Source organism: Solanum verrucosum, unplaced genomic scaffold, assembly GCF_900185275.1.
Source record: "Solanum verrucosum unplaced genomic scaffold, falcon-dt-bn FXZP01000306.1, whole genome shotgun sequence".
Taxonomy (NCBI): domain Eukaryota; kingdom Viridiplantae; phylum Streptophyta; class Magnoliopsida; order Solanales; family Solanaceae; genus Solanum; species Solanum verrucosum.
In genome coordinates, this window is record NW_026020398.1 from 1,877,139 (window position 1) to 2,165,496 (window position 288,358).

The 288,358-nt window shown below is 32.5% G+C and overlaps 31 protein-coding genes across 34 annotated transcripts; 16 read left to right on the forward strand and 15 right to left on the reverse strand.

Annotated features, from left to right (window-relative positions):
* The first annotated feature begins 7,591 nt into the window (after positions 1-7,591).
* On the forward strand, positions 7,592-11,575 carry LOC125839534 (protein XRI1-like). The gene is made up of 9 exons (XM_049518521.1): positions 7,592-7,872; positions 8,769-8,821; positions 8,909-9,019; positions 9,743-9,882; positions 10,273-10,336; positions 10,420-10,522; positions 10,615-10,646; positions 10,767-10,850; positions 10,988-11,575. The coding sequence occupies exons 1-9, from the start codon at positions 7,853-7,855 to the stop codon at positions 11,260-11,262; spliced, it is 882 nt and encodes a 293-aa protein (XP_049374478.1). The 5' UTR covers positions 7,592-7,852; the 3' UTR covers positions 11,263-11,575.
* A 6,175-nt stretch (positions 11,576-17,750) lies between these two features.
* Positions 17,751-18,086, reverse strand: LOC125839439 (uncharacterized). Its single transcript, XM_049518413.1, has one exon. It carries the CDS (start codon positions 18,084-18,086, stop codon positions 17,751-17,753), a length of 336 nt encoding a protein of 111 aa, XP_049374370.1.
* Positions 18,087-19,415: 1,329 nt separating this feature from the next.
* Positions 19,416-19,935, forward strand: LOC125839546 (protein RDM1-like). The gene is made up of 2 exons (XM_049518534.1): positions 19,416-19,470; positions 19,553-19,935. The coding sequence occupies exons 1-2, from the start codon at positions 19,416-19,418 to the stop codon at positions 19,933-19,935; spliced, it is 438 nt and encodes a 145-aa protein (XP_049374491.1).
* Positions 19,936-28,610: 8,675 nt separating this feature from the next.
* Positions 28,611-220,767, forward strand: LOC125839527 (serine/threonine-protein kinase STY13). Its single transcript, XM_049518515.1, has 9 exons — positions 28,611-28,650; positions 28,771-29,149; positions 31,135-31,256; positions 31,436-31,641; positions 31,716-31,890; positions 32,095-32,229; positions 32,651-32,846; positions 33,126-33,154; positions 220,757-220,767. The coding sequence occupies exons 2-8, from the start codon at positions 28,816-28,818 to the stop codon at positions 33,143-33,145; spliced, it is 1,188 nt and encodes a 395-aa protein (XP_049374472.1). The 5' UTR covers positions 28,611-28,650; positions 28,771-28,815; the 3' UTR covers positions 33,146-33,154; positions 220,757-220,767.
* Positions 37,416-41,819, forward strand: LOC125839530 (homocysteine S-methyltransferase 2-like). The gene is made up of 7 exons (XM_049518518.1): positions 37,416-37,757; positions 40,386-40,442; positions 40,544-40,773; positions 40,874-41,003; positions 41,113-41,316; positions 41,434-41,505; positions 41,655-41,819. Exons 1-7 carry the CDS (start codon positions 37,587-37,589, stop codon positions 41,805-41,807), a joined length of 1,017 nt encoding a protein of 338 aa, XP_049374475.1. The 5' UTR covers positions 37,416-37,586; the 3' UTR covers positions 41,808-41,819.
* On the forward strand, positions 61,534-64,252 carry LOC125839516 (pentatricopeptide repeat-containing protein At3g22690). Its single transcript, XM_049518499.1, has one exon. The coding sequence runs from the start codon at positions 61,618-61,620 to the stop codon at positions 64,129-64,131; it is 2,514 nt and encodes an 837-aa protein (XP_049374456.1). The 5' UTR covers positions 61,534-61,617; the 3' UTR covers positions 64,132-64,252.
* Positions 64,377-65,060, reverse strand: LOC125839545 (protein RDM1-like). The gene is made up of 2 exons (XM_049518533.1): positions 65,006-65,060; positions 64,377-64,922 (listed from the first exon to the last, which is right to left on the reverse strand). The coding sequence occupies exons 1-2, from the start codon at positions 65,058-65,060 to the stop codon at positions 64,540-64,542; spliced, it is 438 nt and encodes a 145-aa protein (XP_049374490.1). The 3' UTR covers positions 64,377-64,539.
* Positions 70,306-71,209, reverse strand: LOC125839536 (uncharacterized). Its single transcript, XM_049518523.1, has 2 exons — positions 70,859-71,209; positions 70,306-70,746 (listed from the first exon to the last, which is right to left on the reverse strand). The coding sequence occupies exons 1-2, from the start codon at positions 71,207-71,209 to the stop codon at positions 70,306-70,308; spliced, it is 792 nt and encodes a 263-aa protein (XP_049374480.1).
* Positions 71,715-72,859, reverse strand: LOC125839440 (uncharacterized). Its single transcript, XM_049518414.1, has 3 exons — positions 72,664-72,859; positions 72,276-72,378; positions 71,715-72,015 (listed from the first exon to the last, which is right to left on the reverse strand). Exons 1-3 carry the CDS (start codon positions 72,857-72,859, stop codon positions 71,715-71,717), a joined length of 600 nt encoding a protein of 199 aa, XP_049374371.1.
* LOC125839519 (pentatricopeptide repeat-containing protein At1g71490-like) lies at positions 84,863-88,518 on the forward strand. Of its 2 annotated transcripts, XM_049518502.1 has the most exons (3): positions 84,863-87,284; positions 87,485-87,540; positions 88,257-88,518. In XM_049518502.1, exon 1 carries the CDS (start codon positions 84,921-84,923, stop codon positions 87,138-87,140), a length of 2,220 nt encoding a protein of 739 aa, XP_049374459.1. In that variant the 5' UTR covers positions 84,863-84,920; the 3' UTR covers positions 87,141-87,284; positions 87,485-87,540; positions 88,257-88,518. The 2 variants fall into 2 exon arrangements, with proteins under 2 accessions (XP_049374459.1, XP_049374460.1); XM_049518503.1 differs by lacking the exon at positions 88,257-88,518 and having other exon boundaries at positions 87,485-87,566.
* LOC125839522 (pentatricopeptide repeat-containing protein At3g22670, mitochondrial) lies at positions 91,181-94,086 on the forward strand. The gene is made up of 2 exons (XM_049518508.1): positions 91,181-91,209; positions 92,334-94,086. The coding sequence occupies exon 2, from the start codon at positions 92,344-92,346 to the stop codon at positions 94,066-94,068; it is 1,725 nt and encodes a 574-aa protein (XP_049374465.1). The 5' UTR covers positions 91,181-91,209; positions 92,334-92,343; the 3' UTR covers positions 94,069-94,086.
* On the reverse strand, positions 94,250-107,103 carry LOC125839523 (ATP-dependent RNA helicase SUV3, mitochondrial). Its single transcript, XM_049518509.1, has 16 exons — positions 106,853-107,103; positions 105,326-105,449; positions 105,040-105,161; positions 104,740-104,930; positions 101,926-102,066; positions 100,346-100,468; positions 99,716-99,793; positions 99,073-99,241; positions 97,266-97,378; positions 97,022-97,102; positions 96,697-96,762; positions 96,473-96,537; positions 96,255-96,300; positions 96,057-96,173; positions 94,783-94,874; positions 94,250-94,702 (listed from the first exon to the last, which is right to left on the reverse strand). The coding sequence occupies exons 1-16, from the start codon at positions 106,917-106,919 to the stop codon at positions 94,588-94,590; spliced, it is 1,710 nt and encodes a 569-aa protein (XP_049374466.1). The 5' UTR covers positions 106,920-107,103; the 3' UTR covers positions 94,250-94,587.
* LOC125839521 (type IV inositol polyphosphate 5-phosphatase 7-like) lies at positions 133,542-138,950 on the forward strand. 2 transcript variants are annotated; one of them, XM_049518506.1, is made up of 13 exons: positions 133,542-134,096; positions 134,238-134,325; positions 134,891-134,956; positions 135,077-135,167; positions 135,256-135,360; positions 135,452-136,271; positions 136,385-136,578; positions 136,938-137,046; positions 137,155-137,303; positions 137,483-137,738; positions 138,178-138,255; positions 138,345-138,504; positions 138,713-138,950. In XM_049518506.1, the coding sequence occupies exons 1-10, from the start codon at positions 134,067-134,069 to the stop codon at positions 137,703-137,705; spliced, it is 1,875 nt and encodes a 624-aa protein (XP_049374463.1). In that variant the 5' UTR covers positions 133,542-134,066; the 3' UTR covers positions 137,706-137,738; positions 138,178-138,255; positions 138,345-138,504; positions 138,713-138,950. The 2 variants fall into 2 exon arrangements, with proteins under 2 accessions (XP_049374463.1, XP_049374464.1); XM_049518507.1 differs by lacking the exon at positions 138,713-138,950 and having other exon boundaries at positions 138,178-138,254; positions 138,343-138,380.
* Positions 181,824-184,938, forward strand: LOC125839524 (vicilin Jug r 2.0101-like). The gene is made up of 7 exons (XM_049518510.1): positions 181,824-182,102; positions 182,729-183,112; positions 183,183-183,358; positions 183,471-183,551; positions 183,642-183,908; positions 184,005-184,335; positions 184,483-184,938. The coding sequence occupies exons 1-7, from the start codon at positions 181,850-181,852 to the stop codon at positions 184,689-184,691; spliced, it is 1,701 nt and encodes a 566-aa protein (XP_049374467.1). The 5' UTR covers positions 181,824-181,849; the 3' UTR covers positions 184,692-184,938.
* On the forward strand, positions 186,041-189,089 carry LOC125839529 (vicilin Car i 2.0101-like). The gene is made up of 6 exons (XM_049518517.1): positions 186,041-186,350; positions 186,885-187,060; positions 187,176-187,256; positions 187,914-188,171; positions 188,572-188,842; positions 189,001-189,089. The coding sequence occupies exons 1-6, from the start codon at positions 186,041-186,043 to the stop codon at positions 189,087-189,089; spliced, it is 1,185 nt and encodes a 394-aa protein (XP_049374474.1).
* Positions 199,139-206,608, forward strand: LOC125839542 (proteasome subunit beta type-2-B-like). The gene is made up of 3 exons (XM_049518530.1): positions 199,139-199,419; positions 199,504-199,627; positions 206,100-206,608. Exons 1-3 carry the CDS (start codon positions 199,262-199,264, stop codon positions 206,430-206,432), a joined length of 615 nt encoding a protein of 204 aa, XP_049374487.1. The 5' UTR covers positions 199,139-199,261; the 3' UTR covers positions 206,433-206,608.
* Positions 207,152-209,695, reverse strand: LOC125839540 (non-specific lipid transfer protein GPI-anchored 25). The gene is made up of 4 exons (XM_049518528.1): positions 209,314-209,695; positions 207,897-207,932; positions 207,726-207,806; positions 207,152-207,471 (listed from the first exon to the last, which is right to left on the reverse strand). Exons 1-4 carry the CDS (start codon positions 209,693-209,695, stop codon positions 207,263-207,265), a joined length of 708 nt encoding a protein of 235 aa, XP_049374485.1. The 3' UTR covers positions 207,152-207,262.
* On the reverse strand, positions 210,886-212,213 carry LOC125839538 (non-specific lipid transfer protein GPI-anchored 21-like). Its single transcript, XM_049518526.1, has 4 exons — positions 211,782-212,213; positions 211,594-211,620; positions 211,417-211,491; positions 210,886-211,294 (listed from the first exon to the last, which is right to left on the reverse strand). The coding sequence occupies exons 1-4, from the start codon at positions 212,119-212,121 to the stop codon at positions 211,023-211,025; spliced, it is 714 nt and encodes a 237-aa protein (XP_049374483.1). The 5' UTR covers positions 212,122-212,213; the 3' UTR covers positions 210,886-211,022.
* On the reverse strand, positions 214,345-216,872 carry LOC125839539 (non-specific lipid transfer protein GPI-anchored 20-like). The gene is made up of 4 exons (XM_049518527.1): positions 216,411-216,872; positions 215,790-215,819; positions 215,113-215,187; positions 214,345-214,717 (listed from the first exon to the last, which is right to left on the reverse strand). Exons 1-4 carry the CDS (start codon positions 216,757-216,759, stop codon positions 214,506-214,508), a joined length of 666 nt encoding a protein of 221 aa, XP_049374484.1. The 5' UTR covers positions 216,760-216,872; the 3' UTR covers positions 214,345-214,505.
* A 932-nt stretch (positions 220,768-221,699) lies between the features above and the next one.
* Positions 221,700-223,998, forward strand: LOC125839571 (non-specific lipid transfer protein GPI-anchored 5-like). Of its 2 annotated transcripts, none has more exons than XM_049518558.1 (3): positions 221,700-222,119; positions 222,541-222,621; positions 223,668-223,998. In XM_049518558.1, exons 1-3 carry the CDS (start codon positions 221,789-221,791, stop codon positions 223,778-223,780), a joined length of 525 nt encoding a protein of 174 aa, XP_049374515.1. In that variant the 5' UTR covers positions 221,700-221,788; the 3' UTR covers positions 223,781-223,998. The 2 variants fall into 2 exon arrangements, with proteins under 2 accessions (XP_049374515.1, XP_049374516.1); XM_049518559.1 differs by having other exon boundaries at positions 221,703-222,119; positions 222,568-222,621.
* A 2,756-nt stretch (positions 223,999-226,754) lies between these two features.
* Positions 226,755-228,342, forward strand: LOC125839555 (non-specific lipid transfer protein GPI-anchored 5-like). The gene is made up of 3 exons (XM_049518542.1): positions 226,755-227,131; positions 227,799-227,846; positions 228,011-228,342. Exons 1-3 carry the CDS (start codon positions 226,807-226,809, stop codon positions 228,130-228,132), a joined length of 495 nt encoding a protein of 164 aa, XP_049374499.1. The 5' UTR covers positions 226,755-226,806; the 3' UTR covers positions 228,133-228,342.
* A 105-nt stretch (positions 228,343-228,447) lies between these two features.
* LOC125839441 (uncharacterized) lies at positions 228,448-229,332 on the reverse strand. Its single transcript, XM_049518415.1, has one exon. The coding sequence runs from the start codon at positions 229,321-229,323 to the stop codon at positions 228,448-228,450; it is 876 nt and encodes a 291-aa protein (XP_049374372.1). The 5' UTR covers positions 229,324-229,332.
* Positions 229,333-229,925: 593 nt separating this feature from the next.
* On the reverse strand, positions 229,926-230,426 carry LOC125839443 (uncharacterized). The gene has a single exon (XM_049518416.1). The coding sequence runs from the start codon at positions 230,424-230,426 to the stop codon at positions 229,926-229,928; it is 501 nt and encodes a 166-aa protein (XP_049374373.1).
* Positions 230,427-232,515: 2,089 nt separating this feature from the next.
* Positions 232,516-233,037, reverse strand: LOC125839444 (uncharacterized). Its single transcript, XM_049518417.1, has one exon. The coding sequence runs from the start codon at positions 233,035-233,037 to the stop codon at positions 232,516-232,518; it is 522 nt and encodes a 173-aa protein (XP_049374374.1).
* A 1,243-nt stretch (positions 233,038-234,280) lies between these two features.
* LOC125839445 (uncharacterized) lies at positions 234,281-234,947 on the reverse strand. Its single transcript, XM_049518418.1, has 2 exons — positions 234,944-234,947; positions 234,281-234,747 (listed from the first exon to the last, which is right to left on the reverse strand). The coding sequence occupies exons 1-2, from the start codon at positions 234,945-234,947 to the stop codon at positions 234,329-234,331; spliced, it is 423 nt and encodes a 140-aa protein (XP_049374375.1). The 3' UTR covers positions 234,281-234,328.
* Positions 234,948-237,559: 2,612 nt separating this feature from the next.
* On the reverse strand, positions 237,560-238,254 carry LOC125839679 (uncharacterized). The gene has a single exon (XM_049518672.1). It carries the CDS (start codon positions 238,217-238,219, stop codon positions 237,602-237,604), a length of 618 nt encoding a protein of 205 aa, XP_049374629.1. The 5' UTR covers positions 238,220-238,254; the 3' UTR covers positions 237,560-237,601.
* A 921-nt stretch (positions 238,255-239,175) lies between these two features.
* Positions 239,176-239,697, reverse strand: LOC125839446 (uncharacterized). The gene has a single exon (XM_049518420.1). It carries the CDS (start codon positions 239,695-239,697, stop codon positions 239,176-239,178), a length of 522 nt encoding a protein of 173 aa, XP_049374377.1.
* A 5,963-nt stretch (positions 239,698-245,660) lies between these two features.
* On the reverse strand, positions 245,661-246,306 carry LOC125839680 (uncharacterized). Its single transcript, XM_049518673.1, has one exon. The coding sequence runs from the start codon at positions 246,253-246,255 to the stop codon at positions 245,695-245,697; it is 561 nt and encodes a 186-aa protein (XP_049374630.1). The 5' UTR covers positions 246,256-246,306; the 3' UTR covers positions 245,661-245,694.
* Positions 246,307-247,583: 1,277 nt separating this feature from the next.
* On the forward strand, positions 247,584-248,102 carry LOC125839681 (uncharacterized). Its single transcript, XM_049518674.1, has one exon. It carries the CDS (start codon positions 247,584-247,586, stop codon positions 248,100-248,102), a length of 519 nt encoding a protein of 172 aa, XP_049374631.1.
* A 20,388-nt stretch (positions 248,103-268,490) lies between these two features.
* LOC125839676 (FCS-Like Zinc finger 8) lies at positions 268,491-270,698 on the forward strand. Its single transcript, XM_049518671.1, has 2 exons — positions 268,491-269,334; positions 270,434-270,698. The coding sequence occupies exons 1-2, from the start codon at positions 268,538-268,540 to the stop codon at positions 270,540-270,542; spliced, it is 906 nt and encodes a 301-aa protein (XP_049374628.1). The 5' UTR covers positions 268,491-268,537; the 3' UTR covers positions 270,543-270,698.
* A 3,337-nt stretch (positions 270,699-274,035) lies between these two features.
* On the forward strand, positions 274,036-282,870 carry LOC125839674 (folate-biopterin transporter 1, chloroplastic-like). The gene is made up of 9 exons (XM_049518669.1): positions 274,036-274,374; positions 277,098-277,327; positions 277,728-277,792; positions 277,874-278,036; positions 279,664-279,812; positions 279,913-280,158; positions 280,246-280,414; positions 280,510-280,602; positions 282,143-282,870. The coding sequence occupies exons 1-9, from the start codon at positions 274,116-274,118 to the stop codon at positions 282,434-282,436; spliced, it is 1,668 nt and encodes a 555-aa protein (XP_049374626.1). The 5' UTR covers positions 274,036-274,115; the 3' UTR covers positions 282,437-282,870.
* The last annotated feature ends 5,488 nt before the right edge of the window (positions 282,871-288,358 follow it).

Genomic DNA, 288,358 nt, shown 5'->3' on the forward strand with positions numbered 1-288,358 from the left:
CCTATTCAAGGATTAATCCACACACCAAATGATTTTCAGGTTAAATGGTTAGGCATTTGAATTTCTGTCGAACTTTTGACCTAGCTTTTATCATTTTAATTTTTCATAATTTTTTTCTAATCATGATTAGCTTAAATTTGTGTTGCGTAAGTATTATTTATTAATATTTTCTATTCTCAAAGCTCAAACATAAGACTATTTTTTCTAACCATGGAAATTATTTTTTGTTACTACAACTATATACACCCTTTTTGAAGCCAATCATATATCATGCAACAATTTCAACCACTTACAAGCAAATATTTTAATAGTTCAAGCATATGATTTTATCTTTTTTAAAATGGGTAATGGTGAAATTTGATTCCAAAATCTATAATTACTCTTATACCATGTTATTTTGGAGAAAATGACCAAAATGATCCATGTATGAAGGTTGAATTATTTAAGTTTATATATATACCACTATGATTTTTTATGTATGGAAAAAGTAGATCATTCAAATAACTAATGGTACAAAACAAATAATTTGTTAAACAACCATAGTTTATATGGAAATCGATCTTTTATGTATAATGTTATACTAATTATATGTTTTTTATAACAATATTTTGTTACAATAATTAAAAAATAGAGCAAACAATATTATTATATAGAAATTTGACTGCATATCATCTATGTATTACCACAAGACACGTAAAAATATCTAGTCTCTTTGTTGCAACATTCCAATACAAAAGTTTTTTTTTCTCTTCAGAATTTCATGATAATTCAAAACCGCTATAACCTCTGTCATAATTTGTGCCCTTAGGGTCAATGACGTAGTTACATCCATTTCAGAGTGTCCAATTGGACACCCTTTGTCGAAAAATTATGTTGTATATATATGTCAAATTCTATATTTAAAGGATATATATTTTAAGTTGGACACCCTTAACAAAAATTATGTCTTTGGCACAGTGGTAGTGGGTGTCCATTTGAATGAAGGAGTTTTAGGTTCAAACCTCAAATAGCACAAGTATTTTTTTATTTTATTTTGACAATCACACACCACTATTCTTGGATACCCTTAATAAAATTTCTGACTCCGCCACTGCTTAGGGTGAGCACTTTGTACACATTAGTTAAACCTCCCACTGTGTAATAGCCTGCAAACCACACGTACAGGAAATTATAAACCGCACTAGGCAAGCACTATATGCAACAGGCTCAATTCAATAGACATTGAGGGGAAATCGATCTCGAATCATCCGTATGGATAACCACCATCCAAACCAATCGAGTCATCCCGAAACACATACATTAGTTTTTTACCACGTAGTTTGTCAAGTAAAAGGTCCCATACTATATTTTTTACCTCATGCAGCATGTTAATCAGTCGTGGTGTAATAATATCATAATGTACCTTATCAATCATATATTAATTAAGTAGTGTACAACATGAAACTTTCTAGTTTTCTTCGTAATTGTCAGTAAAAAAAAACTAAACGTACTTTATTATTTGTTGTTACAATTTATTTCTGAACCATTAGTCATGATGAAAGCATATATATGCTTCATCAAAGTTTGGTTCTACATTTTGTACATATAAAATCAACACAGTACATTTTGTTGGGAACTTCACATCAATTTTATTTTATTTTAAAAATAAATAATCGAATGTCTTCAAAGGTGCATTTCACATCAATGTTTCAACTGCAAATAAAGTCCACCAAAAAATGACTTTTGATGATCGTGGTCTTCGGATCAATTTTTGTGCACTTCGACTAATTTTATGGGATATCTGTCACCTCTCACTAGCAACAGACATTAGATAACTCTGTTTACCAAAACTAGGACAAACAGAAAGAATCACCCTAGTATTTTTTTATCTCCGCCGGAAAACACAAGAATCATATGTTTTCACCTTTAACTTTTCAGTTTGTCAATATTATCTCCTCCACTTTTAATAATATTGAATGTGGTCCTCTTTTTATAATATAAATCATGTGTTGATCACGTGAATTTTTCCAAGTGGCTTAAAAGTCTTGGTAAGAAGTAAAGTCACACTTGTAAGTAAGTCAGTAAAAATTGTTATACCAACTCTATTGACATTTGTACTTTCCCACATTCTCTAGCAAACTCCAACTTCTTTTGTTATCATTGTGTCCACATCATGCGTAGTCTCCCCATGTGACTCAATTATCTTTTTATTTAATAATAACAATGTTATTCAGATCAATTTACATGCACGTTATTAACTATTCAACGAGTAAATACTAATGTTCAAGCCTTAGATGCAAATAATATTTGAATCTTAATTTTCATCCACTTCCTTGATCGTAATGCCATATGTTCATTTTGGACTGCAGTCCCAAACAATCGTAAACAACGCTTCGTGGTGTGGCAGAATCCAAACACTATATATAGGACTTTCAACCCTCTATGGTGCCCCCCTTATAGGAGAAAGAATATAAATATTCTACGTAAAAATCTACTCAAATTTCAAGAAATTTTATATCTGAACTCATAATTTGTTATAACAAATCATGAGTATAATTGAAGTTAAGAATCTTACGAACCCATTAAATTTAAATTTTGAATTCGGCTTTTCAAGTGTGTGCAATTTTTTTTACCAATTAATTATCATTGTATTGCATGTATGTAGTAGAATCTTGTAAAGTTGGATGAACTCAGACAAGTAGTTGTACTTTCTATTAGTATAGTATATACAGTATATTAGTATAGTATATGATATGCTGAGGTCTAATTTTGTATTAATTTATTACTGAGCTGTATCTTCATTTCAATGACTTTTTTGGTAAAGGTCCAATTAATTAAATCTTATTAATTAATAGTTGACTAATTGAATAAGAATCCAAACTTTAGGATTTAGATTTGAATATTTGATCCAAGTACAAGTTGCAATAGACAAAATAAAAGGGTAAAGTTTACTATTAATACAAAAAATAAATATTAGTTTAGTGCAAGGTTCTAGGGTGTGGTTTACTCCAAAACATGCGAGGACAATTTATTTGCATATATATATTTTTTTTTTGGTCCTATTGACAAGGATTGGAAAATGGGTTTCTTTGTCTGGCTTTTGTTCTTCAATGTGAAGTGGGGCTAAGAAACATTTATTTTTTGAGAAAGTTTATAATAATATGTCTAAATAGAAGAGGATATTATCACCACCTAAATTTGTCTAGCATGTAAACTCTTTCATTTGTCTAATAACAAGATTTTATACTAATAGACTTTTTTTGTTTGTTATTGATTATATACATGATTGTAAACGAATCTACTTAATTAATTATAACCGTTTATTGAAATTGTACTTTAATTTTTTTTATAATTGATTTATTTTTGTTGTTCTTGAATTGATTTTAAAAAAAATAATATTTAAGATATACACACTCTACGCTTCCATATCTCAGCATGAAACTATACAGATATAAGTCATAAATTGGGTTATTGGATAAATCGATAATTCATTAAGGTTCTAATAAAATTTTTTTACCTCTATATAAATATTAAATAATAATATTAGTACCTTATTGGTTACTGCCTTTGCTCTTTAGCCTTCAATTCACAATATTACTCTAGTTTTTTTTATTTGTGTTGCAATTGTATAGTTTTTTTTCTTCAGGTTAGTTACTAATGTTTCTATTTTATAAGCATTATGTAAAATTACATTATTGTCTTGTCGCGCCAAATTATTGGAGAAGTTATATATTTATTTTATGAGCATTTTCTTATTGGTTAAATCGAAAATCGATTTGCTAAGCACCAAAGATCAATAAATCGAGAACCGATAAAAAAAATCTTATTGATTTGACTATTAATTTAACAATTTTTTTTTTAAAAAAACTAATAAATCAAATTAATATAATACATAAAATCGAATCGAACTGAACCAATGCACACCCCTAAATCATATAGTTATTAAACCAGTCCTATCCTCTTGGATAAGGTTAGCTAGAATTCTTTTTGCCCCTTTTGTCCCTCATTGATCTCACATCTCTGGACCAAACTTCTTTTTCCTTTTACAAAAAGTTTTGGGGGTTTGTCCATTTCTGTCAGATTTGTGCTTATAGTAGGTAGTAAAATATACCATTAATTGTTCTTTACATGCAATATAACAATTTATTTAAGTGTAAAGTATAGTATAAAATATTAGTATTTCATAAACGCAGTGAGCACTTTAATTTGTTCACAAGAGATCACATTGCTCCAAATCTCATACTTTCATAAAGGAATCATAAGATATTCTGAAAGTATCATAATTTCACCCAGTCTTTAATTATGTTTGGTTTCTAAAGTAGGAAAGGGACAGAAGAGGGAGGAAGGAAAGAAAAATTAACAAATTTATTTCATATAGTTGGAAATATTACTTGTTTGTAGTAATATTTGATTGTCTTTTTGTTAGTTGTATTTATGATGTAGAAATGAAGACATCACAAAATAAATGTTATTGACTATGACATTTACCATCAAGGAAGGGGTGTGATTGGGATGTGGAGGATTCATTTACCCTTAACTATGGTATATCAGTATAGGGTTCGAGCTCTGAATATATATATGGAGAAATTTTTGATCGAGAGTTGATAAGAAAATTGACTTTAATTTGAACCTAACTCAACTTTCATGCATGCCTAGTGCTTTATACGCTTGACAACAAGAACATGTACAAGATAATATGGAACCGTCAGAAAATAAGAATTGAGTGCATTTGACTTTGATATCATAATAAACTTCAAATGTTAGCTTAAGAGGTAAGTATTATTCAAAATCATAAAAGGAGACAAAATGTCACTCCACCCATTGGTGACTACATTTTTCTTTTTAATGGACCTTATGTGGCAGACAGAGGCGGAGTTAGGATTTTCAATAAGGGGGTTCAAAATCTATAGAAATAGACACATGAAATAGCCGTATAGGGTTCAACATCTACTATATATACATATAAAATTATTTTAACCAAGTATAAATAATATAATTTTCCACTGAAGGGGGTTTGGATTATCCCCTTCGTACAAGGTGGCTCCGTCCCTGGTGGCAGAAATCTGAATTAATCGAGACAGTAGATATCATATTTTAGTGATTTTAAGAATAGAATGAAGAAGTAGATGGCATTTAAAGTTGCTTATCTAGCTTGAAACTTGAAGAGTGTAAGGCCCATTTGTGGTTATGTTAGGTAAGGAGCCCCTCTATTGTTGTTTTTAGCTTTGCCAAACAAAATGCTAATTCACAAGCTACACTATATAGTTGTTGAATAGTTAATAGCACATTAGATTGGATAAATAAAATTAGAAAAAAATTGTGTAGTGGTGGTGGTTGGGGCGGGGGGGGGGGGGGGGGGGATTGACTAAGGTTCCATCTAGTCACTGAAGTCCACCAAAAATTAAGGGACTGTTGAGAGAAAATCAAAATATTTCTAAACAATTAATGGCACAAATTTCTTAAAAATTAAATAAAAAAGAAAGACCTAAACAGAACAAAAATTAAGTGTGGGGAAATGTTAGGCAACTTACTTCCATGGAGTGTACTTTTTTTTTTTTTTTTTTTTATAAAGACCACAAAAGTTATTGGTAGATTTTGTGTCTAATATTTATATTGAAGTCTGATTAAATTCGGATTTGCGTCGAGCATAACAAAGACGACTTTATACTCAAAAAAACTCAAACCCGAGACCTCTTAATTGATGAAAGAATACTTATCACTTCCTACCACCATTGTTGATAAAGGTAGATATATAAATGTGAATCCAGTGATATCTATGGATGGTATTTCATTTAAAATTTTGGGGTCTCTTTATTTGATATTTTCAAATGTGGGGAAGATCAAACTCAATATTCCACCAATAAATACCTACCTTTAGTTTGTTTTGAAGTTTCAAATTTTGGGGTCTCTTTATTTGGTATTTTGTTTTATATAAATGTCTAGCATAAAGTATAAAATTCTCCATTAGTAGTTAATATAATCTTCGAAAAGAGGTGAATTCAAAATATAAATTTGACAAGTTCATTAATCTTTAATTAGGTTCTTATCATCAAAATGATAAGTGCCTAAAAATCTCTATCCTTCAACATTAAAAATAGGCAGAGTTGGGATGAGATTAGACAGCTTAAAACGAGTTGATAAGTTAATATATGAATATATTATTAATCTGAAATGGACTAAAACGTGACTCATGTTAAAAAAAATCATATTTTTATTGCATCATTTGACTACTGATTAGTACAAATTAATTAGCAAGACGATCATCATTGTCACTTAAACTTGTAATAAGCCGTAACAAATTATGAAAATTAACTATTTTCATCTTGAAGCCAAAAAAAAAAGTCAAAAAGTTTCATCATCCATAAGTACTTTGCTTTGCAAATCTAAAATAGATAAATATAATTTTCAGTTTTAATAATTTAAATATTTAGATGAAACAAAATACATGTAACAATATCAGGGAGCATTTTTCTTCGAATGAAATTTTACACGGTATGAATTTGAAATAGTAGAGCTCCAATAGGTACCAAATACAAAATGATTTTTAAAAAAATATTTTTTTAATTACATTCTGTCATATCTATCATCAAACATTTTATATACTGTTTTCAATAAATAATAAAAGCTAGAAGTAGTAACTTGATCGAAAAGAACTCATCATACAATAGAAGTAGTAACTTGAGATAGTTTATATAGATATATATGTAGCTCTAATAATTAGGAAAGGTTTGATCATTCATAAATACTTTGCATTATAAATCAATAAATAAATTTTTCATCTTTCAATAATTAACATTTAGATGAGTAGATTACATATGAAGTATTTGATATAATACAAAACAAAATACTTACTTAATACCATCATATTTATCATCAAATATTTTTATATACTTTTCCTTAATAATAAATATAAGATATTCATGGTAACTGTAAAAAATAGATTCACACTACTTTGACCAAAAAGAAGTCATACAATAGAAGTACTAAGCGGATTGAATTCAAATTAGTTAGATGTGTATATAAGTATCGGACATCAAATAAAAAATTGAATTTGTTCTCGACATGAATTCAAATTTAATCAGACTTCAATACATGTATTGAACATCGAATAAGAAGTTTAAGAAAAAACTAAAAAAACTTGAGATTGTTTATTAGAAATTATTATTCTTAGTCTTATCATTATACCTATTATGGTTGGTTCATTTGCACCTTTATCCCTATATTATGCCTGTTTCTTAACTCTCATAACAATTTTTTTTGTGAGATATATATTTATATTTCATATCATAACATTTCGTTTAATTTATGACTCGTTAGTATAGATTGGATTATTAAAAATGAAAAAATTTAAACCAATCTATTTGAAGGATAAAATGCACGAGCTTACGTCTATGATTGTTTTTTGTTTGGGTTATGAAACTGACATATATCACAGACTTTTTCAGGCCCATCAATTCTCATTTCCGACCCGACCCGACCCGATATCTGTACCCTCCACACACCACCCACTAATATCCGGTTTCTTTTACACGTAGTCAAAGCATTTTCTTTTCCTTTTTTTTTGTTTTTTGTTTTTTGTTTTTTGTTTTTTGTTTTTTGTTTTTTCCTTTTTAATGTTCTGCCAAAACTGCTAGTGTTTTTATTGCTAGTTTCCATGGTTAGTGCATATAAAGAAGAAGAAAGAAGACAACTTTATTTTATTACAGTATGATCTGTATTTAACGGCTATTCTTTTTGGTCTTAAAGTACAAAAAGAAAGAGAGATTTCGACCAGTCAAACTATTTTCTGCTGCCCCTTTTTTTCATTTTTCTTCTCTGTGTCGCAGAAAACATTCAGTATCTGTTCAAACTAACATACCCCTTATCTGAGAAAATGAATTTCAATCCTGAAAGGTGATTCCTTTTTACTTGTTTTCTCATGGGTTGGTTTGTTCTTGAACTGTTTTTGCTGTTTTATGGGCTTTTTGGTGGTTGATTAGGATTTTTGTGCATCCATTTTGGTAGGGTTTGGTGGGGTTTGATTTTTTAGGACAGAAATGGTCAAATGGGAGATGGGTTTTGCTTTTCTTGGTCTAACTGAGAGTGATGAATCAGTTTGGGGGAATTTGTTTCATTTTGGTTTATATGTTTTTTACAATCTGTTTATTTTTTCCTGATTTTTTACTGTAGATGGATGGTTGTATGGATACATTTCTCAGTATTTTGAGTGACAGGACATTCATTTTGAGTGCTTAATAATTGTTTTAGAAGTTCTTTCTAGTGAAGTACATCATGTTGATCCTGTGCCCAATTGTTTGTGTACTAGTTTCTATAGGTGTATGTGATGTTGTTGCTTTTATTGTCTTTCTAGAATTGGTTTTACTTGTTTAGATTGCGATACTGATCAGTAGATCTGATGTTGTAGTGCTACTTTTGCTTGATACAATAACACCAATGTAGCTAGTATAATCCCACGAGTGAGGTATGGGAAGGGTAGGATGTACGTAGAGAGGTTGTTTCCTATTAGACCTTTGGTTCAAAATACTTTTGCTCTATTTTCTTTGCGAATTATTTACTGGTTCATTTCCGAAATTCATTAAGGCCATTTCTCGGTGACACTGGTTTGTGCATTTTTGTGAATACCGATAGAAGATGGGTTCTTCTTTGCTATCATTAAACCGTTTAGCTAATTAATGAGTACAATGTGGCATTTCCCTAGTGGATTTTCCAACATTTGTGAGGTTACTTTGGTTTATGTTATTTCCTAGAAATGAATGCACTGAATAGATTCCGTGTTTGGCTGTATACAGTGACATGTGGAAATGGCGTGACAGTTACTCTCTTGGAGATGATCCCGATGTTGGTAAGATCCGTTTTCCTTGTTCTGATCTGTAAGGAATAATACCATGTCCAACTTACTGATGATAAATGTGTTTGGCCATGTGAATAGATATATCTGATTGCTTGTTGAGCAAAGGTGAAGATATTTCCTTTATGTTTGATGATGAAAGAACTCCAGTCAAGTCTTGTGGAGAGTTGACTTACCATGGTAGCAGCTACGGTAAGACGATACTGCATTCTCAACTCTCATAAAGTACTTGCAGCTTCTCTTTTGCAGTTCTATTCAGCATTTTACTTCCGCTTTCATGAACTATGCTTGTTTCGTTATGATTTGGCCAAACTTATATTCTTCACTCCAGAATCATATCAATTAACCTGCATTTGCCTATCTAAAACCAGGTTATATTAGATGTTTGTGTTACTTGAATCAATGTTGCTTACGGGATGAACATGCCCCTGCATATAGTTTGTTCCATATTAGACTTGGGTTTATGTATTTTTGGGAGTGCATAATGTGATGGCTTCTTGGCTAATCTTTATTTGAATTGGTCTGTTAAGTTGTATTTGCTAAAAAGATTACTATCACAGGAGTAAGTGACAAGCTAAGTTGCTTGGACTCTTCACTTTTGGTGCCGCACCCGAGTCCAAGCTACATAGGTGACAAGGCACCTTGTGCCTCAACTCTTAAGCAAACTATTGCCTATTTATGCCTTAATCAAGAGTTTCTAGTGCACTATTTATGGTGTTGAAAACTGAAATTGAGAGATAACAATGACAAGTAATTTTGATCCGCTTTTCATAAAGGCATTTACATAAAATATTTCTGGCCAGAGGATACTTTAAGTGCCTGTATATCCACTTGAATTTGGGTGCTTTATGACGTTGTTGCTATATCTTTATTTATAGTTATAATATTTTCCGTATCTCACTTTAGTACTTACAGAAAACAATGACAAGGAAACCCAGAGATACAATGAGTCATCCTCACAAGTGAAAAGGCGCAGAATGCTTCAGTTTGAAACAGAAGCAGCAGATGCACCACTTAGCAATGAGGAACTATCATCGTCATTTTTAAATTCGCAGGTACGCTCCCATGTACTGTCACATCTTTGGGTTGCGCCACTTGATATATTCTTATTTGTCTTGGTCTCTCGTGTTATATCGTAGAACTATTCTGGTTATAACCCCTTTTGGGGTTCACTCAGAGCATATTCGAGTCTTTATTTCTAACTGTAGGTTTGTCCTATCAATTCATGTTATGAAACAACAGATTTTAGAACTAGTATCCTCGACTGTTTGTTGATTGCTCAATTTATTACAGTGCCTGATTTGTTACTTAAGATGCCTCCAATTTAAAGTCCTTGTAAAATTTGTAATAAATTTGAACAAGCTGATTGATTTGGGACTTCTGTCATTCCAAATCCTGCACCTTTTTAAAAAATAAATGATCTTTGTATTTGTTCCATGTTTTAGGAGACCGACACTTCTGTTGATGAATTCATCTCTGAAATGTCACAGTGGGTTTCAGTATTTTCAGGTTTGTTCCCTGTTCATTTCTGCTCTTCAACGGATACCAACCAATTGCTTCTATAAGCTCACATAAAATGATTTTTTTTTCAGAGGACATATCTTCATCTGGTAATGAGGGGCTGGATCAGTCATCTGAAGGATGGGTTGCTAGTTGTTTAAACGATTCCCAGATGCATGTGAGCCCTGAGGATATGTATGTTTTAAGCTTTTGCCTAAGAACTTCTATCTTTTCCGGAAAGTATTAAGAAAATCACTTCAATCTGACAAAATATTTTTTGGAAACAGTGCTGCCTCTGATATTCAGCTTGATGTTTCAGGTTAGTCATTAGTGACACATCTTTGCTAGAGTTTAGTAGCTTTTTTTTCTTTTCGATTTGTGCCACGAGGTGCTCATTATCATCTCTATCTCTTCCTCAACCTTCTGTTTCTCTATGCAGAGATTTGCAACACCCCACCTGAATGTGAATCTAATGTGGTTCAAGAGCTCCCTGTACAGACTCGTAAAAATGTTGTTTTCAAAGGTATTTTTCTTCCTGTTTTGTCATGGATGATATTTCACTACAGAATATTGCCTCAGTATTAGACACCACCGTAGAGAACTCGCTGAGCCTTGTCTCATATGTTAGCTAAACTTGTTTCACTTCTTCACCCTCACTAGGTAGGAAATCATATATGCGGGCTCCTACAAAAGCTGCATCCTCTGTTGTCTATCCATTTTCTTTTGTTAAACCGTGTGGTGCCCAAGGAGATGTGACTCTGAAAGACATAAACCAGCGGATACGCACCCCAAAATTGAAGACACCACAGAATATTGAAGATCCCTCAGTTGCATACCCAAAGTCTGCTTTCTCTGGTAAGCCTGTCGTTGGAAAGACCACAATTCCAACAGAAGGAGGAAAAGGCAGCATTACCATAATGAGGACAAAGGGATAATTGTTTGAGCAATTAGTCTCTTTTGTTTCGAGGTTTTGCTCCATTTATTTTGGAGACGGATATCCTCAGTTTTTCCAGGGGCCTTGCAGTATACATGCTTTCCGGTTGGCATCATCCTTGTAGCTCATACCGTGATGTCACTTATGCATACTCAAGTGCCCCCTCTTGTTGCCGTATACTATGCTTTAGACATGGTACGGTCAACGTACTAGTTGTAGTATTGTAGTTTATCGGCGGAGATCCTCGTATAAATTGACTGTACAAAACCTTCATTACTGTTGCTATTTTATTAATTTTAAAAAACCTTTTGTTACTCTGGCATCTTATAAACTATTCAATGAACATTTATGTTGCAGGAGTTCACTTTATAGTGTGCAAATTGCTACTATGATTTTGATATCTATCACCTAATTGCAGCCATTTGGTTCCTTTGAGTGATGATAATGTACAACTCTTCTGATGATTAGTGGTTAAAAATACACCTAACTATCATGTTTCCGTGAGTTTCATATTCGAACTATCCATTTTTTCCTTTACATGCTTAAACCATCACTCCTCTTGTATTAAAATACACCTTGATGTAGTGTTGGCCAAATGTTTGTTTCTAATTGACAATAGACATGTGTGGGTCAATGTAGCATCAATGTGTGTTTTACTACAAAGAGATTGATAGTTTTGATTAGGTAAATGATACAATGGATAATGAGTCATGAAAAGGTAATAATTTAGGGGTGATTGCAATATTAAAGGAAGAGATTAAAAAGAGAGATTTTAGTGAAACTCTTGGAGACACAACAAACACTAGTTAGCTTCTTCCAACTGTTTAAGCTTTTGAAGGACAAAGTTATCGCTATTCGTGCCAATAGAAGATAGAGAGTAGACTATAAAATAGTTGAGATGCGCGAGTGTTTGACCACGTGTACAAATATGAGATGACAAGTAATTTATGAAATAGTTGAAGTACGCATAAGTGGACGCAAAACATTAGGTAGATGGATGTCATTTTTCTTATCGTTTGGAAAAGTTACACAAGTACTACCGAGTAAATGAGTAAAATATTTATAATCTAACACTATTTACTAAATTACATGTTATTGACCCTATCATGAAGAAGGGTGCATGTTTGACTAGAGATCAATAATTGCTCTTGATACAATGCTATTTTCTTTGAAAAGTTATTTGGGTAGGTCATAAAATTAAAAAATTAATATCAAATCTAATAAAAATAATCATCATTTTTTTTTATCAATTTGATTTTTGATTCTTTAGTTTAATTCAATTTTTCAGTTTTCTATGAACACCGCTAGTTACAACACTAATTGTAATTTATTTATTTATCTGACATATGTATTTATAGACTAACAAAGTTAACAATTGTTTTGTGAGAAATGTAATTGTTGAGATGCTCAAAAGCGTCACATTCTTTTAAAAAAGTCATAAATATTGTATCTCCTCTTCATTTTACAATAAATTACCATTTTTTTTTACACTAGTAATTGAATCACTTATTAAACATATTTTATATGAAAAATTCATTGTTGTCCTTCCATGTTTCCCGGAAAATCCACAGCAAATTCAATATTAACCGGTAGTTGTGATTTCCTTTTCACCTATTTATATATTCATGACCACTACTATAAAACATTAGGTAAACATTAAAGAATAAAAAGTAAAAGTTTGTGGAAGTTAGATTCTTCCTAATTCTTTCATAAATTGTTAATTCTTTGATCAAGTGAGGAGTTATTGGGTTTCGAATTAAGGTCCAAGATTGTGGGATTAAGCAAGTTTGTTAGGTTTTGAATTAAGGTGCAAGATTGAGGGATTATATTTTGAGCCTTTAAGGAATTAACTGGGAATTTTATTTTGTTCCTGTTTCATAGCTCATTTATTTTCATCGCAAAGAAATATTACAAAAGTTGAAATTGATCAACCAAATTCAAGTCTTATACGATTAAAACATGATCTAAGAAGGCCAAATGGTCTGGTGGACCCCTATACTTGTATAAGATTGTATTATGGACCCTTGAACCCATCCAAACCCAACATTTTAAACACTTTTTTGGTTGTGGTATGGTGCGTGTTGCACAAACACGTACACATTGGCCAAAAAGAAAAAAAAAATTAATCCATGTATGATATTATATTCCACGTGGCAAATGACTCAAACTAAGAATAGTCAAACCCGGCGAAATTTTCCAAACCTTCGACTTTTGCACTTCTCCTCTAACACGTACATGTTCGTCTGTGATTTTTCAAACCTTTGCTCAGTTGAAGCTCAGTTCCACTCCGATTTTTGTTGTAAGTTCTTGCCTTTTGCGTTAGTTCTGATTTTTTTCATTTTCTTGTGCGTATCTGTTTGATTTTAGGGTCGATTGTCATTCGATTTTCTGAATTTTTTTGGGGATTTTACTTTGGTTTGGGTGTAATGTTCGTGTAATATGCTTTCTTAGTTGATGTACGACTTCGAGTGACTTCAATGGCATATTTCGTGAATTCGAGTAGATTCTAGGGTTTATTCGTAAAATCCCAATTTCGAGTAAAATTAATATTTTATTTCTGGTCAATTGTCTTGGGTATTGATAGTGTTAGTGGTCCACTGTTACAACAATTCATTATTTCCTTAAAAAAATTAGGGCTTTTTGTGTTACAGTCATGGTAAGTTTATGGTTTAACTGTAGTTGTTTTTTTTTACTTTACAGGCATCGTAAGGTAATGACTTTAACTATAATGACACTTCAATTTCACTATGGGGGCTGTTTTGTATCTGATCCTACTTTAAGGTATGCCAATGGAATCACTAGTGTTGAAAAGATTAATATAGATGTAGATGAGTTGCATATTATGTTGTTTCATAAAATAACATTGGAATTGAGTGTTGAAAATGTTGAGACTTTTGGATGTAGAGTCAACAAGAAGGGTACTTTTTACATGTTAAATACTGATTCTGATGTTTTAAACTTTCTTAATAGTTTGAAGGGTGCTGATTTTGTTAATGTATATGTTGTACATCCCATTAGTATACCTTTAGTTATTGAGGAGATATTTGTATTGCCTAGCACTAATGCTGATGTGTCATCATCTCCACAACAAAATAATGCTGATGTGTTCTCCTCCTCACACAAAAATAGGGCTGATTTGTCATCTTCCCCACAAATAGATAGGGCTGATGTGTCTTCATCTCAACCATTTGATGAAAATAAAAGTAGGGATTTAAACCAAAATCAGTCCCATTTAGTTGAAGAGCAGTCCCCTTTAGTTGAAGAACAAGCCCCTGCCCCTAGAGTTGAAGAACATTCTGATTCTGATTCACTCTATGATGTTGCTGAAAATATTGATGATTTGAGTGATTTGGATGAGGAGCTACTTCAAGCTAGGCAGTCTAATATTCAAGAACAAGTTAAAGAGAAGACTGATAGAGTAAATCTAGATGAGATACCATCTGGTCCTGTAGGTATAAATACTAGTTTTGAAAACATTTATAAGGAGATGAGGGGGACATTTGAAGGCAATTTGGGTGGTGATGACCCTTATTTTGATAGCTCAGATCCTGGTAGTGACATTAATGAAGATGAAGGGGATCCTGTTGAGAATGATGAAGTGGTAAATCCAGCACCTAGGAAGGAAAGTACAAAGATCTACTTTGATCCAACAGTTAAAAAGGTTTTATTTCAAATGTATATGGTATTTTTGAATCACATTGAGTTCGGGGAGGCACTGCAAACTTACTCTATTCAGAAGGGTGTTAATATTAAATTGAAACCTAATGAGAAGGAAATGATAAAGGCAAAGTGTAATAAAAAGGGTTGTCCTTGGCATATTTTTGGAAGTATTGATGGTAACACCGAAAACTTCAGTGTTAAAACATATTTTCCTGTCAATAAGTGTTTTAAAAGAACAAAGAAACAAACTGTGTACCCCCATTTGGATTAGTAAACATTACAAGGAGAGAATTATGAGCCAGCCTACCATAAAACTACATCAGATTCAATCTTTGATACAAAAGCAGTATGATTTGTATGTTAGTAAGACAAGTTGTAGAAAGGCAAAACTGAGAGTTATGAATGAACATATGGGAGATTTTAGAGATGAGTTTGCTAAGTTGTATGATTATGCTGAGCAATTAAAGACCACAAATCCTAGAACTACTGTATCTATTAGGACATCCAAGAACACAACTCCAGGAAAAAAGGTGTTTATGAGCATCTATATTTGTCTTGGTTCCTTAAAAAGTGGATGTAAAGAAAGGTGTAGAAGGATTATTGATTTAGATGGTGCATTTCTTAAAAGTGTATGTAAAGGTGAACTGTTATCTTGCATTTCCAAAGATGGAAATAATCAGATGTACCCTATAGCATGGGCAGTAGTTGATAAAGAAACCAAGGACACATGGTCTTAGTTTCTCAAGTGCATCAAACATGATTTGGAGCTTATAGAAGGTGAAGGACTAACAGTGATGTTTGATATGCAGAAGGTATTACTATATTATTTGTTAAATTTATTTTTTCATTTTTGGAGTAATTGATATTTAACATTGTTGTATGTCAAATATTCTGTGTTTGACAACGTCTTCATCTTGCACTTATTGATGTATTGCCAAATGCTGAAATTAGATGGTGTGCTAGGCATATATGGGCAAACTAGAAGAAAGACTAGAGGGGTGAAGAAAGGAGAAGAAAATTCTGCCAGGTTGCTAGGGAATCATTTGTGGTACTTTTATAGTCCAAACTTGATGACTTGAGTGAGTTAGGAGTAGGCATTGTGAAAACTTTGTTAAAGTATAACAAAGAAGCATGGTGTAGGGCATATTTTAAAGAACATAGCAAGTGTGATGTGGTTGGGAACAACATGTGTGAGACTTTCAACAGTTGGATTTTAGGTGCTAGGTTCAAATCAATAATCACTATGCTAGAGGAAATAAGAGTCAAAGTTATGGAAATAATGAATCAAATGAGATAATTTTTAGAAAAATGGATTACTGATATATCACCAATGGCTATGGATACTCTTAGAAAAAATGCTGATATTGCAGATAATTATGAGGTAAAGTTTAATGGTGTTTTTGGCTTTGAGATCTATGATCCACCATATAAACATGTTGTTGACCTAAAAAAGAAGGTATATAGTTGTAGTTCATGACAATTAAAGGGAATTCCTTGTGGCCATGCACTTTCAGCAATTCATTATAAGGATTGGGTTGTTGATACATTTGTTGATCACTGGTATAAGAAGGAAACATACATGAAAACATATAATAGGTTTATTCAACCTATGACAAATATGAAGATATGACCAAAAAGTGATAGACCAGCTATTGAACCACCTGAAATTACAGCCATGCCAGGAAGACCAGGAAAAAACAGGAGAAAAGATAGTGATGAGCTGGATAAGAAGAAGTTTGGAAAGGCTACAAGGAAGGGAAGAAAAATAAAATGTTCTGTGTGTAAGACTTTTGGACATAACAAGAAAGGATATCCAACTCTGGTAAGTTGTGCTTTAATGTCACTTTGTTACTGAATTTTATGCTTGTTGTACTTTTGACTTTAATATATGTTTGTAGAAAAATGTTGCTGCTGGAACAAGTGCTGCAACTGCTGGAAGCCAGTCAAGTGTAAATGCAGATCCAAGTGTAGGTTGAACTCCAAGTGCAGATCCAAGTGCAAGTTGCACTCCAAGTGCAAGTCTAATTAGTGCTAGAAGGCCTACAAATGCTTCATCAAGTGGTGTGAGGCCTGTAACTACCTTGGCATCTGGTGGAAGGCCTACCAGTACTACATCAAGTGATGTGAGACAATTAAGTACTCAACAATCAATTTCTAGTGCAGCTGGCCAAAAAAGAAAGACTAGCACAACTTTGAGAGGTGGTGCAACTCTTGCATATAAGAAACCAAGACAAAAAAAAACAAAGACAGCTAGTTATGGTCTCTTATTTGGATCAGGTGGCAGTGTAACTGAGAGGGTATGTATTTTATCATTTAAACGCATTAAATTGCTTTAATTGATATTAGTTCATCTTTAAGTTAAGATTTTTGTTGTTCTCTCAGTCTGAAAATACTGATAGGGTATTACATAGTGCTACATTGTCTAGTTCAACTCCTACCAATATTGATCTTGGTTACAAACCCAATGGACTAAGGTGGAAGGGAAGAGCTGCAATTACTCAAAGGCAGCTACGAGAGGAGAGTTACAGAAGCACTCAAAACACTCAAGGCACACTAAACACTCAAGGCACACATTAGATTTCACTTGATTTAGCTTAATGGCTTGATCCCAACTAACTTTAATTTGATTAATGACTTGATCCCAACTGTTTTGGTTCTGCTATTAGGAAGACTTTGTTTTTGTATATGAATGGCGCATATATGAATTTGTGTTAAGTTGCTATTGGGAAGACTTGGTTTTTGTGTATGAATTTGTGTTTGAATAAAGTTGCATTCAGATTTCTGAAGCAAATACAATCCATTTCATTATCAAATAACACCTAGTACAAATCAATATATCTTAAAAATAACGGCTAGAAACCAAATAACAACAATCACAATAACAGTGATATCAATACTAGTGTTTGATCCTTGTCTTCCTTGCCTTCTTTGCCTTCCTTGTCTTCTATATCTTGCTTGTCTTCCTTGCCGTGAACTCGTTGATGGATTCTTAATGTTGTATTGTTCTTGGCATGTTGTATCACTTGCATCAGCCCATCGGAAGAATCCATACCCATTACCGGATGAATATTTTTGGCAACCCCAAAACATTCTTCCAGGATTAGTTGGTGGTCTTGATGTCTTTAGTTGAGCATATATTCCACAGTAGCAACATCGAACCGTCATCGTGAAGACCAACAAAAATACAATAGAATCACACAAAAAAAAAAGATGAGTAGATCGAAGGAAAAAATAAAGGCGCCAAAAATAAAAGAGAAAAAATTTGAAGAGACAAAATCGAAAAAAAGAGGAGGAAAAAACTCAAATTTGTCCAACAATGGTGTTGAGTGAAAATAAAGAAGAAGAGATGGCCTTTAAAGGTCAAAATCTGATCGTTAGTGCCTTTTTAAGGCGTCTCACGCTCTTACTTTGTGTGTATCACACGCTCCATGTGGAGTCTTTACACATAGGATGCCACATAAAAAAAAGTGTTTAAAATATTGGGTTTGGATGGGTTCAAGGGTTCAAATGACAAAATGGTAAGTAGAAGGGTTCACAATACAAACATATACAAGTACAAGGGTACCACCAGACCAATTGGCCACCTAAGAATAAAAAGATTATGATTGTTTCAGTTTTCAAAAAGAAAGGCGGGATTAAGAACATTTGGTCATATAGTCAAGGAAATTTTATTCCACCAAATAATTTAAAAAAATTAATTATATTTTATACGGATAATATTTTGAATAATTATCTCGTATTATAATTTTTTCCATTTTGGACTAACTTGTGAAAATACATATCTTCCCTACGCTCTAATTTTGATAAAGATTTATCTCTCTCAATCTTCTTAATATTATCCGTCCACTTTATTGTTATTTTTCCGTCTAGTTCAAAAGTTTAAAGTAGAATTTTAATAAAACACATATATTTTTATTTTTTTCTACACTTAACTTGTTATTTATTGTAGAGTATAATTATAAACATAAAGCTTTTAGTTTCAGGTAATAATGTTATTATCATTAATTATATTAGTAACAAATAATTTAAGCTTATAAAATACTATCCAAGTATCATTTCGTGGTCAATAGGTTAACGAAGGGTATTTTTGTACCAATTCCAATAGTTTAAGGGTATTTTAGGCCCTTCTCCGTAAAATAAATAAGTTTTAAATGAAAACTAAAACTTTAAAAAATAAAATAATAAAACTTTAATTCAAGAAGTTGATAACTTGATTTGAGAATACTTATTTGATGCTTTAACACACATTTTATAATATTTGATCGAAAAAAATAAAAATAGCAAATTCGTACACTGTATCTCTTATTTTCCTCGTGATATGACAATGATTATGTTCTATAGAATCATCCAAAAGAGGACATATAGAAAACGTGATCTAGTTTTATCGCTTATGTCACGTTATTCTCCACCACCTGACTACTCTCCCTATATATAAGAAGTCCTCTCTTTGAGTGTAAGAATAGAAAGAAATAAGAAGGAGCAAAGCTTCTCTGAATGGTTCAACTGTTTTTTATTCTCTTTTTGTTTTCCATGGCCGATCAGGATTTAAGTATAGATTATTTCTACCTTCCTTTTAGTTTCCTACTTACTTTTACTTTTTCGTTTCCTTACATGTGGGCTTTATAATGCAGATGTTATACTCAGAAAAGCAAGAATGTACCAAGAGTACATGCAGATGGTTCCCCTCCCCACAAGGAAGTCCTCTATGATTCCTTGTAACTCCTGGATAGGGTTGGCTGCATCAATGAAGGAGTTATATGGGCAACCATTGCACTACCTGACCAACCTGTCAATGAAGCAGTGGGATTATTTGAGGGTTGTGGCCAATGATGAAGACGTTCCATTGGATACACTCATCGATCCAGCCAAAGCTGAAGCAAACATTTGGCTTATAGAAGAAATGCATAGGAATACTACATCTCCTTTTTTCATTACTAGGCTCTGGCATGGTGATCCCATGTATCATGTTTATATTGATGCAATTTTCCCAGAGTTGAAGGATCCATCCAAATAGATTATGCTACAAATACCAATCCATCTTATATATGGACTTGGTCTAGAATCTTGAATTTCTAGTTTCTTTCTAAATGTAATCCCCATCAGTATTAGTATCATCTTCCCTAAGACAAAACTATGTACGTTTTGAAAAATGATTATCTTATGATCAATGCTTTTGAGTTTATCTCCTCTTCTCTTAGAGATGACATTTTCTTGCGAATCGAGGATTTGTTTTGCCTAATTAAGGTATATAAGTTTTCATAGTGTTGGGTTCGTTCACCCACACGCCAATCATGTGAATTCCATCCGTAATTTCGTTCTTGAGGTTGAATGATTTGAATTCTTGATGGGTGTTCTTGAGGTTTTATTCTTCATGCTTGTTTATGGAGTTGATGAATTCTTGAGGTGAGGATTTCGATTTTTGAGGGTTGTTAATTGTTGAGGAAAAGTGAGTAGATTCTCGTGTACTTGTATTGAGTAATTGAATCTAAGGAAAAATTTGAGGAAAATAATCGATTTTAGGCAAATTAGGGTCAGAAAACAAGAAGAAAATTTGTTAGATCGTTCTGGAAAGGGGCTGGGGGGCCGCGCCCCAGATGCGCCAGGAGGGCTGGCGTGGGGCGGCAGAATCGACCCCAGTAGTTGGAGGCCTGGCGCGTTGCGCTACCCCTGCACCCAGAGCGTCAGGCCACCTTCTTCTTCGTTCATCGATTCGTACTTGTCCCTTCGAGTTGAGCTTTCATTCCTTTCTTAATCCTAACTATCTAAACTACATTTAATCATCACGAGGTCCTTCATATCATGAATCGTAGCTATTAAATTCATAATTCAAATTCAATAAAAGATAAAGAGTCGAGTTTGAGAGAGTCTTTTGAGTTATTTTGAGAAGTCTTTTACAAACTTTTAAAACTTGTTTTAAGACTTGAGTACTTGAGTATGAGGATGAGGATGAGGAGAGTTGAGTTTCATTTTCAAAATAAATATATGAGAACTAAGTATTCCTAAGAGCAATTGTTTTACATTTAAAATGAGAGGAAACATCAATTTCCAAATGAGTTCATGAGGAGTTTTGAGTACTATCTTTTTAAGAGAACCCTTTTGAGTAATAATATCAAAGTTTGAGGATGAGAAAATGTTTTTAAGCATATGAACATGAGTTATATTATTTGAAGTAGTATTGAGCACCGATATGGGGACAAGTTCAGACAACTCAAAGTCCTCATAAATATGTAGGCAGAAAGGGTCATATTTTTTAGATGATTCTTTATTGATTTTTTAGCATAGCTTAGTGGATTCATTTAGTTGAGGATGTCTTATACTCCGGCAAGGTATATGACAGTTCTGACAACGTGGGCGAGACGTTGTATCATCACATAGCTCATAGTGATGGTTGTCAGTTAGAAAATCTCCCAAATAAAAGTAAAAGAGTTATTATTGTATTTTTAAATACATTGAGTTATTATCTACTATTTTAAAAGCTTTCTTTATAATGCATATTTATTGTTGCTTTTATATTGAACTGAGTTGAGTACTTCTGAGTTTGAGTATCCTTGACTATCTTTGAGTTGAGTTGAGATGAGGTGAGCATGTTTTTTCCTTTTTATTAGTTCAAGCTTATGTCTGTGCTTTAGAGTTCCCCTTGCATGCTTGTACATTCCATGTACTAATGCCATTTGACCTGCATATTTCATGATGCAGATACAAGTAACCAGGGTCATCAACAGGCACTTCGTTGATACCACTTGCAGTTCGAGTTAGGTTTGGTGAGCCTCCTTGCTTCCGAAGGATTCCATTTGTGGGTCTTGTCTCGACTTCCATATTTGTTATTTAGAGGTTTCATAGATAGATAATAGTGTTTTGAGGAGTCTTTTCCATTTCTTTGTTTAACGTTTTAAAAGACTTGAGTAGCCTATTTCTGGCTAGTTGAATATTCTTATATATTCTGAGTTATTTATTTGAGACAGTTGAGTTAAATCTTTGCAATTGAGTTCATATATTGTTGAGTAAGTCTTTCCCTGAGTATTGAGCCATGCCAAGGGTTCGCTTGTGGCTAGCAATGGTTCTCGAATGCCGGTCACATCCAAGATGTAGGCTCGGGGCGTGACACAAAACATGAAAACATGCGAATTCATCCATCTTGTGACTTGTGAGGATTCCCAACAAATCACGACCGATAATACAAGTCGTGATTGTTGTAGATGTCATCAACTTTCTCAAGTGCTTCTTTTTGAGATTGTGTTAAAATTTTTTTTTTTTAAATGATCGAATTCATTTTATGTGGTTGAATATTTTATATTGTAATATATAGTTAAAAAATAATGCATATATTGTGGAATAAAATATTAAAATAAATAAGTCTTAAATGAAAACTAAAACTAAAACTAAAATAAAATAAAATAATAAAACTTAATTCAAGAAGTTGATAACTTGATTTGTGAATACTAATTTGATGCTTTAATGCACATTTTGCAATATTTGATAGAAAAAATAAAAATAGCAAATTCGTACATTGTAGCTCTTATTTTCCTCGTGATATGACAATGATTATGTTCCATAGAATCATCCAAAAGAGGACATGCAGAAAACGTGATCTAGTTTTATCGCTTATGTCACGTTCTTCTCCACCACCTGACTACTCTCCCTGTATATAAGAAGTCCTCTCTTCGAGTATAAGAATAGAAAGAAATTAGAAGGAGCATGGGAAATATAATAGATTATCTCCGGAAGGAATTAACACCTAAGGAGATATGACTCTTTCCAAATGAGTTGGTGTTTGATGGTGAGAGAGAAATCCTTGAACGCACTGTTTTATTCAGATTGGTGAAACAGTGGCTGAAACGGGTCTCTTGGTACCATACTGTTGCAACATCAACGAAAGTAACCATTGATCAGTTGATGGAAGTTCCTATGTGTAGTAAATCCTCTGAATGGTTCAACTATTTTTTATTCTCTTTTTGGTTTTCATGGCCGATCAGGATTTAAGTATAGATTATTTCTACCTTCCTTTTAGTTTCCTACTTACTTTTACTTTTTCGTTTCCTTACATGTATGTTTTGAAAAATGATTATCTTATGAATGCTTTTTAGTTTATCTCATGTTCTCTGAGACAACATTTTTTGTTTGTACTTTATAGGATAAAAATGTTGATCAAATTTGCTAATGTTCTTTGTGGATATCGACTTTAAGAAATTCAAGGTAACAAATAAGAAATATCTTTAAACAACTAAAGTAGCCCAAATAAAGATAATAATTAATCTAAAAGAGTTCTTTTATGCTAAAAATCATTCTTTATTTTGAATATTGAAATTTAATTAAAAAATTTATTCTACTAAATAAGTAACTGGTGAAATACTAAAATATACAAATTTCATTTTTTTTTAATTTTTTTATCTAATTTGGCTCCTCTCCATTCTCTTCTTTCCATTTTCCCCAAGTTTTCCTCTTTTTGATTTTGTTTTAGTTAGTTTTTTTTAGATGATTTCTTTAATTGAGTTTAGCACTTTTGACTTGAACATTCATGTAAATATTTGGTTGATTTATAAATCTGACCTTTTGGGTCTGGTTGGCCAAAAAAAAATTCACGATTTAGATAATTAATATTTTGTGTATTAATTTGCTTGAAAAAACTTTAGTAATCCCATAATTATAGCAACATATATCTTGTCCATAAATGTATTTAAATAAAATTCTCTTCCTATCTTTTTTCCCCCCTACCAAGTGTCTATCTTCCAATTCCAATTGAGATAATTGATTTTCTGAACTGAAACCAATTTAGAAAATTGAATTCCTCTGATAAAAATTTGAATATTTTACTCTGCTTTCATTCTATTGGTTGTTGTCAAAAAAAAAAAATTACAACAATTTTTTTTGGGCGCAAGGAGGGAGAAAAGAGATGAAATAAATGGTAGTTTTTAAATTGATAAGAACACATTTATTTATATAAATTAACTATGGTTAGGTTACACTTTAGTTAATTAAATTCTAGCCATTAATTAAGTATAACTAGGGGTGTGTATCGGTCGGTTCGGTTCGGTTATAAGTATTATTGGTTCGGTTTATCGGTTTTCGGTTTTTAAATATGCTAAACCGATAACCAAACCAATAAGATATTTGTTATCGGTTTTCGGTTTATTGGTTTTAGGTCTTTAACGGTTCGGTTTTCGGTTTAACCAATAAGAAAATGCTTTCAAAACAAATATATGACTTATCCAATAATTTGACGCGATACGCATACATCGAAATAATCATTCCAAACGGGACAACAAGGACCAACTTGTTGTATTTTGGTCATCACAACAAAGACTTGGTTAATTTTCGATCACCATAATATATATAAAACGAGGTCCCCTTTATGCAATAAAGAGAATCAAATAAAATCAAATCATAAGCAAAGTCAAAATAGTAGCAAATGAGGCCATGCTTATGGTAACTAAATGAAGTTCTTACGTTATTTAAAAAAAAAACACACACACACAATTTGAATTCCTGACGTTAATCAAATTGCAGATATTTACAATCGTGCAAAAGCTAATATTAGTCAATTATAAACTAACTAAAGTAAATAAGTAATACTAAAAAGTAAAACCTATAGGTTAAATAACTAAAAGTAGAGAGGAGAGTTAATTGTTAAGTAGTGTTAATTATTGCGTAGGGTTTTATATTTTTAGTCTAATATACTACTAATTATATTAATATTTTTTTAATATATTATATTTATGTATAACTAAAAATTAAAATAGTAAATTATTATATTCTTAATGGGTTATCGGTTAATCCAATATTAAAAATCAATAACGAACCGATAACCCAATAATTTTTTTTGTAAAACCATTAAATAACCGTTATCCCAATAACCAATAATAATAAACCAATAACACTTTTTTCGGTTTGGTTTATCGGTCGGTTCGGTTTTGCACACCCCTAAGTATAACTTACATAAATTCCATACTGTAAGGAGTAAATTACATCTTATTCCTATTTTTTTAAAAATTATAATAATTCCTTAAAATTTGTATCTTCGGATACATAAGTCACCATTCGAATACATTAATTATGATACAAGAAGTATCAATCTGTTACACTAAAATAGGGAATAAAAATTGAAAATCTAATTAAATCCCATAAATGACGCTTATGTTTCTTCTTACTTTTGATATATAAAGGCAAATCCTAAAAGGATGAAGAAATTTAAAATTTAAAATTGCTTTCCCCTGTTCAGCGAAGTAACCTTTCAGATTTGATTCAAAAAAATTTGTCGAAATTTTGGGTAATCATGATGAGTTATGAAGAATACAAAAGTGATGAAATTGTTGTTGGACAAAAGATTTCTTTTGTGAATCTTCAAGTTCATTGAAGATCCTTTCAATTTTGATTCAAGATTGTCAAAAAATTTGAGTTTCAAAATAATTTTCCCAGTTCATCGAAGATTCTTTCAATTTCGATTAAAAAATTCAAAAATTTTGCGATTCAAAATTCTTCTCCTAGTTCATTGAAGATCCTTTCAATTTTGATTCAAACACAAATTATACAAATTACAATGTATAATTTGTGTTGTATAAAGCAAGCGAGAGAGAGAAATTTGATATACAAACGTTTTATTTCGATTCAATTGTATACAAATTCAAATTTTATGCAGATATACAAACACATATTAAAATTGAATTGAAGGGCTGCCAACTATTTATATAAACGAAAGGTTGCCAGCGATTTATACAAATGAGAGGTTGCCAACGATTTATACAAATGAGAGGCTGCCAATGATTTATACAAATCTGATGCAACATGGCAAACATAAAGTTTGCTATGGAGCGCAATTACACAAACTATAGCTATAGCATACAAATATGATTTTTATGTTTGCTAAACCTAAAATTTACTCTTAGCTTTTCAAATTACAAAAATCCTTAAAATTTATGGATTTCGGATACATCACTGGACTTCCGCATACATCATTGGATATCCGGATACATAGGTGAGGGATGTATCCTAGAGGAGAGGGATGTATCAGAGAGGGGATAAGACATCCAGATACATCACCGGATTTCCGGATACATCAGCAGCCATCTGGATACATAGGTGAGTGATGTATTTAGAGAGGGGAGGGATGTATCTAAGGGAGATAGGATGTATCAGCGAGAGGAGAGTGATATACCCAAGAGGAGATTTTTGAATTTTTTTTAAATGGTAGGAAATTTTAGAGATTATGATAAAGTAATATGTGTATTAGGTAATTTTTCCTATAAATATAAAGTACATAAAAATAGTTTTATAATTTTGTATACCAAGAAGAAGAAATATATTTGTTAATCAATTTAATAAAAAAATAGAAAGAATATGATTATATGAATGTAAATAATGTAAAACATGAGTAATTTTTTCTCGTGAAGTTGTGATAACAACTGATGATGCACACTAGTTAAAGTCAATTGTTTTCCTTTTATATGTATATATAAACATGAAAATTACTATATACATAGCATTAATGGATTGTCATAAATATTTCACTATTTGATTGTTATGCAATATTCAAACATAATATTTCAGTAGAGTTGTTATATAGAAATAATTTAACAAAGAATGTATCACTATAATGAATATCGTTGTTGTTAGAATATTATTATAGAAAAATATAATATAATATAAAAAATTGATTTTTAAAAATATCAAGCCATTATAATTACAAATGATTGTTATATTAAGATTTGATTATATTTAATAGATCTTATCATTTCATATAGAGAAAACTAATATATTTTTTAATACTCATCAAATATAAAATATTACTTTTTTCAAACAATTCTAATTTATATTCCATTCTAGTGTTTCTTTTCTAGTTAAGGAAACTTAGATCTTATCCAACTTTAAAATCTGTTACATTTTCTACACATTTTGTTAAATTTTTTTTCTTGTTACGCTACGTATAAAGGGAATTGAACCTTTTCTATTATTGGCAAAAAGATATATAACATATTACTTCGATTCAATAATTTATTAGAAGCACATATTAATTGAGAAAAATCCAAGAATGATAAAAAATATTAAATAGTATTTTTATTAAATAATTTCCCTACTCCAAAAGTTAAAGGAAAAAACAAATATGTCTAGATTACTCTGAAACATAGTCGAGGCAATACATTCGAAAAATAGAAAAAAAACAATCAAATATAGACGAAGCAAACAAAAAAACAAAATCGAGAATCACTTATTTACTCACCCACATAAAAAGAAAAGTAAAAGAATGTCACTTTTAAAAAATACATAATATTTTAATTTTCAATATTCACTTGAGATGCTTAAGATCACAATACTTAAATGACATTTTAATGCATTATACATATATACTTCATTTAAGATCATAAAATTCAAAATTCATTCATAGATTATATTAAAAAAATTTGTCCAACCAAATTAAGAAACACAATATGCATTCAATTTATTTTTTTAAATCATATTCAATTGATCAAAATCCTTGAAAATGATTTTTTTTTCTTCATAGATCATATTAAAAGAATTTGTCCAACCAAATTAAGAAACACAATATGCATTCAATTTTATTTTTTAAATCATATTCAATTGATCAAAATCCTTGAAATTTTTTTTTTCTTAGAAAAATAAGTTTTAAAAAAATGTAAAAAATGAATTTTCTTTATTAGAAATAAATAAAAACAAATTCAACAATTGACATTTCATATTAATGTATACTGCCACTCCAACACACCTCATATTCACTCACCCCATAGCTCCCATCTCCACCACCCGACCATATTATATACAAATATATTTATAATAATATTATTTATTTACCACAAATAAAGAAAAAAAAATCACTTATTCACCTAAAAAACAATATTTTTCTTCTTACCCCAAACACACCCATAAAGTAAATTAGAGAGGAGTAATTTTTTTATTTCCTTTTTTTTTTGTCCACTCGATATTTAATACTTGTATTATAATTTCAATTAAATTCAACTCGTATTCTGGGTGTCACTCCTAATATGAGAGGGGATTTGTAAAATAAATAAATATATAATACCAAAACCAAGGACATTTTGGTCAATTCACATGTTGTTTCTATATAAATGAATGAATTTATGTTTTACAGGTAATTTAGTTGAAAGGATTTGCACGGAAAATAGTACAATTATTCTCTTTGTTTGTTTGGTAGGGAGTATCTTATGCTTTTATGAAGAAAAAATAAACATTATTAATGGTAAATAAAAATAATTAAACCTTTTTTTAGGCGTATTTTTCTCCCCCATTAACATTTTTCCTTTTTTTCTCTGAAATTTTCTGACTTTTTCTCACAAGAAAAATCAAAGCAGAAAAAGAAGATTTAGGTCAAACTTTGCGTCTGTAAATGTTTATGGCAAAATCTTCTTTTTCTGCATATAGGTTTTTGATTTCAGATTGTGGGTATTATTCTTTTTCCCTTCAAAATTTTTAAATATTTTTTTTATTTTTTTTTATTGTGGTCGTTGTCTGGGGAATTTAAGGTCGTTTTCTAAGGGTTTACTTTTTTTTTCTTTTTTAATTTAATTGGTTTTCATTTATGTGTCAATGGATTGGTTGGTGATGAGAAAAAGGTTGCGTCTTTGAACAGATCCTAAAAGTCAGTTTCTTTTTATTTGGTTTGAATTTTTCTTGCCCTTTTTTTAGTAATTTGTATTATTTATTTGTCAAATTTGGAAAAAAAGAATCATAGTTGGAATTGAAATTTGGGTTTTTTGGGAAGGTGTGAGTTTTATATTTTTCATGTTCATTAGTTTATTGAAATGAAAATGAAAATGAAAGATATCCTTATTTTGTATTGATTTGTTTTCTGATATGAACTTTTTTTTTTTTTGGTTTTCAGATCAGAAATCTGCTAAAAGTTTGAAGCTTTGTTGGTATTGTTAATATGGATTTGAATAGTAAGGAGAAAGTTGAAGAAGGGTCTAAATTGGAAGGGGTAGGTACTGTTAGTAATAACAATATGGAATCGAAGAGTCTTCGAAGCATTAGTAGCAAAGATATGATATTCAGGGCTGATAAAATTGATCTGAAAAGCTTGGATGTTCAATTGGAAAAGCATATGAGTCGAGTTTGGTCGAACAATTTAGAGAAACAAAATCAGCATAGGCCTAAGGAAGTATGGGAGATTGATCCTTTAAAGTTGGAAATTAAGTATCTTGTAGCTAAGGGTACCTATGGTACCGTTTATCGCGGTACCTATGACAATCAAGATGTTGCAGGTAACATTAGATTCTATGTTTGTTTTTATGATCTTGGTTGCTACATGTTGTATTGTGATTTTTGGGACTTGATCTGTAGTTAAATAATGCAAACATTCAACCGAGTGCAACATTTAGCCTTCTTGTAGCGTGGGTGCATAATATTATACCAGAAATGCCTAGTTTTATAGAAAGATCACGGGTTCATGTGCCCCATATTTTAGCCTATAAAGTAGTCCTTGTTTTTCAGTTTTATCTAGATAACTAGATATTGTTGTTTATATTTTGATACTATTCATTCCCTTTAATACACAAACAAGTAAAAGAAACTAGAAACAAGATTCATTGTGATATTGATGAAATAAGTTGAGCTGGATATCGATTGTAATTGGACTGTAGTGGAAGCGAGTTCTGTGAACTTTGATATGGCTATTGATGATATCCATTTTTAACCTTTATGTAACTAATTTGGTTGTCTAGAAAATTAAGTCCAAGTCCACTAATTTTTCTCTGTTTATCAGATAGTGAATGGCTATATTAAATTGCCTGCACAAGTAATACCGTAAAAAAGCTGTTTTTTTTTGTAAATTAACTTGTTTGCATTGAATTTATTGATATTCACTACCAGGATTTGAAGCACTGAACTGTACTGTTGGCATTGCAGTTTGCCCTAAATGATTATTGTTTTATATTATAATTACCTAAAACACTATTTTTCTGATAAGATTTATAGGGTTGACAATGAAAATTCCTTTTATTCTCTTCTCAACAATAAAAATAAAGGTTCTTTCTATCCTCTCTTCTTATGTGGTTGCTTGAGGGTGCTTGGATAAAATTTACTGCAGAGAGTGGCTCAACTTGGTGAGATTATGTTCCTTGTTCACATCATGCATAAACATTTAATAGTGAGAAGAAAAGACACTGTGTTGAGAACCATGAGGTCTCATGTTCAAATCCCAGTGATTCCTTCCCATCTGTCTTGAACATGGGGGATAGAGTTACCTGGTGCCTATTGTTGGTGGGTGGTGATAGGTATCTCGTGGAATTAGTCGAGGTGTGTGAAAGCTGGCCCTGACCATACGGTTATCATAAAAATAAAAAAAAGACACAGAAGTAAAAATCTTAATTCATTCCATAATGGTCTGCTGAAAGGCCTATACCTCAAGGTCAAATTTCTTCACCAAAGTCCAAGCTGAAAATATACGCGTAAATAGTGGTCTGCTGAAGGGCCGACATACCTGCTAAAAGTTTTCTAAATGTGTCAAGATTTCTAGGATTTTGTCAGGGAACATTTTTCTCAATTAAGCTATTTAGGCCAGTAATTTTTTGGGACTTAGTTGTTGTTGTTGTTAGCTATTTAGTCCAGTATTTTCCACTTACGCAGCAAAATCTTCAAAGAAGCTGTGTTTGCAGTGAAATTAACAGCACTTCTGTAGAGCGGAACTATTAAACATTTTACTGACTGTAAATTATGTATTTCAATTTACCACAGAGAGTTCTAACTGAAATATGTGCATTTCCAAAGGTATTTATTTCAGTGTTTCAATGAACCAATTCTACTTATTCATGGTTAAAATGAGTCAGCTTTCTTCCTTCCCCCTGTCCCCCCCTTCCACCCCCAAAAGAGTAAAAAATATCGAGTTTGTGCAATATATTCTGTCTTATAGCTATATGCTGCAAATTTGAAAAGTAAAATCATAATTTAAACATCCTTGTGGATAACGGAAATCTTGATGCTGGAAACGAACTTTGTTCCAAAGATATAGAAATGTGTGGATACATGAAGAGGACATTTGGGCATGACGTTACGTTATTCACTTCAAAGTGTCATGATTAGACTAACTTGAGCCAATGAACTCCACAGAATTTGTAACAGTATGTTGGATAAAGTATATATGAAAAAGAACTTCTGCCAATTAATGAAAATAATCAACAGTATTCTCAAAGTTTTTCAGGAATTTTACCAACCACCGGTAAGAGTTTCTTATGGAATGTTATTTGTGTAGTGAAACTGTTGGACTGGGGAGAGGATGGCATGGCCACAGCTGCTGAAACTGCTTCTCTGCGGGCATCATTTCGGCAGGAGGTTGCTGTTTGGCACAAACTTGACAATCCGAATGTTACCAGAGTACTTAATCTTTTTCCTAAATTGGTTCCTCACTTTTCAGCTTTTAATTATGAATATTTCTATTGAGTTATTGCCATGCAGCTTAAAGCAAGCTTTGACAATTTTAGATTTGGTATGTAGGATCCAATTATTTAACTCAATGTTCTGAATTTCCATTTGATTGTGTTTGCTGCTTTCAGTTCGTTGGTGCTTCTATGGGTACTTCAAATCTTAAGATTCCTTCGAAGAATCCTTCTGATGGTTACACTACCCTTCCTTCTCGAGCTTGTTGTGTTCTTGTGGAATTTCTCCATGGCGGAACATTGAAAAACTACTTGTACAAAAACAGGAAGAAGAAGCTTGCCTTTAAGATTGTCCATCAGCTTGCTCTTGATTTGGCCAGAGGGTACGTCTTTTTCCAACATTGTTTTCTTGATAATTATACCCAATGATGCTTATTTTCTTCTTCCAATTGTGCAGGCTGAGCTATTTGCACTCAAAAAAGATTGTACATCGTGATGTGAAAGCTGAAAACATGTTGTTAGACACTAGTAGAAATTTAAAAATTGCTGATTTTGGAGTTGCTCGTGTTGAAGCACAAAATCCCAAAGACATGACCGGGGAAACTGGAACCCTTGGCTACATGGCCCCAGAGGTATTCCCACTTTTATGAGAGTTGTTTGGGTTGGCTTTGCCCGTCTGAGATATATTATGTCAGCTGATATTGTCACTTGTCTATCCTCTCCCTATATCTTTTAAGAAAATTCTTCTTACTTTTGTGTTAATATTATTTCTACGTCACATCAAACCTACTTTTTCTCTATCATGTACAAAGGATTTAATCACATGCATTGTGCAGGTACTTGATGGCAAGCCCTACAACAGAAAATGTGATGTATATAGCTTTGGTATTTGCTTATGGGAAATTTATTGCTGTGATCTCCCATATCTAGATCTAAGCTTCGCTGAAGTCTCTTCTGCCGTTGTTAGACAGGTTTGTCCTCTGATTTACTAGTAAAAACATAGTAACACAATATCTTTTCTTATGTTGCTCTGTCTCTCCAATATTGTTGCCTATGTCATGCACACAAAATAGCTTGGATACTATATACTATATACCTTTGAGTGCTCATGCACTTCAGTATTAGAGGGCATGCTTACCTTTCTCGACTCATTGCTCATATGTTGTGTTGCTCGAACTCTCCAAATTGTTGTTGCAACTGTGTTGGATCTTTCAAAATGCACTATTTTTGGAGTATCCGACGCACATCTGTCGACATTTTTGAAGAGTCCGAGCAACATAGTCATAAGTCATATCTTGAGTTAATACTGGTCTGTTATCTTTCTGTTTTTCTTAAATGTGTGAAAAACACACTTGCTGCTTAAATTATTCACATGTTATAACCATCTTGCAGAATTTGCGACCAAGTATCCCAAAATGTTGTCCAAGCTCTGTATCAAATATCATGAAGAAATGCTGGGACGCAAATCCAGACAAACGACCTGAAATGGATGAGGTAGTGAAAATGTTGGAAGCCATTGACACAAACAAAGGAGGAGGAATGATACCCGAAGACCAAGTTATACAAGGCTGTTTTTGCATTGTTCGTAGTAAGGGTCCATAGTCTTTGTTTACTCTACTTTTTAGCCGTGTTGCTCATGTTGATGAAATTGTACTGTTAATTCATTCGGTTGCTTGAATGCTTGGAGCATGATGTTGGAAAATCTTCCTCAATTGTTGTAAACGAGTATAGCTGGTGTAAAGTTCAAGAATTTTAAGTTTGATCTTTTCACGAGAACCTTCCGTTCTCCTTCCTTGATGTGGATGTACAGCTCAGACTTCGCGCTATTTTTCTCCAGATTGCAATTATTTCTTCTTTTTCTTTTCAGGGAAACTCCGATGTTTCTAATCCACTGGCCTGATTGTGCCAGAGAAGCCCAGTATGGGGATTCTAGCGCCCTATCGAAGAGAAGATTTCATTTTAAAGCAATTCTTCAAGTATATAGTTTGGCAAAAGATTTCTGTTATGCCATATGGTAATGGCAAGACTACAGGCTGTTTTTTGGTTTTCTGTTAAAGTTGAACATGAGATTTCAGAGTCATTGGTGCTAATAATATGACCATTTTGCCCTCTTGATTAGTACAATCCAATTGTTCTTATTGTGGCATATTTGGCTATTTGCTCTGAAAAATGTCAAGAATCCAATCTAACTTCTCTAAGCTTTTGGCTTTTGTGTCCCATTTGTGGTCATGATGTTCAAAAAATTTCTTACCTTAAGTGGGATTTTCCCAAATTGATCATAAAACATTGAGTATTTGTTTTGACTTAGGATTATAGTTAAGTGGATTCCAACACACAAAACCATTGGGAATTTGTCCAAAGACAATGAGAATTGACTTCTTTTTTTGTTCTTTTGCTTGGTCTTGTCCTCTTTCCTTTCTTGACATGACACAATTCCTTAATTCCTCAAGATATGATGTGCATGATCACCTCTTCTTCTTTTGTATTTTCCATACTTGTTTTTTATTATGTCTTACTTGAATCGAGAGCTTATCAGAAATAATTTCTCTATCTTCAGTATAAAGTAGGGGTAAGATTGCGTACACACCACCTCCAAACTCCACTTGTGCATTACGCTGGATTTGTTGTTGATGTATACAAAAGTAAAACCCAAAAATTACATTCAAGGTTATGATGACCAAGTTGTCAATAGAGTGTGATGAAAGTCATGACAAATCAGGTTTTGAGTCTCACTTGAGAGAAAAAAGAAGTGATAAATGATTTTTTCTTATCAGCCTGATTTTTGTTGAAAAAAAGTTAATCTATACATGTATTGTCACGATGGACTCAATTTGACAAGACACCTTATTTATTATCGAATAGATGTAAAAAAGAAAAAACTGTTATTTTAATCTACGTGAATGCATAATGCAGTGGACTCAATTTGACAAGGCACTTTATTTATTATCGACTAATTGTAAAAAAGAAAAATTGTTGTTTTTGTCGATGTGAATGCATGATGCTTCATCCACCATGTTGCTTTTGGCTAAACACCTTATTTATTATCGAATAAAAGTAAGAAAGAATAACTTATTATTATATTCTGCGTAAATACATGATACTTCATCCACCAAATTCACCATATTACTTTTGACCAAGACACCTTATTTATTATCGAATAAATATATAAAAAAAACTTATTATTATATCGAACATAAATGCGTAATGCTTCGTACACCATCTGCTTTCATTTTCTCTGTCATTCTAATTTCTACCCTGTCATACAGAAGGATTATTCTATAGGACTCTTGCACGCAATTTGACATTTTGTTATGCAAATTGTTCCTTCCAAATATCTAACGATTTTTTAAATTAAATTGACCTTTATCAGATAATAAAAACCATAAGATATCAATTCTATTTTTATAAAGTAGTTGAAAGTTATTCAATTGCAACCACCATACTTCTAAGTCCTTATTCTTAAATTCTGCCTTTTTATTTTAAAGAGGCGGAAATAAATTTTTTAATTAAAATAAAATTTAATAATTTTGATAAAGAAAATCTATATTTACCTGTTTATGGGTCTTATACAATCTGAGTCCAGATTAAATAATATCCAAAAACGAATATAAAACACCAGATGAAAAAAAAGTTTCTTTATTTGTTTGTTTTGTCATTTTTTTTAGAGGAAGGGTAGATTTTAAAAGTTGTAAATTTTCCCCCATATTATATGGTACAATAAATTGTTGGTGGTAGAACCGAATTTAGAAATTAAAAATGTCTTAGAGCATTACTATATATATATATGTATATATTATTATTATTTTTTCCTTCCAATAACATAAACGTATGAAAATCCTCTAAAAATGTTCAAATAATTGTTTTTCCTCCCGTCGGTCAAACAATATTTGTCTTAGATTACACATAAAGATTTAGGATAATATTTTTTAAATTTACGTACAAACACAAAAATAAATTAAAAAAATCGATTTATTCCTAAAGAATATATTCCAAAAAATTTCTTTATGAAAACATTTTTCCTTACATGCAGAACACACACATAGAATATGCTTTATTTATACAATTGTCAATACCCAAAATATTTTTGTGATAAGATATAGAACGTGTTACTTAAAAAATAATTTAGAAATAGCGTGAAGCAATTTCCTCCGCAAATTATGACTAAAGCATCTTAATCTAAATGTACTTTTATTTATTTAAAATGTTTTTTCCAACAAAAAAGCCATGATAAGTGTATTTGTTTAATTATACAACATTAGCGTGAAATTTAAGTTAATTATTTTATTATTTGAAAAACGTTAATCATGTTAATTCTTGTTTAATACGGCGTTGGGACTAGCTAATTATGTGTTGGCTTACAATTAAGTTTCAAATTCCATTAATATGCTTCTACTAATTATTTACGTTTTGTGGGTTAGACCTTAGAAGTTTCCTCCTCCCTAATTAATTAGCTAATTATGTGTTGGCTTGTAAGGAACTAGTAAAATGGAGGGATTTCGAAATTAGACTGAAATTATATGTAAGGCAACTCTATGTAAAAAAGAAGAAGAAGAAGAAGGGATAATTATCTAATTAAATAAATATTTTTATCATATTTATTAAGTCTCTTTATAATTTGAAATAATTACATTTTATTTCACTAATTAATAATTTCATACCAGATTTCAAGTCAAATACAATACATGTTTTTTTTTCTTGCTACCACATATACTAAAATATGGAGAGAAGCGAGCGAGAACAAGAGGGAGGTGAGTGAGATTTGTCTATGTATCCAGATATATGTGAATCATACTAGATACAAACTACATGTATCTGTGATATCAAAAACACGATTGATATGAGAGTGACGAGCGAGATGAGAGAGAGATGAACGAAATTTATCTATGTATCTCAAATGTGTGCAAATTCACTATGATAAAGTATATCTGAACGTTTTGATTACATAAAATTTAACAAGATTTGTAATATTAGAAAGTATAGTGTATTTTGTAAATTAGAAAGATTTTGGTAAGTTACCAAAGAAAGGAAGAAGGGCACATCATGTGAAATGGACTCAAAGACAAAATGGGTCGATTTTCCTTCCTGTGCGCTAGATATATATGCAAATGCTTAACCAAATTTGATTTTGCAAAAAATATTATTTTAACCTACCAAAAAAATTTGTCCAAATGCATACTAAAGAAATTGTCTAGATACATTATAAAATTATGGCTAGATACATGCCACTTGAATTTAATCTTCTTCTTGCAACAAAAAATCCAATAGCTTGCCTATTTAAGGAGATGTTTTTGTGAAATTATCCACAGTCTAAAAATATCTTCTTCTTTTTTCTTCTCATCAAATTTTTAGCCATGAGTGCACGTATTTGAAAGAAATTATAGAATTTTAGAAAGAGATAGCTCACAACGATTTGCATCCTAATTGGGTTGAGGTAACTTTTAAGAAAGTAGGTTGCAGTTTTTTTTTTATACATAACTTTTTTTTATTCTCTTCCAAATTAATATTGTAATATTTTTATAAGGATATATTTCTTCTTGATATTCACAAAATTATTAAAGATATACGTCCCAATTAAGATAGATCTAAGTGGTAAGAAAAATCAATTACGATAGATCTAATTGGTAAGAAAAATCAATTACGATAATTAAACCATGTCAAACAAATTAACGAAAAGAATATGTAATAGGAGTAGTAACTAATAACATCTTACTAAAAATAAATTTTGGGTATTGAAAGTGATATTTTAAAATATTTAAGGACATTAAATTAATTATACAAATTTCGTGGCTCTTATCCTCCTCATGATTTTAAATTATCTTTTATGTTTCTCTTTTATATATTTTTAAAGAGAAATATTAATTAAGAAAATTGATTACTTTTTTATTTATATTTAATTTTTATTATATCACTTCTATAATTATAAGTGTTAATCATCTAAATATTGAAAAATAAATAATATTTAATAATAATAATAAAATATGTATATTATAAACGATAAATTATTCTGTATTCTTATTTTAAATTAAATAAGTAAAAGTGAATAAATAGTGTATTAATTAGGATATATAGAAAAGATAACAAGTAATCTAAGATATTTTTAATTTAAAAATTAAGACAAATAATTTGAGACCGAAGTAGCCGTATACACACTATATATGTTGGAGATACTCCCCATTAAACTCATTTTCCTTTTTCAATCTTCTGCCAACTTCTGCAAAGTTTTCAAAATAAATATATTCACTTTCCTTCTAAATTTCTACACAATCCCCTCAATTAATTTTTAGTCAATATTTTTGCAGAGATTAATTATAACACAAAAAGGAAAAAAATGGGGTTGAAAAATGGGTCGACATTTTTGGGTGATTTTCTCCGGCAGTGCGGTGGCTACGCCGTGATAGACGGTGGACTTGCGACGGAGTTGCAGAGGCACGGTGCTGACTTAAATGATCCTCTTTGGAGTGCCAAATGTCTTGTTAGCTCTCCTCATCTTATAAGAAGGGTACGTATCGTTATTTATTGTGTTTCAGTTATCATATTAATTTGTTCTTGTTATTAGTTTCTTACTTTTAATATCTGTTATCGTTCGTTATTTTTTGCGTTTCAGTTATTTGTTCTTGTTATTAGTTTTTTACTTTTAATATTTATTATTATCTGTTGTTTATTGTGTTTTAATTATCATATTGATTTGTTCTTGTTATTAGTTTTTTGCTTTTAATATTTGTTATCATTTATTGTTTATTGTGTTTCAATTATCGTATGATTTGTTCTTATTATTGATTTCTTACTTTTGATATATGTTATATATCATTTGTTGTTAATTTATTGTGTTTCAATTATCATATTAATTTATGCTTGTAATTTCTTTTCTCGAATGTTCTACATTATTTTTTATTAATTAGTATATTTTTTATTTGTCCTTTTATAACTAATTTGATTTACTGCACACAAATTAAAAATTCTTCTAAATAGTCCAAATAAGAAGAAATGAAGCGATAAAGATTAGTTCCGTGTCGTACGTTCAATTTTTTCATATCGTCTTGAGATGTTCATCCTTAGCTTAAACTTTTTAAATATATATTATTATTACCTCTTATCTTCTTCTTGATTTTCTTAAAAAAGTCATAATTGGAATTTAAAAAACTAACTAAAGAACTAAAATATGTAAAGCTATCATTTTCATCATGTTAGACAGTAACAGAGTCATTCTTGTCAAAGAGGTGTCCATTAATCATTCTTTATTAAAAATTATACTATCTTAAATATACATTGCTCGTTAATTTCTTCGTAATATTTATATATTTTATGTTTTATTTCTCGTTAGTAAAAAAATTTACTCCTTTATTTGTATTTATGTGGAAGTTTCGAGCTGTTATGTTAGACAGTGACAGAGTCATTCTTGTGAAAAAGATATCCATTAATCATTCTTTATTAAAAAATTATACTATCTTAAATATATACCGTTCGTTAATTTCTTCGTAATATTTAAATATTTTATGTTTTATTTCTCATTTGTAAAAATTTTTACTCCTTTATTTGTATTTATGTGGAAGTTTCGAGCTGTTATGTTAGACAGCGACAAAATCATTCTTGTTAAAGAGGTATCCGTTAATCATTCTTTATTAAAAAATTATACTATCTTAAATATATACCGTTCGTTAATTTCTTCGTAATATTTAAATATTTTATGTTTTATTTGTCGTTAGTAAAAAAATTTACTCCTTTATTTGTATTTATGTGGAAGTTTCGAGCTGTTACGTTAGACAGTGACAGAGTCATTCTTGTCAAAGAGGTATCCATTAATCATTCTTTATTAAAAAATTATACTATCTTAAATATATACCGTTCGTTAATTTCTTCATAATATTTAAATATTTTATGTTTTATTTCTCGTTAGTAAAAAAATTTACTCCTTTATTTGTATTTATGTGGAAGTTTCGAGTTGTTATGTTAGACTGACATAGTCATTCTTGTCAAAGAGGTGTCCATTAATCATTCTTTATTAAAAAATTATACTATCTTAAATATATATCGTTCGTTAATTTCTTTGTAATATTTAAATATTTTATGTTTTATTTCTCGTTAGTAAAAAAATTTACTCTATTTGTATTTATGTGGAAGTTTCGAGCTGTTATGTTAGACTGACAGAGTCATTCTTGTCAAAAAGGTGTCCATTATTCATTCTTTATTAAAAAATTATACTATCTTAAATATATACCGTTCGTTAATTTCTCGTAATATTTAAATATTTTATGTTTTATTTCTCGTTAGTAAAAAAAATTTACTCTATTTGTATTTATGTGGAAGTTTCGAGCTGTTATGTTAGACTGACAGAGTCATTCTTGTCAAAGAGGTGTCCATTATTCATTCTTTATTAAAAAATTATACTATCTTAAATATATACCATTCGTTAATTTCTTGTAATATTTAAATATTTTATGTTTTATTTTTCGTTAGTAAAAAAATTTACTCCTTTATTTGTATTTATGTGGAAGTTTCGATCTGTTATATGCTTGCTGTTTTAATTTATTTAATGTTAGTTTCTGTGGAACATGTGAGGTGTTACAATACTTTACTTTGATATCAACAACGTGGCTGACTTTATCTTTGACACCTCATCATTTTGTTTCAGTTATTATGCTGACACATCTAAGTCTACATACAAATGTAACACATCTACAAGTTACAACAAGTTATATACTGACGTAAAGCTATTAAATTCTATCGAATTCTTATTATTATCATCCGCTCTACGTCCGCCCTGGCACCCCTAGAACATGGAACATGTGTACATAAAAGATTACTGATATTTTAATAAAATATTAAACCTTATAAATCATAAATTTCAAAAAGTATAGTGAATGTAGTGCTAATTCTATCAAATTTAAATAAATTCTATAATTTCGTCTTTGCTTGAGATGTATTGACATAACCAAACTAACAGAAACACAAGGTAATTGCTTGGCCTATTTGATTTGGTATGTCAATTTAGGAGATATCCTTTAGGAGATTCAGAGTATGTTTTTCTCTTGTAAACCGTAGCCATTAAGGAGGAGGACAAGCTAACGGACTAACATGAATGACAAAGATTTAAAAAAAAATATGATTGATATTCTGTTTTATGTAATAGGTGCATCTAGATTACTTGGAAGCTGGTGCCAACATTATAATCTCTTCATCTTATCAGGTTTGCAAATGAACTTATGTATTTCCTTTTATTGCTCTTTGGCTAATTAGATGACTAGTAATGCTCACATTAGTTGTTTCACTTTCATTTGCATGAGACAGGCAACCCTTCAAGGATTTGAAGCCAAGGGAATTTCAAGGGAAGAAGGTGAAGCATTGCTCAAAAGAAGCGTGGAGATAGCATGTGAAGCGCGAAACATATATAACGACAGAGCTTCCAAAGGTTCTTGGGATGATTTTGATGATGAAACCGGTTTGAAACGCAATCCAGTCTTGGTTGCAGCGTCTGTGGGAAGTTACGGAGCTTATTTGGCTGATGGTTCTGAATATAAGTGAGTTAATGTTCAACGTCTTAGCATAACAGTCGAGGTGTATTTTGATTATTAACTTAATATATGTGAAATTGACTACTCTGCCCTTCGTGGTTTGCAGTGGAATTTATGGTGATGCAATTACTGTGAAAACTCTGAAAGATTTTCATCGAAGGAGAGTTCAGGTTCTTGCGAATTCAGGTGCTGATTTGATTGCATTCGAGACAACTCCAAACAAAATCGAAGCTCAGGTATTTACTTTCTTGATCTTTTACGATATCTTATATCTTATATACTCTGTGTTCATTTTCCTCCAAGTCGAATAGTTGTGTGCTTAACTTCATTTTTTGTTTCATATAGGCTTATGCTGAGCTTCTTGAGGAAGAGGCTGTCAGCATTCCTGCGTGGTTTTCCTTCAGTTCTAAAGATGGTACCAATGTAGCCAGTGGCGATTCCATTGCAGAATGTGCTTCAATTGTTGATTCGTGTAAGCAAGTTGTTGGAATTGGAATCAATTGTACCTCTCCAAGATACATTGAGGGGCTGATCCAATCAATCCGAAAGGTATAATTACTTCTTTGGTTTGTGAAATTGATATGTAAAAGAAGCGTGCCGTCATGTACCAAGATTTATCTTGAAACTCCGAAATGTTAATTGCTTCCATGGCCAAATGATATGCAGGTAACAAGCAAACCAATACTTGTATATCCCAACAGCGGTGAGACTTATGATGGCGAAAAGAAGGAATGGGTGGTAAGTCTTTTCAATATACTATATATAACCTTTCTTGTTTTTATAACATGTACGACTATCAAATGATTGAACAATAGAGAGCAATTTACTTAGGAAACTTAATTGGCATTCTTAAAAAGCATCTAATGAACGCTTATATATCATTGTAGGCTTCAAGGGGCGTCGCAGAGGAAGATTTCGTGTCATATGTGGACAAGTGGTGCGAGGCTGGGGCGTCTCTCGTCGGAGGTTGCTGCAGGACTACCCCAAATACCGTTAGAGCTATTTCCAAGGTTCTCTCCCTCAGGTCTCATAGGGTTTAAACTGAGTTTTTGGGGCAAATATGTTAAAAGAGTTATGGAACTAAAATGATTTGTTTTATACTATGTTGTTTCTCAGAACAATGGTGATAATGTAATATAGTTTTACAATTCTCATACATGGTACTTTTTGCGTTCCAATTAACATGACTGTTTATTTTAGTCCGTTTCAAATAGAATGATATCTTTTTTTTAAAATATTGTACCAATGATTTCACTTTAACTTTATAATTTTACATAGCTAGATAAACACTAGAAATTAATATATTAGAGTTGTCTTGGAATGTTTACAAGTAATTTAAAGTGAAAAAGGTGGATGAAACTTTTTCAAATTCTTTTGGTTAAACATAATTTTTGGAATTGAACTCTGAAAAAACTGTAAAAATTTTATGGACAAAGTGCAAACTCCCTCTTACACCTTGTTTGGATGGTTGTTATCCATTCTATTGTATTGTATCATTAGTTCAAATATCATATTCGTTTTTTATTGATACTTAAATTATATTGTATTGTGTCATTTAAATCCATCATTAGGTAACACGGGAAGTCTCATTTCAGGTAAACAATTGACTTGGTGTAATCACATCGTTACCTTAATATTTTATATAACAATTATATTTCATTTTTTACTTTATCATATCATGTAGCTCTATTCGGTATATTATTTTTATGATGGATTTATCATTCAAATTATGAATGTCTGGACAGAGAACAATATGATCTATTGTATTCCATTTAACAACCATAAAAAAATAAAAATTACTTTATCATCTCATGCAGCTCTATTCGGTATATTATTTTATAATAGATTTGTCATTCAAATTATAATTGTTCGGATAGAGAACAGTATAATCTATTGTATTCCATTTAACAACCATAAAAAAATAAAAATAAAGGACATAAAAGATTTATATCTTGGCTGGTTAAATGTGGTAGTTCTCATCAATGGAGTTCATTAGCATGATGGTTTTAAATTAAGTCTTGAGTCTAACTCACACCCCAAAAGCTAGCTCAAAGGGAGGAGGATTGTTCAAGCCTTATAAGGAGTTCACCCATCTCATTACCCACCGATGTAGGACTTTTGTCATTCTTTAACACCACACCTCACACCCAGTGCTTAGCATCTGGTGCGTGGGCAATTTTAATTTTGGGGTCCCCAACATCGGGTGAGACAGGCGCTGCTCTGATACTATGTTAAATTAGGTCTTGGACCTAACTCACACCCCAAAAGCTAGCTCAAAGGGAGGAGAATTGCCCAAGCCTTATAAGGAGCCCACTATCTCATTTACCACCGATGTGGGACTTTTGTCATCCTTTAACAGGTGTCAATTGTAAGTTCTTGAAAAGTTGAATAAACACCTCAAATAGCAATGGCAGCAACCCTTAATCTATCTTTTTCTCCACTTCTCTCTACTACACAAACTCAATCGAATCGAATATCAACAATAACTGACTTAATAAAATCCTGCAAAAATCTCAACGAAATCAAACAACTACACGCCCATTTCACAAAACAGGGTTTAATCAAGACCCTGGTTTTCTCGGTAAACTCATTGCTAAATGCTCCGAATTTGGTTCCTATAATAGCATGGAATATGCACAAATAACTTTTGACAGTTTCTGTAGTAGTAATGAAGAAGGTTATGATAATACATACAAGTTCAATTCTTTGATTAAAGGGTATTCTTTAGCGGGTTTGTTTTATGAAGCTGTATTGATTTATGCAAGAATGGTTATTGAATGTGTGGAGCCTGATGGGTATACTTTTCCTTTGATTTTGAGTGCTTGTGCGAAGGATGATAGGTTTTCTACAGGAATTCAAGTTATGGGTTTGGCTTTGAAATGGGGTTTTGGTGATGATGTGTTTGTTTTGAATTCAGTGATACATTTGTATGGTGAATGTGGTGAGGTGAGTAAAGCCAGGAAAGTGTTTGATAAAATGTCTGAGAGAAATTTAGTGTCTTAGACTTGTTTGATTTGCGGGTATGCCAAGAGTGAGAAGGCTGAAGAGGTAGTTGCTTTGTTTTTCGAGATGATTGAGGAGGGTGTTATGCCGAATTTTGTGACAATGGTGTGCGTGATATTGGCTTGTGCAGAGTTGGGGGATTTGGGATTGGCGGAAAGAGTGTGTTGTTATATTGGGAAGACGGGATTGAAGGTTAATAGTGTTATGGTAAATGCTCTTATAGATATGTATATGAAATGTGGATCTATGGATAAGGCAAAAAGGCTTTTTGAGGAATGTGTTGATCGTAATTTGGTACTTTTACAACAAAATTTTATCAAACTATGTACGGAATGGGATGGCAAGGGAAGCACTCGAGGTCTTGGGGGAAACGCTATCCTATGGAGGACCTCGTCCGGATAGAGTAACTTTGTTGTCTTCTATATCAGCTTCTACAGAGATGGCTCATGTTTTCTTAGGAAAACAATGTCACGCTTATGTCTTGATGAATATGTTAGAGAATTGGGATTCCATTGGTAGTGCTATCATTGATATGTACTAATAAAATGTTATTTGAGCAACTACATAAGTCGACACAGAGTTGATAAGAAACTAAAAATTTGCAACACATGTGCTGGAGATAAAACAAACTCTTAAAAGACTAATAAAACGTTATTTGAGCAACTACATAAGTTAAAGATTTTTATGAAAAGAGAAAACAATAGAATTGGAGAAGATGAAGATTTGTATATTATTCTTGAATGAATATTACAATGACTTAAGCTATGTATTTATACACCTTCTTTTGAATAACTAACTAACCTAACTATGTAACTAACTTCTTGAACAACCTTCACTTTTGATCTTCCCCTTCTTTTATTTCAACACACTTCTTTTTTTCCACTCTCTCAATACACCCCCTCAAGCTAGGTGGTGCAAATATGTTGAAGACCCTAGCTTGGACAATAGATAGTCATGTTGTGGCTTGTTGAGACCTTTTGTCAAAAGATCAGCAGGCTGATTTTGTGTTGAAATATAAACTATCTTAACCAGTCTTTCCTGATGAAATGACAATCAATCTCAATGTGTTTAGTACGTTCACGATAAACTGGATTAGAAGCTAACTGAACAGCAGACTTGCTGTCACTATATACTTGAACTGGTAAATAAACCTCAGCCTTTAAGTCTTTCAACATCCATACTAACCAAACTAACTCTGCTATAGTAGAAACTAAGCTTCTATACTCAGCTTCAGCTGAGCTCCTTGATCCAATGGTTTGTTTCTTAGCCTTTCAAGAGATCACTGATTCTCCAAGCTTAATTACATAGTCAGTCACAAATTTCCTTGTAAGAGGGCATGCTGCCCAATCTGCATCATAATAGGTTGTAATCTCAGTACCACACTTACTAGATAGCAATATACATTGTCCTGGCTGTCTCTTAATATATTTCACCACTCTAAGTGCAACATCCATATGAGACTTTTTAGGTTGATGTAGAAACTGACTCAAAGTTTGCATACTATAGGAAATGTCAGGCCTTGTCATGTTTAGATATAACAGTTTCCCAATCAATTTCTGATAAGAACTTTGATTTGTTAGAGGTTCCTCTTGATTCTTTCCCGTTTGATCATCAGCTGGCTTTGCTCCTGACAATCCAATTTCAGAAATGAGTTGAAGTGCATATTTCCTTTGATGCATAACAACTCCACTATTTGACCTTACAAATTCTATTCCAAGAAAGTATTTCAACTCTCCTAGATCCTTCATTTTAAAACTTTGTTGTAAGGATTTTTTGTCTGCTCCACCAGCTTTAAACTACTTCCTCTTACTAAAATATCATCAACATACATCAAAATTATTGTAGTTCCTTCAGTTATCCTTCTTGTAAACAAATAATGATCATATTGACTTTGATTGAATCCCAGGTCCTGAAGAACCTCTGCAACTTATGATTCCATTGTCTTGGTGCTTGTTTAAGCCCATACAATGATTTTTCCAGTCTGCATACCTTGTTCTTATTCTCCCCCTGACTGGAAAAACCCTGAGGTACAGTCATATAAATTTCATCATTTAAATCACCATTTAGAAATGCATTATATACATCAATTTGATGGATATGCCAACCCTTGAATACAACTAAGACTAGTATGGTACTTACTGTGACCATTTTTACCACAGGAGAAAAGGTTTCCTTATAATCTATACCCTCATTTTGACTATACCCCTTGACTACTAACCTTGCCTTGAACCTTTCTACTTCTCAATTAGACTTGTATTTAATCTTATAAATCCATCTACATCTAATAGTAGACTTCCCTTTAGGTAACTCAACTAATTTCCAAGTGTTGTTAACTTGTAAGGCTTGTATTTCAACTTGCATTACTTCGATCCACTTTGGTTCTTTACTTGCCTCAGCAAAAGTAGCAGGTTCAGTTAGAGCAGAAGTTGCAGCAACAAACTCTTGATAAGGTTTAAATAAATGTTTATATGTTACACACTCAGCTATAAGATAATGTACCTGTTTTCCCATATTAAGAGACAAAGTCTTTCATCCATACTGGTGTATGAACTCCTCTTGTAGACCTTCTAGGTTGAGTATCATTTGTCAAAGACTCATAAACTTCTGCATCTTGTCATTGTACTACTATTTGTACTACATCTTGTTCATTGTTATCAGTCAAACTTCTGTAACTTTCTTGATCACAGTGTGTGTCATGTAAACACTTCTGATGACCCTTCTTTTCGTTACTCATTTTGTCACAGACTGACTCTCATTCTACATTTAGCATATCATCACCCATGCTATTAACAAATGGACCTCCCTTCTTGTTAGTTGAGAAAGTCATGAATGTAAACATTGATTTTCTGAACATCACATCCCTACTCACAAAGAAACTATTGGATGTCAAATCTAATAAAATATAACCCTTTTGAGTTTCTGAATACCCCATATGGGCAGCAGCCTTAGATCTTGATGTTAGTTTATCACTTTTAGTGAGAACTTTATAATAACATAAACAGCCTAACACTCTTAGATGAGATAACATTGGCTTACCACCATACATCCTTTCATATGAAGACTTACCTCCCAGAACCCTACTAGGCATTCTATTTATTAAATAAGTAGTTGTAAGCACACATTGACCCCAATAACTTAAAGGAATTTGACCTTGAAACCTTAGGGCCCTAGTTACCTCTAAGAAGTGTCTATGCTTCATTTCAGCTACTCTATTCTGTTGTAGAGTATAAGGACATGACCTCTGATGTATTATACCTTTTTCCTTGAGTAGAGTAGCATATACAGAAATCATGAATTCAGTCCCATTATCAGACCTTATCTTCTTTACTGTTTTGTCAAACTGTGTCTTTATAAATTGCAGAAACTGAGCTAAAGCAACATACACATCTGATTTGTTTTTCAAAAGAAATAACCAGGTCATCCTTGAGAAATCATCAATCACTGTTAGAAAATATTTGTTACCGTTAAAAGTTGTATGTTTGTATGGATCTCATACATCTAAATGAATTAGATAAAAAAACTTGACTATTTTTAATACTGCTAACTGGAAACACACTCCTGGTTTGTTTTGCACAAGGACATACAATACATTTATTTAGTACTTTACTCACTACTTCTGAATTAACAGGAAAAACTTTACTCAACATATGTGAAGATCCATGTCCTAGTCTGTGCCACACATCTACTTTTTCCTCTGATAATTGTTGCATCTCTAGCTCCTTTTCAGGCACAACAAATGACTGATGTTTTAATTGATCTTGTGTCAAGTTTTTGAACAGCAAATACAGATCATCATCCTCTTTACCAACTTCCCTCACGTTGCCGGTGTAAAACTCCTGAAATACACAAAAATGAGGGAAGAAAGTAACTGAGCAATTTAACTCCTTAGTCACCTTACTTACTGACAACAAATTATATTTAAACTCTGGTATGTGAAACACATTTGTAATTACACTTCTTGGAGATATATGACACACCCCAGTATGAGACACATATGACACTTCACCGGTAGGTAAGTATATGCTTGGGATCTTTAACCTTGACCACAGATTCACTAGTGAGCATGCCAACTTTTGACACCATATGATTAGATGCCCATGTATCTATAATCCAAACCTCATTATTTTCAAAAACTAACAAAGGTTTACATGCAGTATTAGCTTGAACTTCATGTGTTTGACATGCATCTTCAACTTTGTGACCATATCCTTGATTCTGCTTGAGCATTTGGAGAATTTGGCTATATTGATCTCTAGTGAAATTGCATCCTTGCAACTGATTTAAACACTCATCTATATCACTAGTGTGATTCTTCATAGCCACATTAATAATACTTCCCTAATTGAAACAATGGCAACCAGACACACCCTCATAACTATATTTTTTAGTATTGTTATCATCATTCACAATCATGTAGGCTTCATTTCCTGTTCCAGCATTCACTTTTCTTTTGGACTTGAAATATGAAGGATGCCCAATCAGCTTATAACACTGATCTTTAGTGTGCCCCTTACATCTGCAGAACTCACAAACAACTGTAAAATTCTTCTTGGACTTATTATATCCTTGTGTACTAGAGATTCCTCCCGTTCTTGAATACATTCCTAGAGAATCCATTCCAATATAAACTTAACCCTATAGTCGACCTACTAGAAGTCACCTTTTGACACTCATCGTTCACTATCATAGCATAAGCTTGATTTACTACAGGAACATGACTCATCCACAAGATCTGACTTTTTGCCTATCCAAAAGATTCATTCAGTCCCAATAAGAACTGATACAAATTTTATCGATTCAAATTATCAACAAAACCTCTTACCTTCTCACACTCACAACCAGGAGATGGCACCAAGGCCTCAAATTCATCCCATAAGGCTTTGAGTTTTGCAAAGTACACTGATACAGACTCTATACCTTGTTGTAGAGTTGCAATCTCTTTGTGCAGGCTGAAAGTTCTTGATCCATCCAACTGATCAGACCTCTCCTTCAGGTCATTCCATACACTTAGAGCTAAGGAAGCAAATGTCACTCCTCCTAATAAACACTTTAACACTGAATTCAAAAGCCATGATAGCACAATGGCATTAACTTTTTCCCATTGACCTTGTAATTTTGTACTTACATCCTTCTTCTTACACGACTCATCTGTTGACACTCAATTTTGGACCTCCACAATATTGGAATAATCTACGAGCCTCTTAAATTCCGAACAATTTGAAATAATTAGCTTTTATAAAGTTCAAAATATATTTTTTTCAAGTCACTTTTAATCAATTTTATAATTTCTATAATTTTTAAGTAATATATATATATATTTTATATAATCTTGTATATAATTAGTGTATTTTATAAACATTTCGAAAATCATCTCAAAAGATTTTAATTTTAGTAAGTATTGTATTAAATTAGTTTAGTTTAAATTATGGTTATAATTTTGAATCATAAGTTTACAATTAAATTAATTATCTTATGTCGTTAAAATTAAGAAGCTCGTTAACTAATTAATATAAATTCGTCTTATTTAACTAATAGCCGAATTCATCCTAATTAAGTTCAAATCGACTAAATTTTTGTAATGCATTTGTAGCCACGTATTTACCAAAGTCTTTAAACTTATATTGAAGGGCCAATTTTGGGCCAATATTTCCCTCAAACTTTCAGCAGCCCCTTTCCATTCAAATCATCCCAATTCCAACAAATATTCCCATCCCACTCTTTTCAATTACCAAAGACCCATCAACAATACAATTTCCAGCAACAACAACGCATACTAGCGATCCCAAAACAGTAGACAAAATGGCACAACATAACACCCTATAGACTAAATTAGCAATAAATAGCCCACTTTTAATTTTTTAGCAAGAAAAAGACTTTGTTTTATTTATTTGGCATTGAATAGTTATTTTTCTCTTTTTTTAAAAAAAAATGTATTTTTGTTCTTCTTATTTTTCTCAAACACACGTTTGATTGCTGTTTTTTTTTGCTTGAAAAGAAAATAATTATTGTTTTATTATCCCTATTTTTATCTCTTTTTTTATTTTGTCAACACCTTTAAAACAGAGTTATTCTCTTTTTTGTCTCCTTTTTCTTTTTTCATAATTCTTTTCAATCGTATATTTGATTCTCTCCCTAATTTTCAATTATTCTCCTTAATTAAATATGTTTATGAAAATCAGATATAACAATATGTTTTTTCATGGATACTTCTAAAAATCATCTTTATATATAATCTTGTTCTTGTCCAATTAATTGTTGAATTTCATGATTTGTAGAATTGAAGTTTGTTCAATTTTGTTTTTGTGAAAATTTAGGTTATTCAACCTTCTTTTGTTTTCTTTCTAAAATCCTTTTCATATGTATATTTGCTTCTCTTCTGAATTTTCTCTTATTCTCCTTAGTTTACTTTGTCTATGCAAATCAGATATAACTGTATGTTTATTGATTGATCTTTTCAATAATTTCTTTTAATATATAATTATGTAGCATTTCTTGCCCCATTAATTTTGAAATTTCGTGATTTTTGGAACTAAAGTTTTTGAAACTTTTTTTGGCGAAAATTCAGATAATAGTTTGTTGAAATTTTTGTTCTCAATTTCATGGGTAAGAAAGATTCTCGTAAGATCTTCGTAAAAAATCAGAATGTTGATTTTGATGAATACAACCCAATGTATACTAATGAATTCCAATCTCAATTTAAATTAAAGTATACAAGTTTATTATGTGAATACAAATCACTGCATACATGATGAATACAAACTAATGTATATATAGTGCAGTTACCGTATACATAAACAAAATCACATGTACAATTAATGAATAAAATTTATATATGTATCATATTAATCTCATTCTTGTATTCATTATAGTAATACGTATAATTGATGGTAATACTCTTATGTATACATTATAAAGTTTATGTATACATGCTACAATTATTGTATACATCAATAAAATTTACACGTCTATTTTTATGAATATTTTTTTGTGTATACATATTTTTTCTTATGTATACATTATGTAATCGCAACTTTAATTATTGTATAATTTATGCATATGTATTATTACAGTTTCTAATAAAATGTCATTTAATATTATTTGATTAATTATGTCAATTATGTGATAATTAATACACGTTAGAGCATTAATAATACATTTTCTTACCTTAGAAGTAGTCACAATCTTTTAATAAGTTATTTAAAGAAATTTAAAAAATTCATTCCTTAAAAGTTGGTGTAACCTTTTTTTAATGTGTTAATTAATAAATATGTATATTTCACTTCTTAAAAGTAGGCAATCGGTTTTCTAATAAACTAATTATTGTTGATTGGTAAAAAAAATAATTCATAAAATTACAATCAAATATATCTTTATTTTTTTGAAAATTGCGTCAATATTTTTTTTTTATAGACGGTTAAATAAAGTTGAGTTTGAGAATTTAAAGAAATTGAAAAGCTAACTTCCTTAATTATAGGAGTTAAAAATAAGGAAGAAAAAATAATCCCACATCTCCTTAATTAATGCGGGTTGGTTGCACATGATTAAAAGAAAAAACTATAAAAAGTTGGTTTTATTTCTTTTAGGCTAATACGTGCTAATTTTGTTTTAGGCTATTAATTGCTAATTAATATTGGGCTATGTATTGCCAATCGATCCAATTAAAAACCCAGCAACCGGCAGCCCACCAAATTCCCAATCTCGCGTCCCTTTCCTCTTCCTTGTCCTCTTGTACAAATCGTACTCGAATCTTACAGGTGTCTCGATCGTGTTGCTTCGTTCGTCCTTGACCTCAATTGGACGCTTTTCCATTCAAGTTCGTACCAGAAATCCGTTGACAACCTTATCCTCTAGAGGGAATTTGAATTTCGAATTCAATTTCGCTCGATTCCCCCCCCCCCCCCCCCCCCCAAAAAAAAAAATCTGCCCTAGAAATCCTCTATTTAAGCCCTCTTCTTCCTCACTTCAAGGGGGATTTTTTTTTAGTGAAAACAGAGAGAACAAATTAAGAAAAAAGTTGGTTTGAATACACTCAAAATACACTATAGAATAGAGAAGTTGACTCGTTTATAATCTTTGTTTCATTTCTTTTTGTGTTTCCCATTGCTCTTTTACGAGTCATTCGAATTTGAAGCAGTCATTCAGATTCTGCCTCGGTTCCTCTTTGCCGTCCGTTGTCACGTTAGTGTAAGTGGTGAGGTCATCTTCGAGATCGTCTCGTCCCCGTTTCGCTGCCCGGAAAGAGGTGATTTCTCTTCTTAATTTTGGTTTATTTGGTTCTTTGTTGTTCCATGCTTTCATTTAAGTGTCCTTAATGGTTTTCAGTTTTTAATATCTAAATCAACTTGATCATTGTCTCTGTTATTTCGTAGCTTGTTCTTGCTGGATTTATGAAGTTGTCTGTGATCGAATGTCGTCCTTAATGTTATTGTTTGTTTATTTCATCCTAGTTTGGTCACTTTTTGCTATGAACATAAAAGAATCTACGTTAAGCTCAATTCAGTTTCAAGGAATTGATTACACTCTCGTCTCCATTTAGTGCTATAGCCTTCGATTTTTAATCTATGTTGTTAATATTTTAGCTTAAATTCAGTCTCATCCTAGCCTACTGTTTGTGATTTTTTGTTGGTTATTTGTATAAGCTCATAGGTTGCCTCTTGAGTTTTACTTTTCATTTTACTCATTTTAGGTGTGTTGTATGGTGTAAATCTAAGTATTCATGTTATGTTTATATTTCTCTGATCTGGGTTCTCTGATTATTAATGCCTCGTGAAGCTTTATTATGTTGAAGGATTGGTGTTTCAATCTTCGAATATAGAATGCAGCTTATGCGTGATCGTCCTCTGATCTCACCTCTGTTTTTTTTAGTTACCTAGTTTGGTTCAAACCCATATGTTTTAGATTCGTTCACATTTGATTTGTCTTATGATTCATAGTTTAAATCTGCTCAAAGTACTACTCTTATCTGCTAACTCAATGTTTAATTTGAAGTCCTCATTGCTTATCTTGATGTATTTCCTTTAATCGATTCCCTGATTTATTTATCCTGAGTTTTCTTTTAAATGAAGCTTCGTTCAAATATTTGTCTAAATATGTGTTGGGTTAGTTGCAAAGATTTATTCATATGGATAAGCTGAAAACGGTTGGTCCGCTTACTTTAGATGTCAAAGGCTAGTAAGTTCATGTCCAAATAAGATAATTCTTATTTGATCTTTACTGATGATGTTGTGCATGTGTACACTTTTGTGAAGTTCACTTAGTCATGAGTTATGTTCTTATGCTGCCTTGAAGGTGGGTTATTTAGTCATAATATGTGATTTTAATGCACTAGTTTTCTTTGACAAAGAATGATAATGTTGTGGTTATATAATAATACTCTTTATTATTTTCCTATGCATGGTTTGTTCTCCAAATTAGTTCAATTGGACTCACGTTCTCCTGCATCTTCATGTTGGGATGGAACCCAACAAAACCTTCTTTATCGAGTCATCCTCGTCACTCATCCGAACAAAAGGGAAACTTAAATAATAGGTTTCGGAAGGCTGAAACATAGCTTGTATACACTGATATACGGCGATATACGCTGACATATATGGTAAAAACGCAGCAGCCACAGGTTGAGGTCCAAAGAAGGGTCGAAAATAAAAAATACAGGTTTTAGAAAGTCCAAAATGGATTGGATACAAGTCGTATACAGCAGTATACATAGAATGTATACATAGATTTTCAAAAAGAAACAGGGCCAAAAGCCCTTAATAGTTTTCAGCAAGTTAGGTGGTGCAAAAAATGGGCCAAAGCCTAGTGAGAAATCCAAAAAGAAAAATTGGAGAAGGACAAATGGGCCGAAAGACAAATTTAATTGGGTTTGGGCCGAAGTCCAAGTCCAATTATTTCTCTTCCTTCTATTATTATTTCAATTTTCAAGTTAAAGTATATATATTTTATTATTTAGTTCTTATTTTAATATATTAGTTTTATCGACACTCAATTTATTCCCCTTTAGGAAAATCCTCTTTAGTCCTATTTCCCTTAAGATATTTATATAATAAAATAATAATAATAATAATAATAATAATAAGAAGAAGAAGAAGAAGAAGAAGAAGAATGCAAATAAATAAATAAAAAATAGTAAATAGTAAAAAATGAGTTTCTTTTACTTAGTTTAAACTTTCAAAAATTAGTCAAAATCATTTTTTTTAGTCAAATCGCCGGTCAACCGCAAGTTAGCGGGCATTCTGAGGGCCTAACACCTTCTCAGAATGTACATTGAACTCGAACCCTTTTTAATTGATTTTATCTGTTTAAGTCTTTTGAAAACCTCAGGTTTTTTCTTGATTTTTACTAAAAAATTAAATGGCGACTCTGTCCTTTTGGAAATTTGATTTCTCTTAAATCATAAGTTTAATCGATTTTTCGAAACTTAGTCATTTTTCCTTTTATTTATATTTTTAAGTAAGCAAATCTTGTTTCTTTCAAGTAAGGCCAGTTTGATTGACCTACTCCACAATGCATAATTCTCTATACCAGTAAGTTGAAACGAGATCAGATTTACCCCACTGATATCAGTAGGACTCAAGAACAGAGGGTGATTATAATCAACCCCTTGACTCATCGACATAGCTGGACTTGAATTTGGATGTCCAGAACTCTCACCACTACTATTTTCAATAGTTAGTCCAATCGTTACTCCTTGAGTCATATTAGCAATCTTTCTTCTTCTCAAATTTGATTTGCGGAAACTTAGAGAATTTCTTCAGATCCTGATCTTTAGAGATTCAGTAAAAAACACACAGATGATCTAATCAGATTTCAATCACCCGCTCTGATATCATGAATATTTTTATGAAAAGAGAAAACAATAGAATTGGAGAAGATGAAGATTTGTATATTATTCTTGAATGAATATTACAATGACTTAAGCTATGTATTTATACACCTTCTTTTGAATAACTAACTTACCTAACTATGTAACTAACTCTTAACTAACTTCTTGAAATAACTATAACTAACTGCTTGAACAACCTTCACTTTTGATCTTCCTCTCTTTTATTTCAACACACTTCTTCTTTTCCACCATCTCAATAAGTTAACTTAACTAGACACAGAGTTGATAAGCTAAAGGGTATGAGGATCTATCAGGATGAATGCAAGATAAGATCAGACGGAGTAATTTTTGCGCTCTATCACTGTCACAATCTGATTCCCTAATATTTTCTCGAATCAATGTCATCGGTGGCCAGCCTTTCATTGAGCGCATCACTCGTGTTCTTCTGCGTTTCAATAACAAACTGTAAATAACTCAATCATTAAAATTCTAATGTTGTAGATATCACATTATTGAGTTGCATTTCTCACTACTACGCCCAAATATCTAGCTGCCAAAAGTTACAAAAAAAAAAAAAGGTTATTTAGATTATGCAATTATACTCATATTTGAAATTGTACAGGGAAGAGCTTCTAATTTCATGTATAACTTATTAATTCTTTCTTTGTAGATGGAACTGCTATAACTTGTTTTGTATCCAACATAAGACATTTCGCCAACATCAATCACTTTTGCTCTCCCATCCTGTACAAACATTATTAACTTAGATTTAACTTTTTTTGACACATGTCTGAATTAGATAATTGTGAATGGTTTTATAAATACCTTTGTGAGAGTGTATTTCTTGGGGTCAAATCATCATGAATGAGCTGGTCTCCGGTTTCATGCTATGTATAGCATGTATACCATTGCACACGTCAATCATAATGGTCAATGTTTCACCATACTCTAGTTCTACAATAAGAAAGTCACATAAATTAAAATGTAAAATACAACGAAATAACTTTAATAATGAAATACTAGAGATGTACTAATTTAACATAAATAAATGCCTCACATACCACCAATTTTATTGGTAAGAGTACCACCAGAAATGTATTCCATAATCAAGTACTGCCTTGGCCCATCATGACCGTAGCCAAACAGTTGTGGGATAGTTTCATACTTCATTTGTGGCAAATAATGTTTCTCAGACTATAGAAATGAAAAAAATAGGTTAGACCATGGATTCTCTTAGTAGACTTTTTAAGGAAGGTGAGAGATATTTAGATTTTTAAAACAATGTATATCTTAAGTGCAATAACATTATTGCGAAAAAAGAAAAAACGATAATGAGATCAATAATTGAGACATTACATAATATGTATGCGAAGATTTGCATGCCTTCACAACATATGTCCCCTGAAGCAAACTTGTTGGGTTTCCTTGTGGGAATTTACATTATACTCTGTCATAGCTTCCAACTCCAATGCACTCTGATTGGGTTATAATTTCCTCCACAAAATCAAAACTACCTCTCCGCAATGATAAATCAACAACATTTATAACCCATTACAAATATATGTCAGTTAAATATCAAAGTACTCACGACACTTATTTTCATAACTTGTTAAGTCATTAACGTTTATCCCCCGTAAGGATCAATACTATAACTTCATTAGAACATATAACTTCTCACAAGACATCATGATAAAAAAAAAAGGATTTAAAAAGATTGTCTTTTCAGAAACTAACCTTTGGCTTTGACAAATTTAGAAATGAATCGCTCTAGATATGTCACAAGATTGGGGCCGGGTATTTGATGAATTCATCATATATTTGTGTGTCGACCTGGTACCAGGTTGTAGCTGAGCTTAAGCATATCAAAACGATAAGAATACACTGCTATAAACTTTATCACTTAAAAGTGGATTCCCCAAAATCAAGACTTTCTTATGGCTTTATACACATAATACATTATCCACCAATTTCTATCTCCGTTGACTACAAATCATAACCTTTAATATCATAGGTCTCTATTGCTTATCCCAAAATGAAACTGTCAAACAATGGGCAGTTTTGAGAATTTTCTGCATAAAAATATCACTGACTCGCAATATCGGCCCAATCGGGCCCCCAATCCTACTATAAAGGAAATTAATTTTATTCACTATAGCGGAATGTCATCCACTAATAGTGGCTTGCATGGTATAGAACCTCGAAAATCCTCCCAAAGTAGTATATATCACAACACACCTTCAAACTTTGATGTAGTCAGATCGATTCTTTCACGTTAAGTTCAATATCAAGAGTTCTACTCGCCCGAATTCGATTCTGAAAAATCTTACATACTCCTAAATAACTTAGCTAATAGAAAAATCGACCCAAACTTAGATATTTTACCCAATCTATTTTCGAATATTCTACCTTGCTCGTCTGAAACTGATCTAGCCTAAAATTTTCAATTTACTACTTCAAAAGTTTGTTATTCAAAATCTTTAACCATTGTTTACCCATAATAACCAAAATGGTTATTATAGGTATAGACCTAAGCTTAATAGAAGTAAAACTAACCACAGATAGAAATATTCCACAAAATCATGCATTTCTCAAAAACTTGCACAAAAAAATAGAAAAAGTCACAAAATAGAATAATCAAACCTTCCAATGAAGGAGGAGAGTGATAAAGAAGGGGAAATGAAAGATGAGTTTGAATATGCAGCTGCACAAGTTTTCTGTTTTTGCAGTTATAAATAGTACATACTAGCAATGTTGGTTGCCACCTTATAATACACTGTTCTTTCTCTTCTTACCAATATCAAAAGTTCATTACAGTGTTCTTTCTCTTCTTATTCATTTTGACAAAATGAACTATTTTTTAATTAAAGAGTCAAAATAGTTCAAAGTAAACAATTTTTTTGATTTTCATACTTGCATTACCTAGTGTATGAATATACTTAGTTATTAACTGACTGATTAGTTCTAGTAGAAAATTCAAAAAATTGAGACACTTTTAAGTAATGTTTTTTTTTTTTAACCTTTTAACTCTTTAATTTATAAACTCCACTTTTGAAAAATCTAAAATTGAGTTTCAAAATCTTAAAAAGACAAACTATCTTTTCAAGATTAAAGAGTCAAAAATTGAACCGTGAAATAAAACATTAAACAAATGTTACTTGTTAGAATGTTCTTATTTGTATGGTCTTTTGTATTTTCTAAAAAAAATGGTTAAAATTTGTCTTGGGATGTTTTTAGAAAGAAAAAAAACTAGTCATTCAGTAGGGCCGTTGGTCTTGAAATCGAGGCATATAGTCAAAATGATCCGATATCATTTAATGTTGAATTCTACACATTTTTGTCAAACTATACTCATGCCTTTTTTAAAACAGACTAAAAAGAAAAGTAATAAAATCAAATTAAAATGGAGGGAATATCAATACAATTATTTTTTAATACAACTATACTTGAATTTTTTTATTTTTTTTGTGACCGGTGAATGTTAATCGTTGAATGGTGACTTATCGTTCAATATCAAAATATTTGGATATCTTCGTAACACATAGAGATGAATAATCAAAATTTCATTAACTACAATGATTTTTTTTACTTATTTTTCTTTAATTAGATACAATCATTTAGTTAAGTATATCTCACATAATACTTCCTTATAGACGAATATTCAGAATATATGTGCAATTAACTTATTTCAATTGCTATGTCATAATCAAAACTACAGTTATTTGATATTGTTATTCCTATTTAAACGTGAGTTGTAAATTTATATGGTATCATTATTATAAAGTTTATATAACAAAATATATAATTTTAATCATAGCCATATTTTAAATATACCATTTGGGTACACATCATTTGAAAATCTAAATCAATTGTGTTTTATAATTTCATCCGTAATTTTAACATCAATTTTGAATAGAGAATGTATAGTTGAAAATTTTGTTTGAGAGTATCTCAAGTAAAGTAATGTTCCACACACACAGAAGTTCAAACCTTTTTTTACGCTCTCCATATTAATTTGACCAATCATACCGATGACTTTGGAGTTTGGATTGGGCTTCCCTCATTTTTTATTTTTTGTTTAATTTTCCAAGTTCTTATTTGAATTAAGGACACATGACATATGTTAAAAATAAGGGCAAATCACATAAATCCCACTAGTTTAGGTCTTAATTATTAAGATTCCCAATAGTTTCAAATATTACTTCATGTACCACATTTTATGCTTAGGATACATGAGTCTGAATCCATGAGATACATGTATCTGCCGAATTATAAAATTGAGATACAAAATTTATTTATTTAAATAAATTGTTTGGAACTAATTTCCTTAATTAGAGGAGTAATTGAGGATTTTCAAAATACATAGATAATTAATTTCATTTTATTATTCTTTAAAATAGTAAATTCATTAATATTATTAATATAAGATAAAAACATGTATATCTTGGTAATGCAATTTGATTAATTTCAAATTATTACTCTTAAAATAATAAATTCATTAATTTGATGTATCTATTATCAATATATGATGTATCCAACAAACTAAACACTTAGATACATGAGTGTCCAGCAAGTACATTCATATGTATCATAGAAGTATCTAGCATAAATTTCATGTATTTGTTATAGGTATCTAGTATTGATATTATGTATCTAAATATATATAAAATATTATAATTTCATGTATCTTTTATACGTATCTAGTATTAATTTGATGTATCAAGTATCAATTGCATATGTTATATTCAAAAACATGTATCTCGAATACATAGTAAGCATATACATCTAATTATGTGTATCTAAATATGGAATATACAAAAAGATAAAGCATATACATTTAATTATGTGTATTTAATTTTCATATGTTATATCCAAAAACATGTATCTCGAATACAAAATAAGCATATACATTTAATTATGTGTATCTAAATATGAAATGTAGCTGAAACACATGAATTTAGGAACAAATCACGACTGTAGAGTACCTATCGTATCATTAATATCATCGTATTGTTAAAAATCATGTATCCAAAATTTAATGGTGGATACATATACATGGTCAGACACCCCATTACTAAAAATACAACTTAGATCTTAATTAAGATTACTACATATTGGATACACATGTTTCAAGGGCTATATCAAAGTAATGTTGGTACTACCAAATCCATGTCATGGTAACCAAAGAAAGCCTTAGAAGAACACCAACAAACAAAACTCTCTACAATACTCCCTTTGATCCTTTTGCGTTGTGGTATAACATAATCAAAACTAAGATCAATTTCTTTTGGAGACAAACAATCAAGACACACTCTGAATTAAAGTTTTCTCTGTAGCAGTTACTTTGATTTGATCTAGTTATAAATGAACAATACAGAATAATATTTGAGTTCAGGAGAATTTGTCGGTCATGGTGATGATATCTTGAGAAGAAGAGAGTAGATTAGCTATTGTTGGAATGAAATTGTACGATGAAATTCTTGAATCAAAAAGGAGGAGACATAATTGAGTAATAAATATGGGAGGGGAGAATTAAGAGATAGTGGTTGATTTGGAGTGAAAGAGTTAATTAAGCAGATAATTAATCAATCCTAGTTTTAAGATATGTGGGTATATAATAATCTAATTGTATCTTCAAATAATATATTAATATATGATATAAAATATTAAAAGTGGTAATATATGTAATTGTTTGAAAGTAAAGATAATATTAGTATATATAGTAGTGATGTATGTCTAATAAGGTAGTTTATCCTAAAAATAATGCCTAGGATTTAATTAATTAACTAAAGTATATCCTAACCATACTTAATTTAGATAAATAAATCTGTTCTTGTCAATTTAAGAATTACCATTTATTTCATCTCTTTTTTCTTTGTTTGAGCCCAAAAAAAATATTGGTATAAAAAAATTGTCAACAACCTATATCATGGAAGCAGAAAAATAATTTCAGATTATTATCAGGAAATTCAATTTTTTAAATTGGATTCAATTTAGAAAATCAACTTGTATCTAATATCCCAAATACATATATTTAATATCCTAGATATTGTATTCAAGGGGCGTTGCATAGGAAGATTTCGTGTCATACGTGGACAAGTAGTGCTAGGCAAGGGCGTCTCTCATCGGGGTTGCTGTGGGACTACCCCACATACCATTAGAGTTATTTCCAAGGTTTTCTTCAAAAGGTTTCACAAGGTTTAAACCGAGTTTTGGGGCTAAATATGTTAAGAGTAATGGAACTAAAATGATTTGTTTTATATGTTGTTTCTCACAACAATTGTGATAGTGTTATATAGTGTTACAATTCTCATACATGGTACTTTTGGCATCTCAATTTATGTGACCTTATTTTCTTTTTAGTTCGTTGTATTCAAGTTTTTAATTTTTCTATTTTACTCTTAATAAGTATAAAATTTATACCTATTATATATATATATATACTAGAAATTACATAATAAATTAGAATTCTTTTTGAATTTTTGTGAGTAATTTGAAATGAAAAAAGTGAATGAAACTTTTTCAATATCTTATAATCAAACATATTTTTCGAAATTAAACTTCGGAAAAAAGTGTAATTTTTTTATGGCTAAGTGCAAACGCCATCTTATACCTCGTTTGAATGATTGTTACCCATTGTATGATATTACATCATTAGTTTAAATACCATATTTGTTTTCATTGTTTTTAAAATTATATTGTATCGTATCGTTTAAATTCGTTGTTAGATAATAATGAAAAGTCTAATTTTATGTAATAACTAATATGGTATGATTGCAATGTTACCTTAATATATTCTTCTCATTTTATCATATATTTTCATATTAGTTCTAGTTGTATTCTATTTTTGTTCTAGATTTATCATTTAAATTATTAAAATGCGATATTACGAGTAGGATGGAGAATTATACAATATATCTAAACATACCGCGCTGGTTAAACGTTGTAGTTCTCATCAATGGAGTTCATCAGCAAGAATGGTGTCAGTTGTAAGCTCTTGAAAAGTTGAATAAACACCTCAAATAGCAATGGCAGCAACCATAAATCTATCTCTATCTCCACTTCTCTCTACTACACAAACTCAATCGAATCGAACATCAACAACAACTGACTTAATAAAATCCTGCAAAAATCTCAACGAAATTAAACAACTACACGCCCATTTCACAAAACAGGGGTTCAATCAAGACCCTGGTTTTCTTGGTAAACTCATTGCTAAATGCTCCGAATTGGGTTCCTATAATAGCATGGAATATGCACAAATAGCTTTTGACAGTTTCTGTAGTAGTAATGAAGAAGGTTATGATAATACATACAAGTTCAATTCTTTGATTAAAGGATATTCTTTAGCGGGTTTGTTTTATGATGCTGTATTGATTTATGTAAGAATGGTTGTTGAATGCGTGGAGCCTGATGGGTATACTTTTCCTTTGATTTTGAGTGCTTGTGCGAAGGATGGGAGGTTTTCTACAGGAATTCAAGTTATGGGTTTGGCTTTGAAATGGGGCTTTGGTGATGATGTGTTTGTTTTGAATTCAGTGATACATTTGTATGGTGAATGTGGGGAGGTGGATAAAGCAAGGAAAGTGTTTGATAAAATGTCTGAGAGAAATTTAGTGTCTTGGACTTGTTTGATTTGCGGGTATGCGAAGAGTGAGAAGGCTGAAGAGGCAGTTTGTTTGTTTTTCGAGATGATAGAGGAGGGTGTTATGCCGAATTCTGTGACAATGGTGTGTGTGATATCGGCTTGTGCAGAGTTGGGGGATTTGGGATTGGCGGAAAGAGTGTGTAGTTATATTGGGAAGGCGGGATTGAAGGTTAATAGTGTTATGGTAAATGCTCTTGTTGATATGTATATGAAATGTGGATCTATGGATAAGGCAAAAAGGCTTTTTGAGGAATGTGTTGATCGTAATTTGGTACTTTACAACACAGTTTTATCAAACTATGTGCGGAATGGGATGGTAAGGGAAGCACTTGAGGTCTTGGGGGAAATGCTATCCTGTGGAAGACCTCGTCCGGATAGAGTAACTTTGTTGTCTTCTATATCAGCTTCTACAGAGATGACTGATGTTTTCTTAGGAAAGCAGTGTCACGCTTATGTTTTGAGGAACGGGTTAGAGAATTGGGATTCCATTGGTAATGCTATCATTGATATGTACATGAAGTGTGGGAGTCAAGAATGTGCTTGCAGAGTTTTTGATCAGATGTCAAACAAGACAGTAGTGTCATGGAATTCACTTATTGCTGGCTTTCTGAGAAATGGTGATCTGAAGGCAGCTTGCAGAACTTTCAATGAGATGCCTGAGAGTGATCTTGTGTCATGGAACACCATGATTGGTGGTTTGGTACAGCAGAGCATGTTTGAGGATGCAATTCATCTATTTCGTGTAATGCAGAATGAGGGGATTAAAGCAGATAGAGTGACAATGGTCAGTGTTGCATCTGCCTGTGGATATTTAGGTGCTAATGATCTTGCTAAGTGGATATATAATTACATTGAGAAGTACGAAATTTGTCTAGATATGCAGCTAAGTACCGCGCTTGTTGACATGTTTGCTAGGTGTGGTGATCCTGCAAGTGCAATGGAAGTGTTCAACAAAATGAAAGAGAGGGATGTCTCTGCGTGGACTGCAGCAATAGGGGCCATGGCTATGGAAGGAAATGGTAAGTGGGCAGTCGAACTATTCTATGAGATGCTTCAGGAAGGGGTGGAACCTGATCAAGTTGTATTTGTGGCTGTACTGACAGCATGTAGCCATGGGGGCTTAGTAGGAGAAGGAATGGAAATTTTTACGAGTATGAAAGAGATCCATGGCATCTCACCACAGATAGTGCATTATGGGTGCATTGTTGATATGTTTGGTCGTGCTGGCTTATTGAAAGAAGCTCTTAATATAATAAAAAACATGCCAATGAAGCCCAATGATGCAGTTTGGGGGGCTTTTCTTGCTGCTTGTAAAATGCACAAAAACGAGGAGATTGCAACTTATGCAGTTGATATGATCTCCGAATCATCCCCAGATAAAGCCGGGATCCATGTGCTTCTTTCAAATATTTATGCTTTGGGAGGGAAGTGGACTGATGTTGCGAAGGTAAGGATGTCAATGAAGGAAAGAGGGATAAAGAAGAACCCCGGTTCAAGCTCAATCGAGGTGAATGGGAACATTCACGAATTTACTTCAGGTGATGAGTTTCACCCAGAACACACACACATTTGCCTAATGCTAGACGAAATGAACTGCAGGGTTAGAGAGGCAGGTCATGTCCCCGATCTAACAAATGTTCTGTTGGATGTTGATGAACAAGAGAAAGACTTCTTGCTTAATCGACACAGCGAGAAAATAGCCATGGCATATGGACTCATCTCTACATCTCAGGGACATCCCATTCGTATAGTGAAAAACCTTCGCATGTGCTCGGATTGCCATTCATTTGCAAAATTTGTTTCAAAAGTATATCATCGGCATATTGTTGTCCGAGATAACAACCGTTTCCATTTTTTCCAAGGAGGGTTGTGTTCTTGTGGTGATTATTGGTAGCTTAGGTGGATGATGTATATGTTTGTACAATACATACATTGTATTGGTACTTTACTTGTGTAATGACAGATCAATTCCCTTTATCCTATTCCTGAATTGTTAGAAAGAATCTAACAACCCAAGACATTTCTGATTTGTTATTTTGCATTTCTTAAAGTCCATAACCACAAAAAAGATAGGAAATTTGATCAATATTTTTATCATATGAAATACGAACAAAAATTGCTATCTCTCAACATGAAATAAACTCAAAAGCATTCATAAAATAATCATTTTTCAAAACGTACATAGTTTTGTCTTAGGGAAGATGATACTGATGCGGATGGGGATTACATTTAGAAAGAAACAAGAAATTCAAGATTCTAGACCAAGTCCATATATAAGATGGATTGGTATTTGCAGCAGAATCTATTTGGATGGATCCTTCAACTCTGGGAAAATTGCATCAATATAAACATGATACATGGGATCACCATGCCAGAGCCTAGCAATGAAAAAAGGAGATGTAGTATTCCTATGCATTTCTTCTATAAGCCAAATGTTTGCTTCAGCTTTGGCTGGATCGATGAGTGTATCCAATGGAACGTCTTCATCATTGGCCCCAATCCTCAAATAATCCCACTGCTTCATGGAGAGGTTGGTCAGGTAGTGCAATGGTTGCCCATATAACTCCTTCATTGATGCAGCCAACCCCATCCAGGAGTTACAAGGAATCAGAGAGGACTTCCTTGTGGGGAGAGGAACCATCTGCATGTACTCTTGGTACATTCTTGCTTTTCTGAGTATAACATCTGCATTATAAAGCCCACATGTAAGCAAACAAAAAAGGTAAAAGTAAGTAGGAAATTAAAAGGAAGGTAGAAATAATCTATACTTAATTCTTGATCGGCCATGAAAAGCAAAAAGAAAATAAAAAACAGTTGAACCATTCAAGCCCCTTCTAATTTCTTTCTATGCTTACACTCGAAGAGAGGACTTCTTATATATAGGGGAGAGTAGTCAGGTGGTGGAGAAAAACGTGACATAAACAATAAAACTAGGTCACGTTTTTTATATGTCCTCTTTTGGATGATTCTGTGGAACATCAGGGGCGGCTCAAATCCGTTGGTGGACTAAGGCCAAAATCAAACTAGAGGCCTTAAAAAAAAATATATAAATATTTTTATTTTAAATCTATTTTTCTAGTTTTTTGAGATGCAAAGTTGTTAATAATTTTTGTGTAGTCAATCTCTTCTAATAATTCTTTTTCAATCGATAAGATAGTCAAACCACTTAATCTTTCTTGAGACATAATCGATCTTAAATAATATTTTATTATTTTTAATTTTGAAAAACTTCTTTCGGCTGAGGCGACTGTTACGGGAATTGTTAACATTATTCTATAAGCAATGTAAGCATTTGGAAAAGAATCAAGTCTTTTTATTTGATTGAGTATCTTAATTATAGTATTGTCTTCTACTTTTATGATTTCCCTTAACACTTTTAATTCAGAAAATAAGTCTAAACCGTCAATATCGGAGTGAGTATTATATTTTAAGGAACATTCAAGTTTAAGACAACATTTTTTCAAATTTTCATCATCTAATGATCTCAATTTTTTCCCACTAAATAGAAAACCAAATATATTTTCATATACTTCAAATTGTTCAAATCTATTTTGAAGTGAAAAGATGGCTTGGTCTACTATGTATAAGAAGTAATCAACTCTAAATGATTCTTCAAGAGATCTTGTGATTTCATTATCAACATTCTCATCAAATTGTTTTTTTCTATAAATTACACGTTTCTTACGAAATACAGGTTCTATATTCATCTCTAATGCAATTTCCTTAGCCGAAATCATGGTACTTGTAAATCCTTCTTCTCTATATGTTTTTAAAAAAAGAAACTAAACCTCTTAATTGATCTATAGCGACATCAAAATCTAACAAATATTTTAAAACACTATTTACAATATCAAATAAAAAATATAATAAACATAAGACACAAAACAAAAATAATATTAGAAATTAGAATGATATTACCGAATTCAAAAGCTATGAAGACTTGATTTCCAAAAATGAATCGGGCTGCTGCAATATAGTTTTCTCCAAATATAAAATATAAGCTATCAATAGAACGAGTAAATTTTTAAGCTTTGAATAAGAGAGATGTAAGATTAGAAAAAAGAAAGTGAGAAGAAATAGAAGGGAGGAGGATAGAATATATAAAAATAAAATTAGAAAAAAAATAAGGTAAAAAAAAAAGATAATTTGTACATTAAAAAAAAAAGTACACAACTTTTTATTGAAAAGTCAAAAAGTCATAGTCATATCTATCATACTATCACTTCATTGAGCCGTTTTGTATTTATTGTCTTGATTCTAACAAAAAAAAATTAAAATTTAATCCTTCCTAATTAACTAAAAAATGGGGCCTTTGCATTTATTGTCTTAGTTCTGATATTATTTTTTTAAAATTTAATCCTACCTAATTAACTAAAAAATGGGGCCCCCTAAAATTGGGGGCCTAAGGCAAAAGACTTTTTTTTAGGTAAAATTACTAAAGTACACTACATATGTTTACCTATTATCAATTAATCCCTTCTCTTTCATAAAAATTCAAAAATCCCTATTTTTTCCCCAATTCCTATTTTCCGGATACTTTATTGTGAAAGAAATCAAACCCATCTTCCTCACCCCCAAAATCTCGCCTATAATCTCTCCCACTATCAAATCAGTTACCGCTTTCAAAGCAATTTGATTTCCAAACGATTCAACAGTGTCAAAGTTCAAAATAGGTATTCTTCTTCTTCTTCTTCATTTTTCTTTCAAAATCAATTTTTTGTTTCAATCGATTTTGGATTATTTGTCACAATGGATCATCCCTCTTTTAATATTGGGATTTCCCAATTAATAACACCTAACAATGAACAAATTTTTGAATCTGAACACCGAAACTTGAATGAACAGAGGTCTAAAAGCTTGCATGCAACGGCATTAATGGCGAATCGAACTTCTTCCAAGAGAAAATCGAAAACGAAAGTGGGATCATCATCTAAAGCAAAGGATGCAAAAACTAAAAAGAAAAGGGGTAGAAAGGTTGCCCCTCCCATTTTACGACCAACACTACCCATGATATGTCTATCTTTTGCTTTTAATTTTACACATTGTTGAAAAATAAACGTATCTAGTGTATATTGTAATCTGTAGAAACACTGATTGTTTGAGTTTGAGTTTTACTTTTAAATTTGTAGATGAAAGATATGATTGTTGAAATAAAGTATCTGTTAATTGTGATTCATATATCTGTTTATCAATTGTTGATATCTTATTGTTGATTTTAAGGTTTCATTGTTGAAATAAAGTATCTGTTACTTGTTGATATCAAGGTTTCATAGTTGAAATAAAGTATCTTTTACTTGTGATTCATATATGTAGATGATAGAAAAATAAGTATTTGTTTTAAATTTGTAGATGAAAGACTAGTTTAATGCAAGTTTTGTGTGCTGCGATTTGTATTTAAGATAGACAAGTTTTGTAATCTGTAGAAACACTGATTGTTGGGGTTTGAGTTTTACTTTTAAATTTGTAGATGAAAGATATGGTTGTTGAAATAAAGTATCTGTTAATTGTGATTCATATATCTGTTTATTAATTGCTGATATCTTATTGTTGATTTTAAGGTTTAATTGTTGAATTAAAGTATCTTTTACTTGTGATTCATATATGTAGCTGATAGAAAAATAAGTATTTGTTTTACATTTGTAGATGCAAGACTAGTTTAAGGCAAATTTTGTGTGCTGCGATTTGTATTTAAGATAGGCAAGTTTTGTAATCTGTAGAAACACTTATTGTTGTGGTTTGAGTTTTACTTTTAAATTTGTAGATGAAAGATATGGTTGTTGAAATAAAGTATCTGTTAATTGTGATTCATATATTTGTTTATCGGTTGCTGATATCTTATTGTTGGTTTTAAGGTTGCATGGTTGAAATAAAGTATCTTTTACTTATGATTCATATATGTAGATGATAGAAAAATAAGTATTTGTTTTACATTTGTAGATGAAAGACTAGTTTAAGGCAAGTTTTGTGTGCTGCGATTTGTATTTAAGATAGGCGTTCAATTCGTTGTATGATAAAGAGGTTATTTGTTGTACAATGTATCATATTTGTAGATATGCACATGAATGATGCAAAAACAGAATTTAACATATATGTTAGTTAACATTTTGTATCATGTTTAAATAGAAGCCAATGTATATACATAAGTAATATGATTTCCTGTGTCAGTAATGCAATTTTGGCATACTAAGTATAAAATGATCTGAAACATAATATTTTGAATCAATTATGATATTTCCCTTTTAGTTATGTATGCATCATTTATCGATATAGTTATTGTTGTTTTAAGGAACCGGTTAATCCGAGTTTATGACTCAAATTTAGGAACAAGGAACAAAAGTCAATCTGATGAGATAAAACAGTTGTCTATCATTCTGCCTAACTACCTTCATGATAGTGGATTCTTTGATAAAACCGACAGAATTGATTGGGCTACATTGGATGCATACAAAGACAACAAAACTGGTGAATTGATGGGTCCACAACATCCGTTTGAAGTGGAATTTGCTCGAGGCATTATGCAACAAAAAAGCGATAGCCTGTAAGTATTTAATCCACCCAGCTTTATTTACACATTTCCTTCAATTTATAATGTATCTTCTTTATGTTTTCAGCGACTGCGGAACATATGTAGCTGCTTTTGCTGAATTTCTAAGCGATGAAATCAAGGTCCCATCGATTCCTTTTCAAAGTGAATATCTTCGCTCAAGATATGCAACACTATTATGGAAATATGGTACCGACAAGGCCAATGCTGGATACGTTAGCCAGAATGATGATCCTATAAGGCTAAAGGCTGCTTCCATAATATTGCCAGATGATGAATTGTTTAATGTAGATTAGTTGTTTATTGACTGACTTACCGTAAAGATGTGAAGTTTTACCGTTTTGAAGATACATTAAGTGTTTTGTAGTATTCCTCTCCAGGTCTACATTCTATTTCTAAGTAATTAATTATTATATTTTTGAAGAGCAGTTATTTTCACAATTTTTATGTCGCTTCTAAATTAATTTTCACTGCATTTTAATATCGTACGTTAATTTTTCTATATTATAAGTATTATACATGTCAATGCAGATTTTACAACAGTGAATCCGATACAAAATTTCATCAATCATATTAAGTATATGATACAAAAAATAAAGTATCTTAAAATGACATAATTTTTGTTCACACAACATTGTACAATTTATATTTTATAAGATTATAAGATGATACTAAATTTTTTTTAATTACATAAATATTAGGTATATGATACATAGGTGCCTAAAACATTTCAAATTGATACAGTTTTATCATTTCATGACAAAGTTTCAAAGATATAAAGTATCATATACTTATTTTATACTAAAAATCAATCTAAATTTTTAAATATCTTATAAGTATTATACATGTCAATGCAGATTTTACAACAGTGAATCCGATACAAAATTTCATCAATCATATTAAGTATATGATACAAAAAATAAAGTATCTTAAAATGACATAATTTTTGTTCACACAACATTGTACAATTTATATTTTATAAGAGTATAAGATGATACTAAAAATTTTTTAATTACATAAATATTAGGTATATGATACATAGGTGCCTAAAACATTTCAAATTGATACAGTTTTATCATTTCATGACAAAGTTTCAAAGATATAAAGTATCATATACTTATTTTATACTAAAATCAATCTAAATTTTTAAATATCTTATACTTAATTTCCAGAAAACTATTTTTGTGCATGAAAACTCAAATTTCGCCCATAAATATCGAAATTTTATGTATATGATATATAATATTGGTAAAACAAACAAATTCTGATATTCTATTATTAGTAGATGAAAAATTTAGAAAATAATATTATGTATATGATATATAATTGATTCATATGATACCTTTTTTAAATGTTGTCTCTATTAACTTTGGCACACATCACAGCTATTTGACACTATTAATCGATGTAAAAATTATAAAAAGCACATAGTATACCAATCTAATTTTTATAATAAATTGACAATCAATTAATGTTGCCAAAAACATAACATTATTCATTTATTGAATCATAAAATAGTAACTATTACGAATCTTTTGGGAAGAAAGTACATGTTCTTCTATTGTGACCTTCCTGTCCACATTGTCCACAACAGTTCGTGTTTGTGGTAATCTTTTCATCTGGATTTTTCTTCCTCTTTTTTCTTGGCCTTCCAGGCATTTTTTTGTATCTTGGTGGCAAGACTACTTCTTCCAAAACAGATTCTGTAGCTATCCAATCACTTTTGTCTGGCATTGGTTCTATTGGAAGTGCATAAGTGTTTGTTAATGCATCATGTTTATAGTAATCAGAGCAGTAGGGATGTACATCTTTAATATTCTTCTTCTTCAAAACAGTCATTGCGTGCGCACAAGGTATCTCGTCATGTTGAAATCTACCACATGAACAAGTTTTTCTTTCAAGACATACAATGTATCTTATCGCACCTTCATACACTGCAAAGATATATTCAGAAGATGCAACTACCTGCAAATGTTTAAAAATTACAGATACATCAAACGAATTTGTAATTGGTATACTTAACAATATAACGAGAAGAAAAGCTAGAATCATAAAAATTGATAATACAAATATGTACCTTCATTTTCACACATTTGGACGCGTTTATAATCAATATTTCTTCAAATCTTCTCCCTAATGTTTCCTTTGTATAAGATGCTATTTCTCGATTTTTGCAATTCCAAGTACCAAATAGAATTCTAACTTCTTCCAGAAAGTCTATAATAGGTAATTGTCGTGCATCAACAAGGCAACCATTTATACATTCCGCTATGTTCGAAGTCATCATCCTCCCCCTGTTCACAGTTGCATGAGATCTAGCCCACCTTTCATACCCAGCATCTTGAAGATACTTCTTAACTCTTCCATCTATTTTTTCCACTTTAGCCATTAATTTTTTAAAATCATCTTTCCGATAAGCCTTTGCCATCGAATATAAAATATCACTTAGTATGGTTCTGCTTCTCTTGTAGTATGTACACACATTTTTCCAGAGGTGCCATATGCATGCGAAATGAGGAATATTTGGATAAACAATACTTACACTCTTCAATATGCTTTCATTTCGATCTGATACAACACACATTTGTTCTCTATCACCAAATACATTTTTAAAGTGTTGGAAGAACCATGTCCATGAACAATCATTTTCCGTGTCTACAATTCCATAAGCTAACGGTAAGATACAACCTTCAAATTGAAACACATACCATTACGATTCTTTATATATGATTGTTCCATTATGTTATATTACTATCTTGAAAAATCAAATTAATAAACAACATGTCATACCTGCCTCATCGAGTGTACTTGCCGATACAAATGTCCCTCGATAAGATCCGCTAAGATGTGAAGCATCAACAACAACAACAATAGGCCTACAGAACTCAAACCCTCTTATCATTGGCCTTAATGATATGAAGAGATACATAAACTCATTTTTTCCCGACTTGTGCATACGTATATATGAATTTGGATACACAATGTTCAGCATATAGGGCCCTAACATCCTCAATTATATCGTTTGGAGTATGTTTTCTTTTATGATTCACTAACTTTGGAGCTGTCACACCACTAAGAAACCCAACAGTAGCTTGAACGTTACTTAATACCCTATCCCTCAATGGACATATATGTTCACTATTGAAGTATCTCACTTTGAATATGTCCGTATTTTTCCTAACGGACGCCTTCAATTCCCAACAACAAGCATCTGAATGACATACTAATACGTAGCTGCAATAAAATAACAGTACACCAAACATTATTACAAAGACTTTTAGTTAAATTGTAATCTGCACACAGTTCAATGACAACTCATATTATATATTTGATATACAAATCAGATAGCACATTCAAAATTCAATTAAACTGTCAAGCAGAAACCCTTATGATACCTAACAACTACAATTGCACCATACACACGTTATTTGTGTATCATGATCAACACGATATCAAAAAAATCATCAATTTTATAAGATTGAAGTATCACATACCTTTTGCTATCAGATCTCTTAACTCTAAAATTGAAGCTATGCTTAATTTTATATTTTTCCATAACAGCCATTAGAGTTGCCTTATTCTTGTACAATTGCTTCACTTCCACATTAGAAATATTTGTATCTGATATATAATTTTCCACCTCCATCTCTGGTATGTAATAAAAATCACAAATTTTCGATTCAACAATGCTTAGAGCCTTTGTGTCCATTTTTCCACCTTCAACACACACAATTGCACCTGTTGTTGCATCAAAATTATGTATATCTTCATCACTTCTATCCGATATATCAATGCATAGTGGATACATACCAAATTCTACCTCATGTTTCTTCACTCCTATGTACAATTTCACCCCCATATCATTCTGAATACACAATGGACATGAATTACCTTCTACAACGTATCTGATCTCTATATTTTTTTTTGATTCATCAATGTTCAATTCTGCTGCAATTGCTGATTTGAGATTAACCAACGAAATATTTTCCCCCACCACTATGCCATCAATTTTGTATTGCTCGTACCTAACATCACTTTCCCATATACCTGAATGCCTTAACAAGATGGAAATATTCATTACAGATCTTCACCCAAAAAAAAATGTTGGAATTTCCAGAGCTTTTCGTAAAACAAGAAATAAAAATTTCAAAATTTGAATTTCAAAATTTTAGTTCAGTAGTGTTTTAAGATTGAACGATTTGCAGATGCATTAAACGTATGAGTTAATTGCGGCAGTTAATTTTTAAATCCCTTAATTAACGCATAAATCTGTTAAAATCCCTTTTTTAACGCACTAACCTGATAATTACAACTTCTTAATTAAAGTATCTGGCCGCATATTAAAGTATCCGTAACACAATAAAAATAAGGGAAATTCATAATTTATGAAAGAGTAGGGACAGGAAGTAATTTGTTTATTATACTATGTGCTTTATATAATTTTTACTTTTTTTAAGCCTTACCAGCCGGCCCTGTGGAACATAATCATTGTAATATCACGAGGAAAATAAGAGCTACAGTGTAGGAATTTGCTATATTTTTTTTTATCAAATATTGCAAAATGTGCGTTAAAGCATCAAATTAGTATTCTCAAATCAAGTTATCAACTTCTTGAATTAAGTTTTATTATTTTAATTTTTTTAGTTTTAGTTTTAGTTTTCATTTAAGACTTAGTTATTTTAATATTTTACTCCATAATATATACATTATTTTTTAACTGTATATTACAATATAAAATATTCAACTAGATAATATGAATTCGATCATTTAAAAAAAAAAAAATTAACACAATCTCAAAAAGAAGCACTTGAGAAATTGATGACATCTACAACAATCTCGACTTGTATTATCGATCGTAATTTGTTGGGAATCCTCACAAGTCACAAGATGGATGAATTCGCATGTTTCCATGTTTTGTGTAATACGCTCCGAGCCTACACCCTGGATGTGACCGGCACTCAAGAACCATTGTTGGCCCCAAGTGAACCCTTGGCATGGCTCAATACTCAGCAGAAGACTTACTCAACAATATATGAACTCAATTGCAAAGATTTAACTCAACTTTCTCAAATAAATAACTCGATATATATAAGAATATTCAACTAGCCAGAAATAGGCAACTCAAGTCTTTAAAACGTTTAACAAAGAAATGGAAAAGACTCCTCAAAACACTATTATCTATCCATGAAACCTCTAAATAACAAATATGAATGTCGAGACAAGACCCACGACATCCTAACAAAACTGAAAAGAAAATGGAATCCTCCAGAAGCAAGGAGACTCACCAAAGCTAACTCGAACTGCAAGTGGTATCAACAAAGTGCCTGTTGATGACCCTGGTTACTTGTATCTGCATCATGAAAGATGCAGGCCAAATGGCGTTAGTACATGAAATGTACAAGCATGCAAGGGGAACTCTAAAGCACAGACATAAGCTTGAACTAATAAAAAGGAAAAACATGTTCACCTCATCTCAACTCAACTTAAAGATACTCAAGGATAGTCAAGGATACTCAACTCAGTTCAATATAAAAGCAACAATAAAGATACATTATAAAAAAAGCTTTTAAAACAGTAGATAATAACTCAATGTATTTAAAAATATAATAATAACTCTTTTACTCTTATTTGGGAGATTCTCTAACCGACAACCATCACTATGAGATATGTGATGATACAACGTCTCGCCCACGCTGTCAGAACTGTTCTATACCTTGCTGGAGTATAAGACATCCTCAACTAAGTGAATTCACTAAGCTATGCTTAAAAATCAATAAAGAATCATCTAAAAAGTGTGACCCTTTATACCCACATTGGCATACATGGTTTATGAGGACTTTGAGTTGTGTGAACTCGTCCCTATATCGGTGCTCAATACTACTCCCAATAATATAACTTATGCTCATATGCTCGTGATGATTAAATGTAGTTTAGATAATTAGGATTAAGAAAGGAATGAAAGCTTAATTCGAAGGGACAAGTACGAATCGATAAACGAAGAAGAAGGTGGCCTGACGCTCTGGGCAGAGGGGTGGCGCGTCGCGCCAAGCCTCTAACTACTGGGGTCGATTCTGGCGCCCCACGCCAGCCCTCCTGGTGCATCTGGGGCGTAGCGCCCCATCCCCTTTCCAGAACGATCCAACAAATTATTCTTCTCATTTTTTGACCCTAATTCGTCTAGAATCGATTGTTTTCCTCAATTTTTTCCTTAGATTCAATTACTCAATACAAGTACACGAGAATCTACTCACTTTTCCTCAAGAACAACCCTCAAAAATCAAAATCCTCACCTCAAGAATTCAATTCCATAAACAAAACATGAAGAACAAAACCTCAAGAATACCCATCAAGAATTCAAATCATTCAACCTCAAGAATGAAATTACGGATGAAATTTACATGATTGGTGTGTGGTGAACACTATGAAAACTTATATACCTTAATTAGGCAAAACGAATCCTCGATTCGCAAGAAATCTTGGCGAACGCTTGAACTCCTTCTTGTTTGCTCCTCTTGAACTCCTCTCAAAACCCTAAGCGCGATTTTGAATTATGAAAACTGATCTAAGCCAATTTAGACCCTTAAAATATTTTCGAAAACGTTTAGAGCTAATGAGGTAAGGAAGATACCAAATTACCCCTCATTAATACGGGTAAATTTCCTTAACTGGACAGGGTGACTTCAAAATGAAATTTCTCCCTCATCCGAACTTGGAATTTAGCAAATTTGGTGGTGTTGGATAGAGGATTCAAAGACCTTTCATCATGTACTAAAAGTTATGATTGTTTGAAATTGACCAAAACTCACAACTTAAGCATAACTTGGACAAATCTCCAGTTGGCTCTTTCCAATTTAGTTCTTTCTAAAAATAGCTCTTTCTAAGATCGAGGAGTTACATTTTGATTGAGCTTCTCTTCTTTTTTATTTTTTGTTATTTTTTCTTATTTTCCCAAGGTCTTGTTTAAATTAAGAACACATGTCATATGTTAAAATTAATGGTTAGGATTTAATTAACTAAAGTGTATCCTAACCATAGTTAATTTAGATAAATAAATGTGTTCTTATCAATTTAAAAACTACTATTTATTTCATCTCTTTTCTCCCTCTTTGCGTCAAAAAAAAAATTGCGGTAAAAATGTCACACCCCGAGCTATCCCCAAGACGCGGACACGGGACCTAGGACCACAAGTGATCCCAAGCTAACCCTGCTGGTATGATCATGAGCATACTAAAGATAATAAACTGATGCGGAAGCTAAATCATAAATAAATCTGAAAAGATGGGGAATACCCATATACTATAACTGAATATATCAAATCTGAGAGTTTAATACAAAAGAAATATCAAACTCAAAACACTAAACTGAATCTAACTATGTTTGAAATAAGCCTCTAAACTGACTAGAAATGTTGGGACATGCCCCAACTAGATCTAGCAAAACTGAAACTAAAGACTGAAAGCAATAAAGATACACATGTCACTAGTCCTCGAAGAATGAGGACTCACCACTGATGTTGCTGAACTGAAGATCGAGAACCGATCTAAGCGTGATCTGGATACTGAGAACCTGAACTTACATCACGAGAAGATGTAGCGCACGTATGCGTCAATACTTGAAAGGTACTGAGCATGCAGGATAGAGTAAAGCTGAAATAACATATAGCTGAACAAAGCAATAAAGCAATGAAATAATCTGAACATGATATAGATACTGAATATTGAGCTAACTGAATGCAATGACCAAATTTATAACATGCTGAGACTGAATACTGACTGTACTGAAATATGGTCAATGCAATAGAGTCTGACTGAACTGTGGGAGCTACTAATAACCGATATAAAACCACATGAGCTAAATGTGGAGTCCGATGTATACGCCCCATCGAGAGGACCCAATATACCCGGCCAAAGGTATAGAAGCATGACTGGCGTGATCACTAAACTGATGTTGCCCACAGAGGGGACTTACACCTACGTGGCTCGTAGTTCTGGGACTATATGGGTACGCTGAAACCCTAGTCCAACTCGGTATTATGCTACTCCCAATAGATTAAGTGGTTAACACGTTATGACTGAGTTTCTGTAAATACTGGATAGCTCGAAACTGAACATGCAAACTGAGAATGCAACAATTAATCTGATAATGATGCATTCATAAACTGAGGAATGTAAAACTGAATACTGAAATATCTTACCTAGCATGTGTAATTCAAGAACTAAAGAAATACATAGCTAGGGTTCTGAAATTCATGCGATAAACTGAGCAATAACATGATAATCTGATTTGGAACATTTAAATAACTAATTCATGATGATCTGCTATAATTCTAGAAACCCTAGGTCTGTTCATAATCATGGAATCAAGAATCTGACTGAATTCTAGGGACCTAATGGGCGAAAGGAACCCACTAGTGAAATCCCACATACCTGGTGACGAATTCCACGGAGAAATCTTTCGATTTCGGGGCTGGAACTGAAGGAAACTTGTTGCGTTCTTGAACTAGGGTTCTTGACCTTTTTCTCCTCTCTTGCTTCTAATTTTCTAAGTTTTGATTAATGAATTTGACTTAGGTAGGTTCTAGTTATGTTTCTAGGCTTAAACTAATTAAAACCTCATGATTTAGGGTCTAAACGACGTATCTTAGGGGTTAAACGAAATAGGAAAAGACCAAAAGACCCCTGAATTAACTGCTGTCGGAGTGACTGACGGTCCGTCAATCAATCGACGGTCCGTCGATTGGGTCCGTAGGTCGAGTCTGCCCGATAGGGCTTCACTAAAACGGGCATAAATTTTTACTCGGAGGTCGGAATTTAGCAAACTCGGTGGCATTGGAAAGATAATTCAATTATATATCTAACCATAGGTCATGGGCCACATAATTAGTTTTGTACTAAAAGTTATGACCATATGAAGTTTACACATCAACAAATTTCAGCTAACTGGTTGCTGACCCTCATCTACGGTCAGACCTACGGACCGTGGATCGAATGACGGTCTGTGCTGGTCGACCGTAGTTTGTGTCAGAGGCTGGGTGAGGAAAGTCTCGATCCACGGACACGGACCATGGTCTGATCTACGGACCGTGGGTCTGTCCGTGAGTCGGGACTTAGCCAATTTTCTGAGCTGGCTGGGGAGGGGTTGCAGTGGTGAACCACGGTTCACCAGCACCGGCCGTGGTCTGACCTACGGTCCGTGGATGGTGACCGTAAGTTGCATCTGCAACTTTTCAAAATCTGCATTTTTGTCTATTTTGAATACGGGGTGTTACAAAAAATTTGACAATAACCAATAGTATGAAAGCCAAGAAAAAATTCAATTTTTTATTGGAAGATAGATACTTGGTGGGGAAAAAAAAGATAAGAAGAGAAAAAAGTTTTAATATATTTATGGACAAGATATATGTTGCTATAATTATGGGATTACTAACGTCTTTTTAAGCAAATTACTACATTGAATATTAATTATCTAAATCATGATTATTAAATTTTAGGTATAACAAAGATAAAATTCATATTTATATGCTATAGCTATAGTTTGTATAATTGCGCTCCATAGTAAATTTTATGTTTGCTATGGAGTTATTAATCTGTATATTTCGGGATTCCTTCCCTTTTATATACAATTTGATTTTAAAAAAATAAAAAGGTGGTAATTTCTATTACAAAAAAAAAAATCGCTAAACTACGCACATTATATTATAATAGGATTCCTTTCCTTCTACATCTTCTTCATCAGTGGTATATAATGAGTTTTCTTTTATATAACAAAAAAAGAATATATACTTATACAAATTAAGCTTTGTATACAATTTTTTAAAAACAAAATATAAATTAAATTTTGTATTAGTTGTAAATGGTTTAGGTATATGTTCTCTGTTTGGCTTGTCAATTATAAATATATGTGTGTGTGGAATTTGTATATAAATATAAATTTTTATTAGTTGTTATTTGTATATGTATATGTTCTTTGTGTTATGCTTGTCAATTGTATATGCATACGTATATATATGTGGAATCTGTATATAAATAAAATTCTGTATTAGCTATAAATAGTATATGTATGTGTTATTTGTATTAGGCTTATCAATTGTATAGATATACATATGTATAAGTGAAATCTCTCTCTCTATATATATAAAATTAAAAATTTGTATTAGTGGAACTATAAATTATAATTTTAAAAAATTGTATATAATTAAAATTTGTATTAGTGAAAACTATATATAATTTTTTTTTAATTATGATTTGGGGAGAGATTTTAGGAGAAATTGAAAGAAATTGGGAGAGTAAAGATAGCTAACGGATTTGTATAAAAATAGATCTTCCGTTTTTTTAAAATGTGTGGGCCCCAACAGATTAAAATTGATTTAGGGAGAGATTTTAGGGGAAATTGAAAGAAAATGAGAGAGAAAAGATAGGGAATGAATTTGTATAAAAATAACTCTTCCGTTTTTTTTTTAAATGCGTGGGTCCCAACCAAATGGCAAAAATTGTGTAATATTTGCTGCGAAATACAAATAAATAAAACAGTAGCTATAATTTATTTTGATTTTAATGTTTGCTATTATGTACAATTTTCCCTTATTTTTTTGGCCAAACAGACCCAAAAGGTGAGCTTTATAAATCAACCAAGTATTTACATGAATGTGCATTCCAAAAGTGCTAAACCCATTTAAAGAGAACATCTAAAAAAAAAAGACTAACTAAAACAAAATAAAAAAAATGAAAACTTGGGAAAATGGAAAGAAGAGAAATGGACAGGAGCCAAATTCGATAACTTTAATATTTCAATGAAATTTGTATATTTTAGTATTTCACCAGTTATTTAGTAGAATAAAGTTTTTGATTAAATTTAAAAATTCAAAATAAAGAATGATCTTTAACATAAAATGAAAATTTTTGGGGTATATCAAGTTTGTATAATGGAGATTTGAGCATTGGTTTTATTAAAAGATTTCATAATATCATCTTAATATATGGTGTATATTGCATTGGTATCATGGACGACTCGGACCCTTTTGAATGAGAGTTGTATGTCTATAGTAATATCTTTGTAGTATATCATATATGTACGGATATCATAGAGAATCAAAGGGTTTTTTAAAAATAAAATAAAAAAATTGTACAAATCTTATGAAAATAATTATGAACCTTCTTTTACTTTTTGAATTTTATACTGAAAATTTTCTTTGAAATGACTATTCTCAACATTGGTTAGTGTTTTTGTCACTGTAAATCGGATCAACTTTAATTGGTTAGTAAAATGAGTTGCTAATGATGTTATGACCATTATTTATGTGTAAATCGAGTCAATTTTGATGTAATAATATTTATAAATAAGACATATATACAACGTTTATGAGGTGGATAGATTGCATATATCTACGTGAAATAATTTGCTCATTTGATAAAATTGTATAAGAGTTATAAATATCTCCATAGTTTTCACAAATTATGAAGTTTCATGTTTATAAAAACAAAAAAAATACAATTTGAATATTAAAATTACATATCTAAACAAACTTCAACTTCAAATCAATATTAATTGATTTGAAATCATATTCAAACAAATCCTTAATTAGTTATAGATATAATTTTCTGATACATATGTTATATATATATATATATATATATATTATGCATGATATAATACCAAATAAAATATATACATGTATTGAAAAATTATACCATCAAACAACTTAATAATAATGACGGATAATTTTTTCTCAAAGGACAATGACATTTTGAGCCAAACTTTTAACGGGTGGTTGTGCTGTTTCTCGCATTTTTTTGCATAATAATGAACAAAGATAATGTATACATGCATTATTTCTTTGTCATGCACTCAGTTGTCGTTAAAAGGGGGGGCAAATAAGCAGAGAAATGCTCAATGGCTGAGGAAGAGAAGGAGGAGGAGGTTAGAGCTTTTCTGAACAAATTGAAAACCGTAGATCCTTCCATTTACGTCTACCAAAGAGATGTCGTTCTCGATTCGCACTTGGTTAAATCGAGGATTTTAGATCATTCCGAAGCTCTTAATTACATTGTGTGAAACTAAATTCCGAAACTATAATGGAAGGTAATATACCTTCTTCTTTTTTTAATGTGTGAATGATTTACTTTGGTGAATTAATGTTTTAGCCCTAATTCATGAAATATTATTGTAAGACTTTGCAATGTAGCAATGATAGCGTTTCTTAAATGAAATATGAAGGGCTCCTTTTCAAGGTATGAATGTGGGTAATGCGAAAAACATGAGCCTTGATGATTTGGAAAAGATCACTAATAATTTCAGTGACAAAACTGAGCATGCCACATTGTACCATGGGTTTATGGATGATGGCCAGGAGGTCACTGTCAAAACATGAATTTGAAGGGAAAAAAAACAGTAGTTGTTTTTGCTCTGGCTAACAGTTACTCTGCTGTAAGCTGAATTCGGGTGGCGACTGATTATGCAATGCTCCTGAAAACATTAACTGTGGAAAAGATGGACCTTCTCTGGTCTTCGCCTGATACTATGATTGATGAGGTATCAAATGCATCCACAATTTCGTTCTCTGCAAGTTGTCTGATTACTTTTCTATGCAGGAATATAACATTAAACTGATGAGATATATAACTAATCCCGAGATAAGTAGTCTTGGGATAACTTGTTAGTTAATGACTCTTAGCTTCTTAATAGGCTTCTCTATCATCCATGTTTGCACACTATATATGTTTCATGTTTGTGCATGGATATACGTACGTACTATATACACGTATTTATTTTACTCTATTGGTATTTTGCAGATGATACTGAGATTGCAAAAGCATATGTTTTTGAATTTGGAGTTGTACTTGTGGAGTTGATAATGAAAACAGGGCCGGCTCTATGTATAATTTAATAAGGCATTGGCCTTAGGCCCCCAATTTTAGGGGGCCTCAACTTTTTACAAAGAATAAATTATGTGTTAATTTTTTATAGAAAAAATATTGATTATTTATGATAAAAAGTATATATTTAAAATTATTATTTTATCTTCAACCCCATTCAAATAGAAGAAATCAAGAAAATATTGTTTTATTTTCTTACACTCTCTCTACTAATACTCACATTATTTTCCTTTTTAACTCCTTTTACACTCTCTTCTTTAAATTGTTGATAAGTTAGAGTAATATTCTGTCAAAAATATCAATTAATAGTCGAAAAGTGTTGAATAAATTGAATTGTAAATTCTTTTTCCATTTCTTATTATTAGATTTTCAAGCATTACAACAACCATAGTAAAATGTGGGGTAACTAAATTATCAACTTCATCAAAGCTATGATTCTAACTCTTATATTTATTTGAAATTTGTCAACTTATTACTTGTAGAACTATGTTAACAATTCATATAATGATTGCCCGAGTAAAATAATATTTTTCAATGTTGAATTAATAAAATCTTATTTAAAACTAATAATTGAAAAAGAAATCGAATAAATCATTTATATATAAAAAAAAATATTAAGTAATACTTTGCATTTAAAAATGTAAGAAAAATAAAATTTAAATAAATGCATGTGAAGTTTATTTAGATTTTAGGCCTCTAATTAAGATTTCGCTTTAGGCCTCCGATTACGTTGAGCCGCCCCTGAATGAAAAAGAGGCGCGATTGGGTGCATTATTCTCATTTGGGTTCATATATTAGAGAGAAGAAAGAAGGCTCCGTTCATAAAACATTGGGGGTGGATGCTGATACTGCCGCTGAAATTACAAAACTCATAGCATTATGTGTGCGTATGGCATCTGCAGATATTGACTATGTCATTAGTGAATTGAGAAGGGTAGTTGGGTCTCAATCCCTCTAGTTCATTATTAATGTATAAAATCTCAATTTCTAATCTAAATTGCTTTATTCTAATGCCCATACTAGACACATCTTCAAGTGTGTAAGAACCAAAAGTTTTTTCAGGTATTGCTACTAGATTATTATTATTAAGAGGAAATGATCTCTCGTGGGATTTCATTGGATATGCTGTTGTGTAATCATTTTCAAATTGAATAAAAAAAAATTGCTTCATCCCATTTGAAATTAGAAATAGAGAAAATACATAATTACTCCATCTAACTATAGCACATTTTTTTAAAAAGACACTCAAACTTTACAAGGGTCCTAGTACCTCATTGAACAATTTAAAAGTGATATAAATATCCCATTTTTGGGTCAATCCCACTTATAAGAAAGAAAGTGAATGCACGCATCAATTACTGCTTGCCACATGTTAATTTTATATAATTTTCTATTCTTTGTTTATGTTTATGTTTTTTTTTTTCTTTCTTAGTTTTTAATTAGATATTTTCATTTCCTTCTTCAATTCTGCTTAGCCTCAGCCTTTGGTCTTCTTAGCTGACAATCATTTTCATTTTGTCTATCACCAAATCAAAATTGAAATTGGGAAATCAAATCCACGATCAAATTAATATTTTTTCAAATTAAAATTTCTTTTTGTGATTTTAGCATTGATTTTTGCTCTAAATCAACATGGGTTGTAATTGGAAAAACATAAATTCTCTCTTCAGGCTCAAATGAGATAATTTTTGGTTGGTTTAAATATGATTTCAACCCGTTAATGATCAAAAGTCACTTGAAATACGATTTTTTCTTCGAAATTGCATCATTTTTCCTGCGCTTCTCATCCCCGCCGGCCAAGAAGGAAGAGTAGAAATTTGAGGATGAAATAATAAATCGTTCATCGTCGCTATCGCAAAGGAAATCAGCTAGTTGTCAATGAAACTTTTTGCCCGTGACCGAACTAAAGAGGCATTTTATTGATGGATTGAAACTGTGTTATTCAGTTACAACTGAATCTCTATCAAAATCCAATTTGAATGAAAAACGAAAAGAGAAAGAGAAAGAAAAAAGAAAGAAAAAGAAGAAAAAAAAAACCTTGATGCCATTGTCTCCTTCAATGGACAATGGTGAAGCGTAGGATGGAGAAGAAAGAAAAAAAATATTAACACTCAAATAAAAGATTATTTATATATTTAATAAAAAATATTGCAAAAAAAAGTTTAATCATATTTTTTTTTAGTTTTCACGCTCTACAGGTGAGTGTTATACACTCTCTGTATTAAATTCCAAAAAAGGGTTCAACAATTTCACTTTAAACTAGTTTAAGGGTGTATTAGGACTCACGCAAAGTTTAAATGTCTTTTTCAAAAAAGAGTCATAGTTTAATGGGGTTTCTATGTATTTCCCTCTTAGAAATATAATAAGTTGCCATCTTCGATGTACTAAAAAAATAATAAAGAGATTTTAAACTATTAAAAAAAAAGACAAATAAATTAAAATTGCATATAATTTTAAAACACATGACATGCCGTATGTATTTACTCCCTTTGTCTAATTTTATGGTTATGTTTCAATTTTTCGATGTACATTGTACCCTCTCCGGAATCAATTTCATTTCATTGGGTATGTTGTTTTATTTTAAGAAGATGGATTGATTTCAACAAGGAAAACTTTCTTACTTTAGCTAGCACACAAGGTGTTTGAGTAAATTCCAAAGAGAACTTTTATTTTAGTTTCCTCCCTAAGTCTACCCATTTATGCTTAGAGCCATAGAGTATAGACATAGAGTAATCCGTTATATCAAAGTTTTAAAAAACTTTTTAGGAAAATTGGGGGTAGGTGGGGAATTGAAACCGTAAGGTGAAAGTTTAGGCAGCCAACAAACTAAGTTGCTAAGATTTTCCGAAAAGTTTAAAACTTGAATAGTTCAATTAATCAGAAATCTTGTATAGCAATATAATGATATTACATAGTATTTTAAAATGTTTCAACATACAAGAGTCATAAAAATTAGGACAGTATGATTTTCAGGTTATGTGTTAGCAGCTTAAGTAATTATTTTCCTTTTTGGTTGCATCTTATTTTTAATCAAATGAGTAGAGTTTTATGGATTTTTTGCCATTATTGTGTCTCTTACACATTATAATTCTTTTTGCAGGGGTAGATTGGCTAAATATCAATCTTTTTAAGCTGTTACAGACCAGCTTACTCATTATACCAACACACTATTGTGTCTCTTACACATTATACCAACACACTGTTGTTGGTATTGTAAATGCACCACAATCTTGTTCTTACTCATTATAGTTTCACCATTTATAGCTTATGCCCTCTCGCTTTAGTGCGCAACCCAGTAACCTTCTTCTGTCCCAAATTCAGAAGTTCATACCTAAAAAGTGGACGAGTGTCAGAGAATCAGACAACCGAAAAAACTGTGGCCAAACCTTGCTGTGTAGCTCACATGAATGTATTTCAGGGCCTTGTAAAGAAAGTAATGAATCAATGGTGGATTGCCTACTGACAACTTTGAAGGACTTTGCGGGCCAAGGCCACATATGCAAAGCCTTTAGAACCTTTTCTCTAATTCGGACTCATGTCTCCTCTCAAACCCCTTGTGATCTTGTTATACAGTCATTATCATCTCTTTTATTATGTTGTACTAATAGCAAATCACTCTCTGAAGGGAAACAAATTCATGCATGCATTATTAATTTGGGCATTGCACATAGTTGGAATTTGGTGCCGAGGATAATCACCTTTTATACGACCTTTGGTTTACTTGATGATGCTCATGTAATTGTTGAAACTTCAAATATCTTGCACCCTCTCCCTTGGAATCTCCTTATTTCTTCTTATGTTAAAAAGCGGCAAAACGAGGAGGCATTCTCTGCCTATAGGCAGATGGTGAATAGAGGTATAAGACCCGATGATTTCACTTATCCGTCTGTTCTTAAGGCCTGTGGTGAGCAATTAAATCTTGCTTTTGGCCGTGATATTCACAAGTCTATAGATGCTAGTTTCTTAGAGGGTAACTTGTTTGTCCAGAATGCTTTAGTTTCTATGTATGCAAAGTGTGGGGAAGTGGATGTTGCACATGATATATTTGAAAGGATGCCAGTTAAGGATGCAGTTTCTTGGAATTCAATGATCTCTGGTTATGCTTCCAAAGGTATGTGGAGTAAAGCTTTTGAGATTTTTGATAGAATGAGGGCTACTGATGCTGAATTCGATATTATTACTTGGAACACCATAGCTGGAGGTTGCTTGAAGACAGGTAACTTTATTGGGGCTCTTAAATTGTTATCTCAAATGAGAACTTGTGGAATTCAGCTAGAACCTGTGGCAACACTTATTGGCTTGGGTGCATGTTCCCACACTGGTTTGTTAGAAATTGGAAAACAAATTCATGGTTTAGTGATCCGAAGTCACCTTGATGATTTTGATAATGTAAGAAATGCTTTAATCAATATGTATGCCAGATGCAAGGCACTCAAGCAGGCACATATTTTGTTTCAGTTTGTTGACTCTAAAACTGTAATTACCTGGAATACAATCATATCTGGCTTTGCACATTGGGACAGGTCTGAGGAAACTTCCTTTCTTTTCCGAGAAATGCTGCTTTCTGGTGTTGAGCCGAATTATATCACTATAGCAGGCATTCTCCCCCTGTGTGCTAGGGTGGCAAATTTACAACATGGTAAAGAATTTCATTGCTATCTTACAAGACGTGAAGGGTTTGAGGAATATTTGCTCTTGTGGAATTCACTTGTGGATATGTATGCAAGATCTGGAAAGGTATTAGCAGCCAGAAAGTTATTTAATTTGATGAGCAAGAAAGATGCAGTTACCTACACTTCGATGATAGCAGGACATGGTATTCAAGGTGAAGGAAGAGAAGCAATTGAACTATTTAATGAGATGATAAGGCTCCATATAAAACCAGACCATGTGACCATGGTTGCTGCTTTGTCAGCCTGTAGTCATTCAGGCCTTGTGATGCAGGGCCAGAAACTATTTGAACAGATGCAAAGTACTTATGGTATAAATCCTCATTTGCAGCACTTCTCTTGCATGGTTGACCTCTTTGGTAGGGCTGGTCTACTTAAAAAGGCAAAGGAAATCATTATAAAGATGCCTTTTGAGCCGACACCTGAAATGTGGGCAACTCTCCTTGGAGCATGTAGGATTCATAAGAATACTGAGATAGGAGAGTGGGCAGCCGAGAAACTGCTGGAGTTGAGGCCTGATAAGCCTGGATACTATGTGTTGATTGCTAATATGTATGCAGATGCTGGGTGTTGGAACAAACTGGCAAAAGTGAGGACCGTCATGCGAGATTTTGGTGTAAGAAAGTCTCCAGGATGTGCTTGGGTTGATACTGGTTCTGGCTTTTCTCCCTTTTTGGTTTCAGATACCTCCAGTGGCCAAACAAATGAAATTTATTGTCTACTGGGAGGACTGAATAGGCTAATGAAAGACACTGGTCATTTGACTACAGAGGATTCGTCTTCCGAAGAAGAACTTTGTGAAGGACTTCTTTTGTAGAAAAGAAAGGCGAGACTATGTCCTGTCCTTTGACTGTTTCCATAAGAACTTTGCTCATGTTTCCTGTTGCAAAGTATTTGTCATCGCTCATGCAGAATATGTGCCAGTTTGATCAAACATTCTGACTTTTCTGCCACGGTTGAGGTAAATGACTCTGGCATTAAATGCCTCATTTTATGCATATCAGCAGTTTCTTTTAACCATGTCAGAGAAAAGTTAGCAAATACTTTGGCTTGTGATTCTTGCAATGCCATAGTTGTCTTTTCACTCCCCCTTGTCTGAAGCTCGGATGTTTTTCTTGATATTTTTGACTACTGATGATTTTTTCTTTTTACAGGTTGCAGCCTCGCAGGTTTTGGAGAGTAAGGGAACACTTATAGAATCTATATCAGTCTTCAAGGTAGAGGACACAGACTCCTTAACTGATGAATTAAGTTGTTCAAGTGTTAAAGTCTATTTTCTCATTCATTTTGTAGGCTTGTGATCTCAGTTGGAATGCCCAGGGTTCTTTCCCTTCAGCATATGTTTCATATCGCAAGATAAATCCCTTGGTGCAGACTCATTCTGTTCCAAATATTACGACCGTTCATTTTATACTGATGCATTTTTTTAGGTATGTTCATCCTTTCTTGATTTATTCTCTCAAATCCCTTGGTGCAGACTCATTCTATCCAAATAATCATTTTGATGTGCTCCGTGAAGTATTTATATCAATACTGCCTTTAATAGATCTTGAGACTAGTCACTTTTGTTTTAAGATGAATATAGAATCAAGATTCAACATTAAGTTATAAAATTACTATCACCTTCCGTTGGGTCGAGCCATTTAGTTTTTGTTTGAAGTTGGAACGTCAAGTTTCGTAACTGTTCAGATGAAAAATGCATATTATAGACTGTACTTCAATTATATCATAGTGTTCTATGAGTACAAATAAATAATAGCATTTTAGCGAATGCCTGAATGGTACATCAACTTGCATGTGCCACAGAAATATATACAAAACACTGCAGTGCCAATTCATTGTAGAACTGATAACCCTTTCTGTTTTACTTTGTGAATTTCCGCGTCATTGCTGAAAAAATTGATTGATTTTCATTCTCTTGCCAAAAATGCAGAAGCAAACAATGGACGAAAATCTGGCATTTGAAATGCTGGAAAACAACTTGAAGTTAATCTGAGATCATTGTTTGTCAGATGGTTCTTCAAGCTGACCATGTTTTGCGGCAATGAATATAATGTAGCTATGGAGAAATGGTTTGAAGTCCTGCACGAAGAGATAGAAGGTTAGACTTGCATTACTAAACTGAACCTTGAATCCTGGAAACATTAACGTTAGCCTGAAAACCTCTTTCTAGAAAAGAAAAACTTGTAAAACGAACATATATTATTATTACTCATGTGTGCTCCACACCGTTGAAGGTAGAGTCACCAATGCTTTTAAGAGGCAAAGTCAGGTGATTCATTGGTGAATTTGTTCAGTTTGATGTTGGCCTTAAATGTACCAAAGGTGATTTCTTTTCATCTGGTCCGTTCTTAACACCCGGAAAATTATAAGGATAATTATGCAAAATGTCCGCTCATAGACTTTACTTACCATCTGTCAGATCCACCAAACCAATGTTTTTGGGATTGCTTATTCTAGTAAGTAATACTTACAGACAGATTATGATAAATTGGTGGAAACACAAAACTGCTAATCCTGTCACTAGTTTCATTACTTGACAGCCTCCCTATCATTGCTACTTGGGAAATTTGGAGATCAAGATGTGGGACAAAATACAGTATTGAAAAACCGAATGTTGAGAGATCACTATCTCTAATTGCTAACACATTGTCTCAACTGATTACTAACCAGATCAGTCGGTTGAAACTGAACTCCTCCTGGAATGTTATCACTACTCTGTTAACTAGTGTTATTCAGTACAAAACTTTTAACCATTTTCTTAAGCTTAACTCCGATGGTAGCTGCAGATTTGGCAAATGTAGAGGTGGAGGCATTGTTAGAGATTCCGTGGGACATCTGTTAATGGCTTATTCACTTGTCCTACGCCAAGGCACCAACAACTGAGCAGAAGCTGTTGCAAAATGTTAGTTGACATACAAGATGGTGCACAAAAAGAGGACATACAAGATTGATAGCTGAGAGTGACCTCCAAAATGTTAGTTGATTGTATCAAAGGGACTAATCAAACTCCATGGAGGATGCTTAATGAAGTAAGCAGGATCAAAGATATGCTCAATCAACATCAAATCAACATTCAACAATGCTTTAGAGAAGCTAATCAAGTAGCAGACAGATTACCTTGATGTGAATGTTGAGATACTCTTTTTATCAATTTTATTATATCTTTGAGTCTTTTTAACATGTCATTTTAGGTACAAGATATGGATTCGGTTAAATTTATTTGAATTTTGATGTATATGAATTAAATAAGTTTATAATTTTTAGAAATGAGCTTTAATCACATGATATACCAATGAGAAAATGAATTTAAATATTTTTTTATTTTTGAGAGAAATAATAATAATATTTAAATAATTTCATTATCCTATATAATTAAAATCAATTTCAATAGTCAATTTTCAAAATTTGAGTAGCTTGGAGAGGAAAGAGGTAAAGAAGAAAATTTGGGGAGAACCTAAAATTATTTTAAAATATGACTGTTTACACTAAAAATGGGAGTGTGATTACTTAGAGATGGACATGGTACGGTATTACAAAAATTAAGCTGGTATAATTTTGATATTTGAAAATATTATATATCCTTATTATCAAATTAATTAATTTGGTCTATTTAAGTCAAGTTTCAATAAGTTTGTAGATTATAATATGATAAAATTGGTAATCCTAATTTATTCGACTTCAATTTGTATATATTCTTATAATAGAGAGTTATAACTTCATTTTTCAAGAAACATTTAAATTCAATCATAATAACATATATTTAGGGGTGAATAAAATTGAATCAAATTAAAACATGATTGATTCAAATTGATGTAATTAGACAAATTAAGAAATAGTAAATAACTGTAAATTTAATTATCTACGATTTTAATTATAATTACATCACTAATAAAATATAAAAAAAATATGTGTATCATGATTAGCAAGAGATTACCAACAAACCATTAAGAAAACTTTAGTTAATACTCCCTCTTTTTCTATATATATGTCATTATTTTCAAATGAGAAAAAGAATAAATATATCTCCGAACTATCGTAAATAGTATGCAGATACCCCCTGTCATACTTTTGGGACATTGGTGCCCCTGTCGTCCAAAAATTAGAGCATATTTACCCTTTATACTAACGGACATACACGTGTCATAATCTTATCCACCGACCGACAATTATTAAATATTGAATCGATGGATAAGATTGCACCACGTGTCCCTATTTAGTCTTATGTTAGAGTGAAGGGCACCTATGCTCTAGTTTTTGGACGGCAGGGGCACCAATGTCCCAAAAGTATGACGGAGAGTATCTGCATACCATTTACGATAGTTCGGGGGTATATTTGTCCTTTTTCCCTTTCAAATTTCACATTCCTTGAGAAAAAACTTTCGAGCCCAAGCCCCTTGTATAGGTTGGGCGCTTGAGCGCATCTTTCTCATATTCACTTTGTTGTTTTCTCTAAATGTAGAGAGCCAGGGGTGGAACCAGAAATCAGTGCTAGCTTCATTTCCAATCCGCCATTTTTAGCCCTTAAGTATTGGTGGGAAATTAAGTAAGTTTACCATTATACATTTTTTTAATATTCTTTTGAAGTCAAGTTTTTAATAAAGAAACATAAATTAATTTATTTTGGTTACTCAAATTAACCAATGAACATGAATTAATCATTTAGTTTTACTATATTGGTCAAATTACCACTTTCAACGTTTATAACTCTCGAGGAAGAGATAAAATAGGAAGAAAAGGATTATTTATATATTGATTTTGTTATTTGTTTTTAATAAGAACAGCATATAAATAGAAGAGAGTGAGAGTACTAACAATAAATACATGATTTTTTTATATTCTGCTCATTGTTTCTTCAAGTGCTAATACGGTGCTTCTCTTTTTAGGTATGGATCTTCTTCATCTTTTGTCTGTTCAGTGCTTATGGTTCTTCGTTTAATCTTTGCCGCTTACTCGAATTTATTTGTTTTTTGTGCGTGTATATATATATATATATTTGTATTTGAGCGAACTGAATTTGGGGTTCTTTGGAGGATTTGTAATTTTGATGATTTTAGGGTTGAGCCGCCCTTGGAAGTGAGTGTTGGGCTGTTAAAGTATAGACATATTCACAAAGATGAGTTGTTGCTAGGTGACTAAGCTAAGCTAAGATAAGATGGATATAGGGTTATACAAGATTAGAAATGAACACAGCAACATACAATGAGGATAGAATGGGATAATGTAAGGCTTGGTCATGTATTGCATAGGCTCTAGATGCACTAGCCTATAAGGAAAAGAACAATAATGAGTGTTAAAAGGAGACGAGGTTGATACTTACCATTTCACAAAAGAAGAGGGGACGCCGTAGAATCACAATCATATGAAAAGAAGTTGTATTGAAAGACTTACAATAGGGCACTGTGGAGTGTGGAAGAAAACAATTTATAAAAGTGATACCTATTAGTAGTTGGGAGTCTTGGGACGAAATTCTAGTCAGCCGTTTACTTTAGTTGTTCATTTAATCCTATATGAGATTATATGCTAATACAAATACAAAAACTTTTAATACTTAAGTATTATTTTGGTTTTTTGTATAATATGCATCTATGATGAGATTTAATGGAGCAACACACTCAATGAGGACTCATATAGTAACCCCATCTTTTTGGGGATTGAGGTCTATTGGTTGTTGTAAGATACTAAGATCCGTATTTTTATTAACGAAAACGAGATGTCTTTGTTTAAGGGTATTTTTAGCATTTCAGAGTTCTTTTGTATTGCTAATTCATGTATTGTTATTTCACATTCGATCTGACAAAAATAAGATGATTTTCATTAAAGTTATACAATGTATTGTTTATGTAGGACAAAAATGGTAACCAATTGCTATATTAGTGATATCAAGCATTGTATTAAATAGGTAGAGTTTTATGCATTGTTATCTTTTCTATGCCAGAAACCAAACAGCCTGTCATTGTCTATCTTAAAGATGCTTCAGTGCTGGTTCTTTCTGACTTTGTCATTCCAGGTTAGTTGAAATGATATCCAGCTTGAAGCGTTTCCCGCATTTCTGGTGTTTGGGAGCTCAAAGGCGTCTCTATGTCTGGAGGAGTTCTGTTCACTATGTTTCTGATGATTTGTTGTGCAATAGATTTTGTACTATGACTGAGACAATTAACATTAATCAGCAGCCAAAGGTGACCGAGTCACCAGAACTTCCAGATTGGGTTAAAATTGTTAAGGAGGAGGAAGCAGCAGTTAAACTGGAAGATGATGATTTCTTACTTCCCTCATTCTCAGAATGGGTTAAAAATGAAAAGCTTCGTGCAAGAGAAATTGATGTGAGAAGTTTGGCAAGTGATTTGACGGAAAACGATGTTGATAAGATCAGCAAAGTACTGAGGTTTAATTTCAAATCACCCGATGCTGTTGTGGATGAATTGAATAAAAGCAGATTTGTTGTTTCAGAGTGTTTGGTTGAGCAAATTTTGAAAAGGTTCAGTTTCGAGTGGATACCTTCTTACGGGTTTTTTAAATGGGCAAAAGTGCAAAAGGATGTCACACTTTCCTCTGACTTGTATAATCTAATGGTTGACAACTTAGGAAAATCGAAGAAGTTTGGTCTTATGATGGAATTGTTGGATGAAATGAGTCACTTACAAGGATATGTTTCATTGAATACTATGAGTAAAATCATGAGAAGGTATGCCAAGTCTGGTAAATGTGAGGATGCCATAGGGGCATTTGAAAGAATGGAAGAATTCGGATTACAGAAGGATACAAGTGCGATGAATCTGTTAATCGATGCATTGGTGAAGGGAGGAAGTGTCGAGCATGCTCATAAGGTCTACCTTGATTTGAAGAATCATATAGCTCCATCAGTTCAAACATATAATATCTTAGTGCATGGTTGGTGCAGAGGAGCTAGAAAAATTGATAAAGCAAATGAAACAGTTAAAGATATGGAAGAACATGGTTTAAGCCCTGATGTGGTTACTTATACTTGCTTCATTGAAGCCTATTGTCGTGAAAAAAAGTTCCCTAACGTTGATGCTATTTTCAAAGAGATGCAAATGAAGGGGCACTCACCAAGTGTGGTGACATATACTATAACTATGAAAGCTTTAGGGCAGGCAAAGGAATTGAACAAAGCCTTGGATGTATATGAGAAGATGAAACAAAATGGTTGTGTTCCTGATAATTCGTTTTATAGCAGCTTGATCCATATATTAGGAACAAGTGGGAGACTGAAGGATTGTTACGATATATTTGAAGATATGCCAAATCGAGGAGTCTCACCTGATACGTTCACATATAACACAATGATTACAATTGCTGCACACAACTCTAAAGAAGAGGATGCTTTAAAATTTCTCCAGAAAATGGAGGAGAGTCAATGCAAGCCTGATATTTGTACTTACGCACCATTATTTAAAATGTGCTGCAGAATGAGAAGACTGAAGGTTCTATCCTTCTTATTGAACCACATGTTCAAAAATGACGTGAGCATGGATCTTGGAACATATGCTCTTCTGGTCCGCGGTCTTTGTAGGAACAGGAATCCTGAGCGTGCTTGTGCTGTTTTTGAGCTAGCAGTGCTACGAGGGTTCCTCCCTACAGACACCATGTATGATAATCTCGTCAAAGAACTCGAGAAAAGGGGTTTAAAGGAAGAAAAGAAATATGTAGAAGAACTGATGTCACAAGCTAAGCAGCAAGCATCAGACATTTCATCCGAGAAACCTAAAGATATTAAAGAATAGATCTTTTCTTGTTTGTAAGGGAAAAATGTTGTACAATTCTTTTCGTTCTTTTAGTGACATCTATGGAGCTAGCAAGATTTGGTTGACAACATGTTGATTTTTGTTCTCTTTATTTTTCTGCTCATGTTACTGAAGTTCTAACCCAAAGGTTCTTTGCTTAAAAGAAGATTGGACAAAAATCGTCACAAAATGAAAGATGTATCTTATTGTATTTAAAGGAAAATAAATACAAAAGAATACTGTGTGTAATCTGTTGGAGAACATATATTTGAGCATAATGTACAGAGAACAACACATTCAATTTCCTCAACCTAAGAAAGAAAACTACAAATGCATTCCCTGGAAACCAGCTTGACCAGAATCAGTGTTGAACATGGGGTGTGTATTTCGTGATTCAGAAGCTTCCATCTTGTTACAGACATTTGAATGGTAACACGAAGAGTTAAACTTCTGTCTAATTTCTTGGCTTTCATCTCGAGCCACCTTGTTACAAACATATTTGAATAGTAACACGAAGAGTTAAAACTTCTGTCTTGTTTCTTGGGAGATCAGTGAAATCAATCTACTTTTTTGAGTTAATCTTTTTGTCCTTGGCCTTTGCCATCCTTGTCCTTCTAGGAACTCCTCTATTAACCTGAAAATGAACGATTAAAGAGCATTAGATATCAGAGTAAGGACTTATTAAAACAGAAAAAGCCTACTAACTATACGCACATGCTGCAAATAGCCTTCTGTGAGGAAGCCAGCTCGCGATCTGGAAAGCTCTCCTCCAAGCGATAACTCAACCAAACATACAGATCCAAAACCTTCCAGTTATGACAAACAGTGAATTTCATTTATTTTTTTAAATAGCTAACAAAGGTATATTCTATTTGAAATGTTATCCAGGGAACACCCAAACAGAAAACATCAGCAGATAAGAATGAACACATTTAGCAACCATCTTGATATGCATTGTCGCCACCAAGTAATATTAGTTACAGCAGTCTAAATGTACACATCGGAAAAACAAGTTTGCACCAAGATAATATCAATGTTAGAGCAGTAACAGGAGGCAAGTGATTTTTAAATTAACAGGCAGACTGTCATACTCCCAACTTCTGTTTCAACTTCCAATTTTTACAACTTTTTTACTCATTGGATAGATTAGAGCAAGAAATGGTACATGTGAACAAAAAATCTGGTCAAATTCCATCTAACAGAAGATATAAGAAGCTTGTCTACATGAAGTTCTCAAGGAGTTACGGAAGAAAATGAAATTTCGACATACCCCAATAGAGTTAACAACATACTCTGAGAATAATTAATAATCATAGAGTGAATATCCCCCCAACCCCCCACCCACCCCAAATTTTAAGAATGAGGACCTCTCATGCTCGTGGAAATTCATGGCCTACAATAACTATGCACAAAAACTAGAAAACTTTCATAAAATGGAAGAAGATGCTGAGATGAAGTTCCAAGAATTCCGACTCTACTCTTGCACAAAACGAGACTCTTTTACAGTTGAGCACAATAAATATGAGTCAATCCATCAACTTAACCTCAACCCCTAGTCCCTAGGCTACTTAGGGTCTTAACCTCAATCCCTAGTCCCTAAGGCTACTTAGGGTCGGCTACGTGAATCCTCCATATCCATTAGACTTTATCGAGGCCCATTTCATCAAGTGTAAGCAGTTTGTCTTTTGAAGCAAATTCAGGTTTCACAAGGATCACCATAAGTGCAATTATTGTGATCACTAAGGTAAGCCACCAAAATGCTTTCATAAACATAAAACATCATATGTTACAGAGGATATGAATTCAGAAATCATTCTGAACACTTGTAAACAATCACTCTTAGGGTTTGGAAATTAAGAGATCCAGCTATGGTTTTTATTAAAAGGACTGCTCCTTTGACTATAGGTTCTTCACCTTCCCGGCTTCCCCTGGTGAACTGCTTAACAGGTGTGGACAAAGTGTGATATAACAAAATACGACATGCTAACCTTGTGAATTGATTCAAGCTCCTTAAGTGCAGTATGAGATGTTGGCACCTTAAGTGTCCCGGGAGTAAATATTTCTCGCAGTCGTACCAGGCCATTGTTAGAATAATTTGTTGCAAACTGATGCATCAAAGCAGTGATCATTAAAGTACTCATTCAAAACAGCCATCCTTGAAATGCTTAAGGTAAAAATCATCTTACTTGAGTAAGGCCTTGAGATGAAATGTCATCATCCATTTCAACCGGACTGCATATGACAAACAGAAATGAGTCAATGCCAGAATCCCCCTTTCCCCCCCCTAAATTATGGATTTGCACACGTGCCTAGAATATTCCTTGTTACTATTGCCAAGCTACAGAAAAGTACAATAAATGTCACAGGTTTCACTTATTTTCTCTGTAAGAGCAAAAGATGTTACCTTATACAGAAAAGATATTTATCGTGCAAACTGAGGGGTAGTGTATCAATAATAGCAGCAACTTTCTATTCCCGCAGGTACAGTACAATCAACCAAAAAAAAAAAAGATTAATAATCCAACATGGAAAAATAAAAATGAAGAACTGCAAGGACAGAATATAATGTAGAAATTAGACAGTTCGCTACAAGGAGGAAAGAAAACAAATTAAACAAGAATACCATACCAACAATTCATCACAATTAGCAATGAAATAATGTTCTGATAACTTGGCATTGTCCATAAAATGCTCCTATAAGGATAAAAGTAGAGAAGTTATGAGCACTCTTCGTGCAATCTCGCAGAAAGCAAAAAAAGAACAAACCACTGTGTAACAGTTTCAGTAGCAAAATCCATTGTATTACATTTATTAACATTTTATTTTTTCCTTCCCAAATTTCTAATAGCGACATATAATGAAGCCAGAAACACACATGATAGAGGTCCTTTGCAAGTTATAAGTAGATGATTATTGTAAAACTAGACTATGAGAATCTGAGCCAGTAACTCACCAGTATCTCATGTATTCCATGCTTTGGATGTAGACGAGAATACATGTATAAAAGGTCAAAGTTTGGAAAGACGCCAGCTCGCTGCATTGTAAAGTTATTGCTCTTGATTAGAACATCCCACTAAAATTGAAAGCACTCTAAGGAATTGCTTGTAGGGAGACTGCCTCTACAATAAAACGACAACAAATGCAACGATGTTATTCCAGAATTTAGGATGGCACTAATTCAGCCGTAAGTCAATCACCTCAAGTACAGGAGATGGATAATCCAATGAGGAATGAAGTAATGGCAGATCATCTGCATTTAAGCAAGTTACTTCACCAACAGGAAAATTGGATTTGTACCTTCCTGCTCGTCCTACAAGACAGTTTAATCACCAAAATAATCATTTCACGGAATATTAATACTTTTTATGCATAAGTTCTGGATGACGTTCACATAGCTCCTGAAAATATGTCGAAGTGTCCAAATTTAGATTTGAAGCTCACTCGGTTCAAAAAATGGTAGTAAAGCTGCTAAAACGGCTATTCAAAAAGTTCAGAATCCAAGAAACCAAGGAACAATTTTTTGGGAACTCTTTCCGAACAGATATTTCCATAAGTAATCGGACGTTGGAATGGAGTGAATCTGAAAAAACAAAATTAAGAAAATTTCCATTTGGATAATATATTTTCTCATGACACAATATTGATCTGTTCCAAAACTGAAGTGTATAGAGAGGGGAGGTTAGCTATTGCTAACCCAGTACAAGAAAATAAGGGTGGCTGATGGCTTCGGATCCCATGAGAATACTTCGCTGAAGCCTCAGGTATCAGCCACAGCTTACACTCATTCAGTAATTCTACCCCTTCTTCATTCTTAAACTTTTCAAGTGAGTAGCTTTTGAGGAAAGATTTCTACTCAATACTTAAGTGAGTAGTTACTGTTCCTTTTTCAGAATGCTTTGTCATGCCATTTTTAGTATTTTGCCTTGGTTTCTTCACTCCTGTAATTTTCTTGGCCGAGGGTCTACCGGAAACAGCCTCTCTACCTCCCAAGGTAGGAGTAAGGTATGCGTACACACTAACCCTCCCCACACCCTCACTTGTAGGATTAAACTGGGTATGTTGTTGTAATTTTGACCAAAGAATATGTAAAACAATTCTGGAAATGGAGTTCTTGTAATAGACTTCCATAGAACACTCTACCAGATGTCATAAACCTATACATAATCTTAGGTAAGGAGGAGAGTAAAGAGGAGAAAGAAGAGGTCTTCATATAACAAAATAACTGTACAGGAAAAGATACACAGATGAAATAAAATCTCTGAATACTTTGTCCAGGGGTCTCTATCATGATTCAATATAAAGCATTTTACTACATTACAATGATTCAAAATCTTCAGATGGAAAATGAGCCTCCCCGCCCAACACCCATGCTCTTTGTTTTTCATTTATGTAATTGTTCTTTACTTTATTCAGTAAATGGCCATTCATATAAATTATCTCCTGTAGTATACACATTACAAGGAAGGAGGTTAAGATGCGTCTTATTACAACATTAAGTGTTGATTTAAAAATGTATCTCCCATAATTATACTCCCTCCGTCCCATTTTATATGAGTTAGTTTGACTCGGCACGGAGTTTAAGAAAGAAAGAAAGACCTTTGAAACTTGTGGTCTAAAATAAGTGATAGATATTTGTGTGGCTATAAATCATTTCATTAAGGGTAAAATAGATAATTAAAATTAAATTGTTACTTAATATAGAAATTTGTCATTCTTTTTGGGACTGACTAAAAAGGAAAATAAGTCATATAAACTGGGACAGAGGGAGTATTAAAGGAAGGAGGTTAATTGTGTCTAATCACAATATTAAGCTCTTTACAGTTCACGTATAACAGAATCGCTGCTTTCGTTTTTTATGAAGAAAGAGCATATCGAATACTACTAAACCATTTTCAACCACCTACAATATTAAAAGGAAAGCTATGATGCTGAATTCCTGAAAAGATAAGTACTCAATCAGATCTGACCCTCTGTACCAAGTTGCTCTCCAGTAAAATAACATACCTGCTATCTGCTTTATCTCTGGTACAGTTAGGTCCCGTACTTCAACACCATCAAATTTCTGTAATGTTGAAAATATAATTCTAGAAATGTTAAGGTTGAGACCCATCCCAATAGCATCACTCGCGACAAGAACATCAGAGTTGCTGCTTGCATCATTGAACATTGTTGCCTGCAATCTTAAAGAAAGTACTTGCTAGCTAATTTGCCAGTATGATAATAGACATTAAAAGTGGATTGTAATTTAGGCGAGTCATCACATGGAATTGCCATAAAAGCTGTAATATAAACTAGGACTGATCATAGCACACTGCAAGACAAAAATAAAACATAAAAAAGAGGATGATAGCTCATATTCAAGAAGAATAAGTCTGGGCAGATGACAGGAAGGCCATACGGCCATCATAAATAGTTGATGATTAAAAAGAGACTCTACTAGGATGATAATGTTTATAAAATGAGTTATCCTCAGCCTGAAAAAAAATGGGTTACAACTAACCAAGAAACTTATAAAATGAGTTATCCTCAGCCTGATAAAAAATGGATTACAATTAACCAAGAAACAAACACAGGCAGCATCAACAGGTGACTGGACAAGGGCCAATCTTAACTCTACGATAGACAAAAGGAAGGATCAGAAGTAAACCTGTCTAGTTCGAGTCTCTGGCGGCAATGAACCATAAACAACAGAACAACGATGCATTCCTCCAGCTTCAATTTGCTTCTGTCAACATTAAGAACAATAGTATGAATCCGGATAAGCAGAACTTTAAAATCAAAAATTTCAGTTAGCCTTTGAGCATATCAGGACAGGAAGTTCAATGGCTATTACAAAATCTTGGGATTATGCAAAGCAGAACTAGATTTAACTCATATCAAAACTTCATCAATTGAGTACCAAATGATTTCAATTTGCTATCAGGATACATTTTACATGCCAATTTACTGCATCCCCTACCCAGTTGTGCTGTGATTATGACTTGCCAAGCCAATTACTCCAGTAATTAAAATTCACTTGCTCTAACTTCTCCCATCAGTTTAAACCTGCTATCTAACAAGTTACAATAAAGCAGCATCAGCGTATGACTCATCAATCGCTTTACTAATTTAATATCTCACCTGATTTCAGCTACTTCTATCAGTATAAGCATGCTATATAACAAGTTAAACCCCTACAGGATTTTTCCTATAATATGACACTATTTCTTTAAATTCTTCTTTTCTATTCTACTGTGACAGGGGTGGCCATGACATAATGTGTAAGGTTGTTCCTAACCTTCATCTTGTATATTTCCGTACGCGAGAAGGTGACAACACAATCACCAGTCCGTATTTTGGAGAATGATCCCAAAGGAACCTTTAATGGGACAAGAGGTGAGAGCCTCTCATAATACTGAACCTGGCAGCAAAGTGAAGCACGGAAAATCACATTATTTGTAGCAGGCATTAAAAAAAATTAACATAAAGTTACTAGCACAAATAAACTAGGAAGCAATGAAAAAATAGGTGGGAGTATCAAACTGATATTAAAAAAGTCCATCCCCTAAAAATAGAAGATATGCACTCTCCAATCACGAGGATGACAGTAGAAACATAATCCAATATTGTTTCTTGTATAAAATGGCAATGGTCACAAAACAACCAAAAGATTTTATCAGTAGGATTTGATCTCAGCTGTAAGATTTCAAATCATGACTTACAGGACCTTTTGCTGTCTAAAGCCAATTGAAGGAAGCAAGAGAAGGTTAACGGCATGTCGCACTAAAAGACCCTGACCCATCCAATCTAGTTATACTCTACCCTAAGTAGTACATCTCGCAATTACGTTTGGTCGGGTAAAAAGCAGAGGAAGTACAAGACAGGAAGTAAAAGAGAGAGGGTAAGGGGCTATGTTAAAAGGTAAAAGCAGGAGGTAGTAAATCAGCAATTCCCTCGCCCCCTTCCTTGCTCACCTCTGAACGTTCATAGATAAAAGTACAAGATAGGTTATCAGCGATCTATAAATCCTAGGCATAATTACTGTATAACTACTTCAAGTTAGATTTGATGTTTTTAACTAAACTTCAAGTATCCCACACATGCAGGATGACCTGATGAAACTTTCTCTATCCTTCGGCACTGAACTAAGTTACGCCTCATGCAAACAAGCCCATTAAACTTAAGGCATTAGACATACACATCAAGTTCAATGAGTATAATATAAGACTTATCAAATAAAAGAGGAAATTTGCCTTCAGCCTCGACTATGTTGAAAATAAAAAAAAATTATGGGAAGTATGTTGTCAAGATAATTCTTTTTTTAATGAAGTAATTGGTTCCATTTCTGGCATCAAGGAGATACAAAATACCTTGTGTTGTCCAAGATATCCATTCACCCTAGTGGCCTATAGATGAGTATCAGGACTCAAGAAATTGACTATGCAGGAACTTAGCCCCAGCTTTCCTTATCACTGAACAGATTTTGAAGAAGTATCTTCAATTAATTCTAAAAAGAGCTACAAGCATGTCAGATATTTCTAGACAAAATATTGAAATGGTCAGATTGCGCAGTTTGTAAAATTTTCAGATTTATTCTGCCCAACTATTATGGAGGTACTAACTTTTGGCAAGCAATCTTCTAGAGGGAGGGTCATGTATAGACAACTAAATACAGGCAAATAAAGGAGATGTCAAATCATAAAATTAAATACAACATTCAAAGAGTTCACAACCGTAATAACTTCACTACAACAGAAAGATTTGAAAACCCGAGTTTAGAACTTAAAAGAAATTAACATGTTTGCAAAGTCGTGTTTTTGAAAGTTTTCAAACGCACACCATATTTTGTTTAAACACCAGCGAAGAAAAGGTCAGTACCTTGATGGTGTCTCCTGTCACTTTGAGGATTTCCTGAACAAGAGGTACAGCTGCTGCATCTCCACACAGATGCAACTCATTAGCAGCTAGTCCCAATAACGCACGTGTAAATGAAGAACCCCTTGTCCTACACCCTATCATCTGAACAAAGTTGATGTTGTACACAGTCAATTATCCTAGGATACAAGAAACAGTAACAAACAAAACTGGATAACTGATAATCCTTTAATAGGCATTAGCAAAAAGAACACATTTAGATTAGAATAAGTGACGAGGCTTAAAGAAAAGTCTGAAACCAAAATCCCTCTCTCTCTCTCTTAAAATTTCGAGACTGAAGACCAATATTAAGTCAATTTTATTGTTTTCCGGTGCAGCCAAATTTGAACTTTCTGAAGAAACTAGAAAGGCTTCATAGCATGATGGAAATATAGGAAGGAGGAGAAACAAAGGGGAGTCTCTTCCTGATTTCACTTCATGATGTTCTCATAAACCATCATCAATTTGTGGAGTATATATACCCTCAAGACCTCTTTTAGTACCATTGTTCCTTTCTAACAAAGGGCCTGGAACTAGGCTCTCTTCAAAGCCCTAGAGGCGTCAGGAAGAAATTAATTCAGCCAGCATAATAACTCCAATAGATAGAAAAATCTATCAAGAACCCCCCCCCCCCTCACATGGAGCAAATATCCCATTCACTTTTATTTGTCCACTATACTAAAAATTCCACCTTACCATATCAAGAAAAGAAAATATTTTTTCATGTTTCACCCTTCGAGATTAATTACTTATTCCCCGGATCATTTCCTAAGACTTAAGACTACAACAACAGCATAACTAGTGGAATCCCACAAGTGGAGTTTGGGGAAGGTAGATTGTATGCAGACCCTTACCCCTACCTTTGTGGGGTAGACAGGTTATTTCCAATAGACTGTCGACTCAAAAGAGATTTTTTTCAAGCAGGATTGCAAGAAAAATATGACAACAAAATCGCAATATACAAAGCAAATGAAGCAACATATAGTAATGCACATTGAAGATTAAGAGACTACGCAACCACCAAGTGTTTCTATTAATAAGGAGAAGAGGAGAGGAGGAGGCTAGACCCCTACCTCTCTAACATGAAGTGTGACAACACTCAGCTACCTTCTAACCTTCTAACCTGATCCGCAACCTCCAAACCTTCATATCTAGGGTCATGTCCTCATTAAGTTGTTGTTGTGTCATAGCATGTCTAATCATCTCCCCCCAGTTCTTTCAGCCGGCCTCTACCTCTCCTAACTCCTACTACAACCAATCTCTCACACCTCCTTAATGGTGCATCCATACACCTCCTCTTCACATGCTCAGAATCATCTCAGTCTCACTTTCCTTATCTTGTCTACCATGGAAGCTATTCTCACCTTGCCTTGTATAACTTCATTCCTAATCATATCTTTCCTAGTATGCCTACACATCCATCTAAACATACTCATCTCCACTACCTTCATCTTCTAAACGTGGCGTTCTTGACTGGCCAACACTCTTTAGTCTTTCCTATACAATAATGCCAGTCTAACTACTAGTCTGTAGAACTTACCTGGGAACTTTAGCGACACATTCTTATCGCATAATACCCGAAGTCAAGCCTCAATTTCATCCACCCTACTCTAGTACAATATATGACATCATCGTCAACTTCCCCATCTCTTTGGATTATTGACCCAAGATACTTGAAAGTTCCTCTCTTGGATATGACTTGCACATCAATCTTCACTTCCACCCTCGCCTCATGCGTTACGGTGCTGAATTTGCACTCTAGGTACTCTGTGGGATAAATATATAGGTATTATGGTAAAATATACACTTCATTTATTATTTCTTAAAGGGAGAGCAAGGTCTATTATGGACAAGTAAAAGTGAACAGAGGGAGTCGATTGTATAACCTTGTCATTATATGTGAAGTAACAAGAAGACACAATTATCTTAAAGGGTTAGGAGGTAAGCCTGCTTCACAAAGCTCTACTTCTTGGAAGTTTCTGGCCTCATGAAAACCACTCAAGGTGCATTCATGTAGTGATTCCAGGGACCAATTAGCCACTGTGGTAACAGAAATTTTATTGCCTTAGTAATTGGAGCAGAACATACCAGCTACTTAGGCTAACCGAGAAACTAAAGCTAATAGGAGTTTTAGAGGTTGACATCTCCAAAGACATCCCATCTAAGCATATGATGAATTGACGACCATAGGTTCCCTGTCAATGGTTCATCTTTTGTTACCAAAAAAGAAAAAACCCAGAAGAACCCCCCCCCCCTCTCCACCCACCCACCAAAAAAGGTGAGTTCAACTGAAACAGGTCAAGAAAGTCAATTAGCTTTGCTTCAAAATGATTTATACAGAGATAACCGATTACTAAATTTGCCCAGTTGGGGTGCTACTAGAAAGAAAGTTCCTTCAGTAAAGGATCAACTCTAAGGTACAACCTCTACCAAGAAACATTCTATAAAGTAATTCTTTATGTGTCTACCAGGATCCAGAAGTGCTAAGTCAGTGTAGATTAATTGGAAGTGGCAACTATGAATCCCTAAAAAGCTACACTCTGATCATACAGGTCAGCCAGGAAATAGCTCCACTAGACCAAAGCAGCTAGAAAAAATAATGTAAATTCCTAGAAAAAAGCAGATTTGTTTCTCAAACTGAAAGGACACCTATCAGTCTATGAGATGACTTGGCTTTGGGACATGAAAATATAGGGGAGATGGTTCTCTTACTCATACTTGTGTGTAAAATACACACAAAAAACACGAAAAATGATACATTATAAGTTACAGGCACACCTGAATTTCATCAATAATTGCACAGTCGTAGTCAGATGTAACATCAGCCATCTCTACTGTAATAGACTTATGTCTTGCACCCTCAACTTCCTCCCTTTCTTGTCCAGTAATAAGATCACAAGGAACATTTGACTTGTTTAACCTTTTTGCAACCTCCCATGCTAACAGCCTCAGAGGGCCACAATAAACACCTGAATTATAGATTCTAACTAATTAATTTATGTGCTTAAGGCAATTCCATTAATTGAAAGCAGAGAAGTTAACTCGGAAAATTTCATGGTATTGACATTTACAGTTTACCAGAAGAACTTGACTCGAGCTGTTTTAGGGCATAATATGTTTTGCCGCTGTTTGTTGGGCCCACATGTAAAAAGACATTCCGGCTTTTCTTTCGAGCATGTGGATACCATGTATGTGGACGACTGAAATTTGAAATGGATTATAATGGAAAAATCATAGTGCACATTTTTTCTTCTTTGATCAAGTAATATAAATATGCAGGTTCCTACATAAAATCAAGGAACCAACAAAAATAGTAGATGAACTTCTTTCATGAAGTAAATAAGAAAAAAGATACAATTCTTACGTAAGGTCTGTAAAATCAACTTTTCTAGCAGCAGTAGAACTGTTGAATTTCCTTAAGCAATTACAAATACCAAAAGAAGCTTCTGTTGCCATATTCCCCTGGAGCAAATAAAACTCCCCACCACCTGTCCAACAAGAAAGTGCTTGAATCGTTAATAATCAGTTGGCTGTAAGCCTGCTACAGTTTTGCAACTACAACTTCATAGTTTTAGAAATGACCAAACAGCAAAGGACATATTATACTCCGCAAGTAGAATCAGTAAAGCACTGAAACATAGACTTGGAATAATGTCAATCTACGCCTGCACACATAGCTACAGTATAAAAAGAGCAAGAACTATTGAAACACCCCACATAAACTGAGCAGAAATCATTTTCACTGTTTTCTCAATAAAAAATTGAATTTTGGCAAGAATCATCATACTAGTTCTCCACAAGACAGCATGAACATGTTAATAACATAACGACAGAAGGAGATCTAGGGACTAAGCAGGTCTTGCGGTCTCAATCAACATCAATAATAGTCTAATAGACAATACCCCTCCTACCATGTTACGATGAAATTTACTTTCCTTGAGATGTGACATCGACATTGCACATGCTAATTCACGAGTGAAGTCTAGATGGGCTACCAGTAGATAATATCACCTCGTGCATCAAATTATAAAGGATAAATATGTATAACCATCACCAGAGAAGAACTCTTATATTTTTCTGTAGACGACTTGATGGAGAAACTCATGAATCAAAAAGTGCAAATATGATATAAATAACAAGAAGATCTGCACATAAAGAAACCAACTCTTCCTAGACAGCAGAGCCAATTTGCTTTATGTACGCTATAAAAGACAGTGGCATAGACTATGTGAATCATTTCTGCTTTATTTTGGCCTGATTCGCTTGTTCGTACAATATAAAAGATAACATCTCTGTGCTTAATTACCAAAGAAAATGCCGTCAATGATATGAATCTTTTCTGCTTTATTTTGGCCTGATTCTCTAGTGAACAATATAAACAACTCAATCTCAATCTCAATAATACATAATATACAAAATTCTCATCCTACAAGTATCTCCACATCAAATTTTTCGACTACATGAAAGTCGGTGCAAAAACCACAGCTTTCTATCCAACATTCCTTCAAAATAGTAAATGAACTTGACAATCCAAAATCTCCCACATTTAGCAATCAATTGAAACTTTACATAACCATTAAATATCTGCATACAGATTAACAGTTTTCTCCAACTATTTTGACAACTCAAATATGGTTCAAAATCAACGTCCAAAACAAATGAATATACTAGTATTCTCTAAAATGCTGAAACAAAAAAAAAAACAGCAAAAATCCAAATTTTCACCTCCAGATTTTTCATTCTCCGCTATTCCATACAACAAAGAAAACAACTTTAAAAGAATTTAAAAAAAAAAACAACAAAAAAAAATCTTCAATATTTTATTTTCCGAGAAAACAATGAGAATTACACAGTATAAAGAAAAGGGTATAAAATAAAATTGAAAATTTACCATGTAATAGGCTCTTATACGAAATGATCGCCGGCGATAGTCTCCGGCGAAAGAACAAAGACGCCATTTTTTTCTTCTTTTTTTTCCTTTTTTTTTTAGTTTTTAAAAATTATTCCTTAATCTATTTCTTGTGAATATTGCTAGAGATGGGAGTTTTTCAGTTTATTATTTCAGAAATTTTGAGAAGAAGAAATCATCGGAGGAGAAAGGTGCTGAGAAAATTGTTGCGTCTACTCCGACCCCCGACTTCGGTTCTCAACTAAAGAAAACTAAAAATAAAATAAAATAAAATTTAAAAACTAATATTATTTCGAAAATTATTTTAATTATTATTTTGATAATTTTCGAAATAGGCTAAAAAGTAAGAAATTAGGAAAATGTTTAATTGTTTTTTTATTTATTTTGAGGAAGCACCAATAGTTTATTCATTGCTAATTTGCTTTCAACACACACTTTGTCATTTTCCTAGTTGTTAGGAGATTAAATTTAAATCATATTGTATTTATTTATATTTATTAATATAGAAGTACACCCTCTTTGTTAAAATTGTTTTAGGAACTCAAAAACAAAATTAGTTGATAGTTTCTTAGGGTAGTTTAGTAATTTGATTAGGAAAAATTACATGGAAAGGCAAATATGTATTATACGTATTTACTTTACACAATTGTAGTTTAAAAGAATTACAATTCGTAATTATAGTTAGAATTTTATCTCTCAGCTCTCCCTCCATCCCTCGCCTCTCTCCTCTTTGTACTCTCGTTTATCTCCTTACTCTCTACACTCTCTGGCTTGCCTCTTTCTTCCTCTTTAATTTCTTTTTTTTTTATGACAAGGGAAACCCGCAGCCGCTACCCTTTGGGTGCGCACAGGGTAAAACCCCCGCTCCTATGCAATAGCTCGCAAACCACATAGGAGAGGTAACCCGCACTAGGCAAGCCTAGTGCGACGAGCTCGACCCAGAAGGCAAACCCCTTGCTGTCGCTGGCAAGGGGTTTCGAACTTGAGACCTCCAACATGGAAGTCCCAAGCCCAAACCACTGGGCCACCCCGAAGGGTATTCTTCCTCTTTAATTTCTGCAATACAAATGATAATAGACAATGATACAAATATAAATAAATAACAAAATAGTCAATGATACAAACACAAATGGTAACACATAAATACAGTACACAAGGCAACTAGATAAATACAAATGCACATGGATACAGATACAATTTGTTACGAATTACAACATTGATACAAATGTATTAGTTGATGCAAATTGTATTTGGATACAAATTATATTCGTTAATATACTTGATACAATTGATCTGCATCAATGAATTGAATATAATAGTCTTTGATACAATTGTATTCATTAATATAACTCAATTGTATTCTTGATACAAATCAATTGTATCTCTCTCCTCCCTCTCCCAATCTCGCTCGTCTCTCTCCTTCTTATAGTAGCTAGTTTTTTTAAGAGCAACTTTCACATATAGTAAACACAAAATTCATATTTGTATGTTATAGCAAAGTTTGCATAATTGCACTCCATAGCAAACATAAATATGTATATTTCGCTATACATATACAAAAGAAAACAGTTGTATAATCTGTTTTGGTATACATATACAAAAAGATCAATTGTATACAGTGAGAGAGGCGAGTGGGCGAGCAAGATCTGGGAGAGTGGCGAGCGAGATCTGGGAGAGGGGAGAGAGGGGAACGAAAATATATGTATATATACAATTTTCACGCATTTTATACATTTGCGTTTTTGTGTAAAGTGAGAGAGCGAAATCTGGGAGAGTGGCGAGCGAGATCTGGGAGAGTGGCGAGCGAGATCTGGGAGAGGGGAGAGAGGAGAATGAAAATATATGTATATATACAATTTTCTCTCGCTTTATACAAACACAAACGTATTTTATACAATTTGCATTTTCTGTATAAAGTGAGAGAGGCGAGTGAGAGAGTGAGATCTGGGAGAGTGGCGAGCGAGATCTGGGAGATGGGAACGAAAATATATGTATATATACAATTTTCTCTCGCTTTATACAAACACAAATGCACTTTATACACTTGCGTTTGTATTAAAAACGAGAGAGGCTAGGGAGAGAACAAGAGTGGCGAGCAAGATTAACCAGGAGAGAGGTGAAATAGCAACAGTTTGTTATGAGGTACAATTAAATCAAACTATATTTATAGCATTTAATTTGAATTAATAGTTTGCTATTATATACAAATTTCCCTTTTTTTTAATACAAACCAATTGTATCAATTGTATTGTTGATACAATTATTAATCAAAATATACAACTTAATTATATCTCTCTCACTTCTCTCCTCACTCTTTCTGTCTCTCATATATCGTCCGCCTCTCTCCTCCCTCTCTCAATCTCGATCGCCTCTCTCTTCCTTCTAATAATTAGTCTTTGATACAAATCAATTGTTTCAATTGTACTCGCAATACAATTATTGATCACCTATACAAATCAATTATATTTCTCTTTCTCTCCTGTAGATCGCGCTTGTCTCTCTTCTGCCTCTCCTATTCTCGCTCGCTTCGCTCATCCTTCTAACATGTAGCTACGAATTGTAATTAAACAAAGTATAGTTATAAATCTCCAATTAAACCCAAACAATAGTCTTTTTTGAAAGTTTCTCATTTTATTAATGATTTTCTTTAACTTTAAATGCATTAGCTGAATTATTACTTTTAAAATTGTCAAATTCAATCTCTAAAAATAACTTAAGAGTCCTATTGATCAATGATAGCTAACACATTAGATCCAACTCTCATCAAATATCTTATTTTAAATAAAAATATATACTATATTAACAATAAAAGGTACTTCAATTCAAACTCGTGATATTATGATTCGAATTAGAACCTCTTAACTATTGAGCCAACTAAACGAGACATTTCTATGATTTGTGTCTCAAATTTTAATTTTTATTTTAATATAATTTATGGTTTATTTTTGATGATATGATTTATTTTATCATACTGTATGTCACATTTGTTATCATCCAATCTTTGAATGATAATTTGAGTAAAATTTGTACGAAATATAGAAATCCTATATATTTGGGGGTTGATTACGTTTTGTTCCGAATTTGTACGAATATAGAAATCCTATATATTTGGGGATTGATTACGTTTTGTTCCGAAAGTTTTTCTAATTATAAAAATTTCTATTTTTTCATTGCTCTCGGATACATTTCTTGGTTGTCTGATACATTGCAAATGATACATTACTTAATGAGAGGGATGTATCCGAGAGGGAATAGAGATGTATTTGAGAGGGGATGGATGTATCCGAGAGGGAATTTTTGTAATTCTTTTTAAATGGTAGGGAAGTTTGAAGATTATGATATTTTAAGTTATATATTTATGTAATTTTTCCTGATAATTTCCCATTAAAAATCTTAATTTGCAGCATTTGAGTATCATTAAGGGCAAACTACATAAATCTAACTAGTTTAGGTCTTAATTAATAAGAGTCTCGATAGTTTTAAATATTACTTTCTCTACCATATTTTGTGCTTAGGATACATGAGTCTGAATATGCGAGATACTACGCGATTTATAACTTTGAATTAAAAAGGTATAACTTATTTCCTTAATTAAAGGATTAATGGATGAATAATTAACAATCAAAACTGATTTACAGGATCCTTGCTTAACAACTTTAACAAGTTTTCCTAAAATAATGAAATCACAAATCATAGTAATTTTGTAATTGTAAACTTCATCTTCTTCATTAATTTCTTCTTTTGTATCTTAAGTTTTCAAATATTTCGGCCTTGAGATACATGTATCATTTTTCGTGAGATACAAGTATCCATCGGTTTTAAAAATCAAGATACACGATTTATTACTTTGAATTAAAGGGGTGTAACTTATTTCATTAATTGATGAATAATTAACAAACCAAACAGATTTACAGGATTATCCTTGCGTAACTCTAACAAGTGTTCCTAAAATAACGAAATCATAAATCATAGTAATTCTGTAATTGTAAATTTCATATTCTTCATCAATTCCTTCCTTTGTATTTAAATTAAATTTTTGGCTTGAATGTTGGCGGATGAAGACCCTGCAATGACAAAAACGTAATTTGTAAAAGTTTATAAAATCAAATTTTACACCAATATGAACTTTATCTCAGGTGCATGAACGAAATGTAAACCAAGATACATGAGAATAATGAAAAATAAATAATAATTTACCTCATTGATACAACAGGTGTGTTGAAGAAACCTCAAACTTCTTCCGGATAATATTGGCCATCTGAAAGAAGCTAGTTAATTACTAATTTATAAAAAAGATGTATGGACCATGACGATAATTTGTATGATGCTGATTATCACGATTTAGTTTAGGAAGAGAGAGAGAGAGATGGGTGGATGTGAAGTACGTTGGCTCCCCTCCATTACCCTTTCCCTCTATTTCGTCAAGTGCACCTCTAGATGATAGACATGTGTCTTATTTAAATATTAAAGGTCAAGATTATATTATATTATCAACTATCATAACTATAGTTAAGTCAACTAATTCTAGGAAACTCTCCAAATTTGGTAAGAATTACAATATATTCCATACAAATTTGATATTTATTAATATCATTAATTTCATCTTATACTTAAATAGTAAATTATATGATATTTAAGGTGAAAATCAACTAAACAATTTCGTGTACTAGTAAACTTTATTCTTGAAATATTATAGTATGTTGAGAAAAAAAAAGTGAAGAATTATCAATGTTGAGAAAAAAAACAATAAAATAAAAGAACACGAAACAAAAATAAAAAATAAAAAGAAAAGGTTTTTAGAATTAAACGATACCAAAATTATTCCAAGGAGAAAATGGGGCTATTGTACCTTTGAAGGGAAAAAATATACGTTTTTTAAAAATATTCTTTTATCTTCTTTTTTTGTGAAATAAAAGAAAACATTGTTTTAGATGCAAATGTTTTTGAAGATTATTATTTATCATATTAAATATAAATGTTTCATGTTCTACAAATTTAATATTTAAATATAAAAATATAAGATGAAATTAATGATTAATAAATATCAAAGTTTGTATGGAATATATTGTAATTTTTACCAAATTTAGAGAGTAGTTTTCTAAAATTAGTTGACTTAACTTTGGTTATGATATTTGTTAATATAATATAATCTTGAGACCTTTAAATATTTATAAGACACGTGTCTCTTATCTAGAGGTGCACTTGACGAAATGGAGGGAAAAGGTAATGGAGGGGAGCCAAATCCGAATATTAGGGCAATGAGAAAATAATTTGAATTGCTAATTTACCATTAAATAAGAAGTTCAAATTTTAAGATAATTATCCAATATCATATTTAAGGGATTTGTGTATCTAATTAAATATTTTAAAATATATGATATAAATATTAAAATGGTATTATGTGTAATTTTTTTAAACTAGAGATAAAATAAGTATATATGATAGTAAAGTATGTCTAGTTAGGTAGTTTTTCCTATCATTAATGAAGCTGAGTTGGGCCTGTCTACAGAATTTGGGCCTAGGAGAAACCTCTCCTCTTACATTGGCCCATTAATGAACAGCGTACATCCATGGGCCTTGGGGTCTGGTTATCTTCAGGCCCACAATCCCAGTGGATTATCAACATGAAAATGTGTAACTATACAACCCCTATTAAATCGGGGAAAGTTACAGATATATATCCTCCGGCCAACTAATTTATCAACATGATTGAAATGTATACATAAATATAAAACATATACACTATTAAAAGCCGATCACATTGACTGCGCGGTTCATAATTAATGATAAATATCAAAAAATATTTCTTAACTTTTTTCCTTGAGAGTTCTTTATTACTTTTTCTTTTCCATATTTTCTGCTCTAATTTTCACACCACTACAGTTATATCCGTGATCATAGAAAAAAGACATCTCATTTTAATGTTTTTTTAATTGTTGAAAAAAATATCTCTTGTAATTAATTAGTTTGACAAAATTAACAAGATCAAAGAAAACCTTCATATATAAATACTAATTTCAATTTCCATGTGTTAAGACTATAGTTAGCTAGTCTTACAAAATCATACACTTATGAGGGTTTATGTATATATGTCAACATTGTAAAAGTTACATCATCAGGTTATCCAAAAGAATATATAGATAATCCTATACAAAAATTGAGATTTAAAATATTAGAAATAAGACAAATTACCTGAATCAACTTGTAATATTACGCGATAATATAGTAACTACACTATATATGTATATATATAAGTTAAGTTAAACTGTTATCAATAAAGAAGACCTAGAGAGCTAGCTATAGAAGAATACTTACAAGTTTTAGACAATGAAAGGATCGATGTTACATATGGGCTTTGATGGGAAAAGACAAACAAAAGACAACCACAAGTACAAAGTCTAACATAATAGTGATACTCAAAAATTAATTTGATCATATACTATATACATATAATTTTTTTTACATATATGTCACATTATAACAAGTAGTTTAAAACAATTTAATGTGAAATGCATGTATACTGAACTTTGATTGCAACCCCTATAAGTTGCATCTTAATTTAATGTGAAATCTATATATGCCTTCAAATGAGTTCTGATTGCAACCTATCCATGTTATGCCCTCCATAAATGGTCAAATAATTATGTTGATGAGGACTTGGAAAAACATACATACCTCATCACTTACCGCTTATATTGTTCGAATTCTCCAAATATGATATTGCACGTAGGGTTGTTCAAAATCGAACCGAAAAAAAGTTATTGGTTCATCGGTAATGGGTTATTGGTTTAACGATTTTGATAACGGTTTTGATTTTTTTAATATTGGGTTATTGGTTCTTAACGGTTTGAGATTTTTTCTTAACAGGTTAACTGATAACCCGATAGTAAATTAATAAATTATATTTATACCATATTGGTATATAAAGTCCTTGACTTAGGATTTAGTTTCATATTTTTAATTCTGGCTGTCTCAAACTTTCGGTTATTCTACAGTGTGCTAGTGTTGTTTTTCAGCAAGATACAATTTATCAACTCATATGCATGGTTTATTTGGTTTGCCACCATGTTTCTAAGAAATTTTAAATTATTTATTTTTTGTGTCAAATCTTAACGATTAAATCAATAATCAAACCGATAACGATTAATAACCGATAAGTCTGGTTCTTAACGGTTTAGCATGTCTACAAACCGATAACCAATTAGTTGAATCGATAAACTTCAAAAACCGAACCGACCAATACACAACCCTAATTGCACGTATTTGAATCCTCCAAAAATGTACTACTGAAAGATCCGACATACAATACTTAATTACATCTATCTATATATATTTCATGAGCACCTATTTCCTATGGTAGACGTTTAATTAATGCACCTTCCAAAAAGATATACCAAACACACAGACACCCCTTAATAATTTTGTACTAGAAGTGAAGAACATTGAATAGTGTTAGGTGATTGACTAATTATTACAACCTTTTTTTGGCCAAAATCTTGAAATGGAGTATAATGTGAGATCATAACTTGTGGATTTGGTTTATCCCAAGTTCCAAGTTGTGGCTAAGGTTCTCTATATTCACTCAAAATTCACTATTGTTTTTAACTTTTAACCAAAAAGAGTGAAAATTGTAGATAAGCCTACACTACTTTCAAGTTTCAATGATTTGTCTCCATCACCTGCACAACATATATATACATATGCTGGTTTATAGCCTGTAGGGTTAATTTTCACAGTCGACAATATCAGTTATGTATAGCTAAATTAATTATTGCATATATATCATCGAGAGATCGTACGGTGTTGGAATGATTGAGATCTTCAATATATATTAGAAGTTTCACGTTCAATTTTACAAATGAAGAATATTTCAGTAGAGAAAAGTGATGAAATCAAGATCTTCACTAAGGAAAATCAAAATATGAAAAAGTAAATACAAAATAATACAGCTAATTAAGGGAATTCAACATATTATATATAGTCGTCAAAAAGATTTTACATATCTATATATTCTACACAATACAATATTTTAGCGAATTGGACAAAGATGACTCTGTCCTTGGTATAAAGCATTTTTACTATCTTATTGGACCTAATTATCGACTTGCATTCAAATTAATAAGGTCAATTTTTATACCATTGTAGATCCGATCGTGTGTTTTAGATGGTTGAAGTCTCTCGGTTCGAGCCTTGAAAACTAAAAATATTTCAGTATAGTAGCATTTTTACTATCTACCTATTTTACAAGCATTCAAATTACAATAAGGTCAATTGCTGCAATTCGTACGGTACCCTATTTAGATGTACGTTTCAGTCATAAAAAAAAAACATTTTTATTTTATTTTTTGGTTTCCATGCATCCATATTTGTCCATGGCCCCTACGTATATATACCAAAAAAAGACGATGATTAATTCCTATGTGAAACACTTTGAATCGAAAAAGTGATCGATTTAAAGAATTTTTGAATTAGAAACTTGATCGACTATGATTTCGAAAATAAGAAGAAAAATTAATACTACAAATTACAAAATGATGTGTCATGCATATAATATAAAAAAAAAATCAAAAAAAGAAGAGTTAATTGTATTTTCGATTCTTTAACTATTGAATTTTTTTCATTTCGATCTTTGTAATATTTGGCTAGTTTTATTAACTAAAATTTGTATTTTTGGTCTTTTTTTTATATAGGAAATATGTGACATTTAGACCATTTTTAGAATTATATTACTCTCAAATGTGGAATAATGGAAAAAAAAATTACTCCTAACCCTTGATGATTCGTTAAAGATTAAATATACTTAATTATTACTTGATCAAAAATTACAAGGATATCAATAAGAAAAATTATGGATAATTAAGGGACTAAAGTGCTAAATTTCCAATTAAAAAAAAGAATATTTTTTCTACTATAGAATGGGGCCGTAAAGCAGAATAAAAGATAAATAAAGCAACAAAAAAAGAAGGAATCTGAAGAAAAAATATCAAATACTACTATTTGTCTCCATTCCCTTTGACTGCCTCGTAAATATTCATTTCTTTAGACTTTTAAAAAAAACATTTTTTTATTAGGTAAAAAAAAAAAAAAAATTAAAAAAGAGTAATGGATGAGCTGAAATCTTCTTGGGTTTACTTTAGCTTTGTGTTTGTTGCTCAAGAGAAACTTTATTTGTTCTAAAATATTTCTCATGTTTCATTTTTTTTAGAATCGAATTATATAAACTTTGATCAATAATTTAACATGTATGAGAACTTTGTAACTTATACTAGTACTTATCGTAGAATTTTTAAATATTTAAAATTTTAAAAGTTAATCAAATTGATTCTCGAGAAGTAAAATTTGCCAAGTAATGTGAAAAGGGAGTACTAATAATATGCTTATATCTTTAATTAAAGAATAGGAAAAATAATCATTTTGAAAGCAGCTATTGGGATTTGTAATGGCGTTTTGAGAAATATTTGGCGTTCATTATTTTAAAATGATTAGATTAATTTCGATTAGATATACATGACCGTTAAAGTTGAAACAAGTTTTACTGTTTTGATATGATAATTGTCCACTAAAAAACATATTACTTAACACTTAATTTGAGAAAAAAAATTTTGTTAAAAAATTAAGTGTTTGGCAAATCAGTAAAAGTGCTTTTAAATTTCTACGCAGAAATAAAAACTTATTTTTCTCAGGACTAAAATATCTTTTTCATATATACATATTTAACAATATATTTCTTATTAATTAATTTGCATATTTCATAAGTTTGGTTAAATTTTATTTAAGAATTTTATTTTTTTATTTCTATATAATTTATTTTACGTTTATATATTATATATTATTTTACGTATCATTTTGTAGAATTAGGAAACAGGTAACAACAAAAATTTTACAATATTAGAAAATAGAAAAAAACAACAATTAAAAATTTCAGTCTCCCAAAAAAGGTATAATATTGATTGAAAATTTAAACATGTAAATTTTAATCTAAAAAAATAAAAATTAATTATTTTTATAATAGATATTTAAAATAGTTTTTCGCTATAAAATAATTTTAATATTAGAAGTACATTAATAGTTGCCTTTTTTTTGTTATTTGCCTCTTAAAAGAACTTTTAAAAAAAGATCAGTCAAACACAATTTACTTATGAAAAACGTTTTTCAAATAAATTAGCCAAATACAAATTGTTTTTTTTCAAAAACACTTTTCTAAAAAACCATTTTTAAAAAGTCCTTCTAAAAATAAGTTGTTTTTAGCGGTCAAATAGGCTCTTAGTATTTTCCAGATTGGTTAATTAATTATTTTTCTATCTTCGAAATATTTTTTGTATGATTTATCAAAACCACAATCTTTATTTTTAATTTCAAGTTTTGATCCCTTTCGGCTATGTTGTAACTTTAAATTGTTGAAGCGTACCTGACTGTCTTATTAAAAATTTAGGGAAAGAGTCTGATATATCCCATAACTTTGTCATTTGGAGCTGATAAACCCTCGTTATAAAGGTGACTCATATATACCCTTATCATTATACAAACGGCTCACATATACCTTTCATTTAACAGGAGTGAAATAGTTTTAAATTTATATATTTAAACCTTTATTTTTTTTAAATCATTTAGGGGTATATATGATCCTTCTAGCAAAGTTCAAGGTATATTTTAATCTTTTTCATACATAAATTATTTTTTTGACTTCTTTGATTATCATTATTTGAGTTTCTTATTCTTATTTTATTTTTTTCTTTTATTCCTTAATGTAAGAAAAAAAATTAAAATAAATTTTGTTGACTATATTATAATTTAAAACTATTTTTCGGCTATATTGTTATTTAGTTTTTGTATTTGAAAAAGAAATTGGGTCATCTATAATAAATTTTACAAGAATACTAGTGAAACATAAATAAATTTGACCATCAAATAATAAATCTAAATTAGTCATTGAAACAAAAAAAAAGTCAAAAAAATATATGTTTGAGGAGGATTAAGTATACCCATATGGGATTATATTTTATTATAAAAATATTATTAAAAAATTAAACTAAAATTAATTTTTTCACTTTCGTTAGAGAAAAAAGGTATATGTGAGTTATTTTTATACCAATAAGGATATATATGAGCCACTTTCATAACTAGGGGTATATCAGTTCTAAATGACAAAGTTGAGGGGTATATCATACCCTTTTCCCTAAAATTTATGTTATTAGAAAGAGAACATTTTTATTATTAATAATATAATTAAACCACTTCGACTCGACATGCATGTTCAATTATCTAATGATTTTACCATCCTTGTGCATGTTTTAAAAAAATTTTATCAATAGAAAAAAATGTATCTCTATATACGTCATCTTTCTCAATTCTACTAGTATCCACGTCTCTATATAAGAATCACATTCTTCCCCAATTTTCAAAAAACGTCTACAGGGAGTTGCTCGGATGGTAAGCATCCCTCACTTTCAATTCGAAGGTTGCGAGTTTGAGTCATCAAGGGAACAAATGGGGTGGGAGCTCCTAGGGAGGGTAAAAAAAATAAACGTCTACAGATATATAAGGATAATATAGTAAATCATATTTTTTATATACTATTTTTCGTAATGGCGTGAAATTATGAGTTGAAGTAACACTTATTTTATAACGAATATAGTAATTATATAATTAAACCTTTCTATAATATACATTATCTATGTAAATAACATTTTATTATAACAATAATATTTTTTGTGGAATCAATCTTTCACGTTATATCATAGGAGTATTATATATGTTGTCTACTATAATAGTATTTTGTTATAGAAATTATAAAATATTAAAATAAATGATATTGTTATAAATATATTTGACCGTACGTAGAAGACATATTTAATTATTAAAAAAATTCCCTTTTAGTTGAAAGTAGAAATTTACAATTTTAAAAAGCTAGCTAGCCTAGTGCAAAATGCCCTCTAAAATATCTAATCGAAGTGTCTAATTATCATTCTGGCTCCCACACTAGATAGAATATGATTTTTTTTTATGTCCATTAGCACAATTTTCTTTCTAGACTAGATTACTCATGCCTTTTTTCCTTATAGTTGAACTGAATTTTAGAAAGTTCATAACGGAGTGATAAATACTCTTTCATTGTTAATTAAAAGTTTGAGTTTGAGCTTTTTCGATACAAAATCATTTTGTAAAGAACGTTTTACCCTTTATAACCCTAATGTATGATTTCTAACGTGAATTCTGATTTAATCGAATTCAATATGAATATCGAATATCGAATATGAATCAAATACTGACAACATATATGATTTTTTTTAATGAATATTGACTTTGAAAATTGCTTTAAATTATTGACTTGTTAGTGCGATCATGTATTCTAATTTTGCTCAGACTTTCAAATGAAAGATGACTCTACTTTTAAATAAGAAAGCCAGCATATCTGATAGTTTAAACTTTAAAATTTAAATAATTCCCATAGTCTTCCACTAGCTCAATATTATTAAAAACTACAAAAAAGTAAAAAATAGCTACATTAATTCTACACTATCAAATTGTAATTATTTGTAATCAATAAAAGCCACTTTATCAGCTTCAAAGACTATACTAATCCATAAAACCTTAACTATACTCATTCAAAAAAAAAAAAAGCAACAAAATTAAAGGAACAGACAACTTGTGCGATTCATAAATATATAGACTATAGAGATTTATATTTAGCTATTTAGTGCTAATCAAGCAACACGATATACATATTGAATAATTAATAATGGTAAGTCGACGGAGACAAGCGATCCAAGGTGAATTTTATCGTAATTTATTTCATCCAAGAAAATTTTATTAATTAAATGTGATTCTTTCAACCAACTTATCTTACAAAAATTGAAATGAAATACTTGCTCCGTTCACTTTTACCTACACGTGTCACTTTAAGAGAGTAAATTTAACAATTTTTGGAGATAAATTGAATTAGAAATAATTTAATATTTAAAAGTTTGAAAACTATGCGAAAATTAATAATATAAGTTGCAATCCCTCATCTTAATATATTTGAAAAAATACATCTTTAAAAAATATTGGTAAAAATTGATGCAGTTTGACTCTTGAGAAGCGAAACATAATAGTTAAAAATGAACGGAGGAAAGATAATATAAATTGTGTATCAAAAACGGTTTCGAAGTAAATGTATAGACCAAAATTGGCAGCACACTTCAATGCAGCCAAACAGAACTCTTTATTATCTTCCTTTCAATGAAACATAGTAACAACTTTTAAATCCTTGTTTCATTAGAAAACAAACAAAAAATCAAAAGAAACCAAAATAAAAGATATTGGTAGGTCCAAAACAACTATCAATTTTATATTTCCATCACTTATATATATATATATATATATATATATATATATGTTTTTATTTCTTGTTTGTATATAAAATGCTCACTTTTTAGGTCTTGAAATGATTCAATGACAACACACAGAAGCTGTAAATAAATAAATATAATAAAAAGTTGCATCGCAATAAAAATTTCTACAAAGTCTTGATTTTTTGCTGATTAAACAAGCTTGATTTGAAACTCCACTTAATAAATATGCCAGGGCATGGAAGTCTAATTATAAATATATGTTATCATCTTGTGACCTGTTTTAAAAACATAAAATTGATCATAGGTTAATAATATTTCCAACATAGTAGTAGGTGTACGAGTTATGACCATAGGATTTGAGTTTTGAAATATTTATTTACAAAATTTGTATAAAATTTCAGATCCCAAATCCTTTAATTAGTAGGATTTCTAATTTCAAGTTGTGATTTCATTTTTTAAAAATGTAAAACTTGACGCATAAGTTTGTATTTTGTAATTAATAAAAAAAGATTTTTCATTTTTCATTTTATAAAAGTATACTTGTATCAATATGTATTTGGGATACCAGATAAATAAAAGAAAGGCGAGCGAGATGGGAGGGAGACGAGAAAGGCGAGTGAGATTTGTCCATGTATATCTCAGATATATACATGCGATTCTACTTAGATACATTCAAATTATACCTATTTTTGACTCCTTGTATATCGAGATACATGTATCTGGATTTTGGATACATCAAAATCTGATAATATTCATAATATTGCAAACTAAAGTATATCTAAATAATTAGTTTTTGAAATAGTGAAATTTCTGTAAATTTCTCCACAACATATTGAAGAGCTTTTAAATCCTTCTCTAAAATGCTAGAGTTTCAAAATGATTCTCATTATCACCTCAACCAGGATCAGATTATTGTTGATTTTTTGTAAATTTATGCGATAAAATGATAAGAATATATTTAAAAGAGAATATATGTGATGCATTCATATAGCGTGGGAATATAATTTTTAGATAATCACATGCGTGTAAATATATTCTCATTTAAGAAACTATGTATTAAAAATTACTTTTAATTTGATCGTAGTCATTGATAAATTATGATTTTAATTCTTATGATATAATTTGGCCATGTACTTTTAATAATATTCAATTAATTGAAGTGAAGTGTGCATTTTTATCCTTTGCTTGTTAATTATTCTATATTTAAATTATTTAAGTGTTATGTTAAATTTGTATTATTACTCTATATTCTATATTTAACGGAAACTTATACATAGTTCTACAACAAAATCCAAATATAACATACTTTCTACATATAGAGACCAAAAAACACATTCTATTAACAATTAAACATGCTTAGTTAAATGTCACAAAAATCAAAAATTAATTTTTTTTCATAATTTGTACATAAAGAGACCAAAAAACACATTTTTATTAAAAATTATATATACTTAGTCAAATATCACAAAAATAAAAAAAATAGATTTTTTTAATAACTGAAAAAATTCCAAACACCATTATGTTAGGTGCTAAATATCAAACAAAATTCATTGAACTATCACAACTATAAAAGAATAAGAATTAACGACAAACAAATTCTATAATTAAATCGAAAAAATTGTAACTAATTTTATTTAGTGACAAATTATTACTTAGTTATATTATTATAACATTTTATTAAGTTATGCATAATTTAATGATAGATTAGTGACAAAATTCGTAGAGAATTTTTTTTTTTGGTTGGCTGTAATGTAGTATAATTTTGGCTTTTAATTTAACTAAAAAAATTGACAACTAAGATATCCACTAAACTCAAATTTTGAGAAATCAAAGGAGAACAAAAAAGGACTTTTCTTTTTCCATGCATTAATGATTCACAAAATTTGAGGACCCAAAGGACTTCATGGTAGTGGAAGCTACACCTGGCTAGCTACTCCAATTTTATGTAAGTTTATATTCCTTCCGTCGAATAATATTGATTCATTATTGACTTTATATATTTCTTAAGAAATTATAAATAAAATGATAATTTTATTATATCACCATTTGAATATAATAAATATAATATTTTAAATAATAAGAAAATAATTATAATTAGTGATAAGGATAATTTAGGAACTAAATGTAAAATTTTCCATTGATTTCATAAAGTAAATAAATATTATTAGACATCACTAAATAATATAGTGGAGAATTATTGTTGGACTGTGGAGTATAATTTATTTAGTAATAATATACATATAGTATATAGTATCCTTTTCATTTTTCTGTGACAAGACTTATAGTAATATATTTAATATATTTATGGGTCCTAATCGAACCACTTCCGCCGTCAGCTGAATTTAACTAATTGCTTAAACTTTAGTATATAGTATGATTTTCTGCTTAGTACTGATTAGTTACTTAGGCCCATTAATCATGAAACACATCAAGGATTAATTAGTCCCTCTTTTTCACTATTACAACTTACAAGTATGATTATACATGAATTATGATTAAGTCAACCAGAAAAAGCTTAATTCAATTGTTGGTTAATTATTTATTATTTAGCTCAAAACGGCTAGCCGATTCATATGTACCCGGAAAAGGGAGCGGACGGATATACTATACTAACGGATAAAAATTCACAAATTATCACTTTTTCGCCCTTATAATTAAAAAAAAAACATGATGACTATCATTAAGTTTGAAATTTCACTTTAAGATAATGATATTTTTCAATCTCAAAGTTGGAGAGACGTGGTGTTGTGAACTCAATGGAAACATCTGCTACTATGAATGATAAGGAAGATGAGACTAGTGATATTCACATTGACAAGCGACGTCGGAGTACTAGAAGTGTAATTCCACCTAAAAGGTTGGACAGTTACTTTTGGGCAGGAAGAAAGTCACGTGTGCAAAGCGACGGTTAGTTACGGAAGTTGTATAAAAGTGTGAAAACGTGGGTAGGAAAAAGTAGGCAGTTAAGTATGATTCTGAAAGTTTTCTCCCTCTTCTTCTATCTTCTCAACCCAATTCTAGGCTTCTAGTTTCAGATTTCAAGTGTATTTCCTTGTATCAGTGTACTTACAGTTCCTTTGTTTGTGTCCTGTTATATTGTAATTGTAGTCAGTCAAACATATCAGTTCATATATATATATATATAAGTGTTTGTTTGTATTGTAAAAGTTGAGAGAGTTACTTTGGTGCTTTCGTCCAGAGGTCTCTAATGGAAGAGGACCAAAAACTCAAGTTCCTCGAAGACTCCATACGGGTGGTGAAAGAATCATTCTCGAGTGACATCTCTGAAATTCGATCAATGTTGAAAGAAGTGGTGGGTCATGTGATGGCGCTAGGTTCTCAGAATAGTACTCCTGTAGTGGCAACATCTCGACCACGTCAAACTACTGAAGTTTATGGAGGACATACACAGACACCTCCTACTTTGCGACACAAACCTGCTTCGGTTGAATTAGGACGATTCCATGGAGTGAATCCTGAATCATGGGTCTTCCAAGCAGAGCGCTACTTTGAATTTTATGGAATCACGGAGGATCATAAGTTAACACTAGCATCGTTCTACTTGGATGGTGATGCATTGGAATGGTACAGATGGCTGTTTCGCAATAAACAGTTAGTTAATTGGGAGCATTTCGCTGAGAAACTGCTGGTCCGTTTTCAGAAACGAGATCTAGAGGCACCAGAGGGTCGACTTGCTAAACTTCGGCAGACCACTACGGTGGCTGAATACCAAAGTCGTTTTGAAGCGGTTTCTAATGAGACGATGCATTTTCCAGATCAGGTATTAGCACATTTTTTTACTTCTGGACTGAGACCTGATATTAAAACGGCTGTTTTAATTCGTGAGCCCACAAAATTAAATGAAGCTATACGTTTATCCCATTTATACGAGCAAAAGATCCAACTTGAACGAGGCTCCTTTAAGCCTGCTTTCAGTAAGGCTCCACCACTTCTGCCAACTCCCACTCATCCTTATACAGTCTCAAAGCCCTCCATATCGAATCAGATAGCTTCAGTTTCCCAAACTGCATCAAATCGTCCGCCCATGAGACGCCTTTCCCTTGCAGAGTTACAAAGTAGACGAAAACGTGGTCTTTGTTATTCTTGTGATGAAAAATACTCTCCTGGTCACAAATGTAAGTCACTTCCCCAACTTCTACTGTTATCTGAAGAGTCTGAGGCTGAAGCTACCTTACCAGATCAATTTGTGTCGGATGATGTCTTAGCGGAGGAATTACAATGTTTGGAGGTTCAAGAACAGTCAGCTATTTCATATCATGCTTTATCTGGAGGAAATTCTTCCACTACTCTCCGATTTACTGGTCATGTTAATGGTTCACCGGTACAAGTGCTTGTGGATAATGCTAGTACACATAATTTTATTCAGGCGAGGATGGCAAACTTTCTTCAGTTGGAAACTGAACCAACGCCAAGCTTTTCGGTGGTGGTAGGAAGTGGACAGCGATTACGATGTGAGGGAGTGGCTAAAAAAATTCCATTAACCATACAGGGCAACAAAATAGTGGAAGATCTATACATTTTATCCCTTCATGGTGCTGATATAGTACTCGGGGTTTCGTGGCTTGCAACTTTGGGTCCTGTCCTTACTGATTATGCAAAGAGAATATTTGAATTTACTCTGAATGGTTCTAAGATCTCGTGGAAAGGGGATGCACCTACTGATATGCAACCAGTGCAATTACATAGTCTGAGAAGAATGGCTGCTACAGATGCAATTTCCTCATATTTTCATCTACAATTGGTATCTGATTCGAAACCTTCATGTACTCTCCCCTCTGAATTAGCAATGGTGCTCAATACATATGAAGATGTCTTTCAAAAACCTCTAGGTTTGCCTCCTTCACGAAGTCAGGACCATACAATCCATCTAGTACCAGGTGCAGGACCGGTTAATGTGAAACCATATCGATATCCTTATTTTCAAAAGCAGGTTATGGAGCAGTTAGTGTCTGAAATGCTAAAAGAAGGAACAATCAGAACAAGTACTAGTCCATTTTCCTCTCCAGTATTGCTGGTTCGAAAAAAAGATGGCACGTGGAGGTTTTGTGTTGACTATCGTGCATTAAATGCAATCACAATTCGTGATAGATTTCCAATTCCTACAATTGATGAACTTTTTGATGAATTGAATGGTGCTCGCTATTTTTCCAAGTTGGATTTATTGTCTGGATATCATCAAATTAGGGTCCGTCCGGAGGATGTCCCTAAGACGGCATTTCGCACTCATGATGGACATTATGAATTTCTCGTCATGCCATTTGGCCTTACAAATGCACCATCTACATTTCAAGCAACTATGAATGAGATATTCAGACCTTACTTGCGTCGATATGTCCTGGTATTCTTTGATGACATTTTGATATATAGTCCTACTTGGACTGATCACTTGGAACATTTGGTCTCGGTTCTTCAATTATTGCGTCAATATCAACTGGTGGCCAAGCGGTCCAAATGCTTATTTGGACAGGAATCAGTGGACTATTTGGGACATATTATTTCATCTCAAGGATTATCTGTCGATCCAGGAAAAGTGGAATCCATCCAGCAATGGGCACCACCTCGTACAGTGAAAGAAGTGCGGAGTTTTCTCGGCCTTGCAGGCTACTACCGACGATTTATCCATCATTATGCTTCCATAGCAAGTTCAATTACTGATTTGCTAAAGAAAGAAGTTTTTCGATGGACACCAGAAGCTCAAATTGCATTTGAAACTTTGAAGACTAAATTGGGTTCCACTCCAGTATTGGCATTACCAGATTTCAATCAAGAATTTCAAGTAGAGACTGACGCTTCGGGGAAAGGAATTGGTGCCATTCTATCTCAAAAAGGGCACCCCATCGCTTATTTTAGTCAGAAATTGAATGCAAGGATGCAACGGGCTTCAACATATCATTGTGAGATGTTTGCGATTACTCAAGCTGTGAGTAAATGGAGGCAATATCTTCTTGGTAGAAGGTTTACAATACTAACAGATCAGCAGTCTTTGAAGAACCTCACTAATCAAACCATCCAAACTCCTGAGCAACAAAAATGGCTCACTAAACTAGTGGGTTATGATTTTCATATCATATACAGGCCTGGGAAACAAAATTCAGCCGCTGATGCCCTCTCTCGTAATTTAGATGCTTCTTTTATGGCCATTTCTGCCAGGACCTTTAATCTAGAACAAGAATTGAAATCCTTGAATCAATCACATCCAGAACTATTGGCTATTCAGCAAGCTCTACAAAAAGATCCGGAGACTCACATGGATTTCCAATTCAAGGATGGGTTGTTATTTTTTAAAGGCAGGCTTGTGATTCCATCAGATGCACCACTACGACACAAGCTAATGTTTGAATTCCATGCCACGAATATCGGAGGACATGCTGGTGTGGCAAGAACATACCATCGATTGGCTTCAAATTTTTATTGGCGACAGATGTGCAAGGATGTGAAATCATTTGTTACAACTTGTCAGATATGTCAACAGATGAAAGACACAAACTTGCATCCAGCAAGTTTATTGCAGCCTCTTCCTATACCAGATCAAGTCTTTGAAGATATCGCAATGGATTTTATCACTTGCCTTCCAAGTTCCAAAGGGAAAACTACTATCCTTACCGTGGTGGATCGACTGACCAAATATGGTCATTTTATTCCCTTACCTTCCACATTCTCTACTCAACTGGTAGCTGAAGCATTCGTAGTTGGTGTAATTCGCCTTCACGGCCCTCCTCGCACTATTGTCACTGATCGTGACCCACGATTCCTCCATTCTTTTTGGCAAGAAATAAATCGTTTGCAGGGTTCAACATTGGCTATGAGTACTGCATATCATCCTCAAACTGATGGACAGTCCGAAGCTCTAAATAAATGTCTTGAACAATATCTTCGTTGTTATGTTGCTGATGCTCCAACCAAGTGGGTAACCATGCTGCCTTGGGCTGAATTCTGGTACAATACTTCGTACCAAACATCAGCTGGAATGACACCGTTTAAAGCGTTGTATGGACGAGAACCCCCAACTATCGCTCGATATATTTTGGGGAACACTGCTAGTGAATTGGTGGAGGCCTACTTCATTCAGCGTGATGCAGTTCTAGAGTTGTTGAAAAATAATTTGCTCAAAGCTCAAACAAAGATGAAGATGTTTGCAGATAAACATCGTACTGATTTAGTATTTACAGTGGGTGATTGGGTTTTCGTAAAATTGAAACCGTACCGACAACTTTCTATGCGACTGCAAAAGGGACATAAGCTTGGACGACGATACTTTGGTCCTTTCAAGGTCATCAAACGCATTGGAGAGGTGGCATATAAATTGGAGTTACCGGTCGAGGCCAAGATACATCCTGTGTTTCATGTTTCAGTACTTAAGCGTTGCTTGGGGGAGCCTATCCAACAGGTAACACCATTGCAGCTCCAAGATTGTCCTGACCAGACTGCGATAGATGACTTCAACCTTGAGGACAAGGTCGATTTTCAGCGCGGGAGTAATGTTGTGAACTCAATGGAAACATCTGCTACTATGAATGATAAGGAAGATGAGACTAGTGATATTCACATTGACAAGCGACGTCGGAGTACTAGAAGTGTAATTCCACCTAAAAGGTTGGACAGTTACTTTTGGGCAGGAAGAAAGTCACGTGTGCAAAGCGACGGTTAGTTACGAAAGTTGTATAAAAGTGTGAAAACGTGGGTAGGAAAAAGTAGGCAGTTAAGTATGATTCTGAAAGTTTTCTCCCTCTTCTTCTATCTTCTCAACCCAATTCTAGGCTTCTAGTTTCAGATTTCAAGTGTATTTCCTTGTATCAGTGTACTTACAGTTCCTTTGTTTGTGTCCTGTTATATTGTAATTGTAGTCAGTCAAACATATCAGTTCATATATATATATATATAAGTGTTTGTTTGTATTGTAAAAGTTGAGAGAGTTACTTTGGTGCTTTCATCCAGAGGTCTCTAATGGAAGAGGACCAAAAACTCAAGTTCCTCGAAGACTCCATACGGGTGGTGAAAGAATCATTCTCGAGTGACATCTCTGAAATTCGATCAATGTTGAAAGAAGTGGTGGGTCATGTGATGGCGCTAGGTTCTCAGAATAGTACTCCTGTAGTGGCAACATCTCGACCACGTCAAACTACTGAAGTTTATGGAGGACATACACAGACACCTCCTACTTTGCGACACAAACCTGCTTCGGTTGAATTAGGACGATTCCATGGAGTGAATCCTGAATCATGGGTCTTCCAAGCAGAGCGCTACTTTGAATTTTATGGAATCACGGAGGATCATAAGTTAACACTAGCATCGTTCTACTTGGATGGTGATGCATTGGAATGGTACAGATGGCTGTTTCGCAATAAACAGTTAGTTAATTGGGAGCATTTCGCTGAGAAACTGCTGGTCCGTTTTCAGAAACGAGATCTAGAGGCACCAGAGGGTCGACTTGCTAAACTTCGGCAGACCACTACGGTGGCTGAATACCAAAGTCGTTTTGAAGCGGTTTCTAATGAGACGATGCATTTTCCAGATCAGGTATTAGCACATTTTTTTACTTTTGGACTGAGACCTGATATTAAAACGGCTGTTTTAATTCGTGAGCCCACAAAATTAAATGAAGCTATACGTTTATCCCATTTATACGAGCAAAAGATCCAACTTGAACGAGGCTCCTTTAAGCCTGCTTTCAGTAAGGCTCCACCACTTCTGCCAACTCCCACTCATCCTTATACAGTCTCAAAGCCCTCCATATCGAATCAGATAGCTTCAGTTTCCCAAACTGCATCAAATCGTCCGCCCATGAGACGCCTTTCCCTTGCAGAGTTACAAAGTAGACGAAAACGTGGTCTTTGTTATTCTTGTGATGAAAAATACTCTCCTGGTCACAAATGTAAGTCACTTCCCCAACTTCTACTGTTATCTGAAGAGTCTGAGGCTGAAGCTACCTTACCAGATCAATTTGTGTCGGATGATGTCTTAGCGGAGGAATTACAATGTTTGGAGGTTCAAGAACAGTCAGCTATTTCATATCATGCTTTATCTGGAGGAAATTCTTCCACTACTCTCCGATTTACTGGTCATGTTAATGGTTCACCGGTACAAGTGCTTGTGGATAATGCTAGTACACATAATTTTATTCAGGCGAGGATGGCAAACTTTCTTCAGTTGGAAACTGAACCAACGCCAAGCTTTTCGGTGGTGGTAGGAAGTGGACAGCGATTACGATGTGAGGGAGTGGCTAAAAAAATTCCATTAACCATACAGGGCAACAAAATAGTGGAAGATCTATACATTTTATCCCTTCATGGTGCTGATATAGTACTCGGGGTTTCGTGGCTTGCAACTTTGGGTCCTGTCCTTACTGATTATGCAAAGAGAATATTTGAATTTACTCTGAATGGTTCTAAGATCTCGTGGAAAGGGGATGCACCTACTGATATGCAACCAGTGCAATTACATAGTCTGAGAAGAATGGCTGCTACAGATGCAATTTCCTCATATTTTCATCTACAATTGGTATCTGATTCGAAACCTTCATGTACTCTCCCCTCTGAATTAGCAATGGTGCTCAATACATATGAAGATGTCTTTCAAAAACCTCTAGGTTTGCCTCCTTCACGAAGTCAGGACCATACAATCCATCTAGTACCAGGTGCAGGACCGGTTAATGTGAAACCATATCGATATCCTTATTTTCAAAAGCAGGTTATGGAGCAGTTAGTGTCTGAAATGCTAAAAGAAGGAACAATCAGAACAAGTACTAGTCCATTTTCCTCTCCAGTATTGCTGGTTCGAAAAAAAGATGGCACGTGGAGGTTTTGTGTTGACTATCGTGCATTAAATGCAATCACAATTCGTGATAGATTTCCAATTCCTACAATTGATGAACTTTTTGATGAATTGAATGGTGCTCGCTATTTTTCCAAGTTGGATTTATTGTCTGGATATCATCAAATTAGGGTCCGTCCGGAGGATGTCCCTAAGACGGCATTTCGCACTCATGATGGACATTATGAATTTCTCGTCATGCCATTTGGCCTTACAAATGCACCATCTACATTTCAAGCAACTATGAATGAGATATTCAGACCTTACTTGCGTCGATATGTCCTGGTATTCTTTGATGACATTTTGATATATAGTCCTACTTGGACTGATCACTTGGAACATTTGGTCTCGGTTCTTCAATTATTGCGTCAATATCAACTGGTGGCCAAGCGGTCCAAATGCTTATTTGGACAGGAATCAGTGGACTATTTGGGACATATTATTTCATCTCAAGGATTATCTGTTGATAAGAGTAAGCGTTTGGATGCAATTGAACTACAAGTATCTATAGTCAAATAATACAATCAAATATCTTCATAACAACACCATTTGTCGCTATAATTTTTAAATACTACTATAACCAAAATGTCATAAAAACATAACATGAAATATCAATTTTAGAGAAAACATAATTGTTATAAAGAGGTCTACAATATCGTCTGATATTCACACTTACAATTAAAAAACATAATTTTAAATGTTGTTATTGTTTCCTTCAATAGTATAGGCAGACATATGTAGTACCACTATGAAACTGATCCCTTCTTCCTAAATGCAAAGAAAAAAAATAAAGAAATTGGGAATTAAATAAATTAATTTGAGAAACCCCTTTAATATGATCAGTCACATTCCTAAAGAGGAAGCTATAAATCCATAATAATTATTTTTTACCAGTCAAAATTTTTATTAGGGTAGGAACCCTACGAAACTTGGCGGCTTATATGCAATGAAAAAAAAAAATAGGACCACAACATCCTAAATTCGGGCACCATGCCTATTTTGAGCCTCAAACTTAATTTTTATTTTTAGAAAAAAAAAAATTCATTAAAATTGATCGATACTCTTATTTTAAATGAAGAAATTTGAATATTTATAATCTCCGTTCATCTTTTCCTATGATTGAATCTAATTTAGGATCAAATTTGGTCAAAGGAATCCTAATGTTCACTTCACTTATTAATATGAAGTAATTGCATGTTTTTTCTTTTAAATAAATGGATTTTTTATTTTTACACCTAGAAATTAAACTCATGTCTATTGAAGTATTAGTTTTTTAAGAGTTGGAGGGCATAATTTGTGCAATATTATAATGTAAAAATAAGTTTATATCTTATGAATAGATTATTTGCCTTAAGAGATAGAAATTAAAGATTTACCTAAAATAAGGGCAAAAGTGCAAATGTATCAAGATCACAAGGAAAGTAAGAGAATAGTAATTAGAATTTCCTCCCAAATTTATATTAAGAATCAGTCTAATAATTAAATGACAATTATCTTTTCAGAAATATTTTCTTAAAATTAGGTTTTTAAAAAATAAATTAGTTATTTTGATCATAGATTTTGAAGTTGAAGCTTGAGTTTTTTAAGTGATTTTTGGAATTTGATTGTGTTTGGACATGCATTTTATTTGAAAAAAAATAATATTTTGGGAGTGAAAGTCTCAAATATCCAAAAACTTATGTAAGCTAATTTTTGGGGATTTGATAATATTTGATGATCATATTTTTATGATCTGCTCAGATTTTATGGTTAAATAAATTTTTAAAGATAAATCTTTAAAATTTGATCCAAAATCTGATCAAACACTAATTATATATTTATAGTTGAGAAATTAGAATTGATTTAAAAGATATGAAAGTAATAAAAAGAAATTAAAATGGATAATTTTTTGTTGCACATGACTATTGACTTGCCATCTGATATTTTACCTCAAATCTTTTTTTTTCTCTCCTCACTTTTATATGATACACATAGCATTATTGGGCAAATGGTAATCGACCCATTATATTGTGAAACATCATTTAAAAATATTCCACATTATACTATGTTCGTGATAGTTATCAGAAAGTTGTGGTGATTAGGGGGAAGTCTCGGAAGGTATATGAGTGACGAATACTGTTTCAATTCATTTTCATTGTGTGAAAATCTCAATTTGTTAGTGTCGAGGGCACTATTCATTTTAGAAGTGGTTCGATCATGAAATTACTTTGTGGATACTGAATAGAGGACCAAATTGATGACTGATATGCTCTGTGTCTTTAACTATAAAATTATGAATAATAATTTTTCTTCACTTCCATGCATCCTATCGACTCATACTTTACTAACTAAAATTATAAATTAGTGCTTGTAACCAAAAAGAGTCATTAGACATTAATTTGTTATTTACTATCTGCATTGATTTCACACCATATTCTTGCACTCCAAATCCTCTATCCATTTTTGTTGTAGTTATTTAGCAACAATTGATTTGTTAATTTGTTATTTACTATCTGCATTGATTCACACACTTCATTATACCCCTAAAAAAAGTTAACTAAGATGATGTTATCCTAATATAACGTTTTTTATAAACAAAAGAAAGAAAAGAGTACTAAATCCCAGAAAGCCTGTAAGACAAGCATTCCTTTATTCACAAACAATTGACTACTCCTTCTTCCCTAAAACATTCCTTCCATATAATAAGAACAAAGCCCAAGAAAAAGAAAGAAAACAAAAAGCAAACAGATTTAATGGAAACAAATAAATAAATAGATTTTTTTTTAACAAAAAGCAACCAAGTGTACAACATATTAATTAATGAAGTAGGTTGAGGTTCAATTTCTAGCAAAAACAAAAAACGTTGGGTAATTTCTTTTCATTTGTTCAATTGTTCTGTCAATGTATGTGCAAGCATGTAAGTGATACGTGATATTTTGTACCTATTGGCTCGAACACTACGATTATTAGAAAAAAAGGGGGTGGGAAACATATAGTTGTAATGTTTGTGATAAAGACCAACATGAATTGTGATGCAGTTGTGGAACAACTTCACCCTTAAGCAGATGTTTCTCATATTCGAGCTGTGGATATGGAGAAATTCTTGTTGGGAACGCCACTTCGAAATGAATTCTACAATGCACAATTCAGATTTAGTCGAACCTCCAATGTGAAACATCGGGTAGGGAAAAAAATGTATTTCATAAAGAATAGTGCTACAATTACTGCAGCAACAACATCACATTGTGCCTTTATCTTTAGTTGCCTTTATTTTTATAAAACTTTAATTTTGTAAGACCAAAGAAATTTTGTTTCTAAAGAAGGGGTAGTTTTAGTCTAACCAAATCTTGCACCCTCCCACCTGTTGCTGACCAATTGGAGCACATCTTTAGTGCAATTGACCAAGTCGTTTTATTCACAAAATCACATCAAAACGACATATGTCATTGGGTTTTGGGGTTAAAGAAAACAAAAAACAAACAAAAAAAAAAAACAAGAAATTTATAAAGCAAGAAATCAGTCTTTCTCTTGTTTGTGTGCACTTTATTCTGTTCAAATTCTTTACTTTGCTGGTTACTAAGAAAGAAGAGAAGGACCCCCTTTTGCTTTCTCTCTCTCATTCTTTTTCTTTCTTTAATTTTCATATCTATTTTTGGCCTACATTGTCTTGTGCTTAACTTAAAGTAGTGTAGTTGTCTCTTGTTTCAAGTCCCCCTTTTTCTTTCTTCTATATAGTGTTTAAATCTTTGGGTAAAAAATAATAATACCCATATATCACAAGAGTGATTTTGAACAAGAAAGGAACAATCTTTATGCTTTTTAAGAGATACCCAAGATTGAACTTCTCTTAGTGCTCCATTTGCAATTTGGTCTATTTGGGTGTTGGATTTTTGGTTTATATTTCAAAGAAGAAGAAGAAGAAGAAAGAGTGATTCTTGATAAAGTTTTGAGCTTTATTGATTTTTGATTCTTTATTTGTATGATTGTGAGTATTATAAGTTGGAACTTGTGGGAAGTATAGAAAGAAGGGTGCATGAAGGAATAGTGAAAAAATGAGAGATGAAAATTCCAAAAAGAGCAAGGTGAATACATACGTTGTCTTAAGCTTCTTTCCTTTTTGTTCTCATTTCTTGGAAATTGTAATTTTTGTTTTTTTTAGGAATTTCTATTTTTTGCATTTCTACAAGTGTTTATTTTGCTGACATTTTGTTTGATTGCTGAAGCTCTCCTGGTCAAAGAAACTTGTCAGAAAATGGTTCAATATTAAGGGAAAAACTGAAGAATTCCAGTCTGATGAAGTTGTTTATGGAGGTAGGAATCTAATTTCCTCTGTTTTTTTGCTTGAAAAAAAAAAGGAGAAACTTTTTCTCTGGCTGTTTTGGTGAATTGGGGTTTTCTTGAAATTATGAGCTCTTGAATTATCCGTCTCCGCAAGGTCTGCGTACATTCTACCCTTCCGAGACCTTACTTGTGGGATTTCACCAGATATGTTGGTGTTGTTGTTGTTGTATGGGTAGATGGGAGATCTCATAATTTGTCTTTGATGTCTCTGGTGACTGGTGAATGTTTTTGTATAATGATATGAAATTACAAGGGTAATAGTAAAATTTCTAGAAGACACTGAAATTCTATAATTGAAGGAAATGCCCGAATTTTCGAATTCGAGGATCAGTAGAATAAGTCTTGTTTTCTCTATCTATTACTGAATTTGATGGCTACATTTCCTAATTAGTTTCTCAAAATGCCACCAAGATAAAGTTAAAACTAATCATTTCTATTTCTGCTAGTAATATTGATGAAGTTTGGTTGATTTTTACCAACTTTACCTACCCTTCAACTGTGAATTGAAGCATAAATGAATGTCCTCATTTTTTAGGTGGCGATGAGTGGAGAACGAGCATCTCGGAGAGGGAGCATTGCACGATTAAGAAAACTAAAACAGGTTAGTGACAGGGTACTAGTGAATGTAAATGAATACAATTCCCAGTTTAGCATATGTATAAGTCTGTTCTTCACTGATTGTTAAGCTAATTCATATCACCTTGCCTTCTCAAATAAGTAGAAAAATCAAATTCTTCACGGAGTATGGAACGTCCTCGACGAGGAAGAGCTGATCTTGATCACCCTCAGATTATAAATGTACACAACTACAGGTTTGTACTCTTCATAAATCTCTCTGTCTTTCTAGACTGTTCCTTTTTTGGGGGGTAAAAGCATGATTGTGTTTCCTTCTTGGCACAGCGTTTTCGTTGCTACATGGAACGTGGGTGGAAAATCACCATCCAGTAATTTGAATCTAGATGACTGGCTTCATTCAGCACCACCTGCAGATATCTATGTACTTGGGTATGAATTTTAAGATTTGTCATTATGTATTCCTTACAGATTTTGTCCTTTATAGTAGCTGATTGAAACAAAATTTGATTTTTATGATCAGATTTCAAGAAATAGTTCCTCTAAATGCTGGTAACATCCTTGGAGCTGAAGACAATGGACCTGCAAAAAAATGGCTATCTTTGATCCGAAAGACACTTAATAATGGTCCTGGTAGTAGTGGAGGTAGTAGTGGCTGTTATACTCCTTCTCCTGTCCCAGATCCAATTGCTGAATGGAATGCTGATTTCGAGGGGTCAGGTAGACGCAAGGCATCCTTATTTCCTCGTCGGTCATTCCAGACTCCCCAATGTTGGAGAATGGAAAATGATCCATCCATCTCACAACCTCGCCTTGATAGACGATACAGTGTGTGCGATAGAGTAATTTCTGGACACAGACAGAGTGATTTTGATCCAAACATAAGATGGGGGCACAGGCCTAGTGACTATGGTCACAGGCCAAGTGACTATTCTTCTGGTTACCGGCCAAGTGATTATTCATCTAGTCACAGGCCGAGCGACTATTCGTCTGGTCACAGACCAAGTGACTATTCCTCTGGTCACAGGCCAAGTGATTATTCATCTGCTCATAGGCCAAGTGACTATTCTTGGGGACAGAGGCCAAGTGATTTCTCCAGATGGGGTTCTTCAGATGATGATTATGGTCCTGGAGATTCACCAAGTACTGTTTTGTTTTCACCTGTGACCGGTGCAGAAGACGGTAATAGAATGCCTAGAAACTCAAGATACTGTTTGGTAGCCAGTAAACAGATGGTTGGCATTTTTCTTACTGTATGGGTACGAAGTGAATTGAGGGAACATGTCCGGAATATGAAAGTATCATGTGTTGGCAGAGGGTTGATGGGCTATCTTGGAAATAAGGTAATTTTAAATGGGAAATTTTGGTCTTTTTTGGCTGAATTAAGTGGTTATACTTATTGTTAATGATATGGAAAAGCATACATAACATGTTATTCCATTACTTGGATTTGCAGGGTTCTATTTCAGTAAGTATGATGTTGCATCAGACAAGCTTTTGCTTTGTGTGCACTCACCTAACCTCTGGTCAGAAAGAGGGTGACGAGTTACGCAGAAATGCAGATTTTATGGAGATCATAAAGAAAACAAGGTTTCCGCGAGTAAATGGTGTGGATGAAGAGAAGGTCCCTGAAAATATCCTTGAACACGAGTAAGATCACTTTTTACTTTATAGATCCTTCATTGCTATCTACGTTACTCGGACTCTCCAAAAATGCTTCTGCACCCGTGTCGGATCCTCTAAAATGTACTACATTTTGAGGATCCAATATGCCTCGTGAGGTATTTTTGGAGAGTCCAAGCAACATAGCTGATTTTGAACACAAGCTCATGAAAGTGGGAAAATGGAATGAAGAAAGTTTAATACAATTAGTTCTGTAAAACTATTACTAACCAATTCTCCTGTTTTACTGTGGCATTGAATGATATGATCAATTTTGACGGTCCGCTTCATTTCATCTGACATATGAAAATATTTACGTTCTCTAACAATTATCCTTATTTTTTTAGCCGAGTTATTTGGCTAGGGGATCTGAATTATCGAATTGCACTCTCGTACCGTTCTGCCAAAGCACTTGTTGAGATGCAAAATTGGAGAGCTTTGTTGGAAAAGGACCAGGTATTTTCACAATCTGAGTAGAATTTTTATCCATTCTCTTTGTTAAAATCAGTTTGGAACTCATCATATGACAATGTTGGACTGATCTTGTTTGATTTTCCTTGACAGCTGCGCATAGAACAGAGACAAGGTCGGGTTTTTGTGGGATGGAAAGAAGGAAAGATATATTTCCCACCGACATATAAATATTCAAGGAATTCAGATAGGTATGCAGGAGATGACATGCACCCGAAAGAGAAACGACGAACACCTGCATGGTACATGCTTTTCCTTTAAAGTGTCAAACATCATTCTTGAAATCTCAAAATAGCTCATATCAAGAAGTCTAAAGATAAATAAACAAATTAAATGATAATGCATTCCTTATCGATAAAATGTTTAGTTTAGTTATCGAGACTAGAACTGATTACTGATCTTTTCCTTTTCGTATTTGAAGGTGTGATCGGATATTGTGGCACGGAGGTGGTCTTCAACAATTATCTTATGTTCGTGGGGAGTCTAGATTTTCAGATCATAGACCCGTTTCCAGTGTGTTTTGGGCTGAAGTGGAGTCGGTCCCAAGTAGATTGAGGAAAAGTATGAGTTGTTCAAGCTCGAGAATCGAGGTGGAGGAGCTGTTGCCATATTCTCATGGCTATACAGAGCTCTGCTTCTTTTGAAGGAGAACGGAGGATACCAAACCTCAGCTTTTGGTATGCTCCCTATATCTTGACTGCTTTTATTTATTTGGATGTTGTTATCTATATCTCTACATGAAATTATCGATTTGGTGAACACAACTTTTTCTCCTTTTGATTACATTTGATGCATGACGCGACTTATTAGAAGAAAGAAAAGCTCAATTCTTTTTCCCGAACTTCTTAAATGAATCTTTTATCACTTTGTGAAGAAAGTTGAATTATGCACTTATCATCACCAGGCATGAAATGTTTGTCTGTTCTAAAAAATGCAGATTCTTCATAGGATTCTTCTTCAATAACAAATTCATTTCTTGTTTTTAGCACTCAGTATTTCTACATTGGCCTTAGACATTGTGTCCCTTGGTCTCTCTCTGGAATTGTTTTAACCTCTGATTTTTCGTCCGAACCTACTACTGAGTGGTCCTTATCTTGTTTCTCTTTTGGTCCCCAGATTCAGGCGGGAACCACTTTGACGAAACTCAAACCTGAAGAACGCTTGGGACCGTTCTTATCCCACTAACTGAAAAAGGTTACTCCTCCTCCTCTTTATCCTTTTCTTGATTCTGCAGGTTTCACCTTCACTTTTCTAAAAAATCTCCATCCTCTTTCTTTGACCAGGTGTATATTCAAAATTTTGATGACTAACTTTAACTTGAATCGACGAGGATTATATATACATTTCCGTAACACTTAGGAGAGCATAACTCGACTTGTTAATTACCAAACTCCCCGCGGCAATGTCTATCTTTTGGCGTAGTTATCATCCTTTTTCTATAAGGTAATGTTACTTTTCTTCAGTTTTACATGTCTAGACAAACCTTAGCTATACTTATGTCATAGTTCCTTTTTCATAACTACTTTGATTTGATACACATGTTCAACCTCTCTACCTTCATGAGGTAGAGGTAAGGTTTGCGTACACTCTACTCTCCTCAGACCTAGGGATTATACTGAATATGTTGTCGTTGTTGTCAATGTATTTGCAGGATGAAGTAAAGACCAAAAGAGTAATGCCAAGTGGGGAAATGACAATGATTTTTGTGTCAAAGATTCTTTTATTTAAGTAGTTAGAAATAGGAGAGATTCAATGACTAGAAGAGCATGAGTGAAAAATAATCATGGTTTTTTGAGTTTTTGTTATTTTTTGTTTTTAATGATTCTGATCATCTGATGTATACTCAATTGCAAACATGATACTAGTAACTAAAAAAATATTTATTTATTGAAAACCTCTCTACCTTACTGTTTTTAGCCAATGATTTACCTGAAAAGTACTACTTATTTTTTTCTTGGTTAACTCATTGTATTGGGCTTTGTCTATTTTTTTTCTTTCTTTCTTTAGAATTAAAGATAAAGTAGACAAGTTTACAGAGATAACAGGTAAAGTCATACTATTTGATTCAGAATCACTTTATTCTTGGAAGGATACACTTCACATTATTCTCTTTTATTGTCTCTAGTGGTACAAAATAATACCACTAGCTGTGACTAACCAAGGACCCCCTTAGCTTTAAAGAATTAAGCTTCCGTTTGCGAGTAGATTTTTGAAACTGAAACTTGCGTTCGAATATACATTTTATCTGAATTTTCTTTTTGATTTTTGGGAGTGAAAGTGAAACTTCTTTCAAAAATTGGTTGAACTTGTCTGTCACCCTGAGTAGTCATTTAGGGGTCTTAGGTGATGATTCGGGTTGCTTCACTCTTGACTAATTTGAAAATCTTTTGAAGACAAACTACAATTAAATACACACTATTTTTTTTTTACTTTCAAATTATGGCTTTTATTTAATGGAATTAGTTTCAATAAACCATGCAGAAATTGAATATATTGGGGGGAATAATATAAAGGAAAAAGTAACAGCACCCATTATATGACTTCTTTAATGGTCCTAAAGAGTTGATATGACTTGTTATTGACTGTGAGAACCCTAAAGATGTAACATACCTTTGCTTTAATTTACTTGATTTAGAATTTACAAAAGTTGGGTCTGAACAAATTTGGTTTTTGTTATGACTAGGAACAGAACAATTTAGTTAGTTAACCTAGTTTACTGCTCCTATTTGTGACATTTCCATTATGGCCTGTTAATAGTAAGTCAAAGGAATTACACTACTTTTGAGTAGAAGATATATCAAAAATCTATCTCTATCCCATAAAGATAGGGGCAGAATTTGCGCATATCCTACCTTTTCTAGATCCACTTATGAAATCACACTGAATATGTTATTGTTGTTGCAATAATATGTAAATATTCAATCTGGGGGGAGTCGAGTTGGTTCATCGGAAACATTTTAGATGAACTTTCCCGTTATGCTTCAATGTGAACATCTGTGACACCCCAGCATAAGATTAGAAATCCTACATTAGCAAAACGCACGAGAGATGTTGGGTATATAGGTATGCATGTCTCATACATTTGTAACGTTTTTAAAGTTGTGCAGACCTAGACCCAAAATGAACAATATCACTAATGGGCTAGGCTGTTATAAACATTTGTCGTGAATTCACCTTTTAAAAGTGGAGTGTATTTATTTATTTATGGAATTTCATATTTTAATTTCCTAAACTTTTATCATGTACAAGTTGGTTGATCAGACAATACTCCACCAAGTGTTGAAAAAATGGGCAAAAAACAACTCATGTAGCTTTTATAAGGCAGATAATTGCATTGAAGCTCAAAGCACTCAACAAACATCCTGCAGACTCTTTACAGACAAGGGAATATATATAGACAAAAAGGTTTATTTTCTTGATTATGTCGTTGTCTCTATATATTACTATATTTTTTTAATCGGGCTAGAAGTTGATGGAAAATTGTCATGTTAAAAAATAAAATCTAAGGGGTAACATGAAAAAGTAAAAAAAAAAAGAAAAAAAAGAAGAGACAAGTTAATGGGATAAGTAATGATTTAGATTTAGACTCTTTTTCTTTTTCAAGACATGTCAATTTCAGTTTTGTAAATTTGCAGCAAAGAGTGCTCGACATAAAACAGAGAAACTAATATTACTATTGAGTATCTGTTTTTTAATAAATTGTTATTGTAGTATTTAAATAGTAAATATTACTAGTTTAAGAAATTTACTGATTCTTTTATAGCGAAAATGAATCTGTGAATATACATAGAAGTTGTAGAGTGTTTTTTTTTCTTCACGAAATCAATATTTTTCCATTCCAAATCCTTCTCGATACCTTTCAAGAAAAATCTCTAATTTGAATTTCAAATTAATGGATTAGTGCAAGCTTATTTAATGCGGTTATGCACTTCTTGGATAGGATAACTAACCCCTAGGTCCTAGCCTCATTATAATGATAAAACCTCTATTTTCCTATATCATAATGGTGTATTTATATATGGAGTTGTTGTAACTAGGATCAATGGTTCCAGTGACTCATGAAATATATAGATCAATTTGGCTTATTGGGTCAATATTTTCAACCGGCTTTACCTCGTCACATACTTAAAAGTTATGGTTAAGAAGAAGGATAATTTAATGAGCTAATTCAATAGATATTGGGTCATTAGCACAAATACGCTAATTTTAGAGTAATTTTTAATATTTGTCCCTCAAATTTATGGTCTTTAATTTTGGTCTTCAAATGCTTTAAGTAAGAAAAGATGCGGATGAAAATACCTATAACATCGGAAAAAAATTGCAAGACAAAAAGTTCACATTTCCCTATCATAATATATAACACAAATAATGTTTGAGGTAAAACAAGTTAATGTCACTTAATTCCTACAAAACTCATGTCATTAGAAGTATATGTTCAATTCATAACCAATAAGTTATATCATAGAAGGCATAACTTAGTTCTTACAAAACTGATGTGTATGCATTATAATACATAACTTAGTTCATACGAAACTTATGCTGATAGAGATATAAGTTCAGTTTCAAAATCTACAAAGTTACGCCAACTCTATGTAACTTTTGTCGGACTAGGCAAAAACTTTCTAAACTTATGCGTTAGCAAAATTACTTCATAGTTAAAGATATTCTAGCCCACAAATTTTCATTAAATAAATAGCCCAAACAAAAATTAAAAACCACTCCAAAATAAAGACAATTATGCATGAAAAAAAAAAAAAACTTGACAGATATATATTTCCAACAGTTATAAAGATACTTTAATTTTTCACGAGTTCTGAGAGATCCACTAAGGTTGGTATTCATACTTTTAATGAATTGGACAGTGCTTCAAATTCTAATGGCATTTGTACAGTCAACACTCCCATTTGCTTTGTCTCTGGGACCATAACCTTGCCATATATTACAAAAAACAATCTCCATGCCATTCTTCAAGTTTTGTTCCCTATATATTCATATATATATAAATGATGGACCAGAGATTTTAATGAAAAATTCAAAAGAAAAATAATAATGTAGATGCCCTTAAATCATTTAGTTTATCAATATATATATCAAGTGGCAATATAAAGGGGCAACTAGCTAGGGGTCTTCTCAATTACTATAACAATTTTTTTATTGATGTGATAGAAGGGAAAAAAAGAAAGAGATATATGGGAGACACTTCTTGTATCTCACGTCTCTGTGGCACTCTCATTCACTGGCACAAGGCGGTGACATGCATGCTTTGTCCCCATTTGGTGAAATGAATTATTTAAGTTATTGTCAAAATCTTTTTATAACGATATCATTTATTTGAGTATTTATATCGAAATCTAAATACTTAAAAGGTTTGAAGCTGGCTTTGACAAGTCATAACAAATTTCAGATAAAAATATCTCATATTTAGCCTTCAACAAAGTCATACTTTAGATAAAAATGTCCGAAGTCAGATAGAAATTTCAACTTCAATCACCTACATCTGAAATTGTGCCCGAAGCAAATAAACAGTAGCTTAGGCTTGACTTGCGACTTGTTTTGAACTTAATTGGGCCTATGTTTTTTTAGCCCATTTAAAACTTTGATGTTTTAGCCTAGGTTCTTGTAAGCTTGTAGGTCTCAAGAGTTGTGCCACGGGAAAAAAATAAATCAATTTGAGCAATTGAACAATAGGTCATTACTCATTAAAGATTAAAAAATAATAATTAAGAAAGAGCAATGTAAAGGTATTACTTTCAGACAATAGATGGTAATGACTAATTAGAGTTGTGTTTAATCTTCTGTTTATATTAGTCGATCTTACATATTTAGACTTTCTAGACTTTACTCGTTAAATTTTACTGAATATGTTATTGTTATTGACATGTTTAGACTTTATAGTATTAAAATTAAATAATGTTTGGCTTACTTCAATCTAGCAGTTAACAACTCTACATCAAACCAAACAAGGGAAAATTACACGAAATGACAAATATCTAGAGTATATTATGCAATATAGCTATAGTTTTGATTATTTTAATCCGTGACTATAGTTTTACAAAAATTTTCTATTCGGTTTCCTAATTGTATAAATTTAATATTTGTATTTGGTCCTTGATTGTATCCATAATTTGTCTAATTCGGTTCCTGATTGTATAAATCCAGAATTTGTATATGCTTACTCTAGCTATTTGTATACGATTTATGAAAAATATAATAAATTACCCTATTTGTATATTGGCAAGTGAAATATACAAACGAAGTTCTGAAAAATTTCTGAATGTATAAATACAAAATTTTTATATACTTACCCTGTTTGTATATTCACAAGTGAAATATACAAGCCACAACCTCCATTTTTATATACTTACCCTGTTTGTATATTCACAAGTGAAATATACAAGCCACAACCTCCATTTGTATATACTTACCCTGTTTGTATATTTGCAAGCGAAATATACAAACCACAACCTCCATAGCAAATGGAACTAAAGCTATGGAGCGCAATTACCGAAATTATAGCTATAGAGCCTTATCATGTCTATTATCTTTGCTATTTCCGAAGTTTTTATAACTTTGTCAATTGTCAGTTACTCCACTTTGGCCCAACTGAGAATCCATGACAGAGTACCGGCCCATATTGAGTTTCTGTTCATGACAATAGTGTTCTTACGAGGGGACATCCATTTAATTATTAGCTTAGTTAATGTAACAAAATTTATATTTTAGGCACAAAATTCCTCCTTCTCATTACTTATTTATGATTGTAATTATATGTTGGAGTAATGTTTTATTGAGTTTATATTGTATCATTGAGGATTTGAATTGGTACAAAATTATATTCCATCAAAAGATGACATAGATGACCGAGAACCCTTTTAGATAGAAGCAGGTTATAACTTCAATCGAATTTTATTGTTATATATAAAAATGTATATGATTATTCAACACTGTTTAGATCTATATATATACACGTGTATTTCTACTTATTTAATTTATAATTACTTATCTTGGTTGACACGTCCAGCTCCATGTGGAATGTATAGTACGTATTATACTATTATTGCTAAATATACATATATAGAGAAATTCTATAAGCACCTATTATTGATTTTGTGAATCGTAGATAATCCGTTTTTAAGATGAATATACGTTTTCAAAATTGATTAATTAGCTCAATATATACAATTTGAAAAAAAGTTCGAATTGATGGAAGGAGAATGATTTTCTTGTAATAGACCTTATATAATAGAAATTTAAACTAATCAGATCAATATAGTACACCATAAACTTTTTTTTATTGAGAAGATATTTGTTTTTTAAAAAGAATAAAATGTGTATTTTAAAATTGTTCACTACAAAACAACACACACCTATAAAATTTATCAGCACATGCATGCAATAATTATTACTCCTTTTGTTAAACGATACTTGTTCACAATTAATTTTGCACACTTTTTAGAAAATTAGAAATGGAAGAGTAATTTTATTATATTATCCTTGAATATAATAAATATAATGTCTTAAAAACTGTAATAGAGAAATGACTATAACTAATGATAAAGAGAAATTAAAAATTAATTAATATAAAATTATCTATTAATTTTATAAAGTGAACAATTGTTGTTAAACCTCTCAAAATAATATAATGGATCACTATTCTATTATCGAAGTGGGAAGTACATTGCATCAGCTGAAATGTCTTTTTGTTGTGGCATAGTGGGATGTGGTAAATTATGTCATTTTGTACATATACTATAGGATTTCTATATTATAGTATATAGTTAATTAAGTAAAATATAACGCAGAGGCAAATTTTCGTCGTTTTTGCATGCGTCTTCGTTGCCAAGTGTTTTCTTAATCACATGTCCACTTTGTATTTTAGCAAAGGCATAATTTTATATGTAATTTTTGTCTCGTTGATTTATGAAAACAGATTGATAATTTCCTTAAGAACACCATAGTATTTACTTATGGTATCATCTTGTCCAGTGCCACTGACACACACCCCACTGTTATATGTACTTTTTACTTCACCCCAAGAAGCAGTGTGAAATTTGTATTCATTCGCGAAATAAATAGATCAAGATCGTGCCTGTCTTAATGGTCTCATTGCTAAAATTCGCAAATAAGAATCTTGTGAGATCTCTTGTGGATTACTATTCACCTATCAAATAGAGAAATTTTATCAAATATACATTTCAAATGATATATTCTTTATTCAGAACTGATTATATTAATTCATACATATTCCTCGAACCATCGTGGAAAGTCAGCTTCAATTTGCTTATCAATGATATCATCAGTTAGATCACTGTAAGTATCTCTCAAGGCTTTCATACAAACTGCACTCAATTAATAAGAACATGCAACTGTGCTGCAACAACTTCTTTATCATCTAGCCACCGAATATTGCCCTTTTTCTTGCCATAACTTCGTCCAAAAAGATTAAAGACTGATAGAGTTGGTTGAGTAGCATTTTTTGTGATGAATCATCATTCCGATCAACTCTATTATTGCTGGATAGGACATGAGATTCAAAATAATGGGAAGCAAAGTATGAGATTTCTTGAGCCAAATATGCTTGGCAAATAGATCCTTCAACTCTAGATTTGTTTTTTGATAGTCTTCTTTATTTTGTTTAGGAACCTGCAATCAAATTATGAAATAAATAAATTATGTAATAAAATGACGAGAAAAATAATAAATTCTTAAAATAAATTGCTATACCTTTCACAAATGGATACATCCATCGGTATTGAACAGGACCACAAACCCTTGCTTCATAAGGCAAATGAATCATTAAGTGCTCCATTGAATCAAAAAGACCGGGTGAAAATATTCGTTGCAATTTACACAAGATTAATGGAATGTTATCTTTCATTTGCTGTTGACACCCAATTTTGGCCCTCCCCGATGATAATTAGTTTCCGAGCTTCTTATTTTTCAAACGATTTAGAATAGTTAGCTTTATAAAATTCAAAGCTTGTTTTAAATGATTTTAGTTGATTTTTATAATTTTTTAAATAATAAATATATTTCATATAGTTATATATGTAATTAGTATATTTTATAAATATTTGAAAATCATATCAAAAGATTTCCACATGGTTAGGATATGTATTTTATTTTTATTTTGTTTTAGTTTGAATATAGTTTTAATTTTGAATTAATTAGTTTGTATATAAATTAAGTTAATTATTTTATTTCGCTAAGATTAAGAAGCTCGTAAATTAATTGTATTAATTCATCTTATTCGACTACTAGCCGAGTCTATCCTAATTAACTAAGGTCGGCCATATTTCTAATTTTTTAATTGGCTACGATTTAGACTCATATGGCCAAACCTTAAATCCAACTCTATCATATTCAATTTAAAAGACCAAATATTGGACCCTTTTTCCATTCCCGTGACCAATCCAATTTTCCTTAATTCCTAGCCCACCAAATAACCCATAACAGCCCAATAGTCTCCTTTTCATTTCATGCCAAAATAGACCCATTTTACATCAATACAAGAAACACCAAAATGACCCCTGCATCGTTCTTCTTTTTCTCAGCAAACCCAGACGCGAACCTGCAATATCATCGATTCCAGCAGCCCAAATCGCGACCAGAAACGAGCCAGCAGCCCAGAAAACGTACATCAGTCGTCAAGCACGCGTCTGCCCCATTTCTTCTTCCGGAATGAGACGTTTTTTTGGAGAAAAAAGTTGTATCCTCTAAATGGTGAAAGGATTTGGATTTCAAATTTTGAAATGGTCCCTGGCCCTATGGAGATCTTGATTCATTTTCCCCCCCAATCCGAACCCGAATTTTCACCATAAATACCATGTTCTTTCACTGGTGTAAGGGGGGGCCCCTTTGTTAGTTGGAAATTTTGGGTGTCGAGAGAAAAGATTTGAGAAAGAATTGGGAGGGAATTCTTGACGGAGACTAGGATATAAAGAGCTATAATTCATAAAAAAAAAGGGATTGGAGAAGTGAGAAAATAGAGAGTGGATAGCTGAACAAAAGTACTCTCAAATAGTTTCAAAAGAGCCTGAGTTTTTTTTTTTTTTTTCTTTTAGTTTGATTTCCTTTTTCTCGTATCCTCGGAGTTCGCCGGAGCGTTCGGAATTCATTGTCTTTCAGTGGTGAAGGCTCTTTCTCGCTGCTCTGCTCATTGCTGTCCAGTTTGCTGCACTCAGAAAGGTAAACATATTTTCTGTTTGTGTCGTTCATTTTCTTAAGATGCAAATCGTTCACTGTTTGAAGGTTCTAAGTTATATGAAAATGTTGAAATTTTGGAAGTAATCTTGGCTTGCTCTTAGGTTCGAAATCAGTGACGCATCTTCGTTTTGTTCATTCAAACTTTTGAGTCCGTTTAGTTAGGAGTCTTGCCGGTTTTATGCGCTTTTGAATTGTTTTTCCTTCTATCTTCTTGTCGATTATACTGCTAATCTTGTCGGTTGGTTGTAACTTAGGATGGTTGTGATTTCCTTTTCTAGATTTAGAATGCCCTTTTCTCAGTCCGATAGGAAAGGGTCGTTTTTTTTACGCATTTTAGCTAGCGGGTTGAGTGATTTTACCTCTTATTCTGTATGGTGCTCGTTCTATTCGTATTCACTTAAATATTGTGGTTCATACACTAGTTATTTGCGGCTCTAAATCCCATTAATAATAGCATCAGCTGTACGGTCCTTATTAGCTTGCATATTGAGTCGGTCTTCTCTCTAGTCTGTCTCGATCCAACTATGTTAAAGGCTAAGTCGATAATTTTCTGGAGTGGTTGTCAATGTTAGTTTGCTTCGTTCCATTTTTTGCCATTTTGAGTAAACTTGTTGTTCGTATTTCCTCACTAGTCGCATCATGAACCATGCTAGTCTTTGAAATATCAGTAATGGGTATTTATGAGCCATGACTTGTTAATGTATGAAATGCTTGAATCGAGTTTTGGCCGTCATTTTATTTCATAAGATTTTATTTATTTTTAAAAGAGTTGCTCACCATTTACAGTGAAGCTGTATAAATGTGAGGTAGTGTTCTTTTTTTGTTAGTTTGTTTCTAGTCCTTCCATTTTCCAAGTTGTCAACATTAGTTGCTACTTTACTCATACATTGGATTATATACTTGTCATATTATAAGAAGCCCGTTGCTAGTTCATTTCACCGTAAAGACATATTCCTCCTTTCTTCACCATTTGAATGCATTGAGTAGTAGAGGATAACAATCCTTTAATTACGTCATTTCGCTTCTCTCCCAATAAATACTAAGTGCATTATTTGTCTGCCCAAGACCTTAATATATTAATTCATGTGATTTTGCCTTCCTGCTTTGGTTTGTTCATTATTTGAGTTGGTATTGTTATTCTTTAAATGCATTCTTTTCTCATGTCGTTAAAATTTGAATTTACTAACTATGCTTCTCTTTCTCCGTTGCATGTGAAAATCTTTTTGAGTCCGTTCGGACTCCATCCCCTCTCTTTGCATTTCGTGGATTGGGCCTAATCGGCCCAATGCTTATCTTCATCGAGTCCAAAATAGCCGACGAATAGGTTGCGAGAAGCACAAGGGCTGGTAGCCGAATTTTCAGATCCCAAAAGCCCCAAAAAGGGCAGTATACACGGTGTATACGAGTGTATATACATGTATACATAGAAAGAACAGCGATATACAGGTCTGGAAAGCCGATACAGGTGCTGGAAATGTGGAGTGGACTGAATACACTCGATATACGGTCCGATATACACAAAAACGTGCCTGAATACGGCCCATATACAGCGATATACCTTTGCTGTATACACAGGTTTTCAGGAGCGAAAATGGGCTGAAAGAGGCCCAAAACGCAGCAATAGGCCCAAATTGGAATATTTCCTTTCCCTCTCTTACTTACTTTATTTTTATTAGATTAACACTTTAATTATCTTATGGTTTAATTTAATTAAATTCCCGAGAATGGTCATTTTATTTTATTTTCAAATTAAAGTAAATATTTCATTACTTAATTTTATTTTAACATTAGTCTTGTTGATATTTCATGAACTATTCCCCTTTAGAAAAATTCCCCTTTAGTTCATCCCCCCTCAAGATAATAATAATAATAATAATAATAAAGTAATAGAATTTCTTATATTTATGTTTCATGCTTAGTTTTTATTTTTTTTGTCCTGTCAACACTTGAGGTCTTCCCTTTAAAAGTCTTCCTTTAGTTATTCCCCTTAATAATAGTAATAATAAATAAATAGACAAAAAGCGAATTTCTTTTACTTAGTTAATATTTTCTCAAAATTAATCAAAGTCACTTTTAGTCAAATCGCCGGTCAACCGCAAGTTAGCGGGCATTCCGAGGGCCTAACACCTTCTCGGAATGTACATTTGAACTCGAACCCTTTTTTTCAATTGATTTTATCTGTTTAAGTCTTTTGAAAAATCTTGTATTTTTTCTTGATTTTTTATTAAAAATTAAGTGGCGACTTTGTTCTTTTGGAAATTCGATTTCTCTTAAACTATAAGTTTAACCGATTTTTTAAAACTAAGTCATTTTCCCTTTTATATATCTTTTTAAATAAAACAGAAATGACGACTTCACTGGGGATAGTATTAAGTTCTAACCATAAGATTTGACTTGTTTGACTAATTGTATTAATTGCTAAATTGTTTATCTGCTCTCAACGTGTTTAAATTAATATAACTGTCATTGTATTTCATGGCATATTCTCGTGTATGTATAGTATATTAAAGGACGGTTTTGCGGAACTGCAACCGGACTTTTTTATACTCAATCCTTTTTCGGAATGATCGGCAATTTATTGGTTCGTCATGGGTCCAATGGTTGTTGTGAATTCCAGCCTAAGTTGTCCACTTGGGTTCCCGGTCTCTCAAAAGCTACTCTTAGTCAACTAGCGTAGAGCGAAACCAAATCCCAACTTTTAGCGCATTTTGAACTAAGTTGACCCAACACTCAAGGCGTGTTAGGCCCATTAGAAGCCCACCTTGTGTCTATTTGGCCCATCTTGCCAATAAAGAGACAATCATATTTATGTGTTAATTGAAGGATATATATGTATTTTTAAAACAAATCAATTATCTAATGGGGGCGGGGGAAACTTACCTTTATCTATTTTTTTTTGTAGAATGAATCCAGTACATAAGCATCTGAGAACCCGAATGGTGACCATACCTGACCCATATCTCCAAGTTTGGTGAAAGTTCATGAACAATGGGGACAAGAGAAAAGTTCAAAGACACATAGGCAATCTCCCGTCATTGATGGAAATGGTGGTTTGGCCCGGTTTAATTGGGACAATGGTAAAGTTTTGGGACAGCGACAATATGGTATTTCGATTCGGGGAAGTGGAAATGACGCCGACTATTGAAGAAGTCATGACAAGTTATGAAAGTGTTGGCATGTGCAACAAAAGAAGGTTCCAACCCGATACAGATCTCCTTTTCCCAAAAACATGGGATTTTGCTGAAATTAAAGAAAAGTTGTCACTCGTCAAAGCTGATTGGATGGACAAGCTGCCTGGGCCAAACATTCCACTTCGAAAGTTGTATTATCGATTTGGACGTGCAAGAGCTTACGAGAAGTTCAAAGAAGAGTTTGTTTCGGAAGAAAAATGGAAGGAAACACGCCCCCTCGCTTTTGCGATATGTCTACTTGGGACAATGGTGTTTCCCCAAGGACCAAACTACACCATCCATCCAAGTGTAGTAATGGTTACTCATGCTATTTTTTATGGAGTAGGCTACGGGTCAGCAACTAAGTACTACACTTTGGCACCCATGATTTTGGCCGACATTTATAGGGCTTTGAACAAGTGTCAAAGTGGAGAGCGTTTCTTTCAGGGATGCAACCTGATACTTCAGTGGTGGATGATGAGACACTTGATCAAAACACATAATCCAGAAGAACCAGATCCGTTGAGACGATCGGATCAATTTGCAGGTCATGATTGGTAGATGTACCATAATCATTGCAACAAAACTGGAGGTTTAAAATTCTGGTATCCAAGACTTCAAGGGCTAAGAGAGGAAAATGTGCAGTGGTCGATAGAAAGTCTAGTGGTGACAAAACAAATGGTGATTCGAGCGAAAAAGACCCCTTACTTGATATTTGCCGGGTTAAGAGGGACTAGACCATATGCTCCCGGTCGAGTCCTTAGACAACTGGGAGGGAAACAGGAGATTCCCCAAATTGCGCACATGAAGAAATTTGCAACTGATCATGAAAATGGACGAGTCTCTTATGCTGAAGACATACGTAGAACATGGAAAACCCGAAGGGTATTGGGTGAGCCGGTACCAAACAGATTTCGTCTAGAATGTTCTAAGGATTACAAAGAATGGTTGAAGAAGAGCCTCGCCGGAACTATTGAGCCTGGTCCAAATGTTCCCCATATTATTGCAGATGTTGGGGCCAAACATCAAATTCGACTTCATCGACTCCAAGAGAAGTATGACAAGAATGAGTTGGACCATCAACGCCGACATTCAGAGGACGCCAAAGTCATAACTCAGTTGAAGCAGGAGCTACGAAGAGCCAGTCAATGTATGTCAGAACTAGATGATAGCATGGAACAGCAGATTCGGTCGGTCGAGAGGTTCAGACATCAAGAAGGGGCTCGGTTGGCTAGAGATCACCTATGGGCGAACAGATACGCTATGTGGGAAGAAGTCGGCATCGCTAAGAGAACCAGACTTGGTGAAGGATCAGGATGAGCTTAGAGTTTGTTATCATCCCCTGCGTGGGATTGCTTTATTTGTACTTTGTTTTGTAATTTATTTTCCGAACTCTTTTCCCCAATTTTGTGTTTATCAGACATTTTGAATGCTATTAATGAAATATTTTGGGGATAATGAATTGGCTTAAAAAGGCATATACATCCTTCAATTCGTTAGGCCTACCTTTGGCACAAAAGGGTCACATGCATCTTTAGGACGCGATATTTGTTTGTTTACTTGTGTGCTTTAACTGTTTATGTGGTATGTTGCTTTGAATGAGGACATTTCTAGCCCACTCCTTTTCAAAAAATTTCCAAAAATCTCTACAATAGCAAATACAAGTCATTATCAAAATGTCCGACCAAAATTCCATGAGTCTTGAGTTCCTCAGCCAGAAATAAAATCCTACCACCCAAATCCTAAAATATTACTCTATCATCTCAGGAAAGGTGAAATTGCCGCTAAGATGGAAAAAGGCAAGGGTATCGACATAGAGCTGAGGAGGATTTGAGGATGGAACTGCAGCGGCTCAGACAAGAGATCCAAGAAACCAGAGAAAGAAGAATAAAAGTGGAGTTTGCCACCGCAATCGCACAAACAGCAAATGCGGCACTAGACGTGGAATTGGCCGCAAAGATGACAAAATGTGTTGTTATAGATGAAGAGACAGCTGCTGTGCGGAAGAAGCGAGATGCCCTCAAAGAGATAACCGTGATGCTTCAGAAGCCACGTGAAAAACACTCTTTCTTCAACCGAGAGGCCACCAACAGTGATGCCAGAGGCACTAGACCTGAAGCTACCGAAGAAGATACTGGGGAGGAAATTATTTATAGGCCTCCTCTTCAGGGACGGTGGAAGAAAGGGAATGAGAAAACCACCCGTGAAGCATATGAGTTTACCCCCCGTGGCTAATACGGCAGTCAGAGGAAGAAGCTCCGGTGAAGGCACCATCTATCTTTTAGGAGCTTTCTTAGTTGTTTTTCACTTTCCTTGTAACCACCAGAAATGAATGAATGAAAATGAAGATTTCCTTTGTATTCGAACTACGTTGGGCCTGAATTCTCCTTCGGAGATACGTAGGCAGCCTTTCAAGGCCCGGCCCCTATCTTTTTCAAATTTTCTTTCCCCCTCTTTCGTTCTACAAGGAAACATTAATCTCAGATCAACAGACAACAGATGATGCAGCAAGAAGACCTTAGCTCAACGCAATTTAGCCTTTCTGAGTCACTAGACCCAAAATAAAACGAGCAAATTCCTGCTTGTTCAAAAAATCAGTCCCCATTTCTCGTGGGTTAACGTGTCCTCAGACAAAGCAACTTTTATGTGTTTATCTGCTTTCAATGTGATATCTTGCATTACTCATCTACGACGAATACTGACAGATTTGCCTTTGAGTTATTTTTCTCTACAGGTAGTAAGAACTGATCTGTGTTGATACACTGGCCGATCATCCCTATTTTACCAGATCAAAAGGGCCTACAGATTCCTTTCCCAGCCAAAATTCACAAAAGGGAAAGACAACAATGAGTGATAACAACGAAGAACCTGGCCTTACTGATGTCGTGGTGGCTCAGCCCGCCCTTGCTGATCAGAATGAACTGATCCTGCAGTTGATGCAACAAATTGCTGAGATGAGGGTCGAGATGCAGAAAAGACAAGATTTGCCTCCTCCGATTTTTGCTGTCAACACTCAACCAGACGGAAGACCTCCAGCTCAAATTCCCCCTCCTAACGTGGAACAGGCTCAAAACCCATCTTTAAGCCCTGCTCGTAATCCCTCCGTCATTGACCTTACCACTCAAAACCCCCACTACGCCTCAGCCTCTTATCAAACACCACCCCCTCCTCAAAATACCAACCTCCAAGCACCACTTCTTCCCCCTAATGCAAACTACCAAACTAGCCTGCCCCCCCCCCCCCCCACAGCCAAAACGCTAATAACCCACGCACTTCCTTCCCTCACCAAAACCTGTACACCAACCCCCAGACTTATCCCCAAAACTATCACGCCCCTTTAAATGGCCAGAGTCCCTCTATCGCTCCACCACTACCACAAAAACCCGTTTTCCAAATACCAGTTCCCAACGAGCATGATGCCCATGGTTCGGAGCTCGACCACTATGAGGAAAGGGAGAGAGAGTGGAGGTCAAATGAAGAGACCACCAAGATAGATATGAAGGAGGAAATTAGGAAAGCCATGAAGGAGTTGAACTGCATTCCTGAGGTTGCCGGGTTGAGTTATGAAGACCTATGCATTCATCCGAATTTGGACCTCCCGGAAGGGTTTAAGGTGCCCAAATTCGACATCTTTGGAGGAACAGGGAACCCCTTAGCGCACCTGAGGGCCTACTGTGACCAACTCGTGGGAGTTGGGAGAGACGAAGCTTGTTAATGCGGCTTTTTAGCCGAAGTTTGAGCGGAGAAGCTCTAGAATGGTTTACGTCTCATGAAACGAAACAGTGGTCTAGCTGGAATGCTCTGGCTAAGGACTTCATCGAACGATTCGCCTACAATGTGGAGATCGTTCCTGATCGTTACTCCTTGGAGAAGATGAAGCAGAAGCCGACTGAAAGCTACAGGGAATTTGCATATAGATGGCGAAAGGAGGCAGCTAGAGTTAGACCTCCTATGTCAGAAAAGGAAATTGTTGAAGTGTTTGTGCGGGTGCAGGAGCCCGAATATTATGACAGAATTATGTTGTTCGTTGGAGCAAAATTTGCTGAGATAGTCAAGGTAGGTAAGACTATCGAAGATGGATTGAGAACCGGAAAGATTGCCCGTGTTGCTGCCGCGCCCGGATCTTCGGGCTTGTTGAAGAAGAAAAGAGAGGATGTGTCCTCTGTCTCTTATGAGGGGAAGAAGACCCCAAGGAAATCATCATCATACAAAGGTCGTCCTCGACCTTCACCGAGTTTGTACCCGGCATGTTATGCACAGGTTGATTACCAAAATACCCTTCCCCCCAGTTACCAAAATACCCCTCCTCCCAGTTATCAAAGTACTCCCCCTCCTAATTACCAAACTCCCCCTATTATTTACCAAACTCCCCCTCCAGTTTACCAGACGCCATCTCATCATTACCGAAATGTCGCACCCAACTGCGCCAACGTTCAAACAAATTACCAAACGCCTCCCCCAATGTACCAAACCCCAGCTCCAGTTTACCAAAATACCTCCCCGAACTACCAAGCTCCACAACTAAACTACCAAACCAACTCATATCCCAGATATCAAGCCCCACGTCCGAATGCTCCAAATTATCGCCAAATGCCTCCCCCTCAACATGGCAATTATGATCCCTCCCGTCCTAGATTTGAGAAGAAGCCTGCTAGGAATTTTACTCCGCTTATTGAAAGCTGAACAAAATTGTTTGAGCGATTAACTGCGGCAGGATATATTCATCCAGTGGGTCCTAAGCTAGTTGACACTAGCTCAAAGTTTTACAGACCTGATCAGAGGTGCGCATATCACTCCAACAGTGTTGGACATGATACTGAAGACTGTATCAACCTGAAGCATAAGATTCAAGACCTGATTGACCAGAATGTGGTCTCTCTTCAGACAGTTGCGCCCAATGTCAACAGTAATCCTTTGCCAAATCATGGAAGCGCCACTATCAATATGATAGAGACAGATGATGACTGGTGCGTGGCAAAGTCGATAGTTCCGATTGCTCCTGATGAACTAGAAAAGGCTGTAGCTTCGTTGAGCATCAGAGAAAAGAAAGAGTTTGTGATTCTGACACCCGAGAAGGCTGTTGCCTTGGTGCCACGAGAAACTCTTACTAGACCAAAATTTGTTATTGAAACGGCTGTTACTCAAGGCATGACCAGATCTGGCAGGTGCTACACACCTGAAGAGTTAGCTCAAGGGGGGCAGAAGAAGGATCAGGCTAAAAGGCCGATTAGTGAAGCTGAAGCCGAAGAGTTCTGGAGGAAGATGCAGCCGAAAGATTATTCAATTGTGAAGCATTTGGAGAAGACACCAGCTCAGATTTCTGTGTGGGCTTTATTGATGAGTTCACAATTGCATAGACAGGCTTTGATGAGAGCTTTGGATGACACTTATGTGCCTGTGGGTACTAACAACGATAATCTAGCAGCCATGATACACCAGGTCATTCGGGGACATCGAATCAGCTTTTGTGACGAAGAGTTGCCCTTTGAAGGGAGGATGCACAACAAAGCTCTGCACGTCACCATTAAGTGCCGGGAAAAAGTTATAAATCGTGTTTTGGTCGACGATGGGTCCGGTCTCAACATATGTCCGCTTTCGACTCTCAAGCAGCTGAAATTCGACTTGGGAAAGGTTCAACAAAACCAGGTCAATGTGAGAGCTTTTGATGGAGTACAAAGAGACACGATAGGGGCAGTAAATTTGGATGTTCAGATGGGGCCTGCAGAATTCAATGTGGAGTTTCAGGTGTTGGACATCAATACCAGCTACAATTTGCTTCTGGGAAGGCCGTTTATCCACATGGCTGGGGCTGTGCCTTCTACCCTTCACCAATTGATGAAATTTGTTTGGAAGGATCAGGAATTGGTCATTCATGGTGAGGGGAGTCATTCCGATGGGTATGCGCCGGTCGTTCACGAGGTTTCTCGAGGTTGTGATTTCTACACGGTGGAGCTGGTAAATGCCACCGGTGATGACTTGGCTCCACAACCTCCTATGCCTGCCGCGTACAAGATGATTGCTACTGTTATGCTACAGAATGGTTTCGAACCAGGTTTTGGGTTAGAGAAGCATTTCCAAGGAATCGTCGAGCCTATCCAAATTCCCGCCAAAGGAGTAAAGTTTGGTTTGGGATATGTCCCAACAGATGACGAAGCAGAGATGAAGAACAAGAACGCTGATCAAGCATTGGCCAGGCCAATTCCTCATTTGTACCAGTCATTCCCGGTGCGAGGATATGTTAATGATGATGGTCTCGGGGAAGGGATCTGTGGCCTTTTTGAGGAGATTGATGCGGTCATTGAGGAAGAGGCTGGGACATCAGGCATCCGTGATGCAGAGCCTGAGGAGCGATTGCAGAACTGGACCTCCACACCACTCTTGATTTCCCGCACATCTGGATAGAAAAGACATGTGTCTTTGTTTGTTTTAAAATCGGTAGTAGTCCGTAAGAGGCCCGAGACCCACCCTTTATGCAATTTTATTTGTTTGAAGTTTTAAATTCCCTTGTGATGTTTCAAAAGGCAAAATGGCCCTCGGCCATGGCTAAAGTTTATGCTTGTCTTTCAATTTAAATGAAAAGCCTCTTTTATCAAATTTGTTTGTTTACTATCTGTTTATATTTTACTTTCCTAACTTTGTTTGTTTATGATTTCAGTAATAATAATTTAAAACCTGCCAATGTCATGTCATGTCATGAACCGAGTGAACAAAATGAGGCAGGTGATGATGAGTGCGAGGAATACGGAGAAGAAAATGAGGTTCCTGAATATGTTGCTGAAGAATTTCGCCAATTCGAAAATCAACATAAGCCAAATTTGGAAGAAACCGAAACTGTGAATCTCGAAGATGAGGAATGTGTTAAAGAAGTAAGAATCAGTGTCCATTTGACGGAAGCTCAAAGAAGAGACCTGGTTCGCTTGCTTAGGGAGTACATTGATGTATTTGCCTGGTCTTATAAAGACATGCCAGGGCTAAGCACAAATATTGTGTCCCATAAGTTGCCGATCAATCCAGATTTCAGTCCAATAAAACAAAAGACTCGGAAGTTCAAGCCTGAGTTGAGTTTGAAAATCAAAGAGGAGATTACAAAGCAGATCGAGTCCCAAGTAGTGGAAGTGACGCAGTATCCAACTTGGTTAGCTAATGTTGTTCCGGTTGCCAAGAAAGACGGAAAAATAAGAATTTGTGTCGATTACAGAGATCTCAATAAAGCTAGCCCAAAAGATAATTTTCCATTACCAAATATTCACATTCTCATTGATAACTGTGCTAAGCATGAGATGCAGTCATTTGTGGATTGTTATGCGGGTTACCACCAGATCCTGATGGATGAAGAAGATGCAGAAAAAACAGCTTTCATCACACCTTGGGGTGTATATCATTATCGGGTGATGCCTTTTGGTCTCAAAAATGCCGGTGCTACTTACATGAGGGCTATGACGACCATTTTTCATGATATGATTCACAAGGAGATCGAGGTGTATGTAGATGATGTCATAATCAAGTCCCACGAGAGTTCGGATCACTTGACTCACTTGAGAAAGTTCTTTGATCGCTTGCGCCGATACAATTTGAAGTTAAATCCTGCCAAGTGTGATTTTGGAGTGCCAGCTGGCAAGTTGTTGGGATTTATAGTCAGCAGGAGGGGCATTGAGCTTGACCCTTCCAAGATCAAGGCAATCCAAGAATTACCCCCTCCGAAGACCAAGAAAGAGGTGATCTTTTTAGGAAGGTTGAACTACATCAGTAGGTTTATAGCTCAATCCATCGTGGTGTGTGAGCCCATCTTTAAGTTATTGAAAAAAGATGCTTCGACCAAGTGGACCGGAGAATGTCAAACTGCTTTTGATGCCATCAAGAACTATCTGTCCAATTCACCGGTGTTGGTCCCTCCGCGAGAGAGGAGTCCGTTATTGCTATATTTGTCTGTCTCAGATAATGCATTGGGATGCGTGCTTGGTCAGCATGACGAAACTGGGAAGAAAGAGCGAGCCATTTATTATTTGAGCAAAAAGTTCACTCCATATGAGGCTCGTTACACTCTTTTGGAGAGAACATGTTGTGCTTTGACTTGGATCGCTCAAAAGTTGAGACATTATTTATCTTCTTATACCACATATCTTATTTCCAGGATGGAACCGTTGAGGTATATTTTCCAGAAAGCAATGCCGACTGGGAAGTTGGCTAAATGGCAAATGCTTTTGAGTGAATTTGACATCGTATACGTGACTCAGAAGGCGATGAAGGCACAAGCCTTAGCCGATCATCTTGCAGAGAACCCGGTTGATGAGGAGTATGAACCGCTCAAAACTTATTTTCCTGACGAGGAAGTTTCATTCGTGGGCGAAGATATTTCTGAAGCGTACCCCGGATGGAGAGTATTCTTCGATGGAGCGGCAAATCATCAAGGGAAAGGAATCGGAGCGGTCTTAGTGTCGGAAACCGGTCAGTACTATCCTATGGCGGCTAAACTCCGATTTGAATGCACGAACAACATGGCTGAGTATGAAGCTTGCATCCTCGGTCTAAAGATGGCAATTGATATGAATGTTCACGAGTTGCTGGTTATTGGAGATTCAGATTTGCTGATTCATCAGGTTCAAGGGGAATGGGCCGTGAAAAATCCAAAGATCACACCGTATGTGCGGTATATACAGAAGTTGTGCAAGAGATTTCGCAAGATTGAGTTTAAACACACTCCAGGACACAGAATGAGTTGGCCGATGCTCTTGCCACCATCGCGTCAATGATTAAGCATCCAGATACAAGTTATATTGATCCAGTGGATATAGAGGTAAAAGAACAACTTGTTCATTGTTCACACGTCGAAGCGGAACCAGATGGTTTGCCTTGGTATTTTGACATCAAGAAGTATTTAGAGGACGGAACTTATCCTGAGAATGCAACGTTCAACCAAAAGAAGTCGATACGCCGCATGGCCCTCAATTTCTTTGCAAGTGGAGAAATCCTTTACAGGAGGACTCCAGATTTAGGTCTTCTCAGATGCGTTGATGCTAATGAAGCTGCAAAACTTCTAGACCAGATACATGTCGGAGTCTGTGGTACTCATATGAATGGGCTCACTTTGGCGAGGAAGATCTTCCGAGCCGGTTATTTTTGGATGACTATGGAACACGATTGTTGCAAATTTGTGCAAAAATGTCATAAATGTCAAGTGCATGGTGATTTGATTCGAGTACCGCCTCACGGACTTAACGCTATGAGTTCACCTTGGCCTTTTGTAGCTTGGGGTATGGATGTCATTGGTCCGATAGATCCAGCCGCATCTAACGGACACAGATTCATTTTGGTTGCCATTGACTACTTCACCAAGTGGGTGGAAGCAGCTTCGTACAAGTCGGTGACCAAGAAAGTTGTAGCTGATTTTGTTCGTAACAACCTGATATGTAGGTTTGGAGTACCAAAATCCATCATTACTGATAATGGAGCGAATCTTAACAGTCACTTGATGAGAGAGATATGTGAACAGTTCAAGATTACTCACCGAAACTCAACTGCCTATCGTCCCCAAATGAATGGAGCTGTAGAAGCCGCCAACAAGAACATAAAGAAGATTTTGAGAAAAATGATTGATAATCGCAGAGGTTGGCACGAAATGTTGCCATATGCTTTGTTGGGTTACCGAACGACTGTCAGAACATCAGTTGGAGCTACTCCATATTTGCTAGTATATGAAACCGAAGCAGTTATACCTGCAGAAGTTGAAATACCCTCCTTGAGAATCATCCAAAAGCCGAATTGAATGATGCTGAATGTGTTCGCAAGCGGATCGATCAGTTAACATTGATTGATGAGAAGAGAATGGTTGCTGTTTGTCATGGTCAACTGTATCAACAGAGAATGATTCGCGCTTTCCACAAGAAAGTAAGAGCCAGAATGTTCGAAGTTGGTCACTTAGTTCTTAAACGTATTTTCCCTCATCAGGATGAGTACAAAGGGAAATTTGCACCAAATTGGCAAGGACCCTACATGGTTCGCAAAGTGTTATCTGGAGGTGCCTTAGTCCTGTCGGAGATGGATGGCACCGAGTGGCCGAAACCGATCAACTCAGATGCTGTCAAAAGATATTATGTGTGAAGTTTCAGTTTGTATTTTCTGTCATTTCCTTGTAATCATTCTATTTGCTTGTAATCGTTTTGTTTAAAATCTATCCCTATGCAATGAACTACGTCTGACCTGAATTCTCGAGAATGAGATACGTAGGCGGCCTATGTCGGCCTCGGTCACCCCTTTATCCCTTTTAATATTTTTCTTTGTAAATGAACTACATCTGACCTGAATTCTCAAGAATGAGATACGTAGGCGGCCTATGTCGGCCTCGGTCACTCCTTTATCCCCTTTTAATGCTTCATTTTGTATTTGAACTACGTTCGACCTGATTCCTGCCTCAACGGGATACGTAGGCGCCACAAGGGCTCGGTCATATCTCCCGTAAGATTTCTATTTCTTTTTACAATAGAAACTGAGACAGAATTTTTGAGAGGGACTCAAAAATTCTCAAGAAAGAGGTCTCTCCAACAAAGTCAAGACTAAAGTCACTTTGAGATTTGCAACTGGGACATAATTTTTGAGAATATCTCAAAAATTTCGTGGTTTGCTCACCAACGACTGAAGACAAACCAAGACAGTTAACTGGGACAGAAATTTTGAGATGGCCTCAAAATTTCAACCGGGTCTATCGGCAGTTTAGAACAACTTTGAATACTTCCCAACAAGTAATCAGATAGATCCCAAAACATCAACTCCAAATGGTGTCCACTAAGCTTGGCGTGACATGACACTTGACAGTGACATTTTCCAAATGCTACCTTTTGAAAATCTATTTTTTCTTAAAACTTTTCCTACATGTTTCAATTACTTTTACATAAAAATGTTTTGTCTTATCTATCAAGAAGCGGGAGATCGGAGAAATCAACCGGAGATAGCAAGACAAGGAGCAGACAACCGAAGAGATCAACACAGATCAGTTCATTTTGTAAAAAACTAACAACTTTTCTGTGGATGCAGGTCTATAGGTTTGCCTCAAGATTGGCATATTCTTCCATTCAATGAATATGGAGATGTCAAAAGGGCGAAGAGCTCCCCAAATTGACAACTTTTCTGTGGATGCAGAAAATATTTCATGCTTTTTATACCAAGAATTGGGAATATGAGTAGCATTAATTTATTCAAATTCTCAGCAAGGCAAGGTTCATAATGAACATGCAATTACGTTCGGAGATGGGACAAATGAAAACCTTGAAGAGAGAAATATTATTATCTTCCAGCAACTAAAGATACCTGGAAGATATTTATCTGCATTATATTCTCAGATATGATAATATTCTTACCCTGAAGGTCATTTTTATTTATATTGTCGAATGAGACGATACCACTACCCGGAGAATCATTTATGTCGTATTATCAAATGAGATGATACCACTACTCCGAGGGTCATTTTATTTATATTGTCGATTGAGACGATATCACTACCCGGAGAGTCATTTATATCGTATTGTCAAATGAGATGACACCACTACTCCGAGGGTCATTTTATTTATATTGTCGATTGAGACGATATTACTACCCGGAGAGTCATTTATATCGTATTGTCAAATGAGATGATACCACTACTCCGAGGGTCATTTTTATTTATATTGTCGATTGAGACGATATCACTACCCGGAGAGTCATTTATATCGTATTGTCTAATGAGATGATACCACTACTCCAAGGGTCATTTTATTTATATTGTCGATTGAGACGATATCACTACCCAGAGAGTCATTTATATCGTATTGTCAAATGAGATGACACCACTACTCCGAGGGTCATTTTCATTTATATTGTCGATTGAGACGATATCACTACCCGGAGAGTCATTTATATCGTATTGTCAAATGAGATGATACCACTACTCCGAGGGTCATTTTATTTATATTGTCGATTGAGACGATATCACTACCCGGAGAGTCATTTATATCGTATTGTCAAATGAGATGATACCACTACTCCGAGGGTCATTTTATTTATATTGTCGATTGAGACGATATCACTACCCGGAGAGTCATTTATATCGTATTGTCAAATGAGATGACACCACTACTCCGAGGGTCATTTTTATTTATATTGTCGATTGAGACGATATCACTACCCGGAGAGTCATTTACATCGTATTGTCAAATGAGATGATACCACTACTCCGAGGGTCATTTTTATTTATATTGTCGATTGAGACGATATCACTACTCGGAGAGTCATTTATATCGTATTGTCAAATGAGATGACACCACTACTCCGAGGGTCATTTTCATTTATATTGTCGATTGAGACGATACCGCCGTTCCAGAAGATACCCAGAAGATCACATATGTTGCTCGGTGAAGCATTATCTTCATTTGGTATCAGGGAGGCATCATCAAAAGAAATCATGCATCGCGAAGAAGTCATGCATTGCAAGAGGAGAAGTCATGCATAGCAAGAAAAGAGATTGATGTATTACAAGAGAAGAAAAGAGAAAAATCATGCATTGCAAGAGAAAGAAGTCATGCATCGCAGGAAGAAAAGACCATGCATAACAAGAGGAAATCCATGCATAGCAAGAGAAAAGTCATAAATCCATGCATAGCAAGAGAAAAGTCATGCATCGCGGGAAAGAGATTCGTGCATAGCAAGTGAAGGATTCATGCACCGCGGGAAAGAGAACCATGCATAGCAAGAGAAGGATTCATGCATCGCGGGAAAAGCCATGCATTGCAAGATAAAGAAGTCATGCATTGCGAGAAAGAGATTTATGCATAGCAAGAAGAAGAAACCATCCATAGCAAGAGAAAATGTCATGCATCGCGGGAGAAGAGATTCATGCATAGCAAGAGAAGGATTCACGCATCGCGGAAAAGAAGTTATGCATTGCAAGAGAAAGATTTACCCATCACAAGAAAGATCAACATCGACTGCGTCATTTTTTCTTTACAAAATGACATCAAGAGAATTATCAGCAACGACGTCAAGAGAACTGCCAACATTTAAATTAGCCTACTTTACTGCTTCGACATCAAAGGAAGAGTGCATTAAAGATTATATTGCAAATATAATCTATAAGCTTTATTTGCTTCACGTCAAAGTCCGATAGAGTTAACGTCAAATGTTCAAGGAGAACAATTAAGTGTCACACGGTAAAAGACATTGTCTCCCATTTGAATTGCATTTTCATGCTAATGAGTTTTATCTCAGTCCTTGTCGAGAGCATCCGAAAGGGTGAATTCTCCAAAACAAACCACAGGTGTGGACGCCATCAAAAAGGATGTAGCACAACGTGGAACTTTTTCTTAGCAGCGAACTGGGACATAGTCCAAAGAGGAGTGTCAAACTCTTAAGACGCGAGCAGAGGAGCGACTTCCACCATAATCAAACCACACTCCTATCAGAAGGCATGTGGGTTTTTCTTAGGGTTGTCGGTTTCAGTTTCGCTTCCGGAAATTTTTGGTCTTTATCGGAAGCGGCTTTCCAATCTGAGTGACGATGTACCAAGAGCTTTGGAAATTATGTCCATGTAAGTTCTTAATTATGGGTGTGAAGTGCACCACATTCATGACTAAGAGATTGCAAGCCTCTTTTTCATACTCGACTCACTTTGTCGCTTTTCCGGAACCAAATGTGATCTAGCATAATAGACTTCCTTTCTAACCGATCGAGTCGAACTACAAGCAGCCTGATTCCCTGAGTTGAGGATATGTAGGCGGGATCATTGTTGAAAACTCGGCTGTGTCCCTACATTCTCCCTTAAATCTTACTCCCAAGTGTTTCGGTCTCTCCATAATTCGATATCGAAATAAATTTTGAATTCTTTCGAAATCGTGCGTAAGATCAAGCATATCGAACTACAAGTAGCCTGAATTCTCATATAGCCTGAGATATGTAGGAAACCCACTTCTGGGGTTCGGCCATAATTTCTAAACTCCGTACCAAAAACCTTTTTGCAAAAGATGAAGATGTGGTCGGTCAAAATTAGATATGTCAATTTCATCTTCCTCGAATTTCTTGCATCAATCCAAGTTAAATGAGGGACAGTTGTTGACACCCAATTTTGGCCCTCCCTGATGATAATTAGTTTCCGAGCTTCTTATTTTTCAAACGATTTAGAATAGTTAGCTTTATAAAATTCAAAGCTTGTTTTAAATGATTTTAGTTGATTTTTATAATTTTTTAAATAATAAATATATTTCATATAGTTATATATGTAATTAGTATATTTTATAAATATTTGAAAATCATATCAAAAGATTTCCACATGGTTAGGATATGTATTTTATTTTTATTTTGTTTTAGTTTGAATATAGTTTTAATTTTGAATTAATTAGTTTGTATATAAATTAAGTTAATTATTTTATTTCGCTAAGATTAAGAAGCTCGTAAATTAATTGTATTAATTCATCTTATTCGACTACTAGCCGAGTCTATCCTAATTAACTAAGGTCGGCTATATTTCTAATTTTTTAATTGGCTACGATTTAGACTCATATGGCCAAACCTTAAATCCAACTCTATCATATTCAATTTAAAAGACCAAATATTGGACCCTTTTTCCATTCCCGTGACCAATCCAATTTTCCTTAATTCCTAGCCCACCAAATAACCCATAACAGCCCAATAGTCTCCTTTTCATTTCATGCCAAAATAGACCCATTTTACATCAATACAAGAAACACCAAAATGACCCCTGCATCGTTCTTCTTTTTCTCAGCAAACCCAGACGCGAACCTGCAATATCATCGATTCCAGCAGCCCAAATCGCGACCAGAAACGAGCCAGCAGCCCAGAAAACGTACATCAGTCGTCAAGCACGCGTCTGCCCCATTTCTTCTTCCGGAATGAGACGTTTTTTTGGAGAAAAAAGTTGTATCCTCTAAATGGTGAAATGATTTGGATTTCAAATTTTGAAATGGTCCCTGGCCCTATGGAGATCTTGATTCATTTTCCCCCCCAATCCGAACCCGAATTTTCACCATAAATACCATGTTCTTTCACTGGTGTAAGGGGGGGCCCCTTTGTTAGTTGGAAATTTTGGGTGTCGAGAGAAAAGATTTGAGAAAGAATTGGGAGGGAATTCTTGACGGAGACTAGGATATAAAGAGCTATAATTCATAAAAAAAAAGGGATTGGAGAAGTGAGAAAATAGAGAGTGGATAGCTGAACAAAAGTACTCTCAAATAGTTTCAAAAGAGCCTGAGTTTTTTTTTTTTTTTTTTTTAGTTCGATTTCCTTTTTCTCGTATCCTCGGAGTTCGCCGGAGCGTTCGGAATTCATTGTCTTTCAGTGGTGAAGGCTCTTTCTCGCTGCTCTGCTCATTGCTGTCCAGTTTGCTGCACTCAGAAAGGTAAACATATTTTCTGTTTGTGTCGTTCATTTTCTTAAGATGCAAATCGTTCACTGTTTGAAGGTTCTAAGTTATATGAAAATGTTGAAATTTTGGAAGTAATCTTGGCTTGCTCTTAGGTTCGAAATCAGTGACGCATCTTCGTTTTGTTCATTCAAACTTTTGAGTCCGTTTAGTTAGGAGTCTTGCCGGTTTTATGCGCTTTTGAATTGTTTTTCCTTCTATCTTCTTGTCGATTATACTGCTAATCTTGTCGGTTGGTTGTAACTTAGGATGGTTGTGATTTCCTTTTCTAGATTTAGAATGCCCTTTTCTCAGTCCGATAGGAAAGGGTCGTTTTTTTACGCATTTTAGCTAGCGGGTTGAGTGATTTTACCTCTTATTCTGTATGGTGCTCGTTCTATTCGTATTCACTTAAATATTGTGGTTCATACACTAGTTATTTGCGGCTCTAAATCCCATTAATAATAGCATCAGCTGTACGGTCCTTATTAGCTTGCATATTGAGTCGGTCTTCTCTCTAGTCTGTCTCGATCCAACTATGTTAAAGGCTAAGTCGATAATTTTCTGGAGTGGTTGTTAATGTTAGTTTGCTTCGTTCCATTTTTTGCCATTTTGAGTAAACTTGTTGTTCGTATTTCCTCACTAGTCGCATCATGAACCATGCTAGTCTTTGAAATATCAGTAATGGGTATTTATGAGCCATGACTTGTTAATGTATGAAATGCTTGAATCGAGTTTTGGCCGTCATTTTATTTCATAAGATTTTATTTATTTTTAAAAGAGTTGCTCACCATTTACAGTGAAGCTGTATAAATGTGAGGTAGTGTTCTTTTTTTGTTAGTTTGTTTCTAGTCCTTCCATTTTCCAAGTTGTCAACATTAGTTGCTACTTTACTCATACATTGGATTATATACTTGTCATATTATAAGAAGCCCGTTGCTAGTTCATTTCACCGTAAAGACATATTCCTCCTTTCTTCACCATTTGAATGCATTGAGTAGTAGAGGATAACAATCCTTTAATTACGTCATTTCGCTTCTCTCCCAATAAATACTAAGTGCATTATTTGTCTGCCCAAGACCTTAATATATTAATTCATGTGATTTTGCCTTCCTGCTTTGGTTTGTTCATTATTTGAGTTGGTATTGTTATTCTTTAAATGCATTCTTTTCTCATGTCGTTAAAATTTGAATTTACTAACTATGCTTCTCTTTCTCCGTTGCATGTGAAAATCTTTTTGAGTCCGTTCGGACTCCATCCCCTCTCTTTGCATTTCGTGGATTGGGCCTAATCGGCCCAATGCTTATCTTCATCGAGTCCAAAATAGCCGACGAACAGGTTGCGAGAAGCACAAGGGCTGGTAGCCGAATTTTCAGATCCCAAAAGCCCCAAAAAGGGCAGTATACACGGTGTATACGAGTGTATATACATGTATACATAGAAAGAACAGTGATATACAGGTCTGGAAAGCCGATACAGGTGCTGGAAATGTGGAGTGGACTGAATACACTCGATATACGGTCCGATATACACAAAAACGTGCCTGAATACGGCCCATATACAGCGATATACCTTTGCTGTATACACAGGTTTTCAGGAGCGAAAATGGGCTGAAAGAGGCCCAAAACGCAGCAATAGGCCCAAATTGGAATATTTCCTTTCCCTCTCTTACTTACTTTATTTTTATTAGACTAACACTTTAATTATCTTATGGTTTAATTTAATTAAATTCCCGAGAATGGTCATTTTATTTTATTTTCAAATTAAAGTAAATATTTCATTACTTAATTTTATTTTAACATTAGTCTTGTTGATATTTCATGAACTATTCCCCTTTAGAAAAATTCCCATTTAGTTCATCCCCCCTCAAGATAATAATAATAATAATAATAATAATAATAATAATAATAATAATAAAGTAATAGAATTTCTTATATTTATGTTTCATGCTTAGTTTTTATTTTTTTTGTCCTGTCAACACTTGAGGTCTTCCCTTTAAAAGTCTTCCTTTAGTTATTCCCCTTAATAATAGTAATAATAAATAAATAGACAAAAAGCGAATTTCTTTTACTTAGTTAATATTTTCTCAAAAATTAATCAAAGTCACTTTTAGTCAAATCGCCGATCAACCGCAAGTTAGCGGGCATTCCGAGGGCCTAACACCTTCTCGGAATGTACATTTGAACTCGAACCCTTTTTTTCAATTGATTTTATCTGTTTAAGTCTTTTGAAAAATCTTGTATTTTTTCTTGATTTTTTATTAAAAATTAAGTGGCGACTTTGTTCTTTTGGAAATTCGATTTCTCTTAAACTATAAGTTTAACCGATTTTTCAAAACTAAGTCATTTTCCCTTTTATATATATTTTTAAATAAAACATTTGCCTTAAATGATCCTCCCGCAATACTGTTAAGCACAAGTCTTTAAAGAATAGACTGAGTTTGGTTAGTGGCTTCTAGATTGGTTTTGGAAGTGCACTAAAAGCGACTGGAATAAGACATTGCATAAAATTGTGGCAGTCATGACTTTTCATTCCAAATAACTTTAAATGTTTCTTATCAACACATTTACCCAAATTAGAAGCATATCCATCAGGCATTTTTAGCTCATGAACCCACTCACATACATCTTTCTTTTGGTCGTCATTTAAGGTAAACTTTGCTTTCGGTTTAATCCATCTCCTATCAGCATTCTGTTGCAAGTGTAAATCAGTTTGACGACAATATTTTTTCAAGTCCATTCTTGCCTTCTCATTATCCTTTGTTCTCTCACTGTTATCTATGACTGTATGGAAAATATTGTCAAAGACATTCTTTTCTATATGCATTACATCAAGATTGTGGCGAACTAGATTGGTCTCCCAATATGACAGATCCCAAAAAATACTTCTTTTGGTCCAATTATGTGATTATCCATAACGGTAAAAGTTGCAAGGACCAGATTCAGTAATCTTAGGAAATCCTTTAATTTTTTCCCACACTTGTTCTCCAGTTAACCTGGGAGGAGGTCTAGACTTTTCCTCTTTTCCTTTATAAAATGCATTCTTGTTTCTTCTAAATTAATGATTGAGAGGCAAGAATTGCCGGTTACAATCAAACCAAGAAACTTTTCTTCCATTTTTCAAATTGAAAGTTTTTGTTTCATCCATACAAATTGGGCAAGCTAATTTACCTGTTGTACTCCATCCCGACAACATGCCATAAGCAGGAAAATCATTAATTGTCCACATCAGTGCTGCTTGCATAAGAAAATTTTGTTTCTTGGACATGTCATAAGTGACTGCACCATCCTTCCATAACTGTTGTAATTCATCTATTAACGGTTAAAGATACATATCAATTTTCTTTTTGGGATTATGAGGACCTGGAATAATCAATGTTAAGAACATATATGGGGCAGTCATACAAATATCATGAAGAAGATTGTACGGTGTAACAATCACTGGCCAACAAGAGTATGATGGTCCTGATTGGCCAAAAGGAGTAAAACCATCAGAACAAAGACCAAGCCTAACATTTCTAGGCTCTACAACAAAGTCTGGATAAGTTAGATCAAAAATTTTCCCTGATTCTCCATCCGAAGGGTGACATAACACACCTTCTTCCCTGCGATTTTCATAGTGCCACCTCATGTGTTCAGTAGATCTTTTCGAAGCATATAACCGTTGAAGTCTAGGAATAAGTGGCAGGTAATGCATTGTCTTGTATGTAGTCTTTTTCTTACCCTTTTTTCCCACACGTTTTTTATAACGAGGTTCTTTACAAAACTTACATTCTGTCATTTCTTTATCAACCTTATAATATAGCATACATCCATTAACACAACAATCAGTTTTTTGGCTAGTTAGACCAAGCCCCGATACTAGCTTATTCGCTCGGTAGTAATCAAGAGGTATCTTATTATCTGGAGAGCTTGTTTCCTTCATTAATTGAGCCATTGCATTAAAATAACTATGAGACATATTGTATTTCGATTTAATACTCATCATTCTAACAGCCACAGACAACTCTGAATATTCGCATCCATGCCATAAGGGATTCAGAGCTGAATTCAACATTTTGTAAAATCTGCTAGCACCTATATTCGGAGACTCTTTTACATTGGGTTCAACTTGATGACTAAATTCTACAGCATCATCATCATCAATCATACCTACGTGTTCACAGTTTTTTTCTAGAATGTTACATTGAATGCTTGAGGGCATGTCAAATCACATTCTTGATGACTACTTAATCACCAGTATAGATATGTTCATTCAAATTAATTGAAGGGGCTTCCTCTCCATGTGACGTTCAATACCAATATCTTGGTGTGAATCCTTTTTGAAAAACATGCACATTAACTTCATCGAGTGTCAGATGCTTCATATTTTTACAACGCTTACAAGGACACCTTATAACTTTTTCAAACAAATACTTCTGTTGACTACAAGCAAATTTAATAAATTCATCCATTCCACTTATAAATTCATCAGTATATCCCACTCGACCGGAGATTAATCTATTTACCATCCATTTTCGATGCTCGGAATTTTTCATTTTCTGAACCAAAAAATAAATATATTTGAAAACACATAAATAATGAAATTTAGATACTGTATGGTTCAACAATGGTTGGGGAAAGCTACTAGTCAGTCACATGAACCTAAAAATATGCACATAAAAATACAAGAACAAGGACAAAAGAAATCAATACAATAATTGCCTGAAAAAGAGCTACTTGAGAAACAAAACATAATTATTTGATCTATATACTTGATATCCCTGTTTAAATAATAAACTTGTTATTTCTGTTAGACAAGTAGATTCTTATATAGCAAGCGAACTAGAAACTGATTTATCAAGTGAATCAGAAATGGACCTCGAATCAATTTATGTTCTAATTAATAATAAACTTGTCATCTCTGTCAGTTCCCTCGTATACTTAGAGAGGGAACTGACTCTTAACAAGAGGGTGAATATAAAAAAAATTCATAATAGAGTATATGTGATTAGTGGGTCAAAACTAAACATATAGAATGACATATAAGGGCAAAAAGAAGAGTGGTATTGGTGTGTCTAGCATCACAATGAAGTAGTCAGAACACATTTTCTGTAAAATGGGATTTTACTAAAACAAAGAGGAAATCACACACAGTAGAATATAGAATGAAACAAAATGTGATGGAAATCATTACTTAAAAGAACCAGTCTTGAATACATTACTGTAGCCACCCTAAAAATAGATAGGTGAAACTAGAGCCTAACGTATGAGTTTTTAAAGTTTAAGCATAAATTGGAAGTAGTCACTTTTGGAAAAAAAGTTCTGAATCTGGAAATTGGCTAAGTACAAAACCTGGAAATTTGGTTAAGTGTGGGAAATCAGTGAGTTTTTGGCCAACTTTGAGCAGTCATAACTCCTAGCTTAGGATGATCCAGGAGTATTTCCAGTTATGTTTGGAAAGCCCTTGGAACGATCTTTCCAACGCCACCGAGTTTGCTCGATTCCAAGTTCGTATGAGTGAGTTATGCCCTTTGAAAGATGGGCAGTTGGCAAGGAGTCCGTCCGAAAATTTAAGGGCATTTTGGTCATTTCACAAATCTTTTCTTTTGAGGTTATATTATTGTGTTAGGCTGATTGTGGATCATTTTTGTTCCATTTTAAAAGAGTAAAGTTAGGGTTCTTGAGTGAAGAAGAGAAGAAGAGAGGAAGAAGAAGAAGAAGAAGTTGGAGCTAGGGATGAAGATTTTGAGTTCTTTCTTCTTCAATTTTTCGTGGGCTTTCAACTTAGAGGTATGGTGACCCTTGATCCTTGATGAATCTTTCTTTCAAGGAGTCCAATCAAAAGGGTTTCAAAAGTGTTTCAAAGAACAAAAATCTCAAATTCTAATCTAAGCATGGGTTCATTGGCAAAACGTTTTCTAAGCCATTATATTGATGAATTAATATTTTTTTAAGATGATTTCGTATGGAATTCCTTGAAGAACCCATGTTATCCCTAAATTCCTAAATTTGCTTATGAAGTGGGTCTTTTGCTTATGATTCAAAGTTTATGAAATTGTGTTTGGATTGGATTGTATTAGTGACTCTTATGATTTTCTACATCTATCTATGATGAATTGATGATGTATGGATGAATTGAAAGTTGTGGCCTTATGGGCAAGTTATGGATGAATTCTCTTGTGGTAAGTAAAATGGTTGGGACTTGAGTGTTGTTGATTATGGCTTTGGAGGATGGTAAGTTGGCTTAATCTCTTATTATGGATAAAATTGTTCTTGCTTAGTTTGATCCACTTATGGTGGAGGTGTTTAATTATGGAATGTATTATGAACATGGACTTGAATGCATTATCTATTGAATTAAAGTGTTATCAAGTTATGAAATGTTATTGTACTATGTGAAGGTATTCTTATGGTTATAAGGTGATCTTGTACAAAGTGTTATTGTATTGTATATTATATATATAAATGAGGCTATATGTAAAGTCCTATATGAAGCTATATGTAAAGTTTTATGTGAAGTTTTATGTGTGAAGGTATGATGTGAATGAGTTTATGTGATCTTGTGATGATCCTATGTAAAGTGGATAGCATTGTGATTTAAAGTATGATTTTTCTCATGATGTATATATGAAATGATGTTGGATTATGAAGTATCCTTAGATGATAATGTTGTGACTTGGTTGGTAGACTAAAGTGTCTCTCTTTGTTACTTAAAGTCTTGAATGCATGAATGTGTGAAGTGGGCTAGAACTAAGAAATGGTGCCCTTTCTATAAATGCTAAAAGAGGAATTCTAGGCCAAGACTTGAATCGGCAAAACTAAGAAATGGTGCCCTTTCATAAGTCTAGCTTTCCTAAGTAAATGTATAACCTTGAAGGATGGGCCTTAGGGCGAAGTTCCCTTCTTGAGTGAAATGATAGACTTAGAAATGGATGGAGCCGGAACGGCATGAAAATCCTTATCTAAGAAAGTCAAATGAGCTATCCTTATGAACCTTGATTGGCAATAACTTAGAGATGGGGCCTTTCTTGGGAAGAGGTACTATGAGTTGGTTGAACTAGAAAAGGAACCCTCTCTAAGAACATATATGATTGAATACTCTATGGGAAACAAGGATAGCACCGAGTGGATGTGGTTAGGAAGGTGGCCTAGTTGAGTATGAGATTAGGCACAATGAACTTCCTTGGACATCCCCTAAACCATGTGCCTACATGAGTTGCTTACTAGTTCTACCTTTGGCAAGTAGAACAACCTCTACGGAGTAGGATAGACTCCGGATTCCATGCCTAGCTAGTATGGTCTATGTCGGTTATGCTTATTCCCATCATGTGGGATATGCACTCTAGTTATTGGATAGGTTCTACAACGTGTAGATAGTATGGGATGTTATCTACACATGGCACGAGTAGGCTTTGAAAATACTAAAGTGAATTCCCTAAGTCTAACGACTATTATGTGAAAGTCCCCTTATGTGCTTGAATGTCTCCTAAATGGTTTCTTAAAGAATATTGGTCTATTGATGTTATGTTATAAAGGAAATGTCCTTATCTATGGTAATCTTGAGGAACACTTAAGTGTGCTTGAAGAGGTTGTATGGGCGGTCACTTCTTGTCTCACTCAAGTGTGTCTTAAGGTTATATTAGGTAGAGGTCCTACGGTAATGAAATGGTGTGTGTTCTTTTAAAGTTAAGCATGGATTGTATATGAATATATGTTGAGTATGTATATTGTTGGCTATGGTTTTATATGTGAACATTGACTTGTATTATGTCTCTTATACTTGTGAAGTGAAGGTTTTATCAAAATAATATGAAAGCATTTATTCCTTGTAAATGTCCGTTTTGGCATGTTTTTGCATGGTCATCATACTTAGTACTTAATTGTGCTAATTCCATATTTCTCTATTTTCTACAAGTGTAGGTTCCGGCAAGTGAGCGGGTTTTGTAGTAACTTGGGATTTGAAGTTCTTCCTAGATTTTGTGGTATGTCCTCATATGTCGAGGGCAAGACTTTTCTATTCTAGTTTTATGATAAGATTCTTGTAATAGACTTAATAGACTTCTTTTGATTGTAAAGGGGCGTGTCCCTAGTATGTTTTCACGTTTATGTCTAAGATGGCTAAGAGACTTAGTATTCCGCTTGTGTACTTTTGAATGATGTTTTAAAAGTGACATTTGAGTCTTATGGGATTTTATTTAAAGAGTTTTTAATTCCGCACTATTTTACATATCTAATGTGATGAATGCTAAGGGCTTGTATGAGACCTCCGAGAGGTCGAATACGCATGTTACGACTTGGGGGTGCTCTCGGGTCGTGACAATTACACGCCCATAAGAAAGGAAAAGAAAAAAAAGAAGCATTTCATACACTCTTTAATCATCTGAACAAAGAGTATATACAGCTAGCCCAAATATATTAATATCCTTCCTACTGGAATAATATCCAAAGCATTCTAATATGAGAACACACACAACATACATATGATGTATTAACTGAAGCAGAGTTCTAAAAAGAATGAAATTGTAAGCTAATTCTCATAGATGTGTCAACCGAGTACTTTTGACCTAAAATATTCTATTCATGGTCCAACAGACAATTTGGTTAGGAAACGGAATATAATCACAAAATGGCTTGGGTTGAATTAACTGAATTTTGTGTTGTTCCATCAAGTAAAGAAAACGGAATGAGGAACACGATCTAACATCAAGCAATCACATCACTAACAATTAGAATATAATCACAAAATGCCTCTACAAAACTTGATTAAAACAAAAAGAATGAAGCATCTTCGTCACTCTAAGCAAGAGCACCCACATTGAAGGTATCCTGCAGATGCTTGGATACCTCAACCATCCCAAAAAACAGAAGCCCAAACTTCTCCACTGGTTGTTTTAAGCCAGAATAAAATCAAGACTTACCAGATTTTAGTGAATCAATTCCACATGATCTCTGCGGGGACCCTTTTTAGAAATCAAACTACAAGAACATAAACTGAAAGGTGCAAAGCAAAAATGATTTTCCACTCTCTTTCGTACAATTCAGAAGAACTGATGAATTGAGCAAGGGGAAAAACCGATGAACATGTAAAGAAAAGATGACAACAAGTTGTACTAAGTTTCAAGATTATGAATATATTCGTACTTCTAATTTTAGCTCTCTGTCAGATTGTACTTGACTATTACTCATTTGCAGTTATCCTTAAGTGGTTAACATATAATTCATGTGTTGATTCCTCTCTAATAAAGTATGAACTATGAACAATAATAGACCAAATAAAGTATGAACTATGAATATATTCGTACTTCTAAGTTAAAGTATATAAGGCAAAAGTTGAAGGAGCTGAAGCCACACTTAAAATTGCTAAACAATAATAATTACAAAGGAGCCACAAAGAAGACCCAACTCATCAGACACTATTTAAATTAAACGTAGTACAGTCAAGCTGCCACAAGTGACCAAATTAAAGATGCTAGAACAAACATCATTTGTAGGATATTAAAATTCAATAATCTATAGAGAAGAAACATAATAAGGACATGCACTCATCTTCTCCAATATTGGTGGCAAGTTTACCCACCAGCCAACACCTATATGTATGGGTGTGGGCTGTAGCAATCTATTTGACGATTACCTGAAGTGTGCATAGTTGATTCAAACACCGCTATCATAAACAAAAAACTAACAACATAACAAGCACATAAGAAGAAATACAGCTAATGAAAAAGAAAAATGAGCTAAACTTAACACCGCAACAATCATTGGCCAAGTATTTAAGCGACAAATTTGATTTGCAATAAAATTTCACTCGATTTTCATCCAAACTTAAATCAGTAAACAAAAATTTACCGATTAACTTCACAGAGATTGAAATTTGTAGATTAACCTCGATTTTTGGGTAGATTGACAAGCAAATCTTCCGATCTATAGTCCTTTACTTCGGAAAAATCTGCTTGAAGAGAAGCATGAGGTCTGCTTGGAGAGTTTTGAGATGAGCTTGGAGATGAACTTTGGATGAGCTTGGAACTTGGAGCTACACCGATTGGAGCTTTGAAAAATCAGATCGTTTCCACTATTGCTTTTGCATGTAAGTTTTGGAGAGAAGCTTCAGTGTAAAGTGTGTTAGAGAGAAGGAAAATGAGTATAATGGGTCTTACAATGACTTTCCAATTCCTAAAATTTTAATTGAGTTTTTAATTGGTCTATTTTCCCAAAAAAAAAAATATAAGTGTAAAAAAATCTAATCATCTAAAAGATATACTCCGTATAACTTACTAATTATTTTTGGAATTAGTAATTTAGGAATGTCTAGGTAAATTATTTCTCATTTCTAAATTTCCAATTATTTCTCATTCCTAAATTTTGGTCTAATAATTCCTAAATTACCAATTATTTCTCAAGGTAATAAAATGTCTAGGTAAATCCCCATAAATAATATTTTAGACAATCTGAAATTTTCCTACAGATTAAAAGGATTTTTTAAAAAAAAAAATTGGTCCATGTACCTAGTGATTTAGCTACAGATATTGTTCCTGCGGATATATTTCCCTAGTTAATTTTGCAGGAACTAATTTAGTGCAAAATGATATCAACTTTAGTTGCGAAATTTGTTGGGAATATAAATTTCACAGGTAATATATTCTAATATTGAGGAATTTAAAATTTTGCAAGAAAATTTGCAAGTATTATCTATGAAAATTTTCCCCAAGTAATATCCCCATGTAATTTATTCTTTTCTAGTAGTGCTAATTTACAGCTCACCAAGGATACTTCTTCAATGTAATCTTATTAGAGAGACTTTGGGAAAGTAAAATGCGCACAAACCTTATTTCTATTTTATAACAGTGAAAAAATTATTTTCGATAGATCATCGGCTCCAACAACCATTTCAAAGTAGTATGTTGAGAAAGAAAAATTAGTTAGCAGTATATTATTAATTAATATTGAACATAATTTTTCTTAAAATAAAAGCTTATATATACTGAGTCGTGGCTATATTCTTTTCTAATTTTATCCTGATTAGAATGCAAATTGTTCTAATCCATCGTTTACTAAGGTTTGACAATACTTTCAAACACGTGAATTTATAGTTGAAATTTGAAAATTACACAGAATAATTACCTAAAATCAACTTAAGAATTTCTTAAATGTATTTTCAATATAGGATAACTTCACAAAGACAATATATTTTTAATAGATAAGCTGCATAGCTGATTAAAGAATTGTTACACTATTCAAAAAATGATTGTTACAACATAGTGAAGTCTCTAGTGATGTATTTGGGTGATTGAATTTATTTATTTTTCATTTATATGGGCGTAATCATTTTGTTTAACAAAGCACTTTATAAGTTCATTAAAACAACCCCCTAATCAACATAGTTTATGTCACGAAAATTTTACGTGTCCAAGTTTTGATTAGTTGTTATAAATTAGGTACATCATTTGGTACAAAACAATGTGGTATTGATAATTTTATATTTGTAGCTAATAATATTCAATAAAGGTGTTAACTTATTTTTTTTAGTGAAAACCGATAAAATTTTGCTATGAAATTTTATATTTAGTCACTTAGAATTTATGCATCATATATTTAGCTACAAAATATGATTTTAGTCATAAAAAATGAATAACTAGTGACGACTCCTTGTATATTTAGCTACAAAATATGATTTTCGTCATAAAAATTGAATAATTAATGACGACTTTTATGCTCTAACTAGTACTCCCCTGTTTAAAAAAAATGATCCAATTTCTTTTTTTAGTCTATTTCAAAATAAAATGATCCGTTTTTTTTTTTACAATACTTTAATTTTAATTTTTCACGTAATATGATTAAGGCCACAAGATTAAAATGCATTATGGTACATTTGACATAACTTTAATTTAGAACCATAAAATTAAAAAGCCTTCTTTCTTTTTTAAACTCCATTCCAAGTTAAACTAGGTCATTCCTTTTAAAACGGATAGAGTAATTTCATAATTAAATACTCCCTCTGTCCCAATTTATGTGACTTACTTTCCTTTTTAGTCAGTCCCAAAAAGAATGACACATTTCTATATTAAGTAACAATTTAACTATAAAATGTCTATTTTACTCTTAATGAAATGATTTACAGCCACACAAATTTCTATAATTCATTTTGGACACAAGTTTTAAAAATCTTCCTTTCTTTCTTAAACTCCATACCGAGTTAAATTACCTCACATAAAATGGGACGGAGGGTGTATCATATTTGTTATAGTGGTACACCAATAAAGTTTGTCTGTATTACTATATAAGAAGAGTGAATAAATTCACTCCTCTTTCGACACATGGCACCAAAAAAAAGGAGAGGGTTGAACATAAGTGTGAAAGTGAGGGTATTTTGGGTATTTAAAAATACCCTCACATTCACACTTATCTACTAAAAAAAAATATATAAGTAGTAGATTTAAATATATTTAAAAATAATATAAGTAATACTATACTTAGTATGCTTAAAAATAGTAAAAACTACATAAAAAGTACTACATATCATATTACAATAATTAACAATTATTTGATACTTTCAATTCTATCAATGCCATATGAATTAGGATAAAAAAGGTAACATTTATATTCAAAAATAATCTAAGTAATACTATACATTACAATAATTAATAGCTTAACTATTTAAAAGTTATATAAAAATTTTAATTGACTCTCTAAATTTTATTGCTACCACATAAAATGGATTATATGATAAACATATATTGTTTGAAATTGACGAAAAATAAACTATAAATTACAATAATTAACAAAAAAAATTGTCGGCTCCAAAAAATCTATCAATTAAGAACATATATTGTTTCAAATCGACGAAAAAGAAACTATAAATTACAATAATTAACAAAAAAATTCTCTCGACTCCAACAAATCTATCAATTAATGCCACATAAATTGGGACATGGAAAATAACATATATTCTTTAAAAATTAAGTTCAAAATGTACTATAAAATACAATAATTAACAACTTAATATAGTAAAGAGACATATAAAAAATGGTTAATATTTGAAATTTTGCATGTGCCACATAAATTAGAACAAAGAGAGTAATAAATATTATTTTCAAAATTCTGTAAAAAAAAAAGGTACTACAAATCACAATAGCTAACAATTTCAAATATTTTTAGAATCATATAAAAATTTCAATAACTTCTCAAATTTCATAATATATGACATAAGAAGAGGGAATAACCAATATATTTATAAAAAGAAATGACATATAAAATGAAATGGACAGAGTATTAGTTTTTGAAAATGGAAAAGGACAAAACACATATAAAATTAAAAGACATATAAAAAAAAATTGGTTTAACTCTCAAACATAAAAAGTAACATATGCTATTAAAAACTTTAATAAAAAGTACTATAATTTACAATAACTAATAACTTAAAATATCTACAAGACAACAAAAAAAAGACTAATTTTTGTACTGCTTGTGTCACATAAATTAGGATTGGGATGATTTTAAAATTTTAATTTTGGTTATACATTATAAAATAGCCGAAAAATTGAATGATATAATTTTTTTAAAAATAACCGAATGAATCGTCCTATCGATAACCCTAATGTTACTTCTACTCTGTTTATTTTTACTTAAATTTAGAAAGATATGTTTCATTTCTACCCTCAATCTTATCGGTACATTTATTTGCTATTTGAAATTGAAATTAAAAAGACAAATGACAAATAAGTTTTTATATTAGCTCACTTATGAGCAAAATATATTATAACAATCTTTACTAATTTTATAACAATACATAAACTATACTCTCTCCGTCCCATATTAGATGGACACTTCCAACTTTACACGGTGATTAAGAAATCAGTAATACATTGGAAGACTTCACCATTTTACCCTTTGTTTATATCAATGCACATTGAAATGAGTTACAAAAAATACACATACAATATAGGAATGGTCATATTAATTGTAGGGTAAAATGGAAAAGAATTAAATAATTCTATCCTAATTTAATAAGTGCTCAAATAATATGAAACTTTTTTTTTAGTAAGATTCTCATCTACTATGGGACGGAGAGAGTAACAATATAACTTTATTAATGTTGGGCCCGGGGAGCGCCCGGGCTTTCTTTACTAGTATAAATATATAACGCATGCTTTAATTATTACATTTGCATCAGCTAGAATGTCTTTTTTCTTGGGATGCGGCAAATAGTGTCATTTTGCATATAAACTATATTTAGTAAATTACAAATGAAGAGGCAAACCTTCGTCGTTTATGCATGCGTCTTCCTTGCCATGTGTTTTCTTCATCACGTGTATACTTTTTGTATTTTAGCTCAACACATCTTCTTATGTAAATATTTTGTCTCAATTGATTTATTCAAAAATAAATTTAATATTTTTTGCCTCATTATTAATTGATATGTACTTCACCTGTCACTACCTCAACAACCATACTACTTAACAAAAATAAAAATATTCCATTAAACATTAATTAGTTTATGGTGTTATTAATTAATAGAAACCGTACGTGTACTGTTATTCTTAATACATTCATTCACATTTAAGGTTAATTAACTCCATTTGAGTGAGTCTATATGGCACGATGCGCATGAGTGTTATTCGATTTGTGTGGTTAGTTTGGATCCTTACTCGAGCAGTAACATTCTGACTCGTATGCCATTTCAATTGCGAGGCAAGCACAATTTATGTAAATTTAAGTATATATGTGTGTGTGAATTTTTAACTATTTTATTGACTACTAGGCTTAGGCTACATGCTTAAGTACTTTTTAAAAATAGATTAAAAAGATATAATAAGCTCACAATATATAATTCAAATTTGTCTATCACTTATTTAAAAAACAAAAATTAGTGATGAATAACTTTCGTTGTTAATATTAATCATATTTAATATAAATTATCAATTATTCTATTTTTAATATATATGATGGTTATTAGCTACAAATTATTAATGATAGATTAATGTTGAATTTCATAATGAATTATTTTTGTCCTGATGGTATATGGTACATCTCTGTTGAGTCTAGTTTAGATCTGTCTTTAGTGAAATTAAAAGTTGGATAATTTGGAAGAAGAGAAATTAGAATTAGGCACCTATTTCAATTCTCCACATTCACCCTGCAATCATCAAAATTGAATCAATACTTATCAACTCGCCGCATATTTCTACAGCACAGCGCCAGCTAATAATCTTATTATAATATGATCAATTCTTTGTCCATTATTAATTCTCCGAACACCCTTATTCACGTGACACGTATATAGTCAGAGGCAGAGAGGTTATTTTCGAAAGATGATCTTTGCGTACAAATAAAAAAATATAGCGGATCATACGAAAGTAGTGCAAAATCTACCATAGGAAAGAAAGTAGCGTATATATAAGTAAAATGATACACAAAGTGATCAAATAACATATTTTGGACACTTTTAACACAACAAGTTATTATTATAGCTCAATAGCTGAACACCTTTCGTGAAATTTTCTAGCTCTACCACAATGCATTGGGGTTAAGAGATACCCCTTCGTCGGAAAATTACTTTATAATAGCGGGTCTGTCCTAACCCTGATCTCATTTTTTAAACTAAATCAATTAGTACAACAACAAACACCAACCATGCACCTTAATCAAAATAACACTATATTACCTACTAACCTTCTATTCTAATACATGTCCTCCATTCTCTCCGATCTAAATACTACCCTAATTCGCATATATTATTTCTATACAATAACTTTTTTTTTTAAAGAAGCTATAATCAAACAAAAGATTATTTAACTCCAATAAAATTTATAAGTATCATTTAGAATATTTCATACACTAAAATTTGTAACTCCACGTCATCAAGCCAGCTAATATAGCTAAGCCTTATCTTCTCACACTTCAACTTCACTCCATTTACCTCTCCACGTTTACTCTTCACTTCCAACACTTGTCAATTTGCATGCATGCATGCACTATTTCTTCCACTATAAATTCCCCCTCACTAAATCAACATTTCCTCACTTCTCATCACTACTACTACAACTTTTTCACTCACTATGGCAATTTTCACAAAACCAAAGCTTTTATTTATCTTCTTCTTGATCCTCTCTTTGGTCGTTGTATCTCAATGCTATGATCAAAACCCTAGGGGTGATCAAGACCCTCAGGAGAAACTCAGAGAGTGCCAACAACGTTGTGAGAGGCAACAACCAGGCCAACAGAAACAGTTGTGTAAACAACGTTGTGAACAGCAGTATAAGAAAGAGCAACAACAACAACATGAAAGGGAGACTGGTGAAGATGATCTAGGTAATGTTAGTTATAGTGCCTTTTTTTGTTTTAATTTATCTTGTCTTATTTTTTTTTAAAAAGTATTTTAATGTATCTGTATATATACTTTTTTATTAATTTTTTTAAAAAAACGTTTTCTTCAACGAATGATTTTTTTTTTAATCTCTATGTACATTGTATAATCTTTTTATATTGTTTTTTGTTCTTTTTTAGTGGTTATGTTGTCTCTTTGTTCTTTTTTAGTTGTTATGGTGTGCCCTTCTTTGAAAAAATTATAAATTGCAACCTTTTTTCCCATCAATATAATGAAAAATGTATAAAGAACTTTTATTTAATATTTTAGAATTAAATTTTAGCCGATAAAAAGTTATATGAAGAATATTATAAATTACAATTTTTTTCTTATCAACATAATGAAGAAAAATACATTTTTATAATTATTGATTCCTCAATTTCAAAATTTCCTTCTGTCTTGAAACTTAAGTCTCTTTCAAAACAAGGACCCTTCTATTTTTGGCGTAACACTTTAATTTCGACTTACTATATTACATCTTTTAAGTCCATAAAAGGATAATGTGATACATTTGACATCACTTAAATTTAGAATTAGAAAATTAAAGTCTTTATTTTTAATTTCGTAACAGGCAATCGTGGACCTGAGAAGAGATATAGAAAATTCCAAGAGTGCCAACGTAGGTGCCAGATTGAACAACAGGGCCAACAACTGCAAGAGTGTCAACAACGTTGTCAACAAGAGTACCAAAGAGAGAAAGGACAACAAGTTGAAACTAACCCAGAGTGGGAACAAGAAGAAAAATCGAATAATCCTTATTTATTCGAGTCTCAAAGGTTCAGGTCTCGATACAGAGCTAGTCATGGTGATTTCCGTATCCTCGAGAAATTCAATCAAAGATCTCAACTTCTAAAAGGAATCGAAAAATACCGTGTCTCCGTCCTCGAATTGGAGCCTCAGTCTTTCGTATTGCCTCATCACTGTGATGGTGAAGCCATATATGTTGTTGTTAAAGGTAATTTAGTCATGTTCATTTTCATAATGTTCTTAAGTGAAATGTTTATCTAAATTTCAACTTTTTACAGGACAAGGAATAATTAGTATAGCGGAACAAGATAACAAAAACTCCTTCAACTTGCAGAAGGGGGATGTAATCAGGGTGTTTGCTGGTTCAAATGTCTACATGCTCAACAAAGATAACAACGAAAAGTTGTTTGTTTACGTGCTCGCCAAGTCCGTCAATGCCCCTGGAAATTTGCAGGTAACGAATATTTTCTTTGAATCATAATACTACAACTAGTAGTAGTAATATGATGTTGTTGTTGGTAGAAGTTATCGATCGGATACTAAAATGTGTTTTGTCTTGAATTCAGCAATACTTTAGTGCCGGAGGTCAAAATCCGGAGACCTTCTACAAAGCATTCAGCAGCGATATCCTGGAGAGTGCTTTCAATGTGAGCTTCCTTTTAACTAATTATTATTACATTGGGTCTTCTTTTTTTATACATATATATTTAGTGTTCTTAATTAATTGTTTTGATTAGAACCCAAGGGACAAGTTAGAGAGGCTATTTGGACAACACAAGGAGGGGATAATAATCAAAGCTAGTGAAGAGCAAATTAGAGCTATAAGCGAACACGCCTCACGCTCCACTCAGCAAACTAAAGGTAGAACACAAGGACCTTTCAATTTGCTGAAGGAACGCCCATTATTCGAAAGCAAATTTGGACAGTTCTTTGAAGCATGTCCCGAAAGATTTGAGCAGTTGAGGGACTTGGATGCTGCTGTTGGTTTCATGAACATTAACCAAGTAAGCCTCGCCTCTTTGATATCTCAAGCCTTTTTGCAAAATTTATACTGTTGGTGTATATAAGTTGAGTTGAAAAACTCGGAAATGTTATTGTAGGGTGGAATGGTGCTACCATACTACAACACAAAATCTACAAAGTTGGTTATGGTTGTAGAAGGAAACGCTCGGTTTGAAATGGCATGTCCTCATCTTGGTAGACAAGGCCAAAGCCCATGGTCTCGTGGACAAGGAAGAGAGCAAGAACAAGAACAAGAACAAGAAGAAGGAGAAGTCCGTTACCAGAAAATCCGCGGTAATCTAAACGTTGGTGATGTTTTGGTAATCCCAGCAGACCATCCGATCACCTTTGTAGCAACCGGAAACTCAAATGTGAAGATAGTTGGTTTTGGAGTCGATGCTCAGAACAGCAAAAAGAACTTCCTTGCAGGTATACTTTCTAGTTTTTCAATTTTGTCATTTAGAGCTGAAATATCTCTGACTCACATATATCCTACTAGTTCCTTGTGTTGCAAGACAATTCCTAATTTGTTAGTAAATTTTTTAAATGACCTGATAATGTGAACTTCCTCTTTAGGTAAACAAAGCATATGGAGAAACGTAGAGAGGGAAGCGAAAGAACTATCCTTCAGCATGCCCGGAAGGGAGGTAGAAGAGATATTGCAGAAGCAAGACCAGTCCTACTTTGTGGCAGGACCGGAGCATCGCCAGCAGAGGGAGAGGGGTGAAGAAGGAAGGAGGGGACAAGATCAATATTTGTCTTCAATTTTGGACTTTGTTTTCTAAATAAAATGTATGTTAATGGAAGAAATGCGCAATGCAGATATGCATTTGTGCCAAGTGAAGAGAGCTTTGTGAGTAAATAAGAAGAGGCTCCTAGTTTAAAGAGAAGTATGTACTCCTACTAATGTAACTCCTTAAAATAAATGTGGTCTAGGAGTTGTAGAGGGTTTTTGGACTCTCTTGTAGTATGTATGTTGTCGTGTGCACTGTAACTTTTGCATCATAAATAAAACTCCTTGCTCTGTTAACTCTTGTATTCCTCCTTTTTTGGTTGAGTAGTGATAATTCTAATTTATAATTTTAAAATTTGCTCTTTCATCGACTTAAATCAATCATCTTGAAAGTTTAAATGTGAGTGATGAATTCCTTTTTTCTTTTTTTTGGCGATTCGAATTCATGATTTTAAAAGTAAAGGTTTTTTCTGATTGTTTCAACTTCTTTTGCTTTTTTGCTGAATGTGAATGATGAATTCCTTTTTTTTTTTTTTTTTTTTGTAGTGATTTGAATTCACGATTTGATTTAAAAGTGGAGGTGAATAATGTTTACTATCTGAACAAATATTTATTTTACTCTTTGAATCTACCATCTTAAAGTCCTCTCTTGTCGTCCAAACCATGTTTCTTTCACATTTGGTTTACAACTTCAAATAGTGAAAATCGATACTCCTTTCATTTTATATGTATGTATGCTAGTACTCTTTACATATGCCACTTTTTTTCCCGGGTCTCTTACAATTAGATTGATACTTATATTTGATTATTTTTTTTTGTAGATTTTAAACTTTTCAGTTTGCATCTAATGAAGTTCTCTTAATTGAGAGCAATTAGAACTATCAACTATATATATATATATATATCTATATCATGTTAAAACTTTACATAAAACTCCAAAAGCCAAATTTCATCTTGAGTCATCATGTGATACAAAGAACAAAACGAAGAGGACAGCAATCGGCAAAAGCATCGTGATTTTGTGTAAAGTTGTTAACATGTTTAGCCTTGTCCTTTACAAAGTTTTCGAATAACAGATAAATTAATATCTTAATGATTTTCTAACTATGCATACAAATCGATAGTACACTTTAAAATCGAATCGAACCCACCAGATAAATTTGTCCTTTTCACCATACTCCATGTGACATTCATGTGCAGGCAGCTATTATTATCACACTTGCACTTTCATTAGTGTTCTCAATTCAACACTTGTCAACTTGCATGCAAACTTTCAAACTGACCATCTTCAAATTCCCTCATTTAAATTTCCCACGCAAAATCAAAATAATTCTCTTCAATCCCCATCAAAAATAGAGAAATAAAGTTTCCATCACAAGTTCAAATAGTTATATTTTAACTATGGCAATTTTCACTAAATTACCAAAGCTTTTATTTGTCTTCTTCTTCTTGTTGATCCTCATCTCTATGTTTATTGCTTGTCAATGTGAATGTGATCATGAAAAAGAGAACAACAATCCTTACTTATTTGAATCACATATGTTTAAATCTCGATTCAAATCAAAACATGGTGAATTTCGAGTCCTCAATAAATTCACTCAACTTCTTCGAGGAATCGAAAATTACAGAGTTGGAGTACTTGAATTTGAACCTCTTTCTTTCATGCTTCCTCATCACTTTGATGCTCAACTCTTACTTCTTATTGTTAGAGGTACGTCCATTTTCTTTGTTTTCATTTATGTGATATTGTTTGAATGATCAATACGAAATTTAACATTACAACTTTTTGTTTAGAAATAAATTTTTTTAAAGCTTGTTACAGACTTTGTATGGAATAAATTTTTTAAACTTTTGATGCATAAACATGCCTTCAACGGACATATATGTCCTCCAAGCACAAGTAAATACTTAAATTTGTATAAAATTGAATAAGTAGACACATATGACGCACATAAGACACAAAATTGTCATGTATGACACCAAATAAGACGAATATGTCTATTTGTTCAATTTTATACAAGTTTAAGTGTTTACTTGCAACATACTCAAAGTTGAAGGGCATAGTCGCATAGATGTCAGCTGAAACCAAGTTAATATCATATTTATGTGATTATAAAAACTTAAATGAAAAGTATAAATTAAATTGTTTTCAAATTTAGAAGCCTCTTTTGTAGACAGGCTAAAAGAGAAATCATGTGACATAAATCGAAACAAGAAAGAGTCATTTTTTTCCTGGTTCTTACAGGGAGAGGAAGTGTAAGTATAGCAGAAGAAGATGAGAAGAACTCCTTCAACTTAGAGCATGGAGATGTAATCAGTGTTTCTGCAGGTTCAACAATCTACTTCACCAACACAGATAACAAAGAAAAGTTCTCGGTTTACGTGCTAGCCAAGGCCGTTAACGTTCCTGGCAAGTTTCAGGTAATTATAGGCGTATTCAGAATTTGAATTTTGTGAATTATATTTTTAAAATGTTTTTAGAATTAACTCATTATATTTTTAAAGTTACGAGTTCATATCCATCATATTTATTCAGGAATTCTTTAGTGCTGGAAGTGAAAATCAAGAAACCTTCTACAGAGCATTCAGCAACGATATCCTGGAAACTGCTTTCAATGTGAGCTTCGTTAGAGATATATAAGCATTGAAAACACTTCTGAACTTGGCGTGAATTATTAGTTTCACTCCTGAACTATTAATAGTCACTACATAAAAAATGATCATTAGCGGTAATTAATTCTTAAATGCCGCTAAATATATATTTTTAGCGGCAATTAACATTCTTTGTATATGTCTCTAAAGCCTTTAGCGACATTGATTCTAATGACACTTAACTAATGCCGGTAAAGACTTTAGCATTCTTTATTAATATCAATATTTGTTGCCGCTAAAAGTTGTTTTTGTTGTAGTGAATCTTAAAAACACAGGTCTATTTGACTAACTGAAGTCAAATACATCCCGATCTGCCATATGGCATATCAAGTGTTCTCAAACTCTTGTAGGAGATCGAGCTGAGACTCATAATAAAAAGTCGAGAGAAGTATTGAAAACACCCCTAAACTTGACAAGAATTTAAGAGTGTATTTCACTCATATGGCAAAATCAAGTGTGTATTTAAGTTCAGTTAGTTCAATAGAATGATGTTTTTAAGACCGTCAATAATTCGGAAACAAAACTAATAATTTACGTCAAGTTTAAAATAGATGTTTTCAATATGTTTCTCTCCTTTTTATGTTGGTTAAAATGCTCACTTTTTCTTTATTATTTTCATTAGACTCCAAGGAACAGGTTAGAGAGGCTATTTGGACAACAAAAACAGGGGATAATAATCAAAGCCAGTGAAGAGAAAATTCGAGCTATTAGCCAACCCGGCTCGCGCTCCATTAGAGGTGAAACGCGAGGTCCTGTCAATGTATTGAACCAACGCCCATTAATTGGTAATAGATTTGGACAATACTTTGAAGCAGCCCCAGAGAGATTCGAACACTTGAGGGATTTGGATGTTGCTGTTGGTATCATGAACATCAACCAAGTAAGCCACTTAATTTGGCCCCGGTCACCTCTGTTTCAATTTACGTGACATAGTTTGGTCTTAAACAAGTCATATAACATTTGTGTGGCTCATTTATGTGGCTACGATTAGTGTAGCTCTAAAAGCTTCTCATTCAGGTAAAACTCATAGGTTTAACTTTCAAATATAGGAATGTGTTAATACATTTCAAAACGAACTAATAACAAAATGATGTCACATAAACTGAAGCAAATTGAACACTAAAAAAAAACAAAATCTTGATATATCTTGATTGTTATGGTTTTGACATTTAAAATAGAAACTTAAATGGAGCTATGTGCATGGTACGTAAGGATTTATATAGCTGAACCTAACTTCTTTGTAATGACGGGGATAATAGTACTGTACATTAATTTTTCAGGGTGGAATGATATTACCAGTCTACAATACAAGGACTACATGGTTGGTAATGGTTGCACAAGGGAATGGGCGGTTCGAAATGGTTAGTAGCCAAAGCCAGGAGAGACGAGGCCATAACTACCAAAAGGCGGTCCGAGGTTGTCTATCAGTTGGTGATTTTTTTGTAATTCCGGCAGGATATCCTATAACAGTTATAGCCAACGGCGATTCTAATCTCAGAATGGTTGGTTTTGGAATCAATGGTCATAACAACATGTTAAACTTCCTTGCAGGTATGTTACTAGTTTCCTCGTTTGTTCACCGAAGTCACTAAACTATTTTTTGTAACACAAAGTCAATCAACTTTGTCCTAGTATCACGTAAAAGGGAATTGCAAATATTTATGTATACTATCAGTACGTAGAAATTAAACTATCAATTGTTTTATAAGGTCAAGAAAGCATATGGAGAAATGTAAACAGAGAAGCAAAAGAGTTGTCATTCAATATGCCAGCAAGGGAGGTTGAAGAAATATTATAGAATCAAGATGAATCATATTTTGTGGCAGCACCAAAGGAAGAAGGAAAAAAAGGGGACAACAATATGAGTCTTCAATTTTGGACTTAGTTTTCTAAGTTGTATCATATGCTATGTGAAGAGTACCACTGGTACCTAAAATAAAGTTTGTGTCTTCTGTGTGGGTGTGGCTGTAATGTAATGTAACTTCTGTAACATAAATAAACTTCACTCTGTTTGGGTGATTGTTACTTATTGTTTTTGTATTATATTGTAATGTTTTAATGAATATAGTATTTGAATAGATTGTATCTTTTTGTGTCATTACATAATGTCACAACATAACAACTTGAAGAATAAACCTTCGAGAAAAGTAGGGTACGGGGTTGACACTACAATAAAGACACCTTTTAGCGGTAATAAATATACATATTAACAAAGAGTGTTACAACATTTACCGGTATTAGTTAATTGCCATTTGGATTCAATGTCGCTAAAGGCTTTAGGGACATATACAAAGAGTGTTAATTGCCGCTAAAAACATATATTTTGTGGCAATTAAGCTATTGCCGTTAATTAATTGCCGCTAAAAATCATTTTTAATGCAGTGTGACTACTATAAAAATGTGAGATGAAGAATAAAATAAGATTATTAACTACTTCCTCCTTTCCATATTAGTCCATCCGTTTATTTTTACATGTCGTTGTTTGACTCGACACACCTATTAAGAAAAAAATTATTGATATAAGTATTTTACCAAACTATCCTTATTAAATGATGTTTAATATTACGTGTTGAAAAATGATTTGGAGAATAAGTATTTAATGTTGAAGGTAAAACATGAAAAAAAAATTATAATAGTCTTTTCTTGATACGTCAAGAATGACAAGTAAAAATGAAAATCTATCTTAGAAAAAATGACAAGTAAAAATGAACGGAGGGAGTAACTTAATTTGTGAGGTAATGACACCTATTAAGAAAAACATTTAAGGACATAATTTTAAACCATATTTTTCACTATTGACCTTTGTGAAATAACTTTGTAAATAATGCAATATACTTCTAAAAAATATAAAACTTCATTAAAGAAAATGGCAAATATGAAAAAACGGAAGTTGGTTGGAACAAAATTTCTATAAAAAGAAAAGCGGGTATTCATAATACTTTTGGGTCGAGAGGAGGCAAATGCTTGCAAAATAGATACAATGTTTGCTCCGATTGAAGCTTCTCTTTTCTGCTCTTAAGATTAGTCTCTTAATTATTGGTACATTTTAATTTTAATTCTTATAATATTTGACTAAGTCCCTTTGAATTAGTTTATTTTTAGGTGTTTTTGACTTTTAAACACTTTTAAAATTTTGAAGATGCTTAGAAAGGTTAAAAAGTGTTTTTAAATGCTCACTTTTGGGTTAAAAGAGTTTTAAAATAAGGCAAAGCTAAAAGTAGAGTATCATCTACTTATGACTTTTAATTTTTGATGAAAAAAGACGCTAAAAACATGTAATCTTCAATTAATTAAATATACAATTTTAATTCCTTTGCTTGTTAATATTCACAAATTTACCATAATTATTAATCATTTCAAGCTTAATTATTTGTTATGTTAAGCATGTAATATATATTACTTCATATTTGACGGTAATATACATATTTCTAAAAGGACATACTTAATTCTTTTATAAAAGAACTAATTAAACACACAATTGAAGGTTAAATTATACTTGATCAAATATCAGATGGACCAAAATTATAATATACCTACAAATTAGGGGAAAATGGCATAATCTCTATAAAAAAAAGGTTGCTCATTTTCTACAGAGATTAAAGAACTTTAACCAAAAACAAGGGACTAATTGATGTTCACTTGTTTATATTATAGTCAATTTTCATTAATGCTAATTGTAAAACTTAACACAAAAGTCAAATTGGAAAAGCAACATTAATGACAATATATCCCCTATTATTCATACTACTTACTAGTACTAGTACTAGATATGGGACCCCGTGCCGGTATATGTTACTGTTTCTGCTTTAATTTATGTGGTACATATGAAATTTGAAGTTAATCAATTTTTTAGTATGTTTTTATATATTTTAAGTTGCTAATTATTTTTATTTAGAGTATGTTTTACGTAAATATATTATAAATCACAACAATTAACAAGTTAATATAAAAAAAACTTATAAAAAATTCATTGACTTTTGAAATTTCATTTGTATCACATAAATCAGGACAAAGCGAGTAATATATATGAAAATTACATAAAACGTACTATAACTCACAATAATTAGCAACTTAAAATATCTATATATCTATATTTCTCCCAATTTATGCAGTATAGATGAAATTTTGAAAGTTAACAAAAACTTTTTATATGTTTTGAAATATTTTAAGCTATTAATTATTATGATTTATAATACTTTTTACATAAAAAATTTATTTATATAAAGTATAAAAGAAAAAATTTAGAAAAAGGAAACATAAATGTCAGCAGGAGTCCAATCTATGTTAATTTCTATGTTTTAATTATTGTAATACCGATTGAATTTGGAGAGCCAACTAAATTTTTTTAATAAATTTTAAGTTGTTAATTATTATAATTTATAATATTTTTATTAATTTTAAACCAATATATGTTTTTCTCTGTCTCAATTACATGAGACATATGGAATTCGGAGAGTCAACTAAAATTTTAAAATATGTTAAGTTGTTAATTATTATACCTTATAGTACTATTACGTGATTTTCAAATAAAATATGTAATTTTTTTTATTTCAATTTATATGTCATTGATATAATTACATATATTAAGTAATGAAGAATTAATGTGTAAATTATGTGACACCTATGAATTTTGGAGTGTAAATCAAATTAGTTATATGATTTAAAAAAAATAAAGCAGTTAATTATTACAATTTATAATACTTTTTATATATTTTTTAAATGATATATATATATATATATATATATATCTTTATGATATTGATATTAGTATTATAATAAATTAAATTTTATTATTTTAAATTTATGATCTCAATTGTCAGCTTATGCCACATTATAAAATGTTCCAAAGTAAATATCAGATTTACAAAAATGTCAATGCCAGCTAAAGTAATAAAATAACATCTAAGGACATGAACATATATATGTATATATAAAGCTGAATATTGACAATTTGATGTGACATCTCTCTATGACCAGTATTTCTATTCATCTTTTTTTTCCTTTTTTTGACATTTTATCTTTGTTTGTATTTTTTATTTGTATTTTAAAAAAAAGTATTTATGTCATACCCGATTAATTATGCCCTTTATAACATCCATTACACTAATATAGATTTAAGTAAATGAAAATGGAAAATGAAAAGATAAAAACTATTCATTTTTTATAACTGTTTATAATTATTTAGCCTATAAAAAAAAATAGTTGAGCATTTGTAACAAATAAGAACAAATTTCTTCACTTTGGCTCTTCTTCTTCTGACGATAATGATCAATATATGGTATCAACTTCTGTCGCTAAGATGTCCATCAAATTTCTAGGTCATGTGACTTTTTTAACAAAAGAGAAAGAGATAATATCTCATGATTCTTGTGAAGATATTGATGTAAAGAAAGAGATTATATAACAAAAAATTCTTTTCAAAATAAAAGACTTTTTGAAAAAATGTTTATTCCTCCTACAAGGAGAGAAAATTCATTGTGGTTGAGAAATTTATAAGAAGGCTGATTAGTGTTTCAAAGGGTAAGAAAAATTATTTGGAGAAAAAATCATTCTATTTATGGAATTCGTATCAAATTAGGAGGAGAACAAGCAAAAAATTATTTTGTGATTTGAAAAGAGAGAAAATTAGATATTATTTCTTTCAACCTCATTATTCTTCTAATTTCTTTCTTCCTTTATTTTGTCTTGATTTTTTGTATCTTTAATTAAAGTTTTTTTTTTCTTATTTATCTTTAATTAAAGTTTATATATATTTTCTTAAAAAAGAATTTAAAAAGATGATCATATTTAGTTCCTTTCTTCATCAATGCTATTAATCTCACAATTAGTGTTATTTATATTATTTTCTTAATTACTTTTTTTTCTTTCATTTAATTATTTATTTGAAGAAATTAGTTATTATAACTTTATAAGAATTACACATGTATTTTTACATAATTGATTTGTTATTTTTAAAATTTTTGGATCATTCTTCATCTTAAAGTTTCTATCTATATGTAATAATAAAGCTAAAATAGAAAATGTGGGGTGACACCTTCTTAGCAATAGATACTTATTTATTCTTATCAATGTTTCTGACATTTTTTGTTATTTTTTCCTTAAAATAATTGTTGCCTCGATTTTTAGTTTTAGTTTTATTTTTTTAGCATTTTCTAATTTTAAAAGACTGAAAAATTTATATTGAAAATTTACAAAATATAAAAACTGATTTGTTTAACTCCTATCATCATCAATATTATTATTAATTTGTTTTACTTCTTTTCTTAATCTTCATTTCATCATTAATGTAATTTATATCATTTTCTTAGATATATATATATATATATATATATATATATATATATATATATATATATATATATATCTAAGAAAATGATATATATATATTTGTGACATTTCTTAGAAGTTAGGATTACTATTTATTTAATTTTTAAAATTTTTGAATTCTTTTGTCATACTACATACAACATGTTTTATTATAATTACATTTAATATATTAATCAATATGTTGTACGAATGAAAAGAAAATTATCATTTCACAAAAACAAAGGTTAAAATATAATTTATTATGCTTAAGGAAAGATAAAATTATTATTCCAATATCCATAACCATATATAATACATTAAAAATTAATTGAAAAGTTGTAAATGGAAAAGGAATCACCATTTAAGGAATCATTATTTTTAAATTTTTGGATCATTTCTTCTTCTAAAAGTTTTTATCCATACGTAACAATAAAGTTAAAATAGAAAATGTAGTGACACCATTCTTACTAATAGATAAATTTATTTTTATCATTTTTTTTGACAATTTTGGTTATATTTTTCTTTAAAATAATTATTGCCTCGATTTTTTTTTTAACATTTATTTTTAATTTTAAAAGATTGGAAATTTTATGTTAAAAATTTTAATAATAGAAAAAATGATTTATTTAACTTTTATCATCATCAATACTACTAATTTTTTTGACGTTTTTTCTTAATCTTCATCTCATCATTAATGTTATTTATATAATTTTCTTAAATCACTTATTTTTTCTTTTTTAACTCTTTTATATATATAAAGTTGGATATGTAAATGATGATGTGACATTTCTTAGAAGCTAAGATTACTATTTATCTAATTTCTCCATTTTTTGAGTTCTTTTGTCATACTAAATACAATATGTTTTATTATAATTACATTCAATATAGTAAACAATATGTTCTAGGAATTAAAACAAAATTATCATTTCAGAAAAATAAATGTTGAATTATAATTTTATTATGATTAAGGAAAGATAAAGATATTATTTCAATATCCCATAACCACATTCAATACATTAGAAATTAATTGGATATAACTGTAAATGGAAAATGAATCACGATTTAAGGAAAATAAATGTTTGCAATACCATAATAATTAAGGAGAGAGTAAGATATTATTTTAATATCCTAATTCGGAACTTTTAATCTACTACTCAATTAAAAATAAAATGCATTTAATAACATTAAAAAGTTATTAGTTTAATATTTTTTCTCATTGTACTAATTCAATTCAATCAAACTTAATTTTAAAGATAAAATAACAACTTCATTTTAATTGTTATCAATATATTTCAAAAAATTATCGTGAAAAGGCTTTTCTTGCACCTTATTTTAATTTTCATATACTATTATTATTTTTTCTGTCATTTTTCAATGATTTTTTATTTCAATTTAAAATTTAATGTTTATTCTTAAAACTCTGATGGTACAAATTAAGGTGGAGTAGAATATAATAAATGATGATTCTTCTACTAAATAAGAAGATATAACGAAATTGAAAGGGTGAAGGTTTTTTTTTTTAAATGGATAGGAAATTTTATTAAGGTATCATTACGTCATTATTCAATATATTTTTAATATAAATTTCATTTGTTGATGCATTTGTTTAGTACTCCCTCTTTCCCTAATTACTTGTTCACTTTTCCTTTTATAGTTGTCTCTAATTACTTGTCCATTTTGACAAATCAAGAAAGAATATTTTTTTACCTATTATACCCTCAATTAAATGACTAATTACTTTGAAAAATTGCAGAACTTTTCATCTACTTCATAATTAATAGGGGTAAAATGATAAACTCACTATGTCATTAATTGATTTCTTAATAAATGTGTCAATTTAAAAGTGGACAAATAATTAGGGACAGAGGGAGTATTACAGTGTTATTTGACATTATGAGATATTTCTTAGACATTTAAGGAGAATGGTAGACCGAAATATACATTATATATTAAAGGATCAACTTCATGCAATGGAAGAATTTGTTATTAGCAAATATATTTTAACTTATTTGATAAAAAATATATTCTTCCTCATTTAATAGATGTAAAATTTGTGAAGCTTTATTTTTTTTCACAATCTTCATATTATTAAAACAAATAATAATATTACGATTAAACAACAGAGTAAATATAAAATTAATCAAAAATATTTAATTTAAATGATCGCGCGAAGTGCGGCCAAGTTCTCTAATTTAAAACAAAAAAGTAAAATTTAAATGGGTCTACTATAGAATTCCTAGAAATCCAACTTGAAAAATTATGTTATAAATGGAAAATAAAAAGTGAAATAAATTTAATTGAGAGTTATCCTTCGTCTGTCCCATTTTATGTGAGACTTTTTATTTCTCGAGAATCAAATAGTTTAAGTTTGACCATAAATTTGCGTATGATATCTTCAAAAAAAAATTTAAATTTGGAGAAATTAGATAAATAGTAATCTTAGTTTCTAAGAAATGTCACATCATCATTTACATATCCAACTTTTATATATATAAAAGAGTTAAAAAAGAAAAAATAAGTGATTTAAGAAAATTAGATAAATAACATTAATGATGAGATGAAGATTAAGAAAAAACGTCAAATAAATTAGTAGTATTGATGATGATAAAAGTTAAATAAATTATTTTTTCTATTATTTAAATTTTTAACATAAAATTTCCAATCTTTTAAAATTAAAAATAAATGTTAAAAATAAAAATAAAAATGGAGGCAATAATTATTTTATTAAAGAAAAATATGTGTAGAAAAAGTAGAAGTAGATGAAGTTACTTTAGTTCATCTTTTTGGTGGGCCTCAATGTACAATTTCTATAGCTTTTAGTCCAACTCTTTAGTGCAATGTTGGTCCTCCAAACTCCCATTTCTAAATAAGAGTAAAGTAATATTGGGCGTTAGTTTGACACCAATCAATAAACAACAAATTTTACTTATGCTTGCAAATCAATAATATAACATAAAAATAATTTTAAAAAAAATCAAAGCCAGTTATCTTATTCATATTATTCCATTCTTGAAATATCTTATTAAGAATGAAAAATATCAACATCACAACTCCAATCTTCCTCATTCTCCTTTATCTTTTTTCAGGTAATTCATTTCTTTTCATTTTTCTAAAATAAAAAGGTGCTTGAGTTAATCCCACAACGCAAAGGTGGATCTACATTTTGCATATATATTTATTATTTTCAACTTCAAACTATTCTCTCTATGTATGTATACATAATTGATACAGTATATTTTTAATAAGTTTGTTGTTAAATTTTTTCTAGATATCCTTGTATTGGAATTCAAATTTTGATAAGAACTCATGTTAACAACAATTACACCAACAATCTATTTTAACTTGTAATAAGTTCGATTCTTGAATCTGATTGATGTTTTTCTTTAAATTACATCTTTATGAATTAGGGATGTTTATTAATTTGAGATCGTTGCAGAAAGGCATATGGATGCGGAGTAGAAGTAATAATAGGGGGTTGTCCAGACGCAATGGCATGCTATGAAACATGTAGGCCATGTTATCGAAATATTGGAACATGAGTGATCGCAGAGTGTTTAAGGCCAGACCATTCTATTGGCGTACCATACTGGCGTTGCCGATGCGAAATGAGTAATGGTGCACCTTGTCCACCGCGTGGTGAACCTCATTGCCTTAAAGATCCTCCCTCTGCACACAACTGAGCGTCAACATGTGTGCTTCATGAGTGGAAGAAAAAATAATACTTTATTATATATGAGTTTGAAATATTTGAATATATCTATTCGATAAATATATAATGATCAATTTCGTTATGTGATTCCTCCCTTGAACAAAATCCAATTATTTGTAGTTTTTTTAGTAGGTGCATAGGGTGTTTGGACAGGATTTTGTTTATATTTGGTTTTTTTTTTTTGGGTGGGTGTGGGGGATGTTAATCAAGTTGAAGCCAGAAAAAGGAGTATTTGAAAGAAATAAGAATAATTAGAGCCCGTTTGGATTGACTTAAAAAAAATAGCTTTTAAGTCAAAAATTAAAAGTCAAATTAAAATGACTTTTAAGTCAAAAAATAAAAAGTAGGGGGAGACCTACTTTTGATTTCTGACTTATTTTAAGTAATTTTTTACATTGTCAAACACTTTGTAACTTATTTTAAGTCATTTTAAATTTATTTTAAATTATTTTTTATATTTGTCAAACACTTTCAGAAGTCAAAAACTGACTTAAAAGTAGATTTAACCAACTTTTAAGCCAATCCAAACGGGCTCTTAGTAATAGGATTTTAGATTTTTCATCAAAGAAATAAATATGTTAACACATGAAGAAGCCAAGAAAAGAATTTGAATGAATAACCCGCTTCCGCCATCCTAACTTCATACATGATTGATATAATTATCTTATGATTATACAATCTTATGATTATATAATTTTTGTTACGTCATTAGCCGCTAAAAAATTTCTAACAATAAATATACAAATTTGCTTATCAATGGGTTTTATCTTCTCGACCTATACTGTTTTAGACAAATAAACATGACAGAGTTTTATGTATAAAATATTAGAACACCTAGCAAACAAAGAAATCGAAAGAAATACCACTATCTACCCTACAATGGTAGTAGGACACACATTAGCGAAGACGATAAGTTCCTAATTAAGAGAATGAATACATATAACAATTTAGGACTGTTGATATTTAAATTCGGAGTGAAATTTGTTGTGAAGCTTAACTAAAGTAAATTCACATTTAAATAAGAGGCAAATTACAATTAGATACATAAATCGTATGTTCAGAAAATCAAAACGTTATTGAGTTAAAGCAAAGACGATAAGATTGTTTGGCCAAAGAGTGTATTATTGGAGCGGACAATATTACCTTGGCAATTAGGATTGTGACAAAAGTAAATTTATGAAAAGAAATAAAAAATCAGATTATGGATAACTTATAGAAAACTCACTAGTTAGGAGCTTATTATTTAAATTTATGTTAGCTTGCAATATTATGAATATCATATTTTGGACTTTGGATACACATATCTAACACGTCCAGATACATCTAGATACATGTATATCAGATACATGAGGTCAAAATTATGTGTAATTTATTCTAAATATCAATTGGATTCACATGCATTTGACTCTCTCCCCTCTATCCTATCTCACTCACCACTCTAATCTCTCGCTTGCCTCTCTCCTATCTCGTTCGCCACCCTAATCTCTGCTTGCCTCTCTCCCTGTATCCCGGATACATGTATCTAGTATGATTCATTGTGTTTAATTTTGTACATGAATAACTTATTTCCTATTTATCTAACTTATATCGTATAAGTAATTTAAAAAAATACATAAATAACTTGTTTCTTATTCAACTACCAAACGATCCTACCCTAATCTCGTACTCCATACAAAAGAAAAAATAGGTCAAATCATAGAAATAAAGTTGGTGTAGTAGACTTCCAAACTAGAAAACTATAAGGTACAGTCTAGTAATAATGACAAGATACATGGATGAAAGTGCAATTAGCTTAAAATATGAAGAAAAAGAAAATGCTCAAACTTGTTCTCCAAGACGCCCTTCGAAGCTCTTATACTAACCCAAAACATCTTAGTAAAAATATTGGAGAAATCTCTGCAAATCTCTTGTAGAAGAAGAAGATCTGAAGGATCTATAGAACTTTCTAGAAGAAGATGGAGTGTGTGTTCGGAATGGTCGGCAACGGTTTCTCACTGGTGGTGGCGGACTCCTCCGCCGTTCACAGTATACTGGTTCACAAATCCAATGAAGACAAAATCATGATTCTCGATTCGCATAAACTTATGGGAGCGAGTGGTGAAGCTGGAGACAGGTTTTGTTTGCTAGATTCAATAGTTATCTTGTTCGATCTTTATGGATTTTTATTTGTATGCTGAATTTTTGGGTGAATTTGCAGAGCTCAGTTTACGGAGTATGTGCAGAAAAATGTGGCTTTGTATCAGTTTCGTAATGGTATTCCGTTGACCACAGCTGCTACGGCTAATTTTACAAGAGGCGAGCTTGCTACAGCATTGCGTAAGGTATTGGTTTTAGCATCTAGGGTTTTGATTCTGTAGTTACATGATGATTTGAGCCTGTTTTTTATTTGGGTGCAATTTTAGGGTTTTAAATATGTAGAAGTCCCAAAATGTGAAATTAGGGTTTGACACTTTAATCAATCAATTAATTAAGGATTAACTGTACACTAATCAAGTATGCATGAACTCCATACTAGCTGGGGTTGGCTGAATGAATTCTTTGGAACCATTCCTTTCTATTAAGGCCCATTTCATTTCGTGGTTCCGTAAAGCTAGAAAATTTCAAAGGTTCTCTATTTGGTATACAGTATACTGATATACATGTCCCTAACCTGACTAGGAAAGACTCCTGAATCATAGAGTATTAGATGAAGTGTAGATTATAACTTGAACAGATATAAGAAGTAACTAAGCCTCTCACAAAAGGTAGGGATAAGGTCTGCATACAACCCACCCGCCCCAGATCCCACCTCCACCTGTGGGATCTCACTGGACATGTTGTTGTAAAAGTAATTAAGCATCTTCCTCTTGTTTTCTATTAACACTGTTTGGATTAAGAAAAAGAAAAAATGAGTGAGAAAAGCAAGTTTGTGTTGGTAAATTCAGCATATGCTATTTCTCCTAGTAGTCTGCTCTATCTAAATTCTAAAATGAGTTGCTGTTGTTGTGCCAATCAATGGGATTCTGCATATATATCAGGGCATGAAATACCTGTTGTAGCATTTTCAAGTCTGGCCATATTATCAACCCTGTGTATCAAAGTGTCTGCAGCAGTAACAATTCTGTATAGCATTATTTAATGTAGTTAAAATTCTCTCCTTTTTTTTGCATTCATTAGCTTCACTATGAGGATAGTTATCTTTGATTACAGTCCTAGATCTTGTGAAAGTTCTGCCTTCTTTTTTTAGCTTCTTTGATGACAGTGTTGACTGAAATTAACATTTCAGAATCTGGCCAATGATGAATATTAATGTTCCAGGAAGTAGAGAAACTTCCTTGTATAAACTTGGGGCCCAATTGGACATGAGCTTTTTTTTCCAGAATATTGTTTGGCTTTACATTGGAATAATTCAAATCAGTTTTTCAAGTTTCAAGTGGATTCTTTCTTATGAATCACAAAATTTCAAGCATGTCCAAACACAACTTCAATTCTAAATACCATATTGCTCTTCAACTTCAGAAACTCTTTTTTTTTAACTTTACAACCAAATCTATGTCCAAAGACCTAATAAGTATGACCTCTAGTATATAGCCCATCTGTCAGTTTTGAGTATAGTCGCATGATAAACAACATTGAAGCACCATTTTGATCCTAACAAAAATCTCCTGCTAAGTTGTAGTATTAGTGCGTTTACCAGATAAGATGTATAGGGCAAGTTTTAGTGCAGCTTTAGAGTTGTTTCTTTGATGACTTGTAAATCATGGGTTGGGGAAGTAAATGAATCCTGTTTGCAAAAATGCAAGAGGAATGTTGTGTACGGAATGTGCCTACTCTTTCCCTACCCGTGTGCTAGTTAGAGAGCATTTTGTGCATGTTAAACCTCTTTTGTGGTGTACATCCAACTAGATTTCGAGGCACGAACTTGTCTGTCTGCAAAATGTATACTTTGCTAATGGATAGTGGTTGAATCAATCAACTAAGCTTTCAATCCAAAAAAATTGAGTTTGGTTATGAATTCACTACATTCATTTTGCTCTATTGGGCCCCATATTATTTCAATACTCAATAAGTTGTCTTGTAAGACAAAATTAAGGGTAATCTGAAACTAGAGTTCCCGTAGATCTCACACTTTGGACATACAAATCTTTTAGCAAACTTGTGCATGTGTGAGATTTAGTGTAGGTTTAACAACAATTAAGTCTTAATCCTGACTTCTTGTTATCATCTCTTTTTTTGAGAGGGAAAAAGATGATCCCATATTGTTGGAACTAAGATGTGTTCGCTAAACCAATTGGGATCATCTACGTAGATCACTTGCTTCCATTAAATCCATAGGGATTTAGAGAGATTGTAGCGAATTTGTAGGTCTTCTAGGAGAACATCCCTCTATATGATTTCAGTTTATGTTCTCTTCTTGCACCTTCTGTCATCATTGTTTCACACATGCATACTGGTGCATTGTAGGTTCACATAAAGCATGACCAAACTGTACTCAAGTGACCTTTTCCCATTTTATCCTCTATATGTCCACTTTGAACCCTCTTTCGGATGTGAATTACTTTTTATTTGAGTAATTTTCCTAATCTTCCAATCCTCAAAAGTTTTGTCTAATCTTGTATGAAGCACATACATCTTATCATTTCCTTGTGAATTTGCCAAGGGCCAAGATTCACTTTCATTTAACATTGCTAGTCTTGCAACATTTGATATAGTTTGCCTTTTTTCTTTAGTATGTTTGTTCCTATTGCTTAGCATTCTTGTAGGCCATAGGATATGCTGTAGCACTCCCGAAAGATGAACTTAGATATCTAAAGTGTTTTTATTTAGGTAGACACCATAACTCCTGCTTAATGTCACTACAATTTCATTTTTTTTGAGCAATATGAAAGTTGGGAACCAACAAAATTATAGAATGGTGCTAATGGATAGTGAGAAGCTAAACTGCAAAGAGGGGCCTCCCATTTGATTCATCACTTTTTGGCCTCTACACATTTTTGCCAATCTTGCTCAAGTGGCTTCTAAGGTGTTAGGGGTGTCAAGGGGTAAATTTGGAGGCCATAAAGGAGATTGGTGGTGGAATGGGGAAGTCCAAGGTAAAGTGGACAAAGGTGGGGATAAGAAGTTGTATAGGCTCGCAAAAGCAAGAGAGAGGAAGGCGCGCGACTTGGACCAAGTGAAGTGTATCAAAGATGAGGAAGGCAAAATACTGGTGGAAGAGACCTCCATCAAGCAAAGATGGCGAAGCTACTTTCACAAACTTTTAAATGAAAAAGGGGAAGCAGGCATTGTGTTGGGTGATTTGGCACACTCTGAAAGACTTCGGGATTTTGGATACTGTAGGTGCGTTAGGTCCGAGGAGGTTATACGGGCTATTAGTAGGATGAGTAGGGGAAGAGCGACCGGACCCGATGAGATTCCGGTAGAATTTTGGAAGAGCATGGACAAGGCGGGCATAGAGTGGTTAACTGGGCTGTTTAATGTTATCTTTAAGACAGCAAAAATGCCTAAAGAATGGAGGTGGAGTACAATGGTTCTGTTGTATAAAAACAAGGGTGATATCCAAAACTGTAACAACTACAGGGGTATCAAATTGTTGAGCCATACTATGAAGATTTGGGAGAGAGTGGTGGAGATGAGGGTGAGAAGAGGGGTGTCCATCTCTGAGAATCAGTTTGGATTCATGCCGGGACGTTCAACTACCGAAGCCATTCATCTTATGCGTAGACTGGTAGAAAAATATAGAGAAAGGAAGAGAGACCTATATATGGTGTTCATTGACCTTGAAAAGGCCTATGACAAAGTACCGAGGAATGTCCTCTGGAGGTGCTTGGAGTCTAAAGGAGTCCCGATGATTTATATTAGGGCGATAAAGGACATGTACGGTGGAGCCAAGACTCGGGTTAGAACAGTTGGAGGAGACTCAGAACATTTCCCAGTTGAGATGGGGTTGCATCAAGGATCAGTCCTAAGCCCTCTCCTATTTGCTTTGGTGATGGACGAGTTGACGCGGTCTATTCAGGAGAAGGTCCCATGGTGTATGTTATTTGCGGATGACATAGTACTGATTGATGAGACGCGGAACAGAGTTAATGCGCGGTTGGAGGTGTGGAGACAAACGCTGGATTCCAAAGGGTTCAGGTTGAGTAGGACCAAAACAAAATATTTGGGGTGCAAATTCAGTGATGTGGTGGATGAGACAGATGTGGAAGTGAGACTTGCCGCACAAATCATTCCTAAGAAGGAAAGTTTTAAGTATCTTGGGGCTGTAATCCAAGGGAGTGGTGACATCGACGATGATGTCACACATCGCATTGGGGCTGCTTGGATGAAATGGAGGCTTGCTTCTGGAGTATTGTGTGATAAGAAAATTCCACCGAAACTTAAAGGTAAGTTTTACAGAGTGGTAGTTAGACCGGCCTTGTTGTATGGAGCGGAGTGTTGGCCAGTCAAGAACGCACACGTTCATAAAATGCATGTTGCGGAGATGAGGATGTTGAGATGGATGTGTGGGCACACTAGGAGCGACAAGATTAGGAATGAGGTTATCCGGGAGAAGGTGGGTGTGGCCTCTGTGGTGGACAAGTTGAGGGAAGCGAGACTGAGATGGTTTGGACATGTGAAGAGACGGAGCGCAGACGCCCCAGTGAGGAGGTGCGAGGTAATGGTGGTAGAGGGTACGTGGAGGGGTAGAGGTAGGCCCAAGAAGTATTGGGAGGAGGTGATTAGACAAGACTTGGATATGCTTCACATTACCGAGGACATGACTCTAGATAGGAAGGAGTGGAGGTCGCGTATTAAGGTTGGAGGTTAGTAGGGTTAGCGTGTTGTCTTCCCTTGCAAGGGTATGGGCTGTTAGCGTTTGGAGTAGACCTAGCCTTATGCTGTTTACTGCGTTTCACGCATCGCATTACTTTCTTGTTGTTATTGTCTCATTTGTTGATTATACGCTATCTTTTGTATTGGCTGTTATGTTTTATATATATCTCTCCTGTCACTTAGATTTGTTGTTCTTGAGCTGAGGGTCTCCCGGAAACAGCCTCTCTACCTCCACGAGGTAGTGGCAAGGTCTGCGTACACTTTGCCCTCCCCAGACCCCACCTAGTGGGATTTCACTGGGCATGTTGTTGTTGTTGTTGCTCAAGTGGCAAAAGGTGGAGGATTTGTGGCTTAGGTCGCAAGTTCAAGCCCCACCACACCATGCAAAGCGAAGCCTGATATTTAAGTGGAGAAGGGTAGAGGGGCGGGCCCATTATCCACCGAGTTTAGAAGGCTGTGATTGGTCCAAAGGGCGGGTCACAGACGAATTTCTCGGTTATAAAAAAAATAAAAAAAAAATGAAAAGAATAGTGACGTGCTTCTGTTACACTAATGACCTGTTCTCCTTTTATGACTTATAAACAGGCCAATGTTGCCATACAGTTTGCGATGGTTCAGGCCCATTATCCACCGAGTTTAGAAGGCTGTGATTGGTCCAAAGGGCGGGTCACAGACGGATTTCTCGGTTATAAAAAAAAATTAAAAAAATGAAAAGAATAGTGACGTGCTTCTGTTACACTAATGACCTGCTCTCCTTTTATGACTTATAAACAGGCCCATGTTGCCATACAGTCTGCGATGGTTCAGGCACCACCACTTTAATCCTAATTACCCTTAGAACAACCATCTAAATTAAGTTCAGCGAGGGAGGGGGTTTACTCCAATTGACTACTGTTAATGTGTATATTACTGTTGGAAATGAATTCGTTAATAATAGGCCAACATAAAGAGGAAGGATGAATATGATGAAGATGTGGGCAGATAGTCATTCAACCACTTAAAATTCGTGAATTCTATCTCTTGATTGGAAATAAAAGATCTTGAATCGGATCTGTCTAGAAAGAGAAGAATTACTTGTCATTCATTAAGGCATCTGGGAGCGCACAATTTCTATCAAAACACACACCATTATCATGTATATGTGCACTTAAAAAGTACTTTAGCAAAGGAGATTGCTAAATGTTGCAAGAAAATTCATCCTTTACCTATTTCTCTGTTACATTAGAGCTCACAGAGAACAAACATAGTAATACTTTTTCCTGCTTATAGCCTTGGGGATATAAAATACAGGTTCATGCACCTTTAAATGCTTCAACATTCTCTAGAGTTTCATCAATTTAATGAATAGATGAAAGTTGATACACTTCAAGAGAAGAACTGTTTGTGTACCATATTTGTTGAACTTCTAGTCAAAATTTCTGGAATGCTCAAGCTAAGATGCACATATTGCTTAAAAAATAAACAATAATACAATTACTTCATATGGGAAAATGAAATTAATAATGACTTCGAGGTTAGGTTGACTTGAGAAGAGGATAAAAGGAGAGCTTTTGGTTGGTGATACAGGCCAGTCTTGCCGTTTAGGGTGTAAAATGAAAGGAAACACTAATTTGTATTTCTCCTTGTATTCCTCCCACGCATGAGCCACAGTTTTGAAAAGGCATAGAGATCTTAAATAGGTGCATTATTGATCTTTCCACCATCTCTCTTTATAAGCATGATGAGTTGACAATGGAACCAAGGTGTCACACTTCTGTTCAACCATGCCATTTGAAGTTCTTTTAAACAAAATGTAGAGTACAGCTGCCATTTTTGTCCTTATGATTTACTTTGAATTCCTTGGTTTTGATTACTGATTACTGAGAGGAGGATATTAAAACTTTCAGTCTGGTTTACTGTTGAAAAACATTGTTCTTTGAGGGTTAGTTTTCAAAATTTTGATGTGCGATTTGGTTTTATGGTACACATTGGTTAACTGCGATGTTTGTTTTTTTGTAGAATCCATACATGGTGAACATTATCCTGGCTGGATATGACAAGGAGACAGGTCCTTCTCTATATTACATTGATTATATTGCTACTCTTCACAAGGTGGATAAGGCAGCATTTGGTTATGGCTCCTATTTCTCTCTTGCCATGATGGATAGGCACTACCGAAAGGACATGACAGTTGAAGAAGCTGTTGATTTGGCAGATAAGTGCATCATGGAGATCCGATCTAGGCTGGTTGTTGCCCCACCAAACTTTGTGATTAAAATTGTCGACGAGGAGGGAGCCAGGGAATATGCTTGGCGTGAGTCTGTCAAAGATGCCCCCGTTTCCAACATCTGAAGCTCTGTTTTTGTGTTATGTTTACTCTTGAAGCCTATGAATATTATGTTCTGGGAAAAAAACTTTTATCATTGTAACTGCCAAAAAATCTGACGCTACAAGTATTCACTGTTTGATCGATAAACCCGTTGTGTTAAAGATTTTAGTTTTAATTATTTTCGAGTTTCAGGTCGATAGATAGCTGGTATTGTGAGACTTTTCTTATGTTTCAACTACCCCTTGTGTTATGCATGTCTCTCTTCATTGATTTGGAAGAAATAAGAATATAGATAGAGTCGTCGCCAATTTGCTTCACCCCAAAAAAGAGCTTTGCATGGATTGTGAGTAAAAAAAAAAAAAAAACCCAACAATACAAATTGAGAATAAAAAGCTGCCGGTGACTAACTATTCTCATCCCCCCCTCCTAAGTCCGGCCTGCATAATGCCTCTCTCAAAAAAAACAAAAAAACAAGAGGGAGCTATGTACACATATATTTCATCTAATACTGTCCTTATGACATGTAATTTAATCAAATTCACTAAATGTCCACACCAAATGATCAACTGAAGCTAAGAAGTTCAAAGGAAGAGGAAGAACAAACCTGGGCAAGTTGATAAACTGAATGGCTGTAGTAAGACAAGTGTTTCTCATATTGGATCTTGCACCGCTTTTCATTCATATGGTAAGAAGATTATGTGTACTCAGATACTGATGAAGCAGTACATGTCAACTACAGGAATTTAACAAAGAATCTTTTTGCCAGTAGTTTTACATCTATCCACAGAATTCTGATCTGACTTAATATCTTCCAATCAAACTGTCTGTTTATGATGCCATGAAAGAGACAATATTAACTAAGTTGGTGCTTGCAAGAGAGATACAGGAGAATCGACATTGCAGATGCAACCCATAGACGGTAATTGCACATTAGTTCTATGGCTGATGAACATTTTGTTGTGGCTTGAGAATCATGGCTAGGATCATCATCAGCATCGGAGGGTGGAGGTGGTAAACTGCCTGATCCTGGTGGATCTTGAGGTGAAGGGTTATCATGATCACCTGCAATAAAGTGATAATTCATTTTTTACTAGAAAATTAACTCCCACCTTCAAATTTCATACCCCTGGTTTTATTCCTCCGAACTAGTATCTGGAGTTTCTAAGAACTGCAGTTATGTGACTCTGATTATCAATTTTATAAATGTTATATAGAGATATAAATGTTATGTGGTAGCAAAGTATTCATCAATATGGAAGGGAACAATTGGAATGTCAAAGTTATAAGCTTGAAGAAACAGAAGATAAGTAACTTGCCTGGATTTGGAGTGCTTGGTGGTCTAGGAGAGCTAGGGGGTGTAGGACGCACTGGTCTTGGACTTGAACCCCTGTGATCTGCTAGAAATTCTTACACAATGAAGTGATCAGGAGATTCTGAATAAGTAGTATCACCAGTTTGGCTGTGACAAAAGATCAAAGGAGAATTACCTGTTACTGATCTAAAAGGAGGCAGCGTAGTTGAACCTGAGTCACGGAAAAAAAGATCATTAAGGTCGAGAATATGCTGAATGAAATGGCTGATCTTTCAATGTACTTAAAAGATCTTCAGTATAGTGAGCTATGTAACTTTTTGTCTTTAACATACTTGTGTCTAACAGGTGTAACATGACGCGTATTACAGAACTCTTAAAAGTATATCAACACTTCATATATGTATGCCTAAAGGAGTCCAGATAACGTAAATGGTGACTGAAACTCTAGTATCAAATTAGCAAATCAAATGGGAAAAAGAGAGAGATTATGGTATTTATGCTTGGATAGCGCTCAGTACTGTCATGCAATTACTGCAGATGGATTTACACACATATGGTTAAGTTGCAACTGTTTTAAGCTAATGCAACTTTAAGATCATGATTTACTAAATGGACATATTCACTCACAGCTGAAGCATACATTATTATAACAATAAATGTAACTATTACATGTAAAAGCTGTCTTCGGAATTAGGAGATTCAATGAGAATTCGTGAAACTTCTTCACATCTGTAACAACGTCTACTTGTCACATCCGTGATAACATGAAGCAAGTAGTAGTACTATCCGTTCTAGGTAGTATAATGTTATTTATACATACAGAATAACTAATTGACAGTAAAAACATTTGCGCATATACACATAGAAATTCTTCCTTTGTGTTCACTTGATGAATTGCTATCTGTGCAGATTACTCAAAACCACAAATGGATGCATTAGCAATATGAACTCTTCATAACATACAGTGAAATAACAAGCATAATTTCTACGGTATAAGCAAAACGTAAGTAGAAATTCAACTATATCGCAACTCAGTGGTAGGATTACCCCATTTTTTGCTTAGATTCAACAAAATGCTTCTATATTTGTAAAGAGCACATTCGAAAACTCTAACAGGACAAATTATATCACCAGTCCAAATCTAAAAAGAAGAATCATAACGTCAAAAGCACAAACCTGCATTGCCTCGTTCTGATAAAATTCAAATCCTAGCATACGTAACTGAGTTCTCAATTGTTCCAATTTGTTTGGCAATTTTCATCTACAGAGATCTGACTAATACAATTTTATGTAGAAACTACATGAATCATGATTATGTAAGCTAGAATTGTCCTCATAAAAAAATGATTGAACATTAAATATACATTATTAAGGTACAGATTAAATCACAATTAGCCTGAATATCTAAAACCGAAGCATCAAACACTTTGAAACAGAGCAACTAATTCAAATCATAGACTCGATCAACAACATCTACTTTCAACTAAATTGTTACTATCGTCTATTAGTCCATGAAGAAAAAATTTCAATACATTTAGAAGATTCAATGCAGTCACAGGAAGATTTATAGTATGAGCAATCGGAATCCAAACCTGAACAGAGAGACTCGAGAGACAGATTCTCCGCCCCTTCTTTCTCCTCCACGGGACACATAGAAGTTAGGGACAACAGCTTCATAGAACTGATAGGAAATCCGAGGAGCTGAGGGTTGCGAACGAGGTAGCAAAGGCAAATTGCAGTATTATCCATAAATGCCGCCGAGAAGTTATCGCAACACTGAAACGGAGGCGAATCAGAGATATTGTTAGGTGGATCGGAAATGTACGGAAGGCATGGCGAGAACGCCACCAGTTCGTCGGCACAGCTAATTGTGGTTGATAATGACTCCGGCGAAGTTGGCGGAAGTTCTGGTGGTTCCGGGAGTGTGCCGGCGGCGAGTAGGAGAGCTGAGAGAAGGATCAGTACGCCTGCCATTGCTCTAGAGAGAGTGAGAGAAACGGTTAGCTTTTGTGTTGCTGATGGATTGTTGAGTAACAGATTAGTGGAAACTAATTTATACTGATTCTGAAAGTTCAGTGGAGTGTGTTATGCATGGAAGAAAGTAGCGAATGGCGGGAAGAGTGTAGTTTGTTTTTTTCCTGACTTTACATGGCAAACTAATAACCCCTCTAATTATTTGGAATAGTAATAAATTTAAAATTTTACAAATACTATAGTGAAAATTTGAGTTTTAGAGCAGATACTGCAAATATCTTCACATAGAGATACTGTATAAGAGCGGATATACATTATGTCAGTGGATACAATGCATTTCACTATTGTTATGTGTACTAAAATACGCAAAAGAGGTTTACGTCGATACTATAATCTGCTTATGAAATGACACTGATATCCTATGATAAGAAATATACAACTAAATAGACAGAACAACTTAAATTGGTAAGACAATTAGCCAAAGGCAATGATATAACAAGATGCCTCTGGTATAAACTTAAATATAAGTTCAATTCAAGCCTCAACAACCAGAATATGTGTCATGCTCTTGTTGCACTTAACAGATGTATTACTCACATACTATCTTGTTCTTCGATTTGATTATTATGTATTGTTTTCATTGCTTCATTAATCTATTATATGTTGATGTTACTGCTCTTTTCTACATTATTATATCTTTCCATACGTGATTTTATTATGCTTTACTTGATTTGATCGAGCTCTTATCGAAATCAATCTCTCTGCTTTCACACCATAGGCACACAATAGGGTAAAACTGCCTACCCACCACCCTTTTCGGACCCCACTTGTGGGATTACATTGGGTATGTTGTTAGTGTATATTTGACACAAATACTTGAGTCAAAGAAAAAGCAGTTGGATAAAACCTTGAAAATTATGCTGATGTCATTAGTGAAATATGTTGAGTAAACATGATGGTCCCTTTGTCAATATACACCTTCAATTTGTAGGAAAAAAACAACTGTTAAGCAATCAAATTCAAGTGGTAACAGGGCAGGAAAGTCATTCAGGGCTTTTTTTTGGTTAACCACAATTGGAGCCCGACTATTCTAGATTCGCACTGCATAGGGCTCCATTCGGGGGAAGCGCTCTTAAGTCATTCAGGTTTCACTCTCAAGATAAAGCAAATTAAAAAGTTGAAAAATATAGATTTCAGGACTCCCAAAAAAATTCATTATAATGCCAGTACAAATTGATTAAAATGAAACAACAAAAAATGTTTACAACCTAATCCACTAATGTAGTCATCACACTCCAAATAATGTTCATATACTATAAGAATCAATTCAGTACAAGTTCAATACAATTGCTCCACAGGCTACTAGAACAACAAATATTGGAAGTCTCCGTGAATCCGGGGCAGAAGAAGGCGTTAAATTAGGCCTAAATCCTGAACCTGTATCAGTATTTCCAGATCCGTCATCTGTTGAAGAAGGCGGTGAAAATCCATTGTAAGGATTTCCCAATCCGCCGCCTGATGGTGATGGTGGTGTTAAGCCTGGTGTTGTATCACCTCCTGGTCCCAAAGGAGGATTGAATGGTTCAGGAACATCATCACCTGACATTAATTAACATGAACCAATTTAGCAATTCGCGGAAATTTATAAGCTAGATTGGACCTTAGGATTCATCATGTTCAACTCAATTCGCGAGAAATTTTAAAAATGAAAAATGAATTACCGTCAGGGCTAGGAGCTTGAGGTGGTCTAGGATTCCGAAATCGTGGAGATCCTGATGGTGATAAGGCAGCTGGACCTGTCACACCAATATAATATAGCTTTATTAGACCAAATTACTTGATTTTGATTTAGAAAAATTTGTTCGTATTAGTTTAGATAAATTGAGTTGTTTTGGTACCTTGAGCTGGAAGAGGAGTAGAAGAACCTGCAATACATAAAAATTGAAAACAGAATTAGTTACCAAATCATAGTACTCGAATGCCAAATGACGTTTATACCCCTCTACGGGAACGTGCACTCGAGCTACAATTCATAGTGTTATCGTCATTTTTAGCAGCTAAATATTGGGGAAATGTTTGATTTTACCTTTGCATTCAATGGGAACACTATCTTTGTTACAAGCTTTGGGGAGGGTAATCGCGACGTTTCTGTTTGGTATTTTAAAAGGAACATTTCCAGTAACAATAAGGCAGAGGCAATCTTTGCCACTGGCTGTAAGGTCCTTAAGAGATTGACAACAAGCTGAAGTTGGTGAACCCGAACCATTATTGCTCATGAAATTTATACAAGGGCTAAAGCTACTTAGCATCGCGCTACTACATGCTGTACTAATTTGCCCTGATACTTGTATGCTAAAAATCATCAACACTATGGCTAAAAATGGTACCAAACGTCGAAAATTCTTCAAAAATTTGAACCCTTCCATTAGTGGTTTTTTTTTTTTTTTTTTTTTTTTTGAGATTTTAAAGAATAGTAATGTGAAGGGAAAATGTGATAAATGTAGAAGAAATTGATGTTGGTTGTGAGAGTGATTATAAGAAAGGTTGTTTTATAGATGAAGATTGAGGTTTAAGAAGAAAATGGAGGGAAGGAAAATATGAAAGTCCAAAAGTGCTATTGAAGTTCAACTACCTTTAACTAACTTCATATCAAACAGAGTATTTAGGTGACCTTGCAAGTTTTATTTTCTTTGTATGACTTTTTTGGAAATCTTTAGAAGCTAAATGATGTGTTTAAATAAGATAAAATATATTCATTGACTTCTTTAATGTTGTCATCTTGTGACCAAGTCATAAATTTGAGTCTGTGTAAGCCATCATTAATACATGCATTATGATAAATTGTTTGTATCACACCCATTATGTGTTGTCTTTTTTCCAGACCCTTCATAAATGTGAGATATTTTGTGCATCGATAGAAGTCATTAAAATCGTAAGAAAGGTCCTTGGAATGCATATAATAATTAGTTATCATTCAAGACGTAGTATTCTTATTTAATAAGTATACTTTATTACTAATATATCTTATATCCCTAAATTCAAGATTCTTTCTTAGAGTAATTAGGTGATCACTCTTAAGAACCAATCGAAAAAAGTTCATCAATTTTGCCGTAAAAGTTAAATACATTGTTAAAAATAATTATTTTATATGATGAATATTTTAAATTTGTAATAGTAAGTTAGTTTACTATTTTTATTAAATTTACAATAAATTATGTTTATAAAGTTATCAGGATTTATATATAATTAATTACCTTATAAGTCATACGATTGTGTAGAATAATTAATAATAATCAATAAATCATTAAAATAATGCTAGGAAATAGCATGGTCATACAGGTGGTAACAAAATAGACCAATATTGCATGATGTAGTTAGGTCTCCTTCCCCACAACAGCCAATTCTTGACGTAGTAGAAGTTTGATTACTTGTAGCTTTTTTTCTTCTCATCTTTATGAACTTTTATAATATTGTTCTCAAATGATGAGTTAGGAATATGGATTTTGACAAGTTAAAATGAATTGAGTTAACAAATAAGTAAGTTAATGATTCAATTAACAGTTATTTGAATTGAAATGGATTGACTAAAAAGTATATCGTAATTCGACTCATTCAAGTTTTATTAAAAAAAAAATTGTTGTTTTACAATTTTTTAAGTATCCCATAATTTTTAAAAATTATTATTATGATTATCAAATATAAAAATGTCTTTTCGAAAATATTCAGATAACTTTTTTACGAGTCAATTTAATTAAACTACATGTTAGTCTAACTATATTTGACTGAAATGAATTGGACTAAAATAGGCTAAATGATGTAACCAAACAAAGGTTTCTATGGATCATTTTGACTCATTGCAAATATTCTTTCAAAATATATGATCTTTTTCACATGAAATTGGTAAATGTTAACATATGAAATTGATAAATAAAAATCTAAGTGATACTTGTAAGTTTCATTTTCTTCTTTTTAAAATTTAACGGAATATATTATTTTTTATTAAACGGGATAGCATTTCATCTTTCTTTCCTTATAATATCTAACCACCAAATTCTTCAAATATATTTCATTTTGCAAATATCGAGATGACTTGTAATTCTTGAGTTAGTTATATTAAAGGATTGCTATGACTGTGTGCTTGCCTTTTGAATTTTTGCCTTTTGCTTTAAATATTTTAGAAAATAAGAATATCGGGTATTTGCCTTGAAGACCACTCATAATATAATCCCCTGTTTCAATTTAGTTGGCTTGATTTAAAAGTGCTTGATGAAATTAATTAATATTCAGTATGAATTTGCACATAAATTTTTTGTTAATATAAAATCTATATATTAAAAAATTATTTGAAAGGTACTATAAAAACTATAAGTTGCTTTGTTTATTGTTATTTTGTTGTCATATTTTTTTTTTGCAAAGGAATTGCATACATTCTACTCTTTTTCACCTGTACGATTATATTGAATATGTTATTATTATAATAAAAATCGTAATGATTAAAAATTCAAAATATTTAGAAAGTATTTTACAAAAGTTATAGTCATAATTATTATTTTTACGGTTCACATAGTATCTACTATAAACAAATTTAGAAAAGATTCATATAATTTGGTAAAGAAAAATTTAATCAAATACATACTTAGATTCCTTAAATCAAATAGAACTATAGACGTACCAAATAATAACATAACAAGTACATACTATATTATATCCCTGTACAACATCAACGTCACTAATAAATAATTCTAGTAATTGCTTTATATAATCTATATTTTAATTTGTAGTCATATATCATCAAATTCCTAATATTAACTCAAAGAATCGCTCCAAATGCAGCTAACATAATTAATAGTGGTGAAATTCCATGACCAAGAAAAGGTGCAGCCGATGGTGCCGCCGGAGTTAGCCTGTCGGAATTTGTTGCCGGAGTTGATGGATCCATCGGCGGAGATGGTGGCGTTAGAGTTGGAATGTCATCGGCTGGTGGCGATGAATTAGACGGCAACGGCGGATGGACAGTTGAATCTGAGGGAAATTTGTTATGGAGTTAAATCATATTGTACTAATTAAATTTATAAGTTAATTAATTGAAGAATAAATAAAATTATTAGGTCTATTGTATGATGTAAATATGTAAAAAAAAATACTCTTTATGTCTCAATTTATGTGACATATTTCGTTTCTCGAGAGTCAAACAATTTAAGTTTGATCGAGAATTTGCTCATAAAATCTTCAAATTTTTTAAAATAAAATTTATATATTTGTAAACTACCTAAAAAGTACTATAAGTCATAATAATTGACAATTCAAAATATATATAAAAAAATTTACAATAAAAAATAAACTTGCTTGAATTCGAAATCTAAAATGTGTCACATAAATAGAGACAGAGGGAGAGTAATAATTAAAATTGTAAGCACCTTTAGGACTACGAGGAGGGATAGTTGGAGCAGCTGTTGGTGAAGCACTTGGAGCCCCAGCATCGCTACGAGGACCTAATTATGGAAATAAAAAGTATTAATTAACAGAATTGTCATTTCAATAATACTGGCAAATCTTTCTATAATAATATTATTTATTTCGAGAATTTTTAATTGTTATAGATTGTTACAGATTATAACCACGCGAGACATTTAAATAACTTTTGATTGTTTTATGTAAAAGAGTAGAAGCATTAAATCGTCATGGATGTCGAAACTTTAATGGAATATATATTCATATAATATGTTTTTGTCATAAAGCATCAAAATTATATTCGGTCAAAATTTCTAGATTGATTATTGAAAATTTTAGAAATTTATTTTTATAAAAATAAAAGATTAATTATTACTATACTATATATAGTAATTATAAAAAGGTATTTTTACTGAAAGCATGCTGCTATATATAAAGATGGTTATTATTCTTATAAATTAAAAAAATGTTACTACAAAATATAAGAGAAAAAAGTCAATTTCGGAAAAAGAAAACTTAATTGTTATGGTAAGATATTATTAATTCATAGAAAGGTCTGTATATAAAAAGAAGCAATTCGAATAAATAAATAAATAATAATAATAATAATAATAATAATAATAATAATAATAATAATAAGTACCTGGCGCAACAACCTCAGGTGGACTGGGAGCTGCAAGTAAAAAAATAAACGGTATCAATTTCTTTTCTTAACGGATAAGAATTGTGATAAAGTGATAAGTATTCATTCATTATTAAATAGAAATCTCAAGTTTATCTCTCTCGATTTGGAATCGCCCTTATTAGGGTTGAATTTCTCAATACAGATCTATATTTAATCGAACTCCAACACTGAATGAAAACTAAAAAAAGTGTTATTTTCTTAAGTGTGACGAAAGAAACCAAATGGATAAACTTTGAGCACCGAAAGGGCTAGGGTAGGAAGTAGACCACCTAATTCTTGCCAAGATGTAAATGCTTCAAAATATTTTTTACGCAATTAAATTATAAATAATTTAAATAAAAAGAATCTAAAGTACATCAAATATCATATTTATAATCTTTAAAAAAAAAAAATATATTACCACTTACCTTTTTTGTTTAGAAATGTCTTTCATTGACCATAAAACTATTTACTCATACAACCCTCCCTCGTGGCTCCGTATCTTGCAAGACTAGACCCAAAACTTCTGATGAAAGATGAAATAGTACTTACTATTCCAGTATCGCGATTACATAATAAGCTAAATACTGTAAACTTTACCTTTGCATTTGAGTGGCACGCCAGGCATGTTACAAGCACTAGGAAGAGGCATAACCATATTGGGATTCATAGGCATTTGAAAGGGAATGCCGCCTGTAACAATAAGGCAAAAACAACTCATGGCGTTGGTCATCATAGTCTTCAGTACATTGCAGCAATCATCGGTTGGTAAACCCCCAACGTTGCTGCTACTATTCGTCAAGAAATTCATACATGGTGTAAAACTAGTAATCATCGGTCCTGTACATGGTGTAGTTACCATTTGGCCATCGATAGTCTGTAGAGACAACGCAATCAACAACATCCATGAAAGAACCAAAGTCAGAAAAGCTAAGTGCTTATAAGTCATGTCAGGGTTGACTTTCAACTGATGGTAGGTTAAGAGTTTGAGTCACGCTGATGATGACAGTAATTGAGAATTTTTTAGGATATGTAATTGTTTTTTGGGAATTGTGTAAGTTGTGAATTAATGGTTAAGTAGAGATAATGAGTGAATGGGGGAATTTATATATAGGTGAAAGTTTGAAAAGATTATTATTATGATGAAGATTAATTAGTTGAATTAAGATTAGATTAGCAGGTTTTGAAGTTCAACAACCTTAACAAATATTTGTACAAGTACTCCAATGGTTTTGATGTTTTTGTCTCTTTGGCTTTGCTTGTCGTGACACATAATTGTTAGTACTACACGTAAGTTTGAGGTTTGAAAGAGACTGATCAAATAACTTCTCATTATATCATTAGTTATCCTCGAGTAGACAATGGAGCTCTATTCTATATCAATGGTATTGTAGTGTCGATCGAGCTCCATAGAAGAAAAGCTACATTATGTGGGGAAAAAGTATTCAGTCGTCTCAATTTATGTGACACCGTTTAACTTGACACGAAGTTTAAGAGCTACATACATTAATTAAACGGAGTTAATCTTGTTTGGTTGATAGATCGATACAATACAAGTAATTATACAATATACTGTCTCCGTTCATTTTACTTGTCATATTTGGACTAGGCACACCTATCAAGAAAATAATACTCATATGCATGACTATTTTATCATATTACCCCTATTAATTGTTGTTTAATATTAGGTCTGTGAAAATAAGTAATTAATAATAAGGGTAAAACATGAAAAAAAAAAATCATTTTTTCTTGATATATTCAAAGTGATAAGTAAAAGTAAAAATCTATTTTTAAAACAGTACGTGAACAAACAAAAGTGAACAAAGGAATTATTTAGTAATCACTTGCCATTATATGCTAGAAAATTAGCATGTAATTGGTTATCGGGTAATATGTTATTGATAGTATTCAACAATTGACATTTTTCTTGATAAAATCACCCAGATCGAAACGTTACGATTAACTCCGATGCTGCTTGCTGGTGGAGGTTGGGAGTATCTCAACTATGAGTAAGAAGTTGAAGAAGCCCTAGATCCGCCTCTTACTTACCTACCTTCCCAGTCTAGCTAGTCAGGGTGAAGCATTCTTAGCATTAGTAGTTTTGGCACGATAGACTCATGAGATGTGACCTCATGATGGGTCGGTGGAAATAGCTCGTGATCGTGCATTCAATCAATTTCCCTTGGAAACAATGGTCAAGATTTATCTTAATTTTAGGTTGTGTTAAACTACACAACTTCTCCGAAGAAAATATTGCATACCAAATCAGAGCATGACTTGCATTATTGATGGGAAGTTATTTCCACTATACAATATATATGTTGAATGAAAAATTCCAAAACAGTTAAAACATTTTATAACGATGTTGTTTGTCTGAATATTTCTTTGCTGTTGTAGTGAAATACTATTATAGAGAACATATAATATAGCATAACATGAAAGATTGTTTCACATAAAACATGATCATTATTGTTAAATATTGTTATAAATGATGGTTATTATAGAGAAGTATGACAATATGTGTGTAAACATTATTTTCAACATTTTAACATTCAGTTTTATCACTATCATCACCATCTGCACTCTGTTTGAATTGGACTTGGACTTACCACTGCTAAAGAAGCCCAATTACAGAAGCAGTCTCTTAAAGCCCAACTAAAGCAGCAGGCCCAATACACACTCCCCAGGGATTTAGTAGTCAGGGCCCACAACGAGCACAAAGTATACACATTCCCGTTCATTATTTGGTGTGAACACTAGGTGTGACAACGTTAGCAAGTTTTGAGAGAAGGTCCACTTTTTGTGAACTAATAGATTTAGGGTGTGTTTGGTATGAAGGAAAATGTTTTCCATGGAAAATGTTTTCCTAGAAAATATTTTCCTGGAAAACAAGTTGATTTTTGACTTATTTTCTCATGTTTGGTTGGTGAGTGGAAAATATTTTTAGTGTTTGATTTATGAATGAAAAATATTTTAATTTTGAGAAATATCTTTTATTTTTACTAGAGTAGAAAATAATTTTTGAAATTGAAAATAATTTTTAAAAACAAACTTAAATTTTTTTGGGGGGTTAGGGGGTGGGTAAGGGGGGGGGGGGGTCGAGGGTAGGGGTGAAAAATTGAAATTTTGAAGTTGAAAATATTTTTTAAAAACAAACTTAAATTTTTTTTGGGGGGTGAGGGGTGGGTGGGGGGGTCGAGGGTTGGGGTGAAAAAATAAAATTTTGAAGTTGAAAATATATTTTAAAAACAAAATTAAAATTTTTTTTGGGCGTGGGGAGGGGGGGTGTTGGTAGGGGTTGGGTGCGGTGGGGGGGGGACTGGGTAGGGGTGAAAAAAATGAAATTTTGAAATTGAAAATATTTTTGAAAAACAAACTTAAAATTATTTTTTGGGGGTGGGTGGGGGTTCTAGGGGTGAAAAAAATGAAATTTTGAAATTGAAGATATTTTTTAAAAACAAAATTAATTTTTTTGTGGGGGGTGTGGGTGGGTGGGTGGGGGGGCTGGGTAGGAGGTGGGTGGTGGGGGGGTCAAGGGTAGCGTGAAAAAATGAAATTTTGAAGTTGAAAATATTTTTTAAAAACAAACTTAAATTTTTTTTTTGGGGGGGGGGGGGTAGGGGTGGGTGGGTGGGTGCGGGGTAGGAGGTGCGTGGGGGGTCGAGGGTAGGGTGAAAGAATGAAATTTTGAATTTGTAAATATTTTTTAAAAACAAACTCAATTATTTTTTTTGGGGGGAGGGGGTGACCGGAGAGGGGGGTGGGTGATCGAGGATCGGGATGAAAAAATAAAAATTTGAAGTTGAAAATATTTTTTAAAAACAAACTTAAATTTTTTTTCTTTTTGAAGGGGGTTGGGGGCTGATAGGGGGGTTGATGGGGGGTGGGGGGCGAGGGTAAAAAAATAAAAATTAGAAATTAGAAATATCTTTTAAAAACAATTTTAAATTTTTTTTGGGAGGGGGTGGGGGTAGGGGTGAGGATGGGGGTGGGGGTGGGGTAAAAAAATTGAATTTAAAAACAAGCTTTAAAATTTTTTTTATTTTTTTTTGGGGGGGGGGGGGTGGTTTGAGGGTAGGGACAAAATAAATTGATTTTTTCAACAAAAAAATAATTGTAATTTGAAGTTGGAAGAGAGTTTTGGAAAATGTTTTCCTTAAGTTTAGAAAGAAAGTCATTTTCCTTAAATTTGAGGAAAATGAGTTGATTTGGAAAATATTTTCCAAAACATTTAGCCCAACCAAACATGAGAAAATTGAAAAACATTTTCCGGAAAATGTTTTCCTTCATACCAAACACACCCTTAGTTGACATTTGGTATAAATTTAAATACTTTTTACTTTATTTAAAATTTATGAAGTTGAAGTTATGTTTGATTATAAAATTTCAAAATCAATAAATAAAATTTCTATAAAAAAAAAGAAAAGAGGACGAACTACAGTTTACCAGGTGCATATGACGGCTTCCACTTGCCCATGAAATAATAAGTCTCCATGACATATAGTTTCATTACAATGATAAAATAATCTTTTAATTTAGCTTATCATAATTTTGATGAATGACGAATTTTCTTTGACCTTGTGTATTTTGTATTCATTTCATTGACTCAATTATACAAACATTAGTCTACAAATGTACATAAAATTTCTTGGAGTTAGGTAATCAGCTTAGGATGTCTATGGTATACAAGTAACTTTTCCTGATATATATGAGTTGTGATGGGATGATTGAGATTCTTTCATGCTTAACTAGAGCCCAGAGGTTTCAACCGATTCGAATCCCTAAAAATAATAAAAAACATCGTTGAGAGTATCTCTCTAAAAAATGATTCCTGCAATGTGTAAATTCTAATTTAATTAAATTTTAATGCAGGTAACGAACGATGGATAAGAAAAAAGAAAAAAAACTTCCCCCTTGCCAAAGTCTTATAAGGTGATACATTGTAGCCGACTAGCCGTATAAATCTCACGGCATGCATGCGTACATTAATTAATTTATATTACTATTATAATAGAATACTAATTAAATTAACTGGCAACTTGATTAGTCTCAATGACACGTTATTCAAAATATTACGGTGTATAAGCTACACCATTTCCAAATCTTACCTCATAAACTCTTTTAATTAGTTTTTTTTTTTCCATTACTTTCTCCGTTCAAATTTATTTGACACATTTCAGATTTTAAACCGTCTATTATTTATCATAATTTTTTCATATATCTTTTAAATATTTTGAATTGTAAATTATTAATATGAATTATAGTACTTTTTACGTAGTTTACAAATATATAAATTTCATTTTTAAAAAATTGAAGATTTCATGAGCAAATACTCGATCAAACTTAAATTGTTTGGCTCTCGAAAAACGAAATGTGTCACATAAATTGAGACAAAGAGAGTATATATTACGGAGTCTTGATTAGTTTGAATTTGTCCTACATAAGCACAACTAAAAGGAAGAAGCGCTCTCTGTTAATTTTTTATTTTTTTCAATTCTTAAGATTCAAACTTGAGACCCGAGAAAAGAATCCTATCTATTTGACCACAAGCTTGACGATGATCAGCTCTTATTAGTTAACAAAAGTAATTCTACCAATTTGGGTTGTGGTGTAGTGATGGACTGTTTCACCCTTAAACAATGTCTCAGGTTCGAGTCCTGGATATGGAAAAAATCTTATTGGGAGCGTCACTTCCCAATGAGTTGTGCAGTATGCAATCTCAATTTAATCATGGCTCTATTATGGACTCTAAACATCAAGTGGAAAAAAAAAATTGTCACTTTCAACCTCAAATCCCCTTTTTCTTTTTCTAAAAAGAATATTGTAAGACAATTATTTAGAAACTCAAAACAAGACACTATAAATACCCCATTACATGCCCATAACATTACTCACAAAGCTAAGGCACACACAAGCTAAGCCATATTCATCAATTCCTTAGAAGCCACAAAAGATAATATAATTATTTTTCTCCAAGTATGGCTTCAAAAGGAATTGCTATAATTTGCATGGCTTTAGTTCCAATTATCATGACCATGATTTCAGTACAAGTAGCCATGGCTCAATCTGATTGTACAAGCACACTTACTACTATGGCTTCATGCCTTAGCTTTGTCACCGGAAGTGCGAAAACGCCGTCGGCTTCTTGCTGCTCCGCCCTCTCCGGGGTGTTGCAGTCTAAGCCACGGTGCCTTTGTGTCATTGTCAACGGTGGCGGTTCGTCATTAGGAGTCCAAATCAATCAAACTCAAGCACTTGCATTGCCTAGTGCATGCAATTTACAAACTCCACCCGTTAGTAAATGTTACGGTACGTTATTATAATATTATTGATAATATAAAGATTTTTTACACTGTCAATATAATTTTAACTTATTATACAGGGAAAGTTACATTTTTCTTGTGTTACCCATCAAAATTGTTTATTATGTTATGTATATACTATATAATTAATATTTGCTGAATTTTCTTAATTTTTTCGTAGGTTTTACTTTTTAATATTTTAAATGATCATCTTAATGAAAATCATTAATTGTTCCGACGTTATATATATGTAATTACTTTATAAGTAAACTTATTAGGTAAATAACTTAAGAACTTAAACTATTTTCATATAGATAGGCAAAATTCGTTGTGTATCATTTTTTTTTCTTGTATGTAAATGTTTAAATATTTTCCAACTTTGATATATATGTTTTAAATAAATTGTGCTATTAATTAACATTTCATAGCTGGTAATGGACCGGTAATGTCTCCAGAGGGCGATCCTTCAGAAGGAGCTCCAGATTCTTCGACTGGTATAGCTATCTCAGGTAATTTATAATTAAACTCTAATTTTGTAATTATCCTACTTGATTATCTAGTTAACGATCTGATTAATCGTAAAATTCTAATTAAAATTTCCATAACATGCATGCATATATAACAACACGTTCAAATTATGATTCATATAATAATCCATCCATCCCAATTTATTATTTATATGACACATGCATACAATTTGAATTTCTAGAGTCAAACGAGTTATTTCTTTTTCCTGCAATATTTCATGTCTTGTAAATATTTTGAACTCTCAACATTCACTTCTCATGTGACATGTTATCTCCCAGTTAATTATATGATCAATAGGATCACTTGATTTTTTTTTAAATTATTGTAGTTTATAGTGAATCAATTTAAACTAGTAAATATAGTATGTTTTTGTTGGCAGTGAGTAAATCTTTGATTCAGAGGGTGGAAGATGTGTGAGTTTTACTTAGTTTAATTTCAAAATATATTTTAAAAAATTCAAAAAAATAACAACTTAAAGACTCCATATGTGAAATTCACGATCAAAATTACTAGCAATAATTATTTCTTGAAATTGAACGGTGCACATAAATTGAGACAGGGTAAAAATATAAATAATTAAAACCATATACAAGTAATATATGATTTGGTTACCAATACACTAAACTAGTAATCAAGAAGTCATTTTATATGTTAGGCCTATACAACACTAGTTTGTTTGTTTGTTTTTTTAAGAGATAAACATTATGTAATTACTAGCAAATATTTGAACAATCAATCTAATATATATATATATACCTCAATTCCATATGTTGGACTCATTTGTACCCTGAAATGATATCGTTTGACTATTTTTTTGTATAATTAATTAGCAAGTGTATGAACTTTCAAATAATTTAAAGGCTAATTAAGATTACTGATAATTTAGAAGGATCTGAATAAAATATGTTAAATTTAAGGGGGTCTTTAGTATTCTGCCTTATAACTATTAATATATCTACGTGTGTCTAAACTTATATTATGTCTATTTTTCGTATCGTTTATTCATTTTCGTCGATTAATTTCGCAGGCTCAAAGGCGTCAGGAAGCAGCAGCACCTCTGATGGAAGTTCTCTGAAGGTTCCAATTCGAGCTGCTGTTGGAATCGTTCTTTTCATGGCTTCCTACGTTTCCATGATTTGAAGTTTATGAATTTTCACGTCGAAGTATCATAGTACTAAATAAAAGTAGCATTATGATATGTTACATGTTATATTGGGGCGTGGTTTATTAGTGTTTGTCTTTAAGTTTGTTGTGTGTCTGTTCCTTTTTAATTATTTGTTTCTCTATATATTGTACCAGTATTTGTGATGCAGTTTTAACTTTATTTCTAAGCGTTTTTTCAAATTAAATACAGAGAAAATTGTTTCACGTTTTGCCAGTTCTATAATTAAGCATTGATTATATTTTATTATTATATATATATATATATATATGGATGAATTGCACAATCAAGAAGATCTTTCTCCATTTTGATAATAAAATATATTTACCTAGCGTATTCTCTTCGTTTCAATTTAAGTGATATTGTTTAATTAGATGCAGAATATAATAAATGACGGAGGACTTATTGTCTTTATTAAAATCATTTTAGAGCTTATTTTTAGTTGACTTTTCTTCACAATAAAGTATTAACTCGAACTCAATAAGACTAAAATGGGAATAATGCATGTCATTATATAGTTGTCAAATAACTTGCAGAAATCTCACTTGTTTAGGTATTAATTACTTAGATACACGTTAGTTTGCAATATTATGAATCTTATTAAATTATAGGGAGAATTAATAAATATGATAAAAATATTTGTGTAATTAGATAATTTCTTTTTTTTTTATAACGACTAAAAAAATGTCACATACATTAAAACAAATCCAAAGAATAGTCCACGGCCCACTTAGAATTGGATCGAACTACTAGTATTTGGACATGAAAGGCCTTCAAAATGATTGATCTGGGTCGGGCCGGGTTCAGTTGGGCCAGCTAATTTGAACAGCTCTAAATTTCTTAAGGAACCGTCAACGCGGTTTGAACTTTTGTCTTCGCTTAATATTTTTTTTAAAAAAAATAATCATAACGTGAATAAAATCGTTGAACAGAACCCTTTTTGTTCATTAGACATTAGTTTTAGTTGTAATGTGCTCATAAGTTAGTTCTGCCTACGAGGCAGGGGCGGAACTATCCTAGGGTAGGGGTGTTAGCAATATCCTTCGTCGAAAAATTACATTGTATATATAGGTCAAAATTTGATTTAATGAATATATATATATACTTGTGTAGACACATCTTGATATAAGTTGAAGATTTAGTGTAGTGAACTAGTGATTAAGGGGTTGCAAAACTTGTTTGAGTTTGTGTGTTCTATTCTTTATAGCAACATTTATTTTTTTTACTTTATATTTCGACACCCTTTAATAAATAATAAAAATCTCGAAGGTAGGAGTTGCGATTATTTTAATAAGTCACATAGATATAAAATAGTGTAATTTCTTGTTTATTGGTTATGACTATGATTTTTCAATTATATTGACCGAGTTAATTTATTTGTAAATTAATTATGATCAAAGTCATTTCTTACATTAATTAAGCAATACACATTTTCTATTAAAAAGTATAGAATATTATTTTGTGGATTATAAGAATTGACTCTTTATAAATTAAAGGGAACAAGTTGTGAACAATTGAATAATACAAGTAACTTTTTTCAATACATTACAACTTATATCTAGAATGAGCATTACCAAATCTTACTCATGTCCTAATTTGTTAACAATTGAACACATGCAACTTTTACCGATAAGGCAAAATTTGTGATCAATGGAGCAAATTTACTACCTCAAAGGCTCAAACTTATATTGAAATATCCCAAACTTTTGCCTTATTGGAAAAACTAATTTTGGAGAAAATTTTAGAAATAGCAAATAGAATAGATATAATAAGGCTTTATATCTATAATTTCGATAATATATTGCGCTCTATAACTATAGTTCTGTTTGCTATGGAGACTGCAGTTGTATATTTCTGTCCGTTTGTATATTTTGCTTGTGAATATACAAATAGTGTGAGTATATACAAATTTCGTATTTATACATTAGGAATTTTTTAAAACTCCGTTTGTATATTTTGCTTGTCAATATACAAACATGGTAATTTATTATGAATTTTTCATAAATCGTATTCAAATAGTTAGAGTAAGCATATACAAAATTCTGAATTTATACAAATTATACAAATCAGACGAATTATACAAATCAAGCAAATAGCAAAATTGGGTAAAACTGTAGGCTGTGAATTAGAATTTCCCTAAATAGTAGCTATAGCATTTAATAGGGTTTAGATACTTGATATTCTGCACAATTTTCCCTTTCAAAATTTTTTATTAAGTGAGGCCGAAAATTCAAAATCACCCTTTTGGTCTATGGATGCCATTCCCGTAAATTACTCAAATTTCTTTGAGTAACAAAATTCTCCATAAAAGAAAACTTTGAAATGGAAAGAGTAGAATTCTAGAAGTTTTTCAGCGCAAGTTTCATTCCACGATTTTTCCTCAAGTTTGACCAATATATATTACTATTTACGTACACTTTATTATTCTAATATATATGAACCTTCTGTGTAAGTTCTAGAAAGTTTTCAAATTTTGAACAACTTAAAGAATTATCAATGGATTGCGATAAGATGATTGAGATCCCTTCAATCTTAATTAGAAGTTTCGAATTTAAATCTTGAGAATGATAAAAAAAAATCTTGTTTGGAGCGTCATCTCCATAAATAAGTCCAACAATATACGTTCAAATTTAATCAAGCCCCAATATGGTTACAGGACATCAGGTGACAAAGAAGAAAAAAACAGCTTGAGCCTGAGGCTTTTTCTGTTTGTGTGACTAGTCATATAATGGCACAATTAGTTAGAATTAGTTGGTCACCTACACAACTAACCACTTTTTCTCAAATCTACCTAATTCTTATGTAAACTAGTATGACAATAATATAATACTAATTAATGTCAAATTGTTACTATTTGTTTATTGGTCACCAATTTTTAAAAACATCTTCTTTTGACTCTCCCTACTCAACTTTTTCCTATATAAACAAACACCACATTTCTTATTCTAACAAACATTTGTGTAACCAAACTTACTTCAATCAAAAAAATATCTCATCATATCAAATGGCAAATCAACAAACCAGGATGAGTTTTTTCGCTATTGTATTCGCGATGATCTGTTCTGGAGTTGTTGCTCAATCGGGCAACGACTGCACGAACGTGTTGATCAGTATGACACCTTGTTTGAACTATATTACTGGCAATTCCTCTGTTCCAACTTCAGGTTGTTGCACTCAACTTGCCACAGTGGTTAACAATAATCCAACTTGTTTGTGTCAAGTCCTAAATGGTGGTGCTTCAAATTTGGGGCTAAATATTAACCAAACTCAGGCTTTGGCACTTCCCACTGCTTGTAATGTTCAAACTCCACCTCTTAGCCAATGCAATGGTAAGAAGTGAAAATCAACCCTCTCATCAATAGCCTTAATGTGTTCGCGTATCAAGTCATTAGTAGTCTCGATGATGTGTTTATATATAATAATGTCTTTGATGCCTAATCGATGATTTATTTGATGTTGTTGATATTGTTGGAAACTTTGTTGCCCTCATCATCCTAAAATCACTTTAGAGGTGAATCTAGGTTATAGGGTGAGTGGATTCAAATCGAATTTGATATAACACACACTTTTTGCTCTCTTGGTGACCTGATGATTAGGATTTTAGTTACGTTTATAAATCGTATTCCATGAATGTGTTTTATAAAGTGTATTCAAATAGGGCTACTTCCAAAATTTTGCCATAATGATATTTAATTTGCTTGATCACTACTATTTCAACAAAAGTTTAAATAAGATACATTTCTATCTCTAGACCAAGAGGTTACTTTGTTATTAGGTTTTCAACGAATTAGTTTTTATATATTTAATGTTTTTCAATATAAATACAAGGTCTTCATAAAAGTTATAGGGTTTATGAAAATCTGCACCTGATACCCTAGATCCGCCCCTGAACTTATATCAATTGATCAATCACACCTCAATCTCAATTTTAGAATTTTGTATTCATTTTGTCAACAAAATTTAGATCCTTCACTAACATAAGTTATTTTGGAACAGCTGATTCACCAAATGGCTCTCCTACTGGAGCACCAACTGATGGTTCAGGTAAATATTACAACTCTTTCTTTCTGTATCAATTTATGTGTCGTACTTTTCTTTAGTTTCGAATTTTCACTACATAATGTATATGGTTTGTTTCAGACTACGAAAGATTATAACTTTTTTTTATTCCTAAACTTCGTGTTTAACACTATACGAATGTGTAACAGGACGTGGAACTAACGGAATACCATCACCACGAGATGGTTCAAATGATGCAACTTCAACTAAAATGGCAGCTCCTCTGTTCTTCTTCCTTCTCTTTGTTGCTTCAACATTCACCGCGGCCTAAGATTTTCAGCTACGACTTTCATGAATAACGGAATTGCTATGTTGATAGATTCATATTCGCGTATCGATTACCAGCTATATTTGTTTTATTTCATATGATCTACAGTCATTTTCTTGATGGACATTATTGTATTTTCTTATTCTTTTATGTTCACACATGATATAATAAACTTTTGTATTGTATTTGGTATGTATTAGTTGAATGTTTCAACTTGGTTAATTAATATATAGATTACCTAATCTTAAAGCATTAACAAGAGTTAGAAATAAAACAAATTTCCAAGTATTTAAATGAAAGAAATTAAAGATACATGTTTTAATTTATCAACTTGTTCCAAATAATCCAAAGACTTGTTCCAAATAATCCAAAGTTTCGTTCAAAGTTCCTTTTAGTATCGTGAAAATTTATTCTTCCTGAATGGCTTTTTCGCTCCTCACAGCTGCTCTTTCCACATCTCGGGATAACTAGACTCAAATTGTCTAAAGGATCAGTGGATAAAAGACTAAACATAACCATATCTCTTGGTTCCCCATCAAAAAGATAATATTTCCTCATTATACCTTCTTTTGTAAATCCAGCCTTCTCCAACACCCTTTGTGATGCTAGATTTTCAACATCCACCACACCCTCAAGCCTGGCCAAATGTGGCCATTCTACGAAGATGGTGGACGCCACCATCTTCACAACCTTGGTGGCAATCCCTTTGCCCCAATACTTTGATGTTAACTCGTATCCAATTTCGGCCCTGCACATATACCATTCTTGATCCAAAGGGGTCACACAAATAGAACCAATTACCTTGCCATTTAAACAAATTGCTCTAGTCCATGGATGTGTTATAATAAAATCCGCTATGTATTGCATCGCGTCTTCTTTGGATTCAAAAGGGTCACATGAATAGAACATACTAACGTTGTCATCCGTGTAACATTCCATAAAATCATCAACATCGGTGAGGTCCAATAGACGAAGACTTATTATGTCTGAATCTGAATAATCATCTGCAACAACAACGTCTTCTTTGGATTCAAAAGTGTCACAAGACATATTATCATTGTCATACGCATAAAAATCCATAAAACCATCAACACCGGTAAGGTCCAATACACGAAGACTTATGTCTGAATCTGAATAATCATCTGCAATAACATCTTCGTTGTTACTCAATTTCAACACTTCCTCGAATTTCATTGACAATTCTTCAGATCCCATTGCCTCAAGATAAATTTTTTACTTAAACACGAAAAAGTTGTGCAAAACTTATATTAGCTAGAGAACTAGAAAATCTATTCAATATATAATTTTTTTTGACTATAAGTCCTATTTAGACATGAATTAGAAAAACTATAAAATATCAAATCCTAAACAATTTTGGTTTTCTATGGCTTTTGAATTAGTGTTCCAACAAGCTGGCCTTTCATATAACTCAAAAAAGGAATAATAAAGAATCTTCGAGGAAATTACTTTTGGTATAGGAATCGGAGAATCTAATTATTATTTTTTAGTAGATATTAATACATTATGGACTTATGGCATATCGTGTATACTTATTACAATTTGTATAATATTGTATAATGATATATGATGTTGTATATATAATATAATATATATAGAATTATACATACTAGAGTACTCCACTATGGCCAACTTGAGATTTTGGAGAGGATGATATATACGCAACATGATCCCTACCTTATGACAGTACATAGACGATTTGTAATAAACCCTCGGCTCGAGTTATTTGTTGATCAATAGATAAAAGACTAAACGTAACAATATCTATTGGTTTCCCCTTAAACAAGATAGTACTTCCTCAAAACACCTTCCTTAATAAAACCAGCCTTTTCCAACACCCTTTGTGATCCTACATAATCAACAGCCACAACACCTTCAAGCCTAGCCAAGTGTGGCCAGTCTACGAAGATGGTGGACGCCACCATCTTCACTGCTTTGGTGGCAATCCCTTTGCCCCAATACTTTGATGATATCTCGTATCCAATTTTTCCCCTAAATCTATCACTTCCATGAAATGATGATACAGAAATTGAACCAATTGGCTTGTCATTTAAGCATATTTCCCTGTACCATGGATGTGGTATAACAACATCAGCAATGTATCGCATCCCATCTTCTTTGGATAAGAAACCATCACGAGAACAGAACTTATTAACGTTGTCATCGGTAAACCATTCCATAAAATCATCAACATCGGTTAGATCCAATAGACGGAGACTTATTATGTCTGATTGATCATCTTCTTTGTTACTCGATTTCAACGTCTCCTTAATTTTCATTGGCAACTCTTCGTTAAGAAGAGTAATATCAATACATAGCCAAAAAACACTGAAATTCTCTTAAACATGTGTTACAGACTATAGTTTTAGGGAAGTGAAACATGACAAAGGTGGAACTTTATATTAACTTAAACATGAAGGATAAAGAATGTTTCAAGGAAATTGCTACGTCTTTACTCTTCATATAACTTAGTCACTAATGAATGGAACTATCATGGGTCACTTTCTTACCAATTGACAGCTTTTCTTGGAGAATCCATCACAAGTACTAAATTAATCAAGATGTTGTTTTTACTGCAATATCTTATTACTCGCGTCATTTCTTTGTCTTACTTTCCTATTTAGTCTGTTTCAAAAAAAGAATATCTCTTTCTTTTTATTCAATTTTCACATAACATGTTTAAGACTATAAGATTAAAGGGCATTTTCATACATTCTACACGTATTTTTAGTTTAAGATGACAAGATTCAAAAGTTCTTCAAATCATTCATTCTTGAAATCTTATTTAGGAAAATCATTACAGAGTTTCCATCCCATAGCAATAACAACAACGACAACATGCCCAGTGGAATCCCACTAGTGAAGAGGGTAGAGTGTACGCAGACCTTACTAATTACCACTACCTCGTGGAGGTAGAGGGGCTGTTTCCGAAAAACACAAGTCACAACCCCAAAAACTTAAATTTTATAAGATCTCTTCATTACACAACAACAAAAAGAGGACAATGCATATTATAAGTTAATAAGCATCACAAAACAAGCTTTTGTGAATCATCAAACTCATCTTAACTGGTTCGTAGTGACAATAACAATACAGCGAGCGATCAGCACAACAAAAGCCTAACATTTCAGGGCTAATCAATATAAGCATATTCATTCCATTCTTCTTTAGGACCTCCACATAGTGCAGCAAATGCCCGGAATGGGGCACCATCTGTGATATCAATTAACCTTGTCTGATATGACACATCTTCAGCCCGGAGAGTGACAATTGGGGAGAATGTGCCATGACCATCAGTTACAATAAACATCTGCGCGATCTGGCATGACAGAGTGGAGTACATAACAGGAGGAAATATTCCAGCAAAGGCATATCGATTATTGGCATGACTAACTTTGAAAGTCCACCAAGCATTACCCATTGTATCATGGATATCGATGGACTCGAATGGAATTCCAGCATTCTTCATGTTGTCTCTTTACGGAGGATCCAACATCTTGTGTATCCATTAAGGGTAGCCCCAGAGGCGTATCTAAGGAGGATCACCGGGTTCACGTGAACCCATGGCCCCCTCTCGAGATCATATATAGTAGTGTTATAATTTTAAAAAATATTGAAATATAGATGCACGAACCCACACTTTAAGTATCAAATAATGCGATTATGACTGGGTGCACCTCTCTCCGCGAGGTTAGAAAGTTAAATTTTATATTTATCTTGTTTTATTTTTCTTTCTAAAATTAGATAACACTTCTCTAAGTGGTAATTGGTATATAAGAATTAATTTTAGACCTATAATTTTAAAATTTTAACGGTTTTCAGTAGTAAAAATCTAAATGTCAAACCGATCAAATTTATATCATAGATCAACCTTTATATAACAGTGCACCCATCATCTCAAAATTCTGGATACGTCTCTGGGTAGCCCGGGGCACAAGATGCTTCCACGACTCGAACTGGTAACCTGTAACTTATAAGTTTCACGGAGACAACTTTAAAAGCCTAATTAGGAACGAAATTTGTAAGTTTTAAAAGTTCTTCCCATTGGGAAAAGAAACTCTGTTTCCCCTGAAAATATGAAGCGACAATTTCTTAGTCCTAATAACAGAGTTTTATTAACATATCAAAAAAAAGTATTTTATTATCCAAATTTCATTATCTCCTCGAATTTCATTAGCAATTCTTCAGATTCCATTGCCTCAAGACCAAACATGAAAAACTGTGAAGGAAAAAACGATAATTTATTCAAAATTTTCCACAATACAATACTTATTTTAACTAGATACTAGAAAACTTATTCATATATAAAATTTTGACTATAAAATACTATTTAGACATGAAGATAAATAAACTTGATACACCCTCGACTCAAGTAAGTTGATCGGTAGGTAAAAGACTAAAGATAACAAGATCACTTAGTTTTCCCTTAAAAAAATAATATTTCCTAAAAACAACTTCCTTTGTAAAACCAGCCTTCTCCAACACCCTTTGTGATCCTAAATTTTCAATATCCACCTTACCCTCAAGCCTGGCCAATTGTGGCCAGTCTATGAAGATGGTGGCCGCCATCATCTTCACTGCCTTGGTGGCGATTCCTCTGCCCCAATACTTTGATGATAACACGTATTTAATTTCGCCCTTCGATTTATCACTTCCCCAAAAAGGTGATACAGAAATATAACCAATTGGCTTGCCATTTAAGCAAATTGCTCTGAACCATCGTTGTGGTACAATAAATTTAACAATGTGACTCATCGCGTCTTCTTTGGATTTGAAAGTACGTTCCTGAGAAAACTTATTAACGTTGTCATCCGAAGACCATTCCATAAAATCATCAACGTCACTAACATCCAATAACCGGAGACTTATTATGTCTGATTGATTGATCATCTTCTTCTTTTTTTTACTGAAACACGAAAAACTTGTGAAGAAAAATAATTTATTCAGAATTCTCCTTTGTGCAAAACTTATATTAGCTAGAAAACTTAGTCAATATATAATTTAGACTATAAATCCTATTTAGACATGAATTAAAAAAAACTTCTAAATATCATATCCTAAACAATTTTGGTTTCCTATGGCTTTTGAATTAGTGTTCCAACAAGCTGGCCTTTATTAGTTTTGGTTCAATTTTGAGTCATTATTGATAAATCAAGAAAAAATAATATATTTTATCTATTATATCCTCAATTTATTTAAAGAGTTAATGTTTTTTGAAAAGGTAAAAGCTCTTTAATAAGTATATTGATTTTGGAATTCTATCAATTAATAGGGGTAAACAGGTAAATTCACTATGTCAATTATTATTTTCTTAATAAGTGTATCAAGTCAAAAATGGAATAGTAAATAGGGTTAGAGGGAGTATTACACTTCATAACTACATTTTGGATATTTATGATTTGAGGCTAAAATTTCTTAAATTTTGCTATTAGGTTCCTAATTACATAAATCCAGAACTTGTATAATTTGGTTCATGATTGTATAAATTCAGATTTTGTATATGCTTAACTTAGTTTGTATACAATTTGTTGATACATTTAATTTGTATAAGTTATGAAAAATATTTATTATCTTGTTAGTATATTGACAAGCGGAATATACAAATGGAGTTCTGAAAAATTCTTATGGCAAGCGAAATATACAAACAAAGTTCTGAAAAATTACTAAATGTATATACTTACTTTGTTTGTATATTGAAAGCGAAATATACAAACAAAAATATTCATAACAAATAAAACTATAGCTATGAAGCATAATTAAGCAAACTGTAGCTATGAGCGTAGCTAAATTTAATCTCTTTATTATTTGTGAAATTTTCTCAAAATATAATTACTTAACTTATATTGCATTTTTATAGCCCAAAACTTATATCATAAATCTTTTGCCCAAAAGTGTTGCACACCTTTTCTTTCATTTTTTTTCTCTTTCTTCTGGCTTTAGTCTTAAAAAGCAGAGAGTTCAGTCCATCTTATGGTATAACAGCGTATACTTATTACGATTTGTATAATATTGTATAATGATATATAATGTTATACATATATTGAGAGAGAATTATACAATACTTATACATACTAGAGTACTCCACTTTAGCCAACTAGAGATTCTGGAGAGGATGATATGTACGCAACTTGATTCCTACCTTGTGAAGGTAAATATAGAGTGTTTCCAATAAATCCTCGGATCAAGTAAAGTAGGTAAGTTGTTGATCAATAAATAAAAGACTAAACATAACAATATCTATTGGTATCCCCTTAACAAGATAGTACTTCCTCAAAACACCTTCCTTAATAAAACCAGCCTTTTCCAACACCCTTTGTGATCCTATATTATCAACAGCCACAATACCTTCTAGCCTGGCCAAGTGGGGCCAATCTACGAAGATGGTGGACGCCACCATCTTCACCGCCTTGGTGGCAATCCCTTTGCCCCAATACTTTGATGATATCTCGTATCCAATTTCGCCCCTGCATCTATCACTTCCATGAAATGATGATACAGAAATTGAACCAATTGGCTTGTCATTTAAGCATATTGCCCTGTACCATGGATGTGGTATAACAACATCAGCAATGTTGTTGTTTTCACTGAAATATATTTTACCTATTATATTCTCAATTTATTTAAAGAGTTAATGTTTTTTGAAAAGGTAGAAGCTCTTTAATAAGCTCTTTAATGATTTTGGAATTCTATCAATTAATAGGAGTTAAAAGGTAAATTCACTATGTCAATTATTATTTTCCTAATAAGTGTGTCAAGTCAAAAATGGAATAGTAAATAAGGTCAGAGGGAGTATTACGCATCATAACTACATTTTTGGATATTTATGATTTGCGGCTAAAGTTTCTTAAATTTGGTTATTTGGTTCCTAATTACATGAATCCAGAATTTTTATAATTTAGTTCTTGATTGTATAAATTCAGATTTTGTATATGCTTACCTTAGCTATCTGTATACAATTTGTTGATACATTTGATTTGTATAAGTTATTTGTAATGACCCGGAAGGTCATTTTTGGAAATTTTGAATATTCATTTAACTAGAGTGAACTAATTGATGGTTAATTATTAAATAACTAATTTTAGTTAATGCTTAATGGGTTAAGTTTATAATTAGTTTAATACAACTTGACCCATATAGGAAAATAATTAGTAGGGTTGACACTTTTAGATTATAATTTAAGAGGGAAAAGAAAAGGATAGAAGAGAACGCTGAAATTTTAGTGGCGGCTTCGGCGAGGGTATTGCGTGTGTACTTCAGGTAAGTCATCAAAATTGCCAACATCTTGTTGTATTGTATATATTGATATGAACTATATTAATGTTATTATTATAGTATTGGTTATAGAAGAGAAATCAATAACCTGGTAGTGTAATTGGACTCGAGGGAATAATAGTAATGGATTAAATATGTAATTTGAGCAATGATTATGTCCCATCATTGATTCATTATAATGGAAAATCATTTGAGGTTAATATACTTATAGAAGAGGTCGGTGATTATCGGTATATATGTTTGTAGTTAGGCTTAAAGATCTATACATTAGGTTTTCTCAAAGTTGAGTTACTAACACGGTAACTACTTGACACATGTTTCTATTTAATCTATTATTATTACAATAACAATATTGGCATAGATAGAGAAACAAGAGAAATTGAATTTAATAACCTATGCTAACGTTTTCTCGGTGGAAAATTGTTAATGGCTAATGTAATCATTAGGTAATATTTGGATTTATATGATGGGTGGTTAATGATCAGAAAACATTTTTTTCGAGTTACTTACTACATTATAAACTAAGTTATTGATATATTGAGACTTACCCTAGGCTTGAAAATTTGAGAAATATGGGACGTATCGCGCGCCGCGATGGATACTATATTTCGAGGGACGTATCGCGCACCGTGATGGATACTATATATCGAGGAACGTATCCCGCGCCGCGATGGATGCATGGACAGATATGTCCCCCATGGGTCCCGGACTGAGAGACAACAGGTGTGTATCATTAGGTCAGACATGCATCACTATACTTGGCATTGCATTTCATTGCATTGCACTTCTTTATTATTGGTGAACTTGATCTTATGTGTTGCTGATTTTGTGAGTGCCTTTCTGTGGAACTTGTGACTGATGAATATTGAACTTGTTGTTGAAGATATGCAGTTGTTAGAGTGTTGTTGTTGAGGATATGAAATTGTTGTTGTTGTTGTGTTGAGCTATGTGCTTTGTAAACTGTGAACTGTTATGTTGGGCTGATTTTAAGCAGGTTGTAATTGATGAATATTGAACTTGTTGTTGAGAATATATGATTGCTAGAATGTTGCTGTTGAGCTATGTGCTTTGTAAACTGTGAACTGTTGTTGGACTGGTTTTATACAGATTATAGTTGTAAAGGTTCGATTGGGGTGTAAGGAGTACTCGTATTCTATCCCCTTAGCTCGTGTTTAGAGGTTTACTTGCTGAGTACCGTGTGGTTTGGTACTCACCCCTTGCTACTACATTTTTTTGTAGGTTACTAGCCCGGACCTTTGTGATATTTTCTCTTCTCCTTGTCCGAGGTTTCTTGTGGAGGTTTGTGAGGTAGCTGCTTGTCATTTCAGCGAACCTTCTTTCTTCTTAATTATAATATTGTTCTATTCTAGAAATAAGGTCATTTGAGACTTGTGTTTTCTTTTGAATCAATTGTAATACTTTAAAGGCTTGTATACGTGACAACCAGATTTTTGGGGTATTTTTGAGTTTATTATAAAAAATTTCGCATTTTATTGTAATGGTTAAGTTTTAGGCTGACTTGTCTTGGTGGGTTAAGACGAGTGTCATCACGTCCATTTTTGGGTCGTGACATTATTAAAAATATAAATTACCTTGTTTGTATATTGACAAGCGAAATATACAAATGGAGTTCTGAAAAATTCCTATGGCAAGCGAAATATACAAACGAAGTTCTGAAAAATTACTAAATGTATAAATACAGAATTTTTATATACTTACCTTGTTTGTATATTGAAAGCGAAATATACAAATAGAAATATTCATAACAAACAAAGCTATAGCTATGAAGTATAATTAAGCAAACTGTTGCTATGAAGCGTAACTAAATTTAATCTCTTTATTATTTGTGAAATTTTCTCAAAATATAATTACTTAACTTATATTGCATATTTATATCCCAATACTTATATCATAAATCTTTAGCCCAAAAGTGTTGCACACCTTTTCTTTCATTTTTTTCCTCTTTCTTCTGGCTTTAGTCTCAAAAAGCAGAGAGTTCAGTCCATCTTATAGTATAACAGCGTATACTTATTACTATTTGTATAATATTGTATAATGATATATAATGTTATACATATATAGAGAGTACTCCACTTTAGCCATGATTCTGGAGAGGATGGCATGTACGCAGCTTATTCCTACCTTGTGAAGGTAAATAGACTGTTTCCAATAAACCTTCGGCTCAAGTAAAGTAGGTAAGTTGTTGATCAATAGATAAAAGACTAAACATAACAATATCTATTGGTATCCCCTTAACAAGATAGTACTTCCTCAAAACACCTTCCTTAATAAAACCAGCCTTCTCCAACACCCTTTGTGATCCTACATTATCAACAGCCACAATACCTTCTATCCGGGCCAAGTGGGGCCAGTCTACGAAGATGGTGGACGCCACCATCTTCACCGCCTTGGTGGCAATCCCTTTGCCCCAATACTTTGATGATATCTCGTATCCAATTTCGCCCCTGCATCTATCACTTCCATGAAATGATGATACAGAAATTGAACCAATTGGCTTGTCATTTAAGCATATTGCCCTGTACCATGGATGTGGTATAACAACATCAGCAATGTATTGCATCGCGTCTTCTTTGGCTATGAAAGTAGTGTCACGAGAACAAAACTTATTAACCTTGTCATCCGTAAACCATTCCATAAAATCATCAATATCTGTCAGGTCTAATAACCTGAGACTTATTATGTCATCTTCTTTGTTACTCAATTTCAACATCTCCTCGATTTTCACTGGCAACTCTTCGTTAAGACGAGAAAGATCAATAGAGGATGAATCAGATTCCATAGCCAAAAACACTGAAATTTTCTTGGTTTTATTATATGTTAAGAGATTATAGTTTTAGGGAATTAAGTGAAACATGACAAAGCTGGAACTTTATATAAACTAAACATGAAGGATAAAGAATGTTTCAAGGAAATTGCTACGTCTTTACTCTTCATATAACTTAGTCACCAAGGAATGTAAAAAAAAGGCATATGAACTTTCTTAGCAACCTCACTTGACAACTGTTGTCAACTGTACAGCTTTTCTTGGAGATTCAGGATGTTGTTTTCACTGAAATATCTATTACTCGCTTCGTTTCAATTTGTTTGTCTTACTTTTCTTTTTAGTCTGTTTCAAAAAGAATTAACTCAATTGTGCGTGATGAATATTGCCATTAAATGTCTCTTTTATTAGTAGTGGCATGTTTAAGACCATGAGAATAAATGACACTTTGGTAAATTCTATGTACGTTTAGTTTAAAATCATCGTACCAAACAAAGAGATTCCAAAGAGTGTACTTAGCTGCCTCAAGCAATAAGCCAATACATCTATTGCGTTCCAATAAAGCCATCAGGTTAAAAAAAAATTTAACACTATGGTGGAAGTTCTTTAAATCATTCATTCTTTGAGATCTTATTTAGCAAATCTTTACAATGTCTCCATCTCATAATAACAACAAGTGGAATCTATGGAGGGTAGAGTGTATGCAGACCTTACCACTACCGCGTGGAGGTAAAGAAGCTGTTGCCGAAAGACACAAGTCACAACCCAGAAAGTTATATTTTATAAACTATCTTCATTGGCAATTCTTCAGATTCCATTGAAGAATATAATAGATGAAATTTCTACTAAAACATGAAAATTGTGAATGGAAATAAAGATAATTTATTCATAATTTTCCATAATACAACTCTTATTTTAGTTAGATACTAGAAAACCTATTCATATACTATAAAATTTTGACTATGACCGTCGGCTCAGGTAAGTTGATCTGTAGATAAAAGACTAAACATAACAAGATCACTTAGTTTCCGTTTAAAAATATAATATTTCCTCAAAACACCTTCCCTTGTAAAACCAGCCTTCTCCAACACCCTTTGTGATCTTATATTATCAATATTCACCATACCCTCAAGCCTGACCAAGTGTGGCCATTCTACGAAGATGGTGGCCGCCACCATCTTCACAGCCTTGGTGGCGATCCCTTTGCCCCAATACTTTGATGATAACACATATCCAATTTCACCCTTGAATCTATCACTTCCCACATGAGGTGATACACAAATATAACCAATTGGCTTGCCATTTAAGCAAATTGTTCTAAACCATGGATGTGTTACAAAATATTTAGTAGTGTATCTCTTCGCGTCTTTTTTGGTTAAGAAAGTTCCCCAAGTAAAGAACTTACTAACGTTTTCATCCAAAGACCATTCCACAAAATCATCAACATCTGTTTGATCCAATAACCGGGGACTTATTATGTCTGATTCATTCTTCATCTTCTTGTTTACTCAGGCTTAGATGCAACAGCTAGTTATAGCACAAAGTATAAGCAGAGTTCCTCTCGTAAGTTCTTGAATGTTACTTCAAGCTCTCTCTATATTTCTGTATATAGAAGAATAACTAGTTGCATTCCTATTTTTATAATAATAAGAACTAAATTAAACCAGGACTAGAAAATCTATTTCTATGTGAACTAGGACAAATAAATCTTAATTATATATTAATTAAATAAATACTAAAAATAATAAATCTTAAACATTTTAGGATTCCTATTCCAACTTTAAATTATTATTGCAACAGTTCAGATAAAAAGAGGAGTCTTTAATGTCGAGAGGTGTTTTTACCCATAGTAGTTTTTACACCTTTTTGTTGTGAGATGGGTGTTTCCACATAAAAACGGTGTATTATTATTACTACTTTTACTGTTTTATTGAAACACGTTAGAAAACATGTTTCACTTAGGAGAACAGTTAAGATAATTAACTATCACTTAGATTGTGTAGAATAATAATATCTCATCGAATTTCATTGGCAACTAATAACGAGTAAGATTAGGGAAGTGAAACATTATATTAAGCTAATAACATGAAGGATAAATAATGTTTCGAGGAAATTGCCAGATCTTTACTGTTCTTATAATGGGTCACTTGCAAACAAAAACATAAACTTGTCCAACTGTACAGCTTTTCTCGGAGAATCCATCAAAAGTACTAAATTAATCAAGATGTTGTTTTTAGTTCAATATCTATCTATTACTCTTTACGTTTCAATTTAAGTGTCTTAGTTTGACTAGACACTAAGGAACATACAAAAAAATTGGATCTTACTATAATACTATCAGATAGAATGTTGAAGTTGAAAAACATACTAAATATAAAAAGAGACTTTTTTTGGATAAATTAAAAATCAAAAGTAAGACACTTATATTGAGGCGTAAAGAATATTATATTTCAATAATTTCATGATGTTAACAAGTAGTACTATAGAAGTTCATGTTGACACCCAATTTTGACCCTCCACAATATAAATTAATCATTTCGAGCTTCTCCAATTTCAAACGATTTAAAATAATTAGTTTTATAGAATTTCCGAAAATAAAATAAAATAAATAATAATAATAATAATAAGAAGAAGAATAATATAGTTTGCGAGATTTTTAAATAGTTTTGTCACTTCTCATAATTTTTAGATGATATATATGTTTTACATAATTATGTATACAATTAGTATATTTTATTATTATTCGAAAATCGTCTTAAAAAAAAGAAAAAAATAAAAAAAAAGAAGGGGGTTTTATATTTTAAATTTAGGGATAGTTATGATTTTGAATTAATGAGTTTTATGAAATTTAAAATACTTCCAAGTTATTTTTAAAAGTAATTTTGTCATTTTAAATAATTTTAATAATTTTAAATAATAAATATGTATATTTTAGCAATCACGTTATTTTATAAATATTTGAAAAGTCATCACAAAAGATTTTACATTTTAGTTAAATATTTTATTAATTTGCTTTAAGTTATAGCTATAATTTCGAGTTAATTAGTTTTGTAATTGAATTTATCAATTTATAATTAAGTTCATTATTTTTATTTTGTTGAGATTAAGAAACTCATTAATTAATTTATATTAATTCGTCTTATTTGATTTTTTAGTCGAATAACCAATTAAGCTTAATTTGGTTACATCCCTAAATACAATTGGCTATAATTATAAGCAAATGGGCCAAATTCTCAACTCCAATCCAAACTCTTTCCTCACCTAACCTTTAAACCCACTTAAAAGACCTTTTTGGGCCAAATTCAACCCTTTTTCCAGCAGCCCAACAACAATTCAGCAATTTTCATACCAATTCCAATAAACTCCCAGCCCAAAAACGCCCCAGCCCACCAGAAACAACACCAAACCGACCCAATTCCCCTGACCCGGCCCCATCCCCTTTTTCCCTTTCAATTTCAATGATAGCAATTAGCAGCAGCACACCATACATACAACAGTAGCCAACAGAGACCTAACCCCTGCGTCTTCCTCCTTCCAAACGACTAGCAAGCAACGATCAAATCCCAGCAAATCCGGAAAGCAGCAGGCGTCTGCAATTACCATCACCATGGCCATTTTTTTTTCTTCTTTTCAAAACTTCCCATCCCTCCCACTGTTGCCTCGAAAAGGGCATACGAGTTCGGATTTCAAATTCAAAATTACACCCGATTTCCCCTCTAAATCGACCCCAAATTCCCCTATATATAAACCCCCACTGCCTTCATTAGGAAGGAGGGGATTACGGACTGAATATAGAAGTATAGGTTTCTATTTATTTTCGTTCGCCGCTTAACTGAAATTCATCGGAAACTTTGTCGGAGTTTATCGAAATCTCACTTGTGGTGTTGATATCGCTTGTTTCAGCTCGTCGTCCTAGTATCGCTGCTCCGGAAAAGGTAATATTCTCGTCCTTTCCTTTCAGACGATGTGCGTTCTGTTTTGTTACTATTAGCTTGTCTTGTTAGCTGTGATTAGCAATTCAGATTTTTTTCCTAGTTCGAAACCATCTTCCATAGATAGTTCATCTCTAATCTGATATATGATGTTCGTAACTTACTTATTACTTCCGTTAATGTAAATAATATAAATTGAGTGTTCACTGTCTTATTTTTTTTTATTTTATTCTTTCTTCATGGCATTTGTTCTTTAGGGATTAATATTAGCCGTTGTATTTATAGAATCTGTGTTCTACTAAACGTTTGTTGCGTAGGCTATGTTATTTTGCATTTGCGAGTTGATGTATTTCGACTTTCTTACTAACTAAGGCCGAGTAAAAGTGAATCAATAAACTGGTCGTTTACACTCTGTTGGAGCATATGTTCTTTTATTAAATCCTCCATGTAAAGTGTTTTGCCATGTTAATTTTACATATATGTCCTTATTTTCTACACCCTTAAAATGAGCTAAAACGAAATTGTATTGTTTGTATCTAAGTTAGCTTGAATTCAATTAATGTTTAGTCGTCCTCTTCCTCCTTTCTCCATTATTGTTCGAGTTCCGTTGCTTTGATGCCTAAGATTTGCTCAAATCTTTACCTCCTTTACTTAGTAATTTTGTATAAGTGAATAGTCGTTTGCCATAAAGTTAGTATAGAATAGAGTTTCTTATTATTTTTTGGGTTTTAATTTGTTAAAGTTTCATCCTTGAAATTATTTGAAAGCATGAATTTTTTTAGTATTAATCGCTCATTATATGGCTTGCTAATTATTTAAGCCCCCATGTTAATCCCTGTAGCTCTGTTATGTCGTGTTTATGGCCTCTTTTTTTTAAAAGCAAAGGAAAAGATCAGATTATGCCTCATTTGTTTTCCAATAACGTGTAAAAAAAAAGAGAGTTTATAAGAGCCTTTGTGCCACGTTGTGTTATCAAATTTTACTATCTTTTTGTCCTAAAAGTGAAGATTTTATTGCAAGCAATCTATTGTCAACATACATAGTCATTCATTGATTAAAAGCTAATAATAATTGCATGTTTTATTTCAGTGGCTATTGTCAAGAATGCCTCCTTTGATTGTTGTTGTGACTGTGTGATCTAGGAATTTAATATATTTAACCATATTCAAGCATGCAAGATCATAGTGTTGCCCCCATTTGGTTGATTATTAATACCAATGTAATATTTCCTAGCGGAACGAACAAGTGTGATTGATCCCAGGAAGTTTGGTTTCTTTTTAGCATTTGGGAAATGTCATCTTGTTAAATGAGTTGATTTTAAACTAAGTGCATTTGTTTTACATTTTCTTGTTAACTTAAGCATATTCAGTTGTGTTATGTCTTCTTAGTTAGCATAGTTTGATGTTTGGATGTAGATGAATCCGTCATGCTTGATTTGCCAAGGTTTCAACTTCTCCCATTTGTTCATCACATAGCTGGTATATAATCTTCAAATAAGCTCAAAATTTAGAAGTGTTCAATGTGTTTTGGAATAATACCATGTGCTGTGATTGATTTCCCTAGATGATAATGCAATGTGATTGGAAATTAATAATGCTCACATATGGTCTCTTCCCATTCTTGGTGTGTAAGGTTAGCTGCAATTGAATTTGCAATGAAAATGCCAAAGTTTCCTTTAGTTTAAAATGGTACATCAATCAATCTTCTTATTCCATTTGCTAATTTGTATTTATTTGTCCACTTTATGTATGTCCGAGTGAGTCCTATGTATTCATGTCTACACCTCGCATTTCAAATGGGCCTCGGAGGCCTAAAACTCCCTCTTATCAAGTCAACCTCGTCATTGGGAGCATATGGAGTTCGAAGAGGAAATCTATGTTATAAAAGAAGCTGAAACAGATCTCAAAAGCCCAAAAAGAGGTTGTATACAGCTGTATGCACTGATATACAGGTCGAAAACACGAGGACACAGGGCTGGAGTGAAATACAGGTGTTTGGAAGCAAGAAATACACGAAAAGAGCTGATATACATGTTCATATACACTGATATACATGAGCTGTATACCAAAAACGGGTTTTGTTTAAATCCCAAAAAAGTAGCGAATTTGGCCCAAGAAAGGCCCAAATTCAATTTCTCCCTTACGCTTTAATTATTTAATTGCGATTACTTATTATTTGTTGTTTAACTCTAACTTTAGAATTTTTTAATTAACTTAGTTGAATTCTCCAAAAGACGAACTATTCATCTGAGTTGTTTTGTTTCTAACAAAACTTATTTTATCAACTCTTGTATTTTCATTTATAATCTTTAGTCAAAAAAAAAAAAAAAATTTGTTGGTTTAAAAATAGTTTTTTCATAAACCAAGAATGACTCAAATAAAAACCAACTCATTTAGTTTCGTTAACATTCTAAGTACTTGTCTCTAATTCAATTGTTTCAATTAAGGTTCCATTTTCTAAAAAAAAATAAAAATTGCTATTTGTTAACTATTTTCTCAAAATTAATCTAATAGTATAAATTATTATTATAACTACTTAGTCATTTTCTCAAAAAAGGTTAACCAACTAATAAGAAATGGTTTTCATGTTTATTAAATTGATTTAATTTATTCTGAAATGAATTAAATAAATTAGTCTAGTTTTTATTAATTTTCTAATCACTTGCTCCTTAATTCAAATATTTTCATTTTAGGTCTCTTCCTCCAAAAAGATCAAAATATAATGGTTCATTTCTTAGCTATTTTTTTAAACTTAACTAAATATTGTAAATTATCATATTTTCTTTTATGTTAAACCATTTTCCTAAAAATAGTTAAAAATATATTTTAGTCAAGTCGCAGGTCAACCGCATATTAGCGGGCACTTTGAATGCTTAAACCCTTCTCAAAGTGTAAATTGAACCCCGAACCTTCTTTGGTATTTTCAAATGATTTTTTTTCTGTTTAAATCTTTGAAAATTATAAGTTTTCTTAATTTCTTTTTTTAAAAAAAATTAAGTGGCGACTCTTTTCTAAGTATTTTTTCTCAAATTGTTTTATACTTAGAACATTTCAAAAAGTGATTTTTCTAAAGATAGTTAAATTACGGCACAACAGTTCACATAGTTCATGTTTGAAAATTTCTAACAGTACAGTAAAGGTTTTTCTAAATTGGAGATCAGAGCTAGAACTATATTACTTTACAACACGCTACATAAATTGAGACTGAGGAAGTAATAAAAAGAGAAAACATACAACTATATAAATTATTTCAAGTATATTAAAACTAATCTTAAAAATACACAAATCTTGTTTACAGAATCACTAGCCTTCTGATAACAAAGTCAACAGAGGAGATCAAGATTCAAGAATAGTTAATTTCTCAGCACACTCAATAACATTCTTATGCTTGATAAGAAATCAATTAATTAATTAAAGATTTTACAAACTTACATACATAATAAAATAGCTAACAGGTTTCTATGGTCGGTCTGTAACCCCTGGATGCTGAAGACATCCTTAGGCTGATCTCATAATTCCTATGGCCGGTCCATGAATTTTCCTTCCTTTTTCTTTTGGTAACTTATTGATCACTAGATAAAATACTAAACATAACAATATCTTTTGTTTTCCCTTTAAGTAAATAATATTTCCTCAAAACACCTTCTTTTTTAAAACCCACTTTTTCCAACACCCTTTGTGATCCTGGATTATCAACATCCACCACAGCTTCAAGTCTCTCTAAGTGGGGCCAATCTACGAAGATGGCGGACACCGCCATCTTCACTGCTTTTGTGGCAATCCCCTTGCCCCAATACTTTGATGCTATCACATAACCAAGTTCACCTCTACATTTGTTAGTACCATGAAAAGGTGAAACTGAAATTGTACCAATTGGTTTGCCATTTAAGCAAATTGCTTTGAACCATGGATGTGGAATTGCAACATCAACTACGTATGATATTGCATCTTCTTTGGATTTGAAAGTGTCCCATGAACAGAATTTACTAACGTTGTCATCACCAAACCATTCCATAAAATCATCAACATCTGTTAGGTCTAGTAACCTCAGAGTTATTATGTCATGATCTTCTTTGTTACTCAATTTCAAATTCTCAAGATTAGAACATGTATCAGATTCCATTGCCTCGAATTGGAAAAAAAATATGAAAATATTTGAAGCTAAAGAGAATTAATTTAATTTTTTTTTTTTTTGAGGCTTTCCTAGATTGTATAGTTTCTAGATCATGGAGATGTGGCCTTTTTATATTATTAATAATCTTGGAATTAATTTGACCATTGAAAATGGAGGAGTCAGATAAGAAACCTTCTGGAACTTTCTTTGACCTAGAAACCGTGTAAAGCATCACTAAAAGCTTATGTTTCACTCTCTTAATCAGAGGTCTCGGAGGTTGTGATCGGGTTCGAGCCATGCCAATGAAACAAACTCGAATTCTTGATAGGAGCAATTTTCTTTTTAGCGAAGACATAATTTTATAAATAGACATCTTAGTGTGACTTCAACCGATTATTAAACACTATTAAAGATGTAACGCTGATTAACTTGTATGTATCTTTCGGTTAAATATTCTAACTTATATCTGGATACTTTTTACCTTTTTATATCATGTCGAAATCGAGTATCAATGAGGCGCAACAAAAACAAATTAAAATATACTATATAAATATGTTTTTCTCAAAATTGAAGTATTTATTTAACATAAATTAAAATATATATCTATATTTTATGCCTTGAATGAATTCTACACCATATAAATTTAAAAATGAAGTCAACTATCACGAGCCATTTGCAGCCAATAAAAGAGACCAATAATTTCCATAGCCGCCTCACTTGACTACTCTCCAACTTTTTCTTGAAAAATCCATCACAAGTACTTAAAAGTTGGGATATTATTTTCAGTTCAACATTAGAATAAAGTTATTGTCATATAATTAGAAAATTATATATTTAATTTGTAAAAATATTTTTTATAAAAAATACAAAATAAGAAATTTCACACCTAACGAGAACTTAATGCATTGAACTGCTTCTTCGTTCTTTACCTTAAACTATATAGTTTAACAAAATATTCGCACAACCTCATAATATACTTACATATAAGTATTCTTAAATTATTATTATTTTACTTACTTACTAAACATTAAAAAAAAAAAATACTTATTTTCCACGAGGAATATCGACCGACACTACTTTGTTAAGATTTTTTAGTATTATATATAAAATATAAGAATCTGAAAATAAGTTGTATTAAATGGAATTAGATATAATAATAAGTTGTACTTGTAGTTTACTTGTTATGTTTTATTAGTATCTTTTAAATAATTTTTATTAATATAATATCATAATATTAATTATTTATTTTTAAATATTGACACCACATCATCACATGCCTTATATAGTTATATATTATTGTCCAAAACTCACTCAACAGAGGAGAGATCATAGCTAGAATGGACAACACAAGAATCTCTCTAAGGCCATTCAACATTGCTGATGCTAACAACCTCTTTACATGGGCTAACGACGAAAACGTTACATATTATCTAAGATGGAACACAATCACATCAATTGAAGCAGCAAGAAATTACATCCAACAAGTTGTAATTCCACATCCATGGCGTCGATCCATTTGTTTGGATGATCGATCAATCGGATACGTATCGGTAAGGCCAGAATCAGAGAGTGATCAAAATCATAGAGCTCACATTGGATATGCAATTGGTTCTGATTATTGGGGACAAGGAATTGTTACTAAGGCATTAAAAATGGCTATACCAATTGTGTTTAATGATTTTCCTAATTTGGTGAGGGTAGAAGCATTGGTGGAACCTCAAAATATAGGGTCACAAAAGGTGTTAGAAAAAGTTGGTTTCAAAAAAGAAGGATTTTTAAGGAAGTATGGTTTTAATAAAGGTGAAATTAGAGATATGTTCATCTATAGCTTCTTATCAACTGATCAAATTTTGTGAGGAAAAAGAGGGAGGGTTGGCTTGGGGGCGGAGCTACAGTTCTGCTTATGGATTCAGCAAAATCTAGGCGTTTTGGCCCAAACTCGATATTTGTGTTAAAAGATGTACTTCATATATATATAAATAATTTAACAAAAATCAATAAGTTACTTTTTTGAGAATTCAGAACTCATAAACTCAAAATTCTAATTTGTCTTTGCTTGGGCTTTATCAAATCAATACAATGTTAAGGTGAAAAGACGAACAATTTACATACGAGTTTAATTTCTATGAACTGACAAAACTATTAGAACGAATTAACCTGCAACAATAGATAATCTTTCACTAGCAAGTATGATACAAAATATAGTTTGAAGACAGAGAACAAAATTTTGTTTATTTGCATCAAGCTTTTGAGGAGCTCATTCAAGGCTTACTAGAATTATTATTCAATAGAAAATAAGAACAATTATCCTAACTGAAAATGGGGAGATTGAAAAACACAAAAACACACAATAATCTAAATAGGTTCAGACGAAAACATAGAACAATAGAATATATAAAAAAAAAAAATAATACGTCATGATAATGTATTTACATGTATCAAAGGTTGAAAATCTTTTGAATAATTACTGAGATTTCTTGGGAAAATGAAGGAATTTCATAATAACAAGGAAAGGTTTAAGTTAATTGAGGTGAGGGAGTATGGATAAAAATCGTGAGAGAGGGAAAGGAGAGAATGTGGGTAAAAAATTGAGAGAGAGAAAAGTGGTAATGAAGTCTCTTTTTCTTCTTTTTCAACGATAATGAAGTCAAATGTGGGCCCAAGTTGAGAAATAAAAAAAGGGTAAATGAATTATATTAGGATATACTTTATTTGCTAAAATATTGACATTTTTAACAATTATTTTAAACTGTAGATGTTTATAATAATTATGTTAGGAATATTGACTAGTTAGCTAATTTTTTCATTATTTTATAAGAAATGGGCTCCAAGCCCACATTTAATTACGTAGTCTAGCCCATCTTTAGATACTGTGCTATTTTAATTAGGACAAATTGCTTAACTACACTCTTTTACTTACCTTAATATCCATTTATCCCTACTTATTTCAAAAATTTCAAAAATCCCTTATTTTACCTATGTATCCCGCATGTATCCCGTGCACAACGCTATGTATCCCGCTATGTGAAATGTATCAAACGCTATGTATCCCGTGCACAACGCTATGTATCCCGCTATGTGGAATGTATCAAACCTAATGTATTCCATGCACAACGCTATGTATCCCGCTATGTGGAATTTATCAAACCTAATGTATCCCGTGCACAACGTTATGTATCCCGCAAACATCATTTTTAAGGGATTTTTGGTAAATAAAAAACTAGAAGGGATAGGATGTTATTTAGTACTTATAATATGTGGTTCCTATAATTTATACTTTTAATTATGTAGTCTAGCCCATCTTTAGATACTGTACATAGCAGGATCTTTGTGATCAAGTGATAAGAAATGATTTTGGGATCAACTTGATCTCAAAAGCTAGATCATTAAGTGAGAATTATTTAAGACTATATAAAAAGACCAAATCACCTATTGAAATCAATGTAGAAAATCTGAAACTCCTCGCATAACTAGGCTTGCTAATTAGAGCATGAACAATATAACATAAACACTCAACGGCCACTTGGAGTTTCACTTTAGAATTTGAAACTCTAAAATAATAGCTATTTTCAAAATATTTGTGAATTTTAAATGGAAATATGTCTAATTCAATCCCAAAAAATTAACCTATAAAATAAAGATAGTACAAAATAATATAAGCTAGTGTTTGGCCCCAAGTTTCCAAATATTCTTGGAAAATAATATTTGGGTCAGGTTTTTCGGTGAAATTACACCATGTGTTTGGCCCCAAGTTTTTCCAAGAATATTTGACTATTTCAAAAAATATGATTTATACTCATAAGTTTTAAAAACTATTAAAATACCCATAAATTTGTATTATCATTTTATAATGAATATATTCCATTAAAAAATAACCTTATAATGTAATTAAAACCATCAACAAAAACAAAATAACAATATAAGCAAGACAATACTTTAATCGCATACTCAAACTTATCACTGATTCGGTTATAATTATAATTCATTAAACACAAATTGTTTTTTTTTTCTCAATTCTGTCACTTAAATTAGAACTAAAACTTTTCGGAGGAGATAGTAACAAATATTAGTTGGAATTAATAAATAATAGGTATTTTTTATAAAATATAAAAATTTGGGTAATTTTTGAATTTTTAAAATTTTTCAAATATTAGAACTTGGCCCAAATACTTTTTTTTTTTTAGTACTCGGGAACTTGGAATACTTGGCAAATATATTTGCCAAGTTATATAACCAAACACCATTTTCTAAGTTTTTCTCAATTTTTTCTCAAGTATTCTTGGAGTCAAACGGATCCTAAGTAGACCAAATCATATGTTGGGGACCAATGTGAAAAATTCTGACATATTTTCTCTCATTTTTTTCTTTTGAAAAGAAAAAGGTACTCATAAATTTTTGTAGATGTCGGTCAAAAAAATCTGGTCAACATCACACTGGGCCAATAAATTGAGTGGGCATCACATTAATTTCTTTTATAATGATAAATAACACAAAAATGATGTAACACAAGAAAAGTTTGTGAGAGGAAAAATAGGTAAATAATAATTGGTCATTCGAAAAAATTAACGTGGAATGAGACCTAACTTTTGCCCTTTTTACTGTGCATTGATGCTTCTTCAATTTGTATATTGTTTTATTATTGTCTATGAGATTATATTTTTGCTAAGTAATATTAACTTCGGTCATTATTCAGGACTCTAGAAAAAAAAATAGGAGTAATACCTTTAAAACCTCAGTGTCAAATAGTCCAAATTCTTTTCTTTTTTTTTATATTCCGTACTTATATTGGAGTCTGACTAAATTTAAATATGCGTTGAAAGTCTCACATTAGGGTTAAGGCTCCCTAAGGCGACTTCGTACCCAAAGGAGTTCGAAGTAGACAATATCTTCCCATAAATAACATCGTCAGGGTGGTACGTTGTTATGAATTCAGTATGATTCAATAGACTAAAGTTATATTCTCAATTTATAATAGAAATATATTAACATAAATATAGAATTTATTCAAAAAAAATAATTATAATTCAGAACTGTTCTGATTATCATGACATTTGTCTAATCAAAACTTTGATACATGATTCAATGAAAAATACGAAAAATATCTAAACAAAATCAAGATAAAGATAAAGATCATCTTTATAAAAATAATATTTCTAAGATTATCAATAATAGGTCTAAATACATTGATTTAGATTATCTAAGATTGTCAATAATATGTCTAGATACATTGATCTTGATTATCTAAATTATTCCCAAACTATATTATTACAACCAAGGTTTTTCAAAATATTATCTTAAAAAAATGTTTTGAGGTTATGATATTATATGTCTTCCCTTTGTTTTTGGGTTATCACTCGATGTTTGAAGCACATTAAAGGTTCGATTAAATTTGAATTGAGCATTGTAAGACCCATTTAGAGGTAACGCTTTCAACAAAAAAAAATTCATACCCGGCTACTTTGGTCTCTAGTTGTTCTTTTACTTTTATAGTCATTTCTTACTCTACATCGTAGTTATTCATCTCAATTATATGACTCTTACGTATATTCCAAAAAATCTTTTCCATATTTTTATTTCCCATTTGTTGATACTTTCTCCATCACAAATTTTAATTGTGATTTATAAAAATAGTTATTCTAAAGTATTTCCTATTTTAAAATTTATAACAATATCAATTGTTTTTTATTTTATTTTTAATAATAATTGTACTTAAAGCTTATAAATAACTTAATAGAGTAAATATTTAATGAGTATGAAATGATAAAAAAAAATATTCTTCATTTGAGATGTAAAAAAAATACGACGGATAATTTGAGACGAAAAACTGAAAGAAAGCCTTGTCATTGTCTAACTAATAATTGTACTTTGAGGAAAGTAATTGTGAATATAACTTTGTCTGCTATATAGACGATTCTTTTCCACTCTTTTACGCTTACTCTTCTCTATCTCTCATTTTTTTTTCATTATTTGTATTGTCCTTGAATACAATTAATGGTGGGTTGGAAAATTAATCAAAATACTGTTTCAATTTTTATTTATTAACTATAAGGTTTTTTTGAATATTGGGTTTAGTTTGTACTTTTTGTAAATGGAGATGATAAATAAAAGAAAATGCCTAGAAATTTGATAAAAAGCCTCTCTTCCCTAAGTCTCTCATAAGTTCTTTTTTTGTTTCTCACTCGGTGTTCAGAGCGCACATTGGAGCTCTAACTAAATTCGGATTGCACTCTGTAGGGTCCATTCGGGGGGTGACGCTCCTAACAAGATTTTCTCCATACCCAGGGCTTGAACCTGAGACCTTTGGTTAAGGGTGAAGCACTTCCACCAGTCCACCACAACTCATGTTGGTCCCTAAGTCTCATAAGTTGGTAGGGCAATAAGACCAAAAGAATATTATTTAAAAAAAAAAAAAACTATTTGGCTAAATTTTTAACTTATGTTAACTTAAGGGGTTAAAATAGCACGTTTACACTAATTAAAGTTAATTATGCTTAGCTAAATTACATAGGGATTAGAACTGGAATATGACTATAACTTGAGATCAAATTTGCTATTTATCCTTATCTCTAACCTAAATAATTACTTGCTTAAATCAGGAAATTAACCATAGGGATAAATTAAAGTAATACTATTATCATCATGGATAGGGGTATTAAGAAATCACGGTTTGGATAAAAATTGATTCAAATAAAAAAATCAAACTAAGCCAATTAAATAAACTGAGTTTATTTGGATTGGATTTGGTTTGCTTTTACATTTTTCAAAACCGATAACATTTTGTTTAGTTTTAGTTTCGTTTTAAGAAAATCAAAGAAATAATCGAACTAATAACTTATATACATATATTTTACAATTATACATACATAACATATTATTTTTTATAAGCAATTTCAAATATCTTATATATGTTTTCATCAAAATTTAATTATAATTATTTATAAAAGCAAAAACGTCCAAGACGAAAGCATTTATCTTATTGGTTTCATGTACTATGAGTATCTATAGCAATTTTTGGTGGGACTAGGAATGCCACTATCTCTTCTTTGTCTAGATCAAAGTAGTGAATTTTAAACCTTTATTTACAGTAAATGTATTTAGTGTTCAAAAGTTCTGTAATGCCAACCGTTTTAACTATATTTCCTTTTGAATGAATAATTTATTTTATTGTTGTGTATAATTAATAACCAAAATGAAAGCGATAACAATCAAATTGATAAATATATGTTATATTTAATTCAATTTTAATAATTTAAAAATAAAACCATATGGGAACACCCCTAATTATGGACAAAGATAAATTGGAGCCACTTATCTTTGAGTTGAAACGTATCATTTCTGTTTTACAAAGCTAGCCCTAACAATTATGTTAAGTGGACCAATTGATAGGACATTAAGAAATGCCTTGTCTCACCAATTTAATTCATTAAATTAAATAGGACTTCTTCTGAATTCCATTATTCAACCAAGAAAGTGGTCCCTTTACATAATATATTCTGCTAAAATATAAATATAACCTATCAACGAGGAGGTGGATATAATATCTCCCCATTTACTTAAAGTTTTAAATTTAAGCCTCGAATATGAAGAAAAAAAATCGCGAAATTAATTTTACGTTATGAATTTGGATTAATCAAATCTCTATTCATGTGAGAATTTATAACTAAAATTTAAAGCACGTGAATTTGTGGTCTTCTAAAAAAATTAAATATTTTTTGTATATATTTTTAAAATTAGTATAGTATTATCTGTTAATACATATGCTACAAGAAGACTAAATTGAATGTTAAATTATTTTTCTTGAGGACTAGAGACTAATTTTTACTTTAAATATTTTATTTTATTTTATTTTTTAATGATGCATCTATAATTTAGAAATCGTAGATTCTCTTCTTTCTTTAATATGATATTGAATATCGGATGACAAATGAAAAATAAATAAATTAATTCCAATAAGATCACTTTCAAGCTTCAACCCACCAAAAGTGATTCATTTGAAATTGGACACAAAACGTTTATTGTTATTTGGGACAGTTTTGGAAATTAAAGTACATTCCAAATTAATTGCACATTTGGACAGCAAATAGTGCATCTAATTTTGGTACTAATTATCGTGTTAATATAGCATGATTTCTTTTTGAAATAAAATATATGTAGCTCAAATTTACATAAAACAATTCTTTATTTCATTTTATCTGACATATTTTTCATTTTAATTTGTTGACAGATCTTAGTGGACCTACTTCTTTTTAACAGAAATAAACTTAGTGAATGATAATTGATTTCACAAATCGAATCAAAATATTTAAAAAGTAAATATACGGAAAAGTTAAAAAGAATTTAGCATATAATATATATATTTATATAGTTTGGTATAATAATTGGTATTACTTATTCTAGTTAAAATAGTTTAGAGGAGTTTTAGAACCCTCGCAAAGAAAAAATGTGTAACTGACAATTTTTACTCTAATATGGGTACATTTTTGTGTTTCTTTCTTGAAATATATATTTGGTTTACGTATCAAAGGTCTTATTTAATTTTTAAAATTTAATGATCGGTCAAACAATTTCACATTAATTAAAAAATGAATGCATCATAATTTTCAAGTAAAATATTTTTTAAAAATAATCTAGAAAATTTCGTCATATTCTTTTATCTTTTTGTTTCAAAATTTCAAAATAGGTGATGTTTCACAAATTAAGAAGTCATTGACGACTTTTTCTTCTATTTTACCCTTTTAAAAATAAATAAAATTTTACACAATAAAAAATCATAAAAAAGTTTCTCTTTTTTTAAAAAAAAAAAACATTTGATTAAAGGGGTTATTTGTAAAAACACTTCTTACTTTTAAAAAGTAAGTAATTTTCGAATATGCTCAAATTAAAAATATCATTTATTTTAAAACCGAGGAAAATGGAAATACTTCAAATCATAAATAACTCTTGTAGGGACCAATGTGCACTTTGCATAAATGATTTTGGACAATGACCAGAACTTAATTACATATCTTAATTACTTTGACCATTTCTTTTATTTTTTGTCATTTGGCATTAATTGCATATATCAATTATCAAGACAATGCAACCTACTTTTTTTTTAAAAAAAAAATGTTCTAATCGAATCAAAGGGGTATGGTTGAGTGGTCAAATTAAATTTTCTTCAATCTAATTGGTTTGGACTAATTGACAATAGAGTTGGAAAAAATCTAATCACACAGTTGTAGAACATGTTCATAAATTTTAGAAGAAAAAAAAAGAAGAGGAGTATTGAAACTAATACTTCTCCAGCCCTAATTATTTGTCCATTTTTAAATTGACAAACCTATTAAGAAAGCAATAATTGATATAGTAATTTATCATTTTACCCCTATTTATTATAAAGTGGATGAATTAAAAACTTAAGATCTTCAAGAAATTCTATTTTTTCAAAGTAATTAATAACATGTAAAAATTTTTTTGTCCTTTCTTGATTTGTCAAAATGGACAAATAATTAGGAATAAGTAAAAAAAAAACGTGGACAAGTAATTAAAGACACAAGGAGTAATGCTTTCTTTGAAAATAGTTTAAAGTATGTTCGTCGTTTTATGATTTGCTAACAAAGTTATCTTAGGATTAGCCATGAGACTAATTGGTCGTTTGGTACAAACATTAATAATGCATGGATTAGTAATGCAGGGATTGGTAACGCATTGATTAGTAATGCAAGGATTATTTTTTGTCAAATGTTTAGTTCATTACTTTCTAGTTTCTACTTAATCTTGTGTTTGATTTAAAACTCTACAAAAAATTTCTTTCATATTATACCCTTGTGTTATTATGAGATTGTTTATTTCATGTAATTAGGTCAATGTAGATATTGTTTTTTTTGTAGGATTTTCTATTTCATTTAACTAGTTAAGTCAAATAATATATATATATATATATAAAGTTGTTATTAATTTTAAGGTGTGATACCACTAAGGAGATCATTGATGGTCCGGTGTATTTCTAATTTTTTGTTGGTCAAGTATATCTTAAACTTAACATAGATTTAAGACTACTTAAATTGTTCAATACCTAAAACTTTTTTTTTTTTTAAACAAAACAAATAGTTCAAGTGGTTAATTGATAAACTATCTTGAATAAAAAAAAATGAAGAAAAAAATATTAGTGAAATCATTAAATTACACTAAACGGATTTGGAGAATTAAAAAGGAACATTTATAACCATTCCAATATAAATAAAAAATAAATTAAATTACAAAAGAAATTTAGGAAAAAGAATAAGGAGATACTTTAGTTATTTAGGGGTCTTATCCAAGATTTGTTAAACCTTGGATTAGTTATCCCTCCATTTTCTAGGGATAAGATAAGACCACATATAATAGATAAGCAATCCCTGGATTAAATTAAATAAAGTAACCAAACAATGTATTAGATGTACTAAATTTTAATCCATTAACTATTCTATCTAATACCGCCTACCAAACGAGTCCAATTTATCAACTTCCTAGGTGGAATAAAACAACACAAAATTTCATGTATAAATTATTTTAAAATTAATTATACCTTAAATCAACAAAAAATAAAGTTAATCTTAAAGTATTCCACCTTATTTGATGAAACAAACGATTATATGAGAAGATCTTGATACTCTTTTGGTTAATTATTGCTCCTACTTGTTAGAATAACTCATCAATCAATTAACAAATTACCTTTTGTGTGAATAATTAACTTAAAAAGGTCAGACTCTTACATTCTTAATTAGAAATCTCGAGTTTGAAGTTATAATATGCAATCACATTTAATAAAAAGCATATTATCCCCTATGTAAACTTTCCTGTCTCAAATCTAAATTAATCAAGTCTTAAAATAAATATCAAACACAAAACGAGAGGAAACCACAACAATGACCAAAATGACATTCCTTTTTTCAATAAAGGCAAGTAAATGAATGTACTTATTATATTTAAGACTTGTAGAATATTATAATACATTAACATTCGTCTTTGAAATAGAGTATCATATTTTAACAATTTACTTGTCACGTAGTATTGACAACCTTATTATATACTTATTTTGGTCTCAAATTATCCGTCGTGAATTTTGAAAATTAGTATTTTTAAGGCCAAACAAACACATAAGCATATTCCTAAACTTGTTGGGGTTTTCCCCTCAGGTACCTAAACTATGTCTTTTTCATATTAAATCCTTGAACCACCCATAATTTATTCCTTTTAAACACTGTGCCTATGTGGCACAAAACTTCCGCAAATATTTTTTGTTGATTGTGCGCGTGAGATCCACCCTTTCCACATAGAAATTGCAACCAATCAAACTTCAATCCATTTACACGTCAGCGCCACATGAAAAACCTAAAAACCCTTCATTTTCCCCCCAAAACACTTCTGACTTGAAGAAGAAATCGATGAACAAGATAACTTCAACATTGGAACTTGATGATTAAGAATAAATCAATGAAGAAGAGATATATTCTGATGAGCAACTCCAACTTAATGATGAAGAGAAAGAAAAGAGGAGAAATAAGAGAAAAAGGGGAGAAATTAGGGTTAAAAGAGGAAGAAGAGCGTTGGTGGGTGGTTCAGGGATCCACATCAGCGCCTTTAAAACGTCTTCACGCGCTCAAGATCACATTTTGTGCCACATCAGCCCACAGTGTTTAAAAGGAACAAATTATGGGTGGTTCAAGGATTCAATAGGAAAAAGATGTAGTTGAGGTACCTGAGAGGAAAAACCCAACAAGTTTAGGGACTTGTTTATGAGTTCCGCCTATTTTTAATTATTTGTTATTTAAAAGTTTAAAATAACTTTTTAATTTTTAATAGTAATTGTCTTAAAAAATTAAAAACATCTCAATAGAGTAAATATTAAATTTTAAAATTTATATTCTAAAATAAAAATAATGCTGAAAATTCCTCTAATTACTATATAAGAAGAGTGAATAAACTCCTCTTTTCCGTCGACACGTGGCAAAAAAAGGAAAAAAAAAATAGGGTTGAACTGGACCCCATCAAAAAGCTACAAATGAATAAATTGGCTGAATTAAATGGGGGTATTTTTGGTATTTACTAGCTTTTGCTCCTTAAAACTTTTGTATGTCAATGCTTTATAATTGTACCTTTTCTTCTTTAGACAAAAAAACCATCCAACATCTCCATAATGACACATATATCCATCAAATCTACTACTCTTTAATTAATTAAAGTGGGCCCCACTACCTTTCTCATGGCGGCTGACCAATAGTTGTGTTTTTCTTTATTTTAATTATCATGTGTCACCATTTTCCTTGATTACATATTTTAAAAATAAAAAACAAAGTAGTATATATAAATAATTAACAATTTAGTATGCTTAAAAATAGTCAAAACTACATAAAAAGTACTACATATTATATTACAATAATTAACAATTCATTCACACTTTAAATTCTATCAATGCTATATAAATGACGATAAAAAAGGCAACATATAATATTTCAATATATTTAAAACTAATATAAGTAATACTATACTTAATATGCTTAAAAATAGTAAAAACTACATAAAAAGTCCTACATATTATATTACAATAATTAACAATTATTTGACACTTAAATTTTATCAATGCCATATAAATTAGGATAAAAAAGGTAACATATAATATTTAAATATATTTTTAAAAAATATAAGTAATACTATACATTACAATAATTAACGGCTTAAATATTTCAAAGTTATATAAAAAATTTAATTGACTCTCTAAATTCTATTGGTACCACATAAAATGGTTTATCTGATAAACATATATCGTTTGAAATTGACGAAAAAGAAACTATAAATTACAATAATTAAAAAAAAAAATAGTCGACTCCAAAAAATCTATCAATTAACAACATATATTGTTTGAAATTGACAAAAAAGAAACTATAAATTACAATAATTAACAAAAAAAATTCGCTCGACTCCAACAAATCTATCAATTAATGCCACATAAATTGGGACATGGGAAATAACATATATTATTTCAAAATTAAGTTCAAAATGTACTATAAAATACAATAATTAACAACTTAATATATTAAAGAGACATATAAAAAAGGGTTAATATTTGAAATTCTGCATTTGTCACATAAATTAGAACAAAGAGAGTAATAACCATTATTTTCAAAATTATGTTAAAAAAAAGTACTACAAATCACAATAGCTAACAATTAAAAATATTATTAAAATCATATAAAAATTTCAATAACTTCTCAAATTCCATAATATGACATAAATTAAAATTAAAATAAATACAAAATATATATTGACACGGGGTCCTATATCTAGTAAATTTATAAAAGTGAATGACAATCGATAATATGAAATGGAAGAAGTGAATTATTAAATGAGACTGGAAAGATATGAAATTAGGTATTTTTAATAAAATTTGAAAGAGACTTCACTATATAATAATCTCCTTTACTTTTCTTTTATTTTCTTCAGATCTCTTACATAATAAATATTTTTAAATAAAAAAGGGGGATCATAGTTTTTTTTTTTTTAAGTTATTGGTAAATTCTTAAAAAAAAATATTTATTCATATGATATATGACTCAATACAACAAATCTTTAATTAATTGTACTATGAACTTCTGATTCTTTTGTGAAATTTTTATTGTTACTCTATATTTGATATCATATAATTTCATAAATAACGTAATATAACATGTAAGTATAATTTACCAATTTGATTGAAGGGCCATCTTGATTATCCAGCTGACCAGCTCTATTACAAGTTATTTTTTTTCTAATAGAAGAAAATAGTGGAAAATAAAATGATATAAAAGATAGACTGAGCAGCGTGATTACAGAGATATGATTTTGTATTTACTATATTTCTTTTTTATATCTAATTTGATATGCGTTATTTGAGTCGATTGTCTATTGAAATTGATTTCTTTATTTTCGCACGAAAGGAATAAGCTTGAGTATACTATATTGTCCCTAAATCCCTCTAATAAATTTATATTGAATATATTATTGTTGATATTTGTTTGTGTGATGCAAGAAACATAGATTTTTCTTAACTAGAAAAAAGTTATTAGACAATACTTAATATTCATTCTTATCTTGTAAAACCAGACATAGACATAAAGTAAGAAGGAATTGATTAAAGCTCTCCCAAAATTGAACTTTTTTTAGCTTATTGGAAATGGAATAATAATGTCATGTATTTGAAAGTACTATAAAAAAAATTAATGAGAAAAGAACAAAAGGTGAATGTGACAATTACAGGAAGCTAGGTAATATAATACTACAAAGTAACTTCACTTTAAAATATTAATAAAATGAAAAGTAATCCTTCAACTTTAATTAAAGCTCTCATATTTAAATTTCTTTAAATATAAACTCGTTTTGTTAGGAAACATTTTACCCGACTTTTCAATACAAATACAAACATGGGCTAGGGTGGGGTGGGGGGACCAAAAATAAATAAATATCAAAATGTAATCCTACCATAAGAACTTTAATTAATCCAATAACAATCTTTTTTCCTTTTTCTAACAAAACCAATAACATTAACTTCAACCAAATATGGCCTTTAATTTTAACGTAAAAAATTTCCCACACTTGTTATTATTTATATAAACCTATATTCAATTTCATAATTAAATCATTCATTAAGGAAAAAATGTCCTAGTCAACTACAGTATAGTGATAGTCTGCTTGTTTATGAATAGCGTAAAGTAATTAACTCAATCTTTTTTTAAACAATTTTTCTAGGCAATTAATTAAATATAGTTTAGTAATAAAATGTACCCAAAAATATGTGTTGTGTATGTATCGACCTGATAAAAATATCATACTAATAGATAAAAAAAAATTGTTAAATTACATTCAAGCAAATAAATGGAAATATATTTTCAAGTAGTGTCTTATCTCTATAGACTATACTGTATCTAATCCTTATCAAGGATGATTGTGAATATACAAAAGAGTGATTAATCTTTGTGGGTCACTAAAGTTGAAGCAGGTAACCCATTCAAATGATTATGCCATTGGTGCAATGTTTGACTATAATAGTCTAATAATCTTAAAGAGTCGTTTTGACGTGATGTATAATGTATAATAATCTCAAAATAAAAAGTAAGGTTATTATATTTCATATTTGGTTAGAGATAACATGTAGTTCTGGTCTTATTTATCCCATCATTTTTGTCATAGTATTGAAATAAATTATTTCATATACATGATGAAATAACTTATTTCAGAATAATTAATTATACGATAACTTGTCACAAGTCACAACCAAATGTCCCCTAATAATCTTGCGGATATTATTAACAAGAAATGTGGTATTCTTTCATTTTTAATGTGAAGTATCAAATTTAAATCATCTTAAGCATGAAATCGTCAAAATATAAACGAATTTCAATACAAAGATGAAACACTACTTAAAAATGCAAGAAAAGTACTAGTTTAATAGACTTAAGAAATGTAAATTCGAACTTTAGACGCATAATTAATATTATTATGTTTTCGGAAAAATATTGTTTTTTTATTTATAAACATCAATCTTTGTCATGACTCACTAAAATAACTCTATATTGCATTTTAAGATGGGAAAAGAGTCAAATATTGTCTTTAAAGTAAGTTAAATTGAATAGAATTGTCCTACGTTAATGATTTAGCTTAATGATTTAGTTAATTGTTGATCGAAGAAACGTAATTATTGATTCAAACACTATTCTTAACCTTTTAAAGCAAGTTCTGCTATGTTTTTTACTTGTAATAACTTGACATATCTCGTCCTTAATTTAGGACACAAATATAATGCAGAGAATACGTGAATTAATTATAAAGAAAACTCAGAAAATCAAAGAAAAAAATAATTTATAAATTACAATTTCCATCACAGAAAATATGAATATACGTTGCATCAGTATATTAACAACAATAACACAATCAATGAAATCCACAAGTGATATCAATTTGCATCTAATATCAATTTCATCTTGTATAAATATATATATTTGATATCAAAATATACATTAATACATTTTGAATCGGTGTATTCGTTCGTTAAAAAGAAATTATTATTTTTCCAAGCGAGAAATTAGTGATTGGATGAAGAAAGAGAGCTTAATAAACGGTAAAAGGTAGACCTACAAAATGTTAAAAGACATGAAAATTATAACGAAATTCGAGGCTTTTTTGGGTTTTGAGAAGGATGATAGTGGGCCCACTTGACAGTCCGTGAACCATTCACCCACTCATCCCTTTACCCCACTCCTTTCACTAACTCCCTTGGGATAATAATTGGATTACCTCATCTTTTCTTCTCTTTTCCCTACCATTTTTTGGACCTTTCTTATTTCAATTATTACTCTCTCTAAATTCACTAATAAGTTCAAAAAAATAGTAAAAAGTGGTGGTTTGGTTAAAACTTGCTCTATAACCATAAATACTTGAGATAAATTGTACATTTTTTCATCCATTTTTATTTGTTCGGGGTTCGGGAAAGATAGTGCATACGAAACTTTGTTTCTATTTTGTTAAAGTAGAAAGACTATATTCAATAATTCTAGGCATGAGAAACACATGTAAAAAAAAATATGAAAAAAATTACAATATTGAAGTAGTCATGCAAAATAATGGAGGAAAGAACACCGACAATATACCTTAGACAACTCTTAGTTACCTAATAGCCTTCTTCATAATCCCCGACTTTCATATTCTCATATATAGGGTCATGTCATTGATAAATTGCGTGAATCATATCTTGTTTAATCACCTCTCTCTCATATTTCTTCAATGTATCTTTGTTTCTCCTTGTTACGACCCAGACCATCGTGACTGGCACCCATACTAACTCTTTGGTGGGAGAACCATTAATAGTAATCAGCTAACCCAAGAACTAAGCATTTAAAGATACATAAGCATGTTTAAATGCATAAACGAAATAAAGAGTCCCCATAACTCCGGCAATGTAACAAGACTATCAAATATTGCGGAAATATTTTCTAGAACTGAAAGTCAGTGTACCAAAACTCTAACAAAACCCCGAAAGCTAAAACAACTGAATATTTAAAGTACTAATCTTAGTTCGAATAAAATGGACTAAGCAAAAAGGAGAACTCATGGCAGCCTGGAAGAACTGACTCTCCCTTAAATTCGATTTGATTAATGATCTCCTAAACGAGGTCTGTCAGTAGTCGCCTAAAGATGCCATGTACTCAACAAAGAAAGAGCAAGTGCAGTATCAGTACATAACCATAGTGTATTGGTAGAATCACACGGCTATTCCAGTAAGTGAAAGATATAAAAGCAGTCACAACAAAGTAAACATGCATATACTGAACATATACAATATCCGTTATCATTTAAGGAGTAATGTACCATTTCACATTCTCAATAACACACATATATGACAAGTCAATGGTCCTCTCATGGAACTCATACCCAAACTGTTAGTGTGCCGGATCGTGACACCCGATCCAAGTTAGTGTGTCGGAACGTGACACTCGTTCTAATATGTATGTCGGTACGTGACATTCGATCCAGTTAGTGTGTTGGAACGTAACAATCGATCCGTTCAACAAGACACAATCACAATCACAATGTACATTCTCAAAATCAAACAATCAAGTGTTGGTTCATGGCATACAATCATCCATTCATACTCAATTGCATTATGTGTGATCAATAGTGCAATATTCGCATACATACACGCATTACAATGAAGCAATAGATAACATACGTCACACAAACAAGAAATCAAACCATCACCTACCTCGAAAACAAGCTTGAATCCTCCTAAGAAACTTGATCCTTCCCTTTCTAGATTCTTTCTCCTTGTTCTAGGTCTACAAACAATTAATTCAAGAGGATCAATAATTAAGGTCTAATTTACCCAGAATATGACACTTCAAGAACCCAAGACCAAAACCATGATCCTAAGGTGCAACTAGGGATTTTTCCCACCATTTAATTCAGTCCAAAACCCTCCCCCAATAATATTTAACTAAGATTCTACGTTCTACGAATCAAAAAATTGATTAGGGGAGTAAAATTCTTACCTTTTGCACCAAAAGTAAAGGAAAACTCCCAAGAAATCGCCTGAAGTTGTCTTCTAACTCTTAAGAACGAAGTTTGCAGAATAATGACATTTTTGGGGTTTATTTCTGACTTAAGTCGCGACTGTACCGCCCTAGCGGGATAAATACTTCCCTGGCGATTTGCACGGAAATAGAAAGTCGAAAGTTGAGTTTCAAACTCCCATTTCACAACACACCTTCAACCCATGACACTCGAAAACTACCTGTTCAGGCTAAAATCAGTTTCGGGAGTTCTACTCGCCCGAATTTGATTCTGTAAAGTCGTACGAGTTTCTTAACGTCTTATCTATCCATTCATGTAATCAAATTCATTATTAAACTTTTCATTCATTACCAAATTTTTCTAGACCTCATTGACTCCGATTTTGTTCAAATCTGGACTAGGCTAGGAATTCTCAAGTTGCTACCAAAAAGTTTTACGACCCAAAATTTTCCCCGTTGGATTTTCTATAACAACAGAAGCAGGTCGTTACACTCCTTAAGCCCACCAGAACCGACCTCCCACACATCATTTCTAGTCATATTCTCTTCACATGTCTGAATCGTTTCAGTCTTGTCTCCCTTCTCTTGTCCATCATGAGCCCATTGCCTCCATATCAATAATATCCCCGTCCTTTAATTGGAGGGCGTCATGTGGAAATCAATAATTATAGATTTTGGCAACGACGAATCAAATGACTAAGAAATGTTTTACTCAAAGAAACATAATATCTAATATGATTTGGTCAACTGACTGACATATCGAAAAACTAATAGCATAAAACTTATTGAGAGTATAATCTCACTCTAAACTAAATTCTTAACGGCTACATTATGAAAGAGTATTGTGTTGTGTAATATATGAAAAAATCTTCTATTTATAGAATTTTAAAACTCCTCTTCCAATATTAGATATGGTAGAATTCTTTTTTTTTTAAATTCTGACCGCAAGTTTTTGCTTGATCAATAATTTATTTCATACAATATAATTAGTCTGACCATTACTTTATAAAAACAACTTTTAAGTCTATGTGACACATTCCTATCATATAAGACATTGAATGCAATCCTATATTTCTTCCACCCACTATAATGCGATGTGTAACATCTCATTGGTCTTACCATTATTCTGGATAACAGAGCCACCCAATATATTTGAAAGTTCCTCTCTTGGAGATAACTTGAGTATCAATTCTCACATTCACATTTGTCTTGTGAGTTGCACTGCAAGTATTCTATCTTAGTCCTACTCAACCTGAATCATTTAGATTCTAAGGCCAGTTTCCAGACCTCCAACTTATAAAAATTAACCCCATCATGCATTGCTTTAATCAATACTATATCACCCGCAAATAACATACAACATGATACTTATCCTTGGATATGTTGCGTTAGCTCATTTATCACTAAGACAAATAAAATTAAGCCAAGATATGATCCATGATGCAATCCTATCACAATTGCAAAGTGCTCTAAGTCTCTTCCTACCTTCCCTACTCGTGTAATAGCTTTGTCATATATGTATTTATCACCTAATATAAACTACATATACTTATTTAGTTTTTGAACACTTCAATAGGAAACCTCCCCCCCCCCCCCCCCCCACCTTAAGGACTAATCATATGCTTATTTTAGGTTAATAAACACCATATGTAAGTTGCTCTTTCTCTCGCTATATTGCATTACTAATCTTCCTAAGATATGAATGACTTCTGTACTTGAAAACACCAATATAAATTAAGGGAAAATGGCTTGATATACCCCTCAACTTTGCAATTTGGAGCTGATATGCCCCTCATTATGAAAGTGGCTCATATATACCCTTACCGTTATACAAACGGCTCACATATACTCCTACCGTTACAAAATGAGCTCACATATACCCTTCATTTAACGGAAGTGAAAAAATTAGTTTTAAATTTATATTTTTGACTTTAATTTTTTTAACATTATTTAGGGGTATATATGATTCTTCTAGCAAAGTTCAAGGTATATTTTAATCTTTTTCGTACATAAATTATTTTTTAACTTTTTTGATTATCATTATTTGAGTTTCTTATTCTTATTTTTATTTTTTCTTTCATTCCTTATTGTAAAGAAAAAAAATTAAAACTATTTTTTTGTGGCTATATTATATTTAAAACTATTTTTTTTCTATATTGTAATTTAATTTTTGTATTTGAAGAAAAAAAATTGGTCATCTATAACAAGTTTTACAAGAATATTAGTGAAACATAAATAAATTTGACCATCAAAATAATAAATCTAAATAAGTCATTGAAACAAAAAAAAAAGTAAAAAAAAATATGTTTGAGGAGTATTAAATATACCCATTATGGGGTTATATATTTTTTTTTAAAATAATATAAAAATTAAACTAAAATTAATTTTTTTCATTTCCGTTAGAGGAAAAGGGTATATGTGAGTCATTTGTATATAATTAGGGGTATATATGAGTCGCTTTCATAAGGAGGGGTATATCAGCTCTAAATGACAAAGTTAAGGGGTATATCAGACCCTTTTCCCATAAATTAAATTGACTCTCGATAATAGACATATTACTTATCACTCTTATTACCATCACCATTTCCCAAACTTCCATAATTTGGCTTAACAAACTTGATAGTCCTATAATTATTGTAAATCTGAATATCTCCTTGTTCTTGAATGATTGAATGAGATCATTGTATTCCACATATATTCTTCGTGCATTCTTGACATCCTAAAATGACGTTGAACAATTCACTCTACCACTCCGTACCTGTATTGTCGATAGACTTAAACGTTACTTTAAAAATGAAAAATGTATTTGAAAACAAGTCATAAGTTTAAGAAAATAACTCTTGACTTTTTTTATTTTTTGATTGTTTGTCTCGTTACTCATGCATGTTCAATATTTGTATTGAAAAATTTATGTTGAAAAATATTATACTAAGATAAAGCACTCTATAATATAGACAAATTTGTACTCAAATAGAATTCAGATTCAAAAGTTCAAGTTAAGATCAAAGAAATAATAACCAATACTTTACACAATTTTTATTGGTGTTATACTCACGAATCAATAAAAATAATAATTCAGTGGAATTTATTCATAGAGAATAATGTGTTTGCATATCTTGGAAATGATATTTTACCATCAAATTATTTCTAATTTCTCACAAAAGTAGTGGAGGAGATTAGAGAATTATAAAGCATGTACAAAATACTCAAATTGTACAAAACTTGTACAACCCCACACCCTTAAAATTGACATTTACCACTGACAACACTATTCATTGCTCATCTCTTCAAGAAAATTAACTCAATGGCCAACTCCATATATAGATATATTGCTGATGTCCAGAGGTATTAGAGAAGAGCAGTTCCCTCAGTTTACCAGACTCCCTTTCAGTGACTGAGCTTTCAATCACCAAAAAAAAAAAAAAAACCACCATGAATAAACTGCCACATTTCAGATTAAAGCCCAATGTTTTCATCTAAACCACTGATTTTCATGCACCTTTTTTTTTTTTCAAGTTATAAATAAAAGTTGTTTCAAGAAACTGAAACAACAGTAAGGTGTGGAGAAAAAAAGGGGAAAAGGGACTAAAAGTGTAGTGGGTTGGGAAAGAGGACAAAAACCCACAAAAAAAAAAAAAAAGTTGCAGTTAGGAGCACTAGAAGAGTGAATCAGACTTTTTTAAAAATAAATAAAATAAATTATGGGGTATTTTTTTAATTTTCTTTTTGTTGATTAACTTTTGATTTGTGGGTCTTTGTCTGCATGTAAGGCTTTGTGTCTTTATGTTGCAATTTTGCTGAAATAATATAGTGTTGTAAGTATTCACAGGAAACAAAAGAGAGAAAAAAAAGCAAGGGGAAGAGAAAGAAAAAGATGACTAATTTTTTGTTGCTTTTGTAAATGTTTAGTGTTGATGATGACTATTGAGGTCTCATGTCTGTTCTTAGATATGATGGATTCTTCTTGTTGAAAGAAAGTTGCTTTATTCATCCCTTCTTTTGGATCTTTACTTTTTGGTACAAATCAGTTTCTGGGGTTGCTTAAAAATTGAATCTTGATGGTGTATTCAAGCTGAAATAATCAAGGTATGTAGTAATCTTTGTTGAAAGTAAGTTTTTTTTTTTTGTTTCTTGAATTGGAAAGTTTGAGACTTTGTAACACTTTGGTTTGATGTTGTTGTTTAGGAATAAGGTGGAAGTTCAAGATCAGAATCTTTTAAGCAAAGTTTATAATGGCAGATTATAATTCTTTACCATCTCCAATGGAGAATTCAAGAAAAACCTCTTCTTTTTTTGGTTCACCAAGGTTGTTTACTTGTTTTGCTGCTAAGGGGTTTCCAGATACTGAGTCTATTATGAGTCCTACTTCAATTCTTGATAGTAAGCCTTTCACTGTTTTGAGAAACCCCTTTTGGTCTGATCCAAAATCTCCTAAACCAGAAAGTAGAGTTCATTTTCAGAAACTTGACTCAAAAGGGGTTGGTCTTGGTCTTGTTGATGCTCTGATTGGTGAAAAATCTGATTCTAAAGAAGTGAATTCTGTTAGTAGAATGGTTGTTCTTGGTTCACAATTGAAGATTCAGATCCCTACATTACCTCCTTTTAATTACCCTACTGATTCACCACCTTCACCTGGTGATTTTGGTATCAAGACTAGAAATTCTCAGTTAGGTTCTTTCTCTCCTGGCTTTTCACCATCTCCTGTGAAGAAATCTCCATTTGGTTCCTCAAATTCTAACATAGATATCCCAAATTCACCAGGGGCTTTTAGTAGTCTCTCTGCTGCTGAAATGGAGCTTTCTGAGGAGTATACTTGTGTAATTTCATATGGTCCAAATCCAAGAACAACTCATATATTTGACGATTGTATTCTTGAAAGCTGTTGTGGTGTTGTTAAGTACTCTGCATCAAGAAAAGAAAATGAAACTTTTCCTAGTCCTCCAATGAGCTATCCATCTGAGAGTTTTCTCAGCTTCTGTCACAATTGCAAGAAGAATCTTGGAATAGGGAAAGACATTTACATGTACAGGTATTCCAAATTTTCTGGTTTTTTACAAAATTTCAAAACTTGACCAGTAGCTCCTAGTTATGATCTGTTTAGCTCTCGCTTCGCCGTAGATTTTGAACTTTAATCTTGAAGTGTGGCTTTGGAACTTTCAAGTTGTATTTGGATATGCATTATGTTGGTAAAAAGTTGAAGTTTTGTGAGTCGAAGTCCCAAAAACCAAAAAACTAGTCTAGACCGGTTTTTGGTTTGATTCAAAATCTATAGCCAAACGCTAGCTTAATCTTAGTCATAAGGGGAAGACTTTTCCTTTTTGCATGATTTAACTTATTTGATATGTCCTTTAAGTTGTTTGATACTCACTATACTTGTTCTAGTACAATTTACTCTTGAGCAAGGTTAATTTGAACTTACCCTTTGGCAAATTTCTAGTAGCATTCAGAGTTTTAGCAAAGTTTTTTTTTTTTTCTGTAAAATAACCTTTAAAAAATGTTTATGACATTATGAGACCAAGTCCAAAAGTAGGTTTAGATCTTAAAGTTTCATAGCCTATTCTAAAGTATTTTGATGATTTAATTTATCTGTTTGTTTTATTAATGTGGTCATGAGGGTCAGATTTTTACTTCTCTTTTTTCATGATTTAATTGTTGTCTGACACACCTTTTTTAGAATAGTTTGCTCTTCTACTCTTTGCAAATTTCTGGTAGTAGCATTGAGAACTTCTGTAAGGTTCTGTATTCTGTGAAAGATTCTTTAAAATGACACTAACATTTGAAGAGTCGTAGATCAAGTTAGAAGGTTAGTAGGTGTTGTCGCGCTTTTTGGTGGGATTAGGCTTGGCAGTAGTCTGGAGCATTATGTATGTCGTAGTATTAGCCTTATTCGTTTCTTGCCTTTTGATATTTGTTACCGTATATATGACAATGTTTTTGTTCCTTTTTCTATATGCTTTGTATTGCTCTCCATATTAGTTATCATGTTTTCTTCATTGGCCTATTTCCTCATTCATAACTACTGACGCACTTGAGTCGAGGGTCTTTCAGAAACAACCTCTAAGGTCTTGCATACTCTCTACCCTCGAAAAATTTCCCTTTTGTAATTGTGTATTGTGTTTTCTTTGTAGAGGTGAGAAGGCATTTTGCAGCAGTGATTGCAGATACAAAGAAATGATGTTGGAAGAAGGAATGGATAAATCAGAGACTGATGATAATGTATTTGGTATTATTTCCTAATAATAATAATAGTAATAATAATAATTGATGAGTGATAGCAAGTTTTGTCCTAGTAAGCAACTTGCAAGGTGTTAAAAGACTATTTGCAGATTCAAAAACTGTTTTTTGTAAATTGGATAATTGAATCTGTTTTAGACATATTTGTCACTTTTTTTTTTTTTGGTTTAGGTGGGTAAAAAAAATGTCTTGGTTGAGAAACAAGAAGGCTAATGAGATAATATTTTAAGTGATTGATGAAATTTTTATTTTATTGAAAAAAAATATTGTAGTAGGTGATTATGGTGTCTGACACTACTTTGGATGCTTTATTGAAAGTTTTATTAATATAAATGATGTTGATTGATGATGTTAGAGTAAAGTTGATGGCATTAAGCTTTAATTATAGTATTATATATTATAATATATACTAATCAATCCCATAATAATGCAAACATCATCATAACCAATGACCTCAGTTAAGTAGATTCTTTTTATCTTATTTGGGATGTCCTTTTCTTTATTTGTTTATTGGTTAAGTTTAGTTTTTTTGACTAGGCTTTCAGATTAAATTATTCACCTAGAGACTATCATGATGTTTAGTACTATTATTATTATTATTAGTATTATAGGATAATGCTAAATAACCAGAAAATTTGGTTAGAAATTTAAAAAAATTATAATATCTTTTTTATTTTAAAATAAATTGATCTTTTTTCTATTTTTTAGTTAAAAGGTATTAAAGTTAAAAGGATAAAAATATTTAGAAAGGTAAAATAACATATGTAAAATACTATTTTGACCAAATTTTCTGGTCAATTTTTTTTCCAGTATTATATAGTGTATATACAACAAATTATTCTACCTATGCTATTGTTTAATGTTTGTGTGACGACCTAGATGAAATAAAATAGAGAGATACGGATCAAATTTTAGAATATTAAATTAGTGGCCTCGTGTAGCAACTTACATGATGGGTTCATCTAGATAAGCTTGAGGGGTTTATTAGTAGAAAATTACACTGATATATAGAGTATTTGTTGATTTTCTTCGATTTTTTTTGTGTGTCTATTTATTTCATATTTTGAATCAAAATTTTTTGGCTCCGTCATCGAGTTCACCAATACTTTACATTTGATCATGGAACTTTTTAATTTCTCTTTTTTTTTTTTACAACAAATCAATTTGTTTTATTATGATTAAGAAATAAATAAGGTCACTCTGCTAAAAAAAATATATGCCGAATACAAATATCATGTTATTATAGTTTGGTATAACTATAAGTGCAAGAAATATTGTACCATCATAGTTGAAGTTTTATGAGGTGCTAAGAGGTAAAGTTTAGGCTAATATGTTATATAATATAGTCTTATATATTAAAACTGATAATAATTGTATGGACTATGATACTAACTTTATTATCTTTCTTACGAACTTGTAATATAATTAATTGTTTAGTACTACAACAATATAATTGTGCACTTTCACTAGTAGGGAGTTTTTTTTCATTTCGCTATGCGTTGACTGAATGCTTATTTGAGTGATCAATCGATGAACGGAGAAATTACGTGAATGATGAGACTAGCTTAATCTAAGGTCAAGACTTTTCCCTTTTTCCTGATGGTAAATTTTGATCTACTGACACTAAAAACCTAGAAAGGTGATTCACACGTATATTTTTCTTTGTGCGATAAAAAAATTATTTTCTATAAATGCTTGGAAAGAAAGCAAAAGAAAAATTGGTCTTGGGAGTAATAAAACCTGAAAGGAGCAGAGGAAAGTATGGTGTAACGACCTGAACCGTTGTTATTGGGAAAAACAAGAATTCGAGAAAAAAAATTTTGGGCCACTATCCCGCCAGGGCGGGTAAGTTGGCGCCAGATTGGGACAAGCGAGGCAGAATGTGAATTACGAGAAATCTTATTTTCTCCATCTTCCTAAAATACCTAAATAAGTTGTAAAACAACCTAGAATCCTCAAAAAAGCTGCTCTAAGCTTGAGAAGGAAGGAGAAGGAGATTTCTAGCGTGGGGATGATGAAATCTTGCGGATTCTTAGACAAATCTACCGTCGCGAATCCCGAAAAATTGGATTTGAAGTCAAAAACTCCGTACAACTGCTTGGCGCCGCACGACCGGTGGATTGAGTCGTGACAAATGGTTGGATAAGAGGAGACAGGCATGGGAAGCTTAGAGCTCAGACTGTAGAGTCTCAACAGGTGCAGACATAAATTATGAAGGCAAGTTGGGAATTGGGACCATAAATGTAACTCATTACCAATGCCTACCTCTACAGTACTCTTTTAACTTTCTTCTTGGCTTCTTTCCCATCTAGAGCGGTGGTCGGTATGAAGATTATTTTTTTTCGTAAACGTATCTTCTTAAAAAATAAGTGAGTATTTGATAAGTCAACGAGAAAATATCATTCTAAAAATATTTATATATTATTTATCAAAATACTAAGGAAGCGTGATGAAATGAGACGGTGAGTGAGAATACAAGGGTGGGATGATCAAGGGTTGGGGGATACACTATGACTGAAATACCTTTTAGCAATAATAAATATGTACATTAACAATAAAATGACAATTTTTTTATCGGTATTAGTTAATTTCAATTGAATCCAATGTTACTATAAGTTTTAGTGACATTTACAAAGAGTCTTAATTGTCTCTGAAAATCTATATTTAACGATAAGTTATAGCTGTTAGTTAATTATCGTTAACGATCACTTTTGGTGTAGTGTGAATGGTTGAAGAGGAGACAATGAATTTAGATTAATATTACTCATGCAATTTGTTTTACTTACTTCTATTATAGGAAAGTCATTTTCCTACATTGTTGTTTAACTAGAGAAAATATTTTGACGAATTCAACATAAAAATATTGAAAAGTATTTTCTTCCCTATTGAACACACCCTTAGGATGTGTTTGGTGTGAACAAAAATGTTTTCCACAAAAAATATATTCCTAGAAAATATATTTTTTAAAAATAAATAAATTTTGTTATTTATTTTTTGATATTAATAAATAAGTAAGAAAATTAATATCCAGAAAATATTAAGAAATTCAAGTTTTGACAAAATTCTATTTTTTTGAACTAATTAATTGGGTTGGACTTCTTTGTAAGCTCATTATTTGAGAATTGAGATTATGGACCACAAAACCAGCCCAAAGAAATGGACTAGTGGCAGAGAAAATGGAAAGAAGTTGCATAGACAGGTGACAACCTATTTTTACAGTGCCATTTAAAGGTACATACATTTCTGATTTAAAGTTTATGAATTCAAGTAATCAAAAAAATAATAAAAAACGAAAATTAGAGAAGAAATTAAAAAATAACTAAGAAATTTGATGTTAAAATTATAGTTTTGCAAGTTTTATACAAGAAATTTAAATTCTTTGTGAGTTTACGCGAATGTTATTTAATCAAGGGCAATTTCGAGATTTGCATAGGACATGGGATCATGTTATTCTTGGGAGTCGTTTTTGAACACAAAAACTGTCTTTTAACTCATTTTATAATCCAATTTCTCATTTAAAAAATCACAAGTAGATTGTACGAATCCAAGCAGTTTCATAACTTAAAAATAAAAATAATGGCTACAATAACTCCCAATTCAATCTCATTCTCAATCTTACCCTCAGTTAATCCTCTTTTCTCCTTCCTCTCCCTCTCTCCAATCCTCTCTCGTTTTCGTCGCCGGAAACCTCTTTCCTTCACCATCTCAGCTGGCTCCTCCCGCCGGAGACCGCCTTTTGAGCCACCGGACTCCAAAATGTCAGTCTCAGTACAGATGCCAGCTGGTTCCGTCAGACGAGATGTCGAAACTGAACCGTTGATAGATTCTAGAAATCGTGAGTTTGCTACTTAGCTCAATCAATTCTAATTGTGTGGACCTGATTAATTTTGTTTTTTTTAATTATTGATTTATTTTTACTTAGTTCAATCAATTAACAATACCTCAATCCTATCCGTTATACTTTTTTTTATCGGTATCTTATCCATTTTACTTTATTCCACATTTTGTTAGAACTAGGAGGATTCATCAAAGTAGACTAATTTTACCTTGATTTTGCTTAGTTGAATTATTAAAAATGAAATTTGAGGTTATTAGCTTTTCTTTCAAGGCTTTGTTTTAAAATAAAGGAAAGCTAAGCAGCTTCAGAATCTGTATGTCTGGTTCGAGTGTTTGGTGATAGATACAGTTTCGAGCTGGATAGCAGGCAATTGAAGATCTACTTCTTAATATCCTGTCCTGGGTCAATATGGCCTTGAGGCAGTGTTATCGAAAGTAATATACAAATAAAGTGTGAGCTTTAACGAAAAAAGACGCAAAGGGAGAAACAAAATACAAATATATATGCTTAGTTCAAGACTAATAATTATAAGTATGAATGATAAATATATGAGCAAATCAATTGAAAAAATATTACGATAAGTAAAATATCAATTGTTTAGCCTAGCGTCTTCAGAAGAGGCTCATTGACAATGAAAAGTATGCCTTAGACCTTGATAACGACACTGAAGTGCACATTTTGCTAGGCAAAACACTCTAACACATTTTAAGACTCGCTTCAGGGCATAAGTGTGCCTTTGACGACACTGCCTTGAGGTTTAAAACCCACGTTGTCAATGGTATGTCTTTCCAAAGTTAATATTAAGGATTTAGTGTGCTAGTAGGAGCACATTGTTCATTCAAATTGAAATGCCCAGATGCCATTCTTATGCATGTGATATGCAAATGAGTTGGTCAGAGGAAGGAAAACCTGTCATGGACAAGGGAATCATGTCTAACAACTGAACCAACTGTTTCTCATTTAGATTACTTGCACATCCTTGTCTGAAGCGCACACTTCTCTGAGGCGCATGACTTCACCCATGAAGCGATAAATGATCTCTTTGCGTCACTTCATCACTTTCAGCGGCAAAGATAGCTTTTAATATATTTTTCTTGTTGCTTTGAACACATCAAATGTAGAAGACCTTGAGAAAAAAATTATGAAGTAGAGGAGAGCTCATAGTAGAGGTACATAATGATAGCAGTAACATTGGTGCTCCCACTGTTTCAATTTATGTGCCTTACTTTCCTTTTTAATCTATTTCAAAAAGAATATTACTTTCTATAGTTGGTAACTATTTAATTCCAACATCTCACACAACATGCTTAGGTCCACAAGATTCAAAAGGCATTTTGGGACATCTGATGAAATTGGAACAATAGAGAGAAAAAAAATGAAATGAAAGCAAAATCAAATATAATAACAAACAATAATTATATGGATCAAAGAACTAAATATCTATAATGAATTGGAATAGGTGAACTAAAAACCCATGTCAATCAACTTCAAAATTATTTTAAATTGTGATTAGAGAAAATCTCTTATTCAGGTTAGCAACTACTTTATTTTACTACATTTTTAATTTCCAATTCCTAATCACTAATATATTCTCTAACAATTAGTATATTGCTTCATCATCTACTCTTATGGTTTAATATTTTACTTCTAAGAGAATGCCTGGGGCATTGAAGCAGTGCGCTATCTGTAATAAAGAGCAGGTTAAGTGACGCGAAGCGCCTAGACTGGGCTTCACCGAGCTTTAAGAGTTTATAGCACGTCAAGCGGGCTGTTAACAACTCTGCAACAAATGCAAAAAATTTGTCAAGTCTTTTTGTGATTGCATCCTAAGTTCCATTTAAAATAAACTTTTAATAATTTGGAACTGATAACGATAGATTAGAGTATGGTTCATTTCTACAGTGTTGTTGTGCAAATTGGGAAAGAGTGAGTTGGCATGCACCAAAAGGAAGTAGTTTAACACAGGAAACTAGAAAGAATTATAGGATAGATTAGAACTTTTTGCATCTTCTTGATGCTTATCATTGAATTCACCTTATTTCATCAAAATTATAGGATGAATTAAAATGAACTGGCTGCTTAAAAGTCAATCTAGAGGAGCATATGATTGTCAATGTCATATTGGATATGCAAATAACTTTTTTCGGAGAAGGATTCTTTGGAGGGTAATTTATAGTTTAGAGTGGAAGTAAAAACTTTGCATAATGGAATTTGAATGCTGTAATATGCTTTATTTTTGTACCTGATGGCTCATGATGTTCAATCATTAGTGAGAGCCACATCTGATCTTAGCTGAGAGAGTCGGTGCACCTTAGACTAAACCTAGCAGTCCCCCCCCCCCCCCCCCCCCCTTTTTTTTTGTGGATTGCCTACTATACAACCATGTATGGACTCTGTATTTTCAGTATAATTTTAGCAGATCTTGATCTCTTTAGCCTAAACTCTTTTTGGAAAAGTTCCCCAATATAACCTCCTTTCAGTAATTTTTTGTGGATTGCCTACTTTCCAACAAGAATTTGTTGTTATATATCATTTCCGTTTTTGGTGCTTAGTATTCAGTAGGTTGTCAAGAAAATCTCTTCATGGATTTAGCACCTATCATGCTCATACATGGTGGCTTATGTCACAATATGAGCTCGTTTTCTACTATTCTGTTTGTGTGGTTGTTCTTTTTTGGCTGTCTCAATCTTATTTACGTTCTCCAATATGATCATGTGCAGGAAAGGGGGATCAGCCGACAACCACTGTTAAAGAAGATTCTGTCTTGTCCAATAAAAGTGTGCCTCACAAGAACAAATATTCTTTAAGTTCAATCAGTTGCTTTGGAGTGGATCTAACCCCAGATAACATTGCTGTTGCTATGGTATATTTTGTTCAAGGCGTCCTGGGCCTTGCTAGGCTTGCTGTAAGTTTTTACTTGAAAGATGACCTACACCTAGATCCTGCAGAGGTACGTCATCCTGATAGAGTAATTTATTTCCTGTTGTTTGTCAATCTTCCTAGTGGAACAAAATTATTTTCATCAAATTCAAACTCCAGATTCTAGCCAAAGATGCTTTTAGTATATTTTCCTTGATTTAGGAATCTACTTGTCATACTGAATTTAAGAGTTGTTTTGGAATTTACACTACAGTTACATTCAGTCATTTGAAATACAATTCTCTCTCGAATTTAGACAGCCACAGCCGTAAGTTATTCTTTCTGTTTTACTTAACCTTTCTTTCTATTTTGTTACTATCCCAAATTTTCTACCTTCTTCAATGGACACCTATTTGCACATTTCTTCTCTCTTCTCCCCTCACCATTTTAGTTGAGTTCACAGACTGACACATTTATATGTGAATGACTAGACAGCCGTCATATCTGGTTTCTCATCATTGCCATGGCTCGTGAAACCATTGTATGGTTTCATCAGGTTGGACTCAACTTTTTTTTTCATCCTTATCCATCTAGCTAGTTGATGAAAGATTTCATGACATGAGCTTTACCTGTATAGTGATTCCTTCCCACTCTTTGGATACCGGAGGAGATCATACTTGGTACTCTCAGGGCTTCTTGGAGCATTCTCATGGTTTTTGATGGCCACCTTCGTTGATAGCAAGTATAGTGCTGCCTTCTCCATACTTATTGGTTCTCTTTCTGTCGCTTTCTCAGATGTTGTAAGTTCCTTTTGTTCCTAGTTAGTTTCAATAAATTGAGACTAGTGCTGTTATGTTCATTGCCTAGTTATATTTTTTAACTGGTCTGAACTCCGAAGGTTAATGACAATCTGTTTGGCTTTTGACCTTTAGTATTAGTTGAGTACTTGTTATGCCCTCATTTTTGTTCAGGTATTCCATTGCATGATAAAAAACTCTTGCCCATTATACATGAGATTGACTTGCATAAATGTGTTTTGCCTTTTGAAAATTTGAAGGAAGTCCTTAGTTGCAACCTTGGCAACAGGGCCATAGGTTAGGCCTGAGACTTAGTCGCACCATAATATGTTCCAAGTTTTCAAGAACTCATTTGAGAGAAGAACTTATCAAACTAGTATGAAAAAGGGTATCTCAAAAGTTCAGCAAGGTTGTCTAGAGTCCACTGGTGCGTCAAATATGTATCACGGAGAGGGCTTTTTCCAAGAAATGTCAGGTAGTACACAACTATCCAACTTAAATTTTTATGCCTCATCCTTTGCTGTGTCCCTTACCATTTCCGAGGTTTCATTGCTTGTTCTCAGAAGACATGAGAAGAGAACGAAAGATCACCTGCATTTGTCCTTTGTGGTTTTGGGAATTTCAAAATGAAAGGAGTCTAAGGACCTGCTTATCACTTTGGAAGCACTCTCATTAAATCTTTCTCAGAAGACATGAGAAGAGAACGAAAGATCACCTGCATTTGTCCTTTGTGGTTTTGGGAATTTCAAAATGAAAGGAGTCTAAGGACCTGCCTATCACTTTGGAAGCACTCTCACTAAATCTTCACCTAGTTGGGCCATGCTGGCTAGCCGTGCCAAATGACTTTTACAACACTCCTAGTATCTGTTCTACTTTTATTCTGAGCATTAGCAGCACCTCTTAAAACTTCTCGAGTTTGCAAAGTCATGTGTTTTCTCTCCACAAATGTTGTTGGCGTCTACTTTTATAGTCACTACTTTCTCATGAGAACTACCGTACATTTAGTGAGTGATGATTTTTTAAACCAGAGTGATGAATGGAGCAGAAGTTATGATGTTGCTACTCCTTTTTTGAGGATAAAAAGGGCATAAGAACCATGAAGGCTCATGTTCAAATCTTAGTGGAGGCAAACAAAACTCAATAATTTCTTCCCATCTGCTTTAGCCTAGTGGACAAGTTACCCGGTACTGGTGTTGGTGGGTGGTAGCAGATACCTGGTGCAATAGTCGCATTGTGCACAAGCTGACCCGAACACCATCGTCCTCTCAAAAGAAGGGTTTGCGGTGGGGCCATTAGAACTTATTTTAGACTGAGCCGTTTGTAGTTTGAAATTGGATATTCTATGCAAATTCAAGAGTTGTATAGTGTAGTGTGGATGAACTGTATATTCTTGCTTGGATAATGTCACTGTCATGAACCCGCTGCTGCGTCATCAACTGATCCTTGTGTTGATATCTTGACAATATTAGTGTCACTTGGGAATTATTGGACTTGATGTTTGGTTGTTACACATGTTCAAACCAATGGAGTTACCTGGCCAAATGAATTTGAGTTAATCTTTTCTTTCTTTGTTTGGTATCTTAATTTTGCACCACATTCAGCTGGCATATATAATTGAGTAATCATGTAGGTTGTAGATTCCATGGTTGTTGAGAGGGCACGCGGTGAGTCTCAAAGCATGTCAGGATCTCTTCAGTCATTGTGCTGGGGTTCTTCGGCATTTGGGGGAATTGTGAGTGCCTACTTTAGTGGCTCCCTTGTGGAGGCTTATGGTGTGAGGTATGTTACTTCGTCATATTTCTAAATATCATATGATTGTGGTCTTGTGAGTAATACTAATGGTCCTGGTGGGTTAATCTAATTGTTTTTGTACCTCCAGGTTTGTTTTTGGTGCAACATCATTACTTCCACTCATAACATCTGCGGTATCTGTACTTGTGAAAGAACAGCCTGTACAAGGCCCAGCAAGGGGAGTTTCTTTAGGCAATGGTTTCATAGAGAGCTCAAAAAACAATTTTACCCAGTTATGGGGAGCTGTTAAGCAGCCTAGCGTTCTACTTCCCACTCTATTTATTTTCTTATGGCAGGCAACGCCACACTCAGATTCTGCTATGTTTTTCTTCACGTATGTGCAGTTTCAGGTTTAAATTTTTAAATAATGTAAACATACATGCAAACTGCTAAATCTGATAGAAGTTTGTCCTGATTGTAGGACAAACAAACTTGGTTTCACTCCGGAATTCCTTGGTCGTGTTAAGCTTGTCACTTCAGTTGCATCACTTATTGGTGTGGGGCTTTATAATGGGTTTTTAAAGAAAGTTCCTCTACGGAAGATATTCCTCGTAATGACTCTCATTGGTACAGCTCTTGGTATGACTCAGGTACGTGTTCCAACATATATTTTCTACTTCAGCTTTATGATTTTTTTTATGTTTTGGGTCATGATTCACTTCCAAGTATGATTTGTTTGTATTAGGTTCTTCTTGTGACTGGATTGAACCGGCAGTTTGGCATTAGTGATGAGTGGTTTGCTATTGGGGATTCCTTGATTATAACTGTTCTGGGTCAGGTAATCTTTTTTCTTATACTTGAGCGCAGTCTTGCTTAGTTGAAAATCTGCGAAGCATTACTTAAGCGTACAAATCAAAATAATAATAATGCAGTGAAGGCACACAAAACAATTAAAGGATATAATGGCCAACTTGCGGCATGCAAGCTGAAACTCACTGAACCTACCTACAAAGGTGTATTTGGCTAGTGAGAAACAACAACTTGAGAGTTTTTGTTTTTGAGAAAGAGAACTTGAGAGTTTCTTTCGGAAACAATTGAACTGGGACATAATGAAAATGATTCAGGGGCGATTGCAGCTTTCGATAGCGGGTTCATTTGAACCTAGTCTTCCAATGTGGAGTACAAATTTACATGTAAAAATCTATTAAAACTGCAACAAATATGAACCCATAACTTTAAAATATAATGGGTTTAATGTTAAGAACTTTAAGGGTTGAATCCATAGATCTAAAATCTTGGATACGCCTCTGAAGTGATTATGTAATTTTTCATGTATGTAGAGTCTCATGAATTCCAATTAGGTCTGTATTCCAATTAAGAACTATAGCAGCCATGGAGCCAAATAAAATTTGTAAAAATGTACTTGCACATTAACTTTATAATTCTTTGGAATGCTAATTTCAGGTAACTGCTATGAATATAAAACTGTGTATCTAGGACTGCTATGTGATGTAAAACTAGATTTTCTTTGGCCAGTATGAGTTTTGATAAGTAGAAAGAAAATCTTCATTAGGTTCCATCTTATAGAAACTCTATCTCTATTCTTGAACTATATGGTCTCGACTATAAAAGGGCATCTAAAGGGATTTATCAAGGTCTTGACCGCTCTATCATTACCTTAAGGTTTTGGTTAGATATTCTATATCTTTTACATGGTATTAGGGCGAACCTTTTGCAAGAATAGGTGAATGGTCAAAGTAATGATTCTTAGATTTCTCAAAACGAAAGTTGAAGTACAAAGGAGGAAGGTTTCACCACATTGATGGAGCCCCATTACGTGCTGGATAAATGTGAGAACAAATAAAAATGGTGCATGGCTTTTTATAGAATACAAAAACTATTTAAGAACAGAACTTTTGGTGTCTTTTAGGAGAATGGTTATCTGATTAGAGTACTGAGGGAAACATAGGTGTTCAGTTTAAATTTTGGTGAGATAACCTTCTTAAGGCACATCATATACAAATTGTAAGAAGAGCGCAGTGGGTGGTGAACTTGGAAAATGAGTGTAAGTTTGCATCCAAACTGTCATTTGACGAGATTGCTTATCTGATAGACTAGGGGAAGAAACACTTTTGAGTTTTGGCAAGCTAGCTTTCTACGTCAATTCACATTATCTGCTAGAGGATAGCAAAGGGTAAACTTGGCAAATGCTTTGAAAGTCCATTCCTTAAGTTCCATTTTGAGTCTAAGGCGCTCCTTTATTATCTTTTAATATATGTATGTAAAACTGAAATTGAATCACAAATGTTTTTCTAACAGAGTTAAAGAGTATTCTGGCAACCCTTTTATCAGCATTATCTGACTTGTTACCTTTTCAGGCATCTTTCATGCCTGTTCTAGTATTAGCTGCAAGAATTTGTCCACAAGGAATGGAAGCAACTCTCTTCGCGACCCTTATGTCCATATCCAATGGAGGGAGTGTCCTTGGAGGTCTAATTGGTGCAGGTCTAACCCAGGTATTTGGTGTCACCAAGGACAGGTTTGACAACTTGGCTTTTCTGATAATTCTCTGCAATCTCAGCTCTCTATTGCCTTTGCCCCTACTTGGTCTTCTTCCTGGCGACGAACCAGATACAAAAGACAATACTGATATTGAGATGAAGTCTAATTGAATTCTTCCCTGCTGTGCAAATCCTGAATCTGCCCAAGTATCTCTGAAGCTTTTCAAGAAAACAATAGGAGAGAATACAATTGTAAATACAAATACTAATATTGAATGACTAAAGATACGAGTCATGATGTCAATTCATCACACTACAGAAGAAGTTTAATGGATTAGGAACTTGTTTAAGCATGGGATAGATCTCGTTCCGTGATCCACAACTTTGGTATAGTTGTAAGAGCATTATGCATGATGTGTAGGTTAGGCACATGTCATGAGATCGGACCTTCCTGTAGACAACCTGGTATTTAAGTGGAGAAGGATAGAGGGGGAGGGTGTTATCATCTATCATCTACCGGGTTTCGAACTTGAGCCATGTTTATCTTAACATATGTATTTCTGGATGACCCTCTTTTAAGTCTTGAATGCCCATTGGGAAATTGTTTTTCGGCCTTGCTGTTTATCGACCAGTTTTGGTATTTTGTAATAAAATCTTAGCTAAAAGGTATTGAACAATGATCGTCCTGTATCAATAATGATATTTTCAATTATCTCCAATCAAACCAAGCCAAGTTATTAAGAATAGATAATATACGTTAAATGGAACATTAACTACAAACACAAGTAAGCAATAAATTATCAATTTTTTTATAGCACATATTTAATTGGTTTTCAATTTTTGTTGTGCACTCATAATTTATTGGAAGGAGGAGGAAAGGGAGGAAGTAAAAGAAGAAGATGGGGAAGGAAGAGGAGAAGAAAGTTCTGGCATTACTTTACTGGGAATTCTACTTAGCAAAACACACAGTAATTTTAAAGCATTACTGTGAAAAAAGGTTAATATGAATATGTTATGACCACCAAGTCCATGACACATTGTTTTCTTTGGGTTTAAGTCTGCAGAAATTTATCTTTTTAGCTATGTTTCATCAAGCTCTAAAAGCGCGTGCACTATGTGAACTTGAATTGCTTTATAAAATTCTTCATTTTCTTTTCCACTCAAACAAAGTATTCGCTTAAGTATTATGTCCACCTCATCTGTAGAAGCTTGTCAATTGAGAGTCTGTTGTTGTTTGACCTGCCCCTTGTTAACATGGAGTGACTATTAGTAAATTAGTGGCAATATCTATGTGTAATAAGTTAGCTTGTTTTGACAACTTTGTTGTAATCACCAACTATAATAGTGATCAATTACTTACAATCTATGTCGCATGTAACCAGGGGTGTACCCACAAATATATATTAAATAATCTGAAAAATAGAAATATTCCTACAAATAACGTTAATGACACTGCTTGAACAACTGAGCTTCTTGGCTTGCATCGCGAATGTAATGGTCATTCGCCCAGGCGCAGCCCAATTTCGAGCCCCAGTTGTCTTTTATTTTTGAAACATTTTCGGAGAAAAGTTTAATTTTATAGGGATTTGAATCTTCAACGTCCTATTTATAATTAAATTAGGCTAAATTAAATCAATTGCACTAGAATATTTAGTACTTAGTACTATCTCCAATGAGGCTATATATGAAAACTCGAGGAAAATTTAATAATTTACTTGACTTACGTTTTATTAGTACGTTTAAATAGTTTTTATTAATAGAATGTTATTATATTAATTAGTTATTGTTTATTAATTTTTAAATATCAATACCACTTACTAAAAATTTTGTGTACGCTACTGCATGTAACTATATATATATATATCAACACCACTTACTAAAAATTCTGTGTACGCTACTGCATGTAACTACCTATCTCTCTCTATATATATACCAACAGAACGGTTAATAATGATTCATGTAATTTGATGACGTGACCCAGTTCAATTTCATGATTAGGTTCATATAAGCTATGAATTACAAGGGAGAGAACCAAATTTTTAAGGCCATTTAGCGACTCTTCTCTTGAGGGGTGAGTAGGGGTGTTCACGGGTTGGTTTGGGTTGGTTATTGGTTAAAATTAAAATCAAACTAACTTAATCGGTTTTAAAATTATCAAAATCAAACCAAACTAAATATAATATACATTTATCAGTTTGGTTGTTTTCAGTTTTGGTTTGGTTTGGTTCGGTTATTCGGTTATTAACCATACATAAAAATAAAAGAAACAATTCATTCAAAACGTGAAAAAAGTGACAACAATCCATTCAAACGAAAAACTAGTTAAAATGACTGGCATTGCAGAACTTTGGATCATTGAATTTACTGAATAAAACTTCAAAATTCACTATTTTGGCATAGAAGGAAGAGACAATGACATTTTCAGTCCCACAATGAATTTCCATAGACACTCATATACATGAAACCAATAAGAAAAATGTTTTCACCTTGGACATTTTTTCCTCACAAGTAAATTATAAATAAATTTTGATGAAACATATATAAAATCTTTAAAATTGTTTATGAATATAATATATTATGTATGTATAATAATAAAATTTATGTATATAACTTGTTGGTTCGGTTCAGTTATTTCTTCGATTTTTTTCGAACAAAATCATAACCAAACCAATGACTATCGGTTCTTAACAATCTAAAACCAAATCAAACCAAAATCCAAATTAAATTAATTTATTTAATCGATTTGGTTTGATTTTTCGGTTTGGATCGATTTTTATCCAAACCATGAACACTCCTAGGTGTGACAATGAAGTCATAACAAGTAATCTACAAATATAGAAAGATTGTATGTATCTTGACACGTCATGCATGTCGACACATGTTATGGCGACAAGGTTCATCCGCTAACATGTGTTGTGCTAACTAGGCACACTTGTCGACACGTGTTATGCTGACCAAGCATACATACATGACATGTGTCGTATATCAGTGACCTGCCCTTGTGCAAGTGACTGACGGGGAAGCATGGCTCAGGAAGGGAAGGCACAATGCAGACTTGGTTAATCACGTAATCGTTGTGGAATGCTGTAAGTACACAAACTTAGCCAAGCTAGTGAGTGTGAGAATAAAAATTCGAACACACTTTATTGAAAAACACGACGAATGGCACATGTCAATGTCCCTAGACACCTATTCAAATTTGTTAGCATCACTAAAAAGATTCAACATATGATCACTTGATTTTTCCACTTTTTATTAAAATGAGGAGTTACTTAAGTGTCTTACAAGATTATCCCATAAATTTCTCCAATACATTTTAATTAGTCCTTTTATCTATTAAACTCAGGAACCTACCCTAGGATCCAACCTGCTAACTTTCTTCTCTTATGATATTTCGAATATAGCAAGAAAGTAATATATTGGAAAATAAAATGGAGCGGACTAATACTCTATTCGACTAGAGGAAGAATCTTTATTAAATAGGATGCCTCCCAAACGTCGAGGGGCCAACTGTCATATACTCATATTCTCAATCAACTTTGCCTCGCTGCATACTTTCTTTTAGTATTTCTTATAGCTATTCTCCAATCACCAGAAAGCAGTGGCGAGACGGGCATTGATTTTGCAGAAAGGCTAACTATCTTGCAGGGTCACTTGCCTAGTTCGCCGGTACTGAGCTATGAGAGGCTCAACATCGAGTCCAATGTAAAGCAAGCCTTGCGAATGATGATTAACCAAAAGAAGTTAATCCACAAATACATTATCATTGAGATTGAGAAATTTTCTAATACAAGAAAACCTGTCACGTGACAAATTGATAGAAGTTCACATGGGGGTGGCCTCAAAAGGTTCCTACAAAAACAAAACAAATTACACTAGTGTAGTCACATCTCAAAAGGGCAAAGGCCCAACAATAATTTCCACCAAATTCAATTCAAAATTCAATAGAGTCCGATTAAATTTGGATTAACGTCAGGAATTCTCACAGTGAGGGTGTAAAAATATTTTCTAACAAAAGTATTTCATATCTAAAGAAATTCAAACTTGAAACCTTTGATTAAAGATGAATGATTACTTACCATCTCACCATAACACTTGTTGGTGCAACTAACTGATTCATTACTATGTTGCTTTCATTCTTTAAATAAAATAAAAAATAATTTCCACAAAAGTCCATTTCCTCATTTTTCTATTTTAGCCACTTGCCCCCACAAATCCTTTTCCAATTTCTAATTGGGTTGTTCTCACCTTTTCTATGATTTCTCATCATCATGATATGGAGTTTCTATTTTTGCCTTGCTGGTTGGTACAATATGTTGATGTCTTTATACAATTCCCACATATCATTATGCATGATGTCTTGGGATTGAAACTCATTTTCCTTTCCTTACCTTAGAACGAAAATTATTTAGCGGCAATTAAGTTAATGTCATTGTCTTATGATATTTATATAAAGTATTAATTATAAATATTCATATTATCTTATTGTTGCTAAATATAATATGATGACACTTATATAATTATCGCTAACTATAATATAACAACAATTATATTATTATTGCCGCTAAATAATTATCACAATTTTTTATTTATTTATTGTAATAAATAAAAGGATGGAAAATATTACAGATATAAAATCTTCAAATTAACTCGTAATTGAAGCGTAATTATTATTGTTATAATAAAAACTCCCAAATTACATGGAGACAATTTATTTGTGATTGAAGTGCACTTTGTGATAAAAGAACAATTACACATGGAGACACATCTTTATATGACTCTTTTATAAGTTGCACAAGCAACTAAAGGAGAATAGTGGCTATACTTCATTGTTTATCAAAATGCTAGAGTTTTGATGGTCCTCCATGTAGTTGATGCACATGGAAGAAAAATTGATCAATGCTTTTGAGAGGTTTGGGGCATGAAATATTTTTTTCGTTTTTTCATTTATGTGACACATTTTTTTTAATCATAAAAAAAATTCACTTTTAAATTTGATAATAATTATAATTAATTTTACACTTGTCATTTTACCTTTAATAAAAAGCTTTTATAACTATACCGGATCCAGACAAAGTGAAAATATACACTTCTGGTTGACAGTTCCTCTGACCACCCCTATCGACCAGGTCAAATCCCCATATTTACATCCTTACTTATTTCAAGGACTGGTGCATTCAATACATGATTGAAATATTATCTAAGTTTCATAAGTTTTATAGCTACATAATAGTTGTGATGACCATAGTATTTGTCTCTTCAAACTCTATCCTCATTTAAATTAAATTATGTCACACAAATTATAATGGGGGAAGAATGTAAACACTATCATTTAAAAATTGTACCTGTTTCCACATATGAATGTAAGATTGTCTCTCTGCTTGTTAATTTTTGGATAAGTAAAATTATCTGAACCTACCAATTATATTGTTAAGATTCTTCAATATTTGTTTTGTCCATACCCAACATCCCAAAAGTTGTCACATGGGGAGATGAGGAAGTTGGAAGTTGGAATAGTTGTTAGACCCTCCACTCCAATCATTGAACTACTTTATTAATTAATATAACATAAAGTTCTTGACTAGAAGAACTATTAATAATTTGGGAAATTTTTTATAATATAAGATGTAAATATACAAGTATAATACTAAGTTTCTAGCCAATCACTTTAACCCTACCTAACAATAATAAGATTCTGATTATTATACAATATATATACTTAGCAATCACAAGTGACTAGTCTAATATATCAACTTAAAGATAATCAAAACACTACATATATAAAGTATTTAAGTTATATACTCTTAGATGATTATTAATGTGATTTAACATATAATAACAAGATACTTAATCAAACATTTATTTTAAAAAAAAATTATGCCAAGGAAAATCTGTAGCAGCTATTCTTTGGGTACAAATACGTAAAACCTTTGTAATATCTCGCAAACCACATAGCGACAAGCTCGAACCAGAAAGTGATGCTTTCGCTGGTAGGGGTTTCGAACTTGAGATCTCTAATATGAAAGTTTCAAACCCAAATCACTGGTCACCCGAAGGGTAATTACCATTTATTTTAGGTTATAAACTATGCTA

What these genes read in the sequence shown, in the direction of transcription:
- LOC125839521 (XM_049518506.1), top strand. Translation starts at nt 134,067, where the DNA reads ATGAGAGATGAAAATTCCAAAAAGAGCAAG. An exon ending in GATTAAGAAAACTAAAACAG is followed by an intron (nt 134,957 to 135,076) that starts GTTAGTGACAGG and finishes TCAAATAAGTAG; the next exon opens with AAAAATCAAATTCTTCACGG. An exon ending in GAAAATATCCTTGAACACGA is followed by an intron (nt 136,579 to 136,937) that starts GTAAGATCACTT and finishes TTATTTTTTTAG; the next exon opens with CCGAGTTATTTGGCTAGGGG.
- LOC125839680 (XM_049518673.1), bottom strand. Translation starts at nt 246,255, where the DNA reads ATGGAATCTGATACATGTTCTAATCTTGAGAATTTGAAATTGAGTAAC.
- LOC125839674 (XM_049518669.1), top strand. Translation starts at nt 274,116, where the DNA reads ATGGCTACAATAACTCCCAATTCAATCTCATTCTCAATCTTACCCTCA. An exon ending in CTGTCGCTTTCTCAGATGTT is followed by an intron (nt 278,037 to 279,663) that starts GTAAGTTCCTTT and finishes GTAATCATGTAG; the next exon opens with GTTGTAGATTCCATGGTTGT. An exon ending in GTGGAGGCTTATGGTGTGAG is followed by an intron (nt 279,813 to 279,912) that starts GTATGTTACTTC and finishes TTGTACCTCCAG; the next exon opens with GTTTGTTTTTGGTGCAACAT.
- LOC125839439 (XM_049518413.1), bottom strand. Translation starts at nt 18,086, where the DNA reads ATGACGGTTCGATGTTGCTACTGTGGAATATATGCTCAACTAAAGACA.
- LOC125839527 (XM_049518515.1), top strand. Translation starts at nt 28,816, where the DNA reads ATGGATTTGAATAGTAAGGAGAAAGTTGAAGAAGGGTCTAAATTGGAA. An exon ending in TGACAATCAAGATGTTGCAG is followed by an intron (nt 29,150 to 31,134) that starts GTAACATTAGAT and finishes TTATTTGTGTAG; the next exon opens with TGAAACTGTTGGACTGGGGA. An exon ending in GCTCTTGATTTGGCCAGAGG is followed by an intron (nt 31,642 to 31,715) that starts GTACGTCTTTTT and finishes CCAATTGTGCAG; the next exon opens with GCTGAGCTATTTGCACTCAA.
- LOC125839522 (XM_049518508.1), top strand. Translation starts at nt 92,344, where the DNA reads ATGATATCCAGCTTGAAGCGTTTCCCGCATTTCTGGTGTTTGGGAGCT.
- LOC125839571 (XM_049518558.1), top strand. Translation starts at nt 221,789, where the DNA reads ATGGCTTCAAAAGGAATTGCTATAATTTGCATGGCTTTAGTTCCAATT. An exon ending in ACCCGTTAGTAAATGTTACG is followed by an intron (nt 222,120 to 222,540) that starts GTACGTTATTAT and finishes AACATTTCATAG; the next exon opens with CTGGTAATGGACCGGTAATG. An exon ending in GACTGGTATAGCTATCTCAG is followed by an intron (nt 222,622 to 223,667) that starts GTAATTTATAAT and finishes TTAATTTCGCAG; the next exon opens with GCTCAAAGGCGTCAGGAAGC.
- LOC125839542 (XM_049518530.1), top strand. Translation starts at nt 199,262, where the DNA reads ATGGAGTGTGTGTTCGGAATGGTCGGCAACGGTTTCTCACTGGTGGTG. An exon ending in AGTGGTGAAGCTGGAGACAG is followed by an intron (nt 199,420 to 199,503) that starts GTTTTGTTTGCT and finishes GTGAATTTGCAG; the next exon opens with AGCTCAGTTTACGGAGTATG. An exon ending in TTGCTACAGCATTGCGTAAG is followed by an intron (nt 199,628 to 206,099) that starts GTATTGGTTTTA and finishes GTTTTTTTGTAG; the next exon opens with AATCCATACATGGTGAACAT.
- LOC125839523 (XM_049518509.1), bottom strand. Translation starts at nt 106,919, where the DNA reads ATGGCGTCTTTGTTCTTTCGCCGGAGACTATCGCCGGCGATCATTTCG. An exon ending in CGGAAATATACAAGATGAAG is followed by an intron (nt 99,794 to 100,345) that starts GTTAGGAACAAC and finishes TAATGTTGACAG; the next exon opens with AAGCAAATTGAAGCTGGAGG. An exon ending in ATGGAATACATGAGATACTG is followed by an intron (nt 96,763 to 97,021) that starts GTGAGTTACTGG and finishes TTATCCTTATAG; the next exon opens with GAGCATTTTATGGACAATGC.
- LOC125839676 (XM_049518671.1), top strand. Translation starts at nt 268,538, where the DNA reads ATGGCAGATTATAATTCTTTACCATCTCCAATGGAGAATTCAAGAAAA. An exon ending in AAAGACATTTACATGTACAG is followed by an intron (nt 269,335 to 270,433) that starts GTATTCCAAATT and finishes TTTTCTTTGTAG; the next exon opens with AGGTGAGAAGGCATTTTGCA.
- LOC125839441 (XM_049518415.1), bottom strand. Translation starts at nt 229,323, where the DNA reads ATGAAATTCGAGGAAGTGTTGAAATTGAGTAACAACGAAGATGTTATT.
- LOC125839443 (XM_049518416.1), bottom strand. Translation starts at nt 230,426, where the DNA reads ATGAAAATTAAGGAGACGTTGAAATCGAGTAACAAAGAAGATGATCAA.
- LOC125839681 (XM_049518674.1), top strand. Translation starts at nt 247,584, where the DNA reads ATGGACAACACAAGAATCTCTCTAAGGCCATTCAACATTGCTGATGCT.
- LOC125839516 (XM_049518499.1), top strand. Translation starts at nt 61,618, where the DNA reads ATGGCAGCAACCATAAATCTATCTCTATCTCCACTTCTCTCTACTACA.
- LOC125839446 (XM_049518420.1), bottom strand. Translation starts at nt 239,697, where the DNA reads ATGAAGAATGAATCAGACATAATAAGTCCCCGGTTATTGGATCAAACA.
- LOC125839524 (XM_049518510.1), top strand. Translation starts at nt 181,850, where the DNA reads ATGGCAATTTTCACAAAACCAAAGCTTTTATTTATCTTCTTCTTGATC. An exon ending in ATGCCCCTGGAAATTTGCAG is followed by an intron (nt 183,359 to 183,470) that starts GTAACGAATATT and finishes TCTTGAATTCAG; the next exon opens with CAATACTTTAGTGCCGGAGG. An exon ending in CAAAAAGAACTTCCTTGCAG is followed by an intron (nt 184,336 to 184,482) that starts GTATACTTTCTA and finishes CTTCCTCTTTAG; the next exon opens with GTAAACAAAGCATATGGAGA.
- LOC125839529 (XM_049518517.1), top strand. Translation starts at nt 186,041, where the DNA reads ATGGCAATTTTCACTAAATTACCAAAGCTTTTATTTGTCTTCTTCTTC. An exon ending in GTATCATGAACATCAACCAA is followed by an intron (nt 188,172 to 188,571) that starts GTAAGCCACTTA and finishes TTAATTTTTCAG; the next exon opens with GGTGGAATGATATTACCAGT. An exon ending in CATGTTAAACTTCCTTGCAG is followed by an intron (nt 188,843 to 189,000) that starts GTATGTTACTAG and finishes TTGTTTTATAAG; the next exon opens with GTCAAGAAAGCATATGGAGA.
- LOC125839539 (XM_049518527.1), bottom strand. Translation starts at nt 216,759, where the DNA reads ATGACTTATAAGCACTTAGCTTTTCTGACTTTGGTTCTTTCATGGATG. An exon ending in CGTGCCACTCAAATGCAAAG is followed by an intron (nt 215,820 to 216,410) that starts GTAAAGTTTACA and finishes TTTTACTTGCAG; the next exon opens with CTCCCAGTCCACCTGAGGTT. An exon ending in CCCTCCTCGTAGTCCTAAAG is followed by an intron (nt 214,718 to 215,112) that starts GTGCTTACAATT and finishes AATTTCCCTCAG; the next exon opens with ATTCAACTGTCCATCCGCCG.
- LOC125839679 (XM_049518672.1), bottom strand. Translation starts at nt 238,219, where the DNA reads ATGGAATCTGATTCATCCTCTATTGATCTTTCTCGTCTTAACGAAGAG.
- LOC125839519 (XM_049518502.1), top strand. Translation starts at nt 84,921, where the DNA reads ATGCCCTCTCGCTTTAGTGCGCAACCCAGTAACCTTCTTCTGTCCCAA.
- LOC125839530 (XM_049518518.1), top strand. Translation starts at nt 37,587, where the DNA reads ATGGGGTTGAAAAATGGGTCGACATTTTTGGGTGATTTTCTCCGGCAG. An exon ending in TAATCTCTTCATCTTATCAG is followed by an intron (nt 40,443 to 40,543) that starts GTTTGCAAATGA and finishes TGCATGAGACAG; the next exon opens with GCAACCCTTCAAGGATTTGA. An exon ending in GCGAAAAGAAGGAATGGGTG is followed by an intron (nt 41,506 to 41,654) that starts GTAAGTCTTTTC and finishes ATATCATTGTAG; the next exon opens with GCTTCAAGGGGCGTCGCAGA.
- LOC125839444 (XM_049518417.1), bottom strand. Translation starts at nt 233,037, where the DNA reads ATGATCAATCAATCAGACATAATAAGTCTCCGGTTATTGGATGTTAGT.
- LOC125839546 (XM_049518534.1), top strand. Translation starts at nt 19,416, where the DNA reads ATGGTTCAACTGTTTTTTATTCTCTTTTTGTTTTCCATGGCCGATCAG. An exon ending in CATGGCCGATCAGGATTTAA is followed by an intron (nt 19,471 to 19,552) that starts GTATAGATTATT and finishes TTTATAATGCAG; the next exon opens with ATGTTATACTCAGAAAAGCA.
- LOC125839536 (XM_049518523.1), bottom strand. Translation starts at nt 71,209, where the DNA reads ATGGCAAAGGCTTATCGGAAAGATGATTTTAAAAAATTAATGGCTAAA. An exon ending in CCAAATGTGTGAAAATGAAG is followed by an intron (nt 70,747 to 70,858) that starts GTACATATTTGT and finishes AAACATTTGCAG; the next exon opens with GTAGTTGCATCTTCTGAATA.
- LOC125839555 (XM_049518542.1), top strand. Translation starts at nt 226,807, where the DNA reads ATGGCAAATCAACAAACCAGGATGAGTTTTTTCGCTATTGTATTCGCG. An exon ending in ACCTCTTAGCCAATGCAATG is followed by an intron (nt 227,132 to 227,798) that starts GTAAGAAGTGAA and finishes ATTTTGGAACAG; the next exon opens with CTGATTCACCAAATGGCTCT. An exon ending in AGCACCAACTGATGGTTCAG is followed by an intron (nt 227,847 to 228,010) that starts GTAAATATTACA and finishes AATGTGTAACAG; the next exon opens with GACGTGGAACTAACGGAATA.
- LOC125839540 (XM_049518528.1), bottom strand. Translation starts at nt 209,695, where the DNA reads ATGGCAGGCGTACTGATCCTTCTCTCAGCTCTCCTACTCGCCGCCGGC. An exon ending in TCTCGAGTCTCTCTGTTCAG is followed by an intron (nt 207,933 to 209,313) that starts GTTTGGATTCCG and finishes TCCGTGACTCAG; the next exon opens with GTTCAACTACGCTGCCTCCT. An exon ending in TCCTTTTAGATCAGTAACAG is followed by an intron (nt 207,807 to 207,896) that starts GTAATTCTCCTT and finishes AAGAATTTCTAG; the next exon opens with CAGATCACAGGGGTTCAAGT.
- LOC125839440 (XM_049518414.1), bottom strand. Translation starts at nt 72,859, where the DNA reads ATGAATATTTCCATCTTGTTAAGGCATTCAGGTATATGGGAAAGTGAT. An exon ending in CGTTGTAGAAGGTAATTCAT is followed by an intron (nt 72,379 to 72,663) that starts GTCCATTGTGTA and finishes CTAATGTGGAAG; the next exon opens with TGAAGCAATTGTACAAGAAT. An exon ending in AAGAGATCTGATAGCAAAAG is followed by an intron (nt 72,016 to 72,275) that starts GTATGTGATACT and finishes ATTTTATTGCAG; the next exon opens with CTACGTATTAGTATGTCATT.
- LOC125839545 (XM_049518533.1), bottom strand. Translation starts at nt 65,060, where the DNA reads ATGGTTCAACTGTTTTTTATTTTCTTTTTGCTTTTCATGGCCGATCAA. An exon ending in CATGGCCGATCAAGAATTAA is followed by an intron (nt 64,923 to 65,005) that starts GTATAGATTATT and finishes TTTATAATGCAG; the next exon opens with ATGTTATACTCAGAAAAGCA.
- LOC125839538 (XM_049518526.1), bottom strand. Translation starts at nt 212,121, where the DNA reads ATGGAAGGGTTCAAATTTTTGAAGAATTTTCGACGTTTGGTACCATTT. An exon ending in TACTCCTCTTCCAGCTCAAG is followed by an intron (nt 211,492 to 211,593) that starts GTACCAAAACAA and finishes TTGGTGTGACAG; the next exon opens with GTCCAGCTGCCTTATCACCA. An exon ending in TCAAGCTCCTAGCCCTGACG is followed by an intron (nt 211,295 to 211,416) that starts GTAATTCATTTT and finishes AATTAATGTCAG; the next exon opens with GTGATGATGTTCCTGAACCA.
- LOC125839534 (XM_049518521.1), top strand. Translation starts at nt 7,853, where the DNA reads ATGAATTTCAATCCTGAAAG. An exon ending in CGTCATTTTTAAATTCGCAG is followed by an intron (nt 9,883 to 10,272) that starts GTACGCTCCCAT and finishes TCCATGTTTTAG; the next exon opens with GAGACCGACACTTCTGTTGA. An exon ending in GTGGGTTTCAGTATTTTCAG is followed by an intron (nt 10,337 to 10,419) that starts GTTTGTTCCCTG and finishes TTTTTTTTTCAG; the next exon opens with AGGACATATCTTCATCTGGT.